At 58.7% G+C, this 272,290-nt stretch overlaps 11 protein-coding genes across 14 annotated transcripts in view; 3 read left to right on the top strand and 8 right to left on the bottom strand.

The window, feature by feature from the left end:
* Positions 1 to 28,793: 28,793 nt before the first annotated feature.
* Positions 28,794 to 48,903, top strand: DNPEP (aspartyl aminopeptidase). Its single transcript, XM_054043338.1, has 15 exons — positions 28,794 to 28,866; positions 30,534 to 30,615; positions 32,874 to 32,962; positions 33,358 to 33,471; positions 35,260 to 35,385; positions 35,794 to 35,924; positions 36,359 to 36,443; positions 36,684 to 36,791; positions 40,304 to 40,381; positions 40,636 to 40,719; positions 43,591 to 43,751; positions 43,883 to 43,922; positions 44,408 to 44,509; positions 47,823 to 47,990; positions 48,794 to 48,903. Exons 1-15 carry the CDS (start codon positions 28,861 to 28,863, stop codon positions 48,842 to 48,844), a joined length of 1,425 nt encoding a protein of 474 aa, XP_053899313.1. The 5' UTR covers positions 28,794 to 28,860; the 3' UTR covers positions 48,845 to 48,903.
* Positions 48,904 to 55,514: 6,611 nt separating this feature from the next.
* On the top strand, positions 55,515 to 110,429 carry PTPRN (protein tyrosine phosphatase receptor type N). The gene is made up of 23 exons (XM_054043337.1): positions 55,515 to 55,622; positions 78,094 to 78,144; positions 78,629 to 78,742; positions 79,009 to 79,114; positions 82,502 to 82,727; positions 83,204 to 83,543; positions 88,297 to 88,413; positions 88,643 to 88,677; positions 93,369 to 93,706; positions 94,164 to 94,250; positions 94,594 to 94,673; positions 95,077 to 95,141; positions 102,872 to 103,084; positions 103,263 to 103,472; positions 104,466 to 104,613; positions 104,918 to 104,991; positions 105,233 to 105,310; positions 105,832 to 105,951; positions 106,087 to 106,253; positions 108,351 to 108,404; positions 108,706 to 108,770; positions 109,112 to 109,185; positions 109,581 to 110,429. Exons 1-23 carry the CDS (start codon positions 55,538 to 55,540, stop codon positions 109,650 to 109,652), a joined length of 2,919 nt encoding a protein of 972 aa, XP_053899312.1. The 5' UTR covers positions 55,515 to 55,537; the 3' UTR covers positions 109,653 to 110,429.
* Positions 110,430 to 110,833: 404 nt separating this feature from the next.
* LOC128845107 (dnaJ homolog subfamily B member 2-like) lies at positions 110,834 to 125,464 on the bottom strand. 3 transcript variants are annotated; one of them, XM_054043341.1, is made up of 10 exons: positions 125,386 to 125,464; positions 121,848 to 121,947; positions 119,638 to 119,747; positions 116,695 to 116,748; positions 115,754 to 115,873; positions 114,446 to 114,535; positions 113,883 to 113,988; positions 113,127 to 113,197; positions 112,594 to 112,809; positions 110,834 to 111,494 (listed from the first exon to the last, which is right to left on the bottom strand). In XM_054043341.1, exons 2-10 carry the CDS (start codon positions 121,910 to 121,912, stop codon positions 111,484 to 111,486), a joined length of 843 nt encoding a protein of 280 aa, XP_053899316.1. In that variant the 5' UTR covers positions 121,913 to 121,947; positions 125,386 to 125,464; the 3' UTR covers positions 110,834 to 111,483. The 3 variants fall into 3 exon arrangements, with proteins under 3 accessions (XP_053899316.1, XP_053899318.1, XP_053899315.1); XM_054043343.1 differs by having other exon boundaries at positions 115,754 to 115,870; XM_054043340.1 differs by lacking the exon at positions 110,834 to 111,494 and having other exon boundaries at positions 111,987 to 112,809.
* A 15,894-nt stretch (positions 125,465 to 141,358) lies between these two features.
* On the bottom strand, positions 141,359 to 154,422 carry LOC128845108 (dnaJ homolog subfamily B member 2-like). Its single transcript, XM_054043344.1, has 4 exons — positions 154,358 to 154,422; positions 148,945 to 149,054; positions 144,461 to 144,514; positions 141,359 to 141,541 (listed from the first exon to the last, which is right to left on the bottom strand). The coding sequence occupies exons 1-4, from the start codon at positions 154,420 to 154,422 to the stop codon at positions 141,396 to 141,398; spliced, it is 375 nt and encodes a 124-aa protein (XP_053899319.1). The 3' UTR covers positions 141,359 to 141,395.
* A 14,850-nt stretch (positions 154,423 to 169,272) lies between these two features.
* Positions 169,273 to 203,413, bottom strand: LOC128845481 (dnaJ homolog subfamily B member 6-like). Its single transcript, XM_054044233.1, has 10 exons — positions 203,349 to 203,413; positions 202,975 to 203,084; positions 202,225 to 202,282; positions 201,609 to 201,749; positions 201,053 to 201,063; positions 200,693 to 200,795; positions 200,266 to 200,336; positions 179,793 to 179,877; positions 178,819 to 178,889; positions 169,273 to 171,133 (listed from the first exon to the last, which is right to left on the bottom strand). The coding sequence occupies exons 1-10, from the start codon at positions 203,411 to 203,413 to the stop codon at positions 170,007 to 170,009; spliced, it is 1,842 nt and encodes a 613-aa protein (XP_053900208.1). The 3' UTR covers positions 169,273 to 170,006.
* Positions 203,414 to 210,492: 7,079 nt separating this feature from the next.
* On the bottom strand, positions 210,493 to 214,954 carry LOC128845480 (uncharacterized). Its single transcript, XM_054044232.1, has 3 exons — positions 214,823 to 214,954; positions 210,564 to 211,510; positions 210,493 to 210,510 (listed from the first exon to the last, which is right to left on the bottom strand). The coding sequence occupies exons 2-3, from the start codon at positions 211,236 to 211,238 to the stop codon at positions 210,493 to 210,495; spliced, it is 693 nt and encodes a 230-aa protein (XP_053900207.1). The 5' UTR covers positions 211,239 to 211,510; positions 214,823 to 214,954.
* A 440-nt stretch (positions 214,955 to 215,394) lies between these two features.
* LOC128845479 (dnaJ homolog subfamily B member 2-like) lies at positions 215,395 to 217,200 on the bottom strand. The gene is made up of 3 exons (XM_054044231.1): positions 217,045 to 217,200; positions 216,390 to 216,499; positions 215,395 to 215,456 (listed from the first exon to the last, which is right to left on the bottom strand). The coding sequence occupies exons 1-3, from the start codon at positions 217,107 to 217,109 to the stop codon at positions 215,395 to 215,397; spliced, it is 237 nt and encodes a 78-aa protein (XP_053900206.1). The 5' UTR covers positions 217,110 to 217,200.
* An 11,828-nt stretch (positions 217,201 to 229,028) lies between these two features.
* Positions 229,029 to 234,044, bottom strand: LOC128845574 (tubulin alpha-1D chain-like). The gene is made up of 4 exons (XM_054044389.1): positions 233,967 to 234,044; positions 232,881 to 233,103; positions 232,340 to 232,488; positions 229,029 to 230,112 (listed from the first exon to the last, which is right to left on the bottom strand). The coding sequence occupies exons 1-4, from the start codon at positions 233,967 to 233,969 to the stop codon at positions 229,132 to 229,134; spliced, it is 1,356 nt and encodes a 451-aa protein (XP_053900364.1). The 5' UTR covers positions 233,970 to 234,044; the 3' UTR covers positions 229,029 to 229,131.
* A 107-nt stretch (positions 234,045 to 234,151) lies between these two features.
* On the bottom strand, positions 234,152 to 241,632 carry LOC128845477 (golgin subfamily A member 6-like protein 4). Its single transcript, XM_054044230.1, has 2 exons — positions 240,371 to 241,632; positions 234,152 to 234,161 (listed from the first exon to the last, which is right to left on the bottom strand). The coding sequence occupies exons 1-2, from the start codon at positions 241,600 to 241,602 to the stop codon at positions 234,152 to 234,154; spliced, it is 1,242 nt and encodes a 413-aa protein (XP_053900205.1). The 5' UTR covers positions 241,603 to 241,632.
* A 20,655-nt stretch (positions 241,633 to 262,287) lies between these two features.
* Positions 262,288 to 268,113, top strand: LOC128845575 (tubulin alpha-4A chain). Its single transcript, XM_054044390.1, has 4 exons — positions 262,288 to 262,387; positions 265,715 to 265,937; positions 266,549 to 266,697; positions 267,054 to 268,113. Exons 1-4 carry the CDS (start codon positions 262,385 to 262,387, stop codon positions 268,026 to 268,028), a joined length of 1,350 nt encoding a protein of 449 aa, XP_053900365.1. The 5' UTR covers positions 262,288 to 262,384; the 3' UTR covers positions 268,029 to 268,113.
* A 1,204-nt stretch (positions 268,114 to 269,317) lies between these two features.
* Positions 269,318 to 272,290, bottom strand: part of STK16 (serine/threonine kinase 16) — a 5,795-nt gene continuing 2,822 nt past the window's right edge. For both annotated transcript variants that reach the window (XM_054044392.1, XM_054044391.1), the window contains exons 3-7: positions 272,218 to 272,290; positions 270,717 to 270,837; positions 270,323 to 270,418; positions 270,087 to 270,208; positions 269,318 to 269,990 (exon numbers count right to left, since the gene is read on the bottom strand). The exon at positions 272,218 to 272,290 is cut by the window's right edge and continues 61 nt beyond it. In XM_054044392.1, the coding sequence (XP_053900367.1) occupies positions 269,852 to 269,990; positions 270,087 to 270,208; positions 270,323 to 270,418; positions 270,717 to 270,837; positions 272,218 to 272,290 (551 nt within the window). In that variant the 3' untranslated portion in view covers positions 269,318 to 269,851. The remainder of the gene's footprint in view (positions 269,991 to 270,086; positions 270,209 to 270,322; positions 270,419 to 270,716; positions 270,838 to 272,217) is intronic.

The raw sequence follows: 272,290 nt of genomic DNA, 5'->3' as shown, positions 1-272,290 counted from the left end.
CAGACGCTGGAAGGTGGCCGGCGCTTCCTTGAGGCCGAAGGGCAGGGTCAGGAACTCATAGAGCCCCAGAGGGGTGACAAAGGCCGATTTCAGCCTGGCATCTGCATCCAGCGGCACTTGCCAATAGCCCTTTGTAAGATCCATGGTGGTAAGGTACCGAGCACCTCCCAGCTTGTCTAGGAGCTCGTCCGGCCTGGGCATGGGGTAGGCATCGGCTACAGTGATGGCATTGAGCTTCCGATAGTCCACACAGAACCGGATCGACCCGTCCTTTTTGGGGACCAGCACCACCGGCGAGGCCCAAGGGCTGGAAGACGGCTGGATCACCCCCAAAGCCAGCATGTCATTGACCTCTCTTTCCAGGTCCTGAGCAGTTTTCCCTGTGGCTCGGAAGGGGGAGCATTTTATAGGCGGGTGCGATCCTGTCTGCACCCGGTGGACAGTCAGATTAGTGCGTCCAGGCTGGTTGGAAAACAGCTGCTGGTACAGATGCAGCACCCCTCCGATCTCAGCTCGCTGGGCAGGGGTTAGCCGATCAGAGAGGGGAATTGCTTCCAGGGGGAAGCCAACTCTTGTCCCAGGGAATAGATCTACTAAAGGGTCATCTCCCTGCGCCTCCCACTGTCCACACACGGCCAACACCATATTCCCCCTGTCATAATATGGCTTCATCATATTCACATGGTACACCCGGTGGTGGTGTGCCCGGTTCGACAGCTCCACCACATAGTTTACCTCGTTTAGTTGCTTGACAACCTTGAAGGGCCCTTCCCAGGCGGCCTGGAGTTTGTTTTTCCTCACGGGGATGAGGACCATCACCTGATCCCCAGTGGCGAAGGCGCGGGCCCGTGCTGTGCGGTCATACCAGACCTTCTGCTTCCTCTGGGCTCTGGCCAGATTCTCCCTGGCCAGGCCCATGAGCTCGGCAAGTCGTTCCCGGAAGGTCAGGACATACTCCACCACCGACTCTCCGTCAGGAGTGGCCTTCCCCTCCCATTCGTCTCTCATCAGGTCCAGGGGCCCCCTTACCCGCCTTCCATATAGCAGTTCGAAAGGCGAAAACCCGGTAGACTCCTGGGGTACCTCCCTGTACGCAAACAGCAGGTGAGGTAAGTACTTGTCCCAGTCCTGCGGGTGCTGATTCATAAATGTTTTCAGCATCATTTTTAGCGTCCCATTGAACCTCTCCACCAGCCCGTTGGATTGGGGGTGATATGCTGAGGCCCAGTTGTGCCGGACCCCACATCTCTCCCACAAGCACCGGAGTAGGGCCGACATGAAGTTGGACCCTTGGTCCGTCAAGACTTCCTTGGGGAACCCCACTCGGCTGAAAATGGTCAGCAGCGCATCCGCCACAGTGTCTGCTTCAATGGACGATAAGGGCACTGCCTCGGGGTAGCGGGTGGCGAAATCGACCACCACCAGGATGTATTTCTTCCCAGACCGGGTCGTCTTGCTGAGAGGTCCCACTATGTCCATGGCCACCTTCTGGAAAGGCTCCTCTATGATGGGCAAAGGTCTCAATGCTGCCTTCCCCTTGTCCCGGGCCTTCCCCACCCTCTGGCAGGGGTCACAGGATCGGCAGTACTGCCGGACGTTGGTGAAGACCCCGGGCCAGTAAAAGTTCTGTAGCAGCCTCTGCCTGGTGCGCTGGATCCCCTGGTGCCCTGCGAGAGGGATGTCATGGGCCAGGTACAGTAGCTTGTGGCGAAACTTCTGGGGAACCACCAGCTGCCTCCTGATCCCCCACGACTCCACTTCCCCCGGGGGAGCCCACTCTCGGTACAGGAACCCCTTCTCCCACAGGAACCTCTCCTTGCATCCTCTCCTCATGGTCTGTACCACACTGAGGTCAGCCAGGCCCCTTAGCTTCCGCAGGGAGGGGTCCTTCTGCAACTCGGCCTGGAACTCGGTGGCTGGGGAAGGGATGGGGACCTGCTCCCTCTCGTCGGCTGGGTCGGAAGCCCCAGCCATCCCGCGGCCTGTCCTTGGGTGTTCCCTCCCCACCCAGGAAGGGTTCGGTGCCTCCGGTGGGACATCCTTCCCAAGGTCAGGGCGTAGTGCCCCTCGCCGGCTCTGGCTACGGGTCACGACTAAGGCGGTCTGGGGGCTGCTTGGCCAGTCCTCTAGGTCCCCCCCCATCAACACCTCAGTGGGCAAATGGTGGTGCACTCCCACGTCCTTGGGGCCCTCCTTGGCCCCCCATTTCAGGTGTACCCTCGCTACGGGAACCTTGAATGGGGTCCCGTCCACCCCGGTCAGGGTCAGGAAGGTGTTGGGCACCACCCGATCTGGGGCCACCACCTCGGGCCGGGCCAGTGTCACCTCTGCGCCCGTGTCCCAGTATCCATAAACTTTCTTCCCATCCACCTCCAGGGGAACAAGGCACTCGCTCCGCAGGGACAGCCCCGCGCCAACCCTGTAAACGGAGAACTTTGAATCCGGAGCATCTGGCCCCCCAGAGAAGCTGGCCGGGGGCCCTTCTCTCTCTTGAGCAGTTGATAAGCTGCCAGCCCCTCTTGCGTGGGAAGCCTGCCCCTCGTCCGTCTGGGCCTCTACCAAGTTAACCCGGTGCGGGTTCGGTCTGCTCAGTCTGTCCTTGAGCTTGGGGCACTGGGCCCGAACGTGGCCTCTTCGGCCGCAGTAATAGCAGCTCAGGTCCCGTGGGTCCCCTCGAGCCGGTCGGTTGTCCCTGATGCTGGGCCTTCCCCGTGGGAGGGGATTCCCCATATTCCCCCTTTGGGAGGTCCCAGGGTGACTCTCTCTCTGCATCGCGGCGGGCCTGTTCCTTTGGGGCTCCTCCCTGCCACCCCCTGACCGGCTCTTTACAAACTCATCAGCCAGCCAGTAAAGCAGAAGGTTTATTTAAGGACAGGAACACAGTCTCAAGCAGAGCGTGTAGGTACGACCAGACCCCCTCAATTAGGTCCCTCTGGGAGGTTCAGGGAGCTTAGACCCCAGCTTGGGGTTCCCTGCGTTGCACCACCCAGCCCCAACCGAAACTAAACTCCAAGCCCCTCCCGCTGCTCCTCTCCTTTGTCCAGTCTCCCGGGCAGAAGGTGTTAATTCTCCCCACCCCCGTTCCTGGCTCAGGTTACAGCTCAGGTAGCTTCCTTCAAGGGAAGTCCCACATCCCCACTGCAACCCCCCTGCAACATTCCCAGGTCAAATCTGCCCTGCTCCCTGCTCCGTCACACGTGGCTCCCGGCTCGGCGCCGGATTATAGGGGCTCTGCCCGTGGCTCCCGGCTTGGCGCCGGATTACAGGGGCTCTGCCCGTGGCTCCCGGCTCGGTGCCGGATTACAGGGGCTCTGCCCGTGGCCCCCAGCTCAGCACCAGGCTGCAGGGGCTCTGCCCGTGGCCCCCGGCTCAGCGCCGGGCTGCAGGGGCTCTGCCCGTGGCCCCCGGCTCGGCGCTGGATTACAGGGTCTCTGCCCGTGGCCCCCGGACTCGGCGCCAGACATGTCCCCCCCCCACACACATCAGGCCACACCAAGCGCTTTGTGTATCCAGGTCACTCTCCCCACCTGGGCTGAGCGGTGAGACATCAGGAGCCGCGGCTCTGTGCCCTCCCGGTACACAGAGGAAAGCTGACCTGGCTGCAGGGAGCCCTCACATTGCTCCTCGCTCCCCCCAGTCCCCCAGGGCAGCGTGAGCAGCAATGCCAGGCGCTGCACCCAGGTGAGTTTCCCCAGGTGGGTGCAGGAGGGGACCCCAGCTACACAGCCCCTGCCCCCAGGGACCTAGCGCACTGAGGGGAAAACCCCACCGCACCGGCAGCTTGGGAGGCATCTACAGCCAAGGAGGCAGGGGACCCAATCCTGCCCCCAGGGAGCGTCTGGAGCCCACCCCACACCCCGCCCCAATTCCCCCCTTCCAGGGGAGATCAGTGTCACGGAGTGTGCGGGAGACAAGGCCCTGCACCCCCGGCTTCCTGTGATTCCCCGGGACTCTCAGCCAGCCAGTAAAGCAGAAGGTTTATTTAGACGACAGGAACACAGTCCAAGACAGGTCTTGCAGGCACAGACAACAGGACCCCCTCGGTCAGGTCCATCTTGGGGGGCCAGGGGAGGCCAGCAGGTCTGTCTGGCCTCCCAGCCAGCTCCAAACTGAAACTCTCCAGCCCCTCCTCTGCCTTTGTCTCTTTCCCGGGCCAGGAGGTCACCTGATCTCTTTGTTCTCCAACACCTTCAGTTGGCACCTTGCCGGGGAGGGGCCCAGGCCATCAGTTGCCAGGAGACAGGATGTCGGCCATTCTCTGTGCAGACACCATCACCCTGGCCCTCTTGGGCTCTGCAACCGTCACACCCCCTTATCCCCCCTCCTAGACACTTGAGAAAGGCATAGGGGAAACCGAGGCACCCACACAGCATGCAGAGAAAACACTGAGAACATTCCCACTTCATCACACTCAGACAGCAAAGCCCTGCCCCAGGGCGATGCGCCGCACCCCACACCCTGGCTTGTCATTGTTGTGGGCGTAGGGCAGGATCCTGGAACCTGCCAGCCAGCTCCAGGGACACTGAGGCACGGAGCGGTCCCGGGCTAGCTTCAGGCCACACACTGAGTCAGTGGCAGCACCAGGCAGAGGCCCCAGGAATTCGGGTGCAGAGCCGGTGCCTCAGTTGCTAGAGCATCCCCGTTCCCTGCCCCCCTGTGCACCCATGGGGGAGGCGTGACTGCTTCCAAACAGCCTTCTCTCACCCACCCCCGCCCCGGGATCCTTCCCCCCCAGACCCGCTGTGACGAACTGGGCCTGTTCTCACTGTGGTCTGTGAATGCTGACAGGGAAGTGTGGCTGAATAGTCTGCATTGGGGGATGGGAGACAGCCCGAGGGCGCATACCTAAGTGTGTAACACGAGAACCCAGGGAGGGGTTGAAGGCCAGGTGACTCCTTAGCCCGGGAAACTGGACAAAGGCTGTGGGAGGGGTCGCTGAAGCCAGAGTGTGGGAAGCAGGCTGGAGAGATGGCTGGGGGGCAGAGATGGCTCTGACCTCCCAAGGGGGGCTGGGACCCCAAGATGGACCAAACTGAGGGGGTCCCAGTTGTCTGTGCCTGCAAGACCTGTCTTGGACTGTATTCCTGTCATCCAAATAAACCTTCTGCTTTACTGGCTGGCTGAGAGTCATGGTGAATCGCAGGAAGCCGGGGGTGCAGGGCCCTGAGTCCCCCAATACTCCGTGACAACTGGTGGCAGCGGCGGGATCTACTGCACCCCGTGGACGGCGCTTCCTGCAGTAAGTGACTGGGGAGCAGTAAAACGAAGGGGGATTGACGGGGACCAGGCGTGCTGAAGAAGGAGAGAGAGACGGTTATTACCCCTGGGAGTGTGTGACCAGCGAGAAGGACTTTTGCAGTAACAGGGTCCCCCGGGGGGATTGCAGCGAGTGGTCCCAGGGGCGGAGGAGTCTGCAGCTCGACCCTGGCAGAGAGGTGGTGACCTCGAGAAGGGCTGGCACACTAGGGGGCCCCCTGGGAACTGTGGGGAGCTGTGAGCACACAGGCCGGTGAGTGGCCAGCAGGAAGATGTATGCCAAGCGGCTTAAGAGCGACCTGGTGGAGCTGTGCAAGCAGAGGCGGCTGCGCATTGGGAGGCTCACCAAAGAACAGCTCATTGCCCAGCTGGAGGCGGAAGATCGCGCGAATGAACTGATCCCTGTGTCTCAGGGAAGCAGCCTGGCAAATGCAGCGCAGGCACCAGTGTCTGTCCCAGCTGGGAGTGGTCAGCCGGCTGCTGAGGGCTTCCCGAGACCCCTCCTTCCTATGCCTAGGGGAAGGGTGGGGAGGAGCCCAGCAAATACCGAAGGCGCCGTGAACCCCCCGGCCAGCAGGGGGTCCCCCCGGCGAAGCCCGCCGGCCAGCAGAGGATCCTCCCGGCGGCGTTCGGCATCCGGGGAGCGGAATTGGCTGGAATGGGAGAAAGAGCTAAAACTGAGAGAGCTGGAGGATCGTGAACAACAGAGACAGCATGAACGGGAGGAGAAAGAGAGACAGCATCAGCGTGAACGGGAGGAGAAAGAGAGACAGCATCAGCGTGAACGGGAGGAGAATGAGAGACAGCGTCAGCATGACCTGGAACTGGCGAGATTGAAGGGCAGCGAACCCCCGGCTGCGGTGAGTGAGGGGGGACCCAGGACTGCACGGAGCTTTGATAAGTGCATCATGGCCCCATACAAGGAGGGGGAGGACATGGATGACTTCCTGGAGGCCTTTGAGACGGCCTGCGAGCTGCACCGTGTGGACCCCGCGGACAGACTCCGGGTCCTTACCCCCTTACTGGACCCCAAATCCGTGGCATTGTACCGCCAACTGGGAGAGGCAGAGAAAGGGGACTACGAACTATTCAAAAGGGCCCTGCTACGAGAGTTTGGGCTGACTCCTGAGATGTACCGGAAAAGGTTCCGGAGTCAAGATAAAACCCCTGAGATCTCATATCTGCAACTAGCCGCCCGCATGGAAAGATACGCCAGCAAGTGGGCTGGTGGGGCCCAGACGAAGGAGGACCTGATTAAACTGCTGGTACTGGAGCAACTGTATGACCGGTGCCCATCCGACCTGAGGCTGTGGTTGGTGGACAGAAAGCCAGAGAACCCGCGACACGCCGGGCAGCTGGCTGATGAGTTTGTAAAGAGCCGGTCAGGAGATAAAAGGGAGGAGTCCCAAAGGAACAGTTCCACCACAACGCAGAGAGAGAGTCACCATGGGACCTCCCCATGGGAAAATACAGAAAAAACCCATCAGAGGGGAGCATCCGGCATCAGGTCCATCCGACCTACTCAAGGGGACCCATGGGACATGGGCTGCTACCACTGTGGCCAAAAGGGCCACATACGGGCCCAGTGCCCTAGGCTCAGGGACAGACTGAGCAGACCGAACCCACAGAGGGTTAACTGGGTAGAGACCCAGCCCGGCGAAAGGCAGCATTCCCAGGGAAGAGGGGCTGGCAGAGTACCACCTGCTAAGGAGGGAGGAGAGCTCCAGGCCAGCTCCTCTAGGGGGTTGATTGCTCCAGACTCAGGGTTTTTGGTTTATATAGTAGGCGCGGGGCTGTCCCTCCGGAGAGAGTACCTTGTTCCCCTGGAGGTGGATGGGAGGAAGGTCAATGGATACTGGGATACGGGCGCAGAGGTGACGCTGGCCCGGCCCGAGGTGGTGGCCCCAGATCAGGTGGTGCCCAACACCTACCTGACCCTGACGGGGGTGGGCGGAACACCAGTCAAAGTACCCGTGGCAAGGGTAAACCTGAAGTGGGGGGCCAAGGAGGGCCCCAAGGATGTGGGGGTACACCCGTATTTGCCCACTGAGGTATTGATGGGGGGGGACCTGGAGAACTGGCCAAGCAACCCCCAAAAGGCACTGGTTGTGACCCGCAGTCAGAGCCGGCGAGGGGCACTGCGCCCTGGCCTTGGGGGGGGTGCCTTGCCTGAGGCGCAGGACCCTAACCTGGTGGGGAGGGAACGCCCAGGGACACGGCTCAGGGAGGCTGCAGCTTCAGGCCCAGCGGGCGAGGAAGAGCAGGTGGCCATCCCTGTCCCAGCTGCTGAGTTCCAGGCCGAGTTGCAGAGAGATCCCTCCTTGCGGAAGATAAGGGACCTAGCCGACCTCAATGCGGTACAGACCATGGGACGAGGTGGCCGGAAAAGGTTCCTGTGGGAGAAGGGGTTCCTGTACCGAGAATGGGCTCCCCCAGGGGAAATGGAGTCAGGGGGGATCAGGAGGCAGCTGGTGGTACCCCAGAAGTATCGCCGCCAGCTGCTGTGCCGGGCCCATGATATTCCCCTCTCAGGGCACCAGGGAACCTGGCGTACCCAGCAGAGGCTGCTACGGAGCTTTTACTGGCCTGGGGTCTTTGTTACTGTCCGACAGTACTGCGGATCCTGTGACCCCTGTCAGAGGGGGAGGAAGGCCTGGGACAAGGGGAAAACAGCTTTAGGACCCTTGCCCAGCATAAAGGATCCTTTCCAGAGGGTGGCCAAGGTTAAAAGGGCGGCTCTAAACCAAGAGAGCCCAAAGCACAGACCTCCAGACTGGAGCGCTGGGAGAAGACCACAGCCCAGTTGGAACCCCAGAGGTATGGGGGTGGGAAAAGGGCGCAGGCCGCATAAACCTTCCCACATGCGAACTGCGAGTGCCATCAAGCACCCCCGACCTAAGGGGGGGCGTGAAACTGAAGGGGCCTGGTGTAATTCCCACCAAGGAACTGGAGGGATGCGGGGGCATCCATGGGAACGGGGGTAGGTTCGAACTTCCCCGGGTCACTGGCTAAAGTGACCCTGCTCAGTTCGGTCTCGAAGGGGGGAGAGATGTGACGAACTGGGCCTGTTCTCACTGTGGTCTGTGAATGCTGACAGGGAAGTGTGGCTGAATAGTCTGCATTGGGGGATGGGAGACAGCCCGAGGGCGCATACCTAAGTGTGTAACACGAGAACCCAGGGAGGGGTTGAAGGCCAGGTGACTCCTTAGCCCGGGAAACTGGACAAAGGCTGTGGGAGGGGTCGCTGAAGCCAGAGTGTGGGAAGCAGGCTGGAGAGATGGCTGGGGGGCAGAGATGGCTCTGACCTCCCAAGGGGGGCTGGGACCCCAAGATGGACCAAACTGAGGGGGTCCCTGTTGTCTGTGCCTGCAAGACCTGTCTTGGACTGTATTCCTGTCATCCAAATAAACCTTCTGCTTTACTGGCTGGCTGAGAGTCATGGTGAATCGCAGGAAGCCGGGGGTGCAGGGCCCTGAGTCCCCCAATACTCCGTGACACCCGCCCTGCAGGGGCAGCCCCAGGGGCGAGCTGGAGCCCCAGGCAGCCAGCCCCCCCCACCCCCGAGCTGGCCCCCCTCCCAGGCCGGGAGCGGATGGCGTAATGCTGCAGCTCCCGGGGGGGCCTGGCCCTGCCTGAGGGACGGAGCCGGCCTTTAAAGGGAAGGTATGTCCAGATGGGGGGGGTTCATCCCAATACCAGGGGGGCAGGGGGGAGAGGAAAAACATTGAACTGTCTGAGGGAGAGAATCCGTCCTGCCCGCCCCACGCCCAGCCTGCCTGCCCCCGGCCCCCCACGCCTGCCCCTGCCCTATGATCCAACCTCCCTGCCCCCATGCCTGCCCCGCCTGCCTGCCCCCAATCCAACCCCCCATGCCTTCTCCACAGTCTAACCCCCTGAGCCCCACACCTGCCCCACGATCCAACCCCACTGGCACCCTACGCCTGCCCCTGCCCCACGATCCAACCCCCCCAGCCCCATGCCTCCCCCCAATCCAACCCCCCATGCCTTCTCCACAGTCTAACCCCCTGAGCCCCACACCTGCCCCACAATCCAACCCCACTGGCACCCTACGCCTGCCCCTGCCCCATGATCCAACCCCCCTGCCCCCAGGCCTTCCCCATGATCCAAACGCCTGCCCCCATGCCTGCCTGCCCCACAATCCAACCCCTAATCCCCATGCCTGCCCCCTGCCTGCCTGCTCCCAATCCAACCCCCTTACCCCCCATGCCTGCCCCACAATCCAACCCACCTTTCCCCCACCCCTACCCCACAATCTAACCCCCCTGCACTCCGCACCTGCCCTACAATCCAACCCCACCTGCCTCCCCACCTGGCCCAGCTCCTGCTCCCCACAAGGCATAGGGGGACAAGCAGGGTCACCCCCATGGGGGAAGCAGTCCCTGCACAGGGGCCTCGCCCTGCGGGGATCACTGTAATCTCTGGGAGGCGAGGATGGGGTGTCAGCATCACCCCAAGCCCTCTGCTCTGCCAGCCATGGGGGCCAATTCCCACCCGGTTGCCCTGGCCCCGGCAGGCTGCCAGCTCCAGCATCCCCGAAGAGGCAGCTACCAGGAAGCAGGCCCCAAAGCATGAAGGCCCATTGCAGCCCTGCGTCGCGCGGGGGGGGGGGGGGGGGGCGGGGGCACTGCTGGGCAGGGGCTGGGCAATGGGGCTGCCTGGAGCTGCAGGAGCGGGCAGGGAGCTGGCTGGCCCTGGGGTGGGCAAACCCCGCAGCGATGGACAGCGTCCCGTCCATACCCGCCCCAAACTTCCTCCCGCCAAGCGGTGCCCACCCAGCGTGATCCCTGCACCCTGATCCGAGCCTTCGGTTATGCTGGAGCCACCCGGGGGCGGATCGGGCCCAGGGAGAGCTGAGGCACTTGCTGGAGAGCTCGGCAGGGTCTGGTCACGGGGCCAGGGTGAGGGCAGCCTGGAAAGGAATCGGAGAAGCGGGGAGGCAGCTGTCAGGGTGGAGGGAGCCCCGGTTGCAGCAGGCAGTGGCTGCAGATTCTGACCAGCGCTTCGGGATCCGCCTGCAGCGAGGAGACGGGAACCTTGGGAGACCAGCATTCAATGGAGCAGCCGGCCTGACCCCATCAGCGGGGCTGGCCAGCCCTGCCCTAGCACAGCCTGGGGAGCAGCCAACCCGCCCCCCCCCCCCCCCCATGCCCCACAGGGATTGCGTGGAAGGCGCCAGGGGTCAGTGAGATCACAGGAGGGAGGAAGGATCCCGGTGCCTCAGACCCCCCAGGATCGGGGCCATGGCTCCAGCATGGGGACAGGCTCTGGGAGGCCCAGTCAGTGGGCCAGGCCCCCGAGGGGTCTCGCTGTCCCTCCAGGGGAAGCCACACGGCTTCATCACCTCCTGGGGCTGGACCCCTGGGCCTGTAGCCCCCCTGCTCCCCACCATGAGTTCCAGGCAGCGAGTCCCACGGAGACAGACCCCGATGGTGACTGTGACGGAGTAGGGAGCAGGGAATATTAACCTGGGAATGGTGCATGGGAGTTTTACTAGTTTACTGTCTTCTGCTAACACGGGGTGTGCCTCAGTTTCTCTGGGATGCGAGATTGGGATGGGAAATAAGGGGGGACTTCACTGTGGGATGAGACTTGATGGCCAGCACGTAAGGGATGGCGGTTGCCTGGCTGCCCTTCGTAATCTGAGCCCAGGAGGGGGTTGGGGCCAGGTGATACCTTCTGCCCGGGTGGGGGTGGGGGGGAGGACAAAGGCTGGAGGAGGGGCCAAGGGGAGGTTGGGTGAGATTGCAGGAGGGGGTTTCAGTTTGGAGCTGGCTGGGGAAACGGAGGGAAGCCCAGAACCGGGGTCTGGGCTCCCCACCCACCAAGAGGGACCTGGCTGAGGGGTCCTGGTTGTACCTACAAGCCCTGCTTTGGACTGTGTTCCTGTCATCTAATAAACCTTCTGTGTCACTGCCTGGCCGAGAGTCCCGGGGAATTGCAGGAAGTGGGGAGTGCGGGGCCCTGACTCCCACACACGCTGTGACAGAGACTTGTACCACCTTGGGGGGCAGCGTCTGCAGGGACTCGCAGCCAGTGCAGGCCAACAGGTGGGTTATTAGTCACCTGGACCAGCCCAGGGAGCCCAGGGGAGTGAAGGTTACAGCCAAGTCCCTCCTGGTCAGCCCAGAGCCCAGCCACGCTGCAGTGATCTCCTCCTCTGGCTCCATCTCTCTCTCCCTTTGAGCTCCTTCATCAGACTCCAGGACGGTCTAGCAGCCAACGCTTATTCCCCACCTCACCCTCCGCAGCCCTTTGTTCCCGGGGGCGATGGGACTCTCTGGTCCTTGGTTGCGAGTGATCGACCTCCAGGCATTTGGATTGGTCATTGTCTTCTCAGCGCCTCCACTGCCATGGGGCTCACGCCCCAGCCAGCTGGGCGGCCCCCATGGCTATGTCGCTTTGCCTGCCCGGAGAGCTAGCAGCCCTTTCCCACCCCTGGGTAACAATGCAGCATGCGGGGAAACTGAGGCACGGACTGGACTCATAAAACCATTACCGAAAATTCCCACTTGTTCTGCTCTTCGTTCCTGGGCTCCCTGTGTCACTAGCACTGAGCTGGAGGGACGGGGAACCACAAGCAATAGGCCGCACTCCGACAGCTCGATCCAGGGCCAGACGGGACCTCCTTGGCCACCCAGATCTCCTGCATCCCCAGAGCTCCCGTGCCACGATTCCCACCGCTGGCCCCTTGGCGGGTGGCTGAGCCCGAGTGGGGTGACAGACACCCGTAGCCAGGGCAGGCTCAGCACTGTAGATCTCAGTCCGTGGGCCAGGACGGCGTCCCCTGGCTAGAGCACGTGGCAATGCACCGTGTTCCTGCCGTCGTGCCCGGGGACCAGGCCCTGTTGTGTGTGCACAGATAGAGGGAGGGGGGCCCTGCTCCGAAGACCCACAGGGCTGGGGGGACTAGCCCATAAGGCCCATCTCACTGGCCCCGCTCTGCCAATGGCAGCCCCCAGCCTGGGAGTGAGGTTCCCAGAGGGGAATGCGGGGAGCCGGAGGCCCCTGCGAGCATGGAGCGCTGGTCCAAAGGGCCCCGGGGAGCCGGGACCTGAGCAGAATCAGGCTCTTCCACGAACGATGAGAGGTGGCAGCCGGGGCGACCCAGGGCAGCCCACGTCACCGCACCAGGGAATCCTGCCGAGTCATGGGGCTCGCACAGGCCATGCTGAGACTGGCCGGGGCATCGGGGCGCTGCCTGTGTCTGACTCAGCTCAGAGACAGGGGAGTGGGGGGTAACAGGACACAGCCGTGCGGGGGGACCCCAAAGCGGGTTGCATTGCTGGGCATGATGGGGCAGGGCCTGGCGGGGAGGGGGACCATCTCCTTAGGGAGTTGGGGGGAGGATACACATGGCTGAGCCCCCAGCAGGGGGCTGGAGGAGTAGGCGCCTCTCCCTGGGTCAGTGCCAGGGCCAGCCCCACTCCCCCTTTGACCCACTGCCGAGCTGTACATGCCTGGGAACCACAGCTCGGCCCCCAGCCCGGGGCCCAGCTGGGACGGGGCTGGAGGCCTGGGATGCTGCATCAGAGGCTGGATTTCAGAGGGGTCAGGGCCTGACTTAGACATGAGTGAAAACAGCTGCATTCAGGCAACCTCCCCCCCCCAGCTGCCTGACCTCCATCCCTTCCCCCTCCCCGCCCCCAGCCGCTGACCTCCATCCCTTCCCCCTCCCCACTCCCAGCTGCCTGACCTCCATCTCCCCCCACACATCCCTCCTCACCACCAGCACCCCCCACACACAGAGAGCCCCCTGTCCCGGAGTCCCCGGGCGATGCTCTGGAACTGCTCCCCACAAAGCCAGTCAGGACTTTGGGGAGCCTCCTCTCCCTCGGAGCAGACTGTCTTCAAGACGCTCACACGGCTTCACCTCCTGGGTCTCTCCTGGGAGCATTCAGCATATGCCCCTCCGTGCGCTTCCCACAGCGAGTCCGCCCAGGCGGGGTCCTGGGGCAGCCAGAGGGTCCTGCACCCCCACTTCGCAGTCAGACGTGACTCTCAGCCAGCCTGTAACACAGAGGTTTATTAGATGACAGGAACATGGTCTAAAACAGAGCTTGTAGGTCCAGAGAACGGGACCCCTCCGCCGGGTCCATTCTGGGGCCCAGCGAGCCAGACACCCCCGTCTGCCCTCCCTTCCCGTCCCCAGCCAGCTCCAAACTGAAACCCCCTCCAGCCCCTCCTTTCTGGCCTTTGTCTCTTTCCCGGGCCAGGAGGTCACCTGATCTCTTTTTTGGCCTTTAGCTAGCCCCTTGCAGGGGAGGAAGGGCCCTGGCCATTTGTTGCTAGGATACAGAGTGTCGGCCATTTATGCACACTGGAGACTTAAGAAATGCATAGGGGAAACTGAGGCACCCACCCAGTATTCAGAGGAAACATTAAGAACAGTCCCACTTTGTCACCCCCCCGTGGCCCTGGGTGCTGGGGGAGCCAGAGACCCGGCTGCTCAGCTCACCAAGGCTCAGCTGCTGCTCGAGAGGACACGTGTGTGGGGCGAAGCAGCAGATGCATTCCCAGGACTCCCTGCCCCATTCCCTGCAGCACCCCCGCTTGGGGGGCAGGAACTGGCCTCCCCCTGTGCATCCCTGCCCCCACCCCATCCCTCCTGCATTCTTGCTCCATCCCAAGGATCCATCCTTGTGTGATGAACACAGAGGCTGGGAACGTGGCCCCCCACTACCCCCCCGGCCTGTCTGCTCCAGCGCACCCGGCTCCCCGCTCCTTTTACAGCCATGCGGCACCGAGGAGCCTTTCTCCTAAGTAGGAAGAACCCGCCGGCCCGTTCCCTCGCTCAGTGCGTCTTATTGTCTAAATAGGAGATTGTTCTGTCTCGGCTGGCGCCTGGCCCGGCCCCCGGCCTCTGGGCCCTGGCAAGGGACACCCAGAAAGCGCTTCTAGGCCCAGTCTGGGCCCCTGAATCGGCTGGACCCGGGTGGGTCCAGGGAGCCCCAGGGGAAAAGGGGCTCGTGGCTTCTTGATCCATCACCTCTGACCATGGCCGGGCGCCCCCAGCCCATCGCACAGGGCTGGCCCTGGCTAGCTCGCTGAGCTGAGAAGGGCCTGGCCCACTGTGACCCATGGCCCCCCCTGGCTGTGCTGGGGGCACTGATGGGGACCCATGGGAGAGGGCCAGGCGCCGGGCTGGGAGCTGGGCTCCATGCGGGAAGTTTAACCACTGGCCAGGCCCCAGCAGGATGGGACATTTCAGGCATCCTGGCGGCTGGCCCAGCCCAGCGTCAGTGCACGGGAATCCGCTTTGCCCTGCTCCAGCGCTTGGCTGGGAGAGCTGGTCCATCCCCTCCCCGGAAACCCCCTTCCTCCCAGCACCAGCTCTGCAGCCTCGGGGCGCCCAGCCCAGATGAGCTGGGATCTTGGCCCTGCTCCACCACGGGCCGGTTTGTAGAATCTCTCCTTGGACGGCTTGTGCGGTTAACCCCCACGGGGCCGTCACCCTTCCTGATAGCCCATAACCCCCGTGGGGCCGGTCCCCTTCCTGTTACCACCCCCCACCCCCCAGAGCCCGTAACCCCCGCGGGGCCGGTCCCCTTCCTGTTACCACCCCCCACCCCCCAGAGCCCGTAACCCCCATGGGGCCGGTCCCATTCCTGTTACCACCCCCCAGCCCCCAGAGCCCGTAACCCCCGCGGGGCCGGTCCCCTTCCTGTTACCACCCCCACCCCCCATAGCCCATAACCCCCACGGGGCCGTCGCCCTTCCTCTTACCACCCCCACCCCCCAGAGCCGGTAACCCCCGTGGGGCCGGTCCCCTTCCTGTTACCACCCCGCACCCCCCAGAGCCCGTAACCCCTGTGGGGCCGGTCCCCTTCCTATTACCACCCCCCACCCTCCGTAGCCCGTAACCCCCGTGGGGCCGGTCCCCTTCCTGTTATCACCCACCACCCCCCGTAGCCCATAACCCCCGTGGGGCTGGTCCCCTTCCTGTTATCACCCCCCATAGCCCATAACCCCCGCGGGGCCGGTCCCCTTCCTGTTACCAGCCCCCACCCTCCAGAGCCCGTAACCCCCGCGGGGCCGGTCCCCTTCCTGTTACCACCCCCCACCCCCCAGAGCCCGTAACCCCTGTGGGGCCGGTCCCATTCCTGTTACCAGCCCCCACCCCCCAGAGCCCGTAACCCCCACGGGGCCGGTCCCCTTCCTGTTACCACCCCCCACCCCCCAGAGCCCATAACCCCCGTGGGGCCGGTCCCCTTCCTGTTACCACCCCTCACCCTCCAGAGCCCATAACCCCCGTGGGGCCGGTCCCCTTCCTGTTACCACCCCGCACCCCCCAGAGCCCATAACCCCCGTGGGGCCGGTCCCCTTCCTGTTACCACCCCCCACCCCCCAGAGCCCGTAACCTCCGTGGGGCTGGTCCCCTTCCTGTTATCACCCACCACCCCCTGTAGCCCGTAACCCCCGTGGGGCCGGTCCCCTTCCCATAGCCCGGGGCCCGTAACAGCCATGGGGGCTTGTTCTGGAAGCTCCTGCCCCCCCCCATCTCAGAATAGCCCCTGGCGTGGGGCCGGCCCGTGCCCGGCCTGGGCCGAGGGGTGAACGGGGAGGGGCCGCACCCGCTGCTGCCACTCAGCCGGGGCAGCTGGAAATAGCTTGTCCCCGGGGTGCTGGAAAACAGCTGATCTAATTGTGTCCAGCCCTGGGGCCGCCACACCCTTTCCCAGGGCCCCACGGGGCCCAACCCCCCTTCCAGCACCCCCCATGGGAACCCACGGGGCCCAACCCCCCTTCCAGCCCCCTCCCGGGGACCCATGGGGCTCAACCTCCCGAGCCCCCTCCTGGGGACCCCCCCATCAGCCCCTTCCCAGGGACCCACGGGTCCAAACCCCCCTTCCAGCCCCCCCACGGGGCCCAACCCCCTTTCAGCCCCTTCCCAGGGACCCATAGGGCCCAGTTCCCCCTCCAGCCCCTCCCGGGACCCACAGGGCCCAACCCCCTTCCAGCCCCCCCACGGGGCCCAACCCCCTTTCAGCCCCTTCCCAGGGACCCACAGGGCCCAGTTCCCCCTCCAGCCCCCCCGGTGGGAGGGGGCCGCTCCATCAAACCCTGGCCATTAAGCAGGGCTGGGCGGGGGGGAGTGCAGGGCTGGGAGATGTCCAGGGATCCCACCGTGCCGCAGGAAACCTGCGTTGGTGGCTCTTGTCCTTGTGGCGCGAGGGGGCCTGGGCTGCGGGGGGGCTCTCCCCTCGCAGCCAGCACTGACCCCAATGGCCCATAGCGCTAGAGGGCACTGGGCTGTGGGGAGCTCGCGGGGGGGGGGTTGTCCCCTCGGAGCCAGCACTGATCCCAATGGCCCATAATGCTAGGGGGCGCTGAGCTGTGGGGGGCTTGGTGGGGGGCTCTCCCCTCGCAGTCAGCGCTGACCCCAATGCCCCATAGCACTAGGGGGCGCTGGGCTGCGGGGGGGCTCGGTGGGGGGCTCTCCACTTGCCGCCAGCACTGACCCCAATGCCCCATAGCACTAGGGGGCGCTGGGGTGTGGGGGGGCTTGGTGGGGGGCTCTCCCCTCGCAGTCAGCGCTGCCCCCAATGCCCCATAGCCCTGGGGTCTCCCCGCAGCTGTCGGGCTGGGCCCTGGCTCCACGGGGTCGTCAGTTCCGTGCCAGCTGTTGCTGGAACTGTGATGCTCGGGGCCTCTGCTCGGCCTATTCCCATCCCCTGGCGTTTTCCTGCCCCGGCCCATGGGGGACATGGAGCCCCTGGCAGTGGTTTGGCTGCATGGCCGCCGGCTGGTGCAAGCTGCCAGCGTTCGTCGCTCTCCTGGAACCCCAGCGGGGGGCCGCTGCATGCTACTGGGGGGTGGGGGCTGTAAGTGGGGCACCCCCAGCTCCACGGGCTTCTAACCACCCGGGCACCCTGCCAGACGCTCAGTCACCAGCTCCGGGGGCTTCGCCGTGGGGAGCGCAGCCGGGCCCGGGGAGCTGGGAGAGCCAATGCAGAGCCCCCCCAGGGAAATACACGGCCCCCGCTATGTCCTCCCCCAGGGCACAGGCAGGACCTAGTGCCACCCCCCTGGGAGACAGGGCAAAGCTCCTCGGCTCCCTACAGCCCCTGGGAGGAACCCCCTTCAGTGTGACGCCTCTCGCTGGGGCTAGGTCCTCTGGTCCCACCTCTCCAGAGGGAGCAACCCCCCCCACCTCCCAATGTCTAACCTGCCGAGCCTCTCAGCCAGCGGAAAACAGGTTTATTGAGCGTCTGACCCCAGCACAGGAAACTCTCCGGGCCTCAGGCCTGGCTTCCCCCAGCACAGCACATCTAGGTCTGACCCACATCCAGGGGGACTCTGGCGGCTCCCTCCCCAGTCCAGCCACCCCCTCCTTGCAGCCCATCATCCGATATCATCTCCCCCTACAGCTCCTCCCCGTCTTCTGTCTGCAGTCCCTGGTAAACAGATCACCTGGGCCTCCTCTCTCCAGTCCTTTGTTCCTCAGCTCCCTGGAACACTGTCAGGTCACCAGGGTCCCTTTCTGCTTCCGCTGGCCAGAACCGTCTGGCTGCCAAGCTGGGCTGGGCCTCCCGGTCACCGGTCCCCGGGTCCCCCATCTACAGGCCAGTGTCCGGGGTCCAGGCTGCTGGACGAGGTCACACCTGGTCCCCTGCAACAGCAACCCCCACTCCCTCATTACACATGCAGCACACAGGAAAACTGAGGCACACATGCAAAACACTAAGAAAATCCCCCACTTCATCACATCTCTCCCCCCTTCAAGTCTGAACTGAACGGGGTCACTCCAGCCGGTGACCTGGGGAAGTTCAGGCACCCCTCTCCGGGACAACACATCGACTAGAACATTTGAACTTTTTATCAACATGGATCACATCCATCGCATAACCGTGGGGGATCAGACCCCATTTTAGGGCTGGGCATTAGCCCTTGTCAGTGGGTGCAGCCCAGCCCTGCTTCTGAGGCATCTGTGAACATCATGAAGGCTTGTCAGAGTCTGGGTTTACCAGCACCGGCCCCTGGATTAGAGCCTCCTTTAGTGTAGTGCACAGAGCGCACTCCGGCACTGCTTGGTTCAGACCACCTCGTCCAGCTCGCCCTTCTTACACAGCTCTGTGATGGGAGCTGAAGTGGGGTGCAAACATCCAGTAATACCCTGCCATCCCATTAGAGACCTGGGCCTGATTGAGGAATGGGCCAATCTCTGATCAACTCCACCTTGGCTGGCTCTGCCTTTAGACGGCCACTTCCCACCTTGTGGCCCAGGTTCCGGCCTCTATCATCCGTCCTGCATCCTGGAGGTGTCCCAGCCCCCTCTTCACCTGGGACACATGGTCCTCCCAGGTTGGCCTGAAGACACAGATATTCATAGACTCATAGAAGATCAGGGTTGGAAGGGACCTCAGGAGGTATCTAGTCCAACCCCCTGCTCAAAGCAGGACCAACCCCAACTAAATCATCCCAGCCAGGGCTTTGTCAAGACTGACCTTAAAAACCTCTAAGGAAGGAGATTCCACCACCTCCCTAGGTAACCCATTCCAGTGCTTCACCACCCTCCTAGTGCAATAGTGTTTCCTAATAACCAACCTAAACCTCCCTCACTGCAACTTGAGACCATTGCTCCTTGTTCTGTCATCTGCCACCATTGAGAACAGTCTAGATCCATCCTCTTTGGAACCCCCTTTCAGGTAGTTGAAAGCAGCTATCAAATCCCCCCTCATTCTTCTCTTCTGCAGACTAAACAATCCCAGTTCCCTCAGCCTCTCCTCATAAGTCATGTGCTCCAGACCCCTAATCATTTTTGTTGCCCTCCGTTGAACTCTTTCCAATTTTTCCACATCCTTCTTGTAGTGTGGGGCCCAAAACTGGACACAGTACTCCAGATGAAGCCTCACCAATGCCGAATAGAGGGGAATGATCACGTCCCTCGATCTGCTGGCAATGCCCATACTTAGACAGCCCAAAATGTCGTTAGCCTTCTTGGCAACAAGAGCACACTGTTAACTTGTAGATAAATCGCTGCATTAAGCATCTTCACATAACTTTCATATGACTTTGTATTATGCCTCTATTTTCCTACAACTTTGTATCAGATCCTTATATAGAAAACTTTGTATTGAGCCTTGGTATAATGTTAAAAAAATGTCTTTTTGCTAGGAGTAGAATAAGATCCCCCCACATCCTTTTAATCAATTGCCCTGTTGAATGAACGAGGTGTGAATGAGTAAAGGCGTGGAAGGCAGCACCTCCAGACAGCTGAAACAGTTGGAGAGGGGATGGAAGCCAGACCCAAGAACAATAAAACTTGTCAACTGGGCTCACTGAAGAAGATCAGACATACTGACGGCCTTGGGGGTTAGAAGCCAGCACCTTCTTTTGAAAACACCCTCTTTGAACAGCATTGGGACAACCCCCAGAAAGAAGCAGCACAAAGGACCCATTTTGTGTTTAAGCTCACCGAAGATTTCTCTGTTAAGCCAAGCTGGTCGCCTGTCATATTTGCTATTCTTTCTCCACATCGGGATGGTTTGTTCCTGTGCCCTCAGTAAAGCTTCTTTAAAATACAGCCAGCTCTCCTGGACTCCTTTCCCTCTCAGTTATTCTCCCAGGGGATCCTGCCCATCAGTTCCCTGACGGAGTCAAAGTCTGCTTTTCTGAAGTCCAGGGTCCGTATTCTGCTGCTCTCCTTTCTTCCTTGTGTCAGGATCCTGAACTCGACCATCTCATGGTCACTGCTGCCCTGGTTGCCACCCACTTCTACTTCCCCTGCCAACTCTTCCCTGTTTGTGAGCAGCAGGTCAAGAAGAGCTCTGCCCCTAGCTGGTTCCTCCAGCACTTGCATCAGGAAGTTGTCCTCAACACTCTCCAAAAACTTCCTGGATTGTCTGTGCACAGCTGTATTGCTCTCCCAGCAGATGTCAGGGTGATTAAAGTCTCCCATGGGAACCAGGGCCTGTGATCTAGAAACTTCAGTTAGTTGTCCAAAGAAAGCTTCGTCTACCTCCTCCTCCTGGTCCGGTGGTCTATAGCAGACGCCCACCACGACATCGCCCTTGTTCCTCTCGCCTCTAAACTTAATCCAAAGACTCTCAACAGGTTTTTCTCCAGTTTCATACTGGAGTTCTGAGCAGTCATACTGCTCCCTGACATACAGTGCAACTCCTCCACCTTTCTTCCTGTACCTGTCTTCCCTGAACAGTTTATACCCATCCATGACAGTGCTCCAGTCATGTGAGTTATCCCACCAAGTCTCTGTTATTCCAATCGCATCATAGTTCCCTGACTGTGCCAGGACTTCGATTCTTCCAATTATCCTTGTACGCCTGGGCACAGTCCTCCCCCCCCTCAGTAACTGACCCACCAGCGCTGGGAGGTGGCAGGTGCCCCCTTGAGGCGAAAGGTAGGACCAGGAACCCAACGAGCCCCATGGGGTGATGGGAGCAGATTCCAACCCGGCATCTGGGTCCAAAGGCGCCAGCCAGTAGCCCTTGGTGACATCCCCGGTAGTGCGGTAACACCCCCCCCCCAAAAAAAAACCACCCCTGTGTCTACGATCTTGTCAGCCCTAGGCACGGTGACAGCACTGATATTCCGATAGTCCACACCGGGTCTGATCGACCCATCCTTCTTGGGGACCAGCACATCAATCCGTCCTCGGGGACCAGCCCCATGGGAGAGGCCCAGGGCTGGTGGACAGCTGGATCACCCCTAAAGCCAGCATGTCTCTGAGCTCTCTCCAGGGCTTGGGCTGCGTTCCCAGTGACTCTGAATGGGGAACACCTGGTGGGAGGGTTATTTTCGTCTCCCCCTGCCCCCCTCCCCAGCTAGAGTAGTCAGCCCAGGCTGGCAGGAGAGCAGCTGCGGGAAGATCTCAGCCCCTCTGCTTCCTGGCCTGCAGGGCAGGGGTGGGCTGGGCAGAGAGGGGAACTGATTGCAGCAGGAGGCCAGCTCCTGTCTCAGGGGAGAGACCCACCAGTGGCTCTTCCCCCTTCTCCTCCTGGCCACACACACAGCCCAGCACCAAGGTAGGATTCGTCATGTCCACATGGTACACTCGCCCCGCCCCGCAGCTCCAGCAATGACTCACCTCCTTCCGCTGGTTCATGACTTCACAGGCCCCTTCGCACTGAGCTGAGACCCCTCTCCTGGTCCCTGGTGCCTTAGGAGCCGGCACACGGTCGCACCCGCCCTTCTGCTTCCCTTGGGCCCGGGCTAGCTTCTTCCTGGCCAAGCCCACGGGTTCAGGGAGCTTTCCCTGGAATGACAGTTCATACTCCAACCCCGATATCCCATTTATCTTCCCCTTCCATTCGTCTCTCATCAAATCCAGGGGTCCTGTCACGCTCCTTCCATACAATTCGCAGGGGTGACCCTTGTGAATTTCTGGGGCAGTAAACGTTCTGCACAGCCCTCACCTGCTGCGCTGGCCCCCCAATGCGTATAGACAGAGGGACATTCCACTGGTGGTACGTCTGAGGAACCGCCAGCTGCCCCCGATCCTGCCAGGTTCAGTTTTCGCTCAGGGAGCCCTTTCCTGATACCAGATCCCTTTTCTTACAGGCCTCTTTCCCTGCAGTCCTCCCCCAGGGTCTTGCAACACTGGGGCCCACAAGGGCCCTCAGCTTCTTCAAGGAGGGATCCTTCTGCTGCTCGGTCTGGAATTCAGCCTCTGGGTTTCAGCCCAGCCCTCACTGGCTGTGGTCCGGGGTGCCATCCGGCCAGTTCTCCAATCCATCCCCCATCAGCACCTCCACAGGTAGCTGATTGAGCACCCCAACCTCTTTGGGGCCCCTTTTGGCCTCCCATTTCAGATGTATCCTTGCTACAGGCCTTAACCAGGGGTCCGACCACCCCCCTCAGGTATGCATTGGGCCCTACTTGATCTGGGTCCACCCCCTCGGCTGGTGTCACCTCAGCACCTGTGTCCCAGTGGGGGCAGGCAGCGAACCATTGCTTCAGTTCCAGCATCAGAGCCAGCGTGAGCCACCTCTCCCCGGTGCAGGGCCGGCCGGTCACACACAGCTCCAGGGGCTGGCTACAGACAGGCCGGTAACCGAGCTTCACAGAGCTTCCCTTGTGCTACTAGCCAGGGGAGAAATTCCCTCCTCCTGGCCCAGCCGAGCCATTCACATGCTCACTGGCTCCTGCCCTCTCCGCCTTCCGAGCCAGCCGTTACTGGCGCAGGGTTTGGATCAGTCACCCAAGAGTATGTCAAAACTGCTGTGCTGAAGGACCCCAGCTACCAGTCCCTCCCCCCGCCCCCCATCCTTCCTGTGTCTGCACAGGGATCTGAGCCAGGGGCCAGGCGAATGGCTGCATATTTGGGACCTTCATCTAAGTCATATAGTCCCTCAGCAGCTGGTGGGGTCGCATCACACCAACAAGAGTCTCTTGGTCCCAGGACCTCTCCCCCCTGTGAATGTTTCCCCGTTAACCACCCCGTCCACTCCCCTTGGGGGTCAGAGGGGCCTGAGCCCAGGGGTGCACAAGCACACCTATCTGCTGGGCTTGGGGTGGAAGCCCGTCTGCCTCCACCCCTACTCTGGCCAGCGCTGGCTGGGTGACTGCTTCCTCCAAAGGGACAGACATACAGCTTCAGAGAGCCCGTATTACAGGCCCAAGTTCTCTTCGGCCAAGATTTCCTTTATTTGGGGGCATTACACCACCTGGTGTCCTTTTTGTGCACAGCAATGACACCTCAGGTCCCGCAGGCCCCATGGAGGGGTTCACCATCCAGCATTCATGGGCACCCCTGGACTGGGCTTCCTAGAGTCCACACTCCAAGAGGTCTCTGGGGGACTCCCCTTCTGAGTCCCCGACGTGGGTCTCCCCCCATTCCAGATCTGCTGTTCATAAACTCGTTTGCCAGTGCACCTGCTCTTCACAGCTCTTTAGGCTTCCGGTCCACGAACCACATGTTAAGGATGTTATACAGCCAGTCCAATCCCACCAGATCATACACGTCCTCTGGGGAAGTGGCCCCCACGCTCTTTCCCCACTTGCAGAGATATTCTCCCAGCAGGGTGGAGACTCCCGCTCGCAGCCAACTGTCTACAGGGTGCATCCACCAACCATCCTCTGCTACCAAGTTGTCACGGACTCCCAGGACCCAGGCTCTCTCTGCTCCATAGGGCCCCTGGGAGGAACATAAGAACGGCCAGACTGGGTCAGACCAAAGGTCCATCCAGCCCAGTGTCCTGTCTACCGACAGTGGCCAATGCCAGGTGCCCCAGAGGGAGTGAACAGAACAGGGAATCCTCAAGTGATCCATCCCCTGTCGCCCATTCCCAGCTTCTGGCAAACAGAGGCTAGGGACACCATCCCTGCCCATCCTGGCTAATCGCCATTGATGGACCGATCCTCCAGGAACTTATCTAGTGCTTTTTTGGACCCTGTTATACTCTTGGCCTTCACAACATCCTATGGCAAGGAGTTCCACAGGTTGACTGTGTGTTGTGTGAAAAAAATACTTCCTTCAGTGCAAGAGCCCTTCTCGGGGCTCCACTCTCTCTCAGGGGTTAAGCCCTGGGCTCCAGCACCTCCTGGAACCGCACCTCTCTGAGCCTCCAGCCTGCCTGTCTCTGCCGTGGGCCCCCTCAGGAGACCCCTTGCTCTGGGCCCCCAGGGAGCAATGTACCCTCCCCCTGCATCTTTAGCCTGCTGTGACTCTCAGCCAGTGTAAAACAGGAGGGTTTATCATATGTCTGAACCCAGCAGAGGCACGTCTCAGGGCCTCAGGCCTAGCCAGTCTCAGCAACATCCATCAGGGTCCGTCCCCGTCCCCGTGGGCTCCGGCTGCTCCTTGTCCCAGTCCAGCAGCCTCCTCCTTCCAGCCGAGCCCTCTATATCCCCTCCCCAACAGCCCCCCTCTGTCCTGTGTCCTCAGTCCCAGGCAAACAGGCCACCTGGGCCCCTCTCTCCCGGCCTTTGTCCCCCCCGGCTGGTCAGGTCACCGGGGTCCTCTCTCCTCGGCCCTTTGTCCTCCCGCTGGCCAGAACCGGCTGGGCTGGGCCTCCCAGTCACAAGTGGCTGGGTCCCCAATCTCCAGGCTGGTATCAGGGAACATAGGGCAGCCCTGGGTGGTCTGTGGGGCAGGCCAGGGGGCCTATGGGGTGTTGTGGGGACATGGGGCAGCCCGGGGAGGTCGATAGGGCAGTGTGGGGACACAGGGAAGGCTGGAGGGGTCTATGAGGTAGTAGGGGGACACGGGGCTGCCCTGGGGTGGGCAAGCTGGGGGGGGTCTATGCGGTTGTGGGGGGACATGGGCAGGCTGGAGGGCATGGGATAGGCGGGGGTGGGGTGGGGAGGTGTCTATAGGGCGGTGCGGGGACACAGGGCAGGCGGGGGGGCGGGTCTATGGGGCAGTAGGGGGACACGGGGCTGCCCTGGAAGGGCAGGCGGGGGGGTCTATGGGGTTGTGGGGGGACACGGGCAGGTGTGGGGGCATGGGACAGGTGGGGGTGGGTGGGGAGGTGTCTATAGGGCGGTGCGGGGTCACAGGGCAGGTGGGGGGGCGGGTCTATGGGGCGGTAGGGGGACACGGGGCTGCCCTTGGGGGGGCAGGCTGGGGGGGGTCTATGGGGTTGTGGGGGGACACGGGGCTGCCCTTGGGGGGGCAGGCAGGGGGGTCTATGGGGTTGTGGGGGGACACGGGCAGGTGGGGGGGCATGGGACAGGCGGGGGGGCGGGTCTATAGGGCAGTAGGGGGACACGGGGCTGCCCTGGAGGGGCAGGCGGGGGGGTCTATGGGGTTGTGGGGGGACACAGGGCTGCCCTTGGGGGGGCAGGCAGGGGGGTCTATGGGGTTGTGGGGGGACACGGGCAGGTGGGGGGCATGGGACAGGCGGGGGGGCGGGTCTATGGGGCAGTAGGGGGACACGGGGCTGCCCTGGAGGGGCAGGCGGGGGGGTCTATGGGGTTGTGGGGGGACACGGGGCTGCCCTTGGGGGGGCAGGCAGGGGGGTCTATGGGGTTGTGGGGGGACACGGGGCTGCCCTTGGGGGGGCAGGCAGGGGGGTCTATGGGGTTGTGGGGGGACATGGGGCTGCCCTTGGGGGGGCAGGCAGGGGGGTCTATGGGGTTGTGGGGGGACACGGGCAGGTGGGGGGCATGGGACAGGCCGGGGGGGGTCTATGGGGTTGTGGGGGGACACGGGGCTGCCCTTGGGGGGGCAGGCGGGGGGGGTCTATGGGGTTGTGGGGGGACACGGGGCTGCCCTTGGGGGGGCAGGCAGGGGGGTCTATGGGGTTGTGGGGGGACACGGGCAGGTGGGGGGCATGGGACAGGCCGGGGGGGGTCTATGGGGTTGTGGGGGGACACGGGGCTGCCCTTGGGGGGGCAGGCAGGGGGGTCTATGGGGTTGTGGGGGGACACGGGGCTGCCCTTGGGGGGGCAGGCAGGGGGGTCTATGGGGTTGTGCGGGGACACGGGACAGGCGGGGGGGGTGGGGAGGTGTCTATAGGGTGGTGCGGGGACACGGGGCAGGCGGGGGGGTCTATGGGGTTGTGGGGGGACACGGGGCTGCCCTTGGGGGGGCAGGCGGGGGGGTCTATGGGGTTGTGGGGGGACACGGGGCTGCCCTTGGGGGGGCAGGCAGGGGGGTCTATGGGGTTGTGGGGGGACACGGGCAGGTGGGGGGCATGGGACAGGCCGGGGGGGGTCTATGGGGTTGTGGGGGGACACGGGACTGCCCTTGGGGGGGCAGGCAGGGGGGTCTATGGGGTTGTGGGGGGACACGGGGCTGCCCTTGGGGGGACAGGCAGGGGGGTCTATGGGGTTGTGGGGGGACACGGGCAGGTGGGGGGCATGGGACAGGCCGGGGGGGGTCTATGGGGTTGTGGGGGGACACGGGGCTGCCCTTGGGGGGGCAGGCGGGGGGGTCTATGGGGTTGTGGGGGGACACGGGGCTGCCCTTGGGGGGGCAGGCAGGGGGGTCTATGGGGTTGTGGGGGGACACGGGCAGGTGGGGGGCATGGGACAGGCCGGGGGGGGTCTATGGGGTTGTGGGGGGACACGGGGCTGCCCTTGGGGGGGCAGGCGGGGGGGTCTATGGGGTTGTGGGGGGACACGGGGCTGCCCTTGGGGGGGCAGGCAGGGGGGTCTATGGGGTTGTGCGGGGACACGGGACAGGCGGGGGGGGTGGGGAGGTGTCTATAGGGTGGTGCGGGGACACGGGGCAGGCAGGGGGGTCTATGGGGTTGTGGGGGGACACGGGGCTGCCCTTGGGGGGGCAGGCAGGGGGGTCTATGGGGTTGTGGGGGGACACGGGGCTGCCCTTGGGGGGGCAGGCAGGGGGGTCTATGGGGTTGTGCGGGGACACGGGACAGGCGGGGGGGGTGGGGAGGTGTCTATAGGGTGGTGCGGGGACACGGGGCAGGCAGGGGGGTCTATGGGGTTGTGGGGGGAGACGGGCAGGTGGGGGGCATGGGACAGGCCGGGGGGGCGGGTCTATGGGGCAGTAGGGGGACACGGGGCTGCCCTGGAGGGGGCAGGCGGGGGGGTCTATGGGGTTGTGGGGGGACACGGGCAGGTGGGGGGCCTGGGACAGGCCGGGGGGGGGTCTATGGGGTTGTGGGGGGACACGGGGCTGCCCTTGGGGGGGCAGGCGGGGGGGTCTATGGGGTTGTGGGGGGACACGGGGCTGCCCTTGGGGGGGCAGGCAGGGGGGTCTATGGGGTTGTGCGGGGACACGGGACAGGCGGGGGGGGTGGGGAGGTGTCTATAGGGTGGTGCGGGGACACGGGGCAGGCAGGGGGGTCTATGGGGTTGTGGGGGGACACGGGGCTGCCCTTGGGGGGGCAGGCAGGGGGGTCTATGGGGTTGTGGGGGGACACGGGGCTGCCCTTGGGGGGGCAGGCAGGGGGGTCTATGGGGTTGTGCGGGGACACGGGACAGGCGGGGGGGGTGGGGAGGTGTCTATAGGGTGGTGCGGGGACACGGGGCAGGCAGGGGGGTCTATGGGGTTGTGGGGGGAGACGGGCAGGTGGGGGGCATGGGACAGGCCGGGGGGGCGGGTCTATGGGGCAGTAGGGGGACACGGGGCTGCCCTGGAGGGGGCAGGCGGGGGGGTCTATGGGGTTGTGGGGGGACACGGGGCTGCCCTTGGGGGGGCAGGCAGGGGGGTCTATGGGGTTGTGCGGGGACACGGGACAGGCGGGGGGGGTGGGGAGGTGTCTATAGGGTGGTGCGGGGACACGGGGCAGGCAGGGGGGTCTATGGGGTTGTGGGGGGAGACGGGCAGGTGGGGGGCATGGGACAGGCCGGGGGGGCGGGTCTATGGGGCAGTAGGGGGACACGGGGCTGCCCTGGAGGGGGCAGGCGGGGGGGTCTATGGGGTTGTGGGGGGACACGGGCAGGTGGGGGGCCTGGGACAGGCCGGGGGGGGTCTATGGGGTTGTGGGGGGACACGGGGCTGCCCTTGGGGGGGCAGGCGGGGGGGTCTATGGGGTTGTGGGGGGACACGGGGCTGCCCTTGGGGGGGCAGGCAGGGGGGTCTATGGGGTTGTGCGGGGACACGGGACAGGCGGGGGGGGTGGGGAGGTGTCTATAGGGTGGTGCGGGGACACGGGGCAGGCAGGGGGGTCTATGGGGTTGTGGGGGGACACGGGGCTGCCCTTGGGGGGGCAGGCAGGGGGGTCTATGGGGTTGTGGGGGGACACGGGGCTGCCCTTGGGGGGGCAGGCAGGGGGGTCTATGGGGTTGTGGGGGGAGACGGGCAGGTGGGGGGCATGGGACAGGCCGGGGGGGCGGGTCTATGGGGCAGTAGGGGGACACGGGGCTGCCCTGGAGGGGGCAGGCGGGGGGGTCTATGGGGTTGTGCGGGGACACGGGACAGGCGGGGGGGGGTGGGGAGGTGTCTATAGGGCGGTGCGGGGTCACAGGGCAGGTGGGGGGGCGGGTCTATGGGGCGGTAGGGGGACACGGGGCTGCCCTTGGGGGGGCAGGCTCGGGGGGGTCTATGGGGTTGTGGGGGGACACGGGGCTGCCCTTGGGGGGGCAGGCAGGGGGGTCTATGGGGTTGTGCGGGGACACGGGACAGGCGGGGGGGGGTGGGGAGGTGTCTATAGGGCGGTGCGGGGTCACAGGGCAGGTGGGGGGGCGGGTCTATGGGGCGGTAGGGGGACACGGGGCTGCCCTTGGGGGGGCAGGCTCGGGGGGGTCTATGGGGTTGTGGGGGGACACGGGGCTGCCCTTGGGGGGGCAGGCAGGGGGGTCTATGGGGTTGTGCGGGGACACGGGACAGGCGGGGGGGGTGGGGAGGTGTCTATAGGGCGGGGGGGGCGGGTCTATGGGGTTGTGGGGGGACACGGGGCAGGCGGGGGGGTCTATGGGGTTGTGGGGGGACACGGGCAGGCGGGGGGGGTGGGGAGGTGTCTATAGGGCGGGGGGGGCGGGTCTATGGGGTTGTGGGGGGACACGGGGCAGGCGGGGGGGTCTATGGGGTTGTGCGGGGACACGGGACAGGCGGGGGGGGTGGGGAGGTGTCTATAGGGCGGGGGGGGCGGGTCTATGGGGCACGGGGATGTGTTTGCTCCTCCCGGCCCACAGGGGGCCCCGGAGCCCGGCCCGGCCGCTCGGTGTCCGTGTCCGTGTCCGTGTCGGGGCAGCGGGAGCCGGGCCGGGATCATGCAGGTACCGGGGGGGACGGGACCGACCCCCCCCCCCGGGGCAGCGCCGGGGGGGTCACAGGGGGGGTCGGGCTGGGCGCGGCCAGGCGCTGCCCCGGGGGGGTCACAGGGGGGGTCGGGCTGGGCGCGGCCAGGCGCTGCCCCGGGGGGGGGGTCACAGGGGGGGTCGGGCTGGACACGGCCAGGCGCTGCCCCGGGGGGGGTCACAGGGGGTCGGGCTGGGCGCGGCCAGGCGCTGCCCCGGGGGGGTCACAGGGGGGTCGGGCTGGGCGCGGCCAGGCGCTGCCCCGGGGGGGGTCACAGGGGGGTCGGGCTGGGCGCGGCCAGGCGCTGCCCCGGGGGGGTCACAGGGGGGGTCGGGCTGGGCGCGGCCAGGCGCTGCCCCGGGGGGGGGGTCACAGGGGGGGTCGGGCTGGGCCCGGCCAGGCGCTGCCCCGGGGGGGTCACAGGGGGGTCGGGCTGGGCGCGGCCAGGCGCTGCCCCGGGGGGGTCACAGGGGGGTCGGGCTGGGCGCGGCCAGGCGCTGCCCCGGGGGGGGGGTCACAGGGGGGGTCGGGCTGGGCGCGGCCAGGCGCTGCCCCGGGGGGGGGGTCACAGGGGGGGTCGGGCTGGGCCCGGCCAGGCGCTGCCCCGGGGGGGTCACAGGGGGGGTCGGGCTGGGCGCGGCCAGGCGCTGCCCCGGGGGGGGGGTCACAGGGGGGGTCGGGCTGGGCGCGGCCAGGCGCTGCCCCGGGGGGGGTCACAGGGGGGTCGGGCTGGGCCCGGCCAGGGCCAGGCGCTGCCCCGGGGGGGTCACAGGGGGTCGGGCTGGACACGGCCAGGCGCTGCCCCGGGGGGGTCACAGGGGGGTCGGGCTGGGCGCGGCCAGGCGCTGCCCCGGGGGGGTCACAGGGGGGGTCGGGCTGGGCGCGGCCAGGCGCTGCCCCGGGGGGGGGGTCACAGGGGGGGTCGGGCTGGGCCCGGCCAGGCGCTGCCCCGGGGGGGTCACAGGGGGGGTCGGGCTGGGCGCGGCCAGGTGCTGCCCCGGGGGGGTCACAGGGGGGGTCGGGCTGGGCGCGGCCAGGCGCTGCCCCGGGGGGGGGGTCACAGGGGGGGTCGGGCTGGGCGCGGCCAGGCGCTGCCCCGGGGGGGTCACAGGGGGGGTCGGGCTGGGCGCGGCCAGGCGCTGCCCCGGGGGGGTCACAGGGGGGGTCGGGCTGGGCGCGGCCAGGCGCTGCCCCGGGGGGGGGTCACAGGGGGGTCGGGCTGGGCCCGGCCAGGGCCAGGCGCTGCCCCGGGGGGGTCACAGGGGGTCGGGCTGGACACGGCCAGGCGCTGCCCCGGGGGGGGGGTCACAGGGGGGGTCGGGCTGGACACGGCCAGGCGCTGCCCCGGGGGGGGTCACAGGGGGTCGGGCTGGGCGCGGCCAGGCGCTGCCCCGGGGGGGTCACAGGGGGTCGGGCTGGACACGGCCAGGTGCTGCCGTTGGGATGAGGTTGACTCCATACCCATCGGTGCCACTGAGCTCTCGGTTTAGGGGTGAGTCTGTGGGCGATGCGCTCGGAGGGCCGCCTTGGGGCCGCGCGCCATGGGGCTGTGTGAGCACGATATCGCCTCGCCAGTGAGTGGGGGGCCGGGGAGGGGGTCCCTCCGTCTCTGTTTGCCACAGTAACGCGCCCCTTTGCCCACCAGGCGGCTGTGGCCAAAGACTCGGTGCAGGCGGCGGCCCAGAAGTTCCTGAATTTTGTGAATCGGGGCCCCTCCCCGTACCATGGTAAGGGGCTAGGGGGCCGGGGGGGGGTCTGGGGGAAAGGGGTTTGCAGCCCCCTGAGCCTGCAGCTCCTGCCCTGTCCGGGCTTTCACCATGTCCACAGAGAGCTGCCCTGGCGCTGCCCCCTGGCAGGGCCTGTTGGAGCTGGAGCCCAACACCCAGCTACCCCACACTGCAGTGCCCTACCCGCACCCCTCCGGGGTCCCTTCGCCCCCTCCCGGCTCAAGCCTCTATTCCCATGGGGCGGGTAGCAGAGACTCCCCAGCTGGTGGGGTGTGGTGGGGAGACATACTGGCCAGGCTGGGAGGGCACCAGCTCACCAGGGTGTTAACCCTGGGATATCGCTGCTCACACCCGGCTCCTGGGCACCGGGTCCGTTTCTCACACTGCCCCGGCACGGCTCCCACCGCACACTGGAGTCCCAACGTCTGTTCTCGTGCCCCATGCTGCGCCCCCCCCCCCCCCCCCCCAGCTGTCCTCTCCCCCTGCCCGGAGCCTGGGCCTGCGTCCAGGAGCTTCGCGCCCGCTGGCAGCCAGGCAGGGGACGCGGCAGGGCTGCAAGGAGCCAGCGTCCCCACTTGTTTATCAGAAGCCTGCAGGACGCTGCAGGGTGCGGAGTTCCCCTGCCCCCCCCTCCTCCAGTGTGCAATTCGGGGCCGGGGGGGGGGGAAGGTTTGGTGACAGAGCAGGTTGGGAATTGCAAGCCAGGGGGGCTCCCAGTGCCGGCTGCCCAGCCCTGCTGAGTGCGTGAGGATCCGGGACGTGGGGGGGCTGCCACCTCCTTCCTCCTCACTCCCTGCCCCGGAGCAAAGTCCCCTCCCGGACTCTTATCAGCACAGGCCAGGCCAACTCCCCAGGTGCTTAGCATCCGAGCCAGGCGCTGTGTGGGGGAGCTGCCCTCTTAACTGCCTGCCCCATTGGGGAGCTCTCACCCCAACTGGGGGGTCTGCGAAATCCCTGCCCTCCAGACAGTGGGGCTGGGGGGCCGAGCAGGGATGGTGCAGGGGGGTGGGGGCTGCGATACCCATGCACTGCTCTGCATGGACCCTTCTCAGACCCGCTCGGGCACAGCACCCTGGCAAGCGGCAGAAGCACTTTCCTGCGGTCGGTGCCCACTGGCCCCTAGCGGGTGAGGGGCTGGCATGGCCCAGGGGTGGGGCTCAGTCTCTGTGCCGCCCGTTGTGATGGACTTCCCCGGGGTGCAGCCTGGAACTGGGGTACCGCTGAGCCCTCTGCCTCACCAGCCCGAACTCCCTCTCCTACTGTGCTGCTGGGACGAGCTGCAGACCCCTCCAGATCCCGCAGCCACGCACTCAGCTGAGTGACAGGAATGCTTCTACGCACTCAGGAGCCCTCCTTAGAGCGGCCCCAGCCAGTCCCCCCAGCTTCCCAGCCCTGCACCCCAGAGCTGCACCAGCCGGCCCTGGGCAGGCGCCTGGCCAGTGTGCGTTATTACCCTGTCCACCCCCCACCATGGGGAGAGGTCACGCGCCAGCCCCTCTTCCTTAGCAGAGTTCCCATTGCGCTTCAAACAGCGCCCTGTCTTAGGTACACACACAACCGATTTATTAACCACGGAAAGTCGATTTTAAGTGATTCTGAGCAAGAAGTGGACAGATCCGAGTGGTTACGTAAGAAATCAAACCAAACCGCAAGCTACGTGTTCTAAACTAGACAGGGTGTGCACCAAGCAGCGTCTCGTGCTGCTGGTACAACAAGCTCACCAGGCTGGGACTCCCACCCCCCGCCTGGGTCCCCCTCCCCCTCGCAGTCCTGGGTTTTCCAGACGTCTTCCCAGGAGCTGAGTTGGGGAGGGGGGAGTGAGGCCAGTGATGATGTCGCTTCCCCCCTTTTATGGCTTCTTCCAGCTTGCTGGAAAGATCCTTTGCTCTGAGTCCAACAGTCCCCGTTGTGTAGTGCTCTCTCTGACAGGTTTCCATGGGACCCAGTTCCTGGGGTGCGCCCTGTGAGTGTGTGTTCCCCTCCGTGGGCCATCAGCACCGGTTGGCCTTTCTATTGCTGTACCTGAAAGGCCGCTGGTGGATGTTTTTAATCCCACGGCATGCTTCAGTGACTCACCCAGATACAATGACAGCACGTACAATCCAACGGGAGATTAATGGGCAACAGATCAAGTCTTTTAAAAGGACACCTCCCACGGCCGACGGTGTACCAAACACATCATTATCCTATCACCACGGGAAATCTGGGGGGGCAGGGTGTTGCTTGGGGGTACAGACGGTTTGTGTGGTTCCCCACAGTGGTTGCCGAGTGCCGGAGCCGCCTGCTGCAGGCAGGGTTCCGGGAGCTGAAGGAGGCTGAGCACTGGGACATCCAGCCCGAGCACAAGGTAGGGCAGGGGGCTGCCTGGGGCACGGGCTGGGGAAATGGGGTGCTCTTTGGGGGCACAGTGCATTTGTTGGGGGAGGGGGCAGCTTGGTGGTGTGGGCCCGACTTCTCCCCACCCCCAGGAAAGGGCCGAGGGGATGGGCTCAGGCACTGCCACTGCTGCCCTCTCCCCTTTTCTCTCAGAAAGACCCGGAGTCCTTGGGGCACCTTAGAGAGTAACACGGTTATTAGAGCATAAGCTCTCGTGGGCTGCAGCATGCATCCGAAGAAGTGGGCTGCAGCCCACGAAAGCTTATGCTCTAATAACCGTGTTAGTCTCTAAGGTGCCCCAAGTACTCCTGTTCTTTGTGCGGATACAGACTAACACGGCTGCTCCTCTGAAACCTTTTCTCTCAGTACTTCGTGACCCGGAACTACTCCACCCTCATCGCCTTCGCCGTCGGGAGCCGGTACCAGCCCGGCAACGGCTTCAGTCTGATCGGCGCCCACACGGACAGCCCCTGCCTCAGGGTGAGGGACCCCTCGCACCCGGGACTCCGGCTGCCTCCTCTGGACCTGCGCTGGTTCCCCTGGGGCGCGACCAGCCCGACCCGACCTGCGCTGGTTCCCCTGGGGCGCGTCCGGCCCGACCCGACCTGCGCTGGTTCCCCTGGGGCGCGTCCGGCCCGACCCGACCTGCGCTGGTTCCCCTGGGGCGCGTCCGGCCCGACCCGACCTGCGCTGGTTCCCCTGGGGCGCGTCCGGCCCGACCCGACCTGCGCTGGTTCCCCTGGGGCGCGTCCAGCCCGACCCGACCTGCGCTGGTTCCTCTGGGGCGCGGCCAGCCCGACCCAACCTGCGCTGGTTCCTCTGGGGCGCGGCCAGCCTGACCTGACCCAGTTCCCCTGGGGCTCCCTCCTTGCCTGCCCCATCACCCGCTCCGCCTGGCCCTGCCCGGAGCGCTCCCTTGCCTCTGTCTGGATTCCTTCCCACAGCTCCCTGGAGCGCCCCCTGCCCTGCCAGGCTCTGAGGCCTTGCCCAGGCTGGGATTGCTGTGGGGCGGTGTGACGATGCTGCCCGTGGGAGCCAGGTGAGGTCACTGACTCAGGGTGAACTGCAAACAGAACGGGGCAAACAAACCCCAAACACTGGTGGATATTTCAATACTTAGATTTACCAACCAGCACAGAACAGCTCCTGTAGTACCTCACTGGTTACTCAGAGTCCAAACAACGCAGTTCCCTTAACGTGCCCAGCCTCAGGCCTCTGTCCAGACACACGTCAGATCTGATGATGATTACTGAAAATCTGATCTCATCATATAAAAGAAAAGGTTCTCCCAGTCCCAAAGGGTCAGCCACACACCCAGGTCCAATTATAACTTAGATCTTACCCAAAATACACACTATAGTCCATTCTTATTAACTAAACTAAAATTTATTAGAAAAGAAAAGAGAGAGAGTGTTGGTTAAAAGATCAATTTACAGACAGACTTCAATTCAATTCTTGAGGTTCAGACACAGCAGAGATGAGCTTGTACAGTAACTCCTCACTTAGAGTCGCACCAGTTAACGTTGTGTCATTGTTACGTTGCTGATCAATTAGGGAACGTGCTCGTTTAATGTTGTGCAATGCTCCCGTCTAACGTTGTTTGGCAGCCGCCTGCTTTGTCCACTGCTTGCAGGAAGAGCAGCCTGTTGGAGCTGGCTGGTGGGGGCTTGGAACCAGAGTGGACCGGCAGCCCCCCCATCAGCTCCCCGCTCCCCTAAGTTCCCTGTGCAGCAGCTGCCCAGCAGGCTAGCAATTGCCAGGCAGGTCAGCTGTCCCTCCCCCCACATAGAGACACTAATACTATTTCCCTCAAGTGTCTTCCTAAATGTTACTATTCCTTTTTTGATCTTTGAATCAAAGCTATAGCAATAGACAAGACTTGTTTGCTGACATCACAAGCCCTGAGCACACAGCTCCCCTTCTACCTCTAACAATGCCGGCTGCATTTCCAAGCTCTGTTCATTTACAGATCTTCCACTAAAGTTGGGCCATGGCTCAGGTCAGTCTGGGAGTTGATTAACTCTTTCTGGCCCTGTCACCTTTCAATGAGATATTATATCACACTCCTAACGTCACAGGCAGGATCTCAAGGAGCCTCGCTCTCCCGCCCCCAGGGCCTGGCTTCACGTCATCGTCCCCCTCCCTCCCCAGAGCCCTGTCCTTGGTGGCCTCCCCGCGGTGCCCGGGTGGCGGTGGCTGAGCCGGAGGTGCCTGTTCGTGGGCAGAGCCCGGCCCCACTGGCTGTGACCTACTGCTGCTCTCACACAGGTGAAGCGTCGCTCCAAGAGAGGCCAGGTGGGCCTGGTGCAGGTGGGCGTGGAGACCTATGGAGGTGGGATTTGGAGCACCTGGTTCGACCGGGACCTGACTGTGGCCGGGCGGGTGATCGTAAAGGTGAGTCTGGCCTGGCCCGCAGCTCCGCGTCTGCAGCTCTCAGCTCACGGTGGGATCTGCTCCCATCCACGGGTCCCGGATCCTAGAGTCTGTCCGTCCGTCCCACCCACACTCCCCCTCGGAAGTCAGCAGGTTCCGACTCCCTACCCCGCGCGTGGAACACACACCTCCCCCGTCTGCAGGGATATGGGGGTGGAGGTCCTGCACTGCCGCCCTCTTCACCCCACATGGTGGGCGGCTGGGGGGGCAGGTGCAGAGGGAACACCCCAGGCAGGCAGAGACCCTCACCCTGTGGATTGCTGCGGGCCAGGCCTGTCCTTCCCCTGGACGAGGGCTGACTCCTGTGGGTGGGGACAGGGGAGGTCCCTGGGAAGGGCTCGCTGACCCGCCTTCCCTGCTTTGTTTCAGGACCTGGCTGCGGGGCGGCTGGAGCAGCGGCTGGTGTGGGTGGAGTGGCCCGTCCTGCGCATCCCCCACCTGGCCATCCATCTGCAGCGCAGCGTTAACGAGAGCTTTGGGCCCAACACGGAGCAGCACCTGTGAGCCCTGAGCGTCCCCATCCCATCCCAGAGCCTGGGCGCTAATGTTCCCCGCGCTCTCCCCAGGGGTCTGGCCCGGCTGTGTGCCGAGAGGCCTCCCGCGGGCTGTGTGGCGAGGCCCTGCCCAGCCGGCTCACAGCCCAGGTGTCCCCAGGGCACATTCTGTCAGGTCTGGGGTGCTGCCTGCAAGGCACAGGGTACCGTGGTGGGTACAGAGATGGGGGGGTGGATGGCAGGCCTGGGGCAGGACTTCCCCCTCAGTCACTCCCAGGGGCATTGACACCTCTTTCTCTGCCAGTCGGCTGGTGGGCCCCCAGGGAGCAGGGCGAGGGCGTGCCCGGGGAGGGGCTCGCTCTGGCGATTGCCCTGGGATGCGCGAGCAGCCGAGCGGGTTGGAAATGCCCAGGTGACCGACCAAGCCCTTTCCCCTGCAGGGTGCCCATCCTGGCCACTACCATCCAGGAGGAGCTGGAGAAGGGGGCACCCAAGGCTGGGGCTCCCTGCGCTGCTGATGCCCAGGTGAGGCAGGAGGGCCCCTGGGGGTGTCAGAGCCCAGCTCCCCATCATGGGGGTTTGTGCACCAAGTGTCCCCTGCTGGGTGGGCCAGGGGGAAACCCAGTCAGGAGCTGCAGTGTTCCTGGGAGAGCCGGGGGGCTGGGGCTGGGGCCGGGGCCTGGCGGTGCTGCCCTGGAGGTGGGGGGGGTCTTGTGGCCTGTGCAGGGCGTTCACCTCCCCTGGGGGGCTCTGCTCTCTCCCCAGACGGAGCGGCACGCCCCCGCCCTGCTGTCCCTGCTCTGCTCCCAGCTGGGCGTGAAGCCGGAGCAGATTGTGGAGATGGAGCTGTGTCTGGCGGATACACAGCCAGCGGTGAGTGCCCGGGACCCAGGCTGACTGGCACAGGGCTGAGCGGCCCGGCCCGGCCCTGCTGGTGAGGAGCTGCCCGGGTCGGGAGGAGGCAGGGACCATCCTTCATGTTGTCACAGACCCACAGGATCGGGGCCATGCCCCCAGCTCTAGGTCAGTCCCTTGGTGTGATGTTCCAGACCCCCAAGGCCCACCCTTCCCCCGCCTCCTAGACTGGACCTGTGGGCGCCAGCCTGCTGCTGCACCCGGGCAAGTCCAGCTGAGACACCCCCTGGGAGAGAGCAGGGTGCCTCCCCCCTCCCCACACCCCTCCCAGTCTGTTGGTTTGGAGCTGGAGGATTTGCTCAGCCTGGGTGCCCAGGGGTGGGGAAATCCTGGCTGGCGACCACCTTGATCTGGGTGGGTATCAGCCAGTTCCCTAGCGAGTCCTCAGGGGCTCTGAGCCAGAGGCAGGGCGAATGGCTCCAGGTTTGGGGCCTTAGCCCGGTCACAACCCTTCAGCCTTTGCGGGGCTGCACCACATCGGGTCTGACAAGGGATCTCTCCACCCCACTGCCCACCCCTTGCCGCTCCTCTGGGGCCCAGATGTGCCTGCGCCCAGGGGAGTCCAACAGGCCACGCACTGGGCTGGGGTGGGAGCCCCAAGGAGCTGGCTGGCTGCGTCCCGCTGACGCTCAGTCGCATTGTTCGTGCTCTGGGCCCGAGCTGCAGGCCGCCGTGGCTGGGCAGAGGAGTTTGCCCCTCCGCCCTGGGCAAACCCTGTCATCCAGGCCCAGGCAGCCTGCCCCGTCTGCCCTGGTTCCTACAGCTCTCCGAGCCCCCATCAGCCGCTCCCCCTGCTGGCCACTCCCCTGAGCCCCATAGAATCATAGAATATCAGGGTTGGAAGGGACCTCAAGAGGTCATCTAGTCCAACCCCCTGCTCAAAGCAGGACCAATTCCCAACTAAATCATCCAAGCCAGGGCTTTGTCAAGCCGGGACTTAAAAACCTCCAAGGAAAGAGACTCCATCACCTCCCTAGGTAACCCATTCCAGTGCTTCACCACCCTCCTAGTGAAATAGTTTTTCCTAATATCCAACCTGGACCTCCCCCACTGCAACTTGAGACCATTGCTCCTTGTTCTGTCATCTGGTACCACTGAGAACAGTCTAGATCCATCCTCTTTGGAACCCCCCTTCAGGTAGTTGAAGGCTGCTATCAAATCCCCCCTCATTCTTCTCTTCTGGAGACTAAACAATCCCAGTTCCCTCAGCCTCTCCTCATAAGTCATGTGCTCCAGACCCCTAATCATTTTTGTTGCCTTCCGTTGGACTCTTTCCAATTTTTCCACATCCTTCTTGTAGTGTGGGGCCCAAAACTGGACACAGTACTCCAGATGAAGCCTCACCAATGTCAAATAAAGGGGAACGATCACGTTCCTCGATCTGCTGGCAATGCCCCTACTTATACAGCCCAAAATGCCGTTAGCTTTCTTGGCAACAAGAGCACACTGTTGACTCATATCCAGCTTCTTGTCCACTGTGACCCCTAGGTCCTTTTCTGCAGAACTGCTACCTAGCCATTCGGTCCCTAGTCTGTAGCAGTGCACGGGATTCTTCCGTCCTAAGTGCAGGACTCTGCACTTGTCCTTGTTGAACCTCATCAGGTTTTTTTTGGCCCAATCCTCTAATTTGTCTAGGTCCCTCTGTATCCGATCCCTACCCTCTAGTGTATCTACCACGCCTCCTAGTTTAGTGTCATCTGCAAACTTGCTGAGAGTGCAGTCCACACCATCCTCCAGATCATTAATAAAGATATTAAACAAAACTGGCCCCAGGACCGACCCTTGGGGCACTCCGCTTGAAACCAGCTGCCAACTAGACATGGAGCCATTGATCACTACCCGTTGAGTCCGACGATCTAGCCAGCTTTCTATCCACCTTACAGTCCATTCATCCAGCCCATACTTCTTTAACTTGGCGGCAAGAATACTGTGGGAGACCGTATCAAAGCTTTGCTAAAGTCAAGAAATAACACATCCACTGCTTTCCCCTCATCCACAGAGCCGGTTATCTCCTCATAGAAGGCAATCAGGTTGGTCAGGCATGACTTCCCCTTCGTGAATCCATGCTGACTGTTCCTGATCACTTTCCTCTTCTCTAAATGTTTCATAATTGATTCCTTGAGGACCTGCTCCATGATTTTTCCAGGGACTGAGGTGAGGCTGACTGGCCTGTAGTTCCCCGGATCCTCCTCCTTCCCTTTTTTAAAGATGGGCACTGCATTAGCCTTTTTCCAGTCATCTGGGACCTCCCCCGATCACCAGGAGTTTTCAAAAATAATGGCCAATGGCTCTGCAATCTCATCCGCCAACTCCTTTAGCACCCTCGGATGCAGCACATCCGGCCCCCATGGACTTGTGCTCGTCCAGCTTTTCTAAATAGTCCTGAACCACTTCTTTCTCCACAGAGGGCTGGTCACCTCCTCCCCATGCTGTGCTGCCCAGTGCAGCAGTCTGGGAGCTGACCTTGTTCATGAAGACAGAGGCAAAAAAATCATTGAGTACATTAGCTTTTTCCACATCCTCGGTCACTAGGTTGCCTCCCTCATTCAGTAAGGGGCCCACACTTTCCTTGACTTTCTTCTTGTTGCTAACATACCTGAAGAAACCCTTCTTGTTACTCTTAACATCTCTTGCTAGCTGCAACTCCAAGTGTGATTTGGCCTTCCTGATTTCACTCCTGCATGCCTGAGCAATATTTTTATACTCCTCCCTGGTCACTTGTCCAATCTTCCACTTCTTGTAAGCTTCTTTTTTGCGTTTAAGATCAGCAAGGATTTCACTGTTTAGCCAAGCTGGTCACCTGCCATATTTACTATTCTTTCTACACATCGGGATGGTTTGTTCCTGCAATCTCAATAAGGATTCTTTAAAATACAGCCAGCTCTCCTGGACCCCTTTGCCCTTCATGTTATTCTCCCAGGGGATCCTGCCCATCTGTTCCCTGAGGGAGTCAAAGTCTGCTTTGGGGACCCCGCTCCTCAGGGACTGGTGCACCTCAGCCAGGATTTGTCCCTGGGCGGGGGGTTAGTCACCTGGGCACAGCAGAGGAAGCCCTTAGGGAGGTCAAAGCTCGGTCCGTGCTGTCGCCCAGAGTGCTCGGGAGCCTGGCATGGTTGGACGACCCGCGGCTCATCCACACCTGCCCAGCCGAGCCAGCCCCCAGCTTGTACCCTCCTCCTCGGAGGCTGCCCCCCACTCCCTGCAGCAGAGCCCCAGGGCAGTCCCCAAGCAGGGCTGGGGTCAGTCCTCAGGCGGTGTGCAGCTGGGGCCGGAGCCGACTGCCCAGGGCACCGGTACCCCTCAGCCCTGCTCCCGGAGGGCGGTGCTTGCCCAGGGCGTGGTGGGACAGTGCCCGAGCATCCGGCTCTGTGTGTACGTGCAGGGGCCCAGAGCCTGCTGGGATGGGACTGCCCCGCTCCGCCAGCTCCCCCAGCCCGGGTGACGGCCCCCGTTTGCTCGTCTCGTTTCAGACGTTAGGCGGCGCCTTTGACGAGTTCATCTTCTCCCCCCGCCTGGACAATCTTCACAGCTGCTACTGCGCCCTGCAGGTGAGTGGGGGGGGGCTGCACTGGGGGGGCCATGTCCCCCCCCCCCCCCCCCGCCCTGCTCTGCACTTCTCTCTGGGGGGCGGGGTGTCAGCAGGGCCCTGTGGGGACTCCCCTTTCGGCTGGATGGCAGCAGGGCTGGGCATGTGTCGAGGTGGAGGGGCTGTTTGCCCGGCGCTCGCTCGGCGGGTGTTGTGGGTCTGGAGGCTCTGCCCCCAGGAATACCCCAGCTCAGCCCCATGTTCTGTCCCCTGCAGGCCCTGATCGACTCCTGCGAGGCTCCCGGCTCCCTCTCCCAGGAGCCCAACGTCCGCCTGATCGCGCTGTATGACAACGAGGAGGTGAGCGGAGGGGGGCGGTGACGTGCCCCAGCTAGAACTGAGCTGAGGGGTGGGGAGATTGTGCGGGAGGGGGGAACCTGCGCCCTTCCCCCTCCTCATGCACTTCACCGCATAGCGCCCCCCAGCGGGGCAGGGACTGGGCGGGCAGATCCAGCTTCTCCCCACCCCCACCCCCCACATCAAGAGATTCCCAGTGCAGCCACTGCCGGTGCCTTTCTCTGCACCAGCAGGGGAATAGCCCAGGCACCACTCACCCCATGTTGGGTGTCCCGGACCCCCAGGATCAGGGCCAGGGCCCCAGCATGTGGACAGGCCCCCAAGGCGTCTCACTCTCCCTCCAGGGAAAGCCACACGGCTTCACTGCCTCCTGGGGCTGGACCCCTGGGCCTGCAGCCCCCCTACTCCTCCCCCCCCCCCCCCCGCTCCCCCTGTGAGCTCCGGGCAGCGAGTCCCCCTGAGACAGACCCCGATGGAGACTTGTACCACTTGGGGGGCAGCGCCCCCTCCGCCAGCGTCTGCAGGGACACGCAGCCAGCGTGGGCCGACAGGAGGGTTATTAGTCACCTGGACCAGCCCAAGGAGCCCTGGGGAGCCCGGAGAACTAAAGGTTAAAGCATCGTCCTTTCTGGTCAGCCAGAGCCCAGCCACGCTGTGGTGAACCCCATTGTTCAGGCTCTGTCTGTCTCTGTCTGGCCTCCTTGGGCAGAGTCCAGGTGTGCCCCAACTCCTGCCAGCAGCCCGCTCTGATCCCCCACCTCACACCTCCCCCGGCCTCTGTTCTCCAGCTGGAGGATGTTGCCTGGGGGGAGGTGGGGAAATCCCCCCACTCTCGGGTGCTGGTTGTGGGTGTCGGTGTCCTGTGACTGGCTTTGCCGTTGTCTTCTGGGGTTCCCCACTGATCTGGGGTCAGGCACCACCAAGGTGTTTTAAGGACCCATCCCTGCTCAGACAGCCGGGCGACATTCACATCAATGTCTCTTAGCCTTCCTGAGAGCAAACCGTCCTCCTCTCCCCCCCACACACACTACTCCTGGGGGAATTCTGCGCCAAAAAATTACAAATTCCCTGCACATTTTAAAATTCTGCATATTTTATTTGTCAAAATAACACAATATAATCATACCAGTTTCAATTATTTTTGGTAATTTATTTCAAAATACCTGCCAGGAAGAATGTCTGTAACAATACAGACAACAAAAAAGCTTCAGGAAATGTTTTTTGACAAATAGATTCCTTACTAGGCATATTAATACAGGACTCTGAGTAATAATTCATTTAAACTACAATACAGAACTGTATTTCCCGCACCCCTCAGAAGCAGTGCAAAGGCTTGGGGGAGTCAGGGGTAACGGGGGAGCTGAGGGAGAGGGAAGTAAATTGCTGGAAAAGAGCCTGGGTGTGAACTTGGGGGGTTGTTGAGTATGGGTGTGAAAAGTATGGAACAGGTTTTTTGTGGGGGCAGGGAGAGATTGTTAGGGAGCTTCCCCCATGCAGACCCTGGCTAACCCCTAGCCTTTCCCATTCAGTCAAGCACATGTGCCCCTGTCCCCATGTGGTCCTGCACCCCTCCCCATTTAGCTCTGTACCTCCTCCCTGTCCCCATGTGTCTCTGTGCCCCCACTCAGCCACCCCGTCCCTATGTATCTCTGTACCCCCTCCCCTGTCCCCATGAGTCTCTGTGCTCCCCCAGCCACTCCCCTGTCGCTATGTAGCTCTGCACCCCCTCCCTGATCACCATGTAGCCCTGTACCTCCCTCCCCCGGTGGCCCTGTGCCTCCACTCCCATTCAGCCCCTGCCCCAGTCTGTTCTCCCCCACTAGCCCTTATGAGCCCCTATATGACCACGCCCCAGCACCCCACGCTGTCTGTCTCCCCACAGCCTGTCTCCTGACCTGGCCCACTGTGAAGAAGGTGGGCTCTTTCTCTTCCCTTGCTGGCCGGGAGCTGCTGCCGTGTTCTATCGTCACAGCACCCTCTGGTGGGAAAAAGGCAGAACTGCAGCAATATTTTGGCAGAAGCTTTTTTCTGCACAAAAAAATTAAAAATATGCATGGCTCATTAATTATGCACACACAGTTCTGTCCATAGGCCTGTCCCTGCATGCCTTGCTGAGTCACAAGGTGTCTGCCTTCTCGCAATGGGTCAGTTGTGTCGCTGATGGTCCTTAATGGGCCATCAAGCAGGCTAGGCAGTGCTGACACCAACTTGTCTGGGGTGTCACCCAGAAGCACAGCACAAGTTTGAAATACAGACAGTCTAGAGCCAATACTTATAACTTTAAATCCAAAAATGATCCATGCACCCAGATAGCATCATCGTAACCAGCAAACCAGAACCTTGTCATAGACACCTTATTTGACCCACTTTATACACGATTTGGTGCCATTACAGGACCTTGGTTGCAACAATGATCTATATGGTCCCACTTCATGTCAGTAACGTCACGGGGGGAGCCCAGGGCTGGGCTAGCAGGGGCTGCGGGTCGGAATTGAGGGGCACTGGCAGAGCTGGGGGGAGCCCAGGGCTGGGCTAGCAGGGGCTGCGGGTCGGGATTGAGGGGCACCGGCAGAGCTGGTGGTGGGGAGCCCAGGGCTGGGCTAGCAGGAGGCTGCGGGTTGGGATTGAGGGGCACTGGCGCAGCTGGGGGAGCTGCACTAGCCGGGGACTGCAGCCCCTTTCCAAGGCAGAGCAGGAGGCTGGCATTGCAGCTGCAGAGGATCTGGTTCCTGCTGGGACGTGGCGCCAGGAACAGCCTGGGGAAACAGGGCGTCGTTCCCGTGTGGTCCTGGGGCAGGCTGCAAATGGGCTGTCCTGGGGGTGGGGTGGGAGGCCCCCCTGCTGCCAGCCGCGCTGACCAGGCCCTCCCTGCAGGTGGGGTCAGAGAGCGCGCAGGGCGCCGAGTCCCTGCTGACCGAGCTGGTGCTGCGCCGCATCTCGGCCACGCCCCAGAACCTGACGGCCTTCGAGGAGGCGCTGGCCAAGTCCTACCTGATCAGCGCCGACATGGCCCACGCCGCACACCCCAACTACCTGTAAGTGACCGGGAGGGGCGGCACGTGAAGCCCTTGCGGGGGAGGGCAGTTTGCCCCCTAGGCTCAGGACTGGCTGGGGAGCAGATGGGGACTGGGGGCGACCCAGGAATAACGTTCAGCTTCTCTTGCAGGGACAAGCATGAGGAGAATCACCGGCCGGCCTTCCACAAGGTGAGCGCAGCCCCCTCCCTGCGGCTGGGACTGGGGGCTCTCTCAGGGCGGGGGCTGGGAGGGGAGCTCTCCCTGAACCCCCTGCCAAGAGCCAGGCTCTTCGGATCCAGGGCCCTTCCCCAGCGCTCGCCTGGCTCCGGCCAGCTGCCTGGGGGCCCCGATCCCGACTTGGAGCAAAGCCCCATCTGCAGGCTGCTCTGAGACCCCATCGGCCTGTGCTGAGCCTTGAGCCAGCCCCCGTGGGGTTCCTGGGTGCGTGGCTCAGCCAGCGCCCCGTTGGGGGGGGGGAGCTGTGGAGCACGGGAGCCCTGGAGGGTTGGGGAAGGACCTCATCCCTGCCAGTCACGAGACACCAGTGCCACACCCCTGCTCCGGGAGGCTGAGGGCAGGCAGCTTTGCTGGGAGCTGGGGCAGATCCTGCTGCCAGGGGACGCCACCCTCCCAGCTGGGGGTCAGCGCCAGGCTGAGTCTGGGTGTTTGCGCAGGGCCCCGTGATCAAGGTGAACAGTAACCAGCGCTATGCCTCCACGGCCGTCACCGAGGCAGTGATCCGGGAGATCGCGGGCCGTGTCGACGTCCCCCTGCAGGTAAGTGCCCTGGCTGTCGTGGGCTAGGGCCATGTATGGGTCACGCCCCTGGTCGCTGGCAGAACGGCCTCCCTGCCTGCGAAACCTCCATGTCAGGGACCCACAGGGTCTGGTCTGTGCCCAGCCTCCCAGGAGCGCCCCATGAGGGCCCCAGGCCTCCCCCTCCGACCCCCCCCCCACTTCCATAGGGACGGCCTGTGGCTTCCATGAATCCCAGACTGGGCCTTCGGGCACCAGTGACGCCTGCTCTCTGCGTGGCTCCCTGCAACGAGTCCAGCTGGACCAGACACCCGCAGGAGGCTTTGTTCTCCCCTTTGGGGCGCAGTGCTCCCAGCCGGTGTCTGCAGTGAGGCCTGGCAGCCCCGGGGGGGCGCAGTGCTCCCAGCCGGTGTCTGCAGTGACGCCTGGCAGCTCTGGGGGGCACAGTGCTCCCAGTCGGTGTCTGCAGTGAGGCTGGGCAGCCCTGGGATAACAGGTGACCATATTTGGGGCATCTGGCAGCAGTTGGGTTGGCGTGGGAGAGGCAGGCTTAGGATCACAGCAAAGAGGAGCCCTCGAGACGTCGTCACATCTCACTCCCTGCTCTGGGACTGAACCAAGGGAGCTGGAGCATCTGGGCAGGGGTTTGTCCAGCCTGCTCGGATGACGGGGATTCCCCAGCCCCCCTTGGGAGCCTGCTCCGGAGCGTTGGAAAGCTTTTCCCGGTCGCTAACTGTCCCCCTGGCTGCAGGCTAAGCCCATTGCTGCTTGTCCTGCCTTCACTGGACACAGAGAACAGCTGATCCCCGACCTCTTTCGAAGAGCCTGCAGCGTGCTGGATGCCAGTTCGCAGCCCCCCCGGCTTCCTTTCTCCACACTGGGCATGTCCAGGCTCTTGAGTCATCTGCTTCTAAACCTGTGATCGGGTTTGTTGTTGTGCACTGGACTCCCCCCAACTTGTCCTCATCTCTTGTAACGAGCGGCTCGCAGAGCTGGGGACAGCACTGCCGCTGCGCCTCACCGTGCCAAGCAGAGCAGAACCGTTACCGCCAGGGTCTTACATACGATGCTCCTGTTCAGGAGATCTTGCAACCGCATCACTTTGTTGACACACTTTCAGTTCGTGATCCACTGTAACCCCCAGATCCTGTCCAGCGGCGCTGCCACCGAGCCAGTTAGTCCCAGTTTGTACTTGTGCATCTGAGTTTGCCTCCCAAAGTGTGGTACCTTGCACTTGTCTCTGTTCAATTCGTCTTGTTGATTTCAGACCAGTTCTCAATTGTCAAGGTCGCTTTGGATTCTGATCCTGCCTCCAAAGTGCTTGTGACCTCTCCCAGCTTGGGATCGTCCGCACATTTCATAAGCATCCTCGCCACTCCATTATCCACGTCATGACTGAAAACATTGACTGATACCGGACCCAGGACTGACCCCTGCAGAACCCCACTAGATACACACTCCCAGTTTGACAATGAACCCTGGATAACTATTCTTAGGGTGCGGCCTTTCAGCCAGTTGTGAACCCACCGGATAGGAATTTCGCTCATTGCCCTAGTTTGTTTAGGAGAAAGTCATGTGGGACTGTATCAAAAGCCTTACTGACATCCAGATACATCACGTCCACTGCTCCCCCCAGCCACCGGGCCAGTGACCCTGTCAAAGGAGGAAGTGAGGTTGTTTGCCATGATTTTCTTGACAAACCCATGCCGTCTGCTCCTTCTAACCCCATTAGCTGCCAAGTGCTGACAAACCGACTGTCTCATACTTTGTTCCAGGATCTCCCCAGGTCGGAAGTGAGACTGCTGGGTCTGTAACCCCCTGGGTTCTCTTCCTCCCCCTTTTTACGTGTCTGCCCTTCTCCAGGAGCTTTCAAAGATCGTCCCTAACGGTTCCCAGATTGCTTCAGCTAACTCCTTAAGTAGCCTCGGCTGAATGGCACAGCCCCCGCCGACCTGAATACGTCTGACTCCTCCAGATCGTCGCTAACCTGCCCGTTCCTTCCCCCTTGCTGCTCACAGGAACTGTGTGGAGTGTCTGGTCACCGGGAACCTTTCTAGTGAAGCCTGACGCCAAATAGACATTAAACACCTCAGCTTCTTGAGCACCAGTTATTGGCTCCTTCCCTTCCCTTCGTCTTTCTCTTGCCCCTCCTCTTGCTGCCTGTCGTGTGCCCTGCCTGGCTCAGGCATGGGCTGGGCCATGCTCCTTAGTCATTCGCTTGGTTCCACTTTCTGTAGGATTCGTTCCTGTTGATGGAGCCCCCGTGCCCGGCTCCCCTAGTTCCCCTAGCTCCCCTGGGCTGGCCTTCCCTGCCGCTCTAGCCTCTCTTCAGACCCTTCTGCCTTTCTTCTCCAGCTCGGCCTGCAGGGCAGTAACTTGCCGTAGGCGGCAATGTTCAGAGGTGCTGGTTCCAGCCCAGGCAGCCCCAGCGGCTGTCCCCCGAATGCCTGGCCTGATCTCCATGTCCTGGGGAGCCCAGCAGTTCTTTCTCGCCATGGCGGGGCGCTGCCGAGGAGATAGGCCCAGAGCTGGAATATTCCGGAAGGCACCTGGGTGACCATCTCATCCGACCCCCTGTCCGCCGCAGGCCGGAGAACAGCCCCACGGTCGTTCCTACAGCAAGCTCCAGAACATTCCCACACTTGTCCGCAGGGGGCGCTGGCACACGCCCCTTGCTCCCCCAAGCAGGACTGCAGGGCTTGGGGACCCCCCTCGCCCATGGGTGTCTGTGCCGCCGGCTGCCGAGCTGAGATCCCCAGGGCTGAACGCAGGGCGAGGGAAAGGACGCCCCAGCACGGGCCAAGGGCTGGCAGGGAGGGAAGAGATGGGGCCAGACGCCCCCCGTTCCCCAGGGCCAGGTTCACCCTGCACTGCCCCTTCCATGCCATCCCCTCCCGCCTTGCTCCACCATTGGCCCCAGGGTTTCCATGGCAACCAGGAGGGGTCTGAGTGCCCCCCCCCCCCGAGTCCCTCGGGTAGCAGGGCAGGCCAGGGAGCCCCCCAAACGAATGGCTGCCCGGCTTGGAAGCTGCCGCCCTGCTGTGTTGCCCCCTCCCCTGGGGCAGACCGGAGCCCGGGGTGGGAGGGGGCAGCGCTGAGGGGCGCACAGCCCGTGTGCTGGGCCCTGAGGGCTCATCTGCTCCAGCATATCAGGTCTGCACTGAGCCCCGAGGGTCGTTATCCGGGCTCGTTAGCGGAATGCCAAGGCTGTGGTTAGCTGGGAGCCCAGCCTGTTTGGGACTGCTCCCCAAGGTGCTGATGGGAGCTGGGGAGTTGGGGGAATGGTCCTGACCCCTCCCCCCTCCCCCTGTCCTTGCTCTTCTGCTCATCCCAGGAGTTCATGGTGCGGAATGACGTGCCCTGCGGCACCACCATCGGGCCCATCCTGGCCTCCCGCCTGGGGCTGCGGGTCCTGGACATTGGCTGCCCACAGCTGGCCATGCACTCCATCCGCGAGATGTGCTGCACCTCCAGTGTGCTGCAGAATGTCACCCTCTTCCAGGTGAGAGCATGCCCTGCGCCCCTGCACCCTGCAGCTCCCACACCCCACCCCCTGCAGCCCATCCCCCCCCCGCACCCCTACAGCTACAGGGACTGCAGAGTGTCGCCCTCTTCCAGGTGAGAGCATGCCCTGCGCCCCCCGCACCCCACCCCCTGCAGCCCACCCCCCCATCCCTCTGCCCCCATCCCCCCGCACCCCTACAGCTACAGGGACTGCAGAGCATCACCCTCTTCCAGGTGAGAGCGCGTCCTGCGCCCCTGCCGCCCATCCCTCCCATCCCCCCCACAGCTACAGGGACTGCAGAGTGTCGCCCTCTTCCAGGTGAGACCATGCCCCATCCTGCACCCCTACACCTCTGGGGACAGCAGAAGCAGGGGTCCCCTGCACTGAGCCCCCCCTACCCCCCTGCATCCCTTCCATGTCAGGGTGCTTCAGGGTAAGTGCCGGGGTCCCCTGCAGCCCCCAGGTCCCCACCCCACCCACGTGCTGATGCTCCGCGGACAATCCAACTGGGTCCTGCTGTCCTTGCTCTCCCTGACCACCCCCCACCCCCACTCCAGCCCCTCCCTGGCCACTTTCATCCCTGAATGGTTACCATAGCAACCTGCCGTGGCCTTGAGTCAGTGATTGGTTACTATGGCAACATCATCCAGCACTAAATGACTGGCTGGTTGCCATGGTAACGCTTGTATAACTGAACTGGGAGCAGCTGTTCCCCCCCACACACACACCCCCCGCGCGGCTCCCTGGCCGGGCTGACCCTGCCCTGGCCCCAGCCCTGATCTCTGCCTCTCTCCTTCCAGGGCTTCTTCCGGCTCTTCCCGGAGGTGAGCCGCGGCCTGCTGGCGGACTGAGCAGGACCAGCGTGGGGGCCTGAGCCGCCCGCGGGGGCTATTAAAGTGCATTCACCATTCACCGTGTGTGGCTCTGGGTGGGGCAGGGGGGCTGCGAACTTCCCCCCAGGAGTGCCGGGTGAGATAACTGGCATCCAGACACCCTGAGCAGCCGGCCTCTCCGCTCTGCCTAGAGTGGGAAGCGGGCGCCCCCCCACGTGTGTTTTGCCCCACACAGCCCATGCCGAGCTGGTTCAGCAGCACCTGGTCCCACCTGGGGGGAAGCAGGTGTTAGTGGGGACCCTCCCCCCCCCTCAGGAAGGGGCAGTAGGGGAAGAAGAGCCCCCTCCCTCCCAGCCCCCAGAGGGGGAGGGGCTGGGGGAATGAGACAACCCTCTGTGCAGAGACCCTCCCCGGGACCCCCTTTGGAGAGGGAGGGGGAGATCAGCCTGGCCTGGCTGCTACGGACCTGACAGCTGCTCTCTGGGCTGGTTTCACCCAGGGGTGCTGGCAGTTTGGGGAAGGGGGAGCAGCCCCTCTGGATTGTAGCAGCTCCTGGAGCATTTGCGCTTTCGCTGGACCACAGCTGCAAGGGCAGAGCCTGCCCCTCCGGCCAGGCCCGGGGCACAAGGCAGGGCTGCTTCTGGGGCTCCCTCCCCCGAGCTGGCCGGCAGCAGGGAGGCGCCGTGGGGAATGGGACATGATTGGCTCTTGCTGGTCCACCAGCTGGAGCCCCGGCACGGGGCCCTGGCTTCCCCTCTGGCTTCAGCAGCCCGGCCCCTCCCCAGAGCCCAGCTGTGAACCTCCCCTCCCCCCACAAACCAGGGGCGTCACCATGCATTGCAGACACAGGACTGGCTGCACCCAAAGTGAGACATTCAGGCAGGAAAGAAGTTTTACGGGTGAGAGGAATTAACTTGGAACCGCTCCCTGGGGCACTGCGGGTTCTCCATCCCAGATGGGCTGTCCCTAAACCAGCTGCTCTGGGGTGATTCTGGGGCAGGTCGCTGGCCTGTGCTGTGCAGGGCTCAGACCACATCCGCAGTGATCCCTCCTAGCCTTGCAATCCGTGTCAGTCTCTTTAACTCTGGAACCTAGTGACGACAGGCGAAAAGACAATTGTTAGCTGCTGCTCCTGGTGGTAGAAACCTCCAGCTCCAGCAGGGGGCCAAGGCCGCAGCAAAGCGTTCAGCCCCTAATACAGGAGAGGGGGAGTTAGGGAGAAGGGAGCGAGGGTGCCTCTGCTGGGGGGGAAGCAGAAGGTCCCTGGGTCATTTTGGGGGGTCTCAGACAGGCAGGGGCTGCATGGCCGGAGGGGAAGATCTTGCAGAGCGGAGCCGGGAGGGGAATGTTTGTTTCGAACCGCCCCAGGAGCCGGTCCTGCTGCAGCGCCAGCGTTGGGGGCTGCTCGCCCTAGGCTCGTGGCTTGGCCCCCCAGGGGCAGAGCAGGTGAGGGCCCCTCTTGGGCAGCGCCCCATGGCAGAGTTGGTAGGATGGGGCGACCCACAGCTTTTGCTGTGCATTCTGCTCCCAGAATGACCATCCCCCTCCCACACTGGGGGGGGGAGCCCCTGGCTTAGAGCCCCTTGGGCCGCGTGCTGGGTTGATGTCCCAGCAGCCAGGGCTTGGCAAAGGGCCGAACGTTTCCCCTTTAGAGACGCCGCCTCGTCCCCCTGGGGCCCGGAGGTTCCCACTCCGTGATCAGGCAGGGATGGGGTGAGCTGCAGCTTCTCCGCTTCACTCGGCCCCAGCTCCTGGTTCCGGCTGCTGGGAGCAGCCCTAGGGCGGTGCTGTGGGCCCCGCAGCACACGGGCTGGGACCTGGGGTGCAGGCTGTGGGGCAGGGAGAAGAGGCCAGGAGGGTGGCTGCCTGCTCCTTGACCCTTCTGGGCTGTTGGCTGCAGGTCTGATCCCCGGAGCATGGCTTGCTGTGAAGCCTCCTCGGCCGGCTGCTTGCCGTGCCCTGCCCTAGCCCAGCGCTGTGCTCGTGAAGGAGCTGGGGGGGAGGGGGCTGCAGCTCAGTGCTACGGTGCCGGCCCCCCGGGCTCCGCAGGGATCTGGCCGTGGCCGTGGCGCTCTGTCCCGATGAAACCGGCAGGGCGCTCTGCCGTAACACAGACAGACAGACAGCAGCAGCTGTGGGGAGACGCTGCTCTCCTTGGTCGTAGCCTCGTCTCCTAAACCAGGGGCGTCCGGCTCCTTGCCTTGGACAAACCCCTGGCCGGCGAGCTCAGTGGGGCAGGGCCTGGCTGTTCTGTGAGGATCTCGTCCTTCAGGCAAACGCCCAGCGGTGGCGGACGTGGCGTCCTGCCGCGGGTGCCGTTTGCCGCCCACAGTCCCGAGCAACACACCACTCGGCCAGGGCCAGGCTCTTGGGGGTGCAGCTTGGCAGTGTCTTGCCCTGTGCCCCCAGGTGCAGGGGGCTGCATTGCCCACTGCCAGGGGCATTCGCCAGCCAACAGCCCCCGGGGTAAGTGCTGAGCTGTGGGGCAACCCCCAGCCCAGCCCAGCTGCTTGTGGGGTGCCAGGTCAGTGCAGGCCCGAGCGGCCAGCACACGGGAGCTGAAAGACGTTTCTGCCTTTAACTGCTGGAAGGGAGCCCCCCCAGCTGAACCCAAGAGCCCCCCTCCCGGTACCAAGACTGGCCACCAGCCCTTGGCACTGGAGCCCCCCTCGCCCAGCCCCCCCCAGATCTTACCTGGTGTAGCCTGATCCAGGCCTTTGCTGCAGAGAAACAGGCGGCATCTCTCACGGGTCCCAAGCCCAGCTGAGAGGCCATGTGCCCCTTATTGCATGGTGCTGGCCCCACAGCTCTGGGGAGAGGCCCCTAGGATCCGATGCTCTGTGTGAGGCAGTGAGATGGGACCCCAGAGGCCAGCAGCATCGCGATCCGGCAGGGCAGGGAGGCTGGTGCCTGGCTGCATCGTAGACAGCTGGGTCCTGCTCCCTTCCCCCTGCAGAGTGGGGTGGGGCTGCGGGGGGCGGGGCAGAAGCTCTGTGGGGCAGCAGGGGTGGCAGGGAGCGGCTGCAGGCCGAGACTCTCCTGTCTAACAAAGTTCCTTGTCATGTTAGACGAACGCCGTTTTCGGCGATTCCTCGCATCGCAGGGCACCGGCTCGGCCAAGCCAGCCCCGAATGGCTCTGCCAGCTGCTGGCTCTAAACCTGCCTCCAGCCATGTGCCAGTATTCGTCCAACATGACCAGCCTGGCTTCTCAGCCCGCCTCTGTATCTACCCTGAAAGCCGCGTCCGTAAGGGGTGCGAATTCAGACAGGTCACCAGCCCATGACAGAGGGGTAGGAGACACTCCTCTCCCTGGCTGGTCCTTGTGCACTCACAATGTCAGTCTATCCACACAAGGAACCACCAGCTAATCAAGATTGCGAAGTTGGCAAGAGACCACAAAACCGAATTATTGACATAAACTGTGACTGTGACCATATAGATCATTGTTGCAACCAAGGTCCTATAGTGGCACCAACTCTTGTACAAAGGTTGTCGGGTGAGGTGTCTATGGACAGGTTATGATTCGCTGGGTATGATGATGCTGTCTGTAGGTGTGTATCATGTTTGTAGTTGAAGTTATGAATATTGGCTCTGTACTCGTATCTCAATGTGTTTGATTCTAAGTAGCCTCAGGGAAGTATTTGCTCAGCTTCTTGAGAAGGGACAATTCTCAGGAAGTGCCCAACAAGAAACACTGAACTGACAATGGACTTTGGGAGACGCCAATCCACATCTGAGCTTTCCTGGGAACGTTCAAACTAACATGGAAACAATGGCGTGGGCCTGCAAACTGAGTCATGCACGGACATGTGACTTGCCCATGTGACTCCAGACTCCATCTTGTGCTGGGATTTTCCACAGTAAGAACGAAGGGGTCCTTCCACGGGCAGAGAATATAAAAGGCCCTGGAACCGCCCTCCCCCCCAATCTTGTCTTCAATCCTGCTTCTTGCCTCTGGAGGGACTTTGCTACAAACTGAAGCTCTGAACAAAGGACTGAATGACCCATCCCAGCTGGGGATGTTCCAGAGACTTGATTTGAACCTGCAGTTTATTCCATCACTGCTACAAGCCTGAACCAAGAACTTTGCCATTACTGTATGGAATTGATTCCATTTAACCAATTCTAGCTCTCATCTCTATCTTTTTCCTTTTATGAATAAACCTTTAGATTTTAGATTCTAAAGGATTGGCAACAGTGTGATTTGTGGGTAAGATCTGATTTGTATATTGACCTGGGTCTGGGGCTTGGTCCTTTGGGATCAGGAGAACCTTTTTCTTTTACTGGGGTATTGGTTTTCATAACCATTCATCCCCATAACGAGTGGCACTGGTGGTGATACTGGGAAACAGGAGTGTCTGAGGGAATTGCTTGTATGACTTGTGGTTAGCCGGTGGGTGAGACCGAAGTCCTCTCTGTTGGGCTTGTTTGATGCCTGAGAGGTGGAAAACCAGCAGCCTGGGGCTGTAACTGCCCTGCTCTGAGCGATTTGTCCTGAATTGATGCTCTCAGAAGTGTCCCGCCAGAGCAGCATCACTAAAGGGGTAGGAGACATTCCTCTCCCTGGCGGGTCCTTGTGCACTGTGTGTCTCACACAATGTCAGTCTATCCACACAGGCAACCACCAGCTAATCAAGATTGCGAAGTTGGGAAGAGACCACAAAACCGCCAGGAAAAACACACAACGGGAGGGTGGCCGGTTTACGGCAGGTCGGCGACTCAGGTGGCTGCAAGGAGACACTCGGGTCCCTGCAGTGAGAAGCCAAGCTGAGCACATGGCAGTTTGTGGACGAGGGATCCCAGCTGTTGTGACGAGCTGCGCTGCGGAGCAGTGCTACAGGACGTGGCGGCAGCAAGTCGAGGGTCTAGGATGCGTGGGATGGTTTCATTTACCCTGGTATTGCTTTCCAATATCTCCACTTGCCATTGAAATCGCGGCTCTTTGGTCAATAAACTTTTCCTTGTTTTCACTCCAACCCTAGCCAGGGGCTGTGTGTCAGACAGAGCAGTGATCCCGAGGCGTCCTGGCACGCCAGGGGCTGTGCAAGCCGGGGGCATCCAGTGGTGCAGGAGCTGAGCACTGCGGGGGGCTGCTTGCTGGGCTCCAGGGTTGTTGTGTGCCCATAGCTAAGCTGCAGAGGGACAGCAGGGCCTGTGAGGCCTGGAGGGGTTGGGGGCTGACCCCTACCAGGAACAGCCATGGCTTCCCCACGCTAAGGGCAGGTGGCAGCGAGGGGCCTTGCAGCCCTGGGTGCCCTATGAAGTCACAGTGAGGGCAGCCTGGGGGGAAGCACAGAGGAGCTCGTTTGAGAAGTGGGTGATGGAGGCTGGCATCACGGGCCCATCAGAGGCAGGTACCCGCGGCCCAGGAGGGAATGGGAGACGATGGGGGGCGGCTATGACGGGTCAGACAAGTAGCTGATGTTGGACACAATGGAGAAGGGGTGACGTGGTGAACACGGCGGGCCAGGAGAATGCCCGTTGCCGGATTCGGGTGGTGGCATTACGCTCCGAACCGGCTCGGGGTGGGGAGGTGCTGACGCCGGCTGCACTGAGTGCGAGGAGCCCTCGCTGCTGATGGGTCCTGGGACGCTGTCGGCCGGCTCGGCAGGAAAGGTCGAATGCCAATTTCAGTGGATACGTGCACCCAGGAACACACAGCACCAGCGAGTGTCCCTGGGAGGCCCAGCTAGGCCCCGGGGGAGAAACGCGGACGGAGAACGGACCCCAGCCTGAGCAGAGACTGGTCCCCTCAGACAGAGCCACGTGATGCCCACAACGGGCGTGGGAGTGGTTACAAAGCGTTAGCTGCCACTCGCAACATCCAATACTTATTGTCTGACCCCCGCATTCCTCGCCCTGCTCCATTGCCTGCCCTGCCCCGCCCTGCCCCATTGTCCGCCCTGCCCCATTGCCTGTCCTGTGTAGGGTGACCAGATGTCCCAATTTTATAGGGACAGTCCCAATTTTGGGGTCTTTTTCTTATATAGGCTCCTATTACCCCCCACCCCGTCCCGATGTTTCACGTTTGCTGTTTGGTCACCCTAGTCCTGCCCCATGGCCTGCCCTGGCCCACTGGCTGCCCTGGCCCACTGGCTGCCCCACCCACCCCATAGTTTCCTGCACCCGAGACAGTGAATCTACCCCAGGGGCAAACAGGCTTGGGAAGGCCCATGGTCCCTCCTGGGAGTCCAGACCACAACCATCCCATTGGCCCACCTGGCGTGAGGGCGTGTCCCAGGGCTGGGCTGTGATTGGTCTGTTACCCAGGGGGCGTGTCTCTTGTAGGGAACAGACCTCCACCTGCGTTGTGGCTGGTGTCACCGGCAGTGGGCGTGGCTCCTCAGAGAGGGGCGTGTCCTATGACCAAGTGTGATTGGTGCAGCCCTAGGGGTTAACCCCGCTTGCGAGATGTGGTTGGTCCCTGTGTCGAAGGGCGGGTCTCTGGCTAGCGCCCTGATTGGTATATCCCCAAAGGGGCGGGGCTATTTGCAAGGGGCGTGTCCCGGCACAATTCAGTTTAGCTGGAGGGGCGTGTCCAAGACATGGGTTGCGATTGGCTCCCGCTTGGGGGCGTGTCCGAGTGGCAGGCTGCGATTGGTGGCCCCTCGGGCGGGGGCGTGGCCGGCCGGCTCAGGGTGCGGGCGGCGAGCGGCCGGCGGGAGGCGCTGGGCTGCGGGCCCGGCATGGTGCGGCGCTGAGCGGCCAGGATGGGGCGGCGGCTGCTGCGGGCGCTTCTCTGCCTCCTGCTCGTGGCCGGCCGCCTGCTGCGGGCCGGGGGCGCCGGGCCCCACGGTGAGGGCCGGGCTGGGCTGGGCTGGGGGGCGCCGGGACCCATGGGGGGCTGGCGGGCGCTGGGACCCATGGGGGGACCGGGCGGGACTGGGGGGCGCTGGGACCCATGGGGGGACCGGGCGGGACTGGGGGGCGCCGGGACCCATGGGGGGCTGGGGGACCGGTGGGGGCGCCGGGACCCATGGGGGGCTGGGGGGCGCCGGGACCCTTGGGGGGACTGGGCGGGTCTGGGGGGCGCTGGGACCCGTGGGGAGGCTGGGGGACCGGGGGCGCTGGGACCCGTGGGGAGGCTGGGGGACCGGGGGTGCTGGGACCCGTGGGGGGACTAGGCGACTGGGCGGGGCTGGGGGGTGCTGGGACCCGTGGGGGGGCTGGGGGACCGGGTGGGGCTGGGGGGCGCTGGGACCCGTGGGGGGCTGGGGGACCGGGTGGGGCTGGGGGGCGCTGGGACCCGTGGGGGGCTGGGGGACCGGGTGGGGCTGGGGGGCGCCGGGACCCATGGAGGGGCTGGGCTGGGGGGCACTGGGGGACTCACTGAGGGGTGCCGGTGGGGCCGGGACTTATGGGGGGGGGGCTGGGCTGGGATCGCCGGGACCCGTGGGGGACCGGGCTGGGCTGGGGGGTGCCGGGATCCATGGAGGGGCTGGGCTGGGGGACCTGGTTGGGCTGGGGGGCGCTGGGACCCATGGAGGAGCTGGGCTGGGGAGTGCTGGGGGACCAGGCCGATTTGGGGGGGTGATGGGACCCATGGGAGGGCTGGGGGGCACCGGTGGGGCCGGGACCTATTGGGGGGCTGGGCTGGGATCGCCGGGACCCGTGAGGAGGCTGGGATGGGAGGCGCTGGGGGTCGGCCTGGGGAGGGGGTGTTGGGCCCTGGGGAGCCAGACTGGCGGTGGTAGGCACCACCTCGGTGTGGGCCAGGCTGGGCTGGGGAGAGTTGAGCTGAGGGGGACTGGCCCAGCTGGGACCCACGGTGAGACCTGGGCTGGGGGAGCCAAGGTTTGGGGGAGCCAGGCTAGCGGAGCAGCGTTGGGTGGGAAGCCGGGAGGGGGCGGTCCGGCTGGCACCGGGGCTCGGGGACAGTCGGGTTATAGCCAATGGGGGCTGTGTGAGGTGCGGGTGGGGTTGCTCTCTGGGCACCTTGCCTCTCCTCTCAGCTGGACCCCCATGCACGAAGTGCTGCTGCTGCTTGGACCCCAACTATAGAGGCTGTGTGGGGGAGAGAGAGAGAGGCAGTCTTTTCCTCCCCCTCTGTGCAATGGGCCCCCCAGTAGTGCATGGATTGGGGGGGCGGCTGTACCCTATGTACCTGCCCTGCACACCTGGGCTTGAGGGTGCTGGCTGTGGTGTTCCTTTGTGGCTTTTGGGGGGTCTCTGTGCATGTGGTGGGGGAGGAAGTGGGATCCCCTCTGTGATGTATTGGGAGTCCCAGGGCTGCACCCGCCAGGCTCCCTGCACTGCTGTTCACTTCCCCCTCGGGGAGCAGGCCATGGGGGGTCAGTTAGGTGGTGGTTTCATTCTCCCGTCCGGACAGGGACGCTTTCCCTCCCTGGGCTCTGCTCCCAGGCTCATTCCACACTCTGGTTCCATCCCAGGCTGGCTGCAGGAGTGACCCCATGGGCTGCACCTGGGAACCCTAATCCTGCTCCCCCGAGGGCTGGGAGCATCGGCAGCGCTGTCAGGGATGGGTGTCGGGGGGCTGGATCCAGCCGGAGGCTTTGCAAACAAACCCCCAAGGAATGCAGCTAGGAGCACAAACAGAGCCCAGCCCCCCCACACCCCATCCCAGGTATCTAGCTGGACCCCCCTGCTCCTGGCAGGACGATGATGTCACCCCTTTGCGTGGCTGCCTGTCACGAGGCACGTCACGGAGCTCACAGGCCCAGCCCCACAGCCCCCCAGCTCGCACTGCTCCGTAGGATGCTAATCTCCTGTCTCCGGCATTATTCCTCCTCTGCTCAGCTGCAGACGTCACTTGGTCCCTGCCTGTCAGCGCTGGGGAAATGCCTCCCCTTCGCCGCTGACGCCATCCCAGCTGTGTCCTTTTCCAGCCCGGCTGCCTGTCCTGGGCTGCCGACCCCCTGCCCATCGGTTTCCTGTGCCTCTCCTGCCCAGGGTCCCGCTTCTTCCCCTTTGTGGTGTCCACTGCGGGGTCCAGCTGGGTGCCTGGAAGGAGAGAGATACGCAGGCTGGTACCTTCCCTCGCCGGGTGAGATCTCTGGAGTCCCAGGGGTTTCATGGCAGGTGCCGGGGATCTGCCAGACGCCCCCTCCCCAAGCAGCCTCTCCTCTCCACACCCCCACCCTGGGGCTCTTGTGCCTTGGGACCCCACGGTGAGAGCCGGGCTAGGGGATGCCGATATTTGGGTTCCCCGCAGTAGCGGGGCAGAGCTGGGCTTCCTGCGTTTCCCAGGCCTGCTGCTGGAAGGGCCCGATCCGGAGTCCCCTCCACGACACTAGGGCAGGAGCCGGAGATGCTCAGTCTGCCCACAGGCTGGGGTGTCCCCGCCAGGCCCCTGTCTGGGCTGGGGCTGGCTTGGGGGCTCTACTTGTGCCCCAGCGGGGTTTGTTCCTGCACCGCCCAGCTCTGCTCCTTCCTGTAATGCATTGGCCAGTAGGTGCCAGGGGGCTCCCCCAAGGGCTGCCTGCTGCCCAGGGAGTGCCGGTTCCCGGGGTAGGAGCTGCGCTGGCATGTCTGGGACCCCGGGACTCAGCGCCCCTGCGTGGATCCGCCTGCAGCCCTACTGACGGAGGGGTGCCTCAGTCCTGAGCCAGAGGGAGGCCGTTTGAGGGGGCAGCAGGGATGGAGGGCAGAGGAGGGCCGGACTGAGCTGGGATCTAGAGCGCTTGGCCGCCAGGGCAGCTGAGGTGGATGCAGCGGGTTTGTTGGGGGTGCAGGCGTTGCCCACGGCAGTCCCTCGGCGCAGGGTTGGGATCGCAGGCAGAGGTGCGGCTGGAGGCCAGGCTGTCATGGGACCCGCGCTGGGCTTGGCAAGGCTCCAGTCTCTGGCAAGGGCAGAGAGAGTTGGGTGGCGGCCGGGGCCCTGGTGGTGAAATGTTCCATGTCCCGTTGGCCCTGACGCCCGCCCACCCCCACCCGTCCCGCTAGCTGGGGGCGGAGCCAGGCAGCGAGAGGAGTGAAGGTGCGTCCTGACGCAGGGCATATTAGGCACATGCCCCTGGGCAAGGGGAGGTCTCTGCCCAGCACCCCAGGGTTCCTTAGAGCCCTCGAGAGGGGGGTGAGGCTTTGGGGCACTGGAGGGGGGTGTAGAGGGAGCGCTTGGGCAGGCCCAGGGTGCAAGGTGCCAGCTCCAAAGCTGCCCTGCATTTTATCTTCCTCCTCCAGGACCTTGAAGCCTCTAAAATCCAAATATTTTGGACATGAAGCACAGCAGGCCCCAGCCGGTCTGAGCAAGGCCAGGGCCTTGGCGTGTCCAGGCTGTGTAACCCTGGTGCCCACCCCATGCCTGGCTCTGCTCTGCAGCTTCTGGGGCCATTCCTCCTCCCCTGCCGGGGGGGGGGGGATCAAGCTGTGTTGGGTCCTGTGGGAACGAGCGCGGGCCCCTCGGAGCCTGGCACAGAAGGTGCTGTGGGCCCCACGGTTGGTGTGAGGCCGGGCTGGGGGTGTCTGGCAGCTGAAATTGCTCTAGTGTCCTGTAGTCGGTTCTGGTGCCCTGGGGTGTGTGGGAATGAAGGGCCGGGGAGCCCAGAGGATGCAGTGGCCTCTCTAGACTCGGGGGCCCTCGTCTCCAAGCAGGGCACCCAGGACATCGGCACCGAAGAGCAGTGGGGCTCCGTTCCCCCCAGGCTGAACACGGAGCCCCTAGCCCCTGCACGGAGGGCGTGAGCAGGCTGTGGGTGCAGGCTTTGGCCTTCAGCCCAACCCGCTCCCAAAGCCCCAGGGCTGGCCGGGTGTGAGAAAAGGGGCATCTTCCAGGTGGTGCCAGCCTCTCCCTGTCCAAGGTGCGTCCTGGCACCCTTGCTCTGTCTTGGGGCTGGCACAGGCCCCGGGGCTGCGGTGGGAGGCTGGAGCCAGCATCCCTGGGGCAGGACATGCCCGAGTGCAGCTCCTGGAGCCCCGTGGTGCTCCCCTGGCGGAGATGCTGCGGTGGGGGGCGGTGACTCCCTGTCCTGGGGTGGAGGCGGGTGGCTGGGCAGAGCAAGGTCAGCCCAGCTGCCCCATAGCCCCCTCCTGTGCCGGGCTGCCAGCCGCGGATTCTCCTGCCTCTGGAGGCCGCTGACTCACGCTGCTGAGGATGTCACAGCTGATGCTGCCGTGCGTCTGCCTGTGACTCACCAGGCCCCGAGCACCTGGGATGCTGCACGGTCCTTTCTCTTCGCTGCTCCACTCTGCCCTGCCTGCTCGTGAGGGCTGCCCAGTCCCAGGTCCGCTCTGATCCCAAACGGGGCTAGCTCCCGCCGAGGGACCTGCCCCACTGCCGAGCCATCTGCTGCCCTGTGCCTCGCTCACGTGGGGCAGCCGTCTCCTCTTCCACCGGGAGCTCAATGCCACCACGGCTGTACGGCTTGCCTGCCCCGTGCCCGCCTGGCACAGGAGCCTTCGGAGGGAGCTGTCCCCGGGCAGGGAGGGGTTGTGCCTGCCGGCTGGGTGGGCACAACTGACTATGTGGGTGCACCTGCATTCTGGCGGGGTTGTGCTTCTCCTGGTGGTTTGGGGGTTTCTGTGCGGGGGCTGGGGCAGGGTCTCGCACTCGGCCGGGGTGGGCATGTAGCTCTGTGCTTTGCTCTGGCTCGGAGCACCTAGGTCACTCGATAGTTCGCTGGGCTGGCTCCGGGGGGCTGTTTGGGGGGGATGGGTGCAGGGTGTGTCTGGGCTGGTGGGGTGGGGATGCAGATGGAGGGCAATGGGTTGGTCTCTGGGCTGTTTGGGTTGGGGGGACGTAAGGGGAGATCCCTGCAGTGCCCCAGGCCTGCAGCTCTCAGGGACTCGGTGTCCTGTGGAGACTCCTGGGTTCTCCCTCCCTGCAGGGGGTGGGGGGGGGTCAGGGCTCCTCTGTCTGGGGATTCGCCTGCTCCTGGCGTGGCTTCCCCTCCCCCCTCGGCTAGAGGCAGCAGCAGAGCCATGGGACCGGGAAGGGGCCATCTCCCTGGGGGGTCAGCGCAGACTGTCCCTGTGGCCACCTCCCCGTGCCCAGCTGGCAGCCCCAGGGGGCAGCGAGCTGGGCCCTGGCCTGGCACCGGCAGAGCTGTGGTGAGCTGGGGGCTACATCAGCAACGTGCCAGGATCCCAAGGGCCACCTAGCGCAGCGGGTTGCAGCCCCCCCCAACCCAGGGAGCGTTGTGGCCTGCAGATTGCTGCTCCCAGCATGCAATACCCCTGGCTGATTGGCCGTGCTGGAGCATTGCATGCTGGGATCTGTAGTCTGGGGGGGCGCACCCCTATGCTGGAGATAAGGCAACGCTGCTGGATGCTTGGTCAGGTGCCTCTGGGGCCCCCGTTGAAGGTTCCTGGTTCAGGAGGTGTGAGCGGGCCGCCGGGTCGCGCTCTGTGCCAGCTCCCCACGTGAGCTCGGCTAGCTCAGGAGAGTAGCCGGCCCTCTTCCTGTGCAGCCAGCTCGCTGCCCCATCCGGGGTGTGCCTGCCGGAGATGCGTGAAGGGACCCGGGTGGAAATGTGGCCAGGAAGTGTCCATCAGAATGGAGCTGAGGTTGCCCAGAACCCCGGCTTGCGAGATGGCTGGGACAGATGGGTCACCCCCGTCCCCAGCCCTGCCTGGGGCCGGTGCTGGATTTTGATGGCTCTGGGAGTCGGAGGCGCAGCCGGCTGCCACTTTGCTCCTCCTGAGAGTCGATCGCCGTCTCTGATGTGCAGTCTCCCCCCACGCTGCCCCAGGCGCCGTTCCTGCCCCGAGGGGCGCCTGCCGGGCCGGGTGTGTCAGGAGGCGCGTGGGACGGCCGGAAGCTGCTGGTCTTTGCAGAAGGCCTCCCTGCAGGCGGGTCCAGGCTGGGCCAGTCTGTCGTGAACCCGAGGCAGCTGCCGGCACCCCAGGCCCTGCTGCTGGGGTCTGGCCCCGGGGCCCCTGACTGCCTGGGCTCCTCCCAGCCTGTGTTGTGCAACCGAATACCCCTAGTGCGAGTCGTGGCGTCGCACACGCACCCGGAGCTGCGGCCCTCGTGCAGCATGTGCTGTAATGGGGGGGCTGAGTTACTGGTGACGCAGGAGCCGGGGAGTGGACGTTTTAGTGACTCTGAGTAAATGCCAGACAGGCAGCGGGGGCTGGATTGGCCCCCCCGGAGTCTGACGCTCTACGGCCCGGACAGGCAGCGGGGGCTGGATTGGCCCCCCCGGAGTCTGACGCTCTACGGCCCGGACAGGCAGCGGGGGCTGGATTGGCCCCCCCGGAGTCTGACGCTCTACGGCCCGGACAGGCAGCGGGGGCTGGATTGGCCCCCCCGGAGTCTGACGCTCTACGGCCCGGACAGGCAGCGGGGGCTGGATTGGCCCCCCCGGAGTCTGACGCTCTACGGCCCGGACAGGCTGGGCTCGGCGACTCGGGACAGTGATTTCCAAGATCACTGCTCTTATAATTTATACTCTGGTACAGGAGAAAATCCCTGGAAATATTCATTTTTAGGAGGGGGTTCGCAAGACTTGACATTTTTGTGAAAGGGGCTCACAGGTTGTTAAGTTTGGGAACCACTGATCTAGACTGTTCTCAGTGGTACCAGATGACAGAACAAGGAGCAATGGTCTCAAGTTGCAGTGGGGGAGGTTTAGGTTGGATATTAGGAAACACTATTTCACTAGGAGGGTGGTGAAGCACTGGAATGGGTTCCCTAGGGAGGTGGTGGAATCTCCTTCCTTAGAGGTTTTTAAGGTCAGGCTTGACAAAGCCCTGGCTGGGAGGATTTAGCTGGGGTTGGTCCTGCTTTGAGCAGGGGGTTGGGATGTGACGAACTGGGCCTGTTCTCACTGTGGTCTGTGAATGCTGACAGGGAAGTGTGGCTGAATAGTCTGCATTGGGGAATGGGAGACAGCCCGAGGGCGCATACCTAAGTGTGTAACACGAGAACCCAGGGAGGGGTTGAAGGCCAGGTGACTCCTTAGCCCTGGAAACTGAACAAAGGCTGTGGGAGGGGTCGCTGAAGGCAGAGTGTGGGAAGCAGGCTGGAGAGATGGCTGGGGGGGCAGAGATGGCTCTGACCTCCCAAGGGGGGCTGGGACCCCAAGATGGACCAAACTGAGGGGGTCCCTGTTGTCTGTGCCTGCAAGACCTGTCTTGGACTGTATTCCTGTCATCCAAATAAACCTTCTGCTTTACTGGCTGGCTGAGAGTCATGGTGAATCGCAGGAAGCCGGGGGTGCAGGGTGTGACGGAGCAGGGAGCAGGGCAGATTTGACCTGGGAATGTTGCAGGGGGGTTGCAGTGGGGATGTGGGACTTCCCTTGAAGGAAGCTACCTGAGCTGTAACCTGAGCCAGGAACGGGGGTGGGGAGAATTAACACCTTCTGCCCGGGAGACTGGACAAAGGAGAGGAGCAGCGGGAGGGGCTTGGAGTTTAGTTTCGGTTGGGGCTGGGTGGTGCAACGCAGGGAACCCCAAGCTGGGGTCTAAGCTCCCTGAACCTCCCAGAGGGACCTAATTGAGGGGGTCTGGTCGTACCTACACGCTCTGCTTGAGACTGTGTTCCTGTCCTTAAATAAACCTTCTGCTTTACTGGCTGGCTGAGAGTCGCAGTGAATCTCGGGAAGAGGGGTGCAGGGCCCTAACTCCCCCACAATCCGCAACAACTGGTGGCAGCGGCGGGATCTACTGCACCCCGTGGACGGCGCTTCCTGCAGTAAGTGACTGGGGAGCAGTAAAACGAAGGGGGATTGACGGGGACCAGGCCTGCTGAAGAGTGGGAGAGAGATGGTTATTACCCCTGGGAGTGTGTGACCAGCGAGAAGGACTTTTGCAGTAACAGGGTCCCCCGGGGGGATCGCAGCGAGTGGTCCCAGGGGCGGAGGAGTCTGCAGCTCGACCCTGGCAGAGAGGCGGTGACCTCGAGAAGGGCTGGCACACTAGGGGTCCCCCTGGGAACTGTGGGGAGCTGTGAGCACACAGGCCGGTGAGTGGCCAGCAGGAAGATGTATGCCAAGCGGCTTAAGAGCGACCTGGTGGAGCTGTGCAAGCAGAGGCGGCTGCGCATTGGGAGGCTCACCAAAGAACAGCTCATTGCCCAGCTGGAGGCGGAAGATCGCGCGAATGAACTGATCCCTGTGTCTCAGGGAAGCAGCCTGGCAAATGCAGCGCAGGCACCAGTGTCTGTCCCAGCTGGGAGTGGTCAGCCGGCTGCTGAGGGCTTCCCGAGACCCCTCCTTCCTATGCCTAGGGGAAGGGTGGGGAGGAGCCCAGCAAATACCGAAGGCGCCGTGACCCCCCGGCCAGCAGGGGATCCCCCCGGCGAAGCTCGCCGGCCAGCAGAGGATCCTCCCGGCGACGTTCGGCATCCGTGGAGCGGAATTGGCTGGAATGGGAGAAAGAGCTAAAACTGAGAGAGCTGGAGGATCGTGAACGACAGACAGCATGAACGGGGGGGGAAAGAGAGACAGCATCAGCGTGAACGGGAGGAGAAAGAGAGACAGCATCAGCGTGAAGAGAGACAGAGACAGCATGAACGGGAGGAGAATGAGAGACAGCGTCAGCATGACCTGGAACTGGCGAGATTGAAGGGCAGCGAACCCCCGGCTGCGGTGAGTGAGGGGGGACCCAGGACTGCACGGAGCTTTGATAAGTGCATCATGGCCCCATACAAGGAGGGGGAGGACATGGATGACTTCCTGGAGGCCTTTGAGATGGCCTGCGAGCTGCACCGGGTTGATCCCGCGGACAGACTCCGGTCCTTACCCCCTTACTGGACCCCAAAGCCGTGGCATTGTACCGCCAACTGGGAGAGGCAGAGAAAGGGGACTACGAACTATTCAAAAAGGCCCTGCTACGTGAGTTTGGGCTGACTCCTGAGATGTACCGGGAAAGGTTCCGGAGTCAAGATAAAACCCCTGAGATCTCATATCTGCAACTAGCCGTCCGCATGGAAAGATACGCCAGCAAGTGGGCTGGTGGGGCCCAGACGAAGGAGGACCTGATTAAACTGCTGGTACTGGAGCAACTGTATGAGCGGTGCCCATCCGACCTGAGGCTGTGGTTGGTGGACAGAAAGCCAGAGAACCCGCGACACGCCGGGCAGCTGGCTGATGAGTTTGTAAAGAGCCGGTCAGGGGGTGGCAGGGAGGAGCCCCAAAGGAACAGGCCCGCCGCGATGCAGAGAGAGAGTCACCCTGGGACCTCCCAAAGGGGGAATATGGGGAATCCCCTCCCACGGGGAATGCCCAGCATCAGGGACAACCGACCGGCTCGAGGGGACCCACGGGACCTGAGCTGCTATTACTGCGGCCGAAGAGGCCACGTTCGGGCCCAGTGCCCCAAGCTCAAGGACAGACTGAGCAGACCGAACCCGCACCGGGTTAACTTGGTAGAGGCCCAGACGGACGAGGGGCAGGCTTCCCACGCAAGAGGGGCTGGCAGCTTATCAACTGCTCAAGAGAGAGAAGGGCCCCTGGCCAGCTTCTCGAGGGGGCCAGATGCTCCGGATTCAAAGTTCTCCGTTTACAGGGTTGGCGCGGGGCTGTCCCTGCGGAGCGAGTGCCTTGTTCCCCTGGAGGTGGATGGGAAGAAAGTTTATGGATACTGGGACACGGGCGCAGAGGTGACACTGGCCCGGCCCGAGGTGGTGGCCCCAGATCGGGTGGTGCCCAACACCTTCCTGACCCTGACCGGGGTGGGCGGGACCCCATTCAAGGTTCCCGTAGCGAGGGTACACCTGAAATGGGGGGCCAAGGAGGGCCCCAAGGACGTGGGAGTGCACCACCATTTGCCCACTGAGGTGTTGATGGGGGGGGGACCTAGAGGACTGGCCAAGCAGCCCCCAGACCGCCTTAGTCGTGACCCGTAGCCAGAGCCGGCGAGGGGCACTACGCCCTGACCTTGGGAAGGATGTCCCACCGGAGGCACCGAACCCTTCCCGGGTGGGGAGGAAACACCCAAGGACAGGCCGTGGGGTGGCTGGGGCTTCCGACCCAGCCGACGAGAGGGAGCAGGTCCCCATCCCTTCCCCAGCCGCCGAGTTCCAGGCCGAGTTGCAGAAGGACCCCTCCCTGCGGAAGCTAAGGGGCCTGGCTGACCTCAGTGTGGTACAGACCATGAGGAGAGGATGCAAGGAGAGGTTCCTGTGGGAGAAGGGGTTCCTGTACCGAGAGTGGGCTCCCCCGGGGGAAGTGGAGTCGTGGGGGATCAGGAGGCAGCTGGTGGTTCCCCAGAAGTTTCGCCACAAGCTACTGTACCTGGCCCATGACATCCCTCTCGCAGGGCACCAGGGGATCCGGCGCACCAGGCAGAGGCTGCTACAGAACTTCTACTGGCCCGGGGTCTTCACCAACGTCCGGCAGTACTGCCGATCCTGTGACCCCTGCCAGAGGGTGGGGAAGGCCCGGGACAAGGGGAAGGCAGCATTGAGACCTTTGCCCATCATAGAGGAGCCTTTACAGAAGGTGGCCATGGACATAGTGGGACCTCTCAGCAAGACGACCCGGTCTGGGAAGAAATACATCTTGGTGGTGGTAGATTTCGCCACCCGCTACCCCGAGGCAGTGCCCTTATCGTCCATTGAAGCAGACACTGTGGCGGATGCGCTGCTGACCATTTTCAGCCGAGTGGGGTTCCCCAAGGAAGTCTTGACGGACCAAGGGTCCAACTTCATGTCGGCCCTACTCCGGTGCTTGTGGGAGAGATGTGGGGTCCGGCACAACTGGGCCTCAGCATATCACCCCCAATCCAACGGGCTGGTGGAGAGGTTCAATGGGACGCTAAAAATGATGCTGAAAACATTTATGAATCAGCACCCGCAGGACTGGGACAAGTACTTACCTCACCTGCTGTTTGCGTACAGGGAGGTACCCCAGGAGTCTACCGGGTTTTCGCCTTTCGAACTGCTATATGGAAGGCGGGTAAGGGGGCCCCTGGACCTGATGAGAGACGAATGGGAGGGGAAGGCCACTCCTGACGGAGAGTCGGTGGTGGAGTATGTCCTGACTTTCCGGGAACGACTTGCCGAGCTCATGGGCCTGGCCAGGGAGAATCTGGCCAGAGCCCAGAGGAAGCAGAAGGTCTGGTATGACCGCACAGCACGGGCCCGCGCCTTCGCCACTGGGGATCAGGTGATGGTCCTCATCCCCGTGAGGAAAAACAAACTCCAGGCCGCCTGGGAAGGGCCCTTCAAGGTTGTCAAGCAACTAAACGAGGTAAACTATGTGGTGGAGCTGTCGAACCGGGCACACCACCACCGGGTGTACCATGTGAATATGATGAAGCCATATTATGACAGGGGGAATATGGTGTTGGCCGTGTGTGGACAGTGGGAGGGGCAGGGAGATGACCCTTTAGTAGATCTATTCCCTGGGACAAGAGTTGGCTTCCCCCTGGAAGCAATTCCCCTCTCTGATCGGCTAACCCCTGCCCAGCGAGCTGAGATCGGAGGGGTGCTGCATCTGTACCAGCAGCTGTTTTCCAACCAGCCTGGACGCGCTAATCTGACTGTCCACCGGGTGCAGACAGGATCGCACCCGCCTATAAAATGCTCCCCCTTCCGAGCCACAGGGAAAACTGCTCAGGACCTGGAAAGAGAGGTCAATGACATGCTGGCTTTGGGGGTGATCCAGCCGTCTTCCAGCCCTTGGGCCTCGCCGGTGGTGCTGGTCCCCAAAAAGGACGGGTCGATCCGGTTCTGTGTGGACTATCGGAAGCTCAATGCCATCACTGTAGCCGATGCCTACCCCATGCCCAGGCCGGACGAGCTCCTAGACAAGCTGGGAGGTGCTCGGTACCTTACCACCATGGATCTTACAAAGGGCTATTGGCAAGTGCCGCTGGATGCAGATGCCAGGCTGAAATCGGCCTTTGTCACCCCTCTGGGGCTCTATGAGTTCCTGACCCTGCCCTTCGGCCTCAAGGGAGCGCCGGCCACCTTCCAGCGTCTGGTGGATCAGCTACTGAGGGGGATGGAGAGTTTTGCCGTGGCGTATATCGATGACATCTGTGTCTTTAGCCAGACCTGGGAGGACCACCCTGCACCCCTCTTCCCGAGATTCACTGCGACTCTCAACCAGCCAGTAAAGCAGAAGGTTTATTTAAGGACAGGAACACAGTCTCAAGCAGAGCGTGTAGGTACGACCAGACCCCCTCAATTAGGTCCCTCTGGGAGGTTCAGGGAGCTTAGACCCCAGCTTGGGGTTCCCTGCGTTGCACCACCCAGCCCCAACCGAAACTAAACTCCAAGCCCCTTCCGCTGCTCCTCTCCTTTGTTCAGTCTCCCGGGCAGAAGGTGTTAATTCTCCCCACCCCCGTTCCTGGCTCAGGTTACAGCTCAGGTAGCTTCCTTCAAGGGAAGTCCCACATCCCCACTGCAACCCCCCTGCAACATTCCCAGGTCAAATCTGCCCTGCTCCCTGCTCCGTCACACAGGGCCCCGAGTCCCCCAATACTCCGTGACAGGTTGGTCCTGCTTTGAGCAGGGGGTTGGACTAGATACCTCCTGAGGTCGCTTCCAACCCTGAGAGTCTATGATTCTAGGACTTGGGGGCTCAGTGTTCACGGGCAGAGACAAGCGGGTGCCAGGGGCTCTTGAGACCAGTGGAGCCGGTCAGAACAAGAGCCGGTGCTGGAAGCTGAAGCTGGACAGACTCCAGTGTTACCAGGGCAGTGGTGGGTTCTCCGTCTGCAGGTGTCTTCAAAGCCAGGCTGGTGCCTTTCTGGGAGGTGCCAGGTCGGTGGCTCCATACGGGGGGCCGGGTGCAGCCCTAGAGATAAGGCCGGATGGTCTCGTGGTCCCTGCTGGCCCGAAGCTCTCTGCGTCCTGGTGTTTTCATAGATTCCTGGAGTCCGAGGCCAGCAGGGCTGTTGTGATCAGTTGTGATTCTCCTGCCCCTTGTGTGCGCGTTGCTGTCCCGCTGCTGCGTTCACGGCCTGGTTTCCTGCACCCTGCCGGGGAGGGAGCGCCGCGGTTCAGGGCAGCGGTCTGTTTGCTGGGGCTGTGGTAGCGCGGCGGGGCCCTGCGGTGTTGGGCGCTGCACGTCACTGAATGGAAGGGGGGGTCCCTGCCCCAGAGGGGTCATGGCTGGGCCCTGTGGGGCTGTGGTTGTTTCACACGTGGCTGGGGGGAGGGAGTTGGGCATTTCAGCACCGTGGCCAGCTCCCGCCGCGGTTCCTTTGCCTTTAGACAGGCTGGGAAGCGCCCCTGCCCCGTCAGTTCCTGCCCCTGGCTTGGGGCCCTGCATGCACCGCAGGGCGGGGCCGGGGGCCGCGGCTTCGCCTGGTCTAGGTCCAGGCTGCAGGGAGGGGCTGTGCCCTGCACTGATACCCCAGGGGCGGGGAGCACGGGGGCTGCCCCGGGGCAGACGGGTCCTGCTGGGACGCTCAGCAGCCGGAGTGCCAGGCCTGCGGTGTGTGTCCTGTTGGGAGGGGAGACTGGGGAGTTGCCTGGGCGGGGGGTCAGCACAGACCGGAGACCCTGGGAGATTGATCCAGGCCAGGGTCACTGCACCAGCCCTTTCCAGGGGGCCCGTTTGCTGCCCCTTCCCTTGGGGAACGTTTCCCCAGCTGGCTCCGGCTCCTGGCCGGGGCAGCCGGGCCCCCAGCCCTTCCCCTGGAGGCGATTCCCTGCCAGATCCCGCTCCCTGGGAGCTGCAGCTCGAATTTCCCAGTGCCCCTGGCTGTGTCTGTCCCTCCCTCCCCTGCCCGGTTTCCCTCCTTGGAGGGCCCCCCCGGGGGACTTGCAGGCTCTGTCTGTGGGGATGGGGCCCAGCTCGTCCTGCCTGCGGGGACAGGGCTGTGCACGGAAGCCGTGCTGGGTTTAGCCGGCTCCCAGATGAGGGCAGCTCAGGGTGCAGCGGCGGGGCTGATGTCCCGGGCAGAGCACAGGGGCGCTTTGCTCCAGGCCGTTGGGCCAGACCCCTCCCGCCAGCTGCTTCCTGGCCGCTGTGTGCCTGAGTCATCGGCTGCTGCTGGGCTGAGGGAAGCAGCGAGGGGGGGGGATGCCCACCAGGCCCATGTTGTGCCCCCCCCCCCAGCTCCTGACGCTGTGGCTGTGGGGGCAGAAGGGAGTGGGCTGGGCTGGCAGCTTCTGCGGCGAGCGGCAGCTGGTGCGTTGTAACTGCCCCTCCCCATCCCTGCGTCAGGCCCCCCCCTCGTGCTGGGCCAGCACGCTACTGAGTGACGCGCATGTGTGGGCCAGGCCTTGGGAGCAGCCCTGCAGCGACCCCGAGCCTGGCTCCCCTCCGAGGTCCAAGCCCCCTGTGTCCCCACGTTTCTCCCCAGCCCCGGCCTGCTCTAGCTTCCCCATCTGTGTGCTGTCCCCTCTTCCCACCCGCCCTTCCCTGCAGCTCCACGTGCTTTCCCCTTTCCAAGCCCGGGCCTGCCCTCCGCCAGCGTCTCCCCACACCGTCCAGCCTGCCTGGCGGTGCCTTGGGCACACTGGGGCATGTCTCGTCTTGGCCCTGCGGGGAGATTTGGGGGTTGAGCCCCCCAGGGCCAGCCACAGGCCTGATGCCCCCCCGTCGCCAGTCCTGCTGGGGGGATGGTTCTCACGCCCTTCGGTTCTCTTTCGCCTTCTGCCTTGTACTGACCTCCCCGGCCTGGGGGGGAGCGGGGGCTCTCAAGCCGTCTAATGCTGGGTTGGGCTGAGCCCTGGAGACCATCCTGCCTTGGGGCCTCGGACACTGGGGGCCCCCTCGTTGGGCACTGTCACCAATCACAGGGTCAAGGTTCCGCCCCCATCTTTGGGACCGTCTCTTGGAGGACCCCGTCTGTGTGCCAGACCCCTCCAGGGTCAGCCACATGCCCTCCTGTGACTGATCCTCTGGGGCTCCAGGCAGTGAACCCCACCGAGACCGACCCTGGGCAGGGACTTATCCGCCGCGCAGGGATCCGGGCCCCCCGCCCAGCAGCCAGGGCAGGCAGGAGTCGGGTTTGTTACTCAGCTGGACACAGCACAGGGAGGCCTGAGGTCACCCCGGGGAAAGGAAGGTTAAAGCACCGGTCAGCCAGAGCCCAGCCGTCGTGGTGAGCCCGTCCGTCTCGGTCAGTTCCCAGCTGAGAGCCCCCAACTCACCCCTCCCCTGGGCCGGCCTGCCCCGCTTCCCTGCAGAGAGGTGGGACGGACACACACACACACACACACACCCCATCCGGTGAATGGCTTTGCCGTTGTCTTCCCGGATTCCCCATTGATCCGGGACTGGGCTGGGCCAGTCCTTGTTAATGCCCCATCCCAGCTCAGGCAGCCAAGTGACATTGACACCCATGTCTCTGAGCCTCCCCGAGAGCAAACCACCCCCCCTCCGCCTGTAACAGTGCAGGCTATCGGGACACGTCCCCTGCGGGACTGAACGGCGCACGGTCACACTGAGCAGTGACCTGGGGCAGTTTGAACCCACCCATGTTCATCGGTGCCCTGGGATCTTCCCCCTGCCCTCGGTCGCTGTCCCACCCGGCACTTCCAGGCCTCTCGCAGCCCCATTGCTAATCACTGACCCCTACGCCGCTCAGAGCAGGGTCGCGTTCCCCCTCTGGTCAGTCTGGCCCATGGCACCAGCATGGGGCACGGGGGGAGTTTTCATGCAGGTCCCCAGCCCTTTAGCCACCCCAAAACCTTTGGCTTTGGAACTGGGCTGGGGACCTGCCACTGCCCCCCTCCGTCTGCCAGAGTGAGAGGGGGCAGCAACCCCCCCGCTGTCCTGGCTGCAGTGTGCAGGGTCCTTGCCCCTCGGCTGGAGCATTTGATCTTGCCCCAGCCCTGTCTCCGGGGCTCTGGTGCCCCCGGGGCTGAGGCAGCTGGGGTGCAGGGTGTTCCCCCACATCGGCAGGCCCCCGAACCCCAGGGCTGGGCCTAGGCAAGTCGGGTTAACCTGCTGCTCTCGCCCCCTCTCCTGGTGGGCTGGGATTCGGGGTCTCTTGGGGAGAACCTGCCATGGCCCCCCTCGGACCAGGCCTCGCTGGTACCAGCAGCAGCCTCACAGCGGCTTTACCCTTCCCTGTTGCCCCTCCGGTCCGTGTGACCCCTTGGCGGGGTCGGCTGCTCCCCCACCTTCAGGTTTACTTGAATCCTGCTTCTGGGATGGCTGCGCTGGGTCCCTTTCCCTGGAGCCAGGCTTAGGCCAGTGCCTTTGGGTCTTTTTATCCCCGGACCTGCTGTCCCCAAACTCCTCGGCCAGCTGGCCGGCCGGCCCTGCCAGACCCTCGGGCTTCCTGGCCACGTGCTCCGCTCGTGGGGACGGATCTCAGAGCTGCTCCAGCCCAGCCAGGTTACGCTGCTCCTCCGGCGCGGTGACCCCGTGTGCAGAGAGAGTCTCCCAGCAGGGTGGGGCTCACATCTTTGCACACCCCAAATCCGTTCCCCATACGCCCCAGGGGTCCATTCCAACCTAAGCACGGAGCCTTTGTGATCAGCTCCTAGTCCCCCGTCTGGCCGTGCACCCCAAGTCGGGGGCGAGACAGCAGAGCCGTCCGCAGGGTCAGCCTGGTTCAGAGCACAAGCCAGTGAGGTCGGTATCGAAATCTCCCCCCTTACACTGGGGCAGCAGTTCGGTATCTAGGCTCCCTGCGGAACGGGGATCCCGGGGCCTTTCCTCGGTGGGGCCTCTTGCCCCTCGGCTGCTCCAGCCCCAGTTCAGGCTTTTGCTGGTTCTCTTGGTTCTTCCGCCATTCTCCCTCATGCTTTCACCGCTTCTCGCGGTCAGCGAGCTCCTCTGCTTCAGCACTCACCGCTTCACATCTGTCAGTGGGGAGCCTGGTCCTGAGGACACCCGGCTGCTGCCTGTGTCGCGCTCGGATCCTCCTGGAACCTGCTTTTGGACTAATGCGCCTTGTTGAGCTTCCCCGCGCATAACCATCTCCCTGCACAGGTTTACGATGCCCTTCTTAGAGAGGTGGTTATAGGCCATTTCCTTTGACTACCCTTGTTTTACTGCTGCAAGTCCCTTATTGCAAAACACTGCTAGTGCATTCAGCATCCCACTCCTGCCACCAACAGTCATGGATCCACAGGGTCAGTGCTGCACCCCCAGCTTCGGAACAGTCTCTTGGAGGAACCCCTTCCATGCGCCAGACCCCCTGGGGGTCTCATTCTTTCTTCCTTCAGGGTAAGCCTTGCGGCCTCACCGGCTCCTGAGACTGACCCACTGGGGGTCCCGCCCTCCTGCTTCACGCTGAGCTCTGTTCAGCGAGTCCCACTGAGGCAGACGCTGTCCACTCTGCGGCGGTTAATGCACCGCAGCCAGTGTTTGCAGTGACACTCGGGGAGCGGATGTCAGCACAGTCGGGTGGGTGTATTAGCCGGGACACAGCACAGGCTGTCTTTGGGCTCTGCTTTAACCTTCAGTTCTCTGTGCTCCCCTAAGTCCATCCTGGTCAGCCCAGAGCCCAGCCCAGCTCTGTCTGTGTCTCCATCTCACCTCCCTGGTCAGATCCCAGGTGAGAGCCCCTGACTGCTTCCAGCAGCCGGCTCTTCTCCCCACCTCGCCAACCCTTTGTCGGGGGGATAGTGCCCCGCCTCCCTGCTGAGAGGTGAGGAAATCCCCCACCCCCATGCTGGTTGCTGGGGGTGAATGCCCTGGTGACTGGATTTGCCGTTATCCTTGGGGATTGTCCATTGATTTGGGGTTGGCCTGGGTCAGTCCTTTGTGATGACTGAGGCTAAGATTTAGTCAGGGCCAGGTCGTGGGCAATAAACGTGAATTCACCGAAGTCCGTGACCTGCCCCTGACTTTCACTAGACATAGCCCTGACAAATGGGGAGGGAGGGTTCAGCACCCCCCACTTCTCGGCTCCAGGGTCCCCCCACTCCTGCTGCAGTGAGTGGGGGCTTGAGGGTCCCCCATGCAGTGGCTGGGAGCTCTGGGGTCCCCCTGCTGCCCATGGTGGCTGGGAGCTCTGGGGTCCCCCCGCCGCTGGGGGGGGGCAGCTGGGAGCTCCTGGGTCCCCCTGCTGTTCCGCTGCGGGCGGGGGACCCGGGCAGAAGGTGTCACAGAGGTTGCTGAAATCACAGATTCCATGATCTCCGTGACATAATCGTAGCCTTAGTGATGACCCACCGTAGCTCAGAAGGCTGGGGGCACCCACATGTCACGGAGTATCGGGGGACTCAGGGCCCTGCACCCCCGGCTTCCTGCGATTCACCATGACTCTCAGCCAGCCAGTAAAGCAGAAGGTTTATTTGGATGACAGGAATACAGTCCAAGACAGGTCTTGCAGGCACAGACAACAGGGCCCCCCTCAGTTAGGTCCAGCTTGGGGTCCCCGGGCATCCCAGCCCAGCCCCCCTTGGGGGGTCAGAGCCATCTCTGCCTCCCAGCCATCTCTCCAGCCTGCTTCCAGCACTCACTTCCAGCGACCCCTCCCACAGCCTTTGTTCAGTTTCCCGGGCCCCGGAGTCACCTGACCTCCAACCCCCTCCTGGGTTCTCATGTTAAAAGCTCAGGTATGTTCCCTCGGGCTGACTCCCATCCTCCGAGGCCGACCATCCTAGTCACACTCCCCTGTCAGCATTCCCACACCCCAGCAAGAACAGTCCCAGTTCGTCACATCTCTCCCCCCCGCGAGACCGAACTGAGCGGGGTCACTTTAGCCAGTGACCTGGGGAAGTTCGAACCTACCCCCGTTCCCATGGATGCCCCCGCATCCCTCCAGTTCCTTGGTGGGAATTACACCAGGCCCCTTCAGTTTCACGCCCCCCCTTAGGTCGGGGTGCTTGATGGCACTCGCAGTTCGCATGTGGGAAGGTTTATGCGGCCTGTGCCCTTTTCCCACCCCCATACCTCTGGGGTTCCAACTGGGCTGTGGTCTTCTCCCAGCGCTCCAGTCTGGAGGTCTGTGCTTTGGGCTCTCTTGGTTTAGAGCCGCCCTTTTAACCTTGGCCACCCTCTGGAAAGGATCCTTATTGCTGGGCAAGGGTCCTAAAGCTGTTTTCCCCTTGTCCCAGGCCTTCCTCCCCCTCTGACAGGGGTCACAGGATCCGCAGTACTGTCGGACAGTAACAAAGACCCCAGGCCAGTAAAAGCTCCGTAGCAGCCTCTGCTGGGTACGCCAGGTTCCCTGGTGCCCTGCGAGGGGAATGTCATGGGCCCGGCACAGCAGCTGGCGGCGATACTTCTGGGGTACCACCAGCTGCCTCCTGATCCCCCCTGACTCCATTTTCCCTGGGGGAGCCCATTCTCGGTACAGGAACCCCTTCTCCCACAGGAACCTTTTCCGGCCACCTCGTCCCATGGTCTGTACTGCATTGAGGTTGGCCAGGTCCCTTATCTTCTGCAAGGAGGGATCTCTCTGCAACTCGGCCTGGAACTCAGCAGCTGGGACAGGGATGGCCACCTGCTCTTTCTCGCCCGCTGGGTCTGAAGCTGCAGCCTCCCTGAGCCGTGTCCCTGGGCGTTCCCTCCCCACCAGGTTAGGGTCCTGCGCCTCAGGCAAGGCACCCCCCCAAAGGCCAGGGCGCAGTGCCCCTCGCCGGCTCTGACTGCGGGTCACAACCAGTGCCTTTTGGGGGTTGCTTGGCCAGTTCTCCAGGTCCCCCCCCATCAATACCTCAGTGGGCAAATACGGGTGTACCCCCACATCCTTGGGGCCCTCCTTGGCCCCCCACTTCAGGTGTACCCTTGCCCACCCCCCTCAGGGTCAGGTAGGAGTTGGGCACCACCTGATCTGGGGCCACCACCTCGGGCCGGGCCAGCGTCACCTCTGCGCCCGTATCCCAGTATCCATTGACCTTCCTCCCATCCACCTCCAGGGGAACAAGGTACTCTCTACGGAGGGACAGCCCCGCGCCCACCGTATAAACCAAAAACCCTCAGTCTGGGGCATCCAGTCCCCTAGAGGAGCTGGCCTGGGGCCCTTCTCTCTCTTGAGCAGTTGATAAGCTGCCAGCCCCTCTTGCGTGAGAAGCCTGCCCCTCGTCCGTCTGGGCCTCTACCAAGTTAACCCTATGCGGGTTCGGTCTGCTCAGTCTGTCCTTGAGCTTGGGGCACTGGGCCCGAACGTGGCCTCTTCGGCCGCAGTAATAGCAGCTCATGTCCTGTGGGTCCCCTCGAGCCGGTCGGTTGTCCCTGACGCTGGGCATTCCCCGTGGGAGGGGATTCCCCATATTCCCCCTTTGGGAGGTCCCAGGGTGACTCTCTCTCTGCATCGCGGCGGGCCTGTTCCTTTGGGGCTCCTCCCTGCCACCCCCTGACCGGCTCTTTACAAACTCATCAGCCAGCTGCCCGGCGTGTCGCGGGTTCTCTGGCTTTCTGTCCACCAACCACAGCCTCAGGTCGGATGGGCACCGCTCATACAGTTGCTCCAGTACCAGCAGTTTAATCAGGTCCTCCTTCGTCTGGGCCCCACCAGCCCACTTGCTGGCGTATCTTTCCATGCGGACGGCTAGTTGCAGATATGAGATCTCAGGGGTTTTATCTTGACTCCGGAACCTTTCTCGGTACATCTCAGGAGTCAGCCCAAACTCACGTAGCAGGGCCTTTTTGAATAGTTCGTAGTCCCCTTTCTCTGCCTCTCCCAGTTGGCGGTACAATGCCACGGCTTTGGGGTCCAGTAAGGGGGTAAGGACCCGGAGTCTGTCCGCGGGATCAACCCGGTGCAGCTCGCAGGCCGTCTCAAAGGCCTCCAGGAAGTCATCCATGTCCTCCCCCTCCTTGTGTGGGGCCAGGATGCACTTATCAAAGCTCCGTGCAGTCCCGGGTCCCCCCTCACTCACCGCAGCCGGGGGTTCGCTGCCCTTCAATCTCGCCAGTTCCAGGTCTTGCTGATGCTGTCTCTCATTCTCCTGTCTCTCTTCATGCTGTCTCTGTCTCTCATTCTCCTCCCGTTCATGCTGTCTCTGTCATTCACGAACCTCCAGCTCTCTGTTTTAGCTCTTTCTCCCATTCCAGCCAATTCCACTCCACGGATGCCGAACGTCGCCGGGAGGATCCTCTGCTGGCTGGCGGGCTTCGCCGGGGGGATCCCCTGCTGGCCGGGGGGGTCACGGCGCCTTCGGTATTTGCTGGGCTCCTCCCCACCCTTTCCCTAGGCATAGGAAGGAGGGGTCTCGGGAAGCCCTCAGCAGCCGGCTGACCACTCCCAGCTGGGACAGACACTGGGGCCTGCGCTGCATTTGCCAGGCTGCTTCCCTGAGACACAGGGATCAGTTCATTCGCGCGATCTTCCGCCTCCAGCTGGGCAATGAGCTGTTCTTTGGTGAGCCTCCCAATGCGCAGCCGCCTCTGCTTGCACAGCTCCACCAGGTCGCTCTTAAGCCGCTTGGCATACATCTTCCTGCTGGCCACTCACCGGCCTGTGTGCTCACAGCTCCCCACAGTTCCCAGGGGGACCCCTAGTGTGCCAGCCCTTCTTGAGGTCACCGCCTCTCTGCCAGGGTCGAGCTGCAGACTCCTCCGCCCCTGGGACCACTCGCTGCGATCCCCCCGGGGGACCCTGTTACTGCAAAAGTCCTTCTCGCTGGTCACACACTCCCAGGGGTAATAACCGTCTCTCTCCCACTCTTCAGCCGGCCTGGTCCCCATCAATCCCCCTTCGTTTTACTGCTCCCCAGTCACTTACTGCAGGAAGCGCCGTCCACGGGGTGCAGTAGATCCCACCGCTGCCACCAGTTGTCACGGAGTATTGGGGGACTCAGGGCCCTGCACCCCCGGCCTCCTGCGATTCACCATGACTCTCAGCCAGCCAGTAAAGCAGAAGGTTTATTTGGATGACAGGAATACAGTCCAAGACAGGTCTTGCAGGCACAGACAACAGGGCCCCCCTCAGTTAGGTCCAGCTTGGGGTCCCAGGGCATGCCAGCCCACCCCCCTTGGGGGGTCAGAGCCATCTCTGCCTCCCAGCCATCTCTCCAGCCTGCTTCCAGCACTCACTTCCAGCGACCCCTCCCACAGCCTTTGTCCAGTTTCCCGGGCCCCGGAGTCACCTGATCTCCAACCCCCTCCTGGGTTCTCATGTTACAAGCTCAGGTATGTTCCCTCGGGCCAACTCCCATCCTCCGATGCAGACCATCCTAGTCACACTCCCCTGTCAGCATTCCCACACCCCAGCAAGAACAGTCCCATTTCGTCACACCACACCTGTCTCTTCGCTTGCCCTGAGCACAAACAGTCCATCCCTCCCTCCCCCCACTGGATAACAATGCAGCATATAGGGGAATCTGAGGCATATATAAGGGTCATAAACATTTCCCACTTTGTCACAGGCACCTAGTGAAGTGGGCGGGGGGGGGCAGCATGCTGTGTGCCAGCTGCAGTGCATGTTGGGGGTGGAGTCCCTGTGGGTTGTGAGGGGGAGGGGTCCTGCCCCTAGAGGGCCCCCCTGTTCCCTCCCTGCATGCTGGCTGTTTGTCTGTTTGGGGGGGTGCTAACTGCCCCCGTGTCTGTCCCAGGCTGCCTGTTCGACAGGAGACTCTGCTCCCAGCAGGAGGTCTGTGTGCAGGGTAAGTGACCTGGGGGAGGCCCCAGCTCCGGCTCGGTGTGGGGGAAGGGGGGCAGGAGCTGGGAATGGTGCCCTCTGGTTCGGCGGGGTGGTGCCCCAGCAGTGAAAGACAATGCCGGGGGGAGCTGCCGAGGCTGGAGTACCTGCTGTGGGGGGGGACTTAGGGGGCAGGTGGAAGACGGGTTCGGGAGGGGTAAAGCTGCCCCCAGCTCCCCTCCTCCACCAGTGACTTTGGGCTGCCCTGTCACGTGCTGATCTCTGGGGCCCGTGCTGGCTGCAGTGTCTCCTTCCAGAGCGGCCCCTGTCCACCAGGCGGCCAGTGGCTTCTCCATAGCAGGGTGAATGAGGGGGGGAACCAGGGGCCCGTCCCACAGCCTCCCCCCCTCCCTCTGGCCTGGCCCGCGGGAGCTGAGCTCGCTGCCCCGTGGCTCCTCTGGGCCCAGCGCTGAGCCCCCAGGCTGGCACCGTCTCTGCTCTGCTCCTAGATGGCTTGTTTGGGCAGTGCCAGGAGAGCGCGGCCCGCGACAGGCCCTACTTCCAGGTCACCTCGCCGGTGCTCCAGCGCCTGCAGGACGTGCTGCGCCGCCTCACGGCACAAGGTGAGCCCCAGCGGGGGGACTGGGCACCCGCGGGCTGGGCTGGGAGCAGGTTGGGACCCAGGTGGTCCCGGTGGGTGGGGTTCAGCCCCTCCCTGGGCCAGGGGCAGGTCAGCCCATGAGGTCGGTCCCGCAGCGGTGCCACCAGTGCCCTGCCAGGATGGCCTGTTTCCTCTTGTCATGGCAATGGCGCCTAGCGTCTCCGTGGGAACTGACTCCCGCCCCTTCGGATCTGTGCTCTGATTGGCTGCCTCTCTCCCCGTGGACAGGGTTGTCGTGGCAGGATGACATCACACAGTACGTGATCTCCCAGGAGATGGAGCAAATTCCCAGGCTGCGTCCGCCCCCTGCACGGGAACCAGTGGCCAAGGAGAGGTAGGCCCGGGTTGGGCTGCCTGTCCGTCCGTCTGGCCATCCCCAGAGGCACCCCAGAGCCTGTGCCACCCTCCTCGCAGCAGCTCCCACCCCACACGCTGTCCTACCAGGGTGGCACGAAGGGTGCAGTTGGGTGTCAAGTGCCCGTTCTGGCTGGGGCGTCTCCCCATTGGTAGGCGTTGGGCCAGCCACCTTGCCTGCTGTGGCTGAGTGAGCTGCTGGCACCCGCTTGCCTCTGCGCCCTGGGCAGAGGTAGGCACTGCAGGGGATCTGTGATGGGAGTGTCTGGCTTACCTCAGCTGGCCCCTGCAGGGATCCCTGCTGCCCAGGGCCACACCCAGAATTCAGAGGTAGCTCCTGTCCTGCACCCCACAGCAGCTTCCTGTGTGACCCCGGGAGCTGGCTGGTCGGGCACGGGAGCCCCGAGGGCACTCAGGGTGGACCCTGCTGTGATGGGTTGCATTTCTCTTCTCCCCCCCCCCCCCCCGCCCCCGGAGTGCCACTGAGCCCACCCGTTCCACTAGCCGGGGCTCCCTCGCCCCGTCCTGCTGTGCCAGGCCCTCAAACCCCCTCCACCACACACACAGGTAGGGACACGCCCAGCTGTAGAAAGACACAGACACTGAGATCAGCTCTGCATGGGACGAATCAGCTAGGGGATTGCCCAGTACTGCACCCCAAAACTGTATTGTCTTGCACTGCACAGAAATCTGTACAGCGTAAGCTTATGAAAATCACCCTCCCTCAATGTGGAGGAAGATATGCACAGCTTCCCCCCCCCCCCACCGCAGTTATGAATTGCACAAACTGGTTTAAAGAAAACAAAACAAGTTGATTAGCTGCAAAAGATAGATTGTAAGTGATTATAAGGGATAGCAAATAGATTCTAGGACTGGAAGGGACCTCGAGAGGTCATCAAGTCCAATCCCCTGCCCTCATGGCAGGACCAAATACTGTCTAGACCATCCCTGATAGACATTTATCTAACCTACTCTTAAATATCTCCAGAGATGGAGATTCCACAACCTCCCTAGGCAATTTATTCCAGTGTTTAACCACCCTGACAGTTAGGAACTTTTTCCTAATGTCCAACCTAGACCTCCCTTGCTGCAGTTTAAGCCCATTGCTTCTTGTTCTATCCTTAGAGGCTAAGGTGAACAAGTTTTCTCCCTCCTCCTTATGACACCCTTTTAGATACCTGAAAACTGCTGTCATGTCCCCTCTCAGTCTTCTCTTTTCCAAACTAAACAAATCCAATTCCTTCAGCCTTCCTTCATAGGTCATGTTCTCAAGACCTTTAATCATTCTTGTTGCTCTTCTCTGGACCCTCTCCAGTTTCTCCACATCTTTCTTGAAATGTGGTGCCCAGAACTGGTCACAATACTCCAGTTGAGGCCTAACCAGCGCAGAGTAGAGCGGAAGCAGATCACTGAGCAAATAAAGCAAACACGCAAACTAAGCTTAATACACTAAAGAAACTGGCTACAAGTGGTAATTTCTCAACACAACATTTAGGGTAAGCAGGTTGCAGAGATTCTTGAAGGCCAGCTGCTCTGGCTGGAGTTTTAAGCTGCAAGGTATTTCTTTCACAGGCCAGATACCTTTTCCAGCCCGGGCTCCGCTCCACTCCCCACATCAGCCCTTGTTTCTTAGATGTTCTCTGCCCTCATTCTGGGGATTCAGTGAAGAACTGACCCTGATTAGCTCCCCAGCCTTAAACAGGATTTGCATATGGTGGGAATCCTTTGTTTCCCAGTTTGATCCCCACCCCCTACTAGTGGAGAAATACTAACAGTCCAAGATGGAGTCCAGTACCAGGTGACATGATCACATGACCCTGCAGTGTCAAAGCAGCTTCTCAGGAAGGTGGGAGATTAGCATCTTCAAAGTCCTGTTCTCCCTAATGGCCCATCCAGGCTGTTTGCATTTTGCCTGGAGGGCGTTCTTCTCTCTCTTCCACCCCCCCCCCCATGTAAACCCACTTGTAATTGTTACATAGTCAATATTCCTAACGTCAGATACAGAAATGATACAGGCCTACACATTGGATAATCACATTCAGTAAATCACAACCTTTCCAATGTTACCTCTGTAACAATGCTGGTTCTGGTGGGACACTTCTGAGAGTGCCAATTCAGGACAAATCGCTCAGGGCAGTCACAGCCCAAGGCTGGGGTCCTTTGCACACCCAGGCACCAAACCAGCCCAACAGAGAGGACTTCGGTTTTACCCCACTGGCTAACCACAAGTCTCACAAGCAATTCCCTCAGACACTCCAGTTTCCCAGTATCACCACCAGTGCCACACGTTATGGGGACAAATGGTTATGAAAACCAATACCCCAGTAAAAGAAAAAAGGTTCTCCTGATCCCAAAGGACCAAGCCCCAGACCCAGGTCAATGTACAAATCAGATCTTACCCACAAATCACACTGTTGCCAATCCTTTAGCATCTAAAATCTAAAGGTTTATTCGTAAAAGGAAAAAGATAGAGATGAGAGTTAGGATTGGTTAAATGGAATCAATTACATACAGTAATGGCAAAGTTCTTGGCTCAGGCTTGTAGCAGTGATGGAATAAACTGCAGGTTCAAATCAAGTCTCTGGAACATCCCCCGCTGGGATGGGTCATTCAGTCCTTTGTTCAGAGCTTCAGTTCATAGCAAAGTCCCTCCAGAGGTAAGAAGCAGGACTGAAGACAAGATGGAGATGCGGCATCAGCCTTTTATAGTCTCTTGCCATGTGGTCTTTGCTTTTTGTCCCAAGGACAAGCTGTCCAGCACATGGCAAGAAAAAACCTCTGAGCTCTGTCCATAGGCCTGTCCCTGCCTTGCTGAGTCACAGGGTGTATCTCCCTTCTCTCAATGGGTCAGTTTGTGTCGCTGATGGTCCTTAATGGGCCATCCAGCAGGCTAGGCAGTGCTGACGCCAACTTGTCTGGGGTGTCACCCAGAAGCACAGCACAAGTTTGAAATATAGACAGTCTTGAGCCAATCCGTATTACTTTAAATCCAAAAATGATCCATGCACCCAGATAGCATCATCATAACCAGCAAACCAGAACCTTGTCATAGACACCTTATTTGACCCCCTTTATACAAGACTTGGTGCCACTACAGGACCTTGGTTGTCACAATGATCTGTACGATCCTAGTTCATATTAATACATCACAACCTCACATGGCCCACCTTGTATAAAGCCTCTTAGTTATGCCATATTCACCTCAGAACAATATCTCGATGAAGAATATGGGGCATAGTGTCACACCTGCAGCCTGTGTTTCTGGGGGCCCCAGGGCTGGGTGTCTGGCCCCAGCTCTTCTGCTTCTCGGGGCTGGTGGGGACGAAGGGGGAGCCGTGTCACTCTCCAGGGCTGTCGTGTCTCTAAGGTTCTCACCGCTGCATGCCGCTCCCCGGATGGCCCTGTTCCCATCAGAACTCAGCCAGTTGGCTCCGCGCCCACTGCCAGCCAGTGCCAAGAAGTCCCCACGCCTGGAACCGCAGCCCCCGCTGCCCCCCGCCCTGCTGCAGCGATACCTGGAGCTTCTGCTGCTGGGCCCCCCGCCTGAGCTAGGCTATGAGGAAGGCCTGCTGCACCCCTATTCGTACCACAAGGTGAGTGGGGGGCAGGCCACCTTCCTCTGGCCCTGACACGGGGCCCAGGAGGCCTTGGGTGGGTGGGGCAGAGCGGGACGGGCAGATGAGACAGACACCCTGGCCAAGCCCAGCACCGGCGGAGACAGCAATAACAGCTCCACAGAGATGCTGGCTGCACTCGTCTCTGGCTGGCTCCCTGGTGGGGGGCCCCCCAGGAACTGGGGTGTTCTGGCTGATCATCCCATCCTGCCTCCCTATGTGCCTGATGGACGCAGATTCTGTGTCACCAGCTTGTCTATAAACTGTTGTGCAATGCGGCTGTTAACCAGCAGCCACCCCCACCCCAGAGGTGGTTGCATCTCCGCACCGGGCGAGGGATCCCTCTTCTCTAGGGTTTTGGGGAGGAGGTGTTAGCACTGCAGCCCATGGTAAACTGCTCTCTGGGTGGCTGTTCCTGGCACTGAGGGTGCGATGGTTCTGTGCTTTGGTTACAGTTTGGCTACCAGGATGGTGCGCGGCAGCTGAGCCCTATCCGGGGCAATTCGGCCAGGCAGAGCCCTGAGCCCCCCGCTCTCCTTGGCAGAGCCCCTGCCCAGGCCTCCCAAGCCCTCTTTGGAGCCAGCCCCATCCCTTCCTATGGGGGGCAGCCAGGGCTGGACGGGGGGCATCTCTTCCAGGACCTGGGCATGCTCTACCTGCCGAGAGAGAAGGCAAGCCGGTTGGCCCCTGCCAGCATGAAGGCCCAGCACGGCCAGGGGCTCCCCCCGGACTACGCCGAGCCCGACGAAGAGAACAGACAGCAGCAGCCCGCCCTGGGTCCCCAGGTGCAGTCAGGTAACCCCTGCCTTCCAGCCAGTCGCCCGCAGACTCCTAGGACACCTGGACCGGCCCAGCCAGGGGTTTGTCCAGCCTGCTCGGACGACGGGGATTCCCCAGCCCCCCTTGGGAGCCTGCTCCGGAGCATTGGAAAGCTTTTCCCGGTCGCTAACAGTCCCCCTGGCTGCAGGCTAAGCCCATTGCTGCTTGTCCTGCCTTCACTGGACACAGAGAACTATTGCTCTCCGTCCTTTCCGTAACAGCCCTTAGCATATTGGGAGCCTGTTCTCAGGCCCCCCTCAGTTGCCTTTTCTCCAGACTAAACATGCCCCCGCTTTTCACCTTTCCTCAGAGGTCGGGTTTTCGAATCCTTTGATCAGGTCTGTTGCTTTCCTCTGGACTCCAATTTATCCGCATCTTTCCTAAAGTGCAGCGCCCAGAATTGGACACGGCTCCAGCTGAGGCCTCCCCAGTGCTGACAGTGACCTCCCATGTCTGACATACGCCGCTCCTGTTCATCCACTCAGAATGAGAGTCGCCTTTTTCTCGCATTGTTGACTCGTATTCAGTATTCAACCCCCAGGTCCTTTTCAGCAGCACTGTTACCGAGACAGTTAGTCCCCAGTTTGTATTTGAGTTTGCCTCCCGAAGTGTGGTACCTTGCACTTGTCTCTATTGAATTCGTCTTGTTGATTTCAGGCCAGTTCTCAATTGTCAAGGTCGCTTTGGATTCTGATCCTGCCTCCAAAGTGCTTGTGACCTCTCCCAGTTTGGTGTCATCTGCAACCTCTCCACTCCATTATCACGTCATGAATGAAAATGTTAAATACCGGACCCAGGACTGACCCCTGCAGAACCCCACTAGATACACACTCCCAGTTTGACAATGAACCCTGGATAACTACTCTTCGGGTGCGGCCTTTCAGCCAGTTGTGAACCCACCGGATAGGAATTTAACCCATTGCCTTAGTTTGTTTAGGAGACTGTCACGTGGGACTGTACCAAAAGCCTTACTGACATCCAGATACATCACGTCCACTGCTCCCCCCAGCCACCGGGCCAGTGACCCTGCCAAAGGAGGAAGTGAGGTTGTTTGCCATGATTTGTTCTTGGCAAAGCCATGCCGTCTGCTCCTTCTAAACCGGTTAGCCTCAAGGTGCTCGCAAACTGATTAATATTTTGTTCCAGTATCTTTCCAGATATCAAAGGTATCAAATTCCCTGGGTCCTCCTTGTTCCCCTTTTTACAGATAGGGTCTGTGTCTGCCCTTCTCCAGTGCTCAGGGCCCTCACCTGAAGATAATTGCTAAGGGTTCAGAGATTGCTTCAGCTACTCCCTTAAATACCCTGGGATGAGTTTCGTCAGGCCCTGCCAATCTGAATACACGTAACTCCTCCAAATAGACTTTAACGTATTCGTCCCCTATTTCAGCTTGTTCTCTCCCCCTTGTTGTTAATGGTAAGTGTGTTGAGTGTCTGGTCATCGTGAACCTTTCTAGTAAAGACTGAAGCAAAATAGACCTGAAACACCTCGGCCTTCTTGATGTCATCAGGTATTCGCCCCCCTTCCCCGCTAAGGAGAGGACCTGCACGTTCCTCTGTCTTTCTCTTGCTTCTAATTTATTTAAAGAACCTCTTCTTGTTGCCTTTTCTCTCCCTTGCTAGCTGGAACTCGTTTGGTGCCTCGGCCTTTCTGAACTTGCTCCTACGAGCCTGTGCTATTCCGTTGTACCCCCCCTTAGCAATTAGTCGGTCTCCACTTTTGGTAAGATTCCTTTTTGAGTTTCGGGTCATTAAAGCGCTCCCGCTGGAGCCACGTTGGCCTCTTACAGTTCTTCCCATCTTCCCTTTGCATTGGACTAGTCTGCAGTTGTAACGTGACTATTGTCTCCTGGGAAAACTGCCAGCTTTCCTCAACTCAGTTAGCCCTTAGGTTCCCTTCCCATGGACCTGACCTCCCGTTCTCTGAGTTAGTTCACGGCTGGTTTCTGGAATCCATTGTCCTTAGTCTGCGGCTCTCGCTCCGTTCCTCAGAATCCTGCAATCCGTCCTTCCGTGATCACTGTCGCCCAAACTGCCTCCACCTTCCGCTTCGCTACCACCTCCTCCCTGTTGGCCAGAATCTAGTCTACAATGGCTGTCCCCCTGGTTACTTCCTCCGTGTTCTGGAACAAAAAGTCCCCAGTACGTTCCAAGGGCTTATTGGAAATGGTGGTGTCCCGGATCCCCACGAGCGGTGCTCCGCCCCCAGCTTTGGAACAGTCTCTTGAAGGAACCTGGCAGTGGGCCAGGCCCCAAAAGGGTCTCACTCTTCCTCCAGGGGAAGCCACACGGCCTCCCCACCACCTGAACCTCTGGGGCAGCAGCCCCCCTGCTTCGCGGTGCGAGACAGACCCAGGTAGAGACTTGCCCACTCCCCAGATCAATGCCCCTCACCCAGCATTTGCAGTGACAGCGCTGTCGAAACAATCGGGGTTTCATTCACTGGCACGCAGCACAGGACGTCCTGCAGTTGGGTGAGGGAAAGGCCAGTCAAAGCATCGTCCCAGTCCATTCTGGTCAGCCCAGAGCCCGGCCCAGCTGTCGTGAGCCCCAGGTTCAGGCTCGGTGGCTCTGCCTGACCTGGGTTAGTTGATCCTCCAGCAGTCAGCTCTTCTCACCCCTTCCCCGTCCTCTGTTCCCAAGCTGGGGGATAGCACTCAGCCTCCCTGCGAGGAGGGGGGACCATCCATCATGCTGTCCTGCAGCCAGCGGGTGTGGGGACCAGCCTCGGGGCAGGGTACAGACCGCACACTGCCTGTGAGTTCTGGCCTGAGATTTCGCCACCCAGTTAAGTGTGACCTCCTCAGGTACACTCACAGCCCAAACAGGGCATGGAGTCCAGTCTGCGTGGGTACCCCCGTCACTGGCTGGCTCACCTTTGTGCCCCTGGGTCCCTTACACGGCGGATCACAGCCCTAGTCGGGCCACGCCCAGTCCCAAAGCACCAGTCACTTATCTAAGGTGCAGCTGACCTGGGGGGTCTCGTCATAGTCAACACTTGTAGCCAAGCCTCTAATACACAAGCTACCGATCTCTTAAACCGGCAAAGGAAACGTGTTGTTTACAAGGTTAAAGCAGGTGACCATAGCTACACCGATGGTTACAATCTTAAGTTTCCAAAGGTAATAGAGACTGCTGTCATAAGCAAGCTCTGTATGACCTTCAGGGCTAACCCCAGCTAAGCCGCTGGGGGTCACTTGCCGACGCCTAGAAACCTTGCGCCCTAGAGTCTGAGCAGCACTGAGATCCGGCTCCTTCTGGGGAGGGGATTTTATTCCCTTCCTCCCATGTGCTCTGAGCTGCAAACTCAACTGAGGGGAGGAATCCACTTGCACGACTGGTCTCCAGGGGGAGGGAAGAGCAGAGCACTGGCCTTTTGTCCTTTCACATCCCGCGCTAGTTCGTCAGGCGTCGATGGGCCTGCCCTGGGGGCAGGACCTAACACCTGCTGTCAGAGACCAGCCCTTCGCACGACTGACTGTCTCCTGGCTGGTGATTTACACACTCACTGGCTCACAACACAAATGCTTAAATACCCCCGTACAGCATGGGATGCACTTGCGATAAGTGAGATGGATGCTGGCAGCCGCTCGCAGGCAATCAATAAACACTAAGCAGTACACACGTCCTTGGGCTTCTAATGCCTGTTTTACCAGCACTAATGCGCAGGGCAGCCAGGCGGGTTCCAGCCAGGGGGCCTTGCCGTGAGCTGGTACCAATTCTGCCAGCATCACGCCGTCTCCCCTGGGTTGTTGTGGCGAGAGGGCAATGGCCTGGTGACTGGATTCACCATTGATATGGGTTTCAGATTGATATGGGGTCAGCCTTGGACAGTCCTTTTTCCGGTGGCCCATCCCGGCTCAGACAGCTGAGCAACATTCACTCCTCTGTCTCTGCACACAGTCCTCCCCCCGCTCCCCATGTGAAATATAGGGGAAACTGAGTCACGCATTGGGCTCATAAAGTATTCCCCTTTGTCACTGTGGGGTGACATGTGACTTTTCCAGCAGATGTCTGGGTAGTTTACGTTTCCCGTTACTGCCAGTCTGAGGCAGCTCTTGCATAAGGCTGCGAGTTGGTCACAGATTCTGTGACTTTCCGCGGCCTCCGTGACTTCCACAGCTGCCGGTGCGGCTCACCCTAGGGCTGCCCCGGAGGCCGTCGGAGCAGCAGTGCCTAGGGGCCTCGGGGTGGCAGGGACAGTCAGCTCCTCCCGCCCCCCCCCCCAAGCAGGGGCCAGCTGTCAGCCCTTGGGGCCACCCAGAGCAACGGCCCCCAGGAGCTGCCAAGTTTTAGTCACGAGTATTCATAGTAAAAGTCAGGGACACGTCACGGGCATGAATGTTTTGCTTATTGCATGAGACCTGTCCCTGACTTTTACTAAAAATACCCGTGACTAAATCTTCGCCTTAGTCATGCAGCTCCCTCTCCTCTTCCTCCTCCTCTGGGCCCCAGGGTGGGGGCTCTGCCCTGCCCCGCCCCGCCCCAGCAGGTGGCTCCTGTCCCTTCACCCCCTGGATCCCGACCTCGCTGGGCCCAGCAGGCATTGGCTGAGGTGCCGCCTCCCCGCCCAGGCTGAGCGTCTCTCACCTAGCAGACATTCCCCGCGTCTCCATTGCGTCCAGACCCTGGGGATGGGGTGGCCCCTGCCAGCCGTCGGGTGCCTGGCACTGGGCTGCTCGTTGCTCCGTGGGCAGGATCCCAAAGCGAGCGCTGTCTCCCTCCTGCAGATGCAGCCTTGCAGAGACTTGTGGCGGTGCTGGCCGACTACGGGGTGGGGCTGCAGGACCTGAGTCCCCAGCAGCTCGGCAGCGTCTCCGCCCTGCTGCAGCTGCTCCAGCGCCCCGGTGAGTGGGGCTGACTTGGCAGGGGAGGATGGGCAGGGCGCGGGGCAGAGAGACGAGAGATGCCAGCACTGCACCTTCTAATCTGGGATGCGCTGCCTGTCCCCCCTGGAGGGGGGGAGGATGTTGCCCCCTCCTGGAATCTGCCTGATTCCTCCCCCCGTGCCCCGGCTGCTTTCTTTGTGCCTGGAGCAGTGCATGAGCCTTGAAATGTCCTTTTCTCTCCCGGCAGGTGGGTTTGGCCAGGAGGCTCCGGAGGCCAAGCGGGTAAGTCCAGCCGTTCCCCGCCGCACAGGGCAGCGTCCCAGCCCCAGTCCCAGGGCTGTGCTGAGCCTGGCGAGGCCGGTTGCTGGGGGGTCCACAGCCCCCTGTGGTTGGGAAGGGGTCACCGGGTCAGACCTCCGAAGGCCAGTGGAGACCGTTGGGGTCCCCTAGCCTGAGCCCTGCCCTGAGTCCGGGCCTGTCTGACCTAGAGCAGGTGGCTTAGAAAAACCTCCATCCTGGATTCAGAAACCGCTAGTTGTGGGGAATCCACCCCGGCCCTTGGTGAGTGGTTCCAGCGATTAATCACCCTCCCTGTCAAAACCGGTCTTATTGCCAGTCCGCGTGCGTCTAGCTTCGTCCTCCAGCCGCTGGACCTTCCGCTGCTAGACAGACAAGCCCATTAGCAAATATTTCTTCCCCACATAGGTACTTAGACTGGGATCACGTCACCCCTGAACTTTGTCTTTAAGCTACATAGATTCTGCTCCTTGAATCTGTCGCTCTAAGGCAGGTTTTCCAATCCTTTAATCCTTCTCGGGGCTCTTCTCTGCCCCTCTCCAATTTATCAACATCCTCCTTGAACTGTGGGCACCAGAACTGGGCACCGGATTCCTGCAGCATTGCACCAGTGCCAAGGACAGAGGTAAAAGAACCTCCCTGCTCCTTTTCGGGATGCCCCCGGTGATGCAGCCCAGGATCACATTAGCCCTTTTGGCTACACTGGGAGTTCATCTGAGTATCCGCCATGACCCCAAGTCCTTTTCAGAGTCCCTGCCCCCCAGGATCGAATCCCCCATCCTGTAAGTACAGCCAATGTTCTTTTCCTAGAAGTCTGACTTCACCTTTGGCCTTATTAAAATGTGTCTTGTCTTGAGCCCAGCTTACCAAGTGATCAGATTGTTCTGTATCAGTGCCCTGTCCTCTTCGTTATTGCCCACTCCCCCAATTTCTGTGTCTGCTGCAAACTTTATCAGAGATTTTGTTTTCTTCCATGTCATTGATAAAAACATTAAATAGTGCAGGGCCAAGAACTGATCCCTGCAGGACCCCAGTCAGCTCCTCCCGCCCCCCAAGCAGGGGCCAGCTGTCAGCCCTTGGGGTTTAGTGATGTTTCCGCATTTACAGTTCTCTTTTGAGACCTATTAGCTAGTTATTAATCCATTTAATGTGTGGCCATCTTACCTTTATATCCTTCTAGTTTCTTAATCAAAATGTCATGCGGCACCGAGTCAGAAGTCTACGTATATTACAGCCACGCTGTTACCTTTACCAACCAAACTTGTAATCCCACCCAAAAAAATATCAAGGTAGTTTGACAGGATCTATTTTCCATAAATCTGCTGATTTGCATTAATTACATTCTATTACCCTCCTTCAATTCTTTATTAATCAAATCCCATTATCAGCTGTTCCTCCATTATTTTTCCTGGGATTAATGTTGGACTGACAGGCCTATAATTACCTGGGTCATCCCACTGACCCTTTTTAAATAATGGCACAACATTTGTTTTCTTCCAGTCTGCTGGAACTTTGCTGGTGTTCCAAGAGTTATGGAAAATCAGCATTAATGGTTCAGGGAGCTCCTCAGCCAGCTCTTTTAAAACTCTTGGAAGCAAATTGTCCAAAGCTGCTGAGTTTAAAAATGTCTGACGTCACTAGCTGCCGTTTCACATCCTCCTGAGTTAGTGTTGGAATGGAAAGTATCTCATCATCACCATGTGATGACTACAGCATTTTTTCCCTCCCCTAAATACAGAACAAAAATGTATTGCACTTCTGCCTTTTCTGCATTATTATTTACAATTCTACCCCTTCCGTTTAGTAATAGACCAATATAATTGTTAGGATTCCTTTGTTTCTAGTACACCTCTACCTCGATATAACGCGACCCGATAGAACACGAATTCGGATAGAACGCGGTAAAGCGGCGCTCCGGGGGGCGGGGCTGTGCACTCCGGTGGATCAAAGCAAGTTCAATATAATGCAGTTTCACCTATAACATGGTAAGATTTTTTTTGGGGGGCTCCCAAGGACAGCGTTATATCGAGGTAGAGGTGTATACTTAAACTCTTTATTGTCCTTAACTCTGCTGGCTGTACATTATTCCTGGTGTCCTTTTGCTTCCCTTATTCATTTTCTACAATGTATTGCTTCTGATTTATAGTTCATTACTGACAACTTCTCTTTTCTTCCCTGTTTTATATTTTTTATAGCTGCTTTCACTTCCACTGTATGCCAAGTTGTTTTTAACCAGTGCAGCCTTCTTTCTTGAATTGTAGCTTTTTGAGCATCTAGTAAAACATTCTTAAACAATTCATAATTATCATTCACACTTTTCTGTTTGAACTCTTTCTCCCAGCTGATTTGGCTCATAATTGTTTTGAGCTTTATGAAATGGTCCCTTTTTAACAACTGGATACTATGTATTACTGGTTCAGACTTTATTCTGTTTGCACATAACAAATGTGATCAAGTCATAACTTGCACCTAAGCTACAACTAATTTTTCGATCTTTGACCGTTTCCTCTTTGTCCCTCAAGATGAGGTCTAATGCAGAATTCCCCCACGTTGGATTCAGCACTGGCTTGAGTTAGGAAATTCTATAATTTTTAGATGTTCCGAGGATGTTTTAGTCCTGGCAGCACGAGACAACCAGTGTGTGTCCTTCAAACTGAAGTCCCCCCTTGAGTATATGGCTCTTTTCCCTACCCATCCTATCTGGGTGCCTGACGAGTCAGTCATCCTGTTCCCTAGTGGGTTTAGGCCACTTGATCCTTCCTCAGTCAGTCATAACCATTGATTTTTGCCGTGCCAGTCACCCAAATCTTCCTACCAATCAAACCAGCTGGATCAAATTTATGCTCATAAATGAGCAATTCCGGTTCCTCTGGTTTGTTCGCCAGGCTCCTACCCTTGGTGTCCAGGCAGTTAAAGAATTTCTGCTCTTCATGTCCTCTGGTGTCTTGGTGAGGACGTTCTCAGCATCACGCCTGTGTTCTCATTTCATCCCCTTGTTAGTTTAACCGCCTCTTGACTACTCTAGCCAGCCTGACCCCAAGGAGATTGGTCGTCTTTCTGTGGAGGTGGAGGCCAGCCAAACTCTGCAGCCCCCTCTCCTAGCACCTAGCCAGCAGTTCACCCCCAGAATCTTCTCTTCTGTCCTGCTTTGCTCGTAGGACAGGCAGGATCTCCAAGAAGGTTGCTTGGATGTTCTTCAGGGAACTGGAAGGGCCTGTGTAATCTGTGTGAGACCCCACCAAGCTCTGTCATCAGTATGGTTCGTCCCCGTCGATTGCAGCAACCTCTCGTGGCCTGGCTCTGGGAAGGCAGCACACCGTCCTGTTGTCCTCCTGGCCCTTGCAGATCTTCCTAGGATAAAAAGAACAGGAGTACTTGTGGCACCTTAGAGACTAACAAATTTATTAGAGCATAAGCTTTCGTGGACTACAGCCCACTTCTTCGGATGCATACAGAGTGGAATAAATATTGAGGAGATATATGTATGCATCCGAAGAAGTGGGCTGTAGTCCACGAAAGCTCTAATAAATGTGTTAGTCTCTAAGGTGCCACAAGTACTCCTGTTCTTTTTGCGGATACAGACTAACACGGCTGCTACTCTGAAACCTTCCTAGGATAGAATCCCTGACCCGGATTGTCCATCTTCCCTGGACGGCTGTAGCTTTTTGTGGGTGTTGCGGATTGTGGGGGAGTTAGGGCCCTGCACCCCTCTTCCCGAGATTCACTGCGACTCTCAACCAGCCAGTAAAGCAGAAGGTTTATTTAAGGACAGGAACACAGTCTCAAGCAGAGCGTGTAGGTACGACCAGACCCCCTCAATTAGGTCCCTCTGGGAGGTTCAGGGAGCTTAGACCCCAGCTTGGGGTCCCAGGGCATGCCAGCCCACCCCCCTTGGGGGGTCAGAGCCATCTCTGCCTTCCAGCCTGCTTCCAGCACTCTGCTTTCAGCGACCCCTCCCACAGCCTTTGTTCAGTTTCCCGGGCCCCGGAGTCACCTGACCTCCAACCCCCTCCTGGGTTCTCATGTTACAAGCTCAGGTATGTTCCCTCGGGCCGACTCCCATCCTCCGATGCAGACCATCCTAGTCACACTCCCCTGTCAGCATTCCCACACCCCAGCAAGAACAGTCCCAGTTCGTCACAGTGGGCAAGCTTAATTTTCTTCCGAGTTGGGCCAAGCAACCTTCCACAGGTGTGTCCCGTACAGCCCTCCGTTCCCTTCGACCAGCTGGCTCTTCAGAGGGGTCTACTACACAGTCCAGTGCCCCAGGGGCTGGGCCTCCGGGCCCTAGGGTGCAAAGAGAATGGGTTTGCCGGGGCAGAGAGCAAGCTAGCCCGAGTGTGCTTTCTCCATCTGCAAATATTTATTGGCAGCCCAGGTGGGAGAAGTCCCGTGCGGGAGCGGAAGGGGGAGTGGCAGGCTGAGATTGAGGGGTGACAGCGGAACTCCAGGGTGAGTCTTTAGACAGCGCCTCCTGACACCTGTCCCCAGCCGGAGCTGTGTCTCTCCTCGGAGAGGTCTTGCCAAGGTCACGAGGAGACTGCTTAAGGGCTGGTCACAGGAGCTGAGGCCCCATTCTCCCGCCTTAAGGGCTGGTGCATTTTCCCAGGTGGGGCAGACTCTGTCATGCGCCAGGCCCGGCTGCCCCGTGGGTAACGTGCCGCCCTCTGCCCCAGGTGACGGAAGGGGAAATGCAGCACGGGGAGGAGCCGGAGCCACCCCCGTCCACGGTGCCTCCCCCTGAGAATCCAGCCAGTGCCGCCTCCCGGACGGAGGGGCCGAGATGGGAGGAGGCGGCTGGCCCGGCACAGGGCAGTGCCAGGCCTACGTCGGCGTCCCAGGCTGAACCGCAGGCCCCGGGGCAGGCTGCGCCCAGGGACCCCGCCGCAGGGGACGTGCTCCATCTCCCAGTGCAGAAGAAGAGCTACACGGAGCCCAGGGGCCATGGCGGGAAGGGGGAGCAGCCGGCACCCCGGCCCGCCGAGGAGTACGGCTACATCGTCACTGACCAGAAGTGAGAGCTGCGGCTGGGGGCCAGGCCGGGGGGTGAAAGGGCCAGAGTGCGCGGCTTCCTGGCTTGTATGGCTGCTGTGTCTGTGGCCATAGTGGGGAGGGGGCCACCAGCTTTCCCTGCTCTGGCCCCCGCCCCGGTGGCCGGTCTGCGGCCGATTCTCTGGGGTGTCTGTGGGGGGCACCTGGTTCTGACTGGCGGGAGCAGCCCAAGGGCCGTGCGGCGCGCGTGCGAGCAGCCCAAGGGCCGTGCCAGGCCCCCTCCCCCTCCTCCTCCTCCTCCCAGCTCCTCTGCATGGCAGGGGCCTGGCAGGGCTGGGACCCACCCTGTCACTGGCTTGCTCAGGCGCCCAGCCGGGCTGACCCTCACCGCCTCGGGTGCTGGGGGAGCTTGTGAGCCCGGCGTCTCCCTGGGGTTCCCAGCCCGTCCCTGAGCTGCGCTTGTCTCTGCTCCCCTCCAGGCCGCTGGGCCTAGCTGTCGGCGTCCGGCTGCTGGAGATCCTGGCCGAGCACGTCCACCTGTCCACGGCCACATTCATCAACATCAGGTGGGGCCGCGGGGGACTCATGGGGGCCCTAGAAAGGGCAGCAGTGGAGTGTCCAGTGGGGGGCAGAGCAATGCATCCTGATAGGGGTGTAGCATTGCTGGAGGGGGTGGGCTGGCTTGGGGAGGACGTAGGGCCAAGGGGTTGAGGTCTCACCCCAGTTCATCCACAGTCGCTGCCCCCTCTTTGCAGCACGTCAGCAGCTGCCCTAGCCCCCAATCTCCCTGGCTCGGTTAGGCCGGGGCACAGGGATCCGGGGTGGGGTCTGGGCAGGGGGCACGGTCCCCTTGGCTGGGGTCTGGCCTCTCCCTGTCTTGTGATGCCCAGGCCTCTCTGCTCCCTGCAGTGTCGTGGGCCCAGCTCTCACCTTCCGGATCCGGCAGAACCATCAGAACCTGTCGCTGGCGGATGTGACCAATCAGGCCGGTGAGTGGGGTGCGGCTGGGGGCTCCGGATCCTGCGAGGGAGATGCCCGGGAGCCGGCTAGGCCTGCACCACCCGGGCGAGGGGAGGCTGCGTGGGGCCCAGGCCAGGGCCCCAGTGCATGGAGTGGGGGGCTCAGGTGGGCAGGGCTGGCCCTGAGGCAAGTGATTCATTGATCCCCTTTGCCCCCCCAACACACACATCCACAGCCCCTCCCAGCTCTGAGTATCTGCTGTGATCTGTGCCCCGCGCTGTAGGGCAGGCAGTGCGGGGAGGGCCCATGTCCAGATAGGAGCTGGGAAGCAGGGTGATGCCCCCATGGTCCGGGGCAGGCCCTCGGCGATTCACCCTACTTGTGCTTGCCGGGGCTGCGTGCTCCCCGCCCTGACCTCTCCCCTCTCTGCAGCGATGGTGAAGTCGGAGCTGGAGGCCGAGCTGGGGCTCAAGATTGTGCAGATGGGCGTGGGGCAGGTAAGGCAGCGACCCTGCCGGAAACGCCCCGACGGGCTCCCCCCTCGGCCTGGGTCGGGCTCCCCACTGTGCCCCTGCAGCGCCACTTGTAGCTGAGTGACTGGGGACGTGGCCATGTCCCCGTGCTGGCGTCCTGGGGGTTGGGATCTGGGGGGGAGATAAGGTTATATCTTGGTGCTGGGGGGCGGCAGGGGCTGGGGCTGTCTCCTAGGGCTGCCTGCGCTGGGACCTCGGCTCCTCCACTGCAGGGCTGTTCAGTCAGACCCCCTTCCTCCCCATCTGTGGGGCTGGCTGAGCACTAGGGGCAGGCCTGCTGCAGACTCCTAGCGGGTGAGCTGGTTAGGATAGCCAGACAGCAAGGGTGGAAAAATCGGGGTGGGATGTAATAGGCGCCTCTATAAAACAAAACCCCAAATATCAGGACTGACCCTATAAAATCGGGACATCTGGTCACCCTAGAGCTGGTGCAGTGCCCAGGACGGTCTGGCTTGAGGATGAAAATGCAGCCCGTATGGAAACGGGAAGTGGCCGGTTTGGCCCTGCCCCGGGTTCAGCCTGCCAGCGGGGTGGGGTGAGGGGCAGGGGAGAGTCCTGCCCTACGGCCTCCGTTCCCGTACAGGAGGGGCCGCGCTCGTGCTACGCACTTGGCCGGCGCTGTGTTATCGCTGGAACCCGCCTGGCTCCGTCACCCCAGCTGCTGGGCCCGGGTCTCCCTCTGGGCACGAGGGGTCTGGCCTGTTGCTCTTCTGCCTTCAGCGGTGGTAGGTTCTCCCGGGCTAGTGCCCGCGGCGTGTCCCACCCCTCTCCCTGGGGTGCCCGGGGCGACCTGCCCGGCTGTCCCTGCTCTGAGCTTGCAGCCGTATTTAGGGCTGATGCCCGGGTTCTCTCAGGCCTGTTCTCTCCCAATCCCACCCGGCGTTTGTCACCCCGACCCCGGCCCCGCCACGCCAGGCCTTCCCGCGCCGACGGTGTGTCCCTGCTGCGCCTTGTCCGTCTGTGAGCGCCCCAGCTGCAGGGCCCCTTCGCTCGGGCTGGAGACGCACAGGCTTTCTGCTCTAGCGCCCTGGTTCAACTCCCAGGGTTGGCTGAGATGGCAGCTATCACGTTTGCCTAGTGAACCGAATTCGTCTGCCCCGTCCCTCCACCTCCCCCGAGGGCAGGATTAAGGCCTCGGCACCATGGGCCAAGGCCCCAGCTCCAGGAGCTGTGCAATGAGGGCAGAGAGCCTGAGCCCGTCGCTGGGGAATGGAGGGGGGGAGCTGCCGTGACTGTGAGCGATGCTGCCTGGAGCTGCAGAGAGCCTGAGCCCGTTGCTGGGGAATGGAGGCGGGGGGGGGAGCTGCCCTGACTGTGAGCGATGCTGCCTGGGGCTGCAGAGAGCCTGAGCCCGTCGCTGGGGAATGGGGGGGGGGAGCTGCCCTGACTGTGAGCGACGCTGCCTGGGGCTGCAGAGAGCCTGAGCCCGTCGCTGGGGAATGGAGGGGGGGAGCTGCCGTGACTGTGAGCGATGCTGCCTGGAGCTGCAGAGAGCCTGAGCCCGTCGCTGGGGAATGGGGGGGGGGGAGCTGCCCTGACTGTGAGCGACGCTGCCTGGGGCTGCAGAGAGCCTGAGCCCGTCGCTGGGGAATGGAGGGGGGGAGCTGCCCTGACTGTGAGCGACGCTGCCTGGGGCTGCAGAGAGCCTGAGCCCGTCGCTGGGGAATGGGGGGGGGGAGCTGCCCTGACTGTGAGCGACGCTGCCTGGGGCTGCAGAGAGCCTGAGCCCGTCGCTGGGGAATGGAGGGGGGGAGCTGCCCTGACTGTGAGCGACGCTGCCTGGGGCTGCAGAGAGCCTGAGCCCGTCGCTGGGGAATGGAGGGGGGGAGCTGCCCTGACTGTGAGCGACGCTGCCTGGGGCTGCAGAGAGCCTGAGCCCGTCGCTGGGGAATGGGGGGGGGGGGGAGCTGCCCTGACTGTGAGCGACGCTGCCTGGGGCTGCAGAGAGCCTGAGCCCGTCGCTGGGGAATGGAGGGGGGGAGCTGCCCTGACTGTGAGCGACGCTGCCTGGGGCTGCAGAGAGCCTGAGCCCGTCGCTGGGGAATGGGGGGGGGGGGGGAGCTGCCCTGACTGTGAGCGACGCTGCCTGGAGCTGCAGAGAGCCTGAGCCCGTCGCTGGGGAATGGGGGGCGGCGGGGGAGCTGCCATGACTCTGAGCCAGGTATTGCAATGGGATGCTCACTCACAGCTCCACTGCTCTGAGGGGCCTGCTAGTCCCACCCTTGCTGGGGACTCTGTGTGGCAGGAGTGGGGAGAGTGCCGTGGGCAGATATGGCCCCACTGCTGGGATAAGTCCTGGGGATCCCCTCTGGCTGCTAGGGGTGCCGGGTGTCCGGTTTTTGACCAGAACACCTGCTCGAAAAGGGATCCTGGTGGCTCCGGTCAGCACCGCTGTCTGGACCCTTAAGTCCGGTTGGTGCGGGGCTGGCAGGCTCTTTACCCGGCTCCACACAGCTCCTGGAAGCGGGGGCATGTCCCTGCAGCCCCTAGGTGTAGGGGCGGCCAGGGAGGCTCTGTGCGCTGCCCCCGCCCCAAGCGCTGGCTCTGCAGCTCCCATTGGCTGGGAACCGCAGCCAATTGGAGCTGCTGGGACGGTGACTGCAGGCAAGGGCAGTGCGTGGAGCCCTCTTGGCTGCCCCTACACCTAGCGGCCACAGGAACATGAAACCGCACCATGCTCCGTATTGATTGAGGGGAAAACACCACAGGATGGGGGCTGGCCTCAGCAGAGCCTTGAGGAGTGGGGCAGGACTCAGGGCAGAGCGTGCTGTGACTGGTACAGCCAGCCAGGCTCTGCCTCTCTGGGCAGCCAGGGGATTTCCTGGCCTTGGCTCCACTGTGGCAGCATGGACTGCGGGGTACACTTGCCTCTGCCCTGGGAAACTCCCCTGGAGGGGTGGGCCGGGTGCATGTCCCAACTGGGGGGGGGGAGAAGCGGTTTCTGGGGGGATGTCTCCTGCAGAGGAATGGCTGCCGTCGCAGTCCCCTCCGCACCGGGCACCGCGTGGGCTGAGGGTTCAAAGGAGGGGCCTGGGGGATTTGCTGCCCGGGCACAGGGGTGGTGGGGTGGGGCTGGATGAGTTCTCAGGCTCCGGTCCTGGGGCCAGAGATTTGGAGCAAGGGCCAGAATGTCCTGAAATGAGATGGGGGGCTGCCCCGGCAAAGGGGGTGGCCTGGGCAGACTGGCACTTGAGCGCCCATCGATGAGACGCATCTACCCCGTGCTGCACAGATCAGTGACATTCAAATGACACTTCCCTGCCATGGCCGGCTGCCCCATGCTGCCAGGTGTCACCGAGGCAGAGCCCCTGCTCTGTCGGGGTTCCCTCCCCCTGGGCGTGGGGTATGAGCCCCAGGCTCCATTCCTGCCCCACGGGGCGATGCTGCTCTCCTGCCAGGCCCTATTCTACCTGCTCATCCCTGGGACTGGGTGGACGTGCCCCATTCCTGTGGTGTCTGGCCCCGGCCCCTCCTGTCCTGCTGGCTGTGCAGTCAGGCCTGTCCCCCATTCCCACCCCCTGGTTCCTGGGCCCAGATTCTGTGGGTGGTACGAGTTTGCCCCTGGCCCAGCCTAGCTGTGCCCGGGTCACTGGGGCCAGGCAGGGCTGTGCAGGGATCTCAAGCAGCCTCGCTGAGAGGCTTGGTGGGGCCAGCCCTGTGTTACCGCCCTGTCCAGCCAGAGGAGGCCGGTGCTGTTTTTCACCTTTGTATGGCAGTGGGGGCCGCTCAGGGCAGATACTGGCCTTCTCGACCCTGAGCTGGCTGGTGAGGTGTATGAGTCCTGGGGACTTTTCATAGCTCCATAGGGTTCAAAGCCAGCAGGGACCATGAGATCCTCTAGCCTCGCCCCCAACCTAGCGCAAACCAGAGGCTTTCACCAGAGGCTAAAGCATCATGGGGCTGGACATGAAGCCATCGGGGGCTGGAGAAGACGCTGCTGCCCTGGGCGCTTGGTCCAGTGGTTAATCACCTGCCCTGCTAACAGTTTGTCCCTCATTTTCCATGGGAATTTATCTGGCTTCAGCCTCCAGCCATTGCCTTTGGGTCTGCTTGGCTCTGCTAGATTAAAGAAGCCGTTAGCACCTGCTGATTCCTTCACACTAATACAGACTTTCTCCCTGAGAAACAAACCAGACCCACTGGCTGGGCGTGGAGATGCCCAGCCACAAACACGGGCAATGGGACCCAGAAAAAGCAGCTGCTGCCTTCACGGATTTTAAAGACGCTCCTGGCTCGATCTGGGCCCCAGGCCCAGCCCCTCTGTTACTACAGCACAGAATGGGTGGGGAACCCGAGAGACCAGAGAGAGGCCAAACGAGAGCCAACGGCTGGACGCTGAAACTAGGTTAGAAATTAGGCGCCCGTTGTTAACCGTGCGGGTGATCAACAAACTCCCCTGGGCAGTGGTGGCTTCTCCAGCTCTCCGGCCTGGTGCCTTCCTGGCAGCCGCTTTACCCCAGCCAGGCTCTCGGGCGCAGTACGGGGTGACGGGGGGAACCCTCGCGGCAGGGCTGTACAGGAGCGCAGACCCGCTGATCTCATGGTCCTCCCGGGGCTGACAGGGCGGTGGCTCACACACTACCTGGCTCTCCCCTGGAGGAGGCTGCAGGACAACTGGCTGCTGCTCCTGACCCCTTCCCCCGACAGGTGTGGAGCTGTTGGGATCTAGAGCGTCCCTGCTTTGTGCAGCGGGGTAGCTGGCCTGGCTGTGTCCTGGGGGCTGCGCAGGCTCGGGCTGTGAGCCCCCCCGGCTGGTGGGAGGTGGAACATCTGGATCTCTAGCTCCTACACTCCTAGGGAAGCGGTGGTGGAACAGCCCCGCGAGGAGCCCTGCCGTGCGCCAGCCCCTTAGGGTCACACTCACTGGGGTCAGCTCCTTGGCTTCCCCGCCTCCTGGGATCGACCCTCGGAGCCTTCAGCACCCCTGGGTCACACCGTGAGCTCCCCTCAGCAAGTCCACTGGGTTGGACCCCTGAAGAAGCCTTGCCCACCCCAAGGGAGCAAAGCACCCCCACCTTCCTGAGTGCAGTGACTCTGCCAGTGGGGTACACATGGGGGGCGTTATTGGCTGTCTGGACTCAGTGTAGAGTCCTTAGATTAACCCACAGTTACAGCAGCGTCCAGCTGGGTCAGCCTGAGCCCAGAACCCTCCAGCCCTCTCTGGGCCCCGGGGAAGAGTAACAGCCCCCAAGGCCCCTCCTTTGTTCTTGTCTCTGGGCAAGCGCTCATTGTTCCCAGGCTAGTCCCAGCTGGCTGGCTTCCTGCAGAGGGTGGTGCCCTGCCCACCCCCACCCCCAGTCCTTAGTTGCTAGGTACCAAATGGCCAGGCCATTGTCTGGGCCCAGGCTCCAGACAGCTTTTCCCCAACCTAGTTAAGCGTGCAGCACATAGAGGAAACTGAGGCACACACAGTAGTCATATAAAATATTACAAAAAATTCCCACTCCGTTATGGGGGCTGTGGTGTGAGGGGACAGGGCCCTTCCCGCAAGGAGTGTCACCTTGGCACCGCACCAGCAGCCTGAGGGTCACCCCAACTCCCCCAATAGGGCAGGTCTTGGGGACTCCACTGCCCAGCACGGCCTGAGGGGAAGGGCACAGAGCAGCCGCTATGGTGCTCTGGTGACGCTGCCCTGGGAAGGGGAGCTCCTGGGGACTCGTTGCCAAGGGCTGAGCAGCTCTGCCCCTCTCCCCCACCCCCCGCAGGGAGCCTGGTCTCTGGCCGGGCACGGGGGCAGCACACCTGGCACCTCACCACTGGGCACAGCGTTGGGTGGGGATGGTGATGGGGGCAATGCCAGGCTGCGGAGAGGACAGGCAGTCTGGACTGGGTGCCAGGGCCAGGGAGATGTCTTGGGGGCTGCAGTTTGGGGGCATTACGGGGGGGGCTGCAGTGACTGAGGTGGGGCGGGAGCAGCAATGCATGAGGGCTTGGGGGAGGGTGTGATGCCACGAGCCTGAGGGGGCTGGCGGGTGGTTGCCGGCAGTGATGAGGCAGGGGAGCTGGGTTTGGATTTTGCTGGGTGGGAGGGATAGCTCAGTGGTTTGAGCATTGGCCTGCTAAATCCAGGGTTGTAAATTCAATCCTTGAGGGGGCCACTTAGGGATCTGGGGCAAAATTGGTACTTGGTCCTGCTAGTGAAGGCAGGGGGCTGGACTCGATGACCTTTCAAGGTCCCTTCCAGTTCTAGGAGATAGAATATCTCCATTAGTTTTTGTATAAGTAGGGGCATTGCCAGCAGATTGAGGAACGTGATCGTTCCCCTTTATTCGACATTGGTGAGGCCTCATCTGGAGTACTGTGTCCAGTTTTGGGCCCCACACTACAAGAAGGATGTGGAAAAATTGGAAAGAGTCCAGCGGAGGGCAACAAAAATGATTAGGGGGCTGGAGCACATGACTTATGAGGAGAGGCTGAGGGAGCTGGGATTGTCTAGTCTGCAGAAGAGAAGAGTGAGGGGGGATTTGATAGCTGCTTTCAACTACCTGAAGGGGGGTTCCAAAGAGAATGGATCTAGACTGTTCTCAGTGGTGGCAGATGACAGAACAAGGAGTAATGGTCTCAAGTTGCAGTGGGGGAGGTCTAGGTTGGATATTAGGAAACACTATTTCACTAGGAGGGTGGTGAAGCACTGGAATGGGTTCCCTAGGGAGGTGGTGGAATCTCCTTCCTTGGAGGTTTTTAAGTCCCGGCTTGACAAAGCCCTGGCTGGGATGATTTAGTTGGGGCTTGGTCCTGCTTTGAGCAGGGGGTCGGACTAGATACCTCCTGAGGTGCCTTCCAACCCTGAGATTCTATGATTCTATGGGGGCTGACAGAGGGCAGGGGAGGTGGAAAGGAGGGGCTGAGTGGGGAGCTCTCAGAAGAGGGGCTTGGAAGCTCGGGGAGTCAGGGGAGAGGAGCCCAGCAGCATGGGGTCCTCCCTCTGCCCTCCTGCTGCCCCGCCCCGGTCTCCTGGGAGGGCAGGCCAGCTGGGCCTGAATCCTGAGACAGGAACATCTGAGCAGATGCGGGGCTGGCTTGGGGGTGGACATTGGGACACGGGGCCTGTCCCCTTTAGGGGGTGCCGGCTCCTGGCCCCAGGGCAGGGATTGGCTGGCTCAGGGGGGTGGGGAATGGGGGACAGGGTCTGTCCCCTCCGGGGGCGCCGGCTCCCATCCGGCCCCAGGTCTGTAGTGACTCCAAGCTGTGACCATCTGCTAGCAGCGGTTTCTCATCCCCCGGAGGGGTGACCCGGGCTGGGGTCCCTCCCCAGCGTTAGCCGCACTCTCCTCGGCTTCCGCACGCCCAAAAGGCCCCTGGCCGGGCGCTGCAGCTGGCATCGCACCGTTGCCATGGTAACCCCGGCCTGCTCTCCGGTGCCCCGCTGAGCCGCTCGCTGTGCGCTCCTGCCCGTTCCCATGGTTACCTCCCCAGGCCAGAGCAGAAGGGACAATAGGGGCTCCCCCTTCGTGGCTGGGGCTCCCCCGCCCTGCTCCTCCCCCGCTGGCTGCGTGGGGCTAGCCGGGGGGCTCAGGGCCTGCCCCTTGCTGGCTGTCTGCGGAGCCCTGGCCCTCCTCCCGGGGGCGAGGACCCCGGCTCAGCATCGCTGTCCAGATCGGCCCCGGGGAGTCTCCTGCCTCGGGGATCCCCCCAGGCGCCCCACCCCTGCAGGGGCTGACTCTGCTGCGCTAACGGTGTCCCCCTGCCCCCAGCGCAATGAGGCCACCCCGTACCCGCACCCCTCGCACTTCGGCGACACCTTCCACTCCGTGCTGCTCACCTTCCTGGCCCTGGCCTGCGTGGCGGGCGTGGTCATCGCCGCCGCCATCGTCTTCTGTCTGCGCCAGCACGCCAAGCAGCGCGAGAAGGACCGGCTGGCGGCCCTGGGGCCCGAGGGCACCGGGGACAGCACCTTCGAGTACCAGGTAGGGCCCTGGGCAGCGCCGGGGTGGGGGACACAGCGGGGACTGAAGTAGCCACGGCTCGGCTCGGAGGGGAGGGCCAGGCCCGGGCAGGGGGAACTCCCGGTGCTGGTGGGTGGGGGGTACTGCGGGCTCGGGGCAGAGGGGCAGTGGTGGCAGCGCTGGTCTCGCCCCCACCCAGGAGCTGTGCCGGCAGCACATGGCCGCCAAGTCGCTCTTCGGCCGCGCGGACGCCCCCCCGGCCCCGGCCGAGAACTCCCGGGTCAGCAGCGTCTCGTCCCAGTTCAGCGACGCCCCCCAGGCCAGCCCCAGCTCCCACAGCAGCACGCCGTCCTGGTGCGAGGAGCCGGTGCAGTCCAACATGGACATCTCCACCGGCCACATGATCCTGGTGAGCTGCGCTGCGGGGGGGAGGGGTGTGTGTGTCTGTGTGTGCGCTGCCCCCTGCTGGAGAGGGTGAGCCCTGGGGTGTGTGTCCCCATCCCTGCTGCCTCATCCCTGTGTGTGTGTGTGTGTGTGTGTGTGTGTGTGTGCGCGCTGCCCCCTGCTGGAGGAGATGAGCCCCGGTGGGTGGGTGTCTCCATCCATGCAGCCCTATCCCCGTGTGTGTGTGTGTGTGTGTGTGTGTGTGTGTGTGTGTGTGTGTGTGCGTGCGCGCGCTGCCCCCTGCTGGAGGAGATGAGCTCCGGTGGGTGGGTGTCTCCATCCCTGCTGCCCTATCACCGTGTGTGCGCTGCCCCCTGCTGGAGGGTGAGCCCACTCGAGGGTTAGGAGCCCTCGCTGTGCTGGTTCTGATGGTGATTCCCTTTTATCTCCCTGTGTTGGGAGCGGAGGCTTCCTTCGTGGGGGGGCCGCGCAGACACCCAGCCTCCTGCAACTGAACCTCTGGGGCTCCAGCCCCCCTGCTTCCCACCGGGCGCTCCGGTCAGCGAGGCCAGCTGAGACAGACCCTGGGCAGAGACTTGCCCACTGTGCCGGGACTGGTGCACCCCAGCCAGGCCGTGCAGTGACTCCCCAAAGAGAGGGGGGGTTCTTAGCCCTCAGGAACCCGGCGTCGGCTGCCCTTAGGTTCGCCCAAAGACTGGAGTTAGTCTGTGCTGGTCAGCCCAGCCAGTGCAGCGACTCCCTGTTCAGACTGGCTCTGATTTCCTCGCTTAGCTCCCAGCTGAGAGCCGCCGGCCATCCCTGCTGGGGACTGGGGGCACACGGGATGGGTGCAGGGCTCAGTAAAGCCTCCTGCTTCTGGGCCAAATATCCCCTTCCCAGGGCTCCCCCCTGCCCCTGTGGCCTCTTCTCTGTATCCGACCCCAGGGAGGCTGCCCTCCCCACGTCCCTTCACCCTGCCTGGGTGGGCACTGCCCTGACCCGCATGCTGTGCCAGCAGGCCTACATGGAAGACCACCTGAGGAACCGCGACCGGCTGGCCAAGGAGTGGCAGGCACTGTGCGCCTACCAGGCTGAGCCCAGCATCTGCACTGCTGCCCAGAGCGAAGCCAACCTGAAGAAGAACCGCAACCCCGACTACGTGCCCTGTGAGTGCCCTGCCCCCTCGGAGCCCCCCTCGGCGGGCTGGGGCCCAAATTGCTGCCAGCCCAGCGGGTGTCCCGCTGGGGTCTGGCCCTAGTTGGAGTGGGCCATATAGGCTGGGGGAGGAATGGGAGTGTGCCGACTGGCATTGCTTGGACAGAGAGAACCGGTTCTCTCCCCCGCCCCCCGAGAGCAGAGCCGTGAGCAGCTCTGAGGCCCAATGGATCCCGGGGTGTGTGGCGCTGGCTGGGGGCTTTCCCCAGCCCCATCTTGCTCGCTCACGGCTCCCGTTGTGCGGTGATTTCCCAGACGACCACGCGCGGATCAAGTTGAAGGCCGAGAGCAACCCATCCCGCAGTGACTTCATCAACGCCAGCCCTATCGTAAGTGAGAGCTCGCCTACCCTGCCCCGCAGCCCACCTGCCCCGGCGACTGGGGGCGTTCCTCAGAGCGGGGTTCTCCCCATTACGCTCGTGTACACACCCCTCCCCCCGCCCTGTACCGACACTCGTGCGTGCCCGCTTGCCCGGTGCCACCTGACACGCATCCATTTCCTGGGGGGCCCCCGCGGCACCCCCATCGTGCTGCCGAGGGGAGTGTCTGACGCGCTGTCTCCTGGCCCAGATTGAGCACGACCCACGGATGCCGGCCTACATCGCCACGCAGGGGCCCCTCTCGCACACCATTGCCGACTTCTGGCAGGTGAGTGCCGGCCGCGGGGAGGGAGGCTGGAGGGTGCTGGAGCCGGTACCTCCCCACCCCTGCCTTTGAGGCATTAGCGTGGCTGGGCACAGCGGGGTGCTGTCCCGTCTGCGCTACCTGGGAGGGGGCTGCGAATCCCTCTCCTGTGAGTGGGGAGACTGGAGGCTCCCTGGAGCGCTGGGTCACAGGGCCTCAGGCAGGCGTGTGTGAGGATGGTGGGTGGGCCGGACCTTGCTGTGCCCTGGGGTGCCCTGGCTTTCCTGAGCCGGGGGCAGAGAGGTGCCCAGTCCGGCTGCTGGGGACATGCGGGGGCTGCTCCCCCAAAGAGAGCCCAGACCCCTTTCCAGGGACTTCTGTGGGTCCTCAGCAGGTGCAGGCTGGGACCCCAGGCTTTGGCTGCTGAGTTCTGCCCTCCGCTGGGCTCCTCGCAGTGCCGCCTGGCTCTCCCAGCAGAGCCCCTTTAACAAGCACCCGAGCCTGGGCCCAGCGCCCGCTGCTGACGGCGTGTGCCCTGCGTGCAGATGGTGTGGGAGAACGGCTGCACGGTGATCGTCATGCTGAGCCCGCTGGTGGAGGACAGCGTCAAGCAGTGCGATCGCTACTGGCCCGACGAAGGCTCCTCCCTCTACCACATCTACGAGGCAAGTGGCGGGGTGGGCGGGGGGCCCGGCCCATGGGGCGCAGCGGGCAGAGCGCAGGCCCAGCTGAGCACGCAGCCCCTGGGACATTGGAGCTGGGGCTGGCTGGGCCGTGACTCCCTGGGCCTCTCCGTGCAGGTGAACCTGGTCTCGGAGCACATCTGGTGCGAGGACTTCCTGGTGCGCAGCTTCTACCTGAAGAACGTGCAGTCGCAGGAGACCCGCACTCTGACCCAGTTCCACTTCCTGAGCTGGCCAGCAGAGGGCATCCCCACCACCACCCGCCCCCTCCTGGACTTCCGCAGGTGAGGGGCGTCTCCTCCCAGGTGCCCGCTGCACGTAGGAGCGGGCCGGGGCAGCAGCCTCAGGGCAGAGGGGCTGGCAAAGCCAGGCCTGCTTCGAGCACCGGCCCGGGCCCTGGGGGTGGCTCTGGCACACGCTGTAGGATGCCCAGTCAGCTGGGGCCCCAGAGGCGAGCAGGGCAGTCGGGGGCCGTGCTCGTGAGTCCCTGGGGGCTCCGTGGGTCCAGGAGGCGGGGGAGCGGGTGTGCCGACTTGCAGAGCTGCAGCTGGGCCAGCATGGGCCGGCCGTGAGACGGGGAGGGACCCTGGCAAGGGCCCTCGTCCCAGTCTCTGCCTTTGGCCATGGGGACAGTCCCCGAATGTCCTGGGGCAAAGTGCCCCCGAGCAGCGCTGGCCGTAGGGCCCGGGACGGGGACGCTGCCCTGCCCTGCCGTTGGCGTGGGAGGAGCTCTGAACGTTCTGGCAGAGAAAGGGCACGAGAGACTTGGCTGCGGGCCAGCTCAGCTCTTCCAGCTGGGGGCCGAGAGAGCTGCTCCTTGGGGGATCCCTGCGGGGGAACAGGGGGGGCTGGGGGGAGGCCAAAGCCCGGTGTGACCTGGGCCTGTGTGCACAGGGGCCTCCCACACTGCAGCGAAAGGGGGTGTCTCTCTCTGGCCCCAGCCCTTCCGGGGTGCTGCATGGCTGGGGGAGGGGCAGGGCACTGGGGCTCAGTGAGGATTCTGGCCTGGGGGGGCAGTGGAGCAGGCCCTCCTCTGGGATCCCGAGGGCTGGGGTCAGTCAGGACCCCGGGGCTGGGCCAGAGGAGCCCTGTGGCCAGGGCTTTGCTCAGCGCTGTGGGGGGGCTGCAGGAGAGCTAGTCCTGCAGAGGGGCCGGTCTCCGCACTCCAGGCCGCCAGGAGGTGATTTCCAGCCCCCGGCTGCTGGGCTGGGCCCTGGGGGTGTGGCTGGCGGATACTCGGGCCTGAGGCGTATCTGCCCCCGTAGAGACCAGGCCCGGTTCTCGTACCAGCCTCTTGCTGACGGACGGTGCTGCGGGTCTCGGCTAGCTCGGGGCAGGAGTGCGGGCCAGGGGCTGTGGCCAGGGGTTCCCCCCTGCGCTCGCTGTGGGGAGGAGAGTGGGTGTAACCCAGTGCACTCAAGAGCGGGGGGAAGCAGGGCTAGTCATGGGCACCGCCCCACCCTGGCGTCCCTGTGGCGCTGACGGTGTTACAGGCTCCCAGCCGGGATGGCTGGCTTTGGAGAGGCTGGGTCTGCAGCCACGGCTGCTTCTTCCCCAGGCCGCCCCAGACCTAGGGGTGTGGGTCTGCGTGCGCCACGGGCTGGACCAGAGAGGAGTGCCCCCTGGTGCGCCCCCCTCCTGCTGCCACCTTGGCTCTGGGGAGGGGCTGTGTTTTGAAGCCTCCTGTTGGTTGTGGCCGTCTGTGCTGCCTCTGGGTCCCTCTGTGGGGCAGGGCCCCACAGCCCAGCTGGGATCTCCGCGCCCTCACACTGTCTCCCCCCCTCCTCTCTCTCGTGCAGCTGCCAGTGCCATTTTTGTGATTTGCAGCTAGTAATCTGGGTCCAGTTGCATAGTCACAAAAGTGAGCATTGGCAGCCGTGCCTGCTGCATGGAGCCCGGCCCCCTGGACTCCCACTAGGGCCCCACTTCGGTGCAGGGCGCCGGGCACGGGACAGTGTCCCCAGCCCCACGGCTCCCCCCCCCACCCATCTGTGAATGCCCTGCCTCCCTCTGCTGTGCGTGGCCTCCTGCAGCGACGCCCCAGCCAGGCCTGTCGGGAGCAGGGACGCCAGCCCTACTCGGCCGGGCACTCGCCCCGGGGCAGGGGGAGTGTGCCCGTCGCTGCAGGACTGACCCTCGGGGCGAGGAGGCTGGGGCAAACCAGCAGGTAGAGCGCATCGCCGCTCCCGCCGCGGAGAGCCCTCGCCCACGTGCGCCTTGGCTCGGGCCAGGCAGGGCAAGGCGGCTGGTAGTTCTTCCCGCTGGGTCACCAGGCCTCAGGACATGACCCCGTCTGTGCCCCGGGGCAGGGCTCTGCTCTGGAGGCAGGGTGGCTGGGTGGGCGCTGCCTGCTCTCACCTGCTCTCTCCTTGTCCTTGCAGGAAGGTCAACAAGTGCTACCGCGGTCGCTCCTGCCCTGTTATCGTGCACTGCAGGTAACGGCCCCCACGTCTGCGCCACTCGGCCCTGCCCGGGGAAGTCTGGGGGGCAGGCTCCATCCTGGCAGGGGCTGTCACGCTGCCCCTCCTCCCTCCACGGGACGCCCCACCCATGCTGGCCTGGGGCCGTTCCCCTGACGGGGGGGGGGGGGGACAGGGGAGAAGAGCATGTGCAGATGTGCAGCACAGTGGGGACCCCGAGAAGCCTGCAGTGGCTCCCCCCCCCCCGTGCCCTGCTGGGAGCCTGGTGTCCCCCCCCCCCCCCGTGCAGGGGGTTGTGAGCGTCTGTCTCTTCCAGTGACGGGGCAGGCAGGACCGGGACCTACATCCTCATCGACATGGTACTAAACCGAATGGCCAAAGGTGAGTGCACCCATAGCCCCTCCCAGCGTCCAACATGCGGCCCTGGTGTCGGGACCCACTTGGGCCCTTTATCGTGACCAGTCCCCATCCCTGAGCCTCTGCTCCCCATATTGCCTGGGCCTGGCGCCCAGCCCTGGCCCTGGCGCCCAGCCCTGGCCCGGCTCTCCCTGGTCCCCCCATGCTCCCCTGCCCTTGGCTTCTGTCCCAATGGCTGTGGCTCCTAGCTCTGCCCCTGGATCCGCTGCTCCGGCGCCCCCGCTCCACCCCCTCGTCTGCTCTGCCCCCGGATCCCCAGCCCTGGCACCGGTGCCCCCGCTGACCCCTCATCTGCTCTGCCCTAGGAGTGAAGGAGATTGATATCGCCGCCACGCTGGAGCATGTCCGTGATCAGAGGCCTGGCATGGTGCAGACTAAGGTGCGCCTCTTCCCCCAAACCCGGCCCCAAGCCTACAGGGGCAGTTCCCGGGGGGCCAGCCACCAGCGGGGAAGCAGAATGCCCCCTGTGGGGCAGTGGGGGGGGGGGTCATAGAGCCCTTCTCCCCTCTGCTGTACCTGGCCCCACAGCCGCTATGCCCCTACCCAGGCACTGGCCAGTTCTCCCAACAGGGCAGAGAGCTGGGGCCCCTGGCTTCCTTCTCAGCACAGGGGGCACAAGGGGGCTGCCCCTTTTCAAAGCAGCAAGTTCATCTGTTGTGCTGGGCCCAGGCTCTGGGCGGGCAGCACGGGGGAAAGGCATACAGCCCTGCCCCTCATGCTGGGCACGTGTTGTGCCGCTCCAGGGTGGGGCTCACCCTGCTCTCCCCTCCACAGGACCAGTTTGAGTTTGCGCTGACGGCCGTGGCAGAGGAGGTCAATGCCATCCTGAAGGCGCTGCCACAGTGAGCCGGTCGCCTCGCCTCCAGCCCCGTCGCGCCCGCCTCCTCCCGGGCGCTGCCCCATGTGCTTCGAGCGCCCGCCCGCTGGGGTCACTCGCCCCTGTAATGTCGTGTCTGTGATGCTGGTAGTCTGCCCTCGCCCCAGTGTGCTGCCCGGGCCGCGGCTGGGCCTGGAGGAGGGGGTGGCAGCCTGGGCCCGCTGGGGGATGAGGGGCTGCACCAACTGCCCTGAGAGGTTAAGAGGGGACTGTGCTGCCCCTCCATCTGCCCCTGCATGCCCAGTGCCTGCCTGCCTCCTGTCTACAGGTGCCCACGCACAGCCCCTGCCCCGGGCTCCTCCTGTGTGTGTGTCTAATCACACGGCCCCCGCACAGCCCCACGGGTACCCAGGCCTTGCCCATGGCCAGGGAAGGTCTGACCCAGCATGGGGTGGTTCTGAGCTCTGCCAGGAGCCTGCACCCGCTGGGCAGGACGGGTCTTGGAGCAGCCCCTGTCCTTGCTTCTCCTGCCCCCCGGAGCTCTGCTGCTCCGTGCCCCCCCCCCCCACCTGTCTCATTCCCTGGGGATGGACCCTTCCCCCCACACTTCCTGGGGCAAGAGGTGACACAGCTGGAGCAATCCTTGCCCAGCCAAGCGCACCCTGGGGGGTGGCAGCCTGGCTGGGGAACCCTCCCCCCCCACGTGGGTCAATCATCGTCAATCAAGCAGAAGAGAAATTTCTAGAGAAATATAATTTTGTATCTTGATGTGAATAAAGTTCTCGTGTCGCATTTGTGCAGCTGCAGCCCAGCCTGGCCTATCTCTGTGGGTATTTCCCTGCCTGGCACCGGGGGGCATTGTGCCCCTCACTTGTCCCCCCACAGGGTGGGGAAGGCAGCACAGACTGAGCCCGGGGCCCATGTGATGATCCCAGCGCGGCCAGCAGCTGAGAGCTGGGGGTTAGAGAGGGGTGAGGGGCAAGTGCCCCTACGTCCACCCCTGTGCCAGGTCTGCCAATGGGAACTGCCTGGGCCTACCCTCCCTGGGGAAAACTCTGCTTGAGCCTGGTGCAGCCCCACCACTCCCGCATGGCGCTGAATGTCCCAGGCCTGGGCGGGCCTGACACCCCCACCTCCACCCCCCCCATCCAGGCTGCTCCAGCCAGCCCCTGCCCTCCACCCTCAGAGAGGCCCCCCCTCACACACTGCATCTACTGCAAACGGTTTATTGACTGACAGCAGGGTCCATGCCCTGGGGGGTGGTACAGCCTCACAGCAGCAAGGGAGATGCACCACAGGGCACAGGCACAGTCCTTCCACCCCCCTTGCATTCACAGCCTTAGAGCCGCTCCTGCCCAGCTGTGAGGGGAAGGGGGAGGGTGTGGAGTAAGATCCCCTCCCAGGGTGCAGGCTCTGAGGGGGAATCCGCCATCTCTTCCAGTTACAGCCCCCCCCCACAGGAAGGAGACCATTGGGGGGGGAGGGGAGGGAGAAGAGACTCCTTGCCCTGGGCTACCTCCACCCCTGCAATTAGGCCTCATCCCGCTGCCACCCCACCCCAGCCTCAGCAACCCGCAGCAGGGCTGGGCTGGAGGTGTCATGGGCTCTGGCCCCCCACCCCCCCTCCTACCAGGGCCACCCCGCTCACTGCTCCAGGCACCTGGCCCAGGCCCCTGCAGCGGTGCCCGGGCCCAGCAAGGCCACAGCCCAGACTCAGGGCAGGGCAAGATGCCCACAGCACACCCAACCCCCCACTACACAGCCCAGGGGTACTCGGGGAGGGGGAGGAACAGAGCGATGTCCGGGTGTAACCAGCCTCCCTGGGCGAGTGACCATGGCAGGGTTCCCGCAGCGCATCCCTCAGAACACACCTGGGGAGACAAGCAGAGGGACGACGGATGAATCAAGCCTGGTGAGCGGGTGACAGCCAGCGCACGTGCAGGCCGGGGCACCAGCACCCAGGGGTGGGGGGGCTCCTCCCAGCCATGTGGGGGGAGGCGCAGCGGGGGGGGTGATGGTGCCCTGCGTGGTCAGCCAGTGGCAGTGGGACAGGGGTTACCTGGGGGGCAGGGGTGGAGGGGGGTCAGGCAGGGGCTGCAGCCAGAGCCATGAGGGGGGGGGTTGGGGGGGGGGAGAAGGAGCAGGATCCACAGCAGCAACAGCCAGGGGGAGAACTAGCCCCCCCCCCCATTACCTTCCATGCAGCATCTGCCCCCCCCAGCCCCCTCTCGAGCCCCCCGGCTGGGCCTGCACCCCCCCCGCCCAGAACCCCATTAGCTTCCGTGCAGCATCTGCCCCCCCCAGTCCCCCTCCGCAGGGACACCCTGGCCCCCAGACCCCTCTCGAGCCCCCCGGCTGGGCCTGCACCCCCACCCCCGGGAAGGCCACACACCCACACTCCCAGGCATGCCCCTAGCCTCTACTGGGTGGCAGGGAGACGGCCCGGCCCAGCAGAGGGGGTTCTGGGAGGAGACCTTAGGGGCAGACTAGCTCCTCCTCCCCCCCCCCCCCGGCTCACACACGGCTGAGCCAAGGGCAGCGCCCCCGGTGGAGGGGGAAGGCGTGGCATGGACAGGCAGCGGAGCATGTGATGCAGCAATGGTGCCGGGGCCCCACACGACCCCCCCTGGCGGGGGCAGCTCCTCACTCTGCAACAACACCCTCAGAGGGAGGCTCCTCTCCTGCCCTTTACTGAGCCCCCTGCGGGGTTCCCAGGCAGCCCCACTGCTCCCCTGGGGCTGGGATCCTCCGGCTGCCTGGGTCCCCCGGCCCCAGCTCACAGCAGGCGGCAGCGCGACTGCTTCTGCTTGGGAGCAGGCTCCGTCCCCACTGCTGCTGCCTCAGGCGCTGCCCCCTCCTGCCCGCCCCCTGCCCCCGGGCTCTGCGTTCGGCTTCCCTCGCTGCCCACGGGCAGGGGACGACGCCCCTGGCTCCCCCCTTGCGCCTGCTGCCTCCTGGCGCCACGCACACCTGCTCTGTGCTGCCCCGCGGCCTCCATCTCCGACAGGCTGTAGGCCATGGCCAGCTGCAGGTCCTCGTCCTCCTCCTCGCTGTCCGTGTACAGGCAGACCGGGGACGAGTCGCGGGGCCGCGGCGGTGCTGGGGGCGAGGGCGAGGCCTGGCCCAGGAGGGCCTGCTGCTCCCGGCGGCTCAGCTCCAGCCCCAGCGCCATGTCGTCAGGGACACCTGGTGGGCAGGAGGCACAAGCATCAGGGCCCAGGCCTGGCCGTGGGGCAGGGGAGGATGGGCCTGGGGCACTGGAGGGGGACCCTGGAGACCCAAGTTTAATTCCTAGGCTTGCCCCTGACTGGCCCAGGGTGAGCTGGGGAGACAGCAGCACTGAGACCCAGAGCAGATGTCTGAAGTGGGGAGAACCCCCCCCCCCACACACACACACACACACACAAACCTCCCAGGGGGCGGAGCTCAGCCAACACACTGAGGGTAGTCCAGAGCCAGGAGCCACCCCGTCCCCCAGAGACCCCTCCCACCCCACTCCTCACCGTTAACGTGGATCGATTTCAGCTCCCCGTCCTCTTCCACCTCCACCCGTTCCTGCCCGTTCTCCACAATCCTGCAGAGACAGACAGCGCCAGGTCACCCAGCTGGCCAGGGCAGCACCCCGCGGGAGAGAGACGAAGGGTCTCCCGGGGACGGGGCGGGGGCACTGTGCATGCCATCTAGGGATTGTGCCAGGCTACGGGTTCCATGTGCATCCGGGGCAGCTGCCAACTCCATTCTGAGCGTGGGCTGGTCGTTACTGTCTCAGGATCTCCTGACCTCGGGCGCAAGCGACACATCCGGGGGGCGCAGGTCGTTGATTTCAAGTGCTCTCCCATTGCAAGGGAAATCACCCCTGCCCAGCACTGTGCTGACAGGTTGCCAGGCAACAAAGCCTCCTGGTAGGACTCTGGGCTCCCTGGCTGGGCCTGATGAAGGCGTCACCCGGCAGAGGGGCTGGGAGGTTATAAAGGGCAGAAGCTGCGCTGGTCGGGCCGGGTCAGCAGGTCAAACAGAACAGCTGCGGCAGGAAGCAGTGGAGATGGGGGGACCCTGCCTGGACACAGCTGAGCCCCACGAAAGGTCAGCTCTGGCGTGGCAGGATGTGGGACTGGCTGACCCCATGGAGGGCACTGGCATGGCGGGAAGTGGGGCACCCGCCTGGCTGGCCCCATGATCTGGTCCCCTGGAGTAGCTGCCGTGTTGCTGGGAGACAGGCTGGCTTGACCATTGGCCAGTCTGCCCTGGCCCATCCCTACCTCTTCGTGGTGATGCGTTTGCCGTTGACGAAGGTGGTGGAGGTGGAAACCGAGCGGAAGCCAATTCCGGGGTCGGTGCCGGGGCTGAAGGACGAGGAGAAGAAATCTGAAAAACAGGGCGACAACCTCACAGCAGAAGCCCCCAGCCTGGGCCAGGCCCGGGGAGCCCCGTGGGATTACAGCGGGTTCCTTGGCCGGGTGTGAGAGGGTGACGGGGCGGTAACGGGTCAGCCAGGGGATGCACTGCAGGGCGGGTGTGAAACTGGGATAGAAAATGTCTGTCCAGGATTCGCAGGGCGAGACTGTCCCTGAGTCACCGGAGCTGAGGGGAGGAGGTTTGGGCTGGGCTGGGCCGGGGAGCCGGAGCCAGAGCCGAGGGGTGGAGGTTTGGGCCAGGCCGGGCCAAGCCGGGGAGCCAGAGCCGAGGGGAGGAGGTTTGGGCCGGGCCGGGGAGCTGGAGCGACCCGGGAGAAAGCTGGAGCTGGGACCACACAGGTGCCCTCTCCAGTGGGGCAGGTGCCCAGGGAGGACAGGCTGGCAGCGACAAGCAGGCTGCCCCCTACCTGAGGATGCCGGGAAAGAGGAGAAGAAGGAGCCTGGTCCGGGGCGTCGGAGGCCAGTTCCCCGCAGCTCTGAGAACGGCAGCATCTCATCTGGAAGGCAGGGACCGCGGCGTGAGCACAGCCTGAGAACCCCCCTAGCAGGATGCCAGGCCAGGTCGCGCCAGCCACACAACTCCAGAGCGCAGCCAGTCCACCCCGGGACAGGGCACCCATGGGCCCCAAAGGGGGCTCGGGGGGGGCGGTACCGGGGGCCTACGGAGCTGGCACTTCCTTGTGTCCAGCTGCTGAGTTGCAGGAAGAGAGGCTGAAGATCCCGCAGCCCGCGGCGCTGCGGGATCAGGCCCACACAGGAGGCAGGGCCTGGGTGCTAGTCGCTCACACAGGGCCACACGCTGCCGAGGGCTGGGAGCCAGCGGGCGCTGCCCGGCCTCTCTCAGCTCACGTGTCCCGAGGCTCCCTGCAGCCCAGCTGCCCCCCTCGTAACTGCAGCCCACCGCTTCCAGCCGCCCTGCCGGTGCCCGCAGCGAGCCCTTGGCCGGCGGGTAGGGCATGGCCCTGGGACTCCTACCACAGGCCTGGGCCCAGCACCGGCTAACTCCACCAGTCACTGGTGTCCCCCACCCACCGCCACGGGGGGGCTGGCGCTGCCCACTCATGGCTCTTCACCCTTCCTCACGGATCAGCCCCTCCCACGCACGGATCCTTCTGCTCCGTGTGTGCAGCCCAGGAGCTCGCATGGCTGCCTCCCCCAGCTGCATCGGAGCCAAGCCTCCCCGCAGCGACCGAGCCCAGACAACCACCGCTTCCTGGCCTCTTGCCTTCGGCTATCCGGCCTCCCTCGCTCCTCCCCTGCGTCGCTCTGGCACAAGGGCCAGCGTCTGCTTGGACCGGGCCTGCTGAAAATGCCCCCAGTGTGGGGCAGTCCTCGGCCGGCATCACGGGCTCCCACACCACCACCCCCGCGGCGACCACTGGAGGAAGCTGCTGCTCCAGCCGTGGGGCAGGGAGCCAACGCTGTGGAAGGCACGGTACTAACCCTGCCCCTGCTGTCACCCGGAAGTTCAAACTCAGCCCCTCCACAGGCAAAAGCCCAGGCCACAACACTTGAGTCAAAAGTGAATCTCCATGAGCTTTCAGCTGTACAGGGCCCATGACACACACCACAGTGTCTGGGGTCTCTCACCAATCCCCATTTCATAGTCCCTCCCCCACTTCTCTGGCCGCAGAGAATCAAAACGTGCCCTGAGTTAGGCCCACGCTCCCCTCCCTCCTCTAAACCCCCCAGGAGAGCCGGGGGCCGAAACTCACCGAAGAGGTCAGCGAAGGGATCCCGCCCGCCGAAGAACTCCCGGAAGACGTCGTGGGCGCTGCGGAAGGTGAAGGTGAATTCGGGGACTCCCGCATCGGCTCTTGGTCCCCCAGGCCCTGCTGGGGAAAAGCAGAGACAGGACGCTAGCGCCAAGAGCCCAGTCTGAACGGAGTGAGGGAAACAGGCTGGGGTCCCCGTCCCCCGGAGAGACGAGCAGGTTAAAGGTGCTGTTAGCAACAGTGAAAACTACAGGTCCCAGCATGCAACAGGACACGACGCGCTCCCAGGGCAGCTCGACTCGGTCCCCCGGCGAATATTTGTAGTAGGTGCAATTCGCCCCTAGGCCAAGAGCCGGCGCCCAGCTCAGGGCAAGTTCCACCCCCGTATGGAGCACAGACGCCACGCCGCAGCAGGGCACCGGAAGTCACGGCCACCTAGACAGGGGGAGGCCCTGCTCGGTGTGGGGCAGTGAGCCCTGGGGGGGCCGTACTCCGCTCGGGGGAGGGGGGAGCAGCAAGCCCTGTGGGGGGGGGGTACCCTGCTCGGGGGGGGCAGCGAGCCCTGCGGGGGGGGGGTACCCAGGTGTCACAGCCATGTAGACAGGGGGAGAGGGGGAGGCACTGCTCAGTGGGCAGCGAGCCTCGGAGGGGGGGCGTACTCTGCTCGGGGGGGGGGGGGGGGGAAGCTGCGTAGGGCGTCGCCATCTTGTTCATACCCACACTCCGGGGGCAGGTGGTGTCCGGACCAAGTGCAGCTTCCCTTAGACTCCCTGCCACAGCCGGCTCCGCAGCACTCCGCGTGTGGGCGCGCGGCACATGACAACCCTGCCTGGGATTGTCAGACTTGGGTCCCCTTGGCTCAGTTTTTAAGGTGCAAGATTCCCCCTCACCCCATTTCAGCTCCCCCAGCACGGCTCCTCCCCCCAGCATGGCCGGCTCACCTGCTCCCATGAGGCCTTCCTTGCCATAGTGGTCGTAGACGTCACGCTTCTCCTCTGCGGGGACAGGAGGGGAGAGTTAGGCGGCCCCTGCCACTCCAGCAGGGCTGGGCTGGGGAGGGGGAGAGAATGGGTCCTGCAGGGGGGGAGGGGGGGGCAGCGTCACCAGCTCTTGTGCCATGGGGGGAGCACTAAAGCTCCAGCTCTCGGAGTCATGGGATGGGGCAGGACTATCAGCTGCAGTTTTCTCCCCTTCCTGGCTGCAGAGCAAAGCCCCAGATGGTGCCCCCCAGGGCTCAGACACGGGACCGCAGACGAGAACCCAACACTTGCTTTGAACAGTCTGGGGATTTTTGACCCAGTGTCGTGGCTCTGGAACCCACGGGGCTGGTGCGGGGGGTGGGGGTGGGATGTCCCCTGGCGGCTCCCCAGGTGCCCCACGCCAGGCTCACGGGGTCTCTGAGTAGCGTCGGATCAGAGCAGTTCCAGGCGATGTGAAGGACCTTCGTGATCTAACCCAGCCCCTCATGATCCATGGGACGCCTGGGGCTACCCTAGGCCTGGAGCGCAGCAGCGAGGGCCAAGCTCCGACAGCGCGCCTGGTCTGTGGGGCACGAATGAATCCAGAGAGGCGCACGCAATGTGCAGGGACTCCGGCAGCTCAGCGTTCTCTAGTGCAGGGACCGGGGGGAGGGGTGTGACGTTATGAGTGTAATATAATATTTCATTGGAAGGTAACAGGGCCAGAAAGACTTAATCAACTCAGACTGACCTGACCATGGCCCAACTTTAGAGATTGGCTAGGAAGATCTGTAAATGAACAGAGCTTGGAAATGCAGCCGGCATTGTTAGAGGTAGAAGGGGAGCTGTGTGCTCAGGGCTTGTGATGTCAGCAAACAAGTCTTGTCTATTGCTACAGCTTGGATTCAAAGATCAAAAAAGGAATAGTAACATTTAGGAAGACACTTGAGGGAAATAGTATTAGTGTCTCTATGTCTCTTTGAAGGTTGTGGTAACCTGGATCTGAACTGTTTAATGGATAAATTACCCTGTGCTAATTGCCAGGATGTTTGGGAGAAGGAGAATTAAGTCTATTGTTTTCTCAGGCCAAAAGGCTGCTGGAAATGTATAAAAACCCTGGGACACGATCCTGCTTCATCTCAGATCTGCTTTGGGTTTCAAGAGGGGGAAACCTTAAGCCACAAGGATTGAGATCCCCAGTCACTGACTGGAGCCGCCCTGAATATGGACATTGGACTATAACCTCTGGACTATTTCTAAAAGGACTTTTGGCAACTACAGGCTCATCTCTGCTGTGTCTGAACCTCAAGAATTGAATTGAAGTCTGTCTGTATATTGATCTTTTAACCAACACTCTCTCTCTTTTCTTTTCTAATAAATTTTAGTTTAGTTAATAAGAATGGACTATAGTGTGTATTTTGGGTAAGATCTAAGTTATAATTGGACCTGGGTATGTGGCTGACCCTTTGGAAGAACTTTTCTTTTATATACTGAGAATCTGATCTCATCATAATCATCATCATATCTGACGTGTGTCTGGATGGAGGCCTGAGGCTGGGCACGTTAAGGGAACTGTGTTGTTTGGACGTCTGAGTAACCAGTGAGGTACTACAGGAGCTGTTCTGTGCTGGTTGGTAAATCTAAGTATTGGAAGATCCACCAGCATTTGGGGTTTGTCTGCCCCGTTCTGTTTGCAGTTCACCCTGATTGAGTGACCTCAGCGGGCTCCCCCAGGGCAGCACGGACACAAGGGGGCAGAGTGCGCCTGTGCGGGGATCCTGGGCGGAGGGAGGAGCAGGAACAGCTGCAGTCTCCGTGCACCCCAGCCCTGCACCGGGGCAGAAAGCAGCCAGGCTGGAGGCTGCTTGCACAGGGCCGTCTCAGGGCCTGCTCTGCTGAGGGGCAGGGAAACCGTCTGGCCTACGGCCTGGGGGCACTCGCACGGCTGGGAGCGACGGGGACACCGTCCATACAGAGCACAGCAGCTCCCCTCAACACCAACCTGGGGAACTGGCTGGGCAGGATCTGGGGGTCGCAGTGGATCACACACTGACTAGGAGTCCACACGGGACACGGCCAGGGAAAGGCTGCTCACACTGGGGTGCGTTACCGGGGGGTCATTGGACCGCTCTGCTCGGCACTGGGGAGGCCTCAGTGGCAGGCTGCGGCCAGGTCTGGGGGCCGCGCATCAGGAAAGACGTGAAGCAATCGGAGAGCAACGCACCCGATCCAAGGTTTAGCACCTGCCCTGCGAGGGAGCGTTAAAATCTGGCACACTGTCTGGAGACGAGGCCTGAGAGCAGGCTCCAGAGGATGGGGATTAAGGGCCTGTCTACACTGCACACTAAGGCTGGGCTCTGACCCCGGCTTGAGCCCACGTTCCGTCCACACACGCGCCAGGCAGACAGTTCAGCAAGCCCTCAGGCCCGGGGCTCTAGGGCCCTGCTGGGGGTGGTCAGAGCCAAAGTCCCGCTGGGCGAGGGCCAAGCCCTGTCGCTTTGCAGTGTGGACGCAGCCCAAGCGCCAGTCCCGGGTGAGAAGGGCTGCAGAGCGGGGTCTGGCTGAGAGCCGGGTCCAGCCCTGGTTTGCAGTGCAGGGGGGGTGCTCGAGTCCCCGGCCCAGCCCCGGGGCTACGCTGCATGTGGACGCCCCAGTGCTGGGTTTGCGCCGCAGCACGGGGGACTTGGGGCGAGAGCAGGAAAAGCTTCCGACCCCCCGGGAGCTACGTTCAGGAGCAGGCTTCCCAGGGGCCGGTGAGCCTGTCCCTGGAGGCTTTAGCAACAGCCCGTCAGGGCTGGCCTAGGCTGCTTGGGCCTGCCGCGGTGCAGGGCTGAACTAAGCGACCCCTCGAGGGCCCTTCCAGCCCCACGGCTCCAGCGCCAGGTGTCGGGAAACAAAGGGGGAGGGGAGACGCCGGCCCCTTACTGTCCGACAGCACTTCATAGGCCTCTGCAATCTCTTTGAACTTCCGCTCGGCGTGTTCCTTGTTCTCCGGGTTCTTATCCGGGTGCCATTTCAGCGCCGCCTTCCTGTACCTGCACAGTGTCGAGAGAGACAGGCAGTGACCCCCAGCTCTGCCGGCAGCAGGTGCCAGCCCTCCCTCCCGTGCCAGCCAACCCCAAGACCAATCGACGAGTGGGCAGCCGCCCCGTGCCAGGTGTGATGTTACTGATATAATCTGGGACCATATAGATCATTGTTGCAACCAAAGTCCTGTAGTGGCACCAAATCTGGTATAAAGGGGATCAAATGAGGTGTCCAAGACAAGGTTCTGGTTTGCTGGTTAGGATTATGCTGGCTATATGTGTGTATTAATTTTGTAGTTGAAGTTATGAATATTGGCTCTATTCTGTCTGTATGGCAAACTTATGCTATGCTTCTGGGTGACATCCCAGACAAGTTGGTGTCAGCTCTGCCTAGCCTGCTTGATGGCCCATTAAGGACCATTAGCTATACAATGGACCCATTGAGAGAAGGCAGATACGCCTTGTAACTCAGCAAAGTATGCAGGGACTGGCCCATGTGACTCCAGACTCCATTTTGCTGTAATTTTCCACAGTAAGGACAAAGAGGTGTTCTGGAAAAGACTATATAAGGCTGATGCCTCATCTCCATCTTGTCTTCAATCCTGCTTCATACCTCTGGAGGAACTTTGCTACAAGCTGAAGCTTTGAACAAAGGACTGAGGACCCATCCCAGCTGGGGATGTTCCAGAGACTTGAGTTAAACCTGCAGTTTATTCTATCACTGCTACAAGCCTGATCCAAGAACTTTGTCATTACTGTATGGAATTGATTCCATTTAACCAATTCTAGCTCTCATCTCTATCTTTTTCCTTTTATGAATAAACCTTTAGATTTTAGATTCTAAAGGATTGGCAACAGTGTGATTTGTGGGTAAGACCTGATTTGTATATCTACCTGGGTCTGGGGCTTGGTCCTTTGGGATCAGGAGAACCTTTTTCTTTTACTGGGGTATTGGTTTTCATAACCATTTGTCCCCATAACGAGTGGCACTGGTGGTGATACTGGGAAACTGGAGTGTCTGAGGGAATTGCTTGTGAGACTTGTGGTTAGCCAGTGGGGTAAAACCGAAGTCCTCTCTGTTGGGCTGGTTTGGTGCCTGGGTGTGCAAAGGATCCCAGCCTTGGGCTGTGACTGCCCTGAGCGACTTGCCCTGAATTGGCACTCTCCGTTGGGTCCCGCCAGAACCAGCATCATTACATCAGGTTCCCACCAGCGCCCGGGCACAGCCTCGGTTCCAGGGGCTTCCGTGGAGAGCTGCTCTTAGCTCCTGGGACACCACCTTTGCCCTGGGACAGCCCCCCATCATCTCACTGTGCACGCCCCCCCGAGTAGTGGCAGGACCTGCGATCACAGCACATGTTCCCCAGTCAGGGCCCCTGCCTGGGCCACCACTCGCCAGGGCAAGACACACTCCATACTCCCTCCCTCCCCCCCCACCTTCAAACCAGCACCCACCAGGCCAGCCCACCTCAACCAGCACCTCGGGCCCCCCTCCATACTCCCCCTCCCCCTCTTGAACCAGCACCCACCGGGACAGGTCCCCTCAACCAGCACCCGGGGCCCCCCTCCCTCCCCTCTCCCCCCGAACGAGCGCCCACCAGCCCGGCCCCAAGTCACAACTCAGGACGGAAGTAACAGCAGTTCCTTCCCGTCCCCGTCACCCACACAAGAGCCCCCCATGCCGCCATTTGGTCAGACTGACAGTGGGTCAAGCCCCTAACCCGACCGAGATCGGGGAGGGAGGCGGGGGGAGGGGGTCGGTGTCAGGTCAGGACCCATCCGAGATGGAGGGGGGTGCACAGGCCTAGAGTGGGACAAGCCCTGCCCCCAAGCGTGAAGCAAACAGCCCACGGATGGCCTGTCGCCGCCATCGCCCAGCCACGGAAACGAGGCCTGAGGGGAAGGGATTTGACCAAGGTCGCAGTTGGTCAGTGGCAGAGCATGGCCGCATCCCAGGGCTCCCAAGCGCCAGCCCAGGGCCCTGCCCACTAGGCCCCGCTGCCCCTCAAGTGCTCATCCAGCCCCACTGTTCCCTGAGCCGGTGCTGACTGATCCAGGCAGCAGCTGCTAGTGGAAAGTGTGGGTGACCCGGGATGGGGCAGGACTTACGCCTTCTTGATGTCGTCCGAGGAGGCATTTCGGGGCACACCCAGCACTTCGTAGTACTCCACCATGGCGCCCGTCTGTCCGGCAGGGGCCAGCGGTGCAGCTGGGGAGGAAGGGCAACGTCAGGCATATCTGGAGCCACCCAGCACCGCGCTGGCATCAGGGAGAAACAGCCGCCCGTCCCCATGTCCCAAAGAGCAGCAACCGGGTCTGTCTGTCCCTTGCCAGCGGGGGCCAGCCCGGCAAACACAGCCGCAGAGACTGACTGGGGCCCGATTCCTGGCCAGCTCCAGAGGAGGACGTCCCACCCTCTTTGCACAGGGGCAGCTGCTGATGCAGCAGGCAGATTCGGGACTGGGCCCTTGGGCCCCATCTGTCCTCAGTCCCTGCCTAGCTGCAGGTCCATTGGGCTGTCCCGGGCCGAGCAGTGTCTGAGCCAGGACGGGGTCCCCTCGCTCGCCCCCTCACCTTCACACTGCCACCCCTCTGCGGCCTCAGCCTCTCTGCCCCCCGCCCCGGCAGCAGGAATGCTAGGGGGTTATTTGTGGCACGAAGCTGGCGGGCCCCCACCCACGTCGGGCGCCGGCAGCCAGAGCTCCAGGGGCACTTGTCTCTGTCACAGCCCGAGCGCAGGGACCGCACCAGCTGCAGATTCTTAAAGGGACCCTGCTTCTTGGCACCCCACAGGGTCCCACCCCTGAGCCACTGGGGGGCAGGACCTCACCCCCATGGGACACCCCCTCCTCGCCAGGGGTCCCTCGCTGAGCCTCCCCACGGGACGTTTGCTTCTGCTCCTCTCCCTCATGTCTGAGTCCCCCCCATTCTCCCTCTCCACTCTGGGGCTCCCTCCACTCACCCGCCCACAGGGAGACACCCCAGCACCCGGGGCCACACCCGCACACCCCCTGGTGGCTCTTCAGTGCGTGGGGAGCAGCAAAGGGGAGGAGCGGAGACCAGGCTGGCTGCTTATCCCACCCCAGCCCCTCCAAGCACCCAGCTGCCCTCAGGGTCTTACCTCCTGGGGGGGAGAGGGAGGGGTCTGTTAATCAGGAGAACTGCGTGTGGTGATGACTGGGGCAGCTGGGGTGGGGAACTCTGGGGCCAGCGTTCGGGCACTCTTTCAGGATGTGCCCCCAGCCTGGCCGGCCTCCGGCACTGGGGCGGTGACAAGGGGCAAGGAGGGGTCCCTGCTAGAACCCGTTTCGCAGCTGGCTGGGGGAGGGAGCTGCCAGCGTCAACCAATACCAGGCAGCCCAGGACCACCCTCCCCACGCGCCCGGGCAGTGCCCAGCACGACGGGCCCCTCGCCAGGGGGCCCCCTCAGCTCCAGAGGGGCCGAGTGTCCCCAGCCCCCATCGCTCCCCCCTTCTGCAAATCTCTAGAGCCCAGGGTTTATAGGCAGTTTACTCCCAGTGCAGGTGCTAAGGAGGGAGCTGGGGGCCGAAGGGCAGGCGCCTTGGCCCTTGGGGGCACTGCAGAAACCCTCCCAGGTCGTTGTGGGGGCGGGGGAGCAGTAAGCAGGGGCCAGAGACCAGGGACAGATGGGGGCCTGGGAGCCGGGCCTGGCCCCTCCCTAGTCAGTCTGTCAATATTAAGGAGCTTAGCAGCTACTATAAACATCTAATCCCGCAACAAGGGAGGAGTAAGAATAGCTCCGGGCGAGGCTGCCCGCCCTGGCAGTGACCGCGCTGGGGTCGAGGGTGGCGGAGGGCGCCTGGCTGCTGGGGAAATCGGGTCATTTGTTTACATGGGGGCCCTGGCGTCAGTCACAGCCGTGCCGTTTCCCTAGGGCAGCGAGTTCCACAGGTTAGTTTATGCTGCAGCCTCCTCCTGGCGCACCCCAGAATCCATTCAACCCGCAGCAGCTGAGATTGTGGCCCCGGCCTCCGAACCCCTCCACTGTCTCCCCATTACATCCAGGTGCCTCCTCCTGGCCTTCACCCCCCCCCCCCCCCCGGCCTTCCCGCAGACCCACGCCCATCTCGGCTCACACGGCCCCCACCGCCACCATCCGGGCACACTGACTCTGCCCCCCTCAGCCCCAGCTCGCTTGCTGCCCTTCTCTGGGCCGTCCCCATTTCAGTGAGGACAGCGTGGGGCAGACGCCCGCTGCCCCCTACAACGCCCCGCTTCTGTTTCCTTCAACCGCGGGGCTGCTTTGGGCCCTCCCCTCCCCCGCACATTCAGCACGTGCCTTGAACTAATTCACTCCCCCCTCCCCCCCTCGTGGTCAGCAGGTCCCGGGCGGGTGAGGCCCCAGCTCGGTTCTGTTGGTAAATAAGGGATTTTGCAAACCCAGCGTGTGATTTTGTGCCTTCAATTCTCTACTTTTCCTGGGGTGCACAGGGGGGCGGAGCGACCCCGAGGAGGGGCATTACCCAGGGCAGGGGAGACCAGCCGGCCTGGCCTTGTGCTCAGATCAGCAGCGTCACACCTTCTCCCGGACCCACCGGGCGCCCTGCTCCCCGTCCACCGCCACCCCCCGCGCCTGGCTGGGGTTCGAAGCTGGGTGCGGGGCCAGGCGCCCTCCTGCCTACCCAGGGAGCTCGGCTCTGGCCAGACGCCGGACCCGCCCCGGCTCTGTTCCCGCCGGGTGCCCGGCAGCGGTTCCAGCGGGCGCTGGGACTGGCTGGAACTTTCTCCACCTGCCTCGGGCGGGCTCGTCCCTTCGCCACCGAGACGGGGCGGCCCCGGAGCAGGGACGCCAGGCCCCGGCCCAGCGCGAGCGGACCCGCCGCGGGGCCCGCGGGGCACAGAGCCATGGGCAGCGCCGGCTCGGCAGGCACCGGCTGGCATCCCTACCTCGGCACTGAGCTGCCCGGCCCGGCGCGGGCACCGGCAGGCTGGGCACTGGCACACCGGCCGCCTGCGCCACCACCGGGCCACTGCCGTGCCACCACCGCCGTGCCACCGCCACCACCGTGCCACCGCCACCACCGCACCACCGCCACCGCCGTGCCACCGCCACCACCGCCGTGCCACCACCGCCTGAGCCACCACCACCACCGGGCCACCGCACCACCGCGCTACCACCGCATCACCGCCGTGCCACCGCCGCACCACCACCACCGCGCCCGTCTTTGGGCACGAAAGGCAACAGCCCACAGGCAGCCAGGCCCGGGGTGCGGGGCCCGATCCCAGGGCAGGGGGGCTGACCCCTGCCACAGCCGCTCCACAACCTCCCGACCCCGGGGCCTCCCCAGGCCCGACACCCCCGCAGGAGCAGCCGGGGATCCCCCCCCCGAACTCTGCGCCCCCCCGCCCGCCCCACTGCCCCCCGGGGTCCCGCAGCGCCCCCCCGGCCCGGCTCTGCCCCCCGCATCCTGGGGCCCTGCAGCACAGCTCTGCCCCGCCGGCCCCCCAGCGCCCCCCCGGCCCCACTGCCCCCCGGCCCGGCTCTGCGCCCCCCCACTGCCCCCCCCGGCCCGGCTCTGCGCCCCCCCACTGCCCCCCCCGGCCCGGCTCTGCGCCCCCCCCCACTGCCCCCCCGGCCCGGCTCTGCGCCCCCCCCCACTGCCCCCCCGCGCTCCCCCGGCCGTACCTCGCAGCGCCCCGGCTCCCCCCGCTCCGAGTCCGGCGGCAGCTGCGGCGCTGGGGCGGGACACGAACTCGCTCCCAGCCCAGCCGCCCGCTGTGTGACGGGACAGCGCCTGCAGCCAATGGCGAGCCCGGGCCGGCTGTGACGTCAGGGCTCTGCCCTCTGAACTGATGAGGTCATGAAAAACACGCTCAGAGCCCCGCCCCCTGTGGCCCCGCCCCCACTGCCCCCCTCGGGAGCCCCCCCGTGTCACGGGGCCTGGGGGGGTCGGGGATTCCCCGGGACTCTCCCCCGGGAACAGGGGCGGGTGATTGGCCAGTGGGAACAGGGTCCCAAGCGGGGCTGTAGGTACAAGCCCGACCCCCCAATCAAATCCTCTGGGGGGTTCAGGGAGCTTAGCCCCCAGCCTGGGGTTCCCTGCGCTGCACCAACTGAAACCAAACCCAAACCCCTCCCGCAGCTCCTCTCCCCCCCCCAGCTCCACTTCTCCCACCCCCCTCCTGGCTCAGGTTACAGCTCAGGGATCTCCCTGCAAGGGCAGCCCCCACTCCCCAATGTAACTCCCCTGCTCCGTCACACCTAGCACGCCCCCCCACCCCACTGCACCCCCCCGGGGGGCTCCCCTCACGTGTCCAAGGCACTGGGTGGCTCCGGGTTGGGGTTCAGGTTGGACTGCCAGGGCACTGTTGCAAGGAAGCTCACAGCGCTGGTGTGAAAAAGTGGGGGGGGGTCTTGTGTTTTTCCAATGGTTTGCATGCGGGGGGGGGGTGGGACTCAGTTTCCCTGGGTGTTACTGGTTTAACGAGGTGAGGGGAGAGGGAACTTGGGACCCCAGCCGATGGCCTGGAGGATGGAGACCCCAGCGACCCAGCACCTGACGACCCAGAGGCCCAGCTCAGGCTGTTTGGGGAGGCACAGCCTTCCCTACCCAAAGCTCATTCAGCAGTTTGGGGCTTGCAGACAGCTATTTAACACAAAGAGCCAAGCTGTTCTCTTTTCCCTTATGTGAGGAAGTGGGACTGTTCTTAATGTTTCCTCTGAATACTGCGTGGGTGCCTCAGTTTCCCCTATGCATTTCTTAAGTCTCTAGGTGGTGGGGAAAGGCCAGTGTGCATAAATCACTGACACTCTGTCTCCCTGGCAACAAATGGCCAGGGCCCCTTCCCCCCCTGCAAGGGGATAGCTAAAGGTGAACAAAGAGATCAGGTGACCTCCTGGCCCAGGAAAGAGACAAAGCCGGGAGAAGGAGGGGCTGGAGGGGGTTTCAGAGTTGGAGCTACCTGGGGACTAGGAGTGAGGGCAGACGTGGGTGTCTGGCTCTCTGAACCCCATAATGGACCCGGCCGAGGGGTCCCGTTCGCCGCTGTACCTACAAGCTCTGTTTTAGACCATGTTCCTGTCATCTAATAAACCTCTGTGTTACTGGCTGGCCGAGAGTCGCGTCTGACTGCGAAGTGGGGGTGCAGAACCCTCTGGCTTCCCCAGGACCCCGCCGGGGCGGACTCGCTGTGGGAAGCGCACGGAGGGGCATATGCTGAATGCTCCAAGGTCAGACCCAGGAGGTGAAGCCGTGTGAGCTTCTTGCCCTGGAGACAGTCTGCTCCGAGGGAGAGGAGGCTCCCCAGAGTCCTGACTGGCTTTGTGGGGAGCAGTCCCAGAGCATCACCCGGGGACTCCGTGACACCTTAGGGCTACCATCCCTTTCACTTCTCAAATGCCAAATTACAGTCTACATTTCATTTCAGTGCCATAGGGAGAGTCATGTCAGGGGAGGGGAGCTTCATTTCAAATTAGCCACTTTAGATTAACAGTGATAGAGCCAAGAGAGCCATGGGGGAGGGATCACATGAGAAGAGCAATATCCTACACCACCTACCTCCTTCCCAACCCTACCAAGGGAGACCTCCCTCCCCTGCATTCCCCGAGGCTCCAGAGGGGTTATTTCAGTGGTTCTCAAACTTTTGTACTGGTGACCCCTTTCACATAGCAAACCTCTGAGTGTGACCCCCCCCCCTAAATTAAAAACACTTTTTTATATATTTAACACCATTATAAATGCTGGAGGCAAAGCGGGGTTTGAGGTGGAGGCTGACAGCTCGCGACCCCCAGTAATAACCTCGTGACCCCCTGAAGGCTCCTGACTCCCAGTTTGTGACCCCCTGGGTTAATTTAATTTTAGCACCCTGTGTCCATTCACAGGCATGTGCTATTTTGAGCATTTCAGTTTTCACAACATAGGCTCATCCCAGATTCTGGAACAAGCTCAAATGCTCAGTTCGTGGAGTATGTACATAAGCTATACTAAAGACAAACCCACAGTAACCATCTCCAGTTTGTGAGGGACCCCATGGAGCCAGTCTCTAGGAAACAGATAAATTCATGGAGGTTAAGTCCATTAATGGCTATTAGCCAGGATGGGTAAGGAATTGTGTCCCTAGCCTCTGTTTGTCAGAGGATGGAGATGGATGGCAGGAGAGAGATCACTTGATCATTGCCTGTTAGAGTCACTCCCTCTGGGGCACCTGCCATTGGCCACTGTCGGCAGACAGGATACTGGGCTGGATGGACCTTTGGTCTGACCCAGTATGGCCATTCTTATGTTCTTACGTTCTAACCTAAATGAACCCAAAGTTCTGGAGACAGATATGAGTCAAGGAAGCCAGCAGAAACCTGGAAGAATCGCTGACTGGATGGGCTCGGGCGTTTGGTACAAGCTGAGGTGGTTCAAAAGTTTTGCTTTGTTTTTAAGCAGAATTTTTGTTTGTTTGTTTCTTTAAACAATCAAACACAGCAAGCAGCAAATATTTGGCCCCACACTTCTGAAACCCCAAACCATGTGCAGGTTTTGGCAGACTAATTTCAGCGTTTCAATTAAAAAAACCACAACACATTTGGAAGGAAAGCAGACATTGTCCGTGGTTTTTCTGCTTTTTAAAAACCCCTAGTTTTCGATCCAAAAAAAGTTTTGACAGAAAATATTTGTCCAACTCTTTTAATGAGCTTTAGAGCCTTTTAGCACTAGCTGATGCTGAGAACCAGTGATACCTTGTAAAGGTGACTTGAAAAAAGTTTTCTCAAAACTGGGTTTGTGCCGAGATGCGGACGGTTTTGAAATGTTTATTTTTCCCAGGGCCTCCCAGGGGGCAAGTGGGGCAATTTGCCTCAGGCCCCGCAGGGGCCCCTACGAGAATATAGTAATCTATCATATTGGAACTTTTTTTCATGGAAGGGGCCCTGGAAACTGCTTTGCCCCAGGCCCCCTGAATCCTCTGGGCGGCCCTGAGCTCTCTGCATGCCACCCCATGGATGGGGAGTGCCTGCAGCCCACTGCGGCTGGGAGCCGCTGGGCCACTCGGCAGGCACAGCTGGGCAAGGGGGACCAACCTTGGCAGCCATTGCTGGGTTCTGGCAGCCGGGCAGTATCAGGCTGCCACCAGCGTTGTTAGGCTGGGGAGAGGAAGCCACCCCCCCATCCCACAGGGCAGGGAGGAAGGGCACCAGTGACCCACCCCCCCATCCGAGCTCTGCTGGGGCCGCCTCCTGCCAGGAGCCCAGCCTGCCTGAGACAGGCCACTGAGCCCACAGGAGGGTCTAGCCGGCCCAAAGAGGAGCAGTGTGGGCTCTTCCCCAGCCCAGCCTGGCTCCTGGGGGAGGAGACCCTGCCACGCCACCCCCTCCTCAGCGGAGTAGGGGGCATGCACAAGGCTGCCTAGGGACCGGGGCCGCCCTGATGCAGCACTGGGTTGAGTCCCAAGGGGCTGGGCTGGGCTGAGTGTCCCCTGCCCCCAACCCCCAGTGCAGCTCGGATCACCTTATGGCCCCCACCAAGGCTGATCTGGGCCCACGGAGCCCAAGGCAGTTTGCTGCCTGGGTGACCCTGTCTGGTCTGGGCGGGTGCTCGGATCACTCTGGCCCTTTGCGGGGAGCTGGGGGTTGCTCCACGGCCACATTCCCAGCACCACATACCCGGGGAGGAGGGAGGAGGAGCGGCCCCTGTGTGAGGGCTGGGCCAGACCAGGAGGGCTTTACGCTGGCACAGCCCCACTGAGGGAGGGCTGAGTAAACCCACGAGGCAGGCGCTCCGAGCTGGGCCTGGCGAGAGATCCTCTGGGAGTAGCCATGGTGATGAGAGGTCAGGAGAGCTCGCCTGTCCGGCCCTGACGGGGCTCGCCTCTGCAGGGAGATCAGTGGATTCCAGCTCTGTGTCGCTTCCTCTTCCTCTCCCACCCAGAGGCGGTGTGCATTTCCCGTGGCACCCAGAGCCTGAGAACAAGAGCCCTGCACTCCGGATCCAGGGGGTGCATTCTACTGCCCTTCAGGGGCAGGGAGTGTGAGCGCTGCACTAGTGCATCGAAAAGCTGGTGTGTGAAGGCGGCACTAGTGCATCGATTCAAAGGGCCGGCGTGTGAACCCTGCACTAGTGCATCGAAGGGCCGCCGTGTGAACCCTGCACTAGTGCATCGAAGGGCCGGCGTGTGAACGTGGCACTAGTGCAACGAAGGGCTGGTGTGTGAACCCTGCACTAGTGCATCGAAGGGCCGGCGTGTGAACGCGGCACTAGTGCAACGAAGGGCCAGTGTGTGAACACAGCACTAGTCCATCGAAGGGCCAGTGTGTGAACCCTGCACAGTGCATCGAAGGGCCGGCGTGTGAACGCGGCACTAGTGCAACGAAGGGCCGGTGTGTGAACCCTGCACAGTGCATCGAAGGGCCGGTGTGTGAACGCGGCACTAGTGCATCGAAGGGCTGGCGTGTGAACCCTGCACTAGTGCATCGAAGGGCCAGCGTGTGAACGTGGCACTAGTGCAACGAAGGGCCGGTGTGTGAACCCTGCACAGTGCATCGAAGGGCCGGCGTGTGAACGTTGCACTAGTGCATCAAAGGGTCAGTGTGTGAACCCTGCACAGTGCATCGAAGGGCCGGTGTGTGAACCCTGCACAGTGCATCGAAGGGCCGGCGTGTGAACGTGGCACTAGTGCATCGAAGGGCCGGCGTGTGAACGCGGCACTAGTCCATCAAAGGGCTGGCGTGTGAACCCTGCACTAGTGCATCGAAGGGCCGGCGTGTGAACACGGCACTACTGCATCGAAGGGCCGGCGTGTGAACGCGGCACTAGTGCATCGAAGGGCCGGCGTGTGAACGCAGCACTAGTCCATCGAAGGGCTGGTGTGTGAACCCTGCACAGTGCATCGAAGGGCCGGCGTGTGAACGCGGCACTAGTGCATCAAAGGGCCGGCGTGTGAATGCGGCACTAGTGCATCGAAGGGCCGGCGTGTGAACGCGGCACTAGTGCATCGAAGGGCCGGCGTGTGAACGCGGCACTAGTGCATCGAAGGGCCGGCGTGTGAACGCGGCACTAGTGCATCGAAGGGCCGGTGTGTGAACGTGACACTAGTGCATCGAAGGGCCGGCGTGTGAACGCGGCACTAGTCCATCGAAGGGCTGGTGTGTGAACCCTGCACAGTGCATCGAAGGGCCGGCGTGTGAACGCGGCACTAGTGCATCGAAGGGCCGGCGTGTGAACGCAAGCACTGTGCAGTTACCCCAGGGTGGACCCTGCCACGCTCAGGGCCTGGGAATCGTGGGAATCGCAGTAGGGGGCCCTGATGCTGGGGAGCCCAGGGATCCTGGGCTCGGAGACAGGATGCCGGGCCCAGCCCCAGCGGGTCGGTCTGTGTCCAGGGCTGAGAGCACAAGCGAGCGGAGCTGCAGAGGCAGCAGACCTGCCCCAGGAAATGCTGGAAACCGGCTGTCAGGTGGCTGCTGACACCAGCCTCAGGGAGGGAGGGGCCAGCTGCGCTGACTCCGCACTTTCCCACCAGGCTGTGGTTGCTAGCAGGGAGTGGGGGGCGGGGGCGATGAGGCGGGTCCCAGGACCCAGAGGGACTGAGAGGGAGGGGAATAAGCCCAGCGCTGTGCTTGGCCCAGCTCCTGGTGTCCTGGCCAGTGGGGAGCAGGTCAGGCTTCCTGCCAGCTCCCCGGCTGGCCCCAGGCAGTGGGCAGGGGGGTTGGAACAGAACCAGCCCAGTGCCCTGTCTCTGACTGTGGCCGGGGCCAGGTGCTTCGGGGGCAATGAACAGAACAGGGCAATTATCATGTGATCCACCCCCTGTCCAGTCCCGCTCCTGGCAGTCAGAGCTTAGGGACACCCAGAACAGTGGGTTGTGACTCTGCCCAGCCTGGCTAATAGCCATTGATGGACCATCCCCCAGGAACTTCTCTAGTTCTTTTTTGAACCCAGTTATAGTTTTGGCCTTCTGTCAAGGCCCTGCACCCCTCTTCCTGGGATTCACCGGGACTCTCAGCCAGCCAGTAAAATGGAAGGTTTATTGGACAATAGGAACGCAGGCTACAGCAGGGCTTGTAGTTATAACCAGGACCCCTCAGTCAAGTCCTTCTGGGGGGCCAGGGAGCTTACACCCCAGCCTTGGGTTTCCCTGCATTCCACCACCCAGCACCAAACTGAAACCAAAACCCCTCCAGCAGGCTCTCTCCCCCTCCTCCCAGCTCCACCTCTCGCCTTTGTCCAGTTTCCCGGGCAAAGGTGTCACCTGGCCCCACCCCCCTCCTGGCTCAGGTATTTACATAGTTACATGCTCAGGTATTGTCCCTCACCTAAAGTCATTCCCTGCTCTCCCATCCCCCATGCAGACAGTCTCAATAAACTAGCCAACATTACCAGGTCAATCCGCCTGCTCCCTACTGCATCACACCTTCACAGCATCCTCTGGCAAGGAGTTCCACAGGTTGTCTGTGCCTTGTGTGAAGAAATACTTCCTTCTATTCATTTTAAACTGTCTGCCTATTAATTTCATTGGATGACCCCTAGTTCTTGTGTTATGTGAAGGGGTAAATAACACTTCCCGATTCACTCTCTCCACACCAGTCATGGTTTTATAGACCTCTATCATATCCCCCCCATTACCCATCTCCTTTCCAAGCTGAACAGTCCCCGTCATTTTACTCTCTCCTCATATGGAAGCTGTTCCATCCCCTAACCATTTTTGTTGTTCTTCTGTGTACTTTTTCCAAGTCCAATATATCTTTTTTGAGATGGGGCGACCACATCTGCACGCAGTATTCAAGGTGTGGACGTACCATGGATTTATATAGAGGCAACATGATATTTTCTGTCTTATTATCGCTCCCTTTCCTAATGATTCCCAGCGTTCTGTTTGCTTTTTGACGCCACTGCACATTGAGTGGATGTGTTCAGAGCACTAGCCACAATCAGGGCCACCAAGAGCAGATTCGGGCCCCGGTGAAAAAAAATTTTGGGCCGCCCCAGCTAGGGCAGACCGGCTAAACAGGGCCGATGGGGGGGGAAGCCGGGCCCCAGGCCCCCTTCTGGACCACTGGGCCCTGGTAATTTGTACCAGCTTCCCCCACCCCCTCGTCGGCCCTGGCCACGACTCCAAGATCTCTCTCTTGAGTGGTAACAGCTAATTTAGACCCATCATTTTATACGTATAGTTGGGATTATATTTTCCAATGTGCATTACTTTGCATTTATCAACATTGAATTTCAGTCATCCAGTCACCCAGTTTTGTGAGATCCTTTTGTAGCTCTTCACAGTCTGCCTGGGACTTTTACTATCTTGAGTAATTTTGTATCATCTGCAAATGTTGAGAGCTCCCTGTTTACCCCCTTTTCCAGATCAGTTATGAATATGTGGAATAGGACTGGTCCCAGTACAGACCCCTGGGGGACACCACTATTTACCTCTCTCCATTCTGAAAACGGACCGTTCATTCCTACCCTTTGTTTTCTGTATTTTAACAACTTACTGATCCATGAGAGGACCTTCCCTCTTATCCCATGACTGCTCACTTTGCCGAAGAGCCTTTGCTGAGGGACCTTGTCACAGGCTTTCTGAATGTCCAAGTGCACTAGATCCACTGGATCTCCTTTGCCCGCATGCTTGTTGACCCCCTCAGAGAAGGGGGCAGCAGGAAACCTTGCCAGGGACTGGCGGTAGCCCTGTGTGTTGCTGGGCGGCTCGTGCTTGCGGCTGGATTCATCTGGCGGGCAGCAGGTGGGGTCTCGGGCTTTCCGCCCTCCCTGCGGGAAAGGATCCCCCAGCCTGGTCCAGCCGCCTGCAGTACCAGGCAGCTTTCCCTGCTCTCACTCCCTGGTTAGTTTCACTCTGCTACTCCAACTTACTCCCCTTGTCCCGTGCTAGCACTAGCGGGGTTCCTCCTCCAGCTCCTGGAGCCAGCTCTCACCTCCACCCCGCACTCCCCTGGCCACGCTGCAGGGTTAGCTCCTTTCGTGTCACCTCATAAGTCAATTGCTCCAAGTCCTCGATCTGACCCCTTCCAGCTGCTCCCCGAGGGGCCAGGACCCCCAGCACCCTCTTCTGACACCGGTTTCCAGGGAGTAGCTGAGAAAAGCCTCTCGCCTGGGCATGCAGATCACAGATGCCCCTCAGCCAAACCCCTTGCCCTCCCTCGCCCCAGGACTATGGTCCTCCCAAAGCGCTGCACCTCCACCCTGGACATATGGTCCCAGAGAAGGAGACGGGGAGCGCCAGGCAGCCCCCAGGGCCAGGGGGCCCCGAGCCGCTCCCGGGGCAATGGGGCTGGAGGCCAGACAGACCCTGGCCCGGGAGGCTTTGCTCCCGCCCTGCCTGAGTGGCTCCTCACCCAGTCAATGATAAAGACGCCGGCTCGGAGCGCTGACCCTGACCTTTACTAGCCGCTGCCTGGGGCAGGCCCAGTGGATCCCAGCTGGCCACCATCACAGGAGGACACACACGACCGACTCCATCTCGTCAGGAGCAGACTCGATCTCAGCAAGCGCTGACTTGAGGTCGCTGAGCGTGAACTCGCTCTCCTCCGGCACCAACCCGCCCCCCGCAGCTCCTGGATTGCTCCCCACTTTCTGCACCTCGGCCGTCCTCTCCTCCCCTTCCTTCACGTTGTCTCCTCCGCCAGGGCTCTCTGCTCCCTTGGCCCTGCTCTGAGGCGTCAGGGCAGCGCCCGCCTCCTCACTGGCCCCCTTGCGGGCCCGCCGTGAGCTGCCCCGTCTCTTCTTGGAGCCGCGGGCGTCCGCTCGGTGCTGCCCCACGTCCTCCAGCTCCGACAGGCTGTAGGCCATGGCCCGGTGCAGATCTTTGTCCTCCTCTTCGGGGAGCATGTAGGAGGAGGCCGTGCTCTGGGGGCGCTGCAGGGTGGGGGAGTCGGACGCAGAGCTCAGGATGTCGTGCTGTTCCTGGCGGTGCAGTCCCACCTGAGGCTCCACATTTTTGGCTACGTCTGTAAGAAAAGCACCCCGAACCAGAGTCATGGGAGAGGGACCCAGCTGGAGCGTCCCCGGGACCCTGTCCAGCCCCCCAGCCAGGGAAGCAGGGGGCCAGGTTCAGTCTCCAGACGGGCCTCGGCTCCTTGCCCCAGGGTGGCATTGCAGGTTGTGATAGGAGGGATCCACAACCTCGGAGAGCGAATTCCTCTGGGCTCAGACGGGCACAGCGTGGGCAAGCGGAGCTCCCCACAGCCCCTGTCCAGCACCGCCCGCCCCACCTCCAGCTGGGACAGTTCCCTGGGACCCTCTGCTGACACTGCCAATAAGGGGCAGTTAGCCCCAGGTGCGAGGACCACTGTCCCCCAGGGCCTGACCCGCGTCCCCAGCTCAGCCAATGGCCGAGGGGAGATTGCCTGTCTGTCAGCATCAGGGTGGGGGTGCAGCGTCAGGGGCCGTGTCCCAGGAGTGGTGTCTCTGCGACGGGCTCTCCCCTCTCCCCCAGACGCTCCCGATGGCCGTCTGCTTGGCCAGCCCGGGCTACTTACTGAACTGCTCTGGTTTTCTGCACAATGCGGCGTCTCCGTTCCAGGCACACTTCCCCACCCGTCTCCCTGGCAGGCACAACCGTTACCGGCCCTGCGCAACCCTCAACCAGAGACCCAGCAGCTCTGCTCCTCACCATTCACCTCTGTCGCTTTCAGCTCTCCGTCCTCCTCGATTTCCACCCGCTCCTGGCCGTTCTCAATGATCCTGGGGAAGAGAGCGGGGGCTGCTGTTTGAGTGGAGACGATCATTTCTAGCACTGATATCACCATTGTGATGCAATTGCAACAAGTCTTGCACAAAGTGTCTCACGTCCGGTATCAATGAGGCCCCATGGAGTCAGGAGGGTGGGGGGGACACCAAACTGGGGGGGGGGAGCATGGAGGGCTCTGGCATGGTGAGTGGTGGGACATGGGACTGGCTGGCCCCATGATCTGGTCCCCTGGAGTAGCTGCTGTGTTGCTGGGAGACAGGCTGGCTTGGCCATTGGACAATCCGCGCTGGCCCATCCCTACCTCTTCGTGGTGATGCGTTTGCCGTTGACGAAGGTGGTGGAGGTGGAAACCGAGCGGAAGCCGATTCCGGGGTCGGTGCCGGGGCTGAAGGACGAGGAGAAGAAATCTGAAAAACAGGGCGACAACCTCACAGCAGGAGCCCCCAGCCTGGGCCAGGCCCCGGGGAGCCCCGTGGGATTACAGGGGGTCCCTTGGCCGGGTGTGAGAGGGTGACGGGGCGGTAACGGGTCAGCCAGGGGATGCACTGCAGGGCGGGTGTGAAACTGGGATAGAAAATGTCTGTCCAGGATTCGCAGGGCGAGACTGTCCCTGAGTCGCCGGAGCCGAGGGGTGGAGGTTTGGACTGGGCCGGGGAGCCAGAGCCAAGGGGAGGAGGTTTGGTCCGGGCAGGGGAGCTGGAGCCGAGGGGAGGAGGTTTGGGCCAGGCCAGGTAGGGGATACCGGAGCTGAGGGGAGGAGGTTTGGGCAGTGTTGGGGAGCTGGAGCCGGAGGGGAGGAGGTTTGGGCTGGGCCGGGGAGCTGGAGCCGAGGGGAGGAGGTTTGGGCCAGGCCAGGCAGGGGATACGGAGCCGGAGGGGAGGAGGTTTGGGCCGGGCTGGGCAGGGGATATGGAGTTGAGGAGTGGAGGTTTGGGCTGGGCCGGGGAGCCAGAGCCGAGGGGAGGAAGTTTGGGCCGGGCAGGGCAGGGGATACCGGAGCCGGAGGGGAGGAGGTTTGGGCCAGGCCAGGCAGGGGAATGGCGCTAGATGTGCAGGGCTCAGACAGGGCCAGGACTCAGAGGAAGGATGGGGGGAGAAGCAGGGTGCGGCCGGGGACAATGGGGCTGGGTACAATTTGGAGCCAGAGGAAGAATCTGTGGCGACGGGACGCCCGAAGCTGGTCTGTCGCCCCCCCCCCCCCTTACCTGACTGCTCCGGGAAGGCGTAGGAGCAGAAGGAGTAGGCCACAGAGGGGCCCCCCCGTCCGTGGCCCCGTGGGCCTCCAGCATGCAGATCTGAGAACAGGCCCACGTCATCTGGAAAGCAGGACGTGGGTGGGTAAGTGCGGCCCAGTAGGTAATGGGAAGGGCAGCGGGAGGGGTCACCGCCACTTGGGGGCTCTCCAGAGGGGCCGTGATGGGAGCACAGCCTGGAACTCAGCCCCCACCCCGCCAAGGACAGACACTACAGAGCCACCCAAAGCCGTAGCACGGAGCTGGTGGGCTGCCTGCTGCAGGCCACCCGCCAGCCCTGGGGTCCTGCCCCCCGTCCACGGAGAGCCCAGGCTCTGTGGGGCAGGGGCCTTGCCTCTGCACTTTTGAAGATTTGGGGCGCTGTATCAGCACTAATATCACCCTGCAGCAGGGCACGAGCCAGGCAGGGCTGAACGGCTGCCGAGTGCCGGCTGGCAGGTGGCAGCCCTCGCTGCTCCTCCTCCCAGCAATGGGGCGGGCGGAGCAGGCTGGCGCAGGGGGTCATTTCATTCATGGATTGCAAGGCCAGAAGGGACCGTCGCCCAACCCCCTGCATAGCCCAGAGATGCCTGCGTCACGCCCACCACTCCTCACTGGGTTGCAGCATCTCTGGGATTGAAGAGACTGAGCCAGATCCCTGAGTGAGCTGGTGTGACGAACTGGGCCTGTTCTCACTGTGGTCTGTGAATGCTGACAGGGAAGTGTGGCTGAATAGTCTGCATTGGGGAATGGGAGACAGCCCGAGGGCGCATACCTAAGTGTGTAACAGGAGAACCCAGGGAGGGGTTGAAGGCCAGGTGACTCCTTAGCCCGGGAAACTGAACAAAGGCTGTGGGAGGGGTCGCTGAAGGGAGAGTGTGGGAAGCAGGCTGGAGAGATGGCTGGGGGGCAGAGATGGCTCTGACCTCCCAAGGGGGCTGGGACCCCAAGATGGACCAAACTGAGGGGGTCCCTGTTGTCTGTGCCTGCAAGACCTGCCTTGGGCTGTATTCCTGTCATCCAAATAAACCTTCTGCTTTACTGGCTGGCTGAGAGTCATGGTGAATCGCAGGAAGCCGGGGGTGCAGGGCCCTGAGTCCCCCAATACTCCGTGACAGCTGGCCCCAGGGCTAGTCCCCTGCACTGTTGGCACCTTCCTTGCTAGTCTGAATCTGGCTCACTTCACCCCCAGCCAGGGGATCTCCCTCTGCCTTTGGGGGCAGAACCACAGAGGCCTCTGATAGCTGGGGTGACCAGATGTCCCTATTTTATAGGGACAGTCCCGATATTTGCATCTTTTCCTTATATAGGCACCTATTACCCCCCATCCCCTGTCCCGATTTTTCACCCTTGCTGTCCGGTCACCCTACTGATAGTGGAGCTCTTGGTCCCATGTAGGTACTTCTCTTCCAGAGACTTGAGGGGCTGTTGTGACGAAGTGGGGGGTTTTCTGTGGAGTTTCAATGGCTTGCATGCAGAGGGGGTGGGACTCAGTTTCCCTGGGTATTACTGGTTTAATGAGGTAAGGGGAGAGGCAGTTTGTTTTGCAGAGGACCGGAGAGAGGACGTGGGGACCCAGCCGATGGCCGGGAGGATGGATACCCCAGCGACTGGTGACCTGGCGACCTGGTGACCCAGAGGCCCAGCTGAGGAGATGCAGGCGGTTCTGGCCAGTGGGAGGACAATGGGCTGCAGAGTGAGGACCCAGTGACCTAACCAGCCGGTTCCAGCCAGAGGAGAGAAGCAGGAGCGGAGGCCCCGGTTTACAACCCTGTTTCCCTGGAGAGAAGACAATGGACAGAGGCGGGGCCTGGGGCTGGGGATATCAGATGCCCAGCTGGGAGCAGAGGGAGTTCTGGGCTGGAGAGGGGGAGCAGGCAGAGCCCACCTGGATGCAGGGAGACTGGGATGCGCTGTGCTGAGGGAGGCCAGGCCTGAGGGTCAGAGAGTTTCCTGTGCTGGGTTCAACTCTCAATAAACCCTCCTGTGTTATGCTGGCTGAGAGTCACTCCAGTCTAGAGAACAGGGTAGGGTTACCATACGTCCGGATTTTCCCGGACATGTCCGGCTTTTTGGGCTCCAAATCCCCGTCCGGGGGGAAATCCCCAAAAGCCGGACATGTCCAGGAAAATCGGAGCGGGGCCGGGCCGAGCCGGGGGCTCCAGGGCCGGGCCGGCAGTGCGGTGCCGGGGGCTCCGGGGCCAGGCCGGCGGTGCCGGGCCGGGCCGGGGGCTCCGGGGCCGGGCCGGGGGCTCGGGGGACGGGCCGGGCTGGCGGTGCCGGGCTGGGCCGGGGGCTCGGGGGACGGGCCGGGCTGGCGGTGCCGGGATGGGCTGGGGGCTCGGGGGACGGGCCGGCGGTGCCAGGCCGGGCCGGGGGCTCGGGGGACGGGCCGGCGGTGCCGGGGGCCGGGCTGGGGACCGGCGGTGCGTTGCCGGGGGTTGGGGGTGCTCGGCCGGGGGCCCGGGGGCCAGGCCGGGTACCGCAGTGCTGGGCGGGCCGGGGGTGGTTGGCCGGGGGCCGGGCCCGGGGCCGGCACCCCAGGGCCCGAGCCGACCCAGGCTAGAAACGCCGGGGGGGGCCAGCCTGGGCCGCGCCTCCTCCCCCCACACCCCCCCTTACCTGCTTCAGGCTTCCCGCGACTCAAATGTTCGCGGGAAGCAGGGGAGGGGGCGGAGACTTTGGGGAGGGGGCGGAGTTGGGGCGGGGCTGGGGCCCCGTGGAGCGTCCTCCTTTCGGAGGCACTAAATATGGTAACCCTAGAACAGGGTTGCGTCAACCCCTTTGGGGGTGGAGGCCCGGGGGGTCCAGAGCAAGTAGACTCCCTGAGAGGGCCCACGGCGAGAAACAGGTGTGCTAGGGCTCCGAGAGGTGCGGCTCCAGGAGGTGGAGCAGATTGCAAAATTGACCTACATATTGAGACCTTCTACCTAAACAGGAAGTCACTCCACCTCCTGGAGCCGCACCTCTCGGAGCCCTAGCACACCTGTTTCTCGCCGTGGCCCTCTCAGGGAGTCCACTCCACCCGAGAGTGGACCCCCAAAAAGGGCTCTCTTACTGAAAGGGGCACCCCACATGGACCGCATGGGGCCAAGAGTGGCACGATCTGTGAGTCCGTAACAGCTGGTCAGAGTCACTGATGACGTGAAAACTAAGGTCCATTCTGGTCATGCAGGACCATCAGATCTTCTGCCTGGTACTAACTCACAGGGGAGCTGTGCTTTTCCCCCTCAAATCCAAGCCAGCTGGGAGCTGGGTCTGTCAGAGCCCTCTCTCCTCCTCCTCCCTGCTCAGCTCCAAGCAGCTCTCTGGTCTGTACAGTCCTGGGCTGGCTTGCAGCCACGTAGTGTGCCAGCCAGGGCCTGCAGCCCGGAGATAGCCCTCAGCAAGAGGGACTGGAACAGCAGACGGAGACACACCCTGCGCTGTGGGGCCAGGAGCGGATACTGATTCCCGCTGAGAGAGAAGGTAAAGCGGCTCTGCCAGGCACAGCCCACACGCACACGGCTGCGAATGGCTCCGACGCTGCACAGCGCCCATGATTACATCCTGGCACCCTTGGCGAGGTTATTCCATGGATGTTCTGAGGGCAGGAGTGGGTACGAAGCTGAGTCTGCTCCAGGAGGACTCTGGGCACAAGGCGTGGGCTGAGAACTGGACGCCAAAGCCATGTCTGTCTGTGTCTCTGGGACGAGGCTGAGGGGCAGGTTCGGGAAGTCCGGAGACGCGTTACTGCTGGCTAGGGGTGGGGAGAAGGGAATGGGGCAGGGAAAGGAGATGGCCATGGACTGATTTAGTTGGGGACTGGTCCTGCTTTGAGCAGGGGGTTGGACTAGATACCTCCTGAGATCCCTTCCAACTCCGATATTCTATGATTCTATGATGGCTCCAAGGTGGGGGGGAGTGGTTAGGAGGAGCAGGATTTGGCTGCCTGAAATCTCTCAGCTCACGATTTGCTGGCTAATTTCTTCCTGGCGTGGTGGTGGCATTTATCTAGGGCGACGTACAGAGCAGCGCAGACAGGAACAAAGGCAAGTCCCTGCCCGGCGGTTCTAATGGGATCTGCACAAGGAGGAAAGAGCATCGGCTCGGAGGGGGACGAGCGGAGGGACCACACTGGGAAGGGGTGAAACAAGGGGAAGTGCTGAACGTTTGTGTGGGGCCGTGGGAGGTGAGCAGAGGCTGCAGGCATCCCACTGGGGCTACAGGGAACGTACCAGCCCCAGCCTGAGCAGTGCCCGGGGCCGGGCTGCGGCCCAGCTCTGCAGTGGAGCATGAACTAGAGCCTGGAAAGGAGCCCTGTCTCCTGTCTCTCTGTACCAGAGCCTGGTCTCTCCGACGACCCACAGCACTGATCCCTGGGGGGCTCTGCCACGGGCCCTCAGCACCGAGGGGCGGGAGAGTTATGGAGCCAGGCCTTTCTGCCTGGTAACACGAGTCCTGGTTTGGTGCTGGACCCAAGCCATGAGTCACCTGGAGCCTGGCTGGGTGAAATCTCAGGGTGGGAAGGTGTCACACCCACTCCTGGGGAGAGTCCAGTCACCCCCGGCTCACCCAAGGGGGCGTGACGCTCGGGGCTGAGCCAGGGCGAGATCCCATCAGGGCTGAAGGGACGAGCTCCCCCTCTGGCTGCTCCAGCCGCACTCCCAGGCCTGGCTGTATTACAGCCGACTGGACCTGCGCAGGCAGGGTGTCAGGCCCCCAGTTCACTCCCCCAGGGCAGCCGATGGGCCATGGGGACAGCTTGGCCCACCTCACCTCAGGAGGACGCCAGACTGGGCTAATGCTCACCAAAGAAGTCGGCGAAAGGATCTCGTCCCCCAAAGAACTCTCTGAAGACCTCGTCCGCGCCGCGGAAGGTGAAGGTGAAGCCCGGAGCTCCTGCACCACCCCGGGGATCCCCGGTCCCTGGGGGAAAAGCAGACGCTGGCCATTACAAACCTGCCTTCCCAGGGAAGGAGAACAGGAGGTCATTGGGGGCTGGCCAGGCTGGGATCCCCAGAGCTCTGTAGCCAGAAGGTGTAGCCTACAGGATTAACCTGCTTGCTTGCATATATATATCCTTCCTTATAGTTTAAGTCTTTGATATATTGTAATAGGTTTATAGATTTATATTGAAAATAAGTTGGGCTGTAATGCAAGGGGCCCACGGGCCAAAACCTGTATGTTAAGCTAAGGCAAAGTGAGCATATCTATATCTGGGACCTTTCACCCAGATTGCAAAATTGACCTACAGATTGAGACCTTCGACCTAAACAGGAAGTCACCCATGCATATGTCTAAGACAGAGGTGGGCAAACTACGGCCCGCAAGCCACATCCGGCCCGCGGGACCGTCCTGCCTGGCCCCTGAGCTCCCGGCCGGGGAGGCTAGCCCCCAGCCCCTCCCCTGCTGTCCCCCCTCCCACGCAGCCTCACCTCGCTGCGCCGCCAGTGCTCTGGCCTGCCGCTCCTGCCAGGCAGTGCGGCTGGCTCTGGCATGGTAAGGGGGTGGGGAGCGGGGGTCCCGGGGGGGGCAATCAGGGGACAAGGAGCAGGGGGTGTTGGATAGGCATAGGAGTCCTAGGGGACCTGTCAGGGGGTGGGGGTGTGGATAGGGGTCGGGGTCGGGGCAGTCAGGGAGCAGGGGGGGTTGGATGGGGGTGGGGTCCCTGGGGGGCGGTTAGGAGCGGGAGGTCTTGGGCGGGGGCAGTCAGGGGATGAGGCGCAGGGGGGGTTGGATGGGTCGGGGGTTCTGAGGCGGGCAGTCAGGGGGCGGGAAGTGGGAGGGGACGGATAGTGGACTGGGGCCACGCTGTTTGGGGAGGGACAGCCTTCCCTACCCGGCCCTCCATACAGTTTTGAAACCCCGATGTGGCCCTCAGGCCAAAAAGTTTGCCCACCCCTGGTCTAAGACCTTTTATCTAGACAAATAGACAATGCAAGAATAGTATAGGGGTTGTTTTTCTTTTTTTTTTTTTTCAGTGTTGTACCCACAGACTTAACAGGTACACCAAAAGGAAAGAACTGAAATGACTAAAGAACCAAAATAAACTTATATGTGTATGTACATGTTATCAACAAGCACAAGCATACTAGCCTATGGGGTGAGTGTACCCTAACATTTCTGTGGGTGAGAAATGAAATTTGGGCATAGGAGGAAGGATTTCCGGCACGTGTGCCCGATAAAAGAGGTGACCCACCTCGCTAGAATCTATCCACGGCGATTACTAACTATGAGTAGGCCGTACTCATTTTCTTTTCAAACTTTAAGTTCCAAGGGGACTAGGCTAGACTTGGTTTCCCTAAACTTTTGTTCTTAGCTTTGTGTATTCGGTTTTAAGTTTAAGATAGTTAAGTAAACTTGAAGTTCGCTCTGATAGTTCTTAGCTCCAGCTTCTTCTAAGGTCTGCCTCTCTCACTCAAGAATTGAGAAACCTGAACCGCCAGAGGTCCTGTGACTTTCACCACCAGGTTATCAAGCAAGGGTGTGAGTATATTAACCAAAGCTTTGTAGCATACAGTACTGTATGACCATATGTATCGTTTGAATAGCAGTAACACAATTGTAACTTTGTAACTCTCATTATTTTACCATTGAATTACTATTTCATCGGTTTTAATAAAAAGTCTTTACGGCTATATCTGTCTCAATGTGAGCTTCCTGTCACACCCTGGGACGTTATTGATATAATCTGGGACCATATAGATCAGTATTGCGACCTAGGTCCTGTAGTGGCACCAAATCTTGTATAAAGGGGGTCAAACGGGGTGTCTAAGACAAGGTTCTGGGTTACTGGTTATGATTGTGCTGTCTATATGTGTGTATCAATTTGGTAGTTGAAGTTATGAATATTGGCTCTAGACTGTCTGTATTTCAAACTTATGCTATGCTGCTGGGTGACATCCCAGACAAGCTGGGATTAGCTCTGCCTAGCCTGCTTGATGGCCCATTATGGACCATCAGCTATACAATGGACCCATTGAGAGAAGGCAAATATGCCTTGAGACTCAGCAAAGTATGCAGGGACTGGCCCATGTGACTCCAGACACCATCTTGCTGTAATTTTCCACAGTAAGGACAAAGAGGTGTTCTTACACCTGGAAAAGACTATATAAGGCTGATGCCTCATCTCCATCTGGTCTTCAATCCTGCTTCTTACCTCTGGAGGAACTTTGCTACGAACTGAAGCTCTGAACAAAGGACTGAATGACCCATCCCAGCTGGGGATGTTCCAGAGACTTGATTTGAACCTGCAGTTTATTCCATCACTGCTACAAGCCTGAACCAAGAACTTTGCCATTACTGTATGTAATTGATTCCATTTAACCAATCCTAACTCTCATCTCTATCTTTTTCCTTTTACGAATAAACCTTTAGATTTTAGATTCTAAAGGATTGGCAACAGTGTGATTTATGGGTAAGATCTGATTTGTATATTGACCTGGGTCTGGGGCTTGGTCCTTTGGGATCGAGAGTACCTTTTTTCTTTTACTGAGATATTGGTTTTCATAACCATTTGTCCCCATAACGTGTGGCACTGGTGGTGATACTGGGAAACTGGAGTGTCTGAGGGAATTGCTTGTGTGACTTGTGGTTAGCCAGTGGGGTGAGACCGAAGTCCTCTCTGTTGGGCTGGTTTGGTTTGCCTGGGTGTGCAAAGGACCCCAGTCTTGGGCTGTAATTGCCCTGCTCTGAGCGATATGTCCTGTATTGGCTCTCACAGTTGGGTCCCACCAAAGCCAGCATAGTTACACAGGGCACGAAGGGCGCTTCATGCCCAGGCGGGAAGGAGGTCCCCTAGGCCAGGATGTGCATCCAGACCAGTCCACGGGAAAGGCCACTTCCCCCGGGTGGGTCACTCACCGGCCCCCGTGAGCCCGTCCTTGCCGTAGCGGTCGTAGAGGTCGCGCTTGCTCTCTGGAAGGGAGAAGGAGTGAGAGGTCACCCATCCCATCTTCAGACGAGTCTGGGTCTAGTTGCAGACACAGCGGCCCTTTCACCAGGCTGACCGCCCCCAGTACTGAGCCAGAGGGGGCCTGCCCGCAAATGGGGAAGCAGCCGGAGGAACAGACATGGGACTGTCACAGCTGGCCTGGCCAGCGCCTACGCCAGGCTCCCTGCCCATCTAGTAAGGGACGGGAGAGCAGGTCTCCAGAAGATCCCCAGGGGGCTGCAGAAGCAGTGATCAGTTCTCGACTTCACCCGGGGAGGGCCTGCTCCTCTAGGGTTACCATACGTCTGGATTTTCCCGGACATGTCCGGCTTTTGGGGGTTCAAATCCCCGTCCGGGGGGAAATCCCCAAAAGCCGGGCATGTCCGGGAAAATCGGGAGGGAGGGATGGAGGGCTCGGGCGGGGCCTCTTTGGCCGGGCCGGTGCGGGGCCGGGCCGGGGTCGCGGGGCCGGGGCATGGTGCCGGGCCAGGCGCGGGGCCGGGCGGGGAGCCGGGGGCGCGGTGCCGGGCCGGGAGCCGGGCGGTGCGCCGGGCCGCGGGGCCGGGCGGGGAGCCGGTCCGGGGTAGCGGGGGGGTGCGCGGGGCCGCGAGCCGGTCCGGGGTAGCGGGGGGGGGTGCGCCGGGCCGCGGGGCCGGGCGGGGAGCCGGTCCGGGGTAGCGGGGGGTGCGCCTGGCCGCGGGGCCGGGCGGGGAGCCGGTCCAGGGTAGCGGGGGGGTGCGCCGGGCCGCGGGGCCGGGCGGGGAGCCGGTCCGGGGTAGCGGGGGGGTGCGCCTGGCCGCGGGGCCGGGCGGGGAGCTGGTCCGGGGTAGCGGGGGGTGCGCCGGGCCGCGGGGCCGGGCGGGGAGCTGGTCCGGGGTAGCGGGGGGGGTGCGCCGGGCCGCGGGGCAGGGCGGGGAGCCGGGGGTGCGCGGGGCCGCGGGCCGGTCCGGGGTCGTGGGGCCGGGCCGCTGGGGGGTGCGCGGGGCCGGGAGCCGGTCCGGGATAGCGGGGGGGGTGCGCTGGGCCGCCGGGGGCCGGCAGTGCTGGGCGGGCTGGGGGTGGTCGGCCGGGGCTGGCACCCCAGGGCCCGAGCCGACCCAGGCTGGCGCCGCCGGGGGGCCAGCCTGGGCCGCGCCTGCTCCCCCCACACCCCCCCTTACCAGCTTCAGGCTTCCCGCGAATTTAATATAATGGGCGGGGCTGGGGGCGGGGCCGAGGCCCCGTGGAGTGTCCTCCATTTGGAGGCACAAAATATGGTAACCCTATGCTCCTCTGACCTGTGTGACCCCGGAGTCCATGGCTTGGGGGAGCGAGGCAGCACTGGCATCAAGGGAGCCATGCAGGCCTTGAGCCGGCGAGCGCGCCGGGCAGCACCCAGAGCGGCAGCGGGGGGAGCCGGCGAGCGCGCCGGGCAGCACCCAGAGCGGCAGTGGGGGGAGCCGGCGAGCGCGCCGGGCAGCACCCAGAGCGGCAGCGGGGGGAGCTGACAGGTTGTTCAGCGAGCAAAAGGCTGGAGAGTTTGGGTAGTGGGAGGTGCCAGCCAGGGACAAGGCTGGGCTGTGGAGCAGACGGGCAGGTGATGCTGAAAGAAGATGGGAGCACACACGGGCATGACCGACGCAGAGGAGAACACCCACAGGTACACACTGCCACCCCCCAGGACTGGAGGAGAATGAGACCAGCGTCCTGGTCCCGGTGCATGCGGGGCAGTTAAATGTCCCAATCTCTGCCAGGGAACGAAATCACCAAACAGCCAAATGCTGCCGGCGTTCCTGTGCTGTGGAGACCACCTCCTGGCCCGGAACGTGGCCACTGCCTCCCGGGCTGCTTTGGAGAGTCCAGGGCAATCTCCAGGGGACCTGGAGCTGTGCAATAGGAACCATCCGGGGACTGGGCTCTGTCTGCACTTAAACAGCTGCCCCACATCAGCGCAGACACGGGGGAAGGAAGGGGGGTTTCCCATCGCCGTCGCTAACCCACCACCCCGGAGGCGGCAGCAAGAACTTCCTTCGGCCTAGCGCTGTCTACCCGGGGGCTGAGCTCGGCACAGCGACGTCTCTCCCGGGGGGTGGATTTTTCACATGCCGACCTTAGTTTTCAGTGAAGACCAGCCCAAAGGGGCTTCTGAAGAAGGGTTAAAGGGGCTTCATCCTAGCACAGCCCAAAGACAACTAATGAAGGACTTGCCCAAAGCCGGCAACTGTGGGGAGGGTGCGGCTGCTGGGAAGGGACAGGGATTCAGGGTGTGCAGGGCTGTGACTAGGAGGCACAAGAGGAGAAGATGGAGGCTGACTTATCTGGAAGGAGCTCTTGTCTGAGGGAGGGGCTGGGCTCTGGGACTGTCCCCTGGGCGAGGGGTGGAAGCCCCACCTTTGGGGCATGTTCCGAGGGGAGCAGTCCTGCACCTCCTGGGTCGTCACAGGGCTCCAGGCTCCCAGACCCTGCTCGGCCTGGGATCGGGGCACCGCAGGACCCAGACAGGGGTCGCACTGAAGGATTCCTGCATGGGACCCTTTTGCCAGGGGCAGGGAGGAGGCAGGAGGCATTGCTCCAGCAGGCTTCCCTTCCACCATCCCAGCCTGGCAAACGGCACCTTGCCACGTCCTAGGGGCAGCAGCTACGCAGGAGAAGCAATGGCCACGAACGGGCTGAGGGGATGCCCTAGAGCCCAGCTGGAGCAGCGGGCGACGGTAGATTATGGAGTCTCAGTTTAGTGCCTGTGTTGAAACATGGGGAGCGTGGTCACAGGAGCTCGGCTGGCCCAGGGCAGCCCGTTGTGCTTCACTCCAGGCAGCTGCCCCGCCAGGGCCAGGGAGTGGACACCTCGCTGAAGGGCCATCTCTGACAGCCGTCAAGCTGCCATCAACTCTGACTGACTGTTCCACACCCACAGCCTGGGTCGGCCCAGCGAGATGGAGTTAGCCAGTCTCAGCCCCGGCGTAGGGTCGAATGATTCCATTGACCCAGCGCCCGCCCCTTGGGGGACGGGGCTGGATTTACCCCCTTCTGTGGTGGTAGCAAGTGTCGACACTACAGCCATGCTGTGCAGCATTTATAGGGGGGGCCTGGCCGAGCCCCCCAGGACAATGGCCTTTCTATGCAGGGGCCTGGTGGAGTTGGAGCTTCCCCCCCTGAGCACATGGTGCAGCGCTCCGGGCCCGTTGTGGGTGCGGGGTCCGGCTCCGTGCAGGGGGTTCACGCCAGCAGCAAAGGGCTTGGAGAGAGGGGGGGGGGACGCTGTCCAGCTGGAAACGCTGATGAACCTCAAAAAGAAGAACAGGAGTACTTGTGGCACCTTAGAGACTAACAAATTTATTAGAGCATAAGCTTTCGTGGACTACAGCCCACTTCTTCGGATGCATATAGAATGGAACATATAATGAGGAGATATATATACACACATACAGAGAGCATAAACAGGTGGGAGTTGTCTTACTTAGTATATATGTGTATGTGTGTATATATATCTCCTCAATATATGTTCCATTCTATATGCATCCGAAGAAGTGGGCTGTAGTCCACGAAAGCTTATGCTCTAATAAATTTGTTAGTCTCTAAGGTGCCACAAGTACTCCTGTTCTTCTTTTTGCGGATACAGACTAACACGGCTGTTACTCTGAAACTTGTCATGATGAACCTCAGATTAGCTTAGCCTAGGGCAGCGGGAGTCTCACGGCTTGTATAGTTTTCAGGGATCTGTGACTCTCGAAGGCTTTAAGGCTGAGGTCACTGGGGTTAGGAAACTCGCCTGTGCCGCCTGCCACGTTGTCCCCAAAGGGGCTGAATGGGGTGCCCCGAGTGCCCACAGCCACGTGAAGCTCGGCAGGAGGGCGGGTGAGCACTGGGGGGCTCAGGAGGGCTCAGACACGGGCTTTGAGATCTAGGATGGCTGGACAGTGGTGGGAAGAAGCCGGATGAGAGGACTGGGCCCTGGAGTGTACCCTATAGACCCATAGCTAGAATTGGTGACTAGACTCTCCACAGGCCCTGCAGGCTTGGAAGCACCTGGCAGCCAGCAACTGGGGCGGCTGGTGAGAGGACAGCAGCACACTGGAGCAACCCAGCGGGCAACAGAGAGAGCAAACCCTTCTTCCAAGCGCAGCAAGAGGACCTGAGAGCCTGCTCTGACCCATGGCCACCCCACCCTGTGCAGGGAGTGTGTCCCCACTCCCGGGATCCACACTGAGCCCGGAGGGACAGGAGACGCCGGCCCCCACTCCCGGGACCCACACTGAGCCCGGAGGGACAGGAGACGCCGGCCCCCACTCCCAGGACCCACACTGAGCCCGGAGGGACAGGAGACGCCGGCCCCCACTCCCGGGACCCACACTGAGCCCGGAGGGACAGGAGACGCCGGCCCCCACTCCCGGGACCCACACTGAGCCCGGAGGGAGGGGAGACGCCGGCCCCTTACTGTCCGACAGCACTTCATAGGCCTCCGCAATCTCTTTGAACTTCCGCTCGGCGTGTTCCTTGTTCTCCGGGTTCTTATCCGGGTGCCATTTCAGCGCCGCCTTCCTGTACCTGCACAGTGTCGAGAATGACAGCAGTAAGCAGCAATCCCTGAGTGTGCCCGTCACCAGGGGCTGCGCCTAGTCGAATCTTCCCCTTGTCCCCTCCTTCCCCAACGCTGCTTCACCAGAAAGCAGGGCTGGATCTTCCTAGAGAGCCGAGTTTGGCTTTGGAGATGCCCCGGCAAGCACAGCAGCACCCCAGTCCCTTAGGCTGTCCCACGTCTCCAGTCAGGGCTTGACCAGTCTGATTCGTGCGTCCGGATCAACCCCATGGATGTCACCTCTACTCCATTTGGACATGGAGCCTGTCTTCCTGCTGTGACTCCTCACGGGATCCCCCTTCCCCGCTCGGTGATTATTGCTAGGGTTCCCAATTTTCTAATCGCACAAAACCGAACACCCTTGCCCCACCCCTGCCCCGAGGCCCCGCCCCTGACCTGCCTCTTCTCTGAGGCCCCGCCTCCTGCTCACACCATTCCTCCTCCCTCAGTCGCTCGCTCTCCCCCACCCTCAACTGCTTTCACCAGGCTGGGGCAGGGTTGGGATGCGGGAGGAGGTGAAGACTCCGCCTGGGGGTGCAGGCTCCAGGGTGGGGCCAGGGATGAGGGGTTCAGGCTGTGGGAGGGGGCTCCGGGCTGGGGCAGGGGCTCTGGGAGGGAGTTTGCATGCGGAGGGGCTCAGGGCTGGGGCAGGGGGTTCAGAGTGCAGGCTCTGGTCAGGCAGCGCTTACTTCAGGCGGCTCCCAGAAGCGGCTGACATGTCCAGTTCCTAGGTGTAGGGGCGGCCAGGGGGCTCTGCGTGCTTCCTGCACCCGCAGGCATTGCCCCCGCAGCTTCCATTGGCTGCGGCTCCCAGCCAATGGGAGCTACAGAGCTGGCGCTCAGGGCTGGGGCACCGCGCAAAGCCTCCCTGGCCACCCCTGCACCTAGGGGCCACAGGGACATGCCATTGCTTCCGGGAGCTGCATGGAGCCAGGACAGACAGGGAGCCTGCCTTAGCCCCGCCGCACCACCAACCGGCCCAGTCAGCAGTGCTGATTGGAGACACCGGGATCCCTTTTCAACCGGGCATTTCAGTCGAAAACTGGACACCTGGCAACCCTAGTTATTGCCATGGACGAATGCAATTCCATCCCCAGGCAATGACAGACTCTGGGCCCAGGCTGCAGCCTGCACGGGACACTTCCTGGCTCGGGGGCAGCAGCATCTCCTGACTATAACTCCCTGCTCTGGGCGTGTTTCCTGCCCTGGGGTTTATTCGGACAAGCTGCCCTTTGATGGTGGTCGTGGGGTTTTCCCCGAAGTGCCAGGAGGGGCACAAGCACCCTTTAAGGCAGTGGTTCTCAAACTTCTTTGATTGCACTCCCCTCAGACTCATAGAATAGCAGGGTTGGAAGCAACCTCAGGAGGTATCTAGTCCAACCCCCTGCTCAAAGCAGGATCAACCCTCAACTGAATCATCCCAGCCAGGGCTTTGTCAAGCCGGACCTTAAACACCTCTAAGGAAGGAGACTCCACCACCTCCCTAGGGAACCCATTCCAGTGCTTCACCACCCTCCTAGTGAAATAGTGTTTCCTAATATCCAACCTAGACCTCCCCCACTGCAACTTGAGACCATTGCTCCTTGTTCTATCATCTGCCACCACTGAGAACAGTCTAGATCCATCCTCTTTGGAACCCTCTTTCAGGCAGTTGAAAGCAGCTATCAAATCTCCCCTCATTCTTCTCTTCTGCAGACTAAACAATCCCAGTTCCCTCAGCCTCTCCTCATAAGTCATGTGCTCCAGCCCCCTAATCATTTTTGTTGCCCTCCACTGGACTCTCTCCAATTTTTCCACATCCTTCTTGTAGTGTGGGGCCCAAAACTGGGCCCAGTACTCCTGATGAGTACTTTGTGTCTGTAGGAGTTTACGTCCCCCACCCCACCACATAAGTACATATACCAATAAAACAAATCAATCTGCAACTCTTACTAACTATTAAAACCGGTAAGACAGTGACTCAAACAGAGCCACTGAAATATAGAGTAATGGAACTTTTAAGTGAGCTTCTGCCTAGTGGCATCACACTGTTGTTACTAGTGTGCTCGGTGCGCCTGTTTTCTGGAGCACAGCAATTCCATTCTGGGCTGGGTGACTGAGACAGCTCTCCGGAGGGTGCCCTTCTACCTGGACTATGTTTCTTCAGGAACCCATCAATGTTATCATTTAATAGCAGAAGGTTCAAGTTGGCACTTGAAGTGAAACACTCGGCTCCTCAGAAATGTCTGCTAAATATGCTAGGTTTGAAAGCCATTTGGAATCAGAGAGAAGTTCTGCATAAGGTGAGCCGGCGTCAAGAAGGAACAAGCGGAGTTCATCTTTCAGCTCAAATACATGCATCCGGATTTTTTCTCGAGATAGCCCCTGGATTTCTCCTGTTCTGATCCCATCTCTACATAACCTTGAGAACAATCTCGAGTTCAGGGGACAAGACTTAACAAAGTTCACTATTTTTATTGCAGTTAGCAGGACACAATCAAGCTCCGGTTCGAGTGTGTTGGAAGCCAGAGCTTCCCTGTGTGTACACAATGTGTGAAAACAACATGCGGCACCACTCCCAGAACTTTTGCTTTTGCTCCAGCTTTTCCCCCCATAGCACTGGCCCCATCTGTACATACACCAACTCAGCATAACCACTCCAGTCCTTCTTCATGCATGAAGTGGTCAAGATTGCAAAATATTTCTTGACCCATTGTCTGTCCTTGAAGAGAATTGCAAAATAAATCTTCTTGCAAGTTCCTGTTGTAGCAGTAACTGACTTACACAAGATGTCTGGAGACCCATCGAGTTGTAAGGCGTCTTTGGGGCTATGTTTAAACTGTTCGATCAGCTGAACCTTTATGTCGTTGGCAATATCATCAGTGCGACATGCAACTGTGTCGTTGGACAACGGAATGGCTTGAAGTGGAGTTGCAAATTTGTCACCGTGCATAATGCAACACGTTGCTACCGCGGCCGGAGAATGGTGTTTCACCCACTGTGTGTGGGGAGGGGCTTTTTTACATTTAGCAATTAGGTAGGAAACTGTAGAATGCCGTTAGAGTTTTTGCTGGGGTTGTTGTTTGTTTGTTCATAACATCCCGTTGACCTTTAAGGTCTCATTCTTTCTGCTGGAAATTTGCTGCTGGCTTATCGGCGTGCGTGGCGTATTTGGGCTGCAGATGCCTCTGCAGCTGTACGGGTTTTAAGCTCTCTTGTGCAAACTCTTCTGAGCATAGGACACACTGTGGGTGCGCCACATTTCCAATCCACAAGTAGGTGAAGCCGTATTGTATGTATTCCTCTTGGTATTTCCTCTGCTTGACTTTATGCCATGGGTAGTGAGATGGGTTGGCCGCCCACAGACCCAGAGGGCCCTCACTGAGCCCTGGTGGGTGGAGCCACACCTCACTCAACCCTCCTGTCGGAAGTCAGTGGGCAGGACCAGAAGTATAAAAGCCTGGCCGGAGAACTCAGTTGGGAGGCAGCCGCCGGAGGAGTCAGACACCTCCTGCGAGCTCCTGAGCTGGGCGGCTGCTTCAGGCCCCGAGGGAGCCGAGGACTGGCCAGGGCCATTTACAGACCCGAGCAGGGAGGAACTGCAAGCGCTGACAGAGGCCTTCTTCCCCGACGACCAGGACGACCCTCTCCCAAGGCAGATATGTCCAGAGGGGGAGCTGGGAAGTGGCTCAGGGGTAGCCGACCCCGGTCTGGCTGCAACGCTGCCAGTGAGTGAGTCAGCCCCTCCCTGCAACGGACTCCACGTGTCACAGCCTCATCTGCAGCACGCTTCACTATTTGTGTGGCTTGCTTCTCACTATCTCCCACCAACGGCAGTGCTTCACTTGGATCTGTTTTGGCTTCTGAGTTGGTTTTTTGTTTTGTTATTTTCTGTTGCACGAAGGAGCCAACGATCCATTGTAGTAACAGCACAAGTAAAACTGCGCTTGTGGTCCATGCTTACAATGAAATGTGCACACCGCCTCGTAGCAAACGGATTAACAAACAGATGGCAACAACTTTGTATAATGCTATGCAAGCTTAAGAGAAAGCCGTCAAAATGCCCAGGGCCCTCTGGTGCAGCATTTCTCAAACTGAGGGTCCTGACCCAAAAGGGGTCGCAACCCAATTGTAGGGGAGTTGCAATATTGCCGCCCTTACTTCTGCACTGCCTTCAGAGCTGAGCGGTGGGAGAGCGGTAGCTGCTGGCCGGGCACCCAGCTCTGAAGGCAGCACCACCGCCAGCAGCAGTGCAGAATAAGGGTGGCCTGGAACCTACAACTGTATGAACACACCTGCGAAACTGGCTCTTTACGCCCCGACCAACCTGCAAAAAATGTGTGATTTCGCCACAATTTAAGTAGATGCCTGTTGATTGCTGTGGGCAAAATGTGCGCCGTAAGGGTGGTTTTTTTTTCCCTAAAGCTTCTCACACAACCCCAGCAAACAGTCCCCCGGTTTGAGAACCTCTGCTTTAAGGAATGACAATAACTCTGCCATGCTACGGCATCCCAGCAGGGACCAGGGATGGTTCGTGCTGGCCACCACGGCAGGATCTGCCCAGGAAGGAGGGTCTCCCTTTAAACATGTGTCGGTCCCCTCACCTCCCCCCCATCTGGCTTTCTACGACCGCCAGGCTGCAGTAATGATGGGATCTTAGGGCCCAGCGTGGCTGTGAGCGAATGGTGGCTAGGTGGAACCACAGCCCTGCTGCAGAGGTTCTTGCCTGCTCCCGTGACACTGGTGGGTGTTTGGACCCTGATTTCAGGAGCAGCAGGCTTGGGGTCAAAGGCAGGGCTCCCCGGGTAACTCCAACTGCAGTAGGTCTGGTCACCTTTGCCCTCCCATTCTCTGTCACAGCTCAGTGGGGAAAGGGCAGCCCCTAACGGGATACCTATGCACAGCACAGGGTACTACAGGGGAGCCAGCTCCCGGCCACCACGTGTCCCGGCTCACACCACAGACTAGCTCCACCTTCACCGCCCTCCTGGCCCTGCAGCCACCTCAGCATCCATTCCTAAATTCTAAGGCCCGTTGGGACCATCTAGTCTGAGCCCTGCAGAGCACAGGCCGAGAACGGCCCCCTTTCCCGAGAGGGCGGCATGGTCCCTGTAGCGAAGAGTGTTTGTCCATGGTTCTGTTACATGACGGTGGGACTCAGCGCTGCCCCATGGAGATCGCTAGATGCCCCGCGTCCAGAGCCCCTGGGGACAGCACTGGCATGCCCAGAGGAACGGTGCCATCGGGACACCTGGGGATGAGGCTGCGGCTGCTCCAAGGAAGCGGGACTTACGCCTTTTTTATGTCGTCAGAGGAGGCGCTGCGGGGAATGCCCAGGGCTTCATAGTACTCCACCATGGCAGGTGTGGGTCCTGTGCCGAGGCCAGCAGGGAACCTAGGGGGGAAAGGCAGTGAACGGCATTGAGGAGAGCAGCCAGCCTGCAGGTCCCAGAGTGAGGCACCCCTCACCCAGTCCAGCTGCAGCCCGTACCTCGCTTCGAGCAGACAACCTCGGCCAGATCCCTCTGTCCTCTCTTACCCGCTCCATCCAAACAGAGCCTGCATGGTCTGTCTGTCCCAAGTCCTTGTCCATCTGTCCAACTCACACAGGTTCTGACCTCAACCCAGCCACTGTTCAGAAATCCACCCCTGACTCTCTCACCCCCCTGCCACTCGGTGCAGCCCCCGAATGGCATCTCTCTCATTGATATGCCCCACCTCACCCCGCCCCTCTGCACTGTCCTCGTCCCTCTGCAGTGTTATTATAGTATGTTAGAGCAAACCACAGTGTCCTAGACACTGCGACGCGTGTATAAACCCCAGCCACACTGGCAGTGAGAGGGTTAAAGGAAAGTCCAATTAGCCCTTAATTATGGGTTAGATCCGGCTGGGGAGAACCAGCCTGGCTGGTTCCTATAAAGGAAGGACTGAGGGCCCTGGGGTGAGGAGTCCTAGTTTTCTCTCTAGGAGTGGAACCCAAAGGGGTGTTTGGGCAGGTGGCTGTACACTGGGCCTGTCTCTGCAGGGAGAAGGAGACTCCTAAAGCAGGAGAAAAGCCTGTGGGGGAGAAGCCCTGAGGGTCGGTGGCTTGGGAGGTGCTGGGGAGAGAGCCGTGGGGGTAACAGAGCGAGGAGGAAGTTTGCGGGTTGGAGGACTGAGTGGAGGGAGGGAGGGAGTGTTTTCATTCCTGTGCGTTGGGATGTTGTCACCTCAGACGGGGCAGGACTCTGAGGGCGGATCTGCACTGCAGCTGCGCCTGTGCGTCCCAGCTAAAGCTAGCATGCTAAAACCAGCAGGGTTTCCAGGGGTAGCATCGTGGGCAGGTACTGGGGCAATCCACTGTGGACAAAGTGACATGGACACCCTGGCCTGGGCATGTACGCGGACCAGACAGCTAGCGTGTGTTGCCCCTGGCTAGGCTGCTAGCGTCTGCCTGGGGTGGGACGCACTCCCCCAGCTGCACTGTCAACATCCCCTGGAGGGGCACTCACTGCAGAGCTGGGAGGGAGAGGCAGAGGGACTGTGATGCTGGCTCTCACCACAAGGAGGTGCTCTGCTATGGTGAGTCTATGACAGGTGCCTTACTGGGGATGCGGGCAGCTGCGGGTCCTGCCCAAAGGAAGGGGGTGCTGGGGGCAAGGACTGATGGGGTTACAGTACTGTAGTCACATGACCACTCTGTTTAGGCATCGGTACAGCTAATAATGCCAATTTGCACCAATATACCAATGGCTACTGACCCCCTCCTGCAAGCAGCATGAAGGAGGGAGCTGGATGAGGAGGCAGGTGGCTTTGGGCCCAGAGCTGGGAGGTCCCTGCCCCGGTTGTGGAGGGAGGCCAGGGAAACATGTGGCTGTTGTGGATGCAGACACACTGTCCCTAAGTCGTCATAAGAACGGCCATACTGGGTCCATCCAGCCCAGTGTCCTGTCTTCTGACAGTGGCCAATGCCAGGTGCCCCAGAGGGAATGAACAGAACAGGGAGTCATCAAGTGATCCATCCGCTGTCCCCCATTTCTAGCTTTTGGCAAACAGAGGCTAGGGACACCATCCTGGCTAATAGCCATGGATGGACCTATCCTCCATGAATTTATCTAGTTCTTTTTTGGAACCCTGTTATAGTCTTGGCCTTCACAACATCCCCTGGCAAGGAGTCCCACTGGTTGGCTGTGCGTTGTGTGAAAAAATACTTCCTTTTGTTTGTTTTAAACCTGCTGCCTCTTAATTTCATTTGGTGATCCTTAGCTCTTGTGTTATGAGAAGGAGTAAATAACACTTCCCAATTCACTCTCTCCACACCAGTCATGATTTTATAGACCTCTATCATATCCCCCCCTTAGTCATCTCTTTTCCAAACTGAAAAGTCCCAGTCTTATTAATCTCTCCTCATACGGCAGCTGTTCCACACCCCTAATTGTTTTTGTTGCCCTTTTCTGAACCGTTTCCAATTATAATATATCTTTTCTGAGATGGGGCGACCACATCTGCACACAGTATTGAAGACGTGGGCGTACCTTGGATTTATATAGAGGCAATGTATTTTCTGTCTTATCATCTCTCCCTTTCTTAATGATTCCCAATGTTCTGTTAGCTTTTTTGACTGCCGCTGCACATTGAGTGGATGTTTTCAGAGAACTATCCACAATGACTCCAAGATCTTTCTTGAGTGGTAACAGCTAATTTAGACCCCATCATTTTATATGTATAGTTGGGATTATGTTTTCCAATGTACATTACTTTGAATTTATCAACATTGAATTTCATCTGCCATTTTGTTGCCCAGTCACCCAGTTTTGTGAGATCCTTTTGTAGCTCTTCGCATTCTGCTTTGGACTTAACTATCTTGAGTAGTTTTGTATCGTCGGCAAATTTTGCCATCTCACTGTTTACCCCTTTCTCCAGATCATTTATGAATATGTTGAATAGGACCGGTCCCAGTACAGACCCCTGGGAGACACCACTATTTACCTCTCTCCATTCTGAAAACAGACCATTTATTCCTACCCTTTGTTTCCACTGGATCCCCCTTGTCCACATGCTTGTTGACCCCCCTCAAAGAATTCTAGTAGATTGGTGAGGCATGATTTCCTGTTACAAAAACCATGTTGACAATTCCCCAACACATTATGTTCATCTATATCTTGGACAATTTTGTTCTTTACTATAGTTTCAACCAGTTTGCCCAGTATTGAAGTCAAGCTTGCCGGGATCACCTCTGGAGCCCTTTTTAAAAATTGGCATCGCATTAGCTATCCTCCAGTCATTTGGCACAGAAGCTGATTTAAATAAGTTACAGACAGTTAGTAGTCCTGCAATTTCACATTTGAGTTCCTTCAGAACTCTTGGGTGATACCATCTGGTCCTGGTGACTTATTACTGGTTAGTTTATCAATTTATTCCAAGACTTCCTCTAATGACACCTCAGTCTGGGACAAACCCCAAACTTGAGCCATTCTTTTTAGGTGACAAATCTGAGGAATTTCCCTCACATCCTCAACTGTGAAGATGATGCAAAGTGTTCATTTAGTTTCTCTGCAATGGTCTTATCATCCTTGAATGATTGTCCAGTGGCCCCACTTATTGTTTAGCAGGCTTCCTGTGTCTGATGTACTTAAAATGTTTTTTGCTATTACTTTTTGAGTCTTTGGCTAGCTGTTCTTCAAATTCTTTTTTGGCCTTCCTAATTATATTTTCACACTTCATTTGCCAGAGTTTATGCTCTTTTCTATGTTCCTCACTAGGATTTAACTTCCACTTTTTAAAGGATGCCTTTTTGCCTCTCACTGCTTCTTTTACTTTGTTTAGCCCCGGTGGCTCTTTTTTGGTTCTCTTACTATATTTTTTTTAATTTGGGTTATACATTTAAGTTGAGCCTCTATTATGGTCTCTTTAAAAAGTTTCCACGCAGCTTGCAGGGATTTTACTTTTAGTGCTGTACCTTTTAACTAACCTCCTCATATTTTTTTTTATTGTTTGTTTATTTTCTTTTCTTTTCCCCCAGTAGTGAACTTGCAAGTGACCATCACAGCTGGACACACAAGCTGTATTGTCCATCTCTGCTGTTCGTTTCCCTCCCCTCTTGTGTGTGTTTTGTCTTCTAGGAAACCAAATCAGATTTTAACAGCAGCCCCAGCTGATGCTCATCTCAGAGAGCTTCTCCCCCCAAAGAAGAGTTATTGCCGACTTTGGTACCATCTAAAAGACTGTCAAACATCTGGGGCCTTTCCTCCTACCACCTCTCCCCAACTATGGGGAAAGAGGGAGGGTGTAAAATAAGGCTTTCATTTTAATATTTGAAATGCTGCTTTTCTGGATCTTTAATAAAAGGCTCAAGGGATTTTTAGGGGTGTGTTGGCCATGGTACCGAGCAGGCTGAGGTCTCTGCATACTCGATGGTGGACAGTGACTGGGTAATGTTAACGCCTTTAGCCCAGATGTTCCAGCTACACTGCTACAACAGTCCCCTTCTCGGCCCTGGAGCTGCTGCAGGGACGCTGAGCAGTGGGTGCACCTGTGCTAGACGAAGGAACCTAACCGTGAGTGTCCTTCTGCTCGCTCTAAGCGAGGGTCTCTCCAGGGCCTGCCATGGGGCTCTGCACGTGCTGCAGCTCTGCCTCGGCCGTACCTTATCGCTGCTGGAGAGACGGCCCCAGCTGCACCATGGTCCCAGCAATCCAATGGCTCCTCTTTCACTTCACACCTGCAATGCCTGCTGCTGGCTTGGGGAAGGAGGGTGGGGCAGGAGCTCCTCAGCAGCCCATCACATTGCTCCACTGCTGATTAACAGCTGCTGCAGCCAATGGGAAGCTCAGGCTGATTGTGATGTCAAGGTTCTGCATTTATGAGGCTGCAATCCCCAGCTTCAGCCCAGCAGCGGTCTGGACAGTGGTCCTCGGGGGTATTAACCTAGTTCCCCTCCCCCCACCCCCACTGTAAGGGCACATATCACTGGGCGGGGTTGAGGAGAAGGAAGTTACTTCTCCTCACACGGTTTTAGCCTCCTCGCCCCTAGTAGAATGTCGGGCTCTGTGTGGCTGCAGATTTGTCACCTTCCTCTCTCTGCTAGCTGCCCCCTTAGTGGTCTGAGCAGCATCTTCCCCAGCTGTGGTTATGGGGCTTCAATCTATGGCAGCCCCTCAGCTGTAGCTTGCGTCTTTCCTCCTCAGATGCCTGTGATCTCTGCCCATTACCATTTCTCAGGTTACAGCATCCAAGAGTGAAGGGGCCAGACCAGACAGGTCCCTGCACAAAGACCTTCTACTACTAGTGAACGGGGTGGGGGGTAAGAGGGAGGGCGATTATACACCAGAGGGCTGGATGCATCCCTCAAGAGCGCATGTCAGACTTCTTAATAGCAGGGGCTCTTTCTCGAAGGGGTGGAATTTTTAAGGGAAGTCATATTCTGGGGGGTATTGGCCAGACCCCACTGAAACTCTCTTTTGACATTAATACTTTAAAAGAAGAGTCCAGGAATTTTGCTGTTCTTTGCCTTTTTCCTGAGTGCTGCATGTTTGTGTGCCCCCAAAGGAGAAAATCTCTGTTCCCGCAGAGCTCATGAGGCGTCCCAAAGCCAGATCGCATTCTGCAGCTCTTGCCAAGCCTATAAAAGGGAGCTGTGCTGAGAGGAGGAGCCCGCTCTTATCCACATGGAAAATGTAATAACTACCCAGGCTGGGAGCTGCTCTCACCACTAGGTAACACTCTCTCAGATGGAGCCCAAGCAAGTCTGGGCCGAGAATGTGAAATGCTTCCCCTAAGCTTAAAAGCAGTACAGTGGTGGGCTTCAGCTCGGCCTCTCTTCGGAGCTTTCATGTACAGGGACTCTTGTTCTGGGTTTGTACAGCACCTAACGCAAGGAGGGTCCTAGGCCACGCGGGGGGTGCCTAACCACTGTGGCAATACAAATAAACAATAGCAAGCCCAGGGCTACTTTGCAGAGCATGGGCACCTTAAAGATTGAAACAAAAGCTGAAGAAGGGGAAGAATCCTGCTGTCTTTTGCTGCTTGATTCCCTATCCTACAATCTGAGTCGCCCCACTTGGGAGCAGAGTACAGAGTCCAGGCAGCATAACCAGCAGTGACACCTAGGAGCTTTTTCTATTTGAAAATGTGGAAGTGATGTCTCTACACCTCTGCATCTGATTTAGCCCTACGCCAGCCTAGGGCCAGCAGGTCCCTCTTGTCTGAGCTGACAATGAGTGACTCCTGTTTACCCTGCCAGGGGCCTAGAGAGGGGAATCTCCAGCTGGGGGACAGGAGGGACTGATACCACCCTGCCCTATCCATATTGCTAAATAGGAATGGGGATCTTGTGGGTCTCAAATGGAAAAGCTTGAGATTCATTGCTCTTGAAAAATCTATCTAGGTATTTCTACGGCCCCCACTAATGCAGTATCTGAACCTCACAGTTGGGCCAGTTCTGGTGTCAACACTTAAAAGGTTGTTGAAAAGGGGGAAATGATTCAGAAAAGAGCCCCAAGAACGAGCTGATATCTGGGGAACCAGCTTTCTAGGGAGAGACTAAAGAAACTCAATCGCTTTGGCTTATCAAAGAAAGTCCAGTGAGTGGATACTAGTCTATAGATTTCAGCAGAGGCCTTCTCCCTGTATGGTTGAGGGCTCTTCAGCAGTGTGGCAGACAACAGCAGAACCAGATCTAATGGCTTAAAACTGAAGCTAGATAAATTCCAGCTGCAAATGAGATGCACATGTTTTAAGACAGGGGTTCTCAAACTGGGGTTGGGACCCCTCAGGGGTTTGTGAGGTTATTACATGGGGGTCACGAGCTGTCAACCTCCACCTCAAATCCCGCTTTGCCTCCAGCATTTATAATGGTGTTAAATATATAAAAAAGTGTTTTTAATTTATAAGGGGAGGGGGGTCATACTCAGAGGTTTGCTCTGTGAAAGGGGTCACCAGTAAAAGTTTGAGAACCACTGTTTTAAGGAGAGTGATTACCTATTGGCCCAGCTTCCCAAGTCATGTGGCTGGTGGATTCTCCATTACTGAGGGCTTGTCTGCACCTGAGATGTAATTTGCAATAAGGCAGAGTGTACATTTAAAGCGGAACAACAGTTCTGGACAGCAATCTGTGTGGACGCTCTGTCCTTGCGGCCCCGGCAGGCGGGGCAGCGTTGCTGCCCCCGTGACAGATGGGCGGAGAGAGCTGCCCAGGGTCAGGCAGGGACAAAGGACCCCGGAGTCCTGCGCCCCAGCCAGGGCCCTAACCACAAGCTCAGCATGGTGGCAGCTGTGACACCCTATGGCCCTGCCCCTGCACCCCAGGGGAAGTTTGCCTTAGACTGTCTGGCCAACAGGCCTGGCCCTGCCCCACCTAGCAACCGCCCCACCTAGCAACCAGCCGGAGCATAGAGACCCCGCCTAGAGCGCCGTCTCCACCCCACTCAGGACCGTAGAGATGTGGCTAGAGCGCCACCCGGCCTGGCACCGCTCTACCCATCGCTCCCTAGAGCCGTGGCCTGGTGGAGCGGCGCCCCCTGCAGTGGGGGGAGCAATGCTGCTGCAGTCCCGGCCTGCTGGGGGGGGGGGGGCAGCCCCACTGCCCCTCCCCACACACTAGTGCTTCTGTGGGGGACCCAAGGGGGCTTTGGAGAGGGGCCTGGCCAGACCCACAGGATGGGGGGCCTGCAGGGAGCCTGAGGAGAGGTGGGGGCAGCAGGGGCCGGGGGAGGGGGCATAGTAGGAGGCATGTGGGGGGCAGTGAGGGAGGCGTATGGCAGGGGAGCGAGGGGGTGGTGGGGCAAGGGTAGGGTGGGGCGGGCAAGGGGAGAGCCTGAGGAGAGGTGGGGGCGGCAGGGGCCAAGGGAGGGGGCATAGTAGGAGGCATGTGGGGGGCAGTGAGGGAGGCGTATGGCAGGGGAGCGAGGGGGTGGTGGGGCAAGGGTAGGGTGGGACGGGCAAGGGGAGAGCCTGCGGAGAGGTGGGGGCGGCAGGGGCCGAGGGAGGGGGCATAGTAGGAGGCATGTGGGAGAGGCGAATGGCAAGGGAGCGATGGGGTGGGGGCCGGGTGGAGCAGGCAAGGGGAGATATGTGTACAGGGGCCGGGGCCCAGACTTTGCCTCCACTGCCTGAGAGGGTGCGTTTGTTCGACAGTGAGATAACAACTCCCGGAGGTAGCTAGACGAGGCCAGCACTCTCCTCCCGCCTGGGACTGGTTTGCCGCACCACGTCTCCACTGTGGTTTTACTGCAGGATAACTAACACGTGTTAGCTCTCCTGCCGCAAACCAAACCATGTTAGTGACCTGCAGTAAACCCACACCTCTCTGTCAGCAAAGCCAAGCCCAGAGTGTAGGGGGGAGTGGTGGTGCCTGTGCGTACCGAGGGAGAGCGACAGTAGGGTGGGTGGATGAGTGAGAGAGAGGAGATGCAGTGAGCGGTGGGTGTGAAAGGAGGGGGCAGGGAGTAAGTAGCAGAGGGTGGATTAGGCAGGTGGGTGAGTGCCTGGGTCACTGGGTGTGTGTTAGTGTGGAACAGGCAGTGGAGAAAGGAAGGAGAAACTGGGGGGAGGGGGGAGGAGGAAGAGATGGAGGGATCAGGGATGATTTAAAAAAAGAAGACTGAAGGAGAAATTCAGCCTGGGGGAGGGGAAGGAAGTGACAAAGGTGAGAGAAGAAGGTAGGTATTGAAGGTATCCAGAGTGGGAGAAAACAACACGCAGAAAGAAAGGACTAAGGGGAGAGGGAGAAACTCCCCTGCAGTGAAACGGATGCGGAAACAGAGAAAGGGAAAGAAACCAGGATTCCAGAACAGGAAAAGAGAGGAGCAGAACCCAGCAAGAGAGGAGGAGGCGTGGCCAGGAGACAGGGTGAGTGACCTGGCTACATTGATTGAGATCGATGTTCAGTCCCAGGATTTCACACTGCATGGACACACAACAGGGTTGATGTTAGCATTATAATGTGTGTGAACAGAGACCCTCAAGAGTCTGCCCAAGTTCTGATAGATCACTAAAGGTAACTGCAAGTGGGAGATCATCATATAGTGGTAGGGTGACCAGACAGCAAATGTGAAAAATTGGGATGGGGGTGGGGGGTAATAGGAGCCTATATAAGAAAGAGACCCCAAAATCGGGACTGTCCCAATAAAATTGGGACATCTGGTCACCCTATATAGTGGACATGTTTCTAAGAGGGATTCTCAGTGACTGGTTCTTGGCCCAGTGCTCTTCAGCATCAGTGATCTGGCAGAAAATATAAAGTCACTGCTGGTAAAATTTGCAGATAGCACAACAATTAGTGGAGAGGTGAATAACGATGGGGACAGGCCAACTATGCAGACTGATCTGTATTGTTTAGTAAGGTACGTTCATTTGAACAAAGTGTACTTCAACACAGAATGTAGGTCAGACTTACAGAATCGTAGGACTGGAAGGGTCCTCGAGAAGTCAGCTAGTCCAGTCCCCTGCACTCATGGCAGGACTAAGTATTATCTAGACCATTCCTGACAGGTGTTTGTCTAACCTTCTCTTAAAAACCTCCAATGATAGAGATTCCACAACCTCCTTAGGCAATTTATTCCAGTGTTTAACCACCTTGACAGGAAGTTATAAGATGGGAGACAGTATCTTGGAAGGCAGTGATTGAAAAGGATTTAGAGGTCATGGCAGATAACCAACTGAACATGAATGCCAGTGCAAGTCTGTAGCTAAGAGGGAATATGTGATCCTTGGATATGTAAACTGGAGCCCATCAAGTAGGAGCAGGGAGATGGTAGTAAGTCTATCTACGACATTAGTTAGACTGTTACTGGATACTGTTTGGTTCTGGTGTCTACACTTCTCAAAGGGAGCTGCCAAATTAGAAAGAGTTTGGAAAAGAGCTACAGGAATGATCTGTCTGAAGAACGTGCCTTGCCGTGAAAGAGACTAACGAAACTTACTTTATCCAAGAGACGGTTCAGAGCTGAATTGAACATGGCCAGAAGCAACCTACCTGGGGAGAGATTTCTTCTAGTAATTGGCTCTTTAATCTAGCAGCAAAGATCCAGTGGTTCGATGCTGAAGCTAGAACAATGTAAACTAGAAGGTGAACATGTTTAACAGCGGGGGTGATTAAGCTTTAGAATAATTGACTTAGGGGCATGGTGGATTCTCCATCCCCAGAAGTCTTTAAGTAACGACTAGAGATCTGCTAAGGCTCAACAAGAAGTTAAGGGCTGGATGCAGAAATTGTAGGAGAGAATCTCTGGCCTGTGTTATGCAGGAGGTCAGACTGGATGATCATGATAGTCCTTTCTGGCCTTAACACCTCCCAATAAGTTATAGGAAGTAGAGTTTGGATTTTGTGGGCTGCTCACAAGTCATTGCAAGGGCTACTTTGATCACCCAGGCCTCGGCTCTTGGGGAGGTATCTGAGCTGGAGGAACCCTTCCTTCCTTAGGTGAGTGCAGAAGAGAGTCTGTTCAGCCCTGACTGTGGTGCGGACTGAGGGAGGGGCTGCATGTTCTCCCTGGGACTGGCCTACAGCTCCAGCTGTCACAACTCTGTTCTTCCTGCCCCTCCAGCTGCCTTTCTGCCCATTCCAGCCTTTCCACATGAATGGCACACTGGGTCACTTCCCCACTGGGCCCATATCCTTAAATTCACCTTGAAGTGAGATTTCCGGGGACACACTTTCTTTTGGGGGAAATGACATGTGCATTTGCAAATTGGACTTTAGGGGAATCTGCTGTCTACTTAATATATTGGGTGTCTATCCAGATTCGAGCCTGAAGGGTACATTAGAAATGCATGTCATAAACTAGTACATATTCTTAACTAATAAACATGCATCTCCTGCGAGATCTACCTTGCTCAGCTTCTCCTTCCTCAATGGCAAATTGCCACGTCCATAAAAGATGACAGTCAAAAATAAAAACCACAACTGTCTTCTGCCCAACTAACCTCACTGCCACAACAATCATTGAGGGAAAGGCTTAAGTAGGATTCAAAAAGGATTAGACATGTATCTGGATAATGAGAACACCAGCAGCTACATGCAGATAGGATTAAAACAAGAGCGATATCAACTGCCCTGCCTCAGAACATAAGCCAAGCACCAAGTGATGGGTGGGGTCAGGCAGAAACTTCGTCTATGTGGGTGTAGTAAGATGAGGCCCTGAAACATAAACTCTTATATCAGAGGCCCGGTATTAGGCCTAAGGCCTGAACTAAAGTAATGGTCAAGACTTTGTTAACGTAAAGCTGTGAGTCAGAGGCAGGCCCTGCTCACAGAAGCTGGCAAGGAAAGGGCTGATGTTGCAAAAATACACATACCTAAGAGGTACTGAACACTAGAGATATAAAGATGTGCCAGGATGGTACCAAGAACACTCCGATACTTGCACATTCCACACATAACAAGGAACAGGCTGACCCATCCTAAAGACAGGCAAAAGGGTAATATGATGGCTAGAGTTATTTTGTTCGAACCAAGGTGAGAGGCAGCACCTTACTGCATGGAGGGGTTGCATTTCAATACGTCAGGAGTGATGTGTAATGTGTTTGTACCTGTGTATAAGAACGCATCCCTGAGTGGGTGTCTTTGTCTGGCCTAGGGGGCAGTGGTAAATCCCGCCACTGACTGACCCGGTCCATTGCCAGGGAGCACATCTGTACTAGCAGAACTGTAGACATCTGATCCGGGGAGCTAGAGACTGTGTTTCGTTTGGCAATAAAGCTGGCCGGGTGCCTTCGTACCTTATCGGAGTCTGTGGTCATTGGGCGGTTCGCTCGAGATCTGCTGTGCCAGCGATCTGCAGAGCCGGGGCAGCACACAGGGAGAACCACACGCATGCAGCCGACTGTTATCAACATTGAACAGAGCAGAACACCACACCGGTGACATCTGACGACAGTGGGCATCTTGTACCACAATTGGCCAGTAGGTGTCTCTGAAGCAGCTGGTATTAGCCACTGTCCTAGACAGGACTTGGAGACTGGACTACATAGATCTGGCTGGCACGGCAGTTCCTGTCCTCCTGCTCGTTGTATCAGTGCCCTCACTGCCCTCCAAAGATCTCCCCTTTCCCTTCAGAACTCTCCACAATCGCCTCCATCCACCATCTCCTTCGCGCCTTTCCACTGTAACATTCACCCGCCTTTCTCCCCCCGCCCCGTCTTCCACCAGGCACCCTACTGATGCCACTCATTCCCAACTCCTCTGTCAACTCCTCTCTTCGATCCTTTGAGCCTGTCTCCCGACTCTTGGATTGAGCCAGTGTGTGTCGGTACAACGCAGCTGCACCTCTCTCAAGCGGGGCTCCAGAATCTGAACTGTCTTTAACAAGAATTAAGTCTCTAGTGATGGCTGTGATGAAAATTTTAGAATTGTGACCTGCGTGTACACGATGCAGAGATGAGCCGGCAACACTAGCTCTGAGAAGTGTCAACGGCAGGGGACAGGGAATAAGGACTGGGAATGGCTGAGCCATTACAAACATTGAATCTATCTCCCCTTGTAAGTATTCTCACACTTCTTATCAAACTGTCTGTACTGGGCTATCTTGATTATCACTTCAAAAGTTTTTTTTTTTTCTCTTACTTAATTGGCCTCCCACCTGTTCATGCTCTCTGTATGTGTATATATATATCTCCTCAATATATGTTTCACTCTATATTCATCCGAAGAAGTGGGCTGTAGCCCACGAAAGCTTATGCTCTAATAAATTTGTTAGTCTCTAAGGTGCCACAAGTACTCCTGTTCTTTTAACGGCAGGGGAGTGCAAGCTCAGAGGCCCAGGTGTGAAGATGTAAGTGTCACTGTGAATTATTTCCTCACAGGTCACTGGGAGTGACCTCTCATTGGAACGTCACACGTACTGATGTTGGGCAGGTGTCACCGCTTTCTCTTCCCCCAGTCAAGAAAAAGACTAGCGGAGACTGTGGACGTATTCAAACCCCTCCACGGGGAGCCGGGGCAAAGAGCTCCCTAGAGCTCAGAGACAGACACAGTCATAGTCTGAACAGCTGCGCTCTCCACGTCTCATTCAGGTACCTGAGGGGGGCAGAGCTTGAGAGCACTGCCACTGTCCCCTCCTCCAGAGTGACCCCTGCTGCCCCCTACCCTTGGGGTCTGCTAGCACCATTGTCATTGTCCTTCCCTTATACCTCCCCCCTCAAATCTGCCACTGTCCAGCCTCTTTTAGAGACATCTCCCCATGGCCTTCCCCACCTCCAGCCTCCTCCTACTTCCGCTCTTCCCTTCCTCGGAAAACAGATCTCCCTCCTCTTTGCAGTCACCTCCGTGGCTGGCCCATTTTCAGTCGGCACTTTGTTCAGTGCATAGCACAGACCCAGCTTTTGTCCCATACGTAGCAACCTCTCTCTTCCTGCTGAAGAAGGCTTTTCAGCCTCCTCTTTCTCTGTGCTCCCAGTGCAAACCTTCAGCCAGCCGGGCCTGCCCCCCGCAGCACCTCTGTAGTGGATAACGAACCTCAGCTTCCCTTTCCCCCAAGATTCCTTGTCATGGCGTGCACCAGCAGCCCTGTGGTCCCACCACACTGCGCCCCAGGAAGGAGTAGCAGAGATAGGTCCACCCGGCCTGCCTAGAGAGGCTGCCTAGAAGCAGCCAATCAGAGCCCAGCAGGCTCAGATAAAAGGCACTGCAGGGGTGAGATGCTCAGTTCTGGTTGGGGTATGTTCTGGCCCCAGGAGCACCATAGACTGCAGAGCTCTAGCCGTACGGTAACGCACAGAGGTAGAGAGGCCAGGTGGGACCTGCTTACAGGGTCCCTGGGTTGGGACCTGGAGTAGTGGGTGGGCCTGGGGCCCCCTCACTGGCCAGGGGGGAAGTGGCCTCAGTCCTGAAAAGGGGACAAGACTCTCTACTGAAAGACTGAGAAAGGGGCTGGAATTCAAGCCGGCCCAGAGATGGGGCTGAAGTCCCTGGTGAGCGCCAACCTTTCGTTGATCTTTGTCACCCCAGGAAGGGTTCATTCATTCATCTATTGACTGTGTGACTTAGCCGGAAGGCTGAGCCACTGAAGCCCCACCTAGTGAGGCCAACAATGTACAGGGGGCACCGGGAGCAGGGAAAAGGGGGTTGCTGAGTCATACCCAGCACTGACAAAGTGAGTGCCCCATCACACTCCCGCTCTGTGGGGTGCACCACACAGTTCAGTTCTCTCCCCCTTCTCTCTGCTCTGCCTGTTGCTAACACTTACTGATTCTACTCAGCTGTACAGACTGTCCAATGCCTTGAATGCCACGTCCTTAGCTGCCATTACTGTTGAGATCGGCCAGGTCAACAGAGCTACAGCTCATTATTCTTCAGATAAATGGTGTCATTTCCTGTGCTTAGCTAACGGCTGTGAAGCCCCCTAGAAATAGGACAGATGTGTCTTGCTGATAGAAACGCTTATTTTGGGTGGGAGGAACATGCTTAGACACAACTCCCTCTGCCCTGCTTTATTCCTTGGCTCAGACAATCCATTGGCTTCCAGCATCCATCACCTTTGTGCCACCCTGGAACATTTCCTCTACTCCACCCTCATCTCAGCTCTGCCTGTCACCCCTGTGGCCCCTGCTTCAGTGCCTCCTCCCCTAAGATCCCCATGGAGGCTTTCATCCCAGCTCATCTTGACCTGCCTCTTGGCTGTTTACTTGTACAAAGAACACAAAAAACACCAGTCTGATCCGCAGAGAACTCCTCCACTTCCCCAGTCATTTCAGGATTCAGTTCTTATTGCCTTCCTTGGATTTATAACCCAGGACGGAGGCACCCAGGAAAGGAACCAGCCTCCTCTCCTGTCCAGTGCCCTCAGATCCACTGTTTCCTGCAGAGTTTCCCACGGAACGTCCCCACACTGATGCTCACACCAGCCAACTTGGCATTCAGGTCATACCCTATGCCAAAGGCAGCTGTGTGCCCTCCTTATCCCCAAAGCCTGCCAGGCCAGAAGCCACCTGTCTGTGGCTATTTAAAGGCAGTGGGTGTGGGGAGCAGGGGAGCGTGTTACCACACTCTGTACAGAGCTTCAGGGGTAATCCATCTCAAACTAGTTCTCACCGACAGTAGAACCTCAGAGTTATGAACACCAGAGTTACAAACGGACCGGCCAACCACACTCCTCATTTGGAATCGCAAGGACGGGATCAGGCAGCAGCAGAGACACACACAAAAAAGGCAAATACAGGACAGTGCTGTGTTAAATGTATACAACTAAAAAATAAAGGGTCAGTTTGAAAAAAGATTTGACAAGGTAAGGAAACGGTTTCTGGGCTTGTTTCATTTAAAATAAGATGGTTCAAAGCAGCATTTTTCTTCTGCACAGTAAAGTTTCAAAGCTGTATTAAGTCAGTGTTCAGTTGTAAACTTTTGAAAGAACAACCCTGATGTTTTGTTCAGAGTTAGGAACAACCTCCACTCCCGAGGTGTTCGTAACGCTGAGTTCTACTGTAGTCGTGTCCCAAAGTGATGTCTCCCTCTCTCCTTCCCCGGCTGCCTTGTGCACACGCCTCCCTTTCCCTTCCCTGGGCACCCCTCAAAGAGAGCCAAACCAGAGCCCTGAGCCACAGCAGTCAGGGGGCTGTAACCTCCTGACAGCACCGGGGGGACCCAGGGGCTTTCTGGGTTCTTATAGGGTCCATCACCTTAGTGTGTGAGCAACGAGCAGGACCATGTCCTCCTATCTATAGTGTCCGCAACAGGTGTGTGGTATAACTATGCAGCTGAACCATGTGCCAATGGGGGCAGCGCCAGCAGCATTGAGGTGGCCCTAAGCACCCTAATGCCAGGACACCACTGGGCCTCTGGAGGTCAGAAAGGCCCTGGGAGCTCTGCTCCTGTTCCTGCCTAAGCAGCTCCTCAGCATCTGGCTTCTCAGTGCGTGATCAAGACAGACGGAGAGCCCTGGTCCTGTCCTTTATTGAACAGCTGCTTGCCCATGGGCCAATGCCCCTAGGAAACCTCTTTCCCAGTGGGTCCCAGTGGGTCCCAGCATTCACAGCATTCTCCCCTCCCTGGGGTGAAGCTGGTTATGGGAACAGCTGGAATCAGAGGACGAAACATCAGGACCGCTTCCGTCTGGGCGCTGGCTCGTTCCAGCCTGGGACTGACTGATTATATCTGGGAGCGGAGGCATTTTGCAGGGCAGCTGATTCACCCCACTCTGGAGCCGACGGATTGCATCCAAGAGCTGGCTTGTTCCACTGGGCAACTTATTCATCCCATCCCATCTCCATCTCGTTCCACCCTGGAGCCACCTGCTCTTGCCCAAGAGTGGAGTTGTAGGACACTGGAACTGGCCTGGCCTGCCTGGGGATTGGCTTGGCCACCTGGGCAAATGCATGGTTTCACCCAGGACTTGTCTCTTTCCATCTGGCAGACAATTTGTTCCTCTGGGGAATGTCCTTGTTACACTGGGCAGCGGACTCTCTCCCACCAGGAGCGTCATGCGCGTTAGACACGCTGTCCCAAAGCATTGCTCCTGCACCCTCTTCTCCGTCCCAGCTGGGACCTGACTTGTATCTGGCTGCCAATTCGTTCCACCCAGGAGCAACCATCTTCCACTTTGTGGGAGACTCTTCCAATCATCAGGTAGTTCACTCCACCCAGGACCCAGCTCATCACACCCAGCAGCCGACTCTAGCCACACAACCTCCGCTCTGTGGCATCTGTCATGCGACTGGTTCCTCCCAGCTGGTGACCCCTTGTATCTGGGAGCTAATTGGAGTTTGGCATGCAACTCTTTCCTCCCAGCATGCAATTCACTCCTTCCGGCATGCGGCTCAGCTCCCCGATATGGCTCATACCCGCTCTCCCTGGCCTGCGGAGCACTCTCCCCAGTCCCTGGTGTGCTCCTTTCAGCCTGTGACTTGCTCTCCCTGGCCGGTGATGTGGTTCCCTTGGCCAGTGGTATGCTGCTTCCCTCCTGTGGTAAGCTTCGCCTGGCTCGTGGCCTGCTCTTCCCAGCCAGCAGCTTGTCACCAGAAGCTGACTTGTATCTGGTTCTGGTGTGTGGCTTCTTTTGCCTCTGACGAGATGTGTGAGGCCCAGGGCGAGGGTCCAGAGGCCCAGCATGAGATTCATTCCCTGCTGCTCTTTTGTATGTCTTGTCAACAGCCACCCCTGCAAGAATTGACCCTCATCAGCATTCATAGAAGAGACAGCTCGGGCACCTCTCCTGCTGTAGCGCAGCAGCCATGAGCCTGGGCTCCTCCCCGCATCCCCCCACAAGAAAAGTGTCCAGGACAGTAACCAGAGGCCCAGCTCGAAATGCCCCATCCCCAGGACTGCCAGCCACAGGAGATCCAAATCACGAGTCAGGCCCCCAAATCTGGTTTTGTTTTTAAAAGACGATATTGGTTTTTGGTCTGTCCATTGAACTCCCCCTGCCCAGCCCCAGTGTGCGGGCTGATGGCTACTATTACCCACTCTCCCAAATGGATGGCACCCATCACATCTCACCCCCGCAGCTGCCCGTCCCCTGCCCTGCAACCAATTCTGCCCCCAAAATTCTATCCCCCAGTCCCCGCATCAGTTCTGCCCCCATGTAAGTTCTGCCTGTCCCCCAGCCCCAACCCTCCCCTCAGTTCACTCTCTGTTCACCACCCCACCCCCGCAGCTCCCTGTCAGTTCAGCCCTCCAGCCTCACCTCTGGTTCTTCACCTCCCCACCCCCAGGCCTGGAGACTGCCACAGGGTCTCCCAAGTTGGGGGGCAGTTCCAGGGTCTCGTCACCCCTTCCCAGGCCAGGTGTGGAGGGGAGGAGGGAGCAGAGGCGCATCCCGTCCCTGTTGCTCACAGGAGGGGAGGAGGGAGTGGAGCTGCCCTGAGTTGCTGGGCTCTTTCTGCCCCCCCCCCCGCCCCTTCTCACCCCGAGAAAGCCCTTGGGTTACTGACGGGAGAGGGTGGGGGGAGAGAGAGCTCTGCCTGAAGCAGCTCTCATTGGCTGCTTTGCTCCAGGAGGCTGGCAGGTGGGGCAGGCAGCTAACCAGAGGGCTATTTGCCAGAGGGCTGGCGCATCTTGTGCCATCGCAAGACTGGGCTCAAGCCCAAATCCTGTCACTTGCTGGGCCGGGGGGAGGCGGTGCAGGAATTGCGAGCACTGGCACCACTGCATCCTCCGCTGGGAACCCCCCAGCACCCAGGCTCGCCTCACAGCTGGGCCTTTGCTCAGCAGCAGTGACCTTATGTCAGCATGTGCAGAGGCTGGGTCCAAGAGACTCGGTGAGCGGTGGCTGAATGCACGTGCCCTGTGGCACTGGCAGCTGGGTTCGAGGGGTCAGCTCTAGGGATGAGGACACTACAGCCTAGGATACAGGCTGGAGTGATTTCAATCGTTGACTTAAATCACGTGATTGAAGAACCTCGCACTGTCCCTCCTGGTAGTGGGACTGTGACGGGGTGTTCACCCCACACTTGCCCTGAAGGGGTTAGTGGAGGATGGATGGACCAATTCACCTATTAGGCTGAAGGCTGGGAGAATTAAAGCTGAGCGGAAAGCCCTAATTGGGGGAAGCTCACCTGTGTGGGAACAGGCAGGGCTTCCATAAAGCCAGGGAGCTAGAGCAGAGCGGGGTGCAGGGGAGTGGGGTGCAGTCACTCCCTGGGGGAAGGGAGGTGCGCTTGGGGCGACAGAGACAAGTAGCCTGTAGTCACTCCTTGGGAGGAGGCTGGCCAAACCCAGAGAAGTGGGAGAGCCAGAAGGTAAGGAAAGGGCCCCGGGAAAGGCAGTAAGATCTAGGAGGGAGCTGACTAGAGGGTCCCTGAGCCAGAACCTGGAGTCGAGGGCAGGACTGGGTTCCCCTGACAGCCATGGGCAAGTGGCACCATCCGGGCAGTGAATGGGAAGACTGAACCCTTCATACAAAGGAACCTTGATCCCCCGGAAGAGGAAAACGTGTCTAGTGACCTGGCCAGAGGGCCGAGTTACAAGGAAGTGGCTGCAGCGCCTGGAGCGAGAGAGGGGCCTCAGAGAGAGAAAGGACAACGGGAGGCAGACACCATAAGGAGAGGCATCAGACCTGGCAGAGAGCTATTCCCCAGAGTGACCAAGAGGAGGCGCCGCCCGTGGTGAGTGAGCACCCCCGGGACGATGACTTAATTGAATTTTAAAAACTGCTATCACCTAGAAACAAATCTTGCAAAGGAAGGGCCCCAACCTGCAGTCAGCGGGTGCATAGCGTAGCTCACATGAACAGCCCCATTGCCTTCAGCAGGACTAGCCATGTACTTACAGCGGAGCGTGTGCCTCAGCGTTTGCCGCATCGGGGCTAAGGTTGTATTTTTACTTTAAAAAGATTCTCTTAGTGGCATAAAATCTTCAAAATAAAATTGCTTCTCTGTGAATGAAAAGTTACTGAGACTTTCAATACATTCACAACGTGACTGTGAGCTTTCCTTACACACACAGGACATCATTTTCAAAAAAGAGAAGGTGCCTAAAGTCAGGCTCCTAATCTCCCCCGTAGGTGCCTAAATACAGGATTTTTTAAAGCACCGAAGTGACTTAGGAGTCCAAGTCCCACTGACTGCAAACTGCAAACCCCGATGGAGGAGTATAGCCTGGGGGCAGCATTTCATTGTGCTTGACTTTGTAAGTTCAGTATATCAGAAGCTGGTGTTGGTGGCAATATAGCATGGGCTAGTCTCTTAGTGATGTACATAAGAGCTACTACACTGGGTCAGCCCATGGACCATCTTGCCCAGTTTCCTGTCTCAGGCAGTGGCCCATGTTAAAGCTTCACAAGGCGTGTACAGGACCAGGCAATTATGGGGTGATCCACCACTGTCTTCCACTCCTGGCATCTGGTAGTCAGAGGTTTAGGGTTGCCCCATGCTCAGGGTTGCATCCTGGCCATCTTGGCTAGCCAGTGATGGACCTATCCTCTAACTCATCTAGTTCTTTTCTGAACCCAGTTATACTTTTGCCCTTCACAACATCCTCTGGCAATGAGTTCCACAGGTTAGTTGTGCATTGTGTGAAAAAGCACTTCCTCTTGTTCATATTAAACCTGCTGCCTGTTAATTTCATTGGGTGACCCCTGGTTTTGGTATTGTGTGAAAAGGTAAATAACACTTCCTTATTCACTCTCTCCACACCAGCCATGATTTTATAGACCTCTGTCATATCCCCCTTAGTCGTCTCTTTTCCAAGCTGAACTGCCCTAATCTTTTTAGTCTCTCCTTGTAGGGAAGTTCCATAAACTTGATCACCTTCGTTGGCCTTCTCTGAACCGTTTCCAGTTCCACGATATATTTTTCTGAGATGGGGTGACCAGAACTGCACACAGTATTCAAGATGTGGATGTACCATGGGTTTATATAGTGGCAATATGATATTTTCTGTCTTATTATCTATCCCTTTCCTAATAGTTCCTAACATACTGTTAGCCTTTTTGACCACTGCTGTGCATTGAACGGAAGATGTTTTTAGAGAACTATCCACGGTAACTTTCTTCGGTGGTGTGATGGGGTGTCAACCCCACCAGATTTGAAGGGTTAAGGTGGCCAGGTGGGCTGCACCTGGAGGAGGCGCCAGGGAGCAGGGATTGATTGGACGATTACAGTCATAGGTTACATATTACAGTTAGTAGTTCTGCAATTTCACATTTGAGTTCCTTTAGACTCTTGGGTGATACCTTCTGGTCCTGGTGACTTAAGAACATACATGAGAATGAATCATAGAATATCAGGGTTGGAAGGGACCTCAAGAGGTCATCTAGTCCAACCCCCTGCTCAAAGCAGGACCAATTCCCAACTAAATCATCCCAGCCAGGGCTTTGTCAAGCCGGGCCTTAAAAACCTCCAAGGAAGGAGACTCCACCACCTCCCTAGGTAACGCATTCCAGTGCTTCACCACCCTCCTAGTGAAATAGTGTTTCCTAATATCCAACCTGGACCTCCCCCACTGCAACTTGAGACCATTTCTCCTTGTTCTGTCATCTGCCATCACTGAGAACAGCCAAGCTCCATTCTCTTTGGAACCCCCCTTCAGGTAGTTGAAGGCTGCTATCAAATCCCCCCTCATTCTTCTCTTCTGGAGACTAAACAATCCCAGTTCCCTCAGCCTCTCCTCATAAGTCATGTGCTCCAGACCCCTAATCATTTTTGTTTCCCTCCGCTGGACTCTTTCCAATTTTTCCACATCCTTCTTGTAGTGTGGGGCCCAAAACTGGACACAGTATTCCAGATGGCCACACTGGGTCAGACCAAAGGTCCATCTAGTCCAGTATCCTGTCTTCTTGTCTTTGTTACTTGATCAATTTGTTCTAAAACCTCTGCTATTGACACATCAATTTTGGACAGTGCTTCAGATTGGTCACCTCTAAAGACTAGCTCGCATGTGGGTATTTCCCCCACATCCTCTGCAGTGAAGACCAATGCAAAGAATTTATTTAGCTTCTCTGGAATGGCCTTGTCTGTCTTGAGTGCTCCGTTAGCACCTTTGCTATCTAGTGGCCCCAGGGCCTGTTTGGCAGGAAGCGGGGCGGGGAAAGTCCACAGGAGCAGGGCCGGGCAGGCAGGACAGGGGGAACCCCCCTCCCCCGCCCGTGGCCATGATTCCATCCCTGGCAGAAGCCGTGGGGTGGCAGGGGAAGCCCCCAGTGCTCCGACCTGCTCTCTGGCAGAAGCACCAGGTGGATCCCCACCATTCCCCTCACTTCTGCAGGGGAAGCCCCAGAACCCAGATCCCCGCTGCGGAGGAGCTTTCACTCCCCACTGCGGCCCCGGGGCTGTGGTGCAGGGACAGAGCTTCTCCAGTCTTGGGGCGCGGGGGGGGGGAAGAGCAAAAGGGGTTGCGGGACTGCAGTGGGGGCAGAATGGGGCGGCCCCGGGAAGGGGCAGAAAGGGGTGGGGTTGTGAGTAGGGCCGCAGGCAGAAGAGGCGGAACAGGGGCAGGGCCACAGACGGAAGGGGTAGGGAAGGCCCCCCCAATTGCTCTGACCCAGAACCCCAGGAAACCTTAATCCGCCTCTGCTTTTGGTCCTCCTACTGTCTCTTTTGATTTGGGGGTACACGTGTAGTTTGACTCTCTGGTGTTTTTAAGTAGTCTCCAGGCTGCTTGCTGGCATTTTACCCTTGCGACAGCTTTTCTAATTTTTGTCTAACTAGTGTCCTCATTCCTGTATCACTCCCTGTTTTAAGGGTCAATGTTACGGTGGGGGATTTTTTTGGTATTTTCCCCCTTACAATGATGCTAAATTTAATTACATGATAGTCGCTATTACCAAGCAGTTCAGCTAAAGTCACCTCTTGGACCAGACCTGTGCTCTGCTTAGGACTAAATCAAGACGTGCCTCTCCCCTCGTGGGGTCCAGGCCCAGCTGCTCCAAGAAGTAATGGTGTCTAGAAATGTTCTCTCTGCATCCTGCCCGGAGGCGACATGTTCCCAGGCAATTAGTGAGTTTTCTGGTTTCTGTAGCCTCTCTAACCTCCCTTAGCATTTCTCAGTTGCCGTCACCATCCTGGTCAGGTGGTCGGTAGCATATCCCCACTGCCAGACTCTGATTATTCAAGCCTGGGATTTCTACCCACCGAGAGTCTATGGGACCGTTTGCTTTATTTTAAACTCTTACTATAGTTGACTCTCTGCTTTCTTTCACTTATAGTGCCACTCCCCCACCAGCACGAGCCACTCTGTCATCCCTGTCATCCCTATACTCTGGTATTACCATGTCCCATCGATTATCCTCATTCCACCATGTAATGCTAGGCACTCTAGTTCACCCATCTTAGTATGTAGACTTCTAGCATCTGTATATAAGCACTGAGACACTTTGTCAATATTTAGTTTCTTGCCTTCATATGTTATATTTAAATGTATTTAAATGAGACTCTTCTACATTTGACTGTTCCTACCTGTACGTTACCAACTTCTTTCCTCTCCTATATACTAGGACATAGATTCCTGCCTTTAATAAATTCATCCCTAAGGGATGTGTCTGTGGTTTTCTGCACCTGTCGCCTTTCCCCCAGCCTTTAATTTAAAAAATCCTCTACAATCTTTTTAATTTTACGCACCAGCAGTCTGCTTCCATTTTGGTTATGGGGGAGCTCATCCCTCGTGTATAGGCCACTTCTCCCCCCAAAAGTTCCCCTGTTCCTAATAAACCCAGACCTACACCATTGTCTCATCCCCGCACTTAGAGTGTTTGAGTTGTGCTACTCTCACAGTGCAGATGTTGAGACCCTGGCCCTGTCAGTTCTTGTGTAGATGAGGATTTCAGGTGTGAACTTCTTAGTAGAAAAAAATCTCTGTGGAAAAATGTGAAACCCTACTAACAATTAGGAAACTAATTAAAGAAACCAGTACAAAACATCCACTTAGCAATCTCAGACTTTGAAATAGGAAGAAAGTAACGACCTAGCAACATGTGAGCAGAACAGCTGAGTGAAATTGTTTTTTTAAAAATCATGACTTAAGTTTGAAAAAAAAAATTAATCATGATTTTTATCTACTGTGTTCGGAGGGCTGAGTCCTGCCCTCCGTGGCTAAGGAGACAGCCATCCAGGAAGCATTCAGGCAGATCGACTCAGACTGTGCTGCTTACACACCCCGTCAGCCAGCTTGGCTCCCCTTTTATGTGTTTATTTGTACACAAGGAAACAAACTAGCATCGCTGCACAGCTCAGCCCTGGGAGTTCAGGGAGGGCAGAGGTGAGGTGAAAGCTCAGCCTCAACTCTTCTCATTCTTACGTGCTAAAATGTAAATATTTTCTATTGGAAACCGATGTTAAATCGTGCCATGCTGTAGAAAGTCTGGACGTGCAGGGTGAAGGCTCCTAAACCACCTTAACTCTGCCCTTACAAGCCCAGCCCTCTCCATGACAGCCATAGGCCTGCACACTGTACATCTTCATCGACAGAATCAGCCACCTCCCATGCTACACAGTCCCATATGCCACAGACAGGCATGTTCCCACCCACCACTCTGTATGTGCCGTCCACTTGACCAGAGACCAGCCACTAATTGCCCTTCTTTAGCAAGGCAGCAACAGCACCACCTCCTGCCTTACACGTTGTAATACACCAGGGATTCTTGGCTTCCATCCTCAAAGTATCCGGGGTTTAATATGGTACCTACCTGTGATAAAGAAATAGCGTGTCCTGGTTGACACATCTGCTTTACTCTGAGGGGAGTGGAGGAGACAGAAGGTGGGAGGATGGGGGCAGAGTCAAGGTTAATTCCATATTTTAACTGCACTTCCACCCTTTCCAATATTTGGGTTTTCTTAAGCGTAACTAACTTTGAATTTCCTGCTGGAATGTTTTTTATTTTTTGTTTTTTAAATATTTCCGCTACGATATGGAGCACTGTGTGTAACCTTTCCTCTTGCCTGAATCCTCTGTTACTTCTATACGATGTTCATAGAGAAGATCCGAATGGTTGGGCTTCTGGGTTGTTGGGTTTTTTTCAGCGTTGTGGGGGTTGATTTTGTTTGTTTGCTTTTTACTTTAGAAGTATCAGGATTGTGAAACCAGGTCGTTCGTGTGTGTGTGTGTGTGTGCGTGTGTGTGTGTGTGTGCGCGTGCCTGATGACCTCCAGGAGGTCTTTTTGTCATCTCTCATACTAAACAGCCTTACAAGCCTGGGCTGAGAGTTTCAAACACGGCTAGTGATTTTTAGAAGCCTCAGTTCTTGGGTGCCCAACTTGAGACCCCTTAAAGGGTCCTTGATTCCAGAGAATGGGGGTTCAGCACTCTTTTGGACAATCGGCTACCTTTCAACTGTCTCAAGTTTGGCACCCAACAACTGAGGTTCCCCAAATCACCCGTCACTTTTGAAAACCTTGGCCTTTGCTCCTTACCGTTAACACGAACAGATTTCAGCTCCCCATCTCCTTCAACATCTGCCCACTCCTGTCTATTCGCCGCAGTCCTGGAAAACAGACAGTAGAGTTACCCAGGCAAAGGAGGGGCAGCACCCATTAGGACACACATTTCCCCCCCACACACCCCCACAACTGGGATGTTATCTTTACAAAGTAAGCCAGTCCACATGGCTCAGTTCAATAAACAGTCCTAGTGCCTCACTGCAGAGAATTCTTGCCACTTGAGACCTGATCTTGCCCCTGCAAGTTTGTTCAAAATGCTGCTACCACAAACCTCTTCCTGTTCTGATGCTGTGTCCTGCCAGCTCACTGCATCCATTGGCCCTCCATCCGGCACCGCCCCAAACACAAACTACTAGCGATTGCCTGGCCCGTCACACTGACCACTGCCGCCACCTCCTCCTTTTCCAGAAGCCGGCAGATGAATTCATTTTTCTACCACATCAATTTCAGGCTGCTTGGCCTTGCCTGAGGCCTTTCCTAGTTTCGCCCTGCCCTATCTGTCAACTCTTGCACATTATTGACATATTGACTCCCACCTCGCTCTCCCTACTAGTCCAGGTGTCCCTCAAGCACCTCCAGGTCTTCTCTCATTCTACCCTTTTATGCATGGCCGCTTCCCATGAAGATCCATCAGGCCATTGTGTTGCACTTCTTCAAATCCCCCCTTAAACTCCCCTCCACTGGGGGGCTTGCAAAAGGCTTAGGCAGTTGGTGTGCTCCACTGCTGTTCTGTTCTCTCTCCTCCTTCCTGTTTGTTCATCTTATCTGCTATCTCTCCTCCTGTGCTTACCTTGGAGCTCTCTGGGGCAGGCCGTCTTTTCCTGTCAGTGCAATGGGTCTATAATGTGTGTTGTCACAGGATAAATAACAAACAACAATAATAGCAGGAATTGTAGACTCCGTGCTTAAGAGGTGACCATGAATGGAAGCTGATGGCCCCTCCTTACCTTTTTGCTGTGATGCATTTGCCATTGATTAACTTGGTAGAGGTGGAAGAGACGCAGAAGCCTTCTCCTGAGTTGAGGGATACAGCTGAAAAACAGGATGGCAAACTAACTGCAGGGAGCTTCCAGGCAGGGCCAGGCCTTGAATGACCCAGCTGGATCCCAGGAGGTTCCCTTAGCCAGCAGCATAAGGGGAGGGAACAGGTCAGCAAAGGGATGAGCTACAAGGCAGGGGAGAAAAGTGAAGAAAAATGTTCTTCCAGGATCCAGAGGGAGAATGAATGTCCTTGTGAGACATCAGAGCTGACCCAGGCAGCGAAGAGAGCAGGGCTGTATAAAGAGCAGGGCTGGGCCGGACTGGGGGAGGAGTTGAAAGGGGACTGACTGTAGAGGAGAGCTGGGCCGAAGAGAGGAGAGAGCCTGGATGGACAGGAGAGGAGATCAGGTCTGGACAGGGAGACTCCAGAGAGCAGATGTAGCAAGGTGGGTGTGTCTGGGAGAAGATTGCAGCTGCTCGGGTGAGGAGCAGGGCGGAGGGAGAGCGAGAGGGCTCTGGAGAAGTGGAGCCGATTGACGAGGAGGGGTCAGGTGCTCGTTGGTGACTGGTATGAGGAGAGCAGGTAGGGCACATCCTTCTCTTTGGACAGAGAAGGAATAGTCTGCACACGTGGGTGTGGCCAATGAACGGTTCAGTAACCCATCCCTCCTGCCTCATGCTCAGGCCAGCCACTCAACTAGACAGCCCCAGCTACAGTGTCAGTCAGACGCCCTCTGCCCTTTCCTACTGTCCCTCACCTCGATGGCCGTGTTTCCAGCTGGCCTTATCTGTCTGCCCCTTATTGTTCCTCAGGCCTTGGCATCTCCCCCCCCACCCCCATGCTAGCTGTGCCCATTAGCTTTACCCCTAGGGCGCCAGTCCGGGGGGGGCTATCAGTCCGGATGCTGCTAAAAGCCAGGGACACTTCCTGTACTGAGCCCAGTAACTTCTCAGCACATCCAGTCCTGGGTTCAAGCCCCCCCATGAGGGAATATTTCCCACACCCCTTGGCAAGTTGCTCCAGTGACTGACCACCTTCACTGGCCAATGTTTTGCCTCTTAAAGCTGAATTTAGCTAACCGAACTCCAAGCCACTGGATTTTGTTATGCCTCTGCCTGCTACGGGAACGAGCCCTGAAGTATCATGTATGATTGTCTTGTGGTCAGGTCACCTCTCAGCCTTATGTTCAGTGAGCTGAATAGCTTGAGCACGTTTCGTCTCACTGTAAGGTGTGATTTCCAGACCACAGATCATCCTTGTAGCACTTTTCTGAGGCCTCTCCTCATTTTCAACATTATTTTTATTTCAACATCCTTGTTTAAAGAAGTGGTTCTCAACCAGGGTCCGCGTACCCTGGGGGTATGCAGAGGTCTTCTAGGAAGTACATCAACTCATTTAGCTATTTGCCCTAGTTTTACAACAGACTATATAAAAAGCACTAGCGAAGTCAGCACAAACTAACATTTCATACAATGACTTGTTTATACTGCTCTATATCCCATACACTGCAATGTAAGTACACTAGTTATAGTCCAATCGATGTATTTGATAATTATATGGTAAAAATGAGAAAGCCAGCATGTTTCAGTGCTAGTGTGCTGTGACACTTTTGTATTTTGATGTCTGATTTTGTAAGCAAGTTGTTTTTAAGTGAGGTGAAACTTGGGGGTACACAAGACCAATCAGCCTCTTGACAGGGGGACATTCCTCTGGAATTTGGAGAGCCGCTGGTTTAAAGTATTGACACTAGCTCTAGTTTTGCAGCAAGCGTTTCATACTGTACTTGTCTAATAGCAATTACTGGACAGCTGATGGCCTGTCCTATTGGTGGCCTAACAGGACATTACAATTACCTCTTCTCCTTGCCCATCAGTACTGTCATGGTGACAGGGCTACCTGTACCTTTTACCGCTTTTCCGGTGTCCCTGAGTGCACCCCACAATTGGTAGGCCTTGTGCCTTGCCCTTTGCTGGGGTGGAAGCCCATGATTCTCCCACTCTTCCACTGGGACCTGGGCTACAACATCCTGTGCGTCAACCATGCGAACCCCAACAGGCCTGGCTGGGCTATGGTAGGTACCTGCAGTTCTGTCGGGGTGAATTTGTCTAGTTTTAGCTTCCAGCCCTTGGATTGTTAGAGAGCTCTGTAATGTATTGTGCTAGTCAAATATATGTACTAAATAATGTTAGAGAAATGAATATTATATAGAGCATTGTAAGAAAATATAAAGGGATCTTTGCTTTTGGTATTTGTCTGTGCTAATGCAGCATTTCAGCATTTAGCTGAAAGAGCTTCAGGGTTATATAAACCATGAAACTGGTTATTGTGTCTTTATCTGCAAAATGCATGGCCTATGCAAATAGCAGGGTGAAGCAGAGTGTGGAGATGGAATTGTTAACTCCAGGGGTGTCCCTCTTCCTCCCCCGCCCCCACAAGCTAACAAGTAAAAACCCAAGGCCACAAAAACAGATCAGTAAGAAGAATTACAACTACTATAAGATTTAAAAACAAAAAACTGGATGGAACCAGTAGGGATGACAGAAGTAGACAGCTAAAAATACATTGTAGCAGGATAAGCAAAAATGTATTTGTTTAGGTTAGTTATTGTGACATATGCATGAGAATGTCTTAATGAGGGGTTTAGAATAGATCGGTACATAGCTAAGGTAACTTGGTAAAAGGAGTCTGTGCAACGTTGTGGAAGAGAGGATGAAAGGCAGGTGATTAACAAGAGAGTGGTGAAGACACAGGAATAAACATAGCAGGGATCAGAGATTTAAAGAATTTACCTTCCTTGAGAACAGGGTTGTGATCATTTACTTTTCTTGCCTTATCTACTTTTGCATGTATATGTAATTCATAGGTAGGGCCCTACCAAATTCACGGCTCTGAAAAACACATCACGGACCGTGAAATCTCATCTCCCCCGTGAAATCTGGTTATTGTAGGGGTGTCATGGTATTGCCACCCTTACTTCTACGCTGCCTTCAGAGCTGGGAGGCCAGAGAGCAGTGGCTCCTGGCCGGGCATCCGACTCTGAATGCAGTGCTGCTGCCAGCCGCAGTGCAGAACTGAGGGTGGCATGGTATGTGGGGGTGTCACTTCGGGGAGGGCAGGGCCAGCCTTATGGGTGGGCGACACAGGCGACCAATCAGGGTGCCATGGTCGGGAGGCTCTCTGGTCTCCCTCCGACCCCACACAGACAGCCCAAGGCCCCGAGGAGCAGGGCTACGGGTGCCCTGGCTGGGGAAGCCTACCCTGGCCAGGCTCCAGCTGCTATCCCCAGCCAGGCTACAGAGGGACAGGACTTCCTCTTCCCCTGCGGCCGGGGCAGACCCAACTCTGGTGGTGGCGCAGAAGTGAGGGTGGCAATACCATCCCAGGCCACCCTTGCTTCTGCGCTGCTGCTGGCGGCGGTGCTGCCTTCACACTGGGCTCTCGGCCAGCAGCTGCCGCTGCCCAGCTGTGGAGAAGTAAGGGTGGCCATACCACGAGCCCCTTACAATAGCCTTGTGCCATCCCCCACGACCCCTCTTTGGGTCAGGGCCCCCACAGTGACAACACGGTGACATTTCAGATTTAAATATCTGAAACCATGAAACTTGAGATTTTAAAAATCCCATAACTGTGAAATTTACCAAAATGGACCATGAATTTGGTAGGGCCCTATTCATAGATAAGTGTTGTCTGAAAACATACAAATAAAAGCTAAAAGGAACTATTGAAGCCTAAGTCAAAGTGGATATCATTTTTCACCCAACAGGATCTTGTTACACCTTTGTCTGCTAGAGTGAAGAACCCTCTGTTATCTCACTCCACATTGTACTTCCGGTCTGTGATCACGTTGCCCCTTAGCCTTCTCTCTGTTAATTTAAACAGATTGAACTCCTCGAGTCCCATGATCAGGCGTGCTCTTCTGTGAACCCACTCCTATTTACCAACATCCGTCTTGAATTGTAGACACCAGAACTGGATGCAGTATTCCAGTAGCAGTCGCACCAGTGCTAGATACAGAGGTAATATAACATCCCTACTGCTTAGATTCCCGTGTATAGACATCCAAGGATCACAGCCCATTTGCCCACCTCATTGTGCTGGGAGCTCATGTTCAGCTGATTATCCACCAGGGCCCTCAAGTCCTATTCAGAGTCACTACTTGCCAGATAGAGGCCCCCATCCGGCGAGTGTGGCCTTCAGTCACTTCCTAGAGGTATGACTTTATATTTGGCCATGTTAAAACTCATATTAGTTGCTTGCACCCATCTTACGAGGCAATCCCGATGGCTCTCTGTCAGTAACCTGTCCTCTTCGTTATTTACTGCTCCCCCAATCTTCCTATCGTCTGCAAACTTTATCAGTGAGGATTTTACCTTTTCTTCCCAGCCACTGAAAAATATGTTAAATAGCACAGGGACAAGTACCAATCCACTAGAAACACACCCTCTTCATGAAGATTCCCCTTTTACAATTACATTTTGAAACCTATCTGTTCATCTGGTTTGATGTGTGCCATGTTGATTTTGCATCATTCTGATTTCTTAATCAAAATGTCATCTGGTACCAAATCAAAAGCCTTTCAGAAGTCTAAGTATATTACATCAACTGTGTTACTTCTATCAAACAAACTTGTATTCTCCTAAAAAAATCAAGTTACTTTGACAGGATCTATTTTCCATAAACACATGTCAATTGGCATTAATTATATCACCTTCCTTTAATTCTTTATTGAATCCCGTATGAGCCATTCCATTATTTTTCCCAGGATCGATGTCAAGCTGACAGGCCTGTAAATACCCAGGCGTCCTATTTACCCTTTTGAAAATATTGGCACATTAGCTTTCTTCCAGTCTTCTGGAACTTCCCCACTGTTCTAAGACTTATTGGAAATTAGCTTTAACAGTCCGGAGAGCTCCTCGGCCAGTTCTTGTAAAATTCTTGGATGCAAATTTTCCAGACCTGCTGATTTAAAAATGTCTATCTTCTAGTAACTGCTGTTTAACATCCTCCTGGGGTACTGCTGGAATGGAAAGTGTTTCATCATTATCTGATATGACTACATCTGGCTTTTTCCCAACTACAGAACAGAAATATTGAATGAACACTTTTGCCTTTTCTGCATTGTTATTGACAATTGTATCATTTCTAACTAGTGACGACCCAATACTTGTAACTGCTAGAACTTAGAAGTAGCATATTCACAGCTAATAGCTCAGGCCTTCTCTTAATGACCCCTGACCTGTCTACCACAACCAGTTCTCTTATCTGCAGCCATTGTTTTGCCTTTTCCCGAACAGCCCTCCTAGTCAATCATTTTACGAAACCAGTGTGTGCCTACTATAAATGCTGCAGTACCCCAATATAGCTCTGCAGTAGCTATCCCGATAACCAGCTCATGGACAGTATTCATAAACAGTCAACCCCACCTCCATCACAACGGCTCCCTAGTCTTTCTGGGCTATTTATAGAGCTTCAGTCTCTGCAGGTTCAAGAAATATCCAAGTGTCAGGTCTCAGTGCTGATACTGTAATTAGACGTATCATCTGCCTTCCATCCTGCTGACTACCAGGTGATGTTGTGGGAACGGTGGATGAGGCTGCTTCGGAGTGGCTTTGGGGTTGGTTGCTCTCCTCCCCTGAGGGCTCTCGCAGGTGGGGCTCAGTAGGGCTCCATTCTCTCCTCTCTTTGGTTCACTGTGTAAATGGCTGCTGGGAAGGTTGCTAGGGGGTGTGGTGCCTTTGCTCTAAATCACCATCTCCTCTGACTCCCATGGTGCAATTAAATCCTTAGCCAATGTCTGCAGGAAGAGGGTGAACTCAACCCCAATAAACCTATGTTGCAAGCTCTTCCAGGTAGGGACCATCTTTTTGTTGTGTGTTTGTCCAGCTCCTAGCACAAAGGGGCCCTGGTCCATGACTGGGGCTCCTAGGTGCTACCACAATACTACTAAACAATAATTATCCTCAAAATAGAGACCACTGGGCAGGTGGTTGCAGGATGGGAATGGCCATCCACTGTGGGATTCCTCCACCACACCCAGGTCTAGCATTTCTTGGATTGAGTCTTCATGGTGACCCACGTCGTCTTGGGTAGGGGCCGAGGGATCTCCCTCACCCTCTGTCCAGAGCAGGTCTCTGTGCAATGATATGTCAGGTGGGTACACCCCAGCAGGGCAGAGAATACCTGAGGGAGTGCTTGTACCAGCTGACCCATCTGGGCCTTTTGTTCAGCCCCAAGCATCTCCTCTAATTTGACAGCGTTATTAGCCTCTGTTGTTGGAATCTCTGGTCTCAGTCCAGGGTCAATGGCGAGTGGGGTGATACAGAAGGCTTGCCCGTCACACCAGGTCTTTAGTAGGTTGACATCGCAGATGTGGGTGTCTTTTCTTTTGCCTGGGTGCTGTAGGCCCAGCTGACTAGGAGGTACAAGTTGCAGTACCTCTAAAGGTCCCTGCCATTGGGCCAGTAGCTTGGACTCTGTGCTTGGCAACAGCAGAAGAACTTGGTCCCCCAGCTTGAACTCTCCTAACCGGCCTTCATGGTTGTATGTCACTGCCTGATGATGCTGAGCCTCCTGTAGGCTCTGATGGGCAAATGCCCCCAACCTTTCCAGCTGCTTCTGCAACTGAAAGACGTATTGGACTAGGTTTTTCTGCTCGTGGTCCTTGACTTCCCCAGCACTCCCGTAATAAATCGAGGATGTCCCGGAGCTGTCTGCCATATAACAAGCTGAAAGGGAGGAAACCCATGGATGCTTGGGGAACCTCCTGGATAACAAATAGTAACAGAGGCAACAGTGATCCCAGTGCTTGGGGTCTGTGACGACAAACTTCTTCAACATCCCCTTGAGGGTCTTGTTAAAACGTCCCACTAAGCCTTGAGTCTGTGGCTGGTAGGACGATGTTTTTAACTCGGCTGTCTTCAGGAGACTACACATATCCTGCATCAGGTTGAATGTAAGGTTGGGTCCCTGGTCGGTCAAGATTTCCCATGGCCAAGAGTTTCGTTAACTCACTTGCTATTGTGCTTGTGTTGATAGATCGCAAGGGAATCGCTTCTGGATAATGTGTTGCATAAGCCACTATTACCAATGTATATTGATGGCCTGCCGAGCTCTTTTCTAAGGGGCCAGCTAGATCTAATCCTGTCCTCTCAAAGGGGGTTTCTGCTAGGGGCAATGGAACAAGAGGTGCCGGTTTGACCCCTTAACCCCTGAGAGTTGGCAGTCTGGCCAAGGCACTCAGGAGTCTGCAACATCCTGCACACCCCAGGCCAGTAAAAGCCAGCCATGAGGCAGTCAAAGGTTTTCTCTCTCCCTAGGTGCCCTGCACAGGGCACCTCGTGGGCCAAGTGGAGTACCTCCTGCCTATGCACTTTTGGGGACTAGCAGTTGGGCCCTAGCTTCCTTGTCTGTCTTGCTCACACTATGCCATAAAGCCGTTCTCCCTGTAATTGGTCATGCATGCATGCAGGGTCTCCCAGGCCAATGCACTGCCCACAAGACAACCCTTCTTCCCAGTCCTCCCAGGCCACCTTGTTATACCATGAGCCACGGCAGATGGCAACTGGCAATGGTTGTCTTCTGCTGAGTCTGGCAGATGGCAGCTCAGAGACAAGTTTCTGCCCTGGCTCTGGTGGCCGGGAGAAGGCTTCTTTCCTTCCCCACCATCATGCCCACGAAGGCCTGAGCCGCCGAGCCGTTCCTGCTGCCAGATGAACCCCAGCTGCTTCCACTTCAACCGATTCAGAATTTCTCTGCTCCACAGACAAGCCTGGCCGGGCATGGGCCAGACTGGCCATTTCCCTGGCAGCAGGTCTGGGCTAGGGCAGGACAGATGTCACCTCTCTGGGTGAGATCTGACCAGCCTTCCTCGCTGAGGTTCTAAGACGTGCTGGTGAGCTTTAGCCCACAGCCCACAAGCCAGACCCATCCCTGTCCTGGCAGGGGAGACCTGCTGGGGTGGGGAGGGTGTTGAGCTCACTGTTGGCTGAGGTTTATGGCCCTTCCCAGGGCAGAGCGCGGGGCCAGGCTCCCTAGGTGGTGGGTATTAGGCCCATGCCCAGGAGACCAGCCCTTGTCTGACCCTTGTGCTTCTTCCTACATCCCCTTTCCACTCTCTGCTCTGCACCAATTGCATCAGCCACTGTCTGACCACTGCCTAGCTCAGCATCCGCCCTTCTCCACTGAGCTCCCCAGGACCTCAGCCCCACGCGTACCGCTCCGCCATACCTCCCTGTGTCGGAAGAGGCCGTGCTGCTGGCTGTGTCATAGTCACACTCCACCTCGCCTCTGGTTTCACGACACACGGCAGAGCCCAGCCCTGCCTGGCCGGCGCTGCCTGGAGACCAGGGGAGGCTGATTGTGATGTCAGGACTTTGCACTTGGCATTTGAGGCCTGCGGTTGGTTACAAAAATCAACCTCAGGCAACAAGTGGAAAAGATGGTTTAACCCCTTATTTGCCAATCCTTCCTGTTACCCAGGGTGCTGCTCTCACCATTAACTCTTTCCCTGTCTGCCTTTGTTCGTTATTCATTGTACGTTGCCTGAGCTGTGCACAGCAGTCTGCGTGCACTGCACACATTCCTTAGGGCCACCCAGGACACTAATTGCTCTAGCAATGAATAGGTTGTAGAGCCATGCAGATGGAAATCATTGTGCTGAGCTGGTATCTTTCATTTCACTAGAGGTGTTTCTAGAGCATCTTTCCTCATCAGGTCACGGTGCTAAAACCCCGCTGGTGTGTCCCTGAGTGCCTACATGGCTCTGCTCTTCTCTGAGCTCCCTCCAGCTTTACAGAATCCCATGTGAGGTGGGACACGGGGCCCAGAGGAGGCGGCACCACTGAGTTATATGAAAGCCGGCCTTGTAATATTTTCTGTACTATTCTGTCCCTTTTTTCTTTGTATTCAAACATCCTCTTTTGACCACATCTGCATATTGAGCAAGGTCTCCACTGAACTCCGTATCACTACGTCCCAAATCCTTTCTTGGGTTGATACAGCTCATTTAGACTTCTGCAAGGTAGAATAGTTTAATTTTTTCCCCTCCAGTGTGTATTACTTTCCATTTGTCAACATTAAATGTCATCTGCCATCGTGTGTCCTGTTCCCCTAACTTGTTCAGGTCTCAGAAATTCCTCACAGCCCTCTCCGATCTTGACTAACCAAAATAACTTTGTCATCTGCAAATTTTGCTACCTCACCCCCTTTCCAGATCATTAATATGTAACCCTTCTGCCCCTCTGAGTTGGCAGCAACAAGGGCCGGGTTCAGTATCTAGGGGTTCCGTTTCAATAACACAATGCAAAACCGGCTCGAGCCCCCTCCCAGTGACTTGGGACAATTACATACCTCCCTCCCGGGCGCCTCTAGGAGGCAATACTTCCCCTCTCACAAGCACAGAGTCTGTGTGTAGCAAAAGCCTTTTAATAAAGGAGGGAAACAATGTGGCATTATGTTGGGGAAACACCAAAAACTGGATTCATAACACAAACCATGAGCAAAAGACCCATCTCCAAGTAAGTTTGGCAGTGTCCTTTTCCCCTCAGGGTCTTAAGTCCAATCATCCCAAAGTCCAACAACCCCAAAGTCTCTGTCCCTGGTCACTGCCGCCCCAGAGTTCAAAAGTTTATCTGCAGAGTTTTACCCCCCAGCCTGTGTGGAAATGGGGAGGGGACACACGGGATGTTAAGGGGCTCCTTACGTGGTCCGAGGCCAACTGCCCCACCTCTCCGTGGAGTTCTGCTGCAGCCTTTACCACGAATGGCTCCGCTCTACCAGCCGCGCCGCGCCGTGCCGCTCCTCCAGCCGTCCCCGCAAACTGCTCCACTCCCCGTTCCGTGGGCCACTCCAACTGTCCCACAAATTGCTCAGCTCTGCCAGCTGCTCCACTCCACCAGCCGTCCCATTAACCGCTCCAGCTGCCCCCGCAAATGGCTCAGCTCCGCTCTGCGCCACTCCGCTCCACTCGCTGTTCCATGGGCCGCGCCAACTGTCCCACAAACTGCTCAGTTCTGCCAACTGCTTAGCAATATATCTTCAGGCTCCCCCACTGCTTAACACAGCTCTCAGTGATCTCAGCTCAGCAATTTTAGCTCTTTTAGTGATTTCAGCTCGTAGTAGGGGAGCTCCAGTGCTGGTGCACCATTGGCCCAAAGTGAATTCAGTTCAGTAACTTCTAGCTAGACTCCTAATGGAAGCAAACTTAGCTCTGCTATTCAACAGTGGAGAGCGGTAGTGTAATTGGTGTTCCAGGCCCTCAAAAGGGGCCCATACTACCAAGTACACATACCTGTCCCCAACCTCTCTCAATTCACTGGGTTTTGTAACCCATGCCCCTTGTCTAGCGAGTGCTACTTAGTTACTGGTGAGTCCCTCTGTCATACAACAGTTCCACTGGCCTTGATTCACAGAATCAGGGTAACAACACTTTATTCTTCCTGCTCCAATAACAGAGAAACTGGGGATCCCACACCAGCCAAAGTAACCACTTTCAGTTGTTGTTGTCCCAGGCTAGGTGGGTGGGTGTGCCTATGCAAACAAGATCAGGCTCTGAAGTTCTTTTCCACCCTCGCCATAATTCACCACCAGATGTCAGGGTAGAGCTAATCCTGACTCTGCTTACAAATAAATATATGAAACAACAAGGGACCTCGTATGAAACCTTGCAGCCCTGCTGTTAACCTTCTGCCATGATGAAAATTGACCATTTAATCTTACTCTTTGGTTTCCATCTCTTAGCCAGTTTTTGATCCATAACAATACTTTGCCTCTCACCCCACTGAGGACTTTGCTTCTTTAGCAGTGGATTGTGCAGGACCTTGCCAAAGGCCTTTTGGAAGTCTATATAACATATCCACTGGTCTCCTTTAGCCATTACTTTATTGGCACATTCAAAGAATTCTTAAGAGATTAACAAGACACAACTTTCCCTTGCAGATCCATGCTGGTTAGACCCTATTAAATCATGATCTTCCAGATTTTATTCTGTTATTAATTATCAGTTCAACCAATTTGGCAGATACAGATGCCTTTTTAAATATGGATATGACGTTTGCTACCTTCCAATCTTCTGTTTGTAGTTAGTGTAACAGGGTATACTGGCCCTTTACGACGAGAGCACTCAGCGCTACCCCACTGCAGGAGTTCTGGAGCAGACAAGGGCCTAGGGAATGGCAGAGGCAGGTGCTGGGAGGAAGTGGTCCTGGGGTAAGAGTTAGTGTCTGTGTGGGAGAGCCCACACTACTGGCAGGACCATCTGGGCCTGGTTACTTGATGCTTTTTAAATTAGAAATTTGCTCCAGCCCCTCTTCTTCCATCATCATACCTAGCTTCTGCTTGCTGGGAATGGGCAACAGGGGATGGATCATTGATGATCCCCTGTTCTGTTCATTCCCTCTGGGGCACCTGGCATTGGCCACAGTCGGAAGACAGGACACTGGGCTGGATGGACCTTTGGTCTGACCCAGACTGGTCTTTCTGATATTCTTATGTTCTTATCTATCTCTAAAAGTGCCTTGCCTTTGTTATCAAGAAAGAGCAGGCCCAGGGCAGGAGTCTCCCCACCACCCTTGTTGGAGAAGACTGATGCAAGCAATCTTCTAGCTTCTCAGCAATGTCCTTATCTCTTTTTCGATCGTCCCTTAGCGCGCCAGCAGACCTACTGAGTCATCTGCAGGATTCCTGCTTCTAATGGACTGAAAGAATCGGTTTGGTTTTTATACCTTTAGCCATTTGCTCTTAAAACTCCATTCTGGCCTTTCTTTCCCACTTATTATTGTCTGCTATAATTGATGCTTCTGGTGGTCGGCTTCACTAGGGTCAGATTTTCACATATTGAAGGATTTCTGTTTGAGTCAAATAGCATCTTGGTTGCCTTTTAGCCAAAATGGTTTACACTTTGCCTTCCTGGTTCACTTTGTGCTCAGCGCTCTGCGTGCCTGCTGAGACTCCACAAGTATTTTTGTAAGGAGCATTCAAGCCACCTCTATGAATGGTACTTCCTTTACTTTTAGCTTTAGGGCCTTTTTGATTAACCTTCTGAATGTATTTAAGTTTCCCTTTCTAGAGCAGTGTCACTGGGGGGTACTTACCTCCCTCTAGGATTTGAACCTCCTCATACCATGATCACTAGTACTCAATGGCTCACCTTCCTGTTGCTTCTGAATTAGCTCCTGGGTGTTACAACTGTCAAGAACAGCCTCTCCTCTTGTGTGCTCTAGAACGACCTGCTCCAAGAAGCAAATCACTTAAATGTTGAGACATTATTTCTCTAAACTCTGTCCGGTTGTGCCATTTGGCCAGTTTATAGGAGGTAGTTAAAGTCTCCCATTGTCGTTTTGTTGGATTTTGCTGCATCTTTGATCTCTCTCAATATTGGGCACTCCATTTCCCCCCTTGATCTGGAGACCACTGGTATAAATCCACTAGTATATTCCTACAGCTTTGGATTTGTAACCACATAGATTCAATTGCGTGGTCTTTTCCACTCCAAATTTATCTCTTGCTAGATTGTATGGAATTCCTTATACATCAGTGGACTCTCCTTCCTGTACAGTTTATAACCAGATGTTACTGGGTCATTCCCCCATGTTTCTGTAATGCCTATTATTATAGCAGGGTCCTCGTCCATTCCCAAGCATTCCTGGTCACTTATTTTTTTGCTTTTCAACTTCTTGCATATGTATATAGACACATAAGTAGTTTTTATGATGGACCAGCTGCCTGTTCTGATTAAACTGTTTGATCTGACATCCTACTGATTTTGCAGAATTGGCCTCTATACTTTTATAATGTTCCTGCTCTAGTTAAGTTGTAATTTGCACCCTGTCCTTCACTAGATCCATAGATACCATTATATTACAGCCAGTTTTAACAACTGTCTTTCCAATTTCGTAGAATCATAGGACTGGAAGGGACTTAGAGAGGATCATCTAGTCCAGTCCTCTGCACTCAAGGCAGGACTAAGTGTTATCTAGACCATCCCTGACAGGTGTTTGTCTAACCTGCTCTTAAAAATCTCCAATGATGGAGATTCCACAACCTCCCTAGGCAATTTATTCCAGTCTTTAACCATCCCAACAGGAAGTTTTTCCTAATGTCCAGCCTAAACCGCCCTTGCTGCAATTTAAGCCCATTGCTTCTTGTCCTATCCTCAGAGGTTAAGAAGAACAATTCTTCTCCCTCCTCCTTGTAACAACCTTTTATGTACTTGAAAACTGTTATCATGTCCCCTCTCAGTCTTCTCTTTTCCAGACTAAACAAACCCAATTTTTTCAATCTTCCCTCATAGCTCATGTTTTCTAGACCTTTCATCATTTTTGTTGCTCTTCTCTGGACTTTCTCCAATTTGTCCGCATCTTTCCTGAATGTGGCACCCAGAACTGGACACAATACTCCAGTTGAGGCCTAATCAGCGCAGAGTAGAGCGGAAGAATTACTTCTTGTGTCTTGCTTACAGCATTACTCTTAATACATCCCAGAATGATATTTGCTTTTTTTGCAACAATGTTACACTGTTGACTCATATTTAGCTTGTGATCCAATATGACTCCTAGATCTCTTTCTGTGGTATTCCTTCCTAAGCAGTCATTTCCCATTTTGTATGTGTGCATATAATTGTTCCTTCCTAAGTGGAGTACTTTGCATTTGCCCTTATTGAATTTCATCCTATTTACTTCAGACCATTTCTCCAGTTTGTCCAGATCATTTGGAATTTTAATCCTATCCTCCAAAGCACTTGCAACCCCTCCCAATTTGGTATCGGCCGCCAAACTTTATAAGTGTACTCTCTATGCCATTATCTAAATCATTGATGAAGATAGGGAACAGAACCGGACCCAGAACTGATCCCTGCGGTACCCTACTGGTTATGCCCTTCCAGCCTGACTGTGAACCACTGATGACGACTCTCTGGGAACAGTTTTCCAACCAGTTTTGCACCCACCTTATAGTAGCTCCATCTAGGTTGTATTTCCCTAGTTTGTTTTTGAAAAGGTCACGTGAGACAGTGTCAAAAGCCTTACTAAAGTCAAGATATACCATCTCTACCGCTTCCTCCCCATCCACAAGGCTGGTTACCCTGCCAAAGGAAGCTCTCAGGTTGGTTTGACACGATTTGTTCTTGACAAATCCAGGCTGACTGTTACTTATCACCTCATTATCTTCTAGAGGTTTACAAATTGTTTGCTTAATGATTTGCCCCATTAACTTTCCAGGTTCAGAAGTTAAGCTGACTGGTCTGTAATTCCCTGGTTTGTCCTTATTTCCCTTTTTATAGATGGGCACTAGATTTGCCCTTTTCCAGTCCTCTGGAATCTCTCCCACTCCCCTGTCCAGTGCCCTCAGATCCACTGTTTCCAGCAGAGCATCTCCGAGACTGTCCCCACACCAGTGCTCACACCAGCCAACTTGGCATTCAGGTCATAGCTGCCTTTGGCACAAGGCATGTGCCTTCTTTAGCCCCAAAGCCTGCCAGGCCAGAAGCCACCTGCCTGTGGCTACTTAAAGGCATTGTGTGGGGAGCAGGGGAGGGTGTTGCCACACTCTATACAGGGCCTCAGGGCTGAGCCACCTAACACTTGTTCTCACACAGTTGTACTTTTCCCAAAACAACCCCCGCTGCCTTGTACACGCACCCCCCTTTCCCTTCCCTGGGCACTCCCCAAAGAGAGCCAGACCAGAGCCCCAAGCCACAGCAGTCAGGGGGCTGTAACCTCCTGACAGCACCGGGGGGAGCCAGGCGCGCTCTGGGTTCTTAGTGGGCCCCCGTCACCTTTGTGCCCGAGTAGCTAGAAGGACCCATTTCCTCCCGTGTGCCATGGGAATAGCAGCCGTGGAAGAGCCTTGAGCTGCAAACAGCCCCCACCATACTGGGCCCCTAGAGGCCAGACCGGTCCTCGGCCGTGAGACAGCTCTGCTCCTGTCCTTGTCGCAGCAGCTGCTCACCGGCTGACTCTGCAGCGAATGACAGAGGCAGAGGCTGAGAGCTCTGGTCCCATCTGTATTGAGCAGCTCCTCGCCTGCTGGCCAGTGCCAGCTGGAAACCTTCACAACAGATCCCACTGTTCCTAGCGTTCTCCCCAGCCCGATTATGGGAGTCGCTGGGGTTAAGGGACAAGACACGGAGATTGCTTCTGTCTGAGAACCTGCTTGTCTCATCCTGGGGCCAACTGGTGACGTCAGGGAGCCGACTTGTTCCGGTGGACACTGGACTCCATTCTTAGTTCCACACGGGCGCTGACTTGTATCCAGAAGCAGTCGCATCCCACCCGTCGCCGTCCTGTTCTCAGCAGCTAGCTCATTCCAGCCGGGAGCCAGCTCCTACCTGGCGGCTGGCTTCTTCCACTCAGCAGCTACTGCGTGTGTCTCGCTCCTGCAGGCCTGCAACTCTTCACTCCCAGCACATGCCTCCTTCCCCAGCCTGGGCCTCTCTTCTCTCACATACGACTAATTCCGCCCAGCCTGCGGCTCGGAGCTGAGGTTCGACTGGGCCCTAGCATGGGACTCTTTCTTTTCCGTGTGGGACTCTTGCCTCCCCACTGGTGACTCGGATCCAGGAGCTGACTTGTATCTGGCCTGCGGCTTGTTCCGCCCAGAATGCACCTTGGTAGGCCCAGCGTGAGAGTCGTTCCCTGCTGCTGCTCTACTGCTTGTCTCGTCAACCGCCACATCTGCAAGAATTGACCCTCATCAGCATTTGTAGCAGATACAACTCAGGCACCTCTCCAGCTACAGAGCAGCAGCCATGAGCCTGGGCTCAGCCCCCCCAGCACCCCTCTGAGAAGAGTCCTTGGGCCAGGAACTGGAGGCCCAGCTTTAAACCCCCATCCCCCACTGGGACATCCCCTAGGACGGTAACCGAGGCCCAGGCTCCCCCGGCAGCTGGGCCTTCACTCAGCACTAAGAACCTTGGTTGACCTTAAGGCCCTTACTCCACTGGCAGGTGAGCTGTAGAGGATGGTCCAAGGGGTGTTGGTCAAGAGCAGCCGGGTCCAGAGGGACTTAGCTGGTGGCAGCTGGATTTGGGGGACTTGGTCAGTGATGGGAGGAACCAAGGGGACTTGGTCAGGGGCAGCTGGGTCCTGGTGGGCTCAGAGAGAAGCAGCGGGACCCGGGTGCCAGTGAGCACAGGCAGCTGGGTCCTGGCACCTTCACTCGGAGGTTCAGGACAGCGCGGTCTAGGATGGCCTCTGTCAAGGCGACAGCTTTTCCAGAGGCATCACGCTCGGGCTGTGCATCGTGCATGCACTGTCCTCTACCATTTTCCTGATTCTTTAAATAAACAAGGAAATTACAAGTAGCAAACGAGTGTGGCTGCAACATTACCCTGGCAACTGGCGCTTGGAATTCAGAGGGAGGGTGGAGTAGAGGGGAAAGTGCAGCCTGAGCTCAGAGCTCTTTGCATAGCCTTTAAAAGTATCACGTCCCCAGCTGTCCTCTATTTGCAGCTCCCTGGTGTTGTGGAAATCCAGTAAAGGAGGCAGTTGCAGCCAGAGGTCTTGGCAGCGTGGCTGTAATGAAGCTGAGCACAGCTGGGCTCAGAGCCAGTGTAGATGCAAAAGGTGTGTGTATGGAGGTGGACCCCTCAGATGGGTGCTGACCTCAGACAGAGTGCAGGGCTAGAACCCGCCCATGACTGCCTGTAGCCCTGAGGGAACAATGAGGGAGTTCTGCGAGAGTGGTTTCCTGCCTCCAAAGGGTTTCGCAGAGGGAATGGGCACGTAGTCGCTCTGGATGGCATTAGTAGCTGACAGTGGAATCTATCATGTAATTAATGTCCCGTACAGTCCGAGACACAGGAGATACAGCACAGCGTGCAGAGGGACTGAGTCTGTGCTCACTTCCACTGTGTCAGGCCGGATTACACCAGTGAAACGAGATGCACTCGGAGTCTTCACGCTTGGCTTAATTTTTACATCTCAGTGAGATCTAGAAAGCCAAACGTGGGGAACTCCATTGGGCATGTTCAAGGTCTGAATGTTTAAATTTTGAATACATTTATTATGGAAACATCTGTTCAAATGTGGTCACCCTGTAGAAAGTCTGGCAACGCCGGTCCCCAAATCCCCTTAGCTCTCCCCTCCTGTACTCAGGCCTCACTTCCCAAAATCATGAAACAGCCATTTGCTTGCACTCTGTACATCTTCAGCATCAACAGTGTCCTGCACTACACTGTCCCATACCGGCCACCAACCCACCCTGTTTGTGCCACCTGCTGGGCCAGAGAGCAGCTTCCAATTCACCCTCCTTTGGGAAGGCAGCAACATCTTGAGCCCTGGTCTTTGTAACACCCCAAAGATCAATTCAGCTCCCTCCCACCTCCTTAATGCACTTCAATCATGCCAGTCATCCAGTGAGTTACCGGCCTTAACGGCACACAATGGTCAGGCTTCCTATAGACACCCCCCCACCCCTGCCCACAGACTCTGCAGGGTAAATCACAGCGAAGGTGGCTGCAGGTGTCAGCCCTTGCAGGACATATCCCAAAGCATCCAGGGTTTAAATGCCCAAGGCAGCAGAGTTCCTTGGAAGCTGTGCCAAAGTATCTGGGGTTCAACATGTTACTTCCCTCTTCTCGCTGTCAAACTGGCTACTATCTGTGCCCAGCTGCTGTCTGTCTGTCAGGCTAAGTCACTGGCAAGGTGCATGTTTATAACTGGGGCCCTACAGACCGTGAAATCTGGTCTCCCCCCGTGAAATCTGGTCCTTTGTGTGCTTTTACCCTATACTATACAGATTTCAGGGGGGAGACCAGTGTTTCTCAAACTGGGGGGCCTGACCCAAAAGGAAGTTGCGGGGGGCAGAGGGTTGCAAGGTTATTTTGGGGGGGGGCATGGTCTTGCCACCCTTACTTTGCGCTGTTTTCAGAGCTGAGCAGCCAGAGAGCAGCGACTATTGGCCAGGCACCCAGCTCTAAAGGCAGCGCCCTGCCAGCGGCAGCACAGAAGTAAGGGTGTCAGTACCATACCATGCCACCCTTACTTCTGCGCTGCTGCCTTCAGAGCTGGGCAGCCGGAGACCGGCGGCTGCTGACTGAGGGCCCAGCGCTGCAGGGAGCAGCACAGAAGTAAGGGTGGCAATACCATCCCGTGCCATCCTTATTCCTGCGCTGCTGCTGGTGGCAGCTCTGCCTACGGAGCTGGGATCCCGGCCAGCAGCCGCCGCTCTCCCGCCCAGCTCTGAAGGCAGCACTGACGCTGCAGCAGCGCAGAAGTAAGGGTAGCAGTACCGCAACCCCCCTACAATAACCTTGTGCCCCCCCCCCCACAACTCCTTTTGGGGTCAGGACCCCCGCATACAACACTGTGGCATTTCAGATTTAAATATCATGAAATTTACGATTTTTAAAATCCTCTGACCATGTAATTGACCAACATGGACTGTGAATTTGGTAGGGCCCTAGTTATAACTGTGGCGTCAGTCCTCTTTGCTGCGCTGGGATGTAGAGACAGGTTGGAAAAGGGGGGGTTGATTTTTCCTTCGGACAGTGAAGTTCTGTTTTCTCCCCAGTTGCTGGATGACCTCTGGGAGGTCACAAGCAGGCTCTGAATGAGCTCTAATCGGTGGGTGTTATCCTGTCCTTTATTCAAAGTGTTCCTTAGCCATTGGACTGAGGGATGCGTTAAGGAAACCAAACAGCCTCCCCAAGGGTTTTAAACAGTCTGTCTAAAAATCCCCTCCCCTCTCAACTGTCCAACGCTCGCTCCTTCGTCTGGTCATCACAGAGTCTTCCACCCTAGGGTGTCCATTTCTAATTCAAAATTAAGAGGGTAAGGGGAAAAAATCCCTCTCAGGTTGCCCGAAAAAGCCAAAAGGCAAAAGTGTAAACTTGAGACATTCCTTGCAGGTCATAGACTCATAGAAGATCAGGGTTGGAAGGGACCTTAGGAGGTATCTAGTCCAACCCCCTGCTCAAAGCAGGACCAATTCCCAACTAAATCATCCCAGCCAGGGCTTTGTCAAGCCGGGCCTTAAAAACCTCTAAGGAAGGAGATTCCACCACCTCCCTAGGGAACTCATTCCAGTACTTCACCACCCTCCTAGTGAAATAGTGTTTCCTAATATCCAACCTAGACCTCCCCCACTGCAACTTGAGACCATTGCTCCTTGTTCTGTCATCTGCCACCACTGAGAACAGCCGAGCTCCATCCTCTTTGGAACCTCCTTTCAGGTAGTTGAAGGTTGCTATCAAATCCCCCCTCACTCTTCTCTTCTGCAGACTAAATAACCCCAGTTCCCTCAGCCTCTCCTCATAAGTCATGTGCCCCAGTCCCCTAATCATTTTCGTTGCCCTCCGCTGGACTCTTTCCAATTTGTCCACGTCCCTTCTCTAGTGGGGGGCCCCAAACTGGACACAATACTCCAGATGTGGCCTCACCAGTGCCGAATAGAGGGGAATAATCACTTCTCTCGATCTGCTGGCAATGCCCCTACTAATACAGCCCAATATGCCATTAGCCTTCTTGGCAATGAGGGCACACTGCTGACTCATATCCAGCTTCTCGTCCACTGTGACCCCCTAGGTCCTTTTCTGCAGAACTGCTGCCCCCTGGTGCAGGGGATTCTTCCGTCCTAAGTGCAGAACTCTGCACTTGTCCTTGTTGAACCTCATCAGATTTCTTTTGGCCCAATCCTCCAATTTGTCTAGGTCCCTCTGTATCCTATCCCTACCCTCCAGCGTATCTACCACTCCTCCCAGCCTAGTGTCATCTGCAAACTTGCTGAGGGTGCAGTCCACGCTATCCTCCAGATCATTAATGAAGATGCTGAACAAAACCGGCCCCAGGACCGACCCCTGGGGCCAGGGCTGGCTCCAGGGTTTTTGCCGCCCCAAGCAGCAAAAAACAAACAAACAAAAAAAAGCCGCGATCGCGATCTGTGGCACTTCGGCTGCAGCTCTACACCCACCGCTTCTTCGGCGGCAATTCAGCGGCAGGTCCTTCGCTCCGAGAGGGAGTGAGGGACCCGCCGCTGAAGAGCCGGACGTGCCGCCCCTCTCCGTTGGCTGCCCCAAGCACCTGCTTGTTGAGCTGGTGCCTGGAGCCGGCCCTGCCCGGGGCACTCCGCTTGATACCGGCTGCCAACTAGACATTGAGCCGTTTATCACTACCCGTTAAGCCTGACAATCTAGCCAGCTTTCTCTCCACCTTATAGTGTACCTTACTTCTTACTGCCAATCCGTACGTCTTTAGCTTGCTGGCAAGAACACTGTGGGAGACCGTATCACAGGTGCCCTTTGGCAGTGTTTTGTCTGGGAATCGATTCATAGATAACTTGCATTGCAGGTGTGCCAACGGCTCCCACTCTCGAGCCAGTTGCTCTGTGCTGGGCGCGGTACAAGCACCTGACAAAGAGCCAGTGCCTGCCCCAAGAAACCAGTTTTGCTTCCTCTGCTCTGAGTCTCTCGCGCCGTCCATGGCCCAGGAAGACTCTGCTCTCACCATTGACGTGGACAGATTTCAGCTCTCCGTCCTCTTCAATTTCCACCTGCTCCTGCCCGTTCTCCACAGTCCTGGGAAGTAGACAAGAGCCAAAGAAGGGGAAGCATCTCTTTAGGAGTAACCTAAACACCTCACCCCCTATATATCACCCCCAGACCCTCCTCATGCCCCCCAACATCCCCAGCTGCCACCTGTTCTCTTTTAGACCCCTTAGGGTGCTGTTCCAGACACATGGCCCAGTCTGATGATAACTGCCCCGTGCAGCAGGAGTCGAACACGGTTCTTCGGACCCGCTGAATCCACTGGGCCATGCTGCTCACCTAAACACTGGCCTGTTGTCCCTACTAGCCCAATGGGCTGCTCCCCTGTGTTGATGTGAGACGGGCTGGCTTAGCCAAACTCCCACCGGCTGGTGGCCCCTCCTTACCTTTTGGTTGTGACGCGTTTGCCATTGACGAACTTGGTCGAGGTAGAGAAGAAGTGGAAGCCCTTTCCTGCGTTGATGTTGGAATTGAAGGGTCCAGAGGTTCCTGAAAAACAAGGTGGTGAACACATTGCCAGGTGCTTTCAGCCAGCCCCAGGCCCCAGATGGCTTAGCGGGGATCCCTTAGCCTAGAGTATGGGTGTGTGGTGGGGGACCATGGGGAATGAAATCTATGGGAGGTGTGAAATGTAAAGGGAAAATGTTCTTCCGGGATCCTGAGAGAGAATGTCCCTGTGAGTTAGAAGAGCTGGGGAGGGGGCAGGCGGGAGATGAAAACAGTAAAGAACAAGGAGCAAGGCCAACTCCCAGGGGGTCTGCAGAGAATGGCAGAAAGCCCATGAACAGGATTGGGGTGTGATTCTTCCTCCCCATCTCCGCTCCTTGGCTAATGTGGGAGGATCCCGTTGCTGATAGGCCGAGATATGGTTGTGGGCCTGTCTGGGGCATTGTGAGTGTTCGTCTCCCATGACAATGAATTGTGGAGACTCCACGCCCAGGCAGGACAGCCCCTCTGCTAGGCAGCCAGGGCTCCGGATGTTCTATAAAGTAGCTTTGCCCTGGATTCAGAGAAGATGCAGGGGTCGTCCTGCACATCTGTACTGACATGTGCGCCTCCCCTAACAGACCCTCGGACCGTGGGAACTGTTCAGGGGCTGAGCACGTGGAGACCCCATTGGGGTTCTGGAGAAAGCCCTGACATTCACCACTGGGAGAGTTCAGGAGAATTCCTCTTTCATTTCTCCCTTCAGCTCTCTAGCCAAGTACCCAGGCCATGCTCTGTCCCAACTATAAGGACCTAAGCACCTGCTCGATCACACCGAAACCTCCCTTCTGCTCCCTCAGGCCCCAGGTTCATTACTGGGCCTGCTGGTCCCACAGGGGCTGAGGCTTCCACTCACCATAGAAAGGCTCTTGTCCCCCAAAGAACTCTCTGAAGATGTCATGGGGGCTGCGAAAGTGGAACATAAATCCAGGGGCTCCATCTTCAGCCCTCGGTCCCCTGGACCCTGCTGGGGAAAGGCAGAGACAGGAAATGGCAAACGCGGTGCCGAGGCCCTGGAGCCGGCCCTCGCAAGGGTCCTCGAAAGGAACGAGAACAGGAAGCAAACAGGACAGCCTGCTTGGGGCTGCCAAGGCTGGGATCCCGTCTCTCCCCACTGCAGAGCTCTGGGGCCGGGAGAAAAGGCCCCTGAGTGCGATGCTGATCTGGAACGTGGCTGTGGAAATGTGGCCCCTCCTCCCTCGGCCGATGGGCTCCCTGTGGATATTCACAGGTGGACAGAAGCAAACCTTCTGTGCCTTGGGCTCCTGCTAGCCCTGCGGAGCCAGCCCAGCCCGGGGCGAATGAGCCGGGGTCGATTCTGGTTTGTGCATCACCAGCAGAATTGGGAGCAAAGTTCCAACTGCAGGGACAAATTCTGGCCTCAGTGAAGCCAGAGCATTGGGCAGATGCATCTGAGGGCAGGGTGGGTCACTCACCGGCCCCCGTGAGTCCATCCTTGCCGTAGCGGTCGTAGAGGTCGCGCTTGCTCTCTGGAAGGGAGAAAGAGCGAGAGGTCACCCAGCCCATCTTCAGCCAAGTCCGGACACAGTGGCCCTTTCACCAGGCTGACCCCCACCTCAGTACGGAGCCAGAGGGAGCCTCACCATAGAGAAAGAACCTAGGAGGAACAGACATGACCTGCCACAGGCTCCCAGCCCAGCTATGGGAGACGCTTGGATACCGTGGCACTAGACGCCATAGAGATACCTAACATAGACTGACACTGGGTGAATGGTGCCAGGGCAACTCCACATCAGAGGGTGCAGGTGCACCATGCTGCAGGATTCCAGTATGAAACGGGGCTCTGGCTTCTGCCCCGGGGCAACGGCCTCTGTCTAGGGTACCCCACACCTAACGACAGGCAGGGATTGGGCCTGGCAGAAGGATGCCCCGTGGCTCAGCTGCAGTGTACCGTTCATCCCTGGGGCCTGCGCTGGAGGGGAAGGGAGAGCCTGGAATGATGGGGCCAGAGAGGGTGGCACCCCACCCGCTCCAGGAGGTGTCCCCAGGGAGCTGTGCAAAGCTGGTGCCCCAGGACAAACACACAGACACCAAGCGTGTGCGTCAGAAGCTGCTGCCCAGGCAGCCACAAGGAGCGTAACACAAGTGCAGCGAGGAGCATCGACCCACAGGGCACTAAGCGAGGGCGGATGGCTAGGTTGGGGAGATGCTGGCCCCTTACTGTCCGACAGCACTTCATAGGCCTCCGCGATCTCTTTGAACTTCCGCTCGGCGTGTTCCTTGTTCTCCGGGTTCTTATCCGGGTGCCATTTCAGTGCTGCCTTCCTGTACCTGCACAGGCCCAGAGACAGTCAGTGACACCTGCCCATGCCGGCTCCAACAGGGACCCTACGCTACCCTTTACTCTCAGCTGCAGGTGCCAGCCACTGTGCCCGGTGATCAGAGGAGCAGAGGGATCTCAACCCAGGACCACCACTTCTGTCTCTGTTAGGAGGGGCCCTGGGTCTGGGAGAGTGCTGGCAGTCACCGACAGAGGCAGGAGGAACCGTGCCCTCGGGATGTTTGGGGAAGGGGATGCTCCAAGGAAGGACTTACGCCTTTTTGATGTCCTCGTCAGAGGCGTCACAGGGAATGCACAGCACTTCATAGTACTCCCTCATGGTGGCCATCAGTCCTGGGCAGAGGCCAGCCGGGTAGCGGGGCAGCAGAACCAGCGGCTCTGGAGATGCAGCACGAGGCGGAGACGGTAGGGCTTGAGCTGTGGTCCGTGGAGCTCATGGCCTTTCGTCTAGCTGGGCATCCAAAGTAGAGAGGCAGCAGGTGCGTCCTGTGAAGAGCTGGCCCTGTGGAGCGCAGAACAGAACAATCCGCCTGGAAGTCCCAAGGAGGGGGCATTTCACCTCCCGCAGTCAGAAATTCGGAGGGGCGGGGCTGCCCGCTCCCGTGGGGCAGTGTGTCTGGCTCTGCGCAGTCAGGGGACAAGGAGCAGGGAGACTTAGATAGGGGGTGGGGTCCTGGGGGGCAGTTAGGGGCAGGGGTCCCAGGAGGGGGTAGTCAGGGGACAAGGAGCGGGGGGGGGTTGGAGGTTCTGAGGGGGGCAGTCGGGGGGTGGGAAGTAGGAGGAAGTGGATGGGGGTGGGGCTCCCTGGGTGGGAATCCCCACATTCACCCTAATGAAATGTGCTGCGCACGCCTATGGCTGGGGGCCAGGAGCTGAAGAAGTCTCACTCTAGCTCCGGAGCGGGAAGGGCCTGACTGCCTGGGAGCTCAGGGGACCAGGCCTAGAGCAGGGCTGGGGAAGGACCAGAGGAGCTGGGGCGCTCCAGCCTGGTAAGCCCCCAGGCTGCAGGCCTTGGTGAAGGCCTAGGAAGGTTCTGGGGCTGCAGAGGGGCAGCCTGGGGTTAGGCAGAGGCAGCTGATCCAACCTCCTGGCCGATGAGGAGTGGCCGTGACCGACGGCAGTTTGCCCAGGGAGCAGGGGCTAGATGACGACTGCAATAGTCACTGAGGCAGGGTGGGGATTGGGGGTTGGGGGTTCCGCTGGGAGGGGAGACCCAGAGCGTGGGGCCTGCCGGGGGGGGGCAGAACCCCAGGGTAAGGGGCACCGGGGTCTGGAAGGGACATGGGGGCCTGGAAGGTGCGACACCGGCCACCAGGAGGCGTTCCGAGTGCTGGACAAGCTAATTCCCAGGATGACCAGCAGGAGGCGCTGCACCAGTGAGTCTCGCTCTGTTACAGGGTAGATGATAAGATAGAAAATGTCATATTGCCTCTATATAAATCCATGGTACGTCCACACCTTGAATGCTGCGTGCAGATGTGGTCGCCCCATCTCAAAAAAGATATATTGGACTTGGAAAAGATTCAGAAAAGGGCAACAAAATGATTAGGAGTATGGAACAGCTGCCGTATGAGGAATGATTAATAAGACTGGGACTGTTCAGCTTGGAAAAGAGATGACTAACGCGGGATATGATAGAGGTCTATAAAATCATGACTGGTGCGGAGAAAGTAAATAAGGAAGTGTTATTTGTGCCTTCTCATAACACACACACTAGGGGTCACCAAATGAAATTAATAGCAGCTTTAAAACAAACAAAAGGAAGTATTTCTTCCCACAACGCATAGTCAACCTGTGGAACTCCTTGCCAGAGGATGCCAAGACTATAATAGGGCTCAAAAAAGAACTAGATAAGTTCCTGGAGGATAGGTCCATTAATGGCGATTAGCCAGGATGGGCAGGGATGGTGTCCCTAGCCTCTGTTTGCCAGAAGCTTGGAATGAGCGACAGGGGATGGATCACTTGATGATTCTCTGTTCTGTTCATTCCCTCTGGGGCACCTGGCATTGGCCACTGTTGGAAGATAGGATACAGGACTAGATGGATCTTTGGTCTGACCCAGTATAGCCGTTGTTATGTCCTTATGTTCTTATGATTTGTCAAGAACAAATCATGTCAAACCAACCTAATATCTTCCTTTGACAGGGTAACAAGCCTTGTGGATGGGGGCGGGGGAGCGGTAGATGTGGTATTCCTTGACTTCAGTAAGGCTTTTGATACTGTCTCGCATGACCTTCTCATAAACAAACTAGGGAAATACAACCTAGATGGAGCTACTATAAGGTGTGTGCATAACTGGTTTGAAAACCATTCCCAGAGAGTAGTTATCAGTGGTTCACAGTCAGGCTGGAAGATCATATCAAGTGGGGTCCAGCGGGGATCAGTCCTGGGTCTGGTTCTGTTCCTTATCTTCATCCATGATTTAGATAATGGCATAGAGAGTACACTTATAAAGTTTGCATCCGAGACCAAGCTGGGAGGGGTTGCAAGTGCTTTGGAGGATAGGATTAAAATTTAAAATGATCTGGACAAACTGGAGAAATGGTCTGAAGTAAATAGGATGAAATTCAATAAGGGCAAATGCAAAGTCCTCCACTTAGGAAGGAACAATTATATGCACACATACAAAATGGGCAATGACTGCCTAGGAAGGAGTACTGCGGAAAGGGATCTGGGGGTCATACTGGATCACAAGCTAAATCTGAGTCAATAGTGTAACGCTGTTGCAAAAAAAAGCGAACATCATTCTGGGATGTAATAGCAGGAGTATTGTAAGCAAGACATAAGAAGTAATTCTTTCGCTCTGCTCCACGCTGATTAGGCCTCAACTGGAGTACTGTGTCCAGTTCTGGGCACCACATTTCAGGAAAGATGTGGACAAATTGGAGAAAGTCCAGAGAAGATCAACACAAATGATGAAAGGTCTAGGAAACATGACCTATGAGGGAAGATTGAAAAAACTGGGTGTGTTTAGTCTGGAGAAGAGAAGACTGAGCGGGGACATGATAACAGTTTTCAAGTACATAAAAGATTGTTACAAGGAGGAGGGAGAAAAATTGTTCTTCTTAACCTCTGAGGACAGGACAAGAAACAATGGGCTTAAATTGCAGCAAAGGAGGTTTAGGTTGGACTTTAGGAAAAACTTCCTAACTGTCAGGGTGGTGAAGCACTGGAATAAATTGCTGAGGGAGGTTGTGGAATCTCCATCCTTGGAGGTTTTTAAGAGCAGGTTGGACAAACACCTGTCAGGGATAGTCTAGATAATACTTAGTCTTGCCATGAGTGCAGAGGACTGGACTAGATGACCTCTCGATGTCCCTTCCAGTCCTAGGATTCTCTAATAAGTAGGGGAGGGCCTGGCCATGAAGGTCACTGAAAGTGAAGACGGGTCGGTTATGTTTCATGCAGTAGAGAAGGGGGAGCCAGGGAATGGAGGCAAAGAGGGGGTGACATGGTCAAACCATGGGCTAGGAGAATGATCTTTATTAGGTTATTAGGCCCAGGCTCAGTAGACACTCTTGCCGACACACTTGCTTCTTCCTTCACCCTTTTTTTTCTGTCTTCTGCTCTGGTCCAGTTGCATCACGGGCTCTCCAGTCGCCACCTCTCCTCCATCACCATCCCCTCTTCTCTTTGCTTCCCCATCCTTGGCACCTCTGCCCACCTCTCCCCACTGCCCAGAGCCTCTCTCCTGCTCAGCAGCTCCCCTGGGGCTCTACCGCTTGAACACAGCTCAGCCCATACCTTACTGCTGCAGGAGAGACGATCCCAGCTGCATCCTGGTCTCCAAAATCCTGCCCCTCTGATTTCACTGCACACCTGCGGCTGCTCTGGGGAGGAGTGGCGGGGCAGGAGCTCACTAGCAGCCCCTCATATTCCTCCAACTGCTGCAGCCAATGGAAAGCTCGGTCTGATTGTGATGTCAGAGCTTTGCACTTTCATTCAGGAGGTTACAATAATCAGCCACAGGCAACAAGTGGGCAAGATGCTTTAACGGTTTAACCCTTTGTTTGACAGTCCTTCCTGTCACCTGCAGTGCACCCCCCACTATTAACTCTTTCACTGTTGACATGTATTAGCATTTTGATGAGTCAGACCTTGCTGCGGAGCAGGCTACACTCTTCTCTGTCCCCCTTTGGGTGATACGGGATCCCCAGGACTGAGTCACCTCGTTCTGTGGCCTGATAGGTACAGACCATCCTCTACAGCTCTGTCAACGTTCGCCCCACCCACACCCAGGGTGTTCTGCCTGTGTGTGCCTGCCGCTGGAGATCACTGCCTTGAGCACATATTCCCTCCCACCTCAGGTGTTTCCCAGGCCCTGGCTGCGTTGGGTCCCAAGCTATGTATCCCAGCTGGCTGTCGCGCTGCTGGAGTCCGAGCTGAGCACGGCCGGACCCCCGCACACATGGCACTGATCGGGCTTTGGGAGGTAGAAGTTCCTCCTTTGTGGCTGCTAAAACAGGGCAGGCTAGTTTATGTAACCTCTCCGTGGGTTTTCTGAAAAGCTGCTTGGATTCCAGCCGCCGTTCCTCCCAAGATCGTGGTGGTTTGGAGCCAGGGCCCGTTTTGGGACAGTCTCCCTTTGAGTCAGTCCCACTGTCTGAGTGACACAGAGTGAGTCAGACAGGGAGCAATGGAAGAGATGGGATGGAGGGAGAGCAGCGAGCAGATGATCCAGCAGGTGTGTTGTGGGTGGGTGGCTGCAGGAGGGGGGTGTAGAAAAGAACGTGGGGGAAATGAGGGAGGAAGAGGTTAGAGGGAGGAGGAGACAGTGGTCTGGAGTGAAACCGATGCTGAAAAAGAGAGGTGGGGGTGGGGGAAGCAACCAGGATTTCAGAACAGGGAAGAAAGGAGCAGAATGTGTGTGTATGAGAGAGAAAGAGGTACCAACGACTTTGGGAGACGGAGGTGTCAGAGCAGAGATGCTGAAGCAAACTGATCATTTACAATGTAATTAGTCATGAGGCCATCCGGTCCAGCCAAGAATTCTGAAGGAGCTTAACTACGAAGTGGCTGGGCTCCTAGCAAAAATATGCCAACTCTCCTTCTATTCTGTTACTGTTCTAGAGGGTAGCAAATACTGTACCGATATTTAACAAACTCTGTAAGGGTGATCTGGAGAATTATAGACCAGTAAGACTTGGATCTGTTCCTGGCACAGTTTCTGGAAAGGAAAGTCATGTCTCACTAGTCCCTTAGAATTCTTTAAACATACCAATGAAGTAACAGCTAAAGGCGACCAGTTGACATCAATTTATTTGTATTTCAAAAGGCCTTTGAAAAGGCCCCACACAAGAGGCTACTAAAAATCGAAGTTGTCATGGGGTGAGAGGCAAAGTACAGTCATGGCTCAAAAACTGGCGAGGAGACCGAAAGAGTAGAGTAGGATTCGATGGCCAGTTTTCATCATGGCCAAAGGCTAACAGCAGGGCCATACAGCTCTGTACTAGGTCCCATGTTGTTTAATAGATTTATTAATAGATGTATTAATGACCTGCAAAGTGGGAGAGTAGTGAGGTAGAAAAATGCGCAGTTGACACAAAATTGTTTAGGTTCTTCGGGACCACGGAGAACTGTGGGGAATTTGAGAGAGATCCGAACAGGTTGGGTGAACGGGAGAGATGACTGCAGATGAAATTCAATGTTTATAAATGCAAAGTAATCCACATTATGGGGGGAAGTGTAAATGGCTCACCCCCCTTACAGGGGTCTGAATTAACTGTACCAACCCAAGAAAAGACATTGCAGAAGCTCAATGTCAACCTCTGCTTAACGTGCAGCTGTGGTCAAAAAAGCAAACGGGATGTTAGAGTGCCTAAGGGATGGGGTTCGTAGAGTCCAAGGCCTAAAGGGGCCACTGTGCTCATCTCCTCTGACCCGTTGTAGAATACAGGCCCCACCATCAGTCCTGGAGCAGCGCTTTTAGAAAACCACCCAATCTTGATTTAAAACTTGTCTGTGATGGAGAATCCAGCTCAACCCTTGGTAAGTACACAACAAAACCTCAACTAAGTTCTAAGCCTAAACAAGGAAAGTGTGTTTTCCGTCGACCTCAAATCGAGTTTTTGGGACAGACAATAAACAAAGAGGGACTCGGTCCTAGTACAAAGAGCACAAACACGTCAGCCTGAGCCACAGAAAACGCTTCATCTCCTTGGTCATTTCGGGCTTCAGTTCTTGCCCTCCTTGGATTTCAAAGCCAGTCTGGGCATGAGGAGGAGAGGAGAAACCCCCGGCCCTCCCACCCTGTCCAGCGCTCTCCGATCCAATGGTGTCCTGCAGAGTATCCCAGAGACTGTCACCAGACAGATGCTCACACAACCCAACTTGGCATTCAGGTCATAGCTGCCTTCGGCATGAGGTATGTGCCCTCTCTTCTCTCCACCCCTCCCTCAGCCCAGCCAGGCCAAATTTCCCTCTCTCCTTCCCCCACTGCATTGTACATGAGCCCCCCCTTTCCGTGGGCATCTCGATGCCCTGGGCACACCCTCCAAGAGAGACAAACCAGAGCCCCGAGCCACAGCAGTCAGGGGGCTGCAACCTCCTGATCACACCGGGGGGAGCCGGGGCTCTCTGGGGGCCCCCGTCACCTTCGTGTGTGAGCAACGAGCAGGACTCGATGAAACCGCAGCAGTGTTGAGCCCCCAGCTCCCTGCGGCCCCGATACCATTGGCTGTAAGGCCCTGGGCCCTCAGACAGTGCTCCCATCCCTGTCTAAGTGGGTCCTGTCTAGCTGGCTTCTCAGTGAAGAATAAAGAGACTGATGCTGAGAGGTCTGGTCCCAGTCTTTACTGAACAGCCCCTTGCTTGCTCTGCCAGCGGCCTCTGGAAACCTCCCTCCCAGTGGATCCCGGGGTTCACAGCATTCTCCCCAGCCTGGTGATAAAGGGGTTATGGAAACAGCTGGAATCAGAGGGCTGGACACCAAGGTGGCTTCTGACTGGGAACCTGCTCGTTCTGCCTAGGAGATGACTGGTTATGTCTGGGAGCCGACTTACTCCCCCCTGGGGCTGACTGATTCCGTTTGGGCACCGACTTGTTCCATGTAGCAGGCTGCTTCTTGCACTCAGAAGCGGATTGGCTGTATCTGTGAGCGGCTGTATCTGTATCATTTCATCCTGCAGTCGACCGGTGACATCTGGGAGCTGACTGGTTGCATGCAATACCTGACTTGTTCTGCCTTGTAACTGATTCATTTCAGCCTGCGGCCAGCGGGTTATTTCCGGGAGCAGCCGACTGGCTCCTTCAGAGAACAGCTGTGATTCTCCTGGTGGGACAGGACTTGTTCCTCCTTGGAGCTCGCTCCGTCTACACAAGAGCTTCTTGGTTCCGTCCAGGAGCTTCTTCATTCCATCCAGGAGCTTGTCCATTCCATCTGACTGCCTCGTCTTTGATTTACCCAGGAGCAGCCCCCTTCCACCTGGGAGCACCCTCGTTTCAGCTGGGGGTCGACTCTTCCCATCCGCAATTGGCTTGTTCCACCCACCAGTCATCTCACTGCCCCTGTCAGCCACCTTGGTGCGGCTGGCTGCTGCCCTGTTCCACTCGTAAGGTGACATGTATCTGGGAGCTGGGGCATAGCCTGCAGCCGACTCGTGCCACCCAGCGGCTGCTTCGTTGCATCCAGCATGCGGCTCGTATACAGGAGCAGAGTCAGGTCTGTCTTGTGCCCCGCTCCATTCATCATACAGCGCACACTCCTCATGTGACCTGTATCCAGGAGCTGCCTCGGGTCTGTCTTGTTCCCTGCTCCATCCAGCATGCGGCTTATCTGCACCAGCTAACTTGTCTCTGTCTTGTGGCCTGCTCCCTCCACCGTACGACGCGTACGCCTCGTGCATCTCGTATCCAGGTGTCGTCTCCTGTCTGTCTGCTGTATCGTTCCATCCATCGTATGACGCGTACGCCTCGTGCATCTCGTATCCAGGTGTCGTCTCCTGTCTGTCTGGTGTATCGTTCCATCCATCATATGACGCGTACGCCTCGTGCATCTCGTATCCAGGTGTCGTCTCCTGTCTGTCTGGTGTGTCGTTCCATCCACCGTACGACGCGTACGCCTCGTGCATCTCGTATCCAGGTGTCGTCTCCTGTCTGTCTGGTGTGTCGTTCCATCCACCGTACGATGCATACGCCTCGTGCATCTCGTATCCAGGTGTTGTTTCCTGTCTGCCTGGTGTGTTATTCCACCCATCATACAACACATACTCCTCATGCAACTTGCATCCAGGAGCAGACTCAAACTCATAATGTGACTCATTCCATGCGCCATGCGGCTCATATCCCTCATGCTTGTTCCACCCATCATAAAACTCATATCCCCCATGCAAGTCATTGCATGCTTCATGCGACTCGTATCCAGGGTGTGATTCGTTCCTTGCTGCTTCCGTGTTGCTCCTCTCAGCACCAGTCGCACCTGCAAGAAATCAGACTTGTTACGCCCAGAATGCACCTCGCTAGGCCCAGCCTGAGAGTCGTTCCCTGGTGCTGCTCCGCTGCTTGTCTCCTCAACCGCCAAGAATTGACCCTCGTCAGCGTTTGTGGAGCCTCCAGCGATAGCGCAGCAGCCATGAGCCTGGGCTCAGCCCCCCCCCAGAGCCCCCCGAGAAGAGTCCTTGGGCCAGGAACTGGAGGCCCAGCTTTAAACCCCCATCCCCCACTGGGACATCCCCTAGGACGGTAACCGAGGCCCAGGCTCCCCCGGCAGCTGGGCCTTCACTCAGCACTAAGGACCTTGGTTGATCTTAAGGCCCTTACTCCACTGGCGGGCGAGCTGTAGAGGATGGTCCAAGGGGTGTTGGTGAAGAGCAGACCTCGGGGGAAGAGGCAAAGTGGGGGCAGGGCCTCAGGGGGGGAGGCATGGTCCAGATGCCCGTGGCCCCCTCCACACTTCTAGAGAGCTTCCAGCACTGGTGTGTAAGCCTCCCCTAATAGAAGACTCATGCACTGCCTATGGATTCAGGCCCTTCTTCCCCTGAGGCCCCACGCTCGCTCAGCCCCTTCCCACCCCCACTCCACCTCCTCTCCTAAGCCTCCCCCCGTCCATCTCCTCTCCCAAACCCCCCTACCTGCCGCTCGCTCCTCTCCGCCTCTTCCCCTGAGGCTCCCCCATTCACCAGCTCCTCGCTCCTCTCCGCCTCTTTCCCTGAGACCCACCCGGCCACCCACTCACCAGCTCCTCGCTCCTCTCTGACTCTTCCCCTTAGACCCACCCGGCCACCCACTCACCAGCTCCTCTCTGCCTCTTCCCCTGAGACCCACCCGGCCACCCACTCACCAGCTCCTCTCTGCCTCTCCCCCTGAGACCCACCCGGCCACCCACTCACCGGCTCCTCACTCCTCTCTGCCTCTTCCCCTGAGGCTCCCCCATTCACCAGCTCCTCGCTCCTCTCCGCCTCTTTCCCTGAGACCCACCCCGCCACCCACTCACCAGCTCCTCGCTCCTCTCTGACTCTTCCCCTTAGACCCACCCGGCCACCCACTCACCAGCTCCTCGCTCCTCTCTGACTCTTCCCCTGAGACCCACCCGGCCACCCACTCACCAGCTCCTCGCTCCTCTCTGACTCTTCCCCTGAGGCCCACCCGGCCACCCACTCACCAGCTCCTCGCTCCTCTCTGCCTCTTCCCCTGAGACCCACCCGGCCACCCACTCACCAGCTCCTCGCTCCTCTCCACCTCCTCCCCTGAGATTCACCCGGCCACCCACTCACTGGCTCCTCTCTGCCTCTTCCCCTGAGACCCACCCGGCCACCCACTCACCAGCTCCTCTCCGCCTCTTCCCCTGAGACCCACCCGGCCACCCACTCACCGGCTCCTCGCTCCTCTCTGCCTCTTCCCCTGAGACCCACCCGGCCACCCACTCACCAGCTCCTCTCCGCCTCTTCCCCTGAGACCCACCCGGCCACCCACTCACCGGCTCCTCTCTCCTCTCTGACTCTTCCCCTTAGACCCACCCGGCCACCCACTCACCAGCTCCTCTCCGCCAATTCCCCTGAGACCCACCCGGCCACCCACTCACCAGCTCCTCGCTCCTCTCCACCTCCTCCCCTGAGGCCCATCCGGCCACTACTTGTTCCTCTCCGCGCCGGGCGGGTGGTGCCTGGGGGGAGAGGCGGAGCAATGACAGGGCCTCAGCATGGTGAGCAGGTGGTGCACGGTCTGGGTGCTGGTTCCACCCCCACCCCAGTTCTATTCCAAAGGCGGCAGGCCAGCGGGCCTCCAGAGGGAGGTGACCCACGCTGCATCCATGGCATTTGCCCTCCTGCATGACCAGCCTTTTGGGAGGTGACTTAACTCCCCCCCAGCCTCTTACATGCGCCGCCCATGCGTTCACTGAATACAATAGAATAGCTTGTTATTCCAGAAGCTGGTCCAGGGGTCTGGGCCCTGACCTGAGGCTGGAGAGGCCTGGTTCCAGTCTCTGCCCTACCTCAGACTCCCTGCGCAAGGCGGATAACAGCGGTGCTGCTGCACAGGGGTTGTGAGGATAAATCCAGGGAAGAGTGGGAGGTGCTCCGGGACTGCAGTGACAGGGCCGGGTAACAACGATCCCAATCTTTGTACTTTTAGTTCCCCGACCGAGCAAAGCATCAGGATTTTAACAGGCGAATCAGCCGAGATCAAAGCAAAGTAAAGCCACTGTCCAGCGCAGCCGGGTATAGAATAGTTCAGGGGAAGGGTAGTGTCAGCATCCCTGCTGCTGCACTGGTGAGGACACTGCAGCATAGAGGCCCAGGTCACCGAGGCAGGTGCTTTGTTTGGCACAGAGAAGGGTAAGAGGTGGTTTGATCCCAGTCTGTAAGAGTCTCGCTGCGGAGGAGATTTCTGACACCAGCTGGCTCTTTAGGGTGGCAGGAAAAGCCATAAGGAGATCCAGGGACTGGAACCTGAAGCACTGCAAATTCAGACTAGAAACGAGGCACATTTTGACAGGGAGGGGAATTAACCATTTGCAGAACTTGCCTGGGGCTGGGGTGGATTTTCCATCACTTGCCATTTTTGTCATAACTGGCTATTTTGTAAATGAGATGCTGTGGCTCAAGCAGGAGCTATGGGCTTGATAGAGAAAGTGCTGGGTGAGATTTTCTGCATGTGCTATGCAGGAGGTCAGACTAGACCGTCATAATGGTCCCTTCTGGCCTGAAACTCTATAGGGGGTGAAGTTTTTGGTTTCTTTAGAAAATGTCATGATTTTTTTTTAATATTAATTTTTTGTCATCCCCTTCTTCCTCCCCCTCGGTCTTCCCCATGTTACCTTTTTGCCACCAGATCACTAAAATGAATCCAGTTTTGTCTTTTGTTTTCTTTTCCTTTTACCTCTCTGTAACTTTTCAAAACTTTTCCAACGTTGGAAGTGTCACTGCGGCAGACTTCCAGCACCTCATTCTTTTACCACTTTGTCACTTTTTAAAACTTTCTCAACTTTCAAAAAGAAAAAAGTGGGAAAAAACCTTCATCATCATTCCTTCCCTTTCATTCAGTGCGGAACAGGAAAGAAACAAAACCCAGAAATTTAAACATATTTTGGTTTATGTGAAACAAAGCAAAGGAAAAATTTCAATTCCAAACAAAATGGAATGAAAATATTTATTTCATCTTGAAATTTTCCCTTGAATAATTTAATAGAAATTTCATTTTTGACAAAATCTCATTTTTTGTCAGGAAAACTTTTCCATCCAAAAATTGCCATCAGCTCTACCCGAGAGACTTGAGTGGGGTTAAAACTCACCATAGAAAGGATCTCGTCCCCCAAAGAACTCTCTGAGGATGTCACGGATGACGGCAAAGTTGAAAGTAAATCCAGGGGCTCCATCTTCAGCCCTCGGTCCCCTGGACCCTGCTGGGGAAAGGCAGAGACAGGAAATGGCAAACGCGGCGCCCAGGCCCTGGAGCCGGCCCTCGCAAGGGTCCTCGAAAGGAACGAGAACAGGAAGCAAACAGGACAGCCTGCTTGGGGCTGCCAAGGCTGGGATCCCGTCTCTCCCCACTGCAGAGCTCTGGGGCCGGGAGAAAAGGCCCCTGAGTGCGATGCTGATCTGGAACGTGGCTGTGGAAACGTGGCCCCTCCTCCCTCGGCCGATGGGCTCCCTGTGGATATTCGCAGGTGGACAGAAGCAAACCTTCTGTGCCTTGGGCTCCTGCTAGCCCTGCGGAGCCAGCCCAGCCCGGGGAGAATGAGCCGGGGTCGATTCTGGTTTGTGCGTCACCAGCAGAATTGGGAGCAAAGTTCCAACCGCAGGGACAAATTCTGGCCTCAGTGAAGCCAGAGCGTTGGGCAGATGCATCTGAGGGCAGGGTGGGTCACTCACCGGCCCCCGTGAGCCCGTCCTTGCCGTAGCGGTCGTAGAGGTCGCGCTTGCTCTCTGGAAGGGAGAAGGAGCGAGAGGTCACCCAGCCCATTTTCAGCCGAGTCCAGACACAGCGGCCCTTTCACCAGGCTGACCCCCCGTCCCAGTACTGAGCCAGAGGGGGCCTGCATGCAAATGGGGAAGCAGCTGGAGGGACAGACCTGGGACTGCCACAGGCTGGCCTGGGCCAGCGCCTACGCCGATGCTCCCTGCCCACCTCTGGGAGGCACTTTGTTACCGCTGCGTTAGCCTCCATGGAAATACCTCACGGAAACGGACACTGGTGAATTGTGCCAGGGCTGCGTCGTGTGCAGAGGTGCTACCGGACAGGATTCCAGCATGAGACGGGGCTCTGGGTTCTGTGCCTGAGGCCTACAGCATTGGACCTGAGTGCCCCGCACCTAACCACAGGCAAGGATTGGGCCTGGCAGAAGGATGCCCCGTGGCACAGCTGCAGGGTAACGTTCATCTCTGGGGCCTGCGCTGGAGGGGAAGGGAGAGCCTGGAATGATGGGGCCAGAGAGGTTAGCACCCCACCCACTCCAAGAGGTGTCCCCAGGGAGCACTGGGGTGCCCCAGAGGAGGCAGAGAGACAAGGTGGGTGAGATAATATCTTATTGGGCCAACTTCTGTCGGTGAAGGAGACAGGGACCGGAGGAGAGCTCTGTGGAGCTCGAAAGCTTCTCTCTCCCCGACAGAAGTTGGTCCAGTAACAGATATCACCTCCCCCACCTTGTCTCTCTAATACCCTGGGACCAGCATGGCTACGGCAACGCTGCACCCAGAGGAGGGAGACAGACACCGAGCATGTGCGGCAGAAGCCGCTGCCCCAGCAGCCGCAAGGAGGGCAACACAAGTGCAGCGAGGAGCGTGGGAACATCACGGACCCTCAATGAGCCAAGCGAGGGTGGATGGCTGGAGAAGGGGACGGGTGGGCAGGCCCCTTACTGTCTGACAGCACTTCGTATGCCTCTGTTATTTCTTTGAACTTCCGCTCGGCGTATTGCTCGGTCTCTGGGTTTTTATCCGGGTGCCATCTCATTGCTGCTTTCCTGTACCTGCACAGAGCCCAGAGACAGGCAGTCACGCCTGGCCATGCCATTTGTTGGGTGCTGTCAGCCCCTCAGAGCCCCGCCATAGGTACCGACTCCTGCTGTGGGAAGCCCAGCAAGTAGAAGAATTCCCTTTAGCTGCCCTTGTCTCCCAGGAACTATGGGATTCTTACCGCTTCCTCCCCTGGATTTTGCAAGGCCAGCTCGGGCACCCCAGCTGACCCCTGCCCTTCTCCACCCCAGTGACTCACACCCATCTCAGTAAGGAATGCTCGCCTTTCAGAGCAAGCTCCTTTGAACACGTCTCAATGCCCCTGTCCCAGTGATGTTCAAATGGTCACTAGCTGGAGTCACACCCCACTTACCAGTGGAGCTGTCCTACCCCAGGAACCCCTCTCCTGTCTCTGACACAGCTGTGAGGTGCTCTCAGAGCAGACAGACCTCCAGTTCCCCGGCCGGGCGGAGAACACTGGCAAGCGCAGAGACTGGCAGCAGGAACCATGCCAGCGGGGTGCGTGGGGAAAGGGAAGCTCCAAGGAAGGGGGACTTACGCCTTTTTGATGTCCTCGTTAGAGGCGTCCTGGGGAAGTTCCAGCAGTTTGTAGTACTCCCCCATGGTGACCGTCTGTCCTGTGCAGCTGGGGAGGAGAAGCAGCCAGGAATTGGGGCGTGTCTCTGGAGATGCAGCCAAAGTCTGCAGGCCTGTGGTTAGTAGTGGTCACGGCCATTCCTGGGGCTGGCCAGCTCCGTGCAGAATGGCAGCAGGTGCATGCTGTCGAGACCTGGCCCTAAGGAGCACGGGACAGAACAGTTAAGGAGACGGATCAGCCAGCCTGCAAGCCCCAGAGAGAACAGACTCCGGTAGCCTAGATCCTCTCCAGCGGTAAGCTGTCGTACCCCCCTTGAGTTCAGCAGGGCTCTGCTGATTTACTCACGCCATCGTTAGCCCTTCTGTAGCACAGAGCCCTTAGCCCGATCTCCCTTCCTCTCCCTGCATCCCGAGAGCGCTGTTACAATCTGTCTGTCTTGAATCCCTGTCTGTCCAACTCACACACACACTTATTGTTCCACGGAATGGTTCAGAAATCCCTATTTTGTTCTGTTTCATACTCAGTCCAGCCAGCAGTGTCTGTGTCACACCCCGATACACAGGCCCGCCCCCCTAGCCATCTGTCTTGATGCCCCAGCATCAGGCATCTCCCTTCATGCATGTTTTCTTTTCTTGACCTGCTGCTCACAAACAGGGAAGAACTAGTAGGGGAAGCAAAAGTGGATGGGAACCTGGGAGGCAGTGACCATGAGATGGTCGAGTTCAGGATCCTGACACAAGGAAGAAAGGAGAGCAGCAGAATACGGACCCTGGACTTCAGAAAAGCAGACTTTGACTCCCTCAGGGAACAGATGGGCAGGATCCCCTGGGAGAATAACATGAAGGGCAAAGGGGTCCAGGAGAGCTGGCTGTATTTTAAAGAATCCTTATTGAGGTTGCAGGAACAAACCATCCCGATGTGTAGAAAGAATAGTAAATATGGCAGGCGACCAGCTTGGCTAAACAGTGTAATCCTTGCTGATCTTAAACGCAAAAAAGAGGCTTATAAGGAGTGGAAGATTGGACAAATGACCAGGGAGGAGTATAAAAATATTGCTCAGGCGTGCAGGAGTGAAATCAGGAAGGCCAAATCACTCTTGGAGTTGCAGTTAGCAAGAGATGTTAAGAGTAACAAGAAGGGTTTCTTCAGGTATGTTAGCAACAAGAAGAAAATCAAGGAAAGTGTGGGCCCCTTACTGAATGAGGGAGGCAACCTAGTGACCGAGGATGTGGAAAAAGCTAATGTACTCAATGATTTTTTTGCCTCTGTCTTCACGCACAAGGTCAGCTCCCAGATTGCTGCACTGGGCAGTACAGCATGGGGAGAAGGTGGCCAACCCTCTGTGGAGAAAGAAGTGGTTCGGGACTATTTAGAAAAACTGGACGTGCACAAGTCCATGGGGCCGGATGCGCTGCATCCGAGGGTGCTAAAGGAGTTGGCGGGTGAGATTGCAGAGCCATTAGCCATTATTTTTGAAAACTCATGGCGATCGGGGGAGGTCCCAGATGACTGGAAAAAGGCTAATGTAGTGCCCATCTTTAAAAAAGGGAAGAAGGAGGATCCGGGGAACTACAGGCCAGTCAGCCTCACCTCAGTCCCTGGAAAAATCATGGAGCAGGTCCTCAAGGAATCAATTATGAAACATTTAGAGGAGAGGAAAGTGATCAGGAACAGTCAGCATGGATTCACGAAGGGGAAGTCGTGCCTGACTAACCTAATTGCCTTCTATGATGAGATAACTGGCTCTGTGGATGAGGGGAAAGCAGTGGATGTGTTATTTCTTGACTTTAGCAAAGCTTTTGATACTGTCTCCCACAGTATTCTTGCCACCAAGTTAAAGAAGTATAGGCTGGATGAATGGACTGTAAGGTGGATAGAAAGCTGGCTAGATCGTCGGGCTCAACGGGTAGTGATCAATGGCTCCATGTCTAGTTGGCAGCCGGTTTCAAGTGGAGTGCCCCAAGGGTCGGTCCTGGGGCCGGTTTTGTTTAATATCTTTATTAATGATCTGGAGGATGGTGTGGACTGCACTCTCAGCAAGTTTGCAGATGACACTAAACTAGGAGGCGTGGTAGATACACTAGAGGGTAGGGATCGGATACAGAGGGACCTAGACAAATTAGAGGATTGGGCAGAAAAAAACCTGATGAGGTTCAACAAGGACAAGTGCAGAGTCCTGCACTTAGGACGGAAGAATCCCATGCACTGCTACAGACTAGGGACCGAATGGCTAGGTAGCAGTTCTGCTGAAAAGGACCTAGGGGTCACAGTGGACGAGAAGCTGGATATGAGTCAACAGTGTGCTCTTGTTGCCAAGAAGGCTAACGGCATTTTGGGCTGTATAAGTAGGGGCATTGCCAGCAGATCGAGGAACGTGATCGTTCCCCTTTATTCGACATTGGTGAGGCCTCATCTGGAATACTGTGTCCAGTTTTGGTCCCCACACTACAAGAAGGATGTGGAAAAATTGGAAAGAGTCCAGCGGAGGGCAACAAAAATGATTAGGGGTCTGGAGCACATGACTTATGAGGAGAGGCTGAGAGAACTGGGATTGTTTAGTCTCCAGAAGAGAAGAATGAGGGGGGATTTGATAGCAGCCTTCAACTACCTGAAAGGGGGTTCCAAAGAGGATGGAGCTCGGCTGTTCTCAGTGGTGGCAGATGACAGAACAAGGAGCAATGGTCTCAAGCTGCAATGGGGGAGGTCCAGGTTGGATATCAGGAAAAACTATTTCACTAGGAGGGTGGTGAAACACTGGAATGCGTTACCTAGGGAGGTGGTGGAGTCTCCTTCCTTGGAGGTTTTTAAGGCCCGGCTTGACAAAGCCCTGGCTGGGATGATTTAGCTGGGAATTGGTCCTGCTTTGAGCAGGGGGTTGGACTAGATGACCTCTTGAGGTCCCTTCCAACTCTGATATTCTATGATTCTATGATTCTATGATTCTAAGGACAGGCTGATCTCCAAGATGATCCAGGACAAAGAATTTCACAGCCCAGTACTTTGTGGTGGAGCTAGAACGTTTGCTGTTAGAAAACAGCGTCTTGATTTCAAGGCTCCACATGATGGAGCATTCATAGAATCATAGAATCTCAGCGTTGGAAGGCACCTCAGGAGGTATCTAGTCCAACCCCCTGCTCAAAGCAGGACCAACCCCAACTAAATCATCCCAGCCAGGGCTTTGTCAAGCCGGACCTTAAAAACCTCTAGGGAAGGAGATTTCACCACCTCCCTAGGTAACCCATTCCAGTGCTTCACCACCCTCCTAGTGAAATAGTTTTTCCTAATATCCAAACTAAACCTCCCCCACTGCAACATGAGACCATTGCTCCTTGTTCTGTCATCTGCCACCACTGAGAACAGCCGAGCTCCATCCTCTTTGGAACCCCCTTTCAGGTAGTTGAAAGCAGCTATCAAATCCCCCCTCACTCTTCTCTTCTGCAGACTAAACAATCCCAGTTCCCTCAGCCTCTCCTCATAAGTCATGTGCTCCAGACCCCTAATCATTTTTGTTGCCCTCCGCTGGAGTCTTTTCAATTTTTCCACATCCTTCTTGTAGTGTGGGCCCAAAACTGGACACAGTACTCCAGATGAGGCCTCCCAATGTCGAATAGAGGGGAATGATCACGTCCCTCGATCTGCTGGCAATGCCCCTACTTATACTGCCCAAAATGCCATTAGCCTTCTTGGCAACAAGGACACACTGTTGACTCGTATCCAGCTTCTCCTCCACTGTAACCCCCAGGTCCTTTTCTGCAGAACTGCTGCCTAGCCATTCGGTCCCTAGTCTGTAACAGTGAATGGGATTCTTCCGCCCTAAGTGCAGGACTCTGCACTTGTCCTTGTTGAACCTCATCAGATTTCTTTTGGCCCAATCCTCTAATTTGTCTAGGTCCCTCTGTATCCTGTCCCTACCCTCCAGCATATCTACCACTCCTCCCAGTTTAGTGTCATCTGCAAACTTACTGAGGGTGCAATCCATCCCTTCATCCAGATCATTAATAAAGATTTGAACAAAACCGGCCCCAGGACCGATCCCGGGGCACTCCGCTTGATACCGGCTGCCAACTAGACATGGAGCCGTTGATCACTACCCACCCCCCGGCCCCCTCGGTGACCTGCTCCACAGATAATTCCTCGGGCTGCTGGAGACTTGGGGTCACATCAAGCGCTCGGTTTGGATAAAATTGAAACGTTTGCCTCCAGTTTTTTAACTTTTTTTAATTAAATAAATTTTGGGATTAAAAGTCACTTTGAAACAGAAAAACCAGAACGTGCTGTTCTTATCAGATCACTTTTTTTCAATATTTGTCTAAACAAAATTTTGTGACAATCCCCCTGTTCCTGTGAAAATTTGGGAGTTTGATGAAAAGTTGAGAGTTCAGCCAGCTCCATTAATCCCCCTCACCGGTGCAAATTTTTGTCTTACTTCATATCTGAACTTTCCTGACTTCAACTTGTAGCCAGTGGATTTTGTTCTGCCTTTGTCTGGTAGATTCAAGAGCCTTCTGACGCAAGAAATCCCTCGTGTAGGTACTTACAGGGCACGATCAAGTCACCGTGTGACCGTCTCTGATAAACCACAAAGACTGAGCAACCTCAGTGTCAGGTTTCCCAGACCTCAGATTCGTTCGTGTAGATCTGGTCTGAAATGCGTCCAGTTCTCAACACCAGAACGGTATGCAGCACGTCAGAGTGGTCGCGCCAGTGGAGGGTGCTGCTGAAAGGGGCTATTGGCTGCCAGCACAGAGCTCTTGGAGCCAGAGAGCCTCACAGGTCTCGTTCTAACCAGTGGCTGTGCCATGCACCCTCTTACAGGCTCAGCAGAAGGTTCAACGGAGCCCCTTGATTTAGAAAAAACAGTCCGGGTCTGTGAGGCTCCCATTGCTAGGCTGGGGGCTTGGCAGGTCAGAGCTAACCCTCGTGCGCTGAGGGCTTTCCCGGGTGGCAGACGCGGGGCCTGGGGTGTTGGTGCAGGCTGGGGGTGTTGGAGGCAGAAAGGCAGGAGAAGGAGCGGTGAGTGTGACCCTCAGGGGGACAGGGCTTCTTTGGCAGTGTTCCCTGAGTGGCGCCTGGGGGTTCTGGGCTCTTGGGTTCTGCTGGGTTCCAGAGGGAGAGGACTTTGTGGGTATTCTCTGTGACTGAACAAGATCACGCCAAGAATAGGCCTCACTCGGTTCACTGATTGCCCCTCCTAACAGACCCAAGCCTGCTGGGCCCCAGAGTTTGGCTAAGTGCTTGAGCCAAAGGGGCAACGGTCCTCTCGGGAGGAGGTATTATAACAGCTGCCTTCTGCACCGTGCTCACCCAGTTTATACATCCCAGGATAGCATGAGCCTTTTTTGCCAGCGTGTCGCACTCGGAGCTCAGAGAATCGTAGAAATGTAGGCCTGGAAGGGTCTTTGAGCGGTGATCTAAGTCCAGCGCCCGGTCATCTAGTCCAGCCCCCTAGACCAGCCCTGACAGGGTTTGTCCAACCTGTTCTTAAATGCCTCCACTGATGGTGGAACACGCTGCTGCGGCTACCCCGAGCTGTGATCCCCTGCGTTACCGCTCTGCCTCAGTCAGCGTGAGCTTTGCTGGTGATTAGACAGCGTCAGCTCCCTGCCACGCCAGCCTGTCGTCCTCCCCAGCAAACTCCTGCAGCCTCTCCCGCCCCAGACCTTGCCAGGCCGGTAACAAGCACGGGGCAGTCGCAGAAGATATGAAGTTCACTAAGGAGTCAGCACGTCCCAGTTGATTACTTTAACTGGGGTGGATGCACCTGCCCCTTCAGCCCCAGCCCTGAACTGGATTCTAGTGAAAGTAAAACGAGTTAATTCACAAACTAGCCTGGATTAAGGCTCTGTCTACACTTCGGATGCTATCGCTGGAGCTGCACTACTCTAGCGCCTCAGTGTGGACACAAAGAGCAGGAGTCCTTGGGGCACCTTAGAGACTAACACATGTATTGGAGCATAAGCTTTCGTGGGCTACAGCCCACTTCATCTGATGCATGTAGTGGAAAATACAGAAGGAAGATATATATATACACAGGAAACATGAAACAATGGGTGTTACCATACACATTATAAGGAGAGTGATCAGTTAAGGTGAGCTGTTGTCAACAGGAGAGAAAAATAACTGTTAGTTATGCTACAATACATTTGTTAGTCTCTAAGGTGCCCCAAGGACTCCTGTTCTTTTTGCGGATACAGACTAACATGGCTGCTCCTCTGAAATCAGTGTGGACACGTACCACAGTGGTGGGAGGGGTTCTTCCATCACTGTGGTAAATCCACCTCCCCGAGAGCTGGTAGCTGGGTTGATGGAAGAATTCACAGAAACTTGATGAGATAAATCTCATGACTGAAATGTTGGTATCGGAGTATAGCTTGTCAGGGAGGACAGGCAGAAAAAAAGGGAGGAGGGGTTGCATTATACATCAAGAATATAAGCACTTGTTCTGAGAGCCAGACGGCGGTGGGAGGCAGAGCAGTTTAAAGTCTCTGGGTAAAGATAAAAGGGGGGGAAATAGGGGTGACATCATGGTAAGAGTCTACTATAGCCCAGCAAATCAGGAAGAAGAGGTGGATGAGGCATTTCTAGAACAAATAACAGAAATATCCAAAACACAAGACCTGGTAGTAATGAGGGATTTGAACTATACAGACATCTGTTGCAAAAGTAATAAAGCAAAACACAAAATGTCCAGTCAATATTTGGCATGTGTTGAAGACAACATTTTGTTTTAGAAAGTGGAGGAGGTAACCGGGGGAACAGCATTTTTCACTTGATTCTTTCCAACAGGGAGGAGTTGGCAGCGAATCTGAAGGTGGAGGCAGTTTGGGTGACGGTGACAGAAGTGACAGATTTCATGAGTCTCAGGAAAGAAGGAGCGAGAGAAGGACAATGGACTTTAACAAACTCAGAGAACTGGGAGGTGAGGTCCCATGGGAAGAAAATCTAAGGGAAAAAGGAGTTCAGGAGACCTGGCAGTTTCAGGAGACAGTACTAAAGGCACAACGGCAAACTACCCCGAAACAAAACAAAGATAGGAAGAAGAATAAGAGAGCACTGTGGCTCCATCAGGAGCTCTTTAATGACCTGAAAATCAAAAAGGAATCCTACACAGTGGAAAGATGCCAAATTGCTAAGGAGGAGTACAAAGGAATGGTACAAGCTGGTAGGGACAAAATCAGAAAGGCCAAGGCACAACATGAGTTACACCCAGCAAGAGACATAAAAGGCAGGAAGAAGAGGTTCTTTAAATACATTCAGAGCAAGAGTAAGAGCTTAGAAGGTGTTGGTCCTCTACTTAGCAGGGAAGGAGAGAAAATCACGTCAAAAAGGCTGAGGGGCTAAGGCCTGTTTTGCTTCAGTCTTCACTAAAAGGTTACGGTGACCAAACACTCAACACACTTACCATTAACAACAAGGGGGAAGGAACAAGCCAAAATAGGGGACGAACAGGTTAAAGTCTATTTAGAGGAGTTACGTGTATTCAGATTGGCAGGGCCTCATGAAATTCATCCCAGGCTACTTAAGGATCTAGTTGAAGCAATCTTGGAGCTGTTAGCAACAATCTTCGGGAACTCGGGGAGGACAGGTGAGGTCCCAGAGGACTGGAGAAGGGCAGACACAGCCCCTTTCTTTAAAAGGGGAACAAGGAGGACCTAGGGAATTATAGATCAGTCAGCCTAACTTTGATACCTGGAAAGATGCTGGAACAAATTATTGAACAATCAGTTTGAAAGAACCTGGAGAATAATAGGGTTCTAAGTAAAAACCAACATGGATTTGTCAAGAAAATCATGCCAAACCAACCTCACTTCCTTCTTTGACAGGGTTGATGTCAGTAAGGCTTTTGGTACAGTCCCACATGACATTCTCCAAAACAAACTAAGGCAATGGGGTCTAGATTAAATTCCTATCCGGTGGGTTCACAACTGGCTGAAAGGCCGCACCCTAAGAGTAGTTATCCAGGGTTCATTGTCAAACTGGGAGTGTGCATCTAGTGAGGTTCTGCAGGGGTCAGTCCTGGGTCCAGTATCATTTAATATTTTCATTCATGACATGGATAATGGAGTGGAGAGGATGCTTATGAAATGTGCAGTGACACCAAACTGAGAGAGGTCCTGCTTTCCAGGAAACTATATTGACTGGTATTAATTACATAGTCATAATGATAGTTTCATATCAGCTGTTCAATCATTTCCCCTGGGAGTGATGTCAGACTCACTGACCTAGAGTGACCTGGGTCATCCTGTTTACCCTTTTTAAATAATTACACAACTTTAGCTTTCTTTCAGTCCTCTGGAACTTCTCCAATTTTCCAAGACTTACAAAAAATGAATACCATTGATTTGGAGAGCTCCTCGGCCAGCTCTTTTAAAACTCTTGGGTGCAAGTTGTGTGGATTTGCTGATTTTAAAGTATTTAGCTTCAGTAGGTGCTGTTTAACATCTTCCTTCGTTACCGATGGAAAAGCAAGTAAGTGATCATCATGTATAATGTGGAGACATCGTTCAGCTTGTTTTGAGATACAGACCAGAAATATTTATTAAGCACTTCTGCCTTTTCTACATCATTATTGACATTTTTACCACTCTGTCTCAAAATGAGCCCATACCATTGCTAATACTAGTATTGTTCTGATATATTGTATAAACTTCTTCCCCTCTTTAAGCCAATTGGCCATAGATGTTTTGTTGATACTCTGGGTGAGATCTGACCAGCCTCCCTTGCTGAGGATCTCAGATGTGCTGGGGAGCTGTAGCCCACAGCCCACAAGCCAGACCCATCCCTGTCCTGGCAGGGGAGACCTGCTGGGGTGGGGAGGGTGTTGAGCTCACTGTTGGCTGAGGTTTATGGCCCTTCCCAGGGCAGAGCGTGGGGCCAGGCTCCCTAGGTGGTGGGTATTAGGCCCATACCCAGGAGACCAGCCCTTGTCTGACCCTTGTGCTTCTTCCTACATCCCCTTTCCACTCTCTGCTCTGCACCAATTGCATCAGGCGCTCTCCAGTCACCATCCCCCGTCCCTAAGGTCTCCATCCAGCTCTTCCCTCTGACAGGGTCTCTCAGTGCTTGCTGGGATCCCCACCCCTCTGATAAAGCCCAGGCCCTACCTTACTGCATCAGGAGAGATTTGCACTGCCCCTGCCCGCAGGTGCCCTCGGTGGTACACGGGGGTGCAGGGCAGGAGCTCCCCAGCAGCCCATCACATTCCTCCCCTGCTGACTGGCAGCTGCTGCAGCCAATGGAAAGCTCAGGCTGATTGTGATGTCAGGGCGGTGCCCTAGGAGGTTACAAACTCTGGATGTGCCACTCGTAGAGTCATAGAAGCGAAGGCCAGGCGGGACCTTTAGATCAAAAATCTGACCCCCTCCCTAGCCCAGGTCATTGCATTTCACCCAGCACCCCTGCCTGGAGCCCAGGGACTTGTCTGGCAGAAGCATCGTCCAGGAAGGCCCAGGGCCAGATGGGAAGCCAGCCAGCTGGCAATGCCCATGGCTAATCACCCGCACTGTTAATTTGGGCCTCGTTTCTCATTCCGATTAGTCTGGTTTCAGCTTCCAGGCCTTGGCTCTGGTTCTGCCCGGCCCCACTGGACTAAAGAGCCAGTTAGCACCCACCGTGGTCTCCCCCGACGGTCCGACACACGCAGGCAAGTCACGTCTCGAGCTTCCGCTTGAAAAGATGGAGCTCTGTCAGTCTCTCGTGGCAAGCCATTAGTGCTGGCCCTCAGTCCTTTCTGGGGCTCTTTTCTGCCCCGTCTCCAAGTTTTCTACATCCCTAGAGAGGATCCTCCTTTCAGTTCCTTGGGGGGGGTCACCCTCGCTATTAACCCTTTCACTGCTAACGTGTGTTACTGTTTTTATTTAATGGCTGAGCCATTACAAACATTGAATCTATCTCCCCTTGTCAGTATTCTCACACTTCTTATCAAACTGTCTGTACTGGGCTAGCTTGATTATCACTTCAAAAGTTTTTTTTCTCTTACTTAATTGGCCTCTCAGAGTTGGTAAGACAACTCCCACCTGTTCATGCTCTCTGTTTGTGTGTATATATATCTCCTCAATATTTATTCCACTCTGTATGCATCCGAAGAAGTGGGCTGTAGTCCACGAAAGCTCTAATAAATTTGTTAGTCTCTAAGGTGCCACAAGTACTCCTGTTGTTTTTGCGGATACAGACTAACACGGCTGCTACTCTGAAACCTGTTTTTATTTATTATCCAGACATTGCCCTCGTTGTGCAGAACCCCTGACATATACGTGCTCCATCGGGTCACACAGGACACCTAGTCCTGAGCCCCCAGAGACACTGAACATGCTCTAACGCCCTCTTGAAATTCACAGTACCCAATCCCAGGTTGTCATAGGAACCAATAGGTTCTATGCTGGTAGGTTTGTGGAGCTGGAAATGATTGTCCTGAGCCTGGATCGTCTGTCTTGTGTTCCTAGCACACCTGTCTCCGTGGGGTGGAAACGTTAGGTCAGCCACTGCTGGGGGTACTTGATGAGTGCCGACGGGCACCGCTCCGGGACGCTCCCAGAGTCCCCCGGGCACAGACAAGGTGCTGTTCCGAGGGCGCTGGTGCTGCTGGAGTCCCAGGTGAGCACGGGTGGGGCACTGCCAGACACCCAGCACACACGGCACTGAGAGGGCGTGCAGAGGCTGACATCCCTTGTGTGAGGCTCCTAGAATGAGCAGGGGAGGGAATAGCGTCTATTGGACCCGTTTCTGTAGGTGAGAGAGACAGAGCTCGGCCTCAGGTCTGCTGAAGAGATGTGTGAAAGCTGCTCTCTCTCACCTACAGACATGGGTCCAATAAAAGCTATTCCCTCCCCCACCTTGTCTCTCTAACATCCTGGGACCCACACGGCTACACTCCGGCTGCTCCTAGAACGGGCTGTTCCGTTTTTGTAACCTCTCTGGGCGCGGTTTCAAAGCTGTTTAGATTCCAGCAGCCGTTCCGCCCAAGAGCACAGTTGCTAGGAGCCAGGGGGCAGTTTGGAAAAGTCTCCCTTTGACAGAGGGACTCAGCCCGGAAGACAGAGGAGAGAAAGGGGTGGAGAGCACTTAGGTTAAAGGAAAAGAGAAACAGGAAAGGATGCTAGCAAACAGCCATCAGTCCTGTGGGGGTCCGAGCTCTCAGGATCGGCCCCTGCAGCACTCTCCTGCCCTCCCGGCTGTCCAGGAGATAGGGCAGCTCGGGCGGACTCTCCCACTCAACCTGACTGCCTCATGGAAGGAATTACTATTGCCAGATGGGCGACCTGTGGATGGCCTATGAGTCAAAGGTCAAAGGTCGAGGGCAGACCTCTCCCCTCCCACTGAATCCTTCACCCCATATTGAAGGAGTGAACCAGGTTCCAAGGTGCCAGGGTACCGAGAACATGGAAATTAATGGATACAGTCAGTCCCGTGTGAACGGTATCGGAGGTGACATGGGAGGCAAAGGGAAAAGCTAACCAGCAGAGAAGGACGAGAAGACCTGGGAGAGCAATGAAGAGACCAGGGAGGGTTATTTCTTAGCAGGAGGAGGGTTCCGTGTCCCCAGACAATATATGGTGTTGGATTGGGCCCGTGATCTTCGGGGCCCATGGCCTGGCCCCAGCACCCAACCCCAGGGATCTACAGAGCCCACCGGTTTCCCTCTTCCCCTCCATCTGATTCTCCCTGTCACTCACGACCCAGTCGGCATTGTCGAGGGTTAGGGGCCATGCGTCTCACCGGGAGCCCCTCGCACAGAGCTTTGTGCTGGGGGATGGGACAATGGCACAGCAGCTCCGTCTCGAGCTGGTGAAGTGCGCGTGGGCAGCTGGCAGATTGTCGAGATCAGCCTGGCAAATAACAGGGGTTGCGTCCACGTCCTTCCCGTGGCTGCGCCAGGCGTGGGACGAAGGGGCATAGCTCAGATTGGGAACAGGTAAATGGATGCAGCAAACTATAGCCCTACAACGTGACTGGAGGAACTGTTTTATTTAAGGTGGACAATCGTCCCATGTGCATCAGTGAGGAAGACATGAGGCTGATTCCCAGCCGTCCAAACAGGACATTTACCCTCTAGTATTCATCACCTTCCTCTTCCTCTCCTCCATCCACACTGTCTGTCCCCACCTCCTCGTAATCCTTCTCCAGGGCAGCCATGTCCTCCCGGGCCTCTGAGAACTCCCCCTCCTCCATGCCCTCTCCCACGTACCAGTGCACGAAGGCCCGCTTGGCATACATCAGGTCAAACTTGTGGTCCAGCCGAGCCCAGGCCTCGGCAATGGCCGTGGTGTTGCTCAGCATGCACACGGCCCGCTGCACCTTGGCCAGGTCGCCACCAGGAACCACAGTGGGAGGCTGGTAGTTGATACCAACCTTGAACCCAGTCGGGCACCAGTCTACAAACTGGATGCTGCGCTTGGTTTTGATGGTGGCAATAGCAGCATTGACGTCTTTGGGCACCACGTCCCCGCGGTACAAGAGGCAGCAGGCCATGTATTTGCCATGACGGGGGTCACATTTCACCATCTGGTTGGCTGGCTCAAAGCAAGCGTTTGTGATCTCCGCCACGGAGAGCTGCTCATGGTAGGCCTTCTCTGCAGAGATGACGGGGGCGTAGGTGGCCAGCGGGAAGTGGATACGGGGATAGGGCACCAGGTTGGTCTGGAACTCCGTCAGATCCACGTTGAGGGCACCATCGAATCGGAGGGAGGCTGTGATGGAGGACACGATCTGACCTATTAGCCGGTTGAGGTTGGTGTAGGTGGGGCGCTCGATGTCCAGGTTCCTGCGGCAGATGTCATAGATGGCCTCGTTGTCTACCATGAAGGCGCAGTCCGAGTGCTCCAGGGTGGTGTGGGTGGTCAGGATGGAGTTGTAGGGCTCCACCACCGCGGTGGATATCTGAGGCGCGGGGTAGATGGAGAACTCCAGCTTGGACTTCTTGCCATAGTCAACGGAGAGACGCTCCATCAGCAGGGAGGTGAATCCGGAGCCGGTGCCGCCCCCGAAGCTGTGGAAGATGAGGAAGCCCTGGAGCCCCGTGCACTGGTCGGCCTGCGGGGATCCGGGAAAGAGAGGGGACTCAGCCTGGGAAAGGGGCAGTCAGCCGGGAGTGAGCACCCTGCCAGGGGCTCAGTGGTCCCATCCGCTGTGCAGTGGGGCCCCAGGATTTCACAGCTGTGCTGTACGATGGCAGGAGGGCTCCGGGGGGCTTTCGATGCTCAGGACCCCATGGGGGAAGGTGGATGTGTCCCAGCAGAAAGAGATTTATGGAAAGTGTGTCGGCTTCCAGGACCCCCATACCTCACTCTCACCCGCTCTCTGTCTTTCACCCCTTGCCTGTCTTTATCCTGACTCCTAAAAGCTTCCATCCACACACCCCCAACTCACCCGTCTGCTCCTAATCCTCGCTTTAATCTCCTTCTCACCAGGCTGGGCCCGGTGCTTGTCTCTGCCAACACCACTTGTGACGAAGTGGGGGATTTTCTTGTTTTTTCAAGTGGGCACGATCTGTGAGTCCGTGACACCACTAACCTCCCAGCTCACCTGGGAGCTGCTGGTGTGAGTTACGGCGGCACCAGCACGACTTCGGCATTGGATGCGGCGTAGCGCCAGCACCGCTGAAAGCAGGAGGCTGGATGCACCGAGCCTTCCCACCGGTTCCTTTTCCTGGGTGGATGGGGAACCCATCCCCTCTCATCATCCCCCGTCCCTGGCTTTCCCATCCTCTGCCCCCCATGCCAGAGCCTGTCCTGGAGTGCACTTCTGCCTCTGCTCTGCGAGCCGTTTGGGGTCCCCTGCCCCGGGAGTGACAGGAACTGCTCTAGGTCCCCTGGGCACAGCTCCAGCCAGTGCATGAGACAGCCTGAATTCCCTGCACACACTCGGGCACTGGAGTTCCCCTGCACCCTGAGGGCCCGGACAGAGCCCAGATGAAGGCTGCATTAGCAGGTCACCTTGACGCTGAGGCCGCGCCTCGCTGCCATACAATGGGGCAGATTCTAGCCGCCCTCGTCTTCCAGACTGAGGTGTTGTGACGAAGTGGGACTGGTCTTAATGTTTTCCTCAGTTTCCCCATGCAGTTCTTAAGTGTCTAGGTGGTGGGATGAGGGTGTATGGTTGCTGCAGAGCAAAGGGCCAGGGTACATAAATGCCCGACACTCTGTCTCCTGGCAACTGATGGCCTGGGCCCCTCCTCTGCAAAGGTACCAACTGAAGGTGTTGGAGACAAAGGGATCAGGTGACCTCCTGGCCTGGGAAAGAGACAAAGCCAGAGGAGGAGGGGCTGGACGGGGGTGGGAGTTTGGAGCTGGCAGGGGACTGGAAGGGAGGGCAGACGGGGGGGGGTCTGCCTCGCTGGGTCCCAGAATGGACCCGGTGGAGGGGTCCCGTTCTCTGTACCTACAAGCTCTGTTTTAGACCATGTTCCTGTCATCTAATAAACCTCTGTGTTACTGGCTGGCTGAGAGTCACGTCTGACTGCGAAGTGGGGGTGCAGGACCCTCTGGCTCCCCCAGGACCCCGCCTGGGCGGACTCGCTGTGGGAAGCGCACGGAGGGGCATATGCTGAATGCTCCCAGGAGAGACCCAGGAGGTGAAGCCGTGTGAGCTCCTTGCCCTGAAGACAGTCTGCTCCGAGGGAGAGGAGGCTCCCCAGAGTCCTGACTGGCTTTGTGGGGAGCAGTCCCAGAGCATCGCCCAGGGACTCCGTGACAGGTGTGGCCTGGGGAGGCAGCTGCAGGTCTCCAGCTAGATCCAAGCAGAGAGGCCACTCGACTCAAAGTGGATCCCTGCATGCTGTGTCCTGCAGACTCCGCGGCCCACCTGGACGTTGCCCATCACTGCTCTTGCCCCAGGGTGACAGAGGAAGCTGGAGGTGAAGCCAGCGAATGTGTGGGCAGCAGAAGCTGATTGTGCTCCCTCACCCAGGGCCGGCGCTTCCACTAGGTGACCCTAGGTGGTCACCTGGGGCGGAAGGATTTGGGGGGCGGCATTTTGCCGTCCCCGGCGGCAATTCGGCGGTGGGGGTCCTTCTGCTCCGCGTCTTCAGGGCGCTTCAGCGGCGGGTCCTTCACTCACTCCGGGACCCGCCGCCAAAGTGCCCCCAAAGACGCGGAGCAGAAGGACCCCCGCCGCTGAATGCTCTGAGGAGAAGCGCTGCCACCTAGGGCGGCAAAAACCCTGGCGCCGCTCCTGCCCTCACCATCCAACCACCGCTTGGCATTATCTCCACCGGGAATCCAAGAGCTTCCCAGAACCCTGCCTGCCCTAGCGTCTTTACCAGCTTCCGGATCCTGTCCAGCACCAGGTCGATGATCTCCTTGCCGATGGTGTAGTGCCCGCGGGCATAGTTATTGGCAGCATCTTCCTTGCCGGTGATGAGCTGCTCTGGGTGGAAGAGCTGGCGGTAAGTGCCGGTCCGAACCTCGTCTGGAATTCACACCACAGCCCGGTTAGCGCCTGCCCCTCCCAGAGGGACCTCGGTGCCCCACCTGAGCAGGGCTGCATGGGTTAGCGAGTGAGAGATGAAGTAGCTTTGTTCCCAGCAGCTGTTCCTGTGACACTGACGTGCCCACAGACCCTGATGTTCCTGCCCTAGATGTGTGTTGCCCCTGCCGGCCCCACAGAGGGCTCATACACCTGCTCTGTGCCATCTGATTCCAGAGGGTGGCCCAAGGAACCAGAGCCTTTCACGCCCAGGCCAGAGGGGCTACATGGCTCAGCGGATTGTGAACGGTGCATGCAAACTCCGAGGCAGGCCGTGCTCGCACAGGGATCCCTATGCCCCCAGCCTCATCCCTCCCCCGGCATGCAGCACTCACCGATCACGGTGGGTTCCAGGTCCACGAAGACGGCTCTGGGGACATGCTTCCCGGCACCCGTCTCACTGAAGAAAGTATTGAAGGAGTCGTCCCCTCCCCCGATGGTCTTGTCGCTGGGCATCTGCCCGTCGGGCTGGATGCCGTGCTCCAGGCAGTACAGCTCCCAGCAGGCATTGCCGATCTGCACGCCGGCCTGGCCGACGTGGACGGAAATGCACTCACGCTGGGGGCGAAGAACAAGGAACCGTGGTGGGGCAGGGGGCCCAGGTGCTCTCTGTGGGGCATGTCGTCCTAGGACAGGACCCACAGCCCTTCACTACAGACAGTCTCTGGGTTCGAGGGATCCCGAGACCGGGGAAAGCCACCCGCCATCCCCGCCCCGCTCAAACTGGGCTCGGGGGGGGGGAAGTGGGGGCAGGGAAAGATTGGCCGGCTGCTTGTGCATCAGAAAACCTGCTCAGTGTTGTTCATTGGCCTCTCCTCGGTCCTGGTGCTACTTCCTCCAAGGCTCATCTTTCCTCTCCATCCTCTGCCATCCTGCCTCTTGGCCTGGCTCACGGACTTCATTCCTCACGCTCGCCCCACATCTGGCCTCTCCTGCTGCGTTCCCCTACAATTTCCCCTCGCCACCGTCCGCACAGATCCAGCCCCATCACCTCTCCCCTCCTCCTCTCCAGCCTCCCTGCATCTCCCCCCTCCCCAGGCTACCTCCTCTCTGGCCCCTCTCCCCCTGCTCTCCTCCCTTCCCTGGCTGAGGCCACAGGCCAGCTGCCTGCGTCTCAGCCTCATCCCAGCCTGTGCGGCCCCAGCTTGTCCTGTCTCCTGAATTGGTGCCTTCCCCCTCCCAGCCAGCACCAGCCGCTGGACTAACAGCCACCAAGCGCCGTCCCCCCGGTGACACCTCTGAGCTCTGGAGTCTGCCCTGCCCTGCGGCTGTACTGCCGGCGACTGCCCACACTGCTCACCGGGACCTTTAGGAGCCAGACCAATCCCCCCATACAGCTCTCGAACGTCTAAACCCTCCCAGGGCCCCTGCTCCTCCCTAGCCTGGGACTGCCCCCTGCTCGCCCCCCCGGGGGGACTCACCATGCTGCAGAGGTTCTTCGATCCGACAGCAACGGGCTCGGAGGACGAAGGCTGGGAACGGAGTTGCTCTGAGCTGCACCTTTTATAGTAACTGGGAGGGAGGGTTTGTTGTTAGTAACAGCTGTGGTGGGGTGGCTGTGCAGGGCGCTGCTCGTCACGCTGCCCTTTGCTGAGCTGTCTCTGGGTTACAGCTCCCTGCAACACACAACGAGGGCCTCACAGGGCCTTGGTTACACCAAACAAACCAGTCACTGGGCCTGGCTCCTCCCTGCCACTGCCCGGGGGTCTCGTGCTGGCCCCGGTGCAGCGCTGAGCTTCGCTTCTCGGCAGAGCGCGGATCTCAGGGGCACAGGAACGCAGGCATCACCGGAGGGATCAGACCTGAGGTCGTTCGAGCTCCGTCTCCTCTGGGACAGTGCCCAGCCCCAGATGCTGCAGCAGAGGTGGGATGATCTGCCCCTCGCCCACCCCCACACATTAGGTCTCACCCTGGTCTCTAATAGTTCGAGATCGGCTGAAGCCGGAGGGACCAGAGCCCTGCCACACTCTGTTCTAACAACCCCGTCGGGTCCTGGTATCCAGAGAAATGTCCAAAGTCCCTTTTTTAATTTTGTTAAATTCTTGGCCTCAGTGACTTCCTGTGGCAGTGAGTTCCACCGGCTAATTAGACAATATGAAAAAGGGTTTTGTTTGATCAGTTTTGAATTTCCCACCTTTCAATTTCATCCATTGTCCCCTTGTTCTTGTTCTATGAGACGGGAGAACAGACACTCCTTCTCTCCCTTCTCTCAACTAGTCAGTATTTTATAGACGTCTGTCACGTCCCCTCTTCTCCATCTCCTCTCTAAGGGAACTGGCTCAGTCTTTTGAATCTCTCTTCACAGGAGAGGTTTTCTGAGCCCTTGGTGGTTCTTGTCACCCTTCCCTGGGACCCCTGGAGCTGTGAGACAGGGTGAGCAGTGCCGCACGGTGTCTAGATGAGACCACACCAGTGATTTACACCAAGGCATTAGAATATATCCCCTCCCATTCATTGGGCATCCCAACACCCTTTGCTTTTTTGACACCAGCCGCACATTCGTAGTCAGTGATGTTAAGGCAGAACAGACCACCGTGGTCATCTAGTCTGAGCCCTCCTGCATCACACAGGCCAGGGACCCTCGCCAGGGTTCCTTCATCCAACCCAGACCTTCTGGTTGAGCTAGAGCAGAGACGAGGGAGAATCCACCACCTCCTGCGCTAGGTTGTTCTGATGCTTAATTACCCTCGCTGGCAAAATGTGCAGCTTACTTCTAGTCTGAATTGTCCAGTCACTGCATCTTTATCCTTCTTCTGCTAGCTTAAAGAGCCCTCCACTCGCCGAATCTCTCTGCCACGCGGGTACGGACAGACTGTACTCGCGTCTCCTCTGGACCTTCTCTTGGACACACTAAACAGACTGAGCTTCTTTAGTCTCTCCTCTAGGGCAGCCCTTCGAGCCTCTTTTCAGAACCCTTCCCAATTTTCCAAGGCCTCTTACAGCGTGGAGCCCAGAACTGGACGCAGGATCCAGTAAAGGCCTCACTAATGCCATACACTGAGATAGTAGCACCTCCCTGCCCCCCACGGGGCGTGCCCCGGCTTCTCAGGCCAAGCCTCGCGTTTCCATCACAGCCCCACACTGCACTGGCAGCGTGCGTTCAGGTGCTTGTTCTGTGACCCCTTGGTGCTTTTCAGAGGCTCTGCTGCCCAGGGTACAGCCCCCTCCCATCTTATGAGCATGACCTACATGCTTTGTCCCTAGATGTTTGACCTGGAATTTGCCGGGTTAAGCCACGTGTTGTTCAGATGAGCCCTACACTGAGCAGCCGTCCTCATTGCTCTGTCTGTGGTGACAGCCAGGTCCCTTTCCCGAGAGGACACTGTTCATTGAACCCCCCCGGGAGGTGTCCAAGGAGTTTGTTTTTCCTTCCATTGTGCATGTATTGACATGACATTTCACGTGTCATCACACTGCCCGTGGCCCTGGCTTGGTTAGTTCCTCTCTGGTCCTGACTAACCTAAAGAATTTTGTGTCATCAGCAACGTTGCTATCTCGCGCCCCCACCACCCGCTTTCCAGAATGTTAATAAATATATTACGCAACAGCCTGGTGGCTCCTGCTGTTCCCCTTTGGCCATGATGAACATCGACCATGTAGTCCTAGTCTTTGCGCTGTCTCCTGGCCAGTTTTTGATCTGTGACCATACTTTGCCTCTCACCCCATGACAACCTAGCTTCTTTAGTAGCTTCTTCTGCCAGACCTGGTTGAAGGCCTTTTGGAAGTCTCAGTAGATTATGTCACCGGAATCACCTTTCTTCACGGCTTTATTGGCATGTTCATGCAATTATAAGAGATTAGAGAGATGCAACTTTCCCATTGCAGAATCCCTGCTGGTTCGACCTGGCCTGGCATGATCTGCTGGGGCTTTTGTTATTCTGTTTTTCGTCATTACTATGGCTAAACACCGTCCGGAGAAGCCAGAAACACAGGGCCCCGATACACTCGCAGGGGCTGGGGGAGCTGCACACTTCGGCGGTGTTGCGGAGTGTGGGGGAGTCAGGGCCCTGCACCCCTCTTCCCGAGATTCACTGCGACTCTCAACCAGCCAGTAAAGCAGAAGGTTTATTTAAGGACAGGAACACAGTCTCAAGCAGAGCGTGTAGGTACGACCAGACCCCCTCAATTAGGTCCCTCTGGGAGGTTCAGGGAGCTTAGACCCCAGCTTGGGGGTTCCCTGCATTGCACCACCCAGCCCAAACCGAAAACTAAACTCCAAACTCCTCCCGCTGCTCCTCTCCTTTGTTCAGTCTCCCGGGCAGAAGGTGTTAATTCTCCCCACCCCCGTTCCTGGCTCAGGTTACAGCTCAGGTAGCTTCCTTCAAGGGAAGTCCCCCCTCCTCACTGCAATCCCCCTGCAACATTCCCAGGTCAAATCTGCCCTGCTCCCTGCTCCATCACATCTCTCCCCCCTTCAAGACTGAACTGAGCGGGGTCACTCTGACCAGTGACCTGGGGAAGTTCAGGGCTCCCTCTCCGGGACAATGCGTCCGCTATCAGGTTGTCACATCCCTTCACATGGACCACGTCCATGTCATAATCCTGCAGGAGCAGGCTCCATCTCAGGAGCTTGGCGTTGGCTCCTTTCATCTGGTGCAGCCAGGTCAGGGGAGAGTGGTCGGTGTGCACGGTGAAGTGACGCCCAAAGAGATATGGCTCTAGTTTCTTGAGGGCCCACACCATGGCCAGGCATTCCTTCTCGATGGCCGCGTAGTTCTGCTCCCGGGGTAGCAACTTCTTGCTCAGGTACACGATGGGGTGTCTCTCCCCCTTTTCATCCTCCTGCATTAACACCGCCCCCAGTCCTGTGTCTGAGGCGTCGGTGAACACCATAAAGGGCTTGTCAAAGTCTGGGTTTGCCAGAACTGGGCCACTGACCAGAGCCTCCTTCAGCGCCCGGAGAGCCTCCTGGCACTCCTCGGTCCAGACCACTTTGTCTGGCTTCCCCTTCTTGCACAGCTCAGTGATGGGGGCGGCTATGGCGCTAAAGTGGGGCACGAACCTCCGATAGTACCCTGCCATCCCAATAAAGGCTTGGACCTGCTTTTTGGTTTGAGGAGCGGGCCAGTCTCTGATCACCTCCACTTTGGCTGGTTCCGGCTTTAGGCAGCCGCTTCCCACCCGGTGGCCAAAGTAGGATACCTCAGCCATCCCCACCTTGCACTTCTCCGGTTTTACGGTCAGCCCAGCCTTCTGGAGTCGGTCCAGCACTTGTCTAACCTGGGATATGTGGTCCTCCCAGGTCTGGCTAAAGACACAGATGTCATCGATATACGCCACGGCAAAACTCTCCATCCCCCTCAGTAGCTGATCCACCAGACGCTGGAAGGTGGCCGGCGCTCCCTTGAGGCCGAAGGGCAGGGTCAGGAACTCATAGAGCCCCAGAGGGGTGACAAAGGCCGATTTCAGCCTGGCATCTGCATCCAGCGGCACTTGCCAATAGCCCTTTGTAAGATCCATGGTGGTAAGGTACCGAGCACCTCCCAGCTTGTCTAGGAGCTCGTCCGGCCTGGGCATGGGGTAGGCATCGGCTACAGTGATGGCATTGAGCTTCCGATAGTCCACACAGAACCGGATCGACCCGTCCTTTTTGGGGACCAGCACCACCGGCGAGGCCCAAGGGCTGGAAGACGGCTGGATCACCCCCAAAGCCAGCATGTCATTGACCTCTCTTTCCAGGTCCTGAGCAGTTTTCCCTGTGGCTCGGAAGGGGGAGCATTTTATAGGCGGGTGCGATCCTGTCTGCACCCGGTGGACAGTCAGATTAGTGCGTCCAGGCTGGTTGGAAAACAGCTGTTGGTACAGATGCAGCACCCCTCCGATCTCAGCTCGCTGGGCAGGGGTTAGCCGATCAGAGAGGGGAATTGCTTCCAGGGGGAAGCCAACTTTTGTCCCAGGGAATAGATCTACTAAAGGGTCATCTCCCTGCCCCTCCCAATGTCCGCACACGGCCAACACCATATTCCCCCTGTCATAATATGGCTTCATCATATTCACATAGTACACCCGGTGGTGGTGTGCCCGGTTCGACAGCTCCACCACATAGTTTACCTCGTTTAGTTGCTTGACAACCTTGAAGGGCCCTTCCCAGGCGGCCTGGAGTTTGTTTTTCCTCACGGGGATGAGGACCATCACCTGATCCCCAATGGCGAAGGCGCGGGCCCGTGCTGTGCGGTCATACCAGACCTTCTGCTTCCTCTGGGCTCTGGCCAGATTCTCCCTGGCCAGGCCCATGAGCTCGGCAAGTCATTCCCGGAAGGTCAGGACATACTCCACCACCGACTCTCCCTCGGGAGTGGCCTTCCCCTCCCATTCGTCTCTCATCAGGTCCAGGGGCCCCCTTACCCGCCTTCCATATAGCAGTTCGAAAGGCGAAAACCCGGTAGACTCCTGGGGTACCTCCCTGTACGCAAACAGCAGGTGAGGTAAGTACTTGTCCCAGTCCTGCGGGTGCTGATTCATAAATGTTTTCAGCATCATTTTTAGCGTCCCATTGAACCTCTCCACCAGCCCATTGGATTGGGGGTGATATGCTGAGGCCCAGTTGTGCCGGACCCCACATCTCTCCCACAAGCACCGGAGTAGGGCCGACATGAAGTTGGACCCTTGGTCCGTCAAGACTTCCTTGGGGAACCCCACTCGGCTGAAAATGGTCAGCAGCGCATCCGCCACAGTGTCTGCTTCGATGGACGATAAGGGCACTGCCTCGGGGTAGCGGGTGGCGAAATCTACCACCACCAGGATGTATTTCTTCCCAGACCGGGTCGTCTTGCTGAGAGGTCCCACTATGTCCATGGCCACCTTCTGGAAAGGCTCCTCTATGATGGGCAAAGGTCTCAATGCTGCTTTCCCCTTGTCCCGGGCCTTCCCCACCCTCTGGCAGGGGTCACAGGATCGGCAGTACTGCCGGACGTTGGTGAAGACCCCGGGCCAGTAAAAGTTCTGTAGCAGCCTCTGCCTGGTGCACCGGATCCCCTGGTGCCCTGCGAGAGGGATGTCATGGGCCAGGTACAGTAGCTTGTGGCGAAACTTCTGGGGAACCACCAGCTGCCTCCTGATCCCCCACGACTCCACTTCCCCTGGGGGAGCCCACTCTCGGTACAGGAACCCCTTCTCCCACAGGAACCTCTCCTTGCATCCTCTCCTCATGGTCTGTACCACACTGAGGTCAGCCAGGCCCCTTAGCTTCCACAGGGAGGGGTCCTTCTGCAACTCGGCCTGGAACTCGGCGGCTGGGGAAGGGATGGGGACCTGCTCCCTCTCGTCGGCTGGGTCGGAAGCCCCAGCCACCCCGAGGCCTGTCCTTGGGTGTTCCCTCCCCACCCGGGAAGGGTTCGGTGCCTCCAGTGGGACATCCTTCCCAAGGTCAGGGCGTAGTGCCCCTCGCCGGCTCTGGCTACGGGTCACGACTAAGGCGGTCTGGGGGCTGCTTGGCCAGTCCTCTAGGTCCCCCCCCATCAACACCTCAGTGGGCAAATGGTGGTGCACTCCCACGTCCTTGGGGCCCTCCTTGGCCCCCCATTTCAGGTGTACCCTCGCTACGGGAACCTTGAATGGGGTCCCGCCCACCCCGGTCAGGGTCAGGAAGGTGTTGGGCACCACCCAATCTGGGGCCACCACCTCGGGCCGGGCCAGTGTCACCTCTGCGCCCGTGTCCCAGTATCCATAAACTTTCTTCCCATCCACCTCCAGGGGAACAAGGCACTCGCTCCGCAGGGACAGCCCCGCGCCAACCCTGTAAACGGAGAACTTTGAATCCGGAGCATCTGGCCCCCCAGAGAAGCTGGCCTGGGGCCCTTCTCTTTCATGAGCAGTTGATAAGCTGCCAGCCCCTCTTGCGTGAGAAGCCTGCCCCTCGTCCGTCTGGGCCTCTACCAAGTTAACCCGGTGCGGGTTCGGTCTGCTCAGTCTGTCCTTGAGCTTGGGGCACTGGGCCCGAACGTGGCCTCTTCGGCCGCAGTAATAGCAGCTCATGTCCCGTGGGTCCCCTCGAGCCGGTCGGTTGTCCCTGACGCTGGGCATTCCCCGCGGGAGGGGATTCCCCATATTCCCCCTTTGGGAGGTCCCAGGGTGACTCTCTCTCTGCATCGCGGCGGGCCTGTTCCTTTGGGGCTCCTCCCTGCCACCCCCTGACCGGCTCTTTACAAACTCATCAGCCAGCTGCCCTGCGTGTCGCGGGTTCTCTGGCTTTCTGTCCACCAACCACAGCCTCAGGTCGGATGGGCACCGCTCATACAGTTGCTCCAGTACCAGCAGTTTAATCAGGTCCTCCTTCGTCTGGGCCCCACCAGCCCACTTGCTGGCATATCTTTCCATGCGGACGGCTAGTTGCAGATATGAGATCTCAGGGGTTTTATCCTGACTCCGGAACCTTTCCCGGTACATCTCAGGAGTCAGCCCAAACTCACGTAGCAGGGCCTTTTTGAATAGTTCGTAGTCCCCTTTCTCTGCCTCTCCCAGTTGGCGGTACAATGCCACGGCTTTGGGGTCCAGTAAGGGGGTAAGGACCCGGAGTCTGTCCGCGGGATCAACCCGGTGCAGCTCGCAGGCCGTCTCAAAGGCCTCCAGGAAGTCATCCATGTCCTCCCCCTCCTTGCGTGGAGCCAGGATGCACTTATCAAAGCTCCGTGCAGTCCTGGGTCCCCCCTCCCTCACCGCAGCCGGGGGTTCGCTGCCCTTCAATCTCGCCAGTTCCAGGTCATGCTGACGCTGTCTCTCATTCTCCTGTCTCTGTCTCTCTTCATGCTGTCTCTGTCTCTCTTTCTCCTCCCGTTCATGCTGTCTCTGTCTCTCTTCACGCTGATGCTGTCTCTCTTTCTCCTGTCTCTGTCTCTCTTTCTCCTCCCGTTCATGCTGTCTCTGTTGTTCACGATCCTCCAGCTCTCTCAGTTTTAGCTCTTTCTCCCATTCCAGCCAATTCCGCTCCACGGATGCCGAACGTCGCCGGGAGGATCCTCTGCTGGCCGGCGAGCTTCGCCGGGAGGGTCCCCTGCTGGCCGGGGGGGCCACGGCGCCTTCGGTATTTGCTGGGCTCCTCCCCACCCTTCCCTTAGGCATAGGAAGGAGGGGTCTCGGGAAGCCCTCAGCAGCCGGCTGACCACTCCCAGCTGGGACAGACACTGGTGCCTGCGCTGCATTTGCCAGGCTGCTTCCCTGAGGCACAGGGATCAGTTCATTCGCGCGATCTTCCTCCTCCAGCCGGGCAATGAGCTGTGCTTTGGTGAGCCTCCCAATGCACAGCCCCCTCTGCTTGCACAGCTCCACCAGGTCACTCTTAAGCCGCTTGGCATACATCTTCCTGCTGGCCACTCGCCGGCCTGTGTGCTCACAGCTCCCCACAGTTCCCAGGGGGACCCCTAGTGTGCCAGCCCTTCTCGAGGTCACCGCCTCTCTGCCAGGGTCGAGCTGCAGACTCCTCCGCCCCTGGGACCACTCGCTGCGATCCCCCCGGGGGACCCTGTTACTGCAAAAGTCCTTCTCGCTGGTCACACACTCCCAGGGGTAATAACCGTCTCTCTCTCACTCTTCAGCACGCCTGGTCCCCGTCAATCCCCCTTCGTTTTACTGCTCCCCAGTCACTTACTGCAGGAAGCGCCGTCCACGGGGTGCAGTAGATCCCGCCGCTGCCACCAGTTGTTGCGGAGTGTGGGGGAGTCAGGGCCCTGCACCCCTCTTCCCGAGATTCACTGCGACTCTCAACCAGCCAGTAAAGCAGAAGGTTTATTTAAGGACAGGAACACAGTCTCAAGCAGAGCGTGTAGGTACGACCAGACCCCCTCAATTAGGTCCCTCTGGGAGGTTCAGGGAGCTTAGACCCCAGCTTGGGGGTTCCCTGCGTTGCACCACCCAGCCCAAACCGAAAACTAAACTCCAAACTCCTCCCGCTGCTCCTCTCCTTTGTTCAGTCTCCCGGGCAGAAGGTGTTAATTCTCCCCACCCCCGTTCCTGGCTCAGGTTACAGCTCAGGTAGCTTCCTTCAAGGGAAGTCCCCCCTCCTCACTGCAATCCCCCTGCAACATTCCCAGGTCAAATCTGCCCTGCTCCCTGCTCCGTCACAGGTGGCTCTCTGAGTTCAGGGCCTAAATTCAGCCATTGGACCCGTCTGCTCTGTGCATGAGGCAGGGTCCCTGGATTCTGCTTGCTTCAGGGCTTCCCTCACAGCCAAGGGCTCCAGACCTGCCCCTCAGTTCCCAACGAAAGGTCCTTTCTGGAGTGACAGGAGAAGCTGTGGCCGTGCTGAGCGCTGAGAGGTTCAGTCTCAGGACGCTGGCTAGGAGGTTCTCTTCGCAACGCCACCAGCTAGAGGCTGGATGAGATTCTGGAGAACTACAGCATCTTCAGCAAGGTGCTGGTGCAGCACACCCCACGCCCTGGCTGTTCCCTAGCCCTGGCCCTGGGAGCGAGGTCGTCCTGTCTCTGGGGCCCATTCACGCCTCGGTCTCTCTGGCACTCACTAAGGGGCAGCTGGTGCCAGTTGTGACACAGCTGCCCGCTAGCTATGAGACCGAGACACCCCCCAAACTCATCTCACATGGTGGCCGCCGCCCAGTCACCGGGTGGAAAGGACTTTGTCACGTGGCCGGCACCACTCCCAGTTCTCAGCACTGGAGCTAGATCCTCCTGGGGGGAGCAGTCGAGTTCAGCAGCGTCGTCAGGCTCCCAGGCTCCTTCTTACATGCTATGGGGATGGGAACAAACCACAGAGACTGGCAAGGGACTCGGACTCCCCTCCCCCACCCCCCTGCCCCTCACAGCTGGGCACTGGGGATTGCATGGGACAGGGCGTCATTGGCAGCCCTGCAAAGGAGGTGCTGACATGCTCCTTGTCTAGTTTATTCGCCCGTCACACCAGGGAGATCCCATTTCCAGAGCTCGGTCTGTGCCGATCGCCCAGCCCAGCCGCACAACGCAGCTCGTGACAGGCAATGACTGCAGACTGTGCTGTCACCCGGGCCACAGCTCCCCCGTGCAGCAGGCCAGCGAAAGGCCTCTGCTCCCCTGAGCACCCACGCGCTCTGCCCAGAGGAGCTGCACAAGGTGACCAAGGCAGGGCAGGAGAGTAACAAACATACCCAGGTTGCTACAAGCCTGGGGCCTTCTTGGCCATGCCGGGTGGGCAGGGCTCGGCCGTGTTTGCACAGCGATTCCCTCAGCGTGCCGGGACTCTGGAGATGCGGCCTGTGATGGGGAAGGTGTTATTCCTGCCTGAGGTAAGGCAGGTGCTGCCCAAAGGCTGGGCAGTGCCCTAGGGTCGGCGGTGTCCTCCCAGGACCCAGTGGCCCAGTAGTCCGTAGCAGCAGCCTCCCATGGTGTGTGTGACTGAGGCCTGCAGTCCTGCTTGGCGGGGAGCACCGGGGGACTGAGAAGTCCCCACCGGCCAGGAGCCGTGCCTCTGGAGGAGGGGGGCAAGGGGCATGGTTCCTTGCACGGGGCTGGAGCACCCTCTTGTGGTGGTGAGCGGTACGGTGACACGGTGCTGTAGCCGGGTGGGTCCCAGGACAAGGCAGGGGAGGGGACCAGCTTCTGCTGGTGAGAGAGACCCGCTGTCGAGTCACCCAGAGCTCGTCTGCAGAGCTAACGAGAGCCCTGGGCAAGCTGGAATGCTGGTCTCTCTCCCCAGCCGCAGCTGTTCGCTTACCCACCTTGCCACACAAGGCGGGAGGGCAGCTCTGGACTCAGCAGATCCCACGGGACCTGTGCAGGGGTCCCTGTAACGGGAATAAAGGGAAACACAGAGGAAGAAACGTCGCTCAGCCACTGGGATGTTACTACTGCATTTCTCTCCCTCTCGCTACAGGGGTGAGCCGCTCTCCGCTCCAGTGCTGAGGAGCTCTCAAGGGCTGGGCCTGGCTTCTGGACCCTTCTCGGAGATGGAACAGCAGCAGGATTGTCCGGCTATGGCTGGTTCAACGCTCACAGGAGGTAGGTTGAGTACCCACCGGGCCTGGCACTGACAGCAAGTGTCTAGTTATTGCTGATTCTCCGGTAACTTGACGCATGGATGGACAAATGTGTCCAGGAAGTCCCTAAAGCGTCTCCCTCAGGCCGGTTCTTGTCTCACTTTTGTGGCCAGGACAGTGTAGGGATATTAAAGAAGGTACTAACAGTGATTCCCCCAAGTGACAGTGATCCCCTCATAATTTGTCCCCCACACTTTAAAATCCAACAGTTTCACCAAGTACAAAAATCTCTTGGGTCTTCTGTTAAAACTTGTAAGCTACTGTCTGTAGAAACCATTGATTATATCTATCCTGTGAAAGATACTTTATTACTATGTAAAACTTACAAACAAGTTAACTGACTTTGTTCTTGAAGTAATTGATACAATGTAAACAAACACTATAAGCTGTTAAGTGACTTTCACTTCATTCAATGGCTCCTAGGACAGACCCCCACCCTCTGGGATTAAAGGGCCGGGAGTCTCAAATGAATTAGCACACACTCTGAAAGTGGGGGAGACAGTAAATTAAAATAGGGTTAAGATATGGAATGTATGCTGATGAATGCCTGATATACATGGATGGTTAGGGAGGTGCCAGCCTAGAAAGGGAGTATCCATGGGCCGAAGAATGTGTCAAGTGGATGAACAGACAAACCCCGGAGGGTAAACTGGGACCCACCCCATCACCTGGAAGGATGAAACACAAACTTTGGACAGTGTGGAACCACCAGGAATGTGCCACTTTGGACAGGAATGTGCCATCTGCTGATTGAGTCAGCAACAGCAGGATGAAACAGCTCCCATAGACTAACATAGGAACTAATTCCTATAAGAATGGACTCTAAAGACTGATGACTTTGAGTCTCTGGTTCTGCTGCCAGCCTCCAGGAGCATCAGGTGCACCTGACACAGACTCGGCTCCATCCTCATGACCAAGATACCTGGCCAGTAACTTGGCATGAGCAACTTCTAGGCTGGTAACTATAACACCTATACAGAACTTGAATGAATGATTGTGTGAATGAATCTCTCTCTCTCTCTCTCTCTCTCTCTATATATATATATATATATGTGTGTGTGTGTGTGTGTGTGTGTGTGTGTGTAAGAAATAAGTAGTCAAACAACATTGTTTACTTTTATCTTTTGCTTTATCAGTATATTTACAATAAATGTGGCATCTTTGCCTTATCCCTCTTAATAAGATCCTGCTGGTTTTTATTCTATTGGTATAACAGCGGGTGCATGTGGTTCCTTCAGCTACTGGTGCAGAATCATAGACATGTAACTGGTCCCTGTGACTCGACTGAGCCCAGCGCCCCTGGACTAGAGCAGGGGAGCCCAGTCCAGCCAATTAAAGAGGGCTGGGCTGCCCCAGAACCTCCAACGGGCCCTCCGGAGCAGCTGGGAAGGAAGAACTGAGACAGGCTGCACCCTGGAGAGGGAAAGCCACGCTGGGGTGAGTCCCTGGAGCAGGGGGCCAAGGGCTCGGGGAACAGCCCTGCAGCTGTTGCTCCAGGAAGGGAGCAGAGCTGGCTGAGGCTGGGGGGCTGCCGGGAACTGGAGGGCCAGAGACCCCTGGGAGGGGCTGCCCTGAAGCCTGGGGCCGCAGATTGAACGAAGCCAGTGATCTGTTTGTTTGACAACCCCTGTGTAAAGATACAGCTCCTTGGAAGAGCTGACCCGGGCACAGCATGCGTCTGACGACGCGGGTACTCACCCATGAAAGCTCATGCGCCAATACGTCTGTTAGTCTCTGAGGTGCCACAGGACTCTTTGCCGCTGTTCCAGAGCGTAACTACCCTGAGAGCTAGAAAGGTTTCCCTGATATCTAACCTCAATTTCCCTGGCTGCAGGTTAAGCCCATTGCTGCTTGTCCTGCCTCCAGTGGGCACAGAGAACAACTGATCCTCCCCTCTTTCGAACAGCCCGCAGTGTATTTGAAGCCTGTTATCAGGTCCCCCCGCAGTCTTCTTTCCTTAAGACTAACCATGCCCAGGTATTTTAGCCTTTGCTCAGAGGTCAGATTTTCTAAAGTTCTGATGGTTTTTGTAACTCGTCTCTGGACTCTCTTCAGTTTGTCCTCATCTTCCTAAAGTGCAGCACCCAGAACTGGACACAGGACTCCAGCTGAGGCCTCACCAGTGCGGGGTAGAGCGGGACAGTGACCTCCCATGTCTGACGTACGACGCTCCTGTTCATACATCTCAGAATGAGAGTCGCCTTTTTCACAGCTGCATCACATCGCTGATTCATCTTCAGTTTGTGATCCACTGTAACCCCCAGATCCTGTCCAGCGGCGCTGCCACCGGGCCAGTTAGTCCCAGTTTGTACTTGTGCATCTGAGTTCGCCTCCCGAAGTGTGGTACCTTGCACTTGTCTCTGTTGAATTCGTCTTGTTGATTTCAGGCCAGTTCTCCAATTGTCAAGGTCGCTTTGGATTCTGATCCTGCCTCCAAAGTGCTTGTGACCTCTCCCAGCTTGGGATCGTCTGCATCCTCTCCAAAATATTGACTAATGCCAGACCCAGGACTAACCCCTAGGAGGCCCCACTAGTTCTTCGTTGAGTGACTCCACATGTGCATTCCACTCTTGGCGCGTGCTCACCTTCAGCACGGTGGTTGGAAATTTTTCTCTCAGCAGCACTCGTCGGGGGTGGCTTGAGCACCCTTTGCTGCCTGCAGGTATCAAGGGCGAATCCATCTGTGATGGGGTATACCAGACCTTTATTCGACATTGGTGAGGCCTCATCTGGAGTACTGTGTCCAGTTTTGGGCCCCACACTACAAGAAGGATGTGGAAAAATTGGAAAGAGTTCAGTGGAGGGCAACAAAAATGATTAGGGGTCTGGAGCACATGACTTACGAGGAGAGGCTGAGGGAACTGGGATTGTTTAGTCTGCAGAAGAGAAGAATGAGGGGGGATTTGATAGCTGCTTTCAACTACCTGAAGGGGGATTCCAAAGAGGATGGAGCTCGGCTGTTCTCAGTGGTGGCAGATGACAGAACAAGGAGCAATGGTCTCAAGTTGCAGTGCGGGAGGTCCAGGTTGGATATTAGGAAACACTATTTCACTGGGAAGGTGGTGAAGCACTGGAATGCGTTACCTAGGGAGGTGGTGGAATCTCCTTCCTTGGAGGTTTTTAAGGCCCGGCTTGACAAAGCCCTGGCTGGGATGATTTAGTTGGGGATTGGTCCTGCTTTGAGCAGGGGGTTGGACTAGATACCTCCTGAGGTCCCGTCCAACCCTGAGATTCTGTGAGTCTATGATTCTCTGAGGCCCCCTGCTGGAGGCCTCGTGGCCCTGCCACACCCTGCCCCAAAAAAGGGCAGTGGAGAGGGTCCTCCAAGCTGCCTAGAGTGGCTGTGGGGGACACAGCCAATCAGGGCCCAGCAGCCTAGTATAAAAAGAGCTGCGGGGCCAAAGGAAGTCCAGTTCCTTGCTGGAGCTGAAGAAGCCTGGATGGGGTGTGGCCAGCTGACAGAGCTACAGGACCCCAGACAGGGCAGTGCGGCCAGAAGCCAGGGAGAGCGAGAAGGAGCCCTGAGCTGGTTGCAGGGACTCCATGAGGACAAGGCCCTGAGGTACAGGTGAAGACGGCACAGGGCTGTGGGGAAGTGGCCCAGGGAATTAGAGCAGCAGCATGACTTAGATAACAGCAGACAGCTGCTATCTACAGGGTCTCTGGGCTGGGACCCAGGATAGTGGGCGGGCCCGGGTCCCCCCAACCTCCTGGGGGAAGCGGCCTGACAGTGAGGGACTCCAGTGGGGCCGGGGGTCGGCGGTGCTGGGCCGGGGGCCGGGGGTGCTCGGCCGGGGGCCGGCGCCCCAGGGCCCGAGCTGGGCAGGAGACGCCGGGGCCAGAGCCTCTTGGCCTGGGCTGGCTGGCTGCCAGAGGGAGCTGCTCGGCCAGGGGGGCCGGATTGGGCCGCGCCGCGCCGCACTCCAACCCCAGCCCCAGCTTACCTGCTGCCTCTGTGTTTCAGGCTTCCCGCGAACATTTGATTCGCAGGAAGCAGGGGAGGGGGAGGAGCAGGGGACGGAGCGTTCAGGGGAGGGGGCAGAGTTGGGGCGGGGCCAGGGCCCCGTGGAGTGTCCTCCTTTTTTTAAAACTAAAATATGGTAACCCTAATATATCTTTTGCATAAGGCGGGAACCCTTTGTCCCTCTCTGGGTTCCCACCCCCTCTTTCTCAATGGAAAGACACCAGGTCAAAGATGGATTCCAGTTCAGGTGACATGATCACATGTCACTGCAAGACTTCATTACCCACTTGCCAGCACACACATATACAGGAAGACTAACAGGTAAACACAGCCATCTGCAGACAATGGTCCTGGTTAATGGGAGTCATCAAGATTCCAAACCACCATTAATGGCCCACACTTTCCATAATTACAATAGGCCCCCAGAGTTCTATTTCATGTTTCTAGTTTCAGATACAAGAGTGGTACATTTATACAGATGGGATGATCACACTCAATAGACTATCAGCTTTCCAATGATACCTTACAAGAGACCTTTTGCATGAAGCATATCCCAGTGACATCATATTCACTCATTAGCATATTTTTATCAAACTATATAGACTGCTGTGATGAACTGGGCCTGTTCTCACGGTGGTCTGTGAATGCTGACAGGGGAGTGTTCTGGGATAGTCTGCATTGCAGGATGGGATCTGCCCGAGGGCGCATACCTGAGTGTGTAACATGAGAACCCAGGAAGGGGTTGAAGGGGAGGCGACTCCTTAGCCCGGGAAACTGAACAAAGGCTGTGGGAGAGGTCGCTGAAAGCGGAGTGCTGGAAGCAGGCAGGGAGAGAGGGCTGGGGGGCATAGATGGCTCTGACCTCCCAAGGGGGGCTGGGCTTGGATGCCCGGGGACCCCAAGATGGACCTAACTGAGGGGGTCCCTGTTCTCTGTGCCTGCAAGACCTGTCTTGGACTGTATTCCTGTCATCCAAATAAACCTTCTGCTTTACTGGCTGGCTGAGAGTCATGGTGAATCGCAGGAAGCCGGGGGTGCAGGGCCCTGAGTCCCCCAATACTCCGTGACAACTGGTGGCTCTCTCCCCCCTTCGAGACCGAACTGAGCAGGGTCACTTTAGCCAGTGACCCGGGGAAGTTCGAACCTACCCCCGTTCCCATGGATGCCCCCGCATCCCTCCCATTCCTTGGTGAGAATTACACCAGGCCCCTCCAGTTTCACGCCCCCCCTTAGGTCGGGGGTGCTTGATGGCACTCGCAGTTCGCATGTGGGAAGGTTTATGCGGCCTGCGCCCTTTTCCCACCCCCATACCTCTGGGGTTCCAACTGGGCTGTGGTCTTCTCCCAGCGCTCCAGGCTGGAGGTCTGTGCTTTGGGCTCTCTTGGTTCAGAGCCGCCCTTTTAACCTTGGCCACCCTCTGGAAAGGATCCTTTATGCTGGGCAAGGGTCCTAAAGCTGTTTTCCCCTTGTCCCAGGCCTTCCTCCCCCTCTGACAGGGGTCACAGGATCCGCAGTACTGTCGGACAGTAACAAAGACCCCAGGCCAGTAAAAGCTCCGTAGCAGCCTCTGCTGGGTACGCCAGGTTCCCTGGTGCCCTGCGAGGGGAATGTCATGGGCCCGGCACAGCAGCTGGCGGCGATACTTCTGGGGTACCACCAGCTGCCTCCTGATCCCCCCTGACTCCATTTTCCCTGGGGGAGCCCATTCTCGGTACAGGAACCCCTTCTCCCACAGGAACCTTTTCCGGCCACCTCGTCCCATGGTCTGTACCGCATTGAGGTCGGCTAGGTCCCTTATCTTCCGCAAGGAGGGATCTCTCTGTAACTCGGCCTGGAACTCAGCAGCTGGGACAGGGATGGCCACCTGCTCTTCCTCGCCCGCTGGGCCTGAAGCTGCAGCCTCCCTGAGCCGTGTCCCTGGGCGTTCCCTCCCCACCGGGTTAGGGTCCTGCGCCTCAGGCAAGGCACCCCCCCCAAGGCCAGGGCGCAGTGCCCCTCGCCGGCTCTGACTGCGGGTCACAACCAGTGCCTTTTGGGGGTTGCTTGGCCAGTTCTCCAGGTCCCCCCCCATCAATACCTCAGTGGGCAAATACGGGTGTACCCCCACATCCTTGGGGCCCTCCTTGGCCCCCCACTTCAGGTGTACCCTTGCCACGGGTACTTTGACTGGTGTTCCGCCCACCCCCGTCAGGGTCAGGTAGGTGTTGGACACCACCTGATCTGGGGCCACCACCTCGGGCCGGGCCAGCGTCACCTCTGCGCCCGTATCCCAGTATCCATTGACCTTCCTCCCATCCACCTCCAGGGGAACAAGGTACTCTCTCCGGAGGGACAGCCCCGCGCCTACCATATAAACCAAAAACCCTGAGTGTGTAACATGAGAACCCAGGAAGAGGTTGAAGGCCAGGTGATACCTTGGCCCGGGAAACTGAACAAAGGCTGTGGGAGGGGTCGCTGAAAGCGGAGTGCTGGAAGCAGGCAGGGAGAGAGGGCTGGGGGGCATAGATGGCTCTGACCTCCCAAGGGGGGCTGGGCTGGGATGCCCTGGGACCCCAAGATGGACCTAACTGAGGGGGTCCTGTTGTCTGTGCCTGCAAGACCTGTCTTGGACTGCATTCCTGTCATCCAAATAAACCTTCTGCTTTACTGGCTGGCTGAGAGTCATGGTGAATCGCAGGAAGCCGGGGGTGCAGGGCCCTGAGTCCCCCGATACTCCGTGACAATGGGACATCCACACACAGCTGTTTGGCCTTGCTGTCAATGCACCTGGTGGGTGTCAGCCAGGAATACAACATGGGTTTAAGCTACAAAGACACAGCCGATAGTCCTAACTTCTGATACAAAGCTGATACATGGATTTAACCAGGATAATGGTACATGATAGATTGTAATGTTTCCATTGACACCGGACATGAGACACTTTGTATAAGATTTATGGAAATGGTGTAGTAGTGGTAACAACAGTGATATAAGAAAAGTGACCATTTATAGACAGCATCCCAGTTTATTAGCATGGAGAAGAGAAGACTGGGGGGACATGATAACAGTCTTCAAGTCCATAAAAGGCTGTTTATAAAGGGGAGGGTTATGAATTGTTCTTATCCACTGAGGACAGGACAAGAAGCAAGGGACTTAAATTGCAGCAAGGGAGGTTTAGGTTGGACGTTAGGAAAAAGTTCCTGTCAAGGTGGTTAAGCACTGGAGTAAATTACCTGGGGAGGCTGTGGAATCTCCATCCTTGGAGGCTGTGAAGAGCAGGTTAGATAAACACCTGTCAGGATGGACTAGAGAATATTTAGCCCCCCCTCAGGCAGGGGACTGGGCTAGATGACCTATCAAGAGCCTTTCCAGTCCTACATTTCTGTGATTCTAGAGACGATGCCAGTTTTGGGCAAGTTATCTTTCAGTCATTGTTCAGCTAGACTCCCATCTCACCTCCTGATTTGTGGAATGTGCATGTGCCGTCACTCCAAGGAGAAAAACGGTTCCTTAGCTGTCCCATAACTGTTGTTCTTTGAGATATGTTGCACGTCTGTTCCACCACCCGCTCTCCTGCCCCTTGCATCCGAGTTTTCCAGCAAGACGGAACCGAGGGGGGCTGGGGGCGGCTTCTCTTTATACCTGCACAGAGTGGTGCGCGGCAGCAGAAGGTACTTGACGTGTCCCCAGGGTACCGCTCAGGGAAAATCTCTGACAACTGTGCTCAGGGCGAGCCCATGCAGAGAGTGGAGTGATGTGCTACACCTCTTGAAGAACAACAGTTAGGGACCAGGTTTGGAATGTTTTATACATCCTCCCTGGGTGACAGCGAACCTGGTCATCAGCCAGTTGCGCACCCACCGGATAGGAATTTCATCTAGACCCCATTGCCCTAGTTTGTTTAGGAGAATGTCATGTGGGACTGTACCAAAAGCATTACTGCCATCCAGATACATCACGTCCATGCTCCCCCCAGCCACTGGGCCAGTGACTCTGTCAAAGGAGGAAGTGAGGTTGTTTGCCATGATTTGTTCCTGACAAACCCATGCTGGCTGCTCCTTCTAACCCCTTTAGCCGCCGGGTGCTGACAAACCGACTGTCTCACACTTTGTTCCAGCAACTTTCCAGGTATTGAAGTTAGGCTGACCGATCTATAATTCCCTGGGTCCTCCTTGTTCCCCGTTTTACAGATAGGGGCTGTGTCTGCCCTTCTCCAGTCCTCGGCGCCCTCACTTGTCCTCCCCGAGTTCCCGAAGATCATTCCTAAGGGTTCCGGGAGAGCTTCAGCTACTCCCTTAAGTACCCTGGGATGAATGTCATTGGCACCTGCCATCTTAAGTGCATCTGACTCATCTAAATATTCTTTCACCTGTTTTTTTTTTTATCATAAGCCTGGTTGGTTTCTGAGGTCTCCATGTCAGGGAGATCTGAATCTGTGGCTTCCGAAAGTGGCTAGCAGAGCCCTGTGATGCACAGGCTAATGAGACTGAGTCACCACTGCCTTCTCCAGGATGGAATATGCCAGCCCTGCTGCCAAAGCAGGTCCCTCACCGGTGGCCCACAGACAGACGGCCTGGTAGCTGCTACTGCTAATGAAGGGTCTCCTGCAGCTCCCTGGGGGCCGGCGTTTCTGGAGCCGTTTCTGTGAGTTCCCCCCTGGCTGGCGGCCATGGGCTTCTGGCAGCATCGGTAGTGGGGTTTGTAAATCCTCGCTGGCGAAGGACGTTAAGCTCCGAGATGAAACAAGGAGACTTCGCTGCCCCACACTGAGCTAGGAGAACAACGCCCAAGTCTGCCAGGGCTCCTGCCTTGGTCAAACCTGTTGGCTACAATCCCAGGGGAGCTCTTGGCTCTCGCACTGACCTCGCTGTGGGGATTTCCTGGCCTGTGGGCCTGGCCGTTCCTTGATACTCTCTCTGCGGCAGCGTGGGTGGCCCTGTGCCACTGACCCCTCGCCTGCCATTCTCCTGGGGGCTGACTCCCCTGCCAACCGTTCTCAGCCTGGGGTCAGAGATTCGCATGGTCTGTTCTGTCTCAGGGGCATTGTCCTGCTGCCTCTTACTTGAGGGGCAGCAGGACTGGCAGGTTTTGGGGACGGGGATCATGCCCTGCTAAAGCCTTCAGGACCGGACAGAGTCCTTGTGCCCTGAAAGGGTAACAATAACGGCCACTGGGTGGCTCTGAGTGAGGGTCTTGTCTCAGAGCAGGGGGCCTCGGCCTCCCTGGTCCTGTCACTGGGGCTGGGATAGTCCAAAGGGACGAAAACAGGCTCGGAGGAGCCTCGTGAGCTGCGCCTGGCTCTGTGGCCGAGGGTCTGGAGCAGCCCCTGGAAACGCAGCACGCTCTGAGTCCGGCTCTGGGGGCTGGAGGTGAGTCACTCGGGGAGGGGGCAGGACGCTGAGGACTCACAGCAAAGCCACCCCCATGCCCAGGGCTCCCCTAGAGATGTAGCCTTCTACGTCCCTCGTCCTTTGCGTCCAAGCCCCTATGACAGCGCTGCTCTGCTGGGCTAGCTTGGGCTAACACCTTCCAGCAATGGGCTCGTCTGCCCAGCCGCGTGGGGGAGCCAGCCAGTCCCGATGCCACCCCACCCCCACCAGTGGAACCCAAAGCACCCCCCCCCCGTTCTGGTTTTCCCTGTGAAATCCTGCCAGTCATTCCTGGCTGGCTGCCAACTGGCCAATTAAAAACTTGACCTGCTACAAAAGGGTGGAGCTGCCATCAGCCCCCTTCACACCTGTCTGCAGCTGGCACTCTCCCCACGAGTGGCATCTGCAGGAGGCGGTCTCTGTCCCTGCCTGGCAGAGACCCTGCCTCCATGGGCGGGCTGGGGAACTGGACTTCCTTTCTAAGGGCCGGTGCCCTGCCCCCGGGGAGCCCCAGTCACTCACCTCCCAAGCCCGCTAGGGAGCGAGTAGAGGCAGCCTCCCACCATCCCAGCTGGGCACCATCTATAAACCAGCTGGTGCAGGAGTTTCTGTGGGACTTGCTAGAAGCCAGGCGCTCCCAGACCAGGAGCTGGGCAGGGGCATCACACAGCGCCCTGTGATTGTTCCTACATTGCAGTTGTTCTTGTAGAGGGACCGTTCCCCCTTCTGGTCTGTTTGGCTGTATTGTTCCTGTTAACAAATCTGACACCTGAGACAGTTCCGTGTGTCACGGGCGCGATGAGTCATGGTGAGAAGCTAGAAGCAGAACTTCCTGGCCACTAGGCGCCAAGCCCTCGCTAATTGTCAGGTGACACAGCAGGCGCCGAGCCGAGCCGGAGAATGGCCGTGAGCAGGACCAGGTGATTAGCACTGAGATGGCTGGCACAGCAGCACCGCTCCCAGACCTAATGAGCAGCAGAGATCTGTGCGCCGCCGGGGGGAGGCTGCACAGACACTGCCCCCCCATGGGGTTTTCTGGACCCACAAGAGAGCTTGCTATTGCCAGACACTGCTGAGGGGTACAAGCCACCCCCAGCTCTCCTCATCACAGCCTGCAATGCCAGCCCTGCCCACCCCTGGCTTTGGGACGGGCACCCAGCAAATTCACGCTGCAGTTTTTGGACATCGTTTGTCTAATACACGTACCAGTCGTGCCGCCGTAAAGGGAGCTTTGTGAAATCGCACTGTCCGGAGGCTCCGTTTCCAGCGGGCTCCACCGTGACTGTTCACCGCATCCCCCGCGGCCCCCTCTGCGCTGACAAGCCCTGGAGTCTCGTCTTTTGAAGGGAGGCCTCAGTCCCGGCCACAAGCGCCCAGATCCCAGGGCCTTGGAAGGGAGAAGCCGGGTCAGCGTTTCTGCCTGTGCGCACCAGATGGAGCCATTCCCTGGTCTCTAAGTGGCAGGATTTCTCCACCTGCTCCAGGGCTTGAGGCAGGCTCAGGCCAACGGTGCCGCCGGGTGTAGAGCTGGGAATTGGCTTCCTGTCTCACTCACTCACTCACTCACACACACACACACACACACACACACACACTGGCAGGAGAACGCCCCGGACACACACACACACACCTGGGATACACACACACACACACACACACACGCTGGCAGGAGAACGCCCCGGACACACACACACACACACACACACGCTGGCAGGAGAACGCCCCGGGCTGCACTTCAGCACCCAGCTGCCATGGGCTCTGAGTGTGGAATCAGGGAGCTGAAGGGAACTCTGCCACCCTCGGTTTGTCTGTCCGTCCCTGGCCCTACTACAGCTCCCATCGCTGGCAGCCAATAACGCTGAGGCCGAGGGCCGGCTCCATGGAGTCACCTCGAGGGGACAGAGCCGGGACCCCTCTACTAGCAGCCCCGAGGCAGAGAGATGGTCACAGCAATAGCAGATCCCAGCCCGGGCACTGGCACCTTCGCTCTGGGAATCACGCTGAGAAACTGACCGTAAAGGGAACTGGGACCCGCCAGAGCCCCCAGCTCAGCCAGTGATGCCGGAGGAGGAGGAGTGGCCTTGGCTGCACGGAAGGGGGCAGGCTCCTAGCGGGTGCCCAAATGGGGACCAGGCAGCCCTTCCCCGGGCATGGCTGTGTGACACCCAGGCCAGGGCAGCAGCTGAGCCCAGCACAAAGGCCTGGCCAGCCAGCACCGTGTGCTTTGGAGGCTTGGCTGGCCCCGCAGCAGCCGGGCCAGGGCTAAGCGCTCTGCCCTCTCTCTCATTATCCCGCAGCTCCGGGCTCCTTGCCACACCCTCGCCACCTGCCTGGCTCCGGAGGGAGTTAACCCTGTGACTGCCAGGAGCTAGGCCCTGCTCAGCCTCTTGGCTGTTTCACGCTGGCGACAAGTGAGAGCCCCGGGCGCCGGCGCCTCTGCTTGCTACACTCAACCTTCCGCATGAACCATTTCCTCTGGAAGCCTCGGCCTGGCTTGGCCGGCTGCCCGGCCACTTCCTTGGGCTCCCAACGGCCCTGAGCAGCCCCTGGGCCTGGGCTGGGTGCACCAGCTCCCTCTCGCTTTACACCCGGGTCAACAAACTGTCTGCACAACGTGGCTTCCGCCAGTCTGCAAAACACACACTGAATAAACACGGGGGGGGGCAGATCTGGGGTTCCTGCGGCGGGGGGGGGGGGGGGGGGCTGTCTGCAGGATTCTTCTTCCCCAGCAGGTGTTTGGAGTGGGACAGAGCTCCTGGGGGCGTCTGCTTTTGGCTCCTGCCTGGGACGTTCTACACGCTCCCTGGAGCTGGGCCAAGGCTCCCCGGGGGGGGAGAGACAGCGTGTAAACACGCTGTAATGAATTGGCTAGTGTGTCTGCGTCCCCTCTGCCTCTGCTGTGTGTCCTAGGCCCTGTACTAACGGCGATTCTCCTTTAGCTCAGGTGGGAGGGGCTTATGCCTCTGGGGAAGCAGGGACGGAGATCTGCTCTGCCCCTCTCGCTGGGATGTCCCACAAGAGCCTGTGGTGCAGCACTGCGACACGGGAAGGCCCAGGTGACCACACGTTTGTTCCAATATCAACAATATCCCAGAGCAATGGGCACCGACAGGCATAACCGCAGCGAGTCCCTGTCCCGCTGCCCTGCTGGAGCTGGAGCCGGAGCCGGCGCCGCCTCCCCCCACCACGCGCAGTGCAGGGCTCTCTCCTGGCTAGCCGGACGCAGAGCGGCCCCAGCCCTGCCCCTGCACCTAGTGCTGGGGGAAAGCAAATCCCTTGTTGCTTGTCTAGTCCCAGGCAGGCCTGCTGTCGCTTGTGCGCGGTGAACTCTGGTTCGATTTTCAGTTGTGCATTTATGGCCTGCCTTGGTGTCACCACATGCTGTGAAACCTGCAAGAGAAGGGGAGTGACTAGCGTTAGCTCGCCCCATGGCACACTGGGGCCTGCCCCCTCTACCTACCTGTGGGGTGCAGACAACACGCCGGGGAGCTGGCCCCGCACGCCCGCTCCACGCACCTGAGTCTGCTCCGGCTCCGGGGGCCTGCTCAGAGGAGCCTGACCATGAGCATCGTTTACTTGTCCTTTGAGGTCACTCGTTAGCCAGTTGCCATCGACTGCACTGCTCTGGGCGCCTGACTGGTTGTCCCAGGTGTCAGTCGCACCCAGCCCCGAGTAGGGGAAGGCTTCTAGCTCCCTCTGGTTTGTGGACTAGCCCCAATCTATCCTCTAATCCTTTCAGACTGGCCGATGGGTGAGCAGCGTTTCTCGGGTCCCGGTCTGTCTGCCCCCTGGCCTCGCCCAGTCTGGCCGGGGTTGGGGGCCAGAGGCAGAGCTGGACGTCACTTTCTCCAGACGTTCTATCATCTCCACAACTCTCTGCAGATTTCACTACTGCGTTTATTTGATCTAAACCAGCAGTTAAGCTGCATCTGCTCACTCTGTGTCCAACAGAGAACGTTCCTGTCCGAGCAGGGGCAGATCCTCCATCTCTTGGTGGCTTCAGAGCCAGGCTGGTGCCTTCCTGGAAGCTGCTTTAGTCAAACACAAGTTCTTGAGCTCCATATAGGAGTGTCTGGGGGAATTCTCTGGCCTGTGCTATACAGGAGCTCAGACTGAGAAATGGTTCCTTCCCACCTTAAAATCTATTAATGTCGATAATATGGGTAACTGGTTTGGTGGATGGGGGAATGCGGTGGATACAATATACCTGGAATTCAGCCAGGCTTTTGACACAGTCCCACGACATTCTAATAAATACGCTGGAGAAATGCGGGCTGGGTGGAACTACCATTAAGTGGACACATCATTGTTTAAACACCTGCAAACAAAGAGTCACTATTAATGGACTGATGTCCGGTTGGAGGGAGGGCTCAAGTGGGGTTCCACAGGGATCTGTTCTGGATCTGATGTTGTTTAACATCTTTATCAATGCCCTGGATGTAGGAATAGAGAGCAGACTGATCTGATTTGCACAGGACACAAAACGGGGGGCTGCCAACACTTTGGAGGCCAGAGCTAGAATTCAGAGGGATCTGGAGAACTTGGAGAACTGGGCTATAGACAACAACATGAAATTCCCCAAAGCCAAGCAGAAGGTGCTGCACTTTGGAAGAAAAGCCAAATGCACAAACGCAGACTGGGGGAGACCTGGCTGGGAGCAGCGCAGCTGAGAAGGAGCTGGGAGTCGTGGTGGGTCACACTCCCAACCGCAACATGGGTCGGCAATGCGATGCTGGTGCTAAAACAGCCAATGCAATGTTTGGTTGCTCTAACGGAGGCAGAGCCTGCAAGTCACGAGAGGGGCTAGACCTACTCCTCGGCACTGTTTGGCCGCAGCTGGAGAACTGGGTCCAGTTTTGGTCACCGATGTACAGGAAGGATGCAGAGAACCTGGGAAGAGCGACAAAGATGATCACAGGGATGGAATGCAGCCGTGCCAGCAAAGGCCGAAGGAACTGGGTATGTTCAGTTTGGAAAAGAGGAGATTGAGGGGGACGGGATAGGGGGTTTCAGATACCTGAAAGGCTGCCATAAATAAGATGGAGAAAGTTGTTCTCTCTTGCCACAGGGGGCAGGACAAGAGGCGATGGGTTCAAACGACAGCAGGGCAGAGTTAGTCAATCTCAGGAGAAACTCCCTCACTGGAAGAGCAGTCGGACAATGGCACAGACGCCTCGGGAGGTTGTGGAAGCCCCTTCACTGGAGGTTTTCGAGAGGAGGCTGGAGCCGTCTGTCTGGGATGGGTTAGACCCAACAAGTCCTGCATTGGCAGGGGTTAGACTAGACGACCCGTGCGGTCCCTTCTAACCCTCTGGGTCTATGTATTACCCAACCGTCTTGCTGTCTGCAAAATGTGCCAAAGTATTTGATGATGGTGCTTCTGAGCCCACCAAACACCAAAAGGTGTCAGGCACTTGTCAGACTCCACCTGTCAGTCCCTGACCTGCATTGTGCTTCTGAGAGCTTAGCTCCTTGCACAGCTGAGGGCTGTGGGCTCCTGGGGGTCAGATTTGCGGGTTTTCATTTACTGCTCGAATACTCAGCGCAGTTGGGCCCAGAGAGTCGAGTGTCTGGGAGCTGAGGCATTGGCACCTCCCGGGCTGTGCAAGACACCACCGTGTCCCCTGTCTCAAACGCAGCCTGGTCCCTTCCCAACCAAACCCCTCATCTCCACCCACACCCCCTGCTCCTGATTCTCCCCACGTCCCAGCTCACATTCCCATCTAGCCCATCCCTGACAGGTGTGTGTCCAACCTGCTCTTAACAATCTCCAGTGATGGAGATTCCACAACCTCCCCAGGCAATTTATTCCAGTGCTTCCCCACCTGGAGAGTTAGGAACTTTTTCCTAATGTCCAACATAAACCTCCCTTGCTGCAATTTAAGCCCCTTGCCTCTTGTCCTGTCCTCAGAGGTTAACGAGAACAATTTTTCTCCTCCTCCTTCTAATAAGCTTTTATGTACTTGAAAACTGTTACCATGTCCCCTCCCTCTCAGGCTTCTCTTCACCAAACTAAAGAAAACCAATTTTTTCAATCTTCCCTCATTTTTGTTGCTCCTTTGGACTTTCTCCACTTTGTCCACATCTTTCCTGAAACGTGGCGCCCAGAACTGGACACAATACTCCAGCTGAGGCCCAATCAGCGCGGAGTAGAGCAGAAGAATTACTTCCTGGGTCTTGCTTACAACACACCTGCTAATACATCCCAGAATGATGTTCACTTTTTTGCAACAGCGTTACACTGTTGACTCATATTTAGCTTGTGGTCGACTATGACCCCCAGATCCCTTTCCTCAGTACTCCTTCCTAGGAGTCATTGCCCATTTTGTATGTGTGCAACTGATTGTTCCTTCCTACGTGGAGCACGTTGCATTTGTACTATTGATTTCAGACCATTTCTCCAGTTTGTCCAGATCATTTTGAATTTTAATCCTACCCTCCAAAGCACTTGCAACCCCTCCCAGCTTGGTATCATCTGCAAACTATATAAGTGTATTCTCTATGCCATTATCTAAATCACTGATGAAGCTATTGAAGAGAACCGGACCCAGAACTGATCCCTGCGGGACCCCACTGGTTATGCCCGTCCAGCCTGACTGTGAACCACTGATAATGACTCTCTGGGAACGGTTGTGTTGACTGACGTAACTGTTTATCACCTCGATTGTTACGTTTGCATCCGTTGGTGACATCTGCAGTCCAGCAACCTTCCCTGGGTTTAAATTCATCCTTCTTTGTGTCAGGATGAATTTAAACATTTCTGGGAAAACATCTCATTGCTGCTAGACCCTGTTCAGCTCCAGCAGCGTTCGCAGCACTGGGACCCTCTGCAGACAGCCCACTGCTGCTTTAGAAGCACAGCGTCCGTTAGACCTGCTCTGAGCGTTCATGGCAACGGTGCTGTTGGCATGAATGACCTGAGAGGTTTAAATCACTCACTTTCCACACTTTAATTTATCCAAAAAAGAAGCACTTTTCATGGGGTCCCAGTGACTTAATCAAAAAGCAAACTCTTACAGTGCCTCTGCAGGCCTGGCGTTGAAGTTACAACGCGGGTGCAAGTGTCTGCAGAGAGATGACCGAGCCTGTCACTGGAAAGTCATAAGTCAGGGTGCTGAGAAAGGCTGGGGTTGATTTGTAACATGCTGGGGTGCTGGGTGGCTTTGATTGGCTGGTGCTCGGGACAGGTGAGTTATACAGGTCTAATAAATGGGGTCTAATAAACCTTCCTAGCAAGCCCAAGCCCTGCTCGCTGAGTCCGAGAGCAGCCCGGATTGCATGGAGACGCAGGTCTGCAGGATGTTTCCGAGCGTGTTAGCAAACGATACGTTTTTATTAAGAGTAGGAAGGAATTAGCAGAGGGGAGTGAGAAGTACAGCCCAGGCACCAAATGCAGCTAAGGGAGTGATTTCGGGGGGCAGCTGGGGGCTGCCCTGTCTGCAAGGGGACCTGCCAAAGGAACGGCCATGGAATGGGGCCCCTTTTTAGTATCGCCTTCTCTCTGATCTTCAGAGGCCTGGAAAATCCTTCTTTGCTTCTAAAGTGTTTTCTCTGCTTGTGTTTCCTTTAGCAATTCGGGTCTTGTCTCACTTGGTTTTCCTGGGAGGCTCTATGGGCGACTGCAGAACGGGTAGGTTTGTGGCATCACGGATGCCGAAGCAGTGAGCCCGGTTAGGTGGGCGAGGGGTAAGTGAAACACTTTGCAGTGCTCTGCGTTCGCTTTGGCTTTGTTAACCTGCATTTAACTCAAATCCCCAGCAAAACTCCCTCTGCTGAAGGTGGAGCACTACACACCTTCAGTGAGCAGAGGTGGATTAGGATTTATTGGCGCCCTGGGCATGAAGAACATTTGGGCCCCCCGACACCCTGAGCCCCCAAATTGTCTGGGGCCCCTGGGCACAGGCCCTGTGGGCCCATGTGTTAATCCACCACTGTCAGTGAGGGGTGAGAGCATCAGCTCCCTTCCCCGAGAGTCAGAGACCTCCTGGGACTGGGAGACCAGGAGCCATATTCCAGCGATTTCTAAGACATATGCCAACAGAAACAGAGGCTGCCCGAAGGCGGGGGTAGCTTTCCCCAGGGGGTGGCAGGCCATGCAACTCTCTGCAGGGAGCACGCTGCAGCCATGCATGCGGGGGCCTGTAGCCTCTCCCGGCTGCACTGCTCCCCAAGGATGCAGGGGACTCCTCGCTGCAGCCGGGCTGGAGCCCAGCCTGGAAGGGGCTCCCCATAGATCCCCTTTTCAGAGACCTGGTTTTGCTACATTGAAGCGCATTCCCCCTGGGCGGGGGGGAGAAGGAGGGTAACACCATGGGCTTTCCGGGGGGAGGTTAATCTTAGGGTGGCCCTTTCATGGTACAGTGTGTACGACTCCCCCCCCCCCCTTTAAAACAAACCACGCCCCTGTGCGAATCTGGGAGTGGGCGCGGTCATACTCGTCATGCCGCCCGTGGGCGGGCCCAGCCCCGCCGGTATATAAGGCCGGTGCGCCAGGACTGCAGCAGGCGAAGCTTCTCACCGAGACCTCGTCGCGCAGACTCACGTGAGATCCCGGCCACTGCTGCGTCATGGTGAGTGCGGGGCCCGGGGCGCCCCCGGAGCAGGCGGGTGGGGGGGGGCCCCCGCTCGGGAACGGGGGGGGCGGATCCTCTGCGGGACGTCGCGTCCCTCGCCCCCCGCGCAGTGCCCGGCTCCGCCGCCCGGGCCCGGGCCCCTGCCCCGTGCGCTCCCGGCCGCGCCGCGCTGCGCCCCTGGCCCGTGCGCTCCGCAGCGGGCGCCGAGCCCCTCTCCATGGCGCGGAGGCTGCGGGGCCGGGGCTGACCTGACTGGGGAGGGGGCGGGGAGCCTGCGGACGGGCCCCCGGCTCTGGGCGGGGGGGCAGAGCCCTGACCCCTCCCGCGCCCTCCTCCCCTCGGGGCTGGGCTGGGCCGGGGGAGGGTGACCGGGCCAGAGGCTGGCGCCAGCGCAGTGAGCCCCCCCAGCGTGCGGGGACCCCCCCAGCCAGGCTCCTGGGCACCGCCCTGCCCCCCCCCGCATGGCTGCGCTTGCTCCAGACGAGCAGGGGCAGCTGCACGGGGGGGGCATTGGCGCCCGGCCCGACTCAGAAGGACACGGGGGTGCGGCTGTGTCTGGCGGGGGGGTATTAATAGGCTGGGGGCTCTCCTGGAAATAGCTCGGCGGGCTCCTGGCCAAACTAGGTAATGGCAGCCGGGGGGGGCTCTTTGGGGGTTCAGGGAGTGTGAATGAGCTGGGGGGGCAGCTTTAAGGGAGGAGCCCCCCCGCCCCGTGCCTTGGGGAAGGGCCCTCCAGGTGACACCCTCGACTGCCTGGCCAGTGGCCGAGCCGGTTTTCACGCCTCGTGGCGAGGCCGCGGCCTGCACCTGGCACCTTCTGAGGAGACTCGGCACCTGCCCCATTTCCCACCAGCGTTTCTGGTCTGTCTCTGGACTCGGGCTGCGCCCCTGGAGGAGCCATGCAAGGGCACGGCTGTGTGCCCCACCTCTGCCCCCTTGGCTGTGCCCTGCCCGGGAGCCCTTCGGGGCTGAGCGTGAGTGCACCTAGACACCCCTGCCCCCTCCACGGAGGAGTCCAGGCCCACGGGCTAGCCCAGCTCCGTGCACCCAAAGCTGGGTGGTCTCACTGCCGGGGGTACCCGTGCTGCAGTGGCACAGGGGTCCCGTTGCACCCTGGCCACAGGGGTTATCAGCTCCTGGGCAAGGGGGTTTTCTGCCCTCTCCCCTCAGTGCGGATGGCGGGAGTGACTGTCTGGCTGGCTGGTGGTGATGGAGGCTGTGCGAGGCTGGAGGGTGGGGCTGGTGATTTCACAACCCTTCCTGGTTGGTCTGTGTGTTTTCAAATTTCTGCTGCGTAGTGGAGCGGTGACTTCCCCCCCAGGGCGGGGCGGGGGCGGTATGAACAGGCTGGGAGCTGGAGATGGTGTCACCCGCTCGGGTTCAGCGCTGGCACAGCCTGGAGAATATCACCAGCTCTGTTGATGCCCCTCAATCCTGACCCACAGCCCCCTACTTCCAGTGTGAATCCCGCACCTCTGGGAGAACTGTCACCCCCGCCCTGCAGGGAGTCGCTCGCGGCAGAGACCGATCCCGGGACCAGCCGGAACGGGCTGCAGAGTGGCACGGTTCCAGCGGCCAGGCTCTAAGGCGTGACTGGAGGCTGGGGTCGGTGTAGGTCCATCGAGCGCTCTGGCGCTGCCGCCCTGGTGGGGACCCGGTGGGTGACGGGTGCAGCAGAGGCATCCGTGGGCTGCGCTCAGAGAAGGGGACATGCAGCTGGGGCCTGGGGGAGGGCTGCTATGAGGTGGCAGCTGCACAGAGCTGGGTGCTTCCTCCTTGTGGCTTCCCCATAAACCTCTCGAGTTTGGGGCGGATGCTGCGGAGGGGCCTCACGGGCTTGGACCTCTGGCTGCTGCAGGAATCCAGGCCCCCATCCCAGACCTGCTAGGGCTCCCCTGCTGCTCCTGAGGGCTGGAGCCTGCTTGTGCCCCCCTCCCTGGGAGCCCCATCGCTGGTACAGGTGACTGCCTTGCTTGTGGGTGGGGGAGGGCCTGAGTGACCAGAGGCCTCTGTCTGGCCTTGCAGGTCTGGAGGTCAGAGCTGCTATGGGGCAGGAGCCCTGGGGTGTGGGGGGGGAGGGGAGCCTTTAGGAAAGGGGGGTTCTGCATCCCCACAATTTGGGGGGAGCAAGGCAGTGTCCACGTCATCGGCTGTGCAGCAGGGCTGTGCCCCCAGTGCCCACCCGATGCAGTTGGCTCCGTGCGAACAGCCCCTGTGCTGTTGTGGGCACAGCTGAGCCCACTGCCCCTGTCGTCCCCTCCCCACAGCCCTGCCTGGGCCCTTGCAGCCCTGGGGAGTGGGGCACAGCTCTGTGCTGCTGGGCAGAAGGGCCTTATTGCCCATTACAGCACTGGTGGGTACTGGGCAGCCTCCCTGCAGCTCTGCTGATGTCCTGATCTGCAGCCCTGTCCGCGCTGGGTCCCCGTGGGATTGGGAACGGCGCGTTCCCAGGCTGGCTGGGAGCAGCGAGGGTGGGTGGGACTGTAGCTCATGCATTAGGTATGTGCTTGTCAGCTCAGCACCTGCCTGAGGCTGGAGCCCCGCTGCAGTGCTGGCCCCTCCCCTCTCGCTGCAGCGAGCGGCCATGCTCTGCAGGCCCAGGGACAGCCAAGCCTCCGACCTGACCCGGCCGTAAGCTGGCAGGGGCTGCCGCAGCCCTCGGACAGCGAGGGGGATGGGCACCACCTAGGAGTTCGATCCCAGCTCTGCCACCGAGGCGCTGTGGCCTTGGGTGAGTCTCTCCCCCTCCCTGGGCCGCTATTCCTCCCCTGCTCGATGGCTGTCCTTGGCAAGGGGGCAAGTGCCCCCATGGTCCCTGTGGCAGGGAGCTCCCTCAATGCTCGGTGGCGATGGCCAGCATGGCCCAGGGGGTTCTATCAGCAGGGCTTGTGACTGCTGCTAGATCTAGGGCAGGGCCTGCTCCGCGTACGTGCAGCGGCATGGCTGTGCTCCTCCCCCACACCTGCAGTCTGTGCGGAGCTGCAGCGTGGCAGCCAGTCACCGCCTGCAGCGTTTTCCTCGGCAGCGCTGGGCACCAGAGTCGGTGGCTGCAGGGAGCAAGCAGCCCGGGCTCCCTCTGCTCTGGGGCAGGGGGCACTGGTAGAGGGACTGGTCTCCAAACCCAGGTCCCTTCTCCAGCTGTGCTGACCAGCAGGCACTAATGTCCCGGGCTGTCTGGCAGCCCTCACTGAATAGAGATTCTTCCCCCCCCCCCCCCCCAGGAGTGTGGGGGAGCTGTGGGCCCCACCTCACCACCAACACTGGCATGGGGCTCTGGGTCCACTGTCCTGGAGAGGCACCTCAATGGCTCTTCTCTCTCTGCAGCGTGAATGTATCTCAGTCCATGTCGGCCAGGCCGGCGTCCAGATGGGCAACACCTGCTGGGAGCTGTACTGCCTGGAGCACGGCATCCAGCCCGACGGGCAGATGCCCAGTGAGAAGACCATCGGGGGAGGGGACGACTCCTTTACCACCTTCTTCTGTGAGACAGGTGCCGGGAAGCACGTCCCCAGGGCGATCTTCGTGGACCTGGAACCCACCGTGATCGGTGAGTGAGGGGAGCCCTGCTCGCTCATGAAGAATTCAGGTCCCCAGCTAGAGCCACGTCTGCCTTCTGGACTCCCATGCAGCGCAGCTCCTAGTGCGGCTTCAGTCACTCCTGCCCTAGCTCTGTGCCAGGCCCTTCCGCCCGGACTGGGACTGGCCTTCCCCGCTGCAGGGGAGTGATCGGAGGATGAGAAGCACTGTGTATGCTGATGCTCCTTACCCAGGACGGGTGCCCAGAGAGACCTACCCAGCTGGCAGGTCCGCTCAGGGCTAGACTGAACTTCTTGGGGCAGCAGGTACCATTTCCTGGTGTTGGTGAAATACTGGTACCCCTGCCACGCCCTGAGGGCCTGGGGCAGTCTGCCCTGTTGGGTGGAGGATGGCTGGCCTCCACCCCTGCGCTAGCAGGCCAGCTCGGTGCACCAGCCTCTGCTAATGTCAGTGGGGTGTGCACAGGACTGTTCAGAGGGCGTGAGCAGCCAGCCCAGTAAGGCCAGGCTGGGGCAGGAGCCTGGGCTGGCTCTAAGGGGGTGGGGTACAGACAGACTGTTAAGGGGGGGGAGACCATGACTGGCCTAGAGTCCTGTCCCACACCCCTCTCGTCTCTTCCAGATGAGATTCGGACCGGCATCTACCGCCAGCTCTTCCATCCAGAGCAGCTCATCACCGGCAAGGAAGATGCTGCCAATAACTATGCCCGTGGGCACTACACCATCGGCAAGGAGATCATTGACCAAGTGTTGGACAGGATCCGGAAGCTGGTATGCAGCCTGTCTAATGGGATATTTGGGGGGGCGCCGCTCTGCCCAGCCAAGGAGCTGGTAAGAGGGCTCCAGCATCTCGCTGGAAGTCCCGACAAAACATGGCTAAAGGTGCTCTTACCTGGGGAGGCCTTGAGAGCTGGCTCTACTTGGCCAGGGGTCTGGGAGCTGGAGGGGTGGGGGAGGGTGTCTGTCTGTCTGACACGGGGGCTGCTTCTTCCTGTGGGCTGGCCAGGGAATGGTGGAAGTCTCCCTCAGCTGGTTCTCTTCCTCAGTCCTTCTCGGCCATGTCTGTGCTGCAGCCTGGATTGGCTGGTACTTACTCTAATGAGCTCTGATCTCTGTTTTCCCTGCAGGCCGACCAGTGCACGGGGCTCCAGGGCTTCCTGGTCTTCCACAGCTTCGGGGGCGGCACTGGTTCTGGGTTCACCTCCCTGCTGATGGAGCGTCTCTCCGTTGACTATGGCAAGAAGTCCAAGCTGGAGTTCGCCATCTACCCAGCGCCTCAGGTCTCCACCGCAGTGGTGGAGCCCTACAACTCCATCCTGACCACCCACACCACCCTGGAGCACTCGGACTGCGCCTTCATGGTAGACAACGAGGCCATCTATGACATCTGCCGCAGGAACCTGGACATCGAGCGCCCCACCTACACCAACCTCAACCGCCTTATTAGCCAGATCGTGTCCTCCATCACAGCCTCCCTCCGATTCGATGGTGCCCTCAACGTGGATCTGACAGAGTTCCAGACCAACCTGGTGCCCTATCCCCGTATCCACTTCCCGCTGGCCACCTACGCCCCCGTCATCTCTGCAGAGAAGGCCTACCATGAGCAGCTCTCCGTGGCTGAGATCACAAACTCTTGCTTTGAGCCAGCCAACCAGATGGTGAAATGTGACCCTCGTCATGGCAAATACATGGCCTGCTGCCTCTTGTACCGCGGGGACGTGGTGCCCAAAGACGTCAATGCTGCTATTGCCGCCATCAAAACCAAGCGCAGCATCCAGTTTGTAGACTGGTGCCCAACTGGCTTCAAGGTTGGTATCAACTACCAGCCCCCAACTGCAGTTCCCGGTGGCGACCTGGCCAAGGTGCAGCGGGCCGTGTGCATGCTGAGCAACACCACGGCCATTGCCGAGGCCTGGGCTCGGCTGGACCACAAGTTTGACCTGATGTATGCCAAGCGGGCCTTCGTGCACTGGTACGTGGGAGAGGGCATGGAGGAGGGGGAGTTCTCAGAGGCCCGGGAGGACATGGCTGCCCTGGAGAAGGATTACGAGGAGGTGGGCCTGGACTCCTATGAGGATGAAGAGGAGGGAGAGGAGTACTGAGGTGCTGGCTGAAGGACTTTCATGTTGTTGTGTTAATTGCAAACTCCTTTAAACAATAAACAGTCTCCTTGGTCTTGAACCCGAACCCAAGCCTGTGGCTGTTTCTTGCCAGGTACAGGGCTGTAGTGAGTGTCCCAGGTCCGCTGCGCTGGCGTGGAGCGGCTTGTCCCAGCCCTGGGGGCCAGGCTGGGAATGGGGTCATAAGACATCCCGGGCAGCACAATAGCATGGGGCAACCTGCCCTGCTGACAGCCCCAAACCAGATAGCGGGCCCCTACCTGGGGCCGTGGGCGAGTGGTGGCTGCTAAGCCCTAGGCCTGACTGGGTGGCTCAGGGATCGATCCTGCTCTCTCGCTGGAGGAGGGGTGGACACAACTCCAGTACTAGGGGCTGCTCCCCACATGCCCAGCTGTAAGGGGCCCTCCGGGGCTGCACCCCACCCCTGCACAAAGCAGCCAGTGCTGCATGGCCAGGTCTGTTGCTTAATGATGGGAAGTGTCATCTGGGTGACAGGACTCCCCTGTTTGAAACCTCCAGTCTGTGCCTTGGCTTCCAGGGAGCAGGCCCTGGGGCTCTGGCCTTGCCTGCACTTGCCAGTTGAGGGGTATGGAGCCTGCCTGAGCCCAGGGCTGGACTAGCGGGAGCTACACAGGAGAAGGGGGCATGTTCCGCTCCAAGGGGTTTGTTACTCTGCTGGTTTGCGAGGGCCCCTGGCTGCAGGACTGGAGCAGGTGGGGGAAGGTGAGGTGGCATCTGGCTGGGCTACCCCCACTGGTGCCCTGTTCCCCTCCCTGGGCCAGGCTCTGCCCCTGTTCCCAAGGCCCCACGTGGTGCCAGCCATTGGGCGCTGGCTCTGGCTGCAGCCCATGGGGGAGGGGGCCTGGCTCAGGAAGGGGGGGGTGTGTGGTTAATCATTGACTTGTGCTCTGGCCCCACCCAACACAGCCCTGCACCCTAGTAACTAACGCTCCAGTGCTGCCCTCTGCTGGTCACGCCCCAGCATCCAGAGCTGGGCTCCCAGCAGCACTCTCACCCAGAACCACAGGAGGCTGCTTGCCCCCTGGTGCCCACAATGGGGGGGGGGAGGCTGCAATATTTTTCTTGTACTGCCCAGGGGCTGCTTCATCCCTACCCTGATGGCAGCCACAGCCCACCAGGAAGCCTCCGTCAGGCTGGAGTTGTGGCCAGACTTAGGTGTAGAGTATCACCCATTCCCTATGTTCCCATGTCTCTTCTCTCTGCCCCACAGCTGCCTGGGGGTCACAGGAATCCCACAGAGCCAGGCCACATTCTCTGCACACACTTTACTGAACAGACAACACCCAGTGAGGGCACAGGCTGGGCCCCACCTCCCTTCCAGCAGGAGGAGGTGGCAGCAGCTCTGAGGGAGGGGGAAGGCTGGGCCTGGGGTGGTGCAGGGTAGAGCCCAGATGCAGGCAACCCCCCCCAGCTCTAGCTGAGGGGCAGAAGGCCACATCCCTCCCCCTAAGCAAGGAAATGCGGCAAAGGACACTCCAGCTGGAGGCAGCTCAGGGCTGGTAGCACCTTCCCCACCCCAGCCAAGTGGAGCTTGGGAAGGGGCAGATGGCTGGGCCCGGGCACCCTCCTGCTCAGGGCATGTGCCCTGTAGCCGGCCCTGGCCCGAGGCTGGCTGAGTTCCTGGGGGGGGCCACATGCCAGCCTGGCATTGGTGGCAGGACTTAGCACTGCAAGACTGGCTTTGCTAAAATTCCACTTTAAAAGCAGTTCCATGACCCTGTCCCTGGGGCAGGGCAGCAGCCCCCACACACCCCAGTCCCTGGGGGTATGGAGCTGTGCAGGGCTCAGATCCGGGTGGTGTCCTGGCCACTTGGTGCTGGCTGCAGCCCCTCCAGCTGGTCAAGTATGTGGGAGACGTGGGGCCGGTCCTGAGGGTTCACTGCCATCATGGAGGAGAGCAGGCACTCCAGGGCAGCGGAATACCTGCAAGAGGCACAGCAGGTCTGTGAGGCGGGGGGGTGAGCACAGGGTGCTTTTTCCCCCCCCCCACCAGGGTGGGCATCCATGCCTGTTCCTCACCTGCCGCTGGCGGGTACGCGGAGCTGGTTCTGCACTGCCAGAGCCACGCTGTCACCCTTCTGGAAGATGAGGTCATAGGGGCCCTCGCCGAACATCATGCAGTACAGCACACAGCCTAGGGACTGAATCAGGCCAGGCCAGTCACTCCCTGAGCCCCCTGCCAGCCAGCACTGCATGGGAGGGGGGAGAGAAGCTGCCCCGGGCTGGGGGAAGGGGTACACCGAGGGGTTCCTTACCCAGATGTCTGTTCGCTCGTCGATAACGCAGTGACTCTCCACCGTGAAAAGCTCAGGTGCCCGGTAGGAGATGGTGCAGCGCTGAGCCGCCCAGTCCTAGGAAGGGCAGAGCACAGGGTGAGCCCAGCACCAGGGTGAGACGAGCCATTTCCCACAGGGACTGAGCCAGGCTGGGGAGGGGCTGTTCAGTCACTGCTCAGAGCTCGCGGCAAGGCCGCACCTTGTGCCTGGCTCGGGGCAGGGGCTGTGCGGGGGAGCAAGGCAGGAGGCCTGTGACTGGTGTGGGACAGGGTTAGATGGGGCCCCGCCCCACGAGTGAGGCTGGAGAGAAATGTTCCTGGGGCCTCTCAGACCCCACCAGCTGATCCCTGCCCTCCCCCCAGGAGCCTTGTACCTGCAAAGCCATGGCCTCCCGGGAGCCCTTGACCTCGATACGGGCCCGGTTCATGGAGCCCAGGTCCATCAGCACCGGCTGCTCCTCGTCGTCCAGCAGCACATTGGTGGGCTTCAGGTCTCTGTGGGGACAAGGGACGGCAAGTTCCCTTCAGCTTCCCAGGCCCTAGAGAGGGGCACGGAGCCCCCTGAGCAGCTCTGCTGGCTCCCAACCCCTCCCCCCACTGGTATGGGGCTGGTGCCCCTCTCTGACCCAAACCCTCCCCTCCCCCACCAGTCCGGGGCCGGTGCCCCCCTCTGACCCAACCCCCCACACACACAGACACTACTCCAGGGCCGGTGCCCCCCTCTGACCCAAACCCTCCCCTCCCCCACCAGTCCAGGGCCGGTGCCCCCCTCTGACCCAAACCCCTCTGCTCCCCCACCGGTCCAGGGCCGCTGCCCCCCTCTGACCCAAACCCCTCTGCTCCCCCACCGGTCCAGGGCCGCTGCCCCCCTCTGACCCAAACCCCTCTGCTCCCCCACCGGTCCAGGGCCGCTGCCCCCCTCTGACCCAAACCCCTCTGCTCCCCCACCAGTTCAGGGCCGGTGCCCCCCTCTGACCCAAACCCTCTGCTCCCCCACCAGTCCAGGGCTGGTGCCCCCCTCTGACCCTGACCCAAACCCCCCACACACAGACACCAGTCCAGGGCCGGTGCCCCCCTCTGACCCAACCCCCCACACACACACAGACACTACTCCAGGGCCGGTGCCCCCCTCTGACCCAAACCCTCTTTCCACCCACCAGTCCAGGGCTGGTGTCCCACTCTGACCCAAACCCTCTTTCTCCCCCCCCTCCCCCCAACCGGTCCAGGGCCGGTGCCCCTCTCTGACCCAAATCCTCCCCCACCAGTCCGGGGCCGGTGCCCCCCTCTGACCCAACCCCCCACACACACAGACACTACTCCAGGGCCGGTGCCCCCCTCTGACCCAAACCCTCCCCTCCCCCACCGGTCCAGGGCCGGTGCCCCCCTCTGACCCAAACCCTCCCCTCCCCCACCGGTCCAGGGCCGCTGCCCCCCTCTGACCCAAACCCCTCCGCTCCCCCACCAGTCCAGGGCCGGTGCCCCCCTCTGACCCTGACCCAAACCCCCCACACACAGACACCAGTCCAGGGCCGGTGCCCCCCTCTGACCCTGACCCAACCCCCCCCCCCCCACACACACACACACAGACACTACTCCAGGGCCGGTGCCCCCCTCTGACCCAAACCCTCTTTCCACCCACCGGTCCAGGGCTGGTGTCCCACTCTGACCCAAACCCTCTTTCTCCCCCCCCTCCCCCCAACCGGTCCAGGGCCATTGCCCCCCTCTGACCCAAACCCGCCCCCCACAGCTCAGTGCTGTCACTCCAGTTCTGCATGTGAGGCTCTTGCGCCCAGTTGGGCCTCCTGCATTCGGAGAGGGCCAGGTCCCCCGGGGGCCAGACTGGTGGCCAAGGGCACTAGCCCTGGCTGGGCTCACCTGTGTGCATAGCCCTTGGCATGAATGGCCTGCAGCCCCCGGCAGATGCCAAGGAGAATGGGGACAATCCGCT

The sequence above is a fragment of the Malaclemys terrapin genome, chromosome 11, assembly GCF_027887155.1.
Source record: "Malaclemys terrapin pileata isolate rMalTer1 chromosome 11, rMalTer1.hap1, whole genome shotgun sequence".
NCBI lineage: Eukaryota > Metazoa > Chordata > Testudines > Emydidae > Malaclemys > Malaclemys terrapin.
The sequence above is the reverse complement of the archived record's forward strand: the minus strand, read 5'-3'. Positions and strand labels throughout refer to the sequence as shown.

What these genes read in the sequence shown, in the direction of transcription:
- DNPEP (XM_054043338.1), top strand. An exon ending in ACATCCAGCCCGAGCACAAG is followed by an intron (nt 32,963 to 33,357) that starts GTAGGGCAGGGG and finishes CTTTTCTCTCAG; the next exon opens with TACTTCGTGACCCGGAACTA. An exon ending in ACCGGCCGGCCTTCCACAAG is followed by an intron (nt 43,923 to 44,407) that starts GTGAGCGCAGCC and finishes GTGTTTGCGCAG; the next exon opens with GGCCCCGTGATCAAGGTGAA.
- PTPRN (XM_054043337.1), top strand. Translation starts at nt 55,538, where the DNA reads ATGGGGCGGCGGCTGCTGCGGGCGCTTCTCTGCCTCCTGCTCGTGGCC. An exon ending in GGGTCCCCAGGTGCAGTCAG is followed by an intron (nt 83,544 to 88,296) that starts GTAACCCCTGCC and finishes TCCCTCCTGCAG; the next exon opens with ATGCAGCCTTGCAGAGACTT. An exon ending in CCTGTTATCGTGCACTGCAG is followed by an intron (nt 108,405 to 108,705) that starts GTAACGGCCCCC and finishes TGTCTCTTCCAG; the next exon opens with TGACGGGGCAGGCAGGACCG.
- LOC128845107 (XM_054043340.1), bottom strand. Translation starts at nt 121,912, where the DNA reads ATGGTGGAGTACTACGAAGTGCTGGGTGTGCCCCGAAATGCCTCCTCG. An exon ending in TCCCTTCGCTGACCTCTTCG is followed by an intron (nt 114,536 to 115,753) that starts GTGAGTTTCGGC and finishes CCTGCCTTCCAG; the next exon opens with ATGAGATGCTGCCGTTCTCA. An exon ending in GAAATCGATCCACGTTAACG is followed by an intron (nt 112,810 to 113,126) that starts GTGAGGAGTGGG and finishes CCTGCCCACCAG; the next exon opens with GTGTCCCTGACGACATGGCG.
- LOC128845108 (XM_054043344.1), bottom strand. Translation starts at nt 154,422, where the DNA reads ATGGTGGAGTACTATGAAGCCCTGGGCATTCCCCGCAGCGCCTCCTCT. An exon ending in CTATGAAGTGCTGTCGGACA is followed by an intron (nt 144,515 to 148,944) that starts GTAAGGGGCCGG and finishes TCTCCCTTCCAG; the next exon opens with AGAGCAAGCGCGACCTCTAC. An exon ending in GGACGGGCTCACGGGGGCCG is followed by an intron (nt 141,542 to 144,460) that starts GTGAGTGACCCA and finishes TGTAATGGCCAG; the next exon opens with CGTCTGCTTTTCCCCCAGGG.
- LOC128845481 (XM_054044233.1), bottom strand. Translation starts at nt 203,413, where the DNA reads ATGAGGGAGTACTATGAAGTGCTGTGCATTCCCTGTGACGCCTCTGAC. An exon ending in AAACGCGTCACAACCAAAAG is followed by an intron (nt 200,337 to 200,692) that starts GTAAGGAGGGGC and finishes TCTACTTCCCAG; the next exon opens with GACTGTGGAGAACGGGCAGG. An exon ending in GAAATCTGTTCGTGTTAACG is followed by an intron (nt 171,134 to 178,818) that starts GTAAGGAGCAAA and finishes CAATTCTTGCAG; the next exon opens with GGGTGGCTGTTGACAAGACA.
- LOC128845480 (XM_054044232.1), bottom strand. Translation starts at nt 211,238, where the DNA reads ATGCACGAGGCGTATGCATCGTACGGTGGATGGAACGACACACCAGAC.
- LOC128845479 (XM_054044231.1), bottom strand. Translation starts at nt 217,109, where the DNA reads ATGGGGGAGTACTACAAACTGCTGGAACTTCCCCAGGACGCCTCTAAC. An exon ending in AACGAGGACATCAAAAAGGC is followed by an intron (nt 216,500 to 217,044) that starts GTAAGTCCCCCT and finishes GGCTCTGTGCAG; the next exon opens with GTACAGGAAAGCAGCAATGA. An exon ending in ATACGAAGTGCTGTCAGACA is followed by an intron (nt 215,457 to 216,389) that starts GTAAGGGGCCTG and finishes TCTCCCTTCCAG; the next exon opens with AGAGCAAGCGCGACCTCTAC.
- LOC128845574 (XM_054044389.1), bottom strand. An exon ending in CCTGGAACCCACCGTGATCG is followed by an intron (nt 232,489 to 232,880) that starts GTGAGTGCTGCA and finishes TGTGAATTCCAG; the next exon opens with ACGAGGTTCGGACCGGCACT. An exon ending in TGGACAGGATCCGGAAGCTG is followed by an intron (nt 230,113 to 232,339) that starts GTAAAGACGCTA and finishes GGATCCCCGCAG; the next exon opens with GCCGACCAGTGCACGGGGCT.
- LOC128845477 (XM_054044230.1), bottom strand. Translation starts at nt 241,602, where the DNA reads ATGCCTAAGGGAAGGGTGGGGAGGAGCCCAGCAAATACCGAAGGCGCC.
- LOC128845575 (XM_054044390.1), top strand. An exon ending in CCTGGAACCCACCGTGATCG is followed by an intron (nt 265,938 to 266,548) that starts GTGAGTGAGGGG and finishes CGTCTCTTCCAG; the next exon opens with ATGAGATTCGGACCGGCATC. An exon ending in TGGACAGGATCCGGAAGCTG is followed by an intron (nt 266,698 to 267,053) that starts GTATGCAGCCTG and finishes TTTTCCCTGCAG; the next exon opens with GCCGACCAGTGCACGGGGCT.